General features: G+C 42.3%; 2 protein-coding genes and 2 long non-coding RNA genes across 14 annotated transcripts; 2 read left to right on the plus strand and 2 right to left on the minus strand.

Moving 5' to 3' along the window:
- Positions 1 to 16,494: 16,494 nt before the first annotated feature.
- On the minus strand, positions 16,495 to 184,764 carry DHRSX (dehydrogenase/reductase X-linked). Of its 3 annotated transcripts, XM_063340893.1 has the most exons (8): positions 183,770 to 184,761; positions 183,106 to 183,162; positions 145,247 to 145,354; positions 131,614 to 131,682; positions 77,628 to 77,729; positions 62,972 to 63,179; positions 45,877 to 46,084; positions 16,495 to 16,951 (listed from the first exon to the last, which is right to left on the minus strand). In XM_063340893.1, the coding sequence occupies exons 1-8, from the start codon at positions 184,113 to 184,115 to the stop codon at positions 16,754 to 16,756; spliced, it is 1,296 nt and encodes a 431-aa protein (XP_063196963.1). In that variant the 5' UTR covers positions 184,116 to 184,761; the 3' UTR covers positions 16,495 to 16,753. The 3 variants fall into 3 exon arrangements, with proteins under 3 accessions (XP_063196963.1, XP_063196947.1, XP_063196955.1); XM_063340877.1 differs by lacking the exon at positions 183,106 to 183,162 and having other exon boundaries at positions 183,767 to 184,760; XM_063340885.1 differs by lacking the exons at positions 77,628 to 77,729; positions 183,106 to 183,162 and having other exon boundaries at positions 183,767 to 184,764.
- On the minus strand, positions 168,031 to 227,136 carry ZBED1 (zinc finger BED-type containing 1). 9 transcript variants are annotated; one of them, XM_063340821.1, is made up of 5 exons: positions 226,643 to 227,136; positions 223,054 to 223,185; positions 210,651 to 210,804; positions 201,014 to 202,043; positions 168,031 to 176,653 (listed from the first exon to the last, which is right to left on the minus strand). In XM_063340821.1, the coding sequence occupies exon 5, from the start codon at positions 176,600 to 176,602 to the stop codon at positions 174,515 to 174,517; it is 2,088 nt and encodes a 695-aa protein (XP_063196891.1). In that variant the 5' UTR covers positions 176,603 to 176,653; positions 201,014 to 202,043; positions 210,651 to 210,804; positions 223,054 to 223,185; positions 226,643 to 227,136; the 3' UTR covers positions 168,031 to 174,514. The 9 variants fall into 9 exon arrangements, 8 of the variants coding, with proteins under 8 accessions (XP_063196891.1, XP_063196881.1, XP_063196901.1 ...); XM_063340811.1 differs by lacking the exons at positions 210,651 to 210,804; positions 223,054 to 223,185 and having other exon boundaries at positions 201,014 to 202,028; XM_063340831.1 differs by lacking the exons at positions 201,014 to 202,043; positions 210,651 to 210,804; positions 223,054 to 223,185.
- Positions 192,582 to 209,279, plus strand: LOC134518299 (uncharacterized). The gene is made up of 3 exons (XR_010071926.1): positions 192,582 to 193,822; positions 194,589 to 194,843; positions 207,468 to 209,279. It is a non-coding gene; the product is annotated as an uncharacterized LOC134518299 (long non-coding RNA).
- Positions 227,137 to 228,581: 1,445 nt separating the features above from the next.
- On the plus strand, positions 228,582 to 240,599 carry LOC134522711 (uncharacterized). The gene is made up of 3 exons (XR_010073117.1): positions 228,582 to 228,785; positions 236,012 to 236,090; positions 239,984 to 240,599. It is a non-coding gene; the product is annotated as an uncharacterized LOC134522711 (long non-coding RNA).
- Positions 240,600 to 270,604: the final 30,005 nt, after the last annotated feature.

Genomic DNA, 270,604 nt, shown 5'->3' on the forward strand with positions numbered 1-270,604 from the left:
TTTGGATTTTGCCCTTGTTGCAGAAGAGGAAGGATCTGATTCTGCTCATAAAATTTATAAGACTGTGTTATTAATTTATTTTCCTTTTCCTTACAATTTTTCTGTGCTGCAGCATAAGATTCAAATGGAACTTGCTTATGATCAGACACACTATGGACTGTATTGCAATAGCATGGAAAGGTCACACACGGGAAAAAGGAGTAAGACTGGTGCAACTGGCACTGAAGCGCCTTCCACAAGGAGAGGAATAACAGAAACCTCTGAGGTAGATCTCTGGTTTTGTATGGAGAACGTGAAGTCAGGCTCCCAGGCCTAGGTCTGGTCAAAGACCCTGGTGCCTCATGGTCAATTTTGAGGCCTTTGGTCCCCCAGAGTTGAATCCAGGACTCTGAGTAAGCCTCTGTCATGGGAAAAATTGGTACCTTACAAAGGGATCCAAAAAAGTGAGTTTGTTTGAGCAAGGAGCTCTCTAAAAGTTTGTATGAATGGAATGTTGAGCACCGTCTGTCAGGTGCCTTATTCAGCTCTGCATTTGAGTTGTCTCTATTCCAGATGTGCCCAGAAGACTGACCTGAAGGTTAAATGCTGAAACCCTTTACTTGAAAAGGCTGAGAAGGGCATACTGCTAGATTTCTGCCAGATTTCTTTTATGCTGTGGATGCAGTTCAAGGCTAATCTTTTTTTTATAATGCTGGATTCCTTAGAGCCCTGATCCTAGAGTGTCACACACAGGCTAAAGATTAGGCAGGACAGATCTCCTGTTGTATTATTAGCACAAAGTTCAAGAACCATGGGCTAGGTTTTGACTGTTCTTAGCGTAATTTTACCCTCCTTGCTCCAGACTTAATGACCAGTTGAAGATAGGGTACAAAAAGAGTTGTGGCAAGCTAGAATCTAGGATTTCTCTTCTGGAATGAGTGGAACCCAAGCCATGTTTTCCCTGACCCACAGAATTTTTATTTTGGTTCTGTATCTTCATCAGCAATCTGCCCTGCCCAAATCTCCCCTCCTCTCCTCTCCTCTCCAAAAGGACAAAATTTGTCATCAGGATACTCTGCAGGGCCATGTGGACTTCATGGTCTCAGAGGGCACTTCAGACTGGAAGGGACCTCTTCAGGTCATCTGATCCTTTCTTCTGCTCAAAGCAGGGTGAACTTCTGATCAAGTTAAGGTTGCTTTGGCTTTGTCCAGCCCAGGTTAAAGTAGCTCCAAGCCTCTCTGGGCAGTCTGGTGCCTCTCAGATAGTCACATACTTGGTCCTGTCAAGACACAGTAGGTCTGCTCTGAGATTGCCTGCCTGCCTCCTCAGCAGGAACACCTAGAGTGAGAGTCATCCTGCCTAAGAGCTGGACGTCTGATCTTGACCTCAGAGGCCTTCAGTCTGTGACAATGAAATAGGTGCTCTTAAAAGTGAATTGTGCCACTCCTCTACCCTGATTACAGAGGTAGCAGCCAGCAGAGTCGCTATTTAACTCTTAGAGGAAAGCTCCTTTCCCAGGTTCAGGGGTTTCAACCTAAGCCAAATGAGAGGAAGACACCAAGACTTCAGCTTGCTTGAAAGCAGAATGCAGGCAGAGACAGAACTCAAGGTGGCTGAGGAACTTCTAAGCTATTTTGGTGGCGTAATGTGGCAGCAAATTGGAGGAGAGGACCTCAGGATTACAGTTTTGAACAAAACCAAAATATGAAAAAAGACCCAGCTGACCCAGGGTTGAGCTGTATTTTGCTTCACCATGTTTAATTAAATGACTGTTAATCACTGAAGCTTCATTTTTTCTCTCAGCCTCAGAGGCACAGATCCAGAGAGAATAAGTTCGCTTCAGTTCTCTCTTTCAAAGATTATGCTAAGAAGATCAGGATAGTCATTTACAAATGCGTCAAGCAAACAGAGCATGTGAGGAATTTACTTCCAAGACAAACAAGAGGTCGGGAATAATCAGAACCTCTCACTCTCTTGCATTAAAATAGTGATAAGCAAAAGGTGTTGCTCTCCAGGCAGCAATGTCTAAAGTAGCCTTTCAAAACAAACAGAAGGTTTCCGCTTGTTTACTCCATTTTCTTCAGGCTGCTTAGCTGGGATTATATTCTATTTTCTTCTGCAGCTGCTTTCTCCACAGTCTTTTCCCTGAAGATTTCCTTTCTCCTACATATCTTGCATCATTCATATTTCATTATCCCTTTCTCTGTTAGAAATTGCTCTATCTCCTGTTATGTTCCTTCGCCAGCTTATTTCTTTTCTGCTTTTGTTTTCTGCTCTGCCTTTCCCCACTTTCCCATTGCAATCTTGCCTTTGGTGAGCTCCTTTACCCAGCTACTGTACCTAAACATGTCCAAACAATATCTGCCTCTGGGAAACTGCAAAGACTCCTCCAGTCTCCATGGACTCTATGGTGAGCAGTGGAGTTATTGAAGTTCAGAGGATGGTTCCACTAGGACCCTAAAATTTAGCTGCAAGCTGGGTGAGTGGGACTAATATTTCTTCTCTTACAGGTTTTTTTGAAGTTTAATCGCTTCATTCTACTCCTTTTTTCAGTGGTACCCTCTGGCTTTCTCCAGATCTTTTCCTCTAACTGTTCCTCTATCTCTTTTAAGGCTGTGCCTCCACAGCCAGCAAAGCCCCTCTCAAACTTGTACTGAACACCTCGCATCCAAAGACAACAGCTTCTTTCTGTAAAGCTTTTCTGTTTCAGAGCTGCTTCTCTGGCCCTGCAGCAGCACAGGGACACTGCAGGAGAGCAGAGTCTCCATACCCTGTGCTACAATTCCCACCTTGGAAAGGTAACCTGGATGCAGTAAGAGCATCTCCTAGTCTTCCTGGGTTCATGTAAAAGTTGGGTACAGAAGTGAAGCCTTTATGTAAAAAGCCCTGTGCCATAATTTTTTTTCCCTCTCCCAAATGCCATCTATTTTGCCCCACTTGCAGCAAAAGCTATAAAGGCAAAGGCTATCTCCAAACAAATATCCTCTCGTCTGAACTCACATGACCTGTGCAGACAAGCAGCAGCTCATCACTCACTATCCTCATCCTTACACACAAACCTGCTGAAGGTGAGCAGGGGCACCAGGAGCTCCCTGCCAGCCCGAGCTTCCCAGAGTCCCCGCTAGCAGCACAACTTGCTCACTGCTATCGGCACCTCACCGGTCATTTCCGAGAGCACAATATCAAGAAAATAGTTTATCACATATGAGGAAGCGCGGGAGAGGCAGATGTATTTTTATAAAACTAGCCAAAAAAAATAATCCTCAGAACTACTTGGCTGCAGTCAGTAGGAAAGCTGAAGAAGTTTAACCACGGGAGGTTTCCCCAGTGCTTGGAAGAGGGAGCGCCGGGCTGTGCAGTGTCACGTATGGCTGCTGGGGAGCTGCTAGCTCCAAAAGGATCACCTGCGATGTGATCAGGCCAAATGTGCCAAAGCCCATGTTATGTGGACATGGATTTAAAGCACTCGAGAACAGGATGTGAACTAAAGAGCTGCTAAAAACTTTTCACAGAATCACAGAATGGTAGGGGTTGGAAGGAACCTCTGGAGATCATCTAGTCCAATCCCCCTGCCAGAGCAGGGTCACCTAGAGCAGGCTGCACAGGAACACGTCCAGGCGGGTTTTGAATGTCTCCAGAGACGGAGACTCCACCACCTCTCTGGGCAGCCTGTTCCAGTGCTCTGCCACCCTCAAAGCAAAGAAGTTCCTCCTCATGTTGAGATAGAACTTTCTATGCTCAAGTTTGTGCCCATTACCTCTTGTCCTGTTGTCGGGCACCACTGAAAAGAGCCTGGCCCCATCCTCCTGACACCCACCCTTTAAGTATTTATAAGTGTTGATAAGATCCCCCCTCAGTCATCTTTTTTCCAGACTGAAAAGATCCAAGTCCCTCAGCCTTTCTTCATAGGAGAGGTGTTCCAGTCCCCTAATCATCTTGGTAGCCCTTTTCTTACCAGACTCCATTCACCTCCCCTTTTTTTTTTTTTCCCCTTTTTTTTCTTTTTTTCTTTAACTAAGAAGACCTGCCCATGCTGCTGGGAACATTGCAAGGAAGGTTCATCCAGACATTGACCACGTACAGGCTCCATATGGGTACAAGGAATGAGAAACCACCACAAACAGAGGACTCAATGGTCTTCTTGAGAGCAGCCTTTTGGCATGACACAGATCGAGCTCCCTTGGAAAGAGAGATCTCCAAAGTGGCAGTAGGGGATTCCTCTCTTCCCTCGTCGTACTCGGACACTGAGCTACAGCACAAGCCTCTACTGTGGTTTAAAGCTAGAGTGTCTTAATTGCCTCCCGAATTATACTTATTACAGGAGTCTTGATTAATTTTGCCTTCCTTTTGCAATTCTAGTCAGTGCAAGAAGTTTTTGCTAGTGGCAGGCTTGCCTAGGACTGTCATTCCTAAAAACCCTTCAACAGTCTTCATACGTAACTAGCATTCATCAGAAGGCAAACTGCATTCTCTAGAAATGCGTGATGTTGAATGTGTCAAGGAATTTAGGTTTGCAAGAAGCTGCTCAGGTCATCAGGCTCAGGTCTGCTGCTGTGTCTGTACCTGTCCCTGCTCTAATGGGACTCCAGTTTTAAAAATACTTTGATTTCTTTAATCCCCCTAATCCTGTTAAAACTGTCCTTGAGCCTTAACCTCAGGCGGTAAGAAAATTTCTACTGGTGTTCAGCCTAATTCGTTTGTCACTGAATTATTCCTCTTTGTGCCACCACCATTGTCTTTCGGCTTAAAGAGTCCTTTTTCCCACGGTGTTTATAGGTAGGAGCTAAAGTCTCTCCAGAGGAAAACAGACACTGGGCTGTTTAAAAGAGAGACTCCTGTACCCACTGCACCTGGGATATATTTAGGCACTTAACATCTGGATCTCACCTAACACAGGTGCTGTTTGTAATTACAATTGTCTCATGCTCTGTTGGAGGAAAGAGGGGAGGAGAACGGGCACATAAAAAGAGCACAACAGCCACCGTCTGCAACAGTTTGACTTTTGTATTAGTTTCATCTTACTGCCAGGGATGTTTCTGTCACTTTTGAGGAGCTCAGTTTGCTCCTGGAGATCCTTTCCGTGCTCCGAGTAAGGAGGATTTTTGATGCCCAGGGCAGGCGGGTGCCCTTCGGCCCTCTACTGCTTTCCCAGCGGGTGAGCAAAGTATCTCAGACCTGGCTACTCCGGCACTCTGCTCCAGCGGGGCATTCCCCAGTCTTCTCCCTAATCGTTATGAATTAGTGACGTTCAGATTTGAAAACAAAACAAACAAACAAACTAAACCTCTAAAACAGGACAGGGATGAACACTGTAATACCCAAATATTCCACTGAAAAAACTCTTGCTCAGGACTTGCCTGACCGTACAAGCGCTGGAAGCCTCCCTGTCTCATCTGCGGTACCCTCAGGTGCACAGAAATCTGCTGCTGTGCACGACTGGGACCTTCTGCATCTTGATGCTTTGCTACTATGTCACCTCTCTTACCCAGGAACAAGGCAGAGCCAAGCTTCAATCTTCTCACGATCTGAACTGTATTCTGAGTTCTTGTGAGACCTGCTCGTAGGGCTGGGACCCCCGCTACAGGCACTGGGACTGTTTTGTTCGTAAAATACCAAGCTCACTGCCTCTTCAGTGGAAGGGGAGTGAGTCAGGTTCCCTCCCTCTACCCTCCATCCCCAATTAATCTCCCTGTTTCCAGCAGCGTAGCGTAAGCAGGGAGGGGTGAGCTGCTCCGGGCGGGTGGTCTCCTCTTTCGCAGCCAGCGCTGAAGCTCTGCCAGGCTGCAAAGAAACACGGACGGATCCAGGAGAACAGCAAAGCAGCGAGCCCGAGCCTCCGCAGCCTCCGGAACACGCTCTCACCTGCAGCAGGGAGCTGCCAGCCCCGCTGCCTCCCCCCGCCCCGGGTCCGCTGCGTCATCTCGGCGCAGCTTTAATTTAAGCATGTGCTTACTTTCATCGTTACTAAGAGCACTCGCACGCTACATTACCCACATCTTGCCCCGTCAGCATCACTGTGTTTTTAGAACACCTACAAAGCTGCTTTTTTTTAAATTTTTGTTGCCTCTCAAGCAACATCCAGGCCACCTAAATCCCGTGAAAACCTACCCCTCCGTTTCCTCTGTGCAACTATCTCCAGCCCCTGGGATTTAAAGCTCTCGCCTTCTTCGGCCAAGAAGGCTCCCTCAGGCCCAGAGCTGTCAGTCAGCCTTTCTCTGGAGCTACCCAATTGATTAACATCATGAAGTTAAACTCAGATCAATTAGTCTCAAGATCAGAACTTGTATTTTTTTTTTTAGACCCGCGGAAGGGCTTATGAGCAGCCAGCCTGTCTGTATCTTCCCACGGCCATACCAGCTGGGACGGAGAATGACGTGGACCTCGTCTCATTCCTGTTCCTGATCCCGTGACAGCTATGGCGCAGCCTCGTCGCGAATACACCAGTAACTGTCAACCGTGTTTTGTAACTTGGGGTGCCTTTTGGAGGAGGAGGATGGAAGGGATGGCGAGAGGAAGGTGTTGTTTTGCCTAGCAGAGGGGAGGTGAAAGGCAGGCCAGCTGTAGGTAATCAGGGTGGAAAGCTGCTGCTCTGCCATTTTAGAATTGGCAATTTGCAATCGGCAGAAATATTTTTTTTCTCTCCTGCCAGCTGGAGGCTCTTGGCAAAGTGGTTATGTTTTTAGAAGCTAAACAAATTCATCTTTCTTATTTTTCCCCGGAGTTTTGGATTTTACCTCAAGAGGCTTGATCTGAAGCTTTTTGTTGCATCTGACTAACAAAAGACTTATTAAAAATGAAAGAGGACACAAGAAAAATAGGAAGTACAAGTGTTCATCTGTATTCAGCAAATCAAATGCTTTTTGAACATACGAAATCTAAGTGGATATGAATTTATTTATTTTCCATTCATGGAAATAAACAGTTTTACACTGACACACAGTTATCACTCCACGTTTATGTTCCTGTAAAGAAGTGCAGAGATTTGAGATGTCTTGTAGCACTGTACATAATCGAGTACTTGCAAATAATAGTTATTGTATTTATAATGCTCTGATAAGAGGGTCGCTCTCCCATGTCTTCTCCCAAAACTCTGTGCCTCTTATCCTGAGTGAGCTTTGATGTATGGTTTGAACTTGTGGTATACAACTATTTGTTCAGCGTACAGGGTTAGTTTTGGGCTTCAATTTTAAATATATATTGTAATGTCTCTATTTAATATTCTTCTGGAGACTATGCAGATGCAATGATTTTCTGATTAAAATGTGTTGAACTAAAAGGCTTAAGGTTTAAACATATCTTTGGGTTAGTGTTGGTGTTTATGACAAACTTTCAAGCATGGAGACCATTTAGCTTGGTCTTTATTACAGATAAAATTTAGGCCTCCAACTTCTGCTGTTTATTATACCTACCTGGGTGTGATTTGTCACGTGTCCCACACCTGCAGCACAGCACACTGTAGCCCCAAGTCAGTAAAGCACATGCTGAAATTTGAGCACAATTTACTTATTAGAATATGCTCAAGCACTCGCTTTTATACTAATGTGTTTTGCCGAACGGATGTGATGAATAGTCTAACTGCAATGTCCCAAAACATCTGCTCTCAGGAGAATTAGGTCATGTAGACTTACAGAACTTCAGAGAAAGGAAAAAATTACAAATTCAGTCTAACCTATTACCCAGACCTCTTTATTTGCTTTAGAAGAACGCAGGATAGGAAGGTATTTGCAGGATCAAAACATTCATAAAACTACTTTGCAGATATTCGAGTGTGAAGGTTGTTGTTCAGATGACCGTGGTGCTTCCTCCTGACCTCGGAGCCTTTGAAATAAAATCAAAATGATTTTGCATGAATTTGTCAGTGAATTGAGAGGGTGGTAGTTCCAAAAGAGCAACACCCAGTATTTGACCTTTTCAGCTGAACTGAAAACAGCAGCCACTTTGTGTTACCAGCTATTGTGAAACTAAGGTTGAACACGCATGGAAACTAAGCAGCTTTCATTTCAAGAGGAGACAACCCACACCCCCTCAGAGATGAGACCAAATTTGCCAAGTCCTGCGACCCAGAGAGCTAATCTTCAAGAACCCATTCAAAACTGAGATATGAACACATCAGGGATCAGAAGTGCTTGGTCTGACTGAGAATTGGATAACTGCTCTTTCATTTTTGCACTTTTCCAATGGAAGCACAATTTCCTTCTCCTGTTTTCTTTCATGCAGCCTTCATACCTGAAACAAGTGGAAGGAAAGGAATAAAAAATCGAGCATGTGTGCTTTATCTTCCTTTCTGGGTCTTCAAGGGCCCCAGCAGAGTGATGCGGAAGGAAGATTTTTGTGCAATGAATCCTCTCCTACAGTTCAAGTGGTCAAGCCGTTTTTGTCAAAAGAAAAATCTCTTCAAAGCACAATTGCTAAAGACGTGGAATTTTATTTTCAGAACAGAATGAAAGACGTGTCTTTCACTAAAGGCCTCTTCCCTGAGCCTGTTTCAAAAAAATACTTCACTGCAAAATGCTGCACTGTCTAAAGTGACACAGTATGAGGAACACAGCCATATTGATCCAGATCACCTCAAACTTGAGTACAATTTTTCTGTTTACAAGGTATTTCAAAAAAATTAGTCTGCTGCTATTTTTCATGCTCTGGAAAATTGAGTATTTTAAATTTTAAGTAATTATTATTTCCATTGCCTTTTTAGCGTTACCTAAATTAAACCTTTTGTTTAGACCGTTTTGATTTTCCAAAAGAAATACTTCAGAACCCGCGTTCTGCAGGAAGTACCCGCATCTTGGGTTTTCGTTCAGACGCAGGATGACAGCTGTACTTGTCAATATTTCCTGGAGAATGAGCTGGTGGTAAAATGCTTTCTTCTCTACAAGGAGACTGGTGATAAATGCAGTAACAGCAATTGCGTATTAAGTAAATGTGGTATGAAATGTAGTTTAGAGTCCCATAAAACAGATGGTAATGATTCGTCTCCTAACAAGCAGAGAAGCTGTGAATTTGCGGCTTGAATTCAGTGTCCAGGAGTAAGACCCAGCAGGGCAAGAGGGAGTTACAATATCGCAATTACAACTGCCATGCCAAGAGGATGCACGGAGCAAAACTCGTTTCCATCAGCTTTGGGAGAAGTTTCCCACCTGCGCAGAGGGTCGCATAGAGGAGTTGCATATGAGAGGGAAAGAGAGGTTAAAAGTGAAGGTGAAGAATTAGATTTAAAAAAAAAAAGAAAAAAAAAAATCTCTGAGAGCCTAATCTGCTTTTCTAAATCACTGCTGGAACTGAGGTTTGGAGCCAAGTTGCCGAAGCTTCATCACTGTGCTGAAGTACTGTGCAATTGCCGGGAGTCTCTTCACCTCACAGGTGCAGAGCAAAATGCTTTTATACAGCTAATCCTGGCTGGGATGAGAGAGAGAGAAATGTCTTCTGGGAGATTCTGTCAGAGTGATAAATAACAGAAATAATTTCTAAAATGAAGGAAATGACTGATTTGGTGAAATTAGCTATGTTCCAGATAAGGCAGGTCACCGCTGACTATTTATCTGTGGTTTTAATTGCTGAACTATGGCATGTTTCCATGATGTCAGCGCTCCGGCTCCCGGTGCCTGGTGCACCTCCTGACTCAACAGCTCCCAGATCCTCTCAAGCACTCTTGTGTGCAGATTTAGGGCTTTAAGAGTTGGAAATAAATCACAATAAAAGAAGTGTTCAGAGTTCTATTAGATCATACATCTTGAAACAAATAAAGTGGGCTGTATTTATGGGATAAAACTTCATGGGTCTGAAAAAGGCTTATAGAGTCTCTGAATCTGAGCTCCTCCTCTATGGTGCTTCAGGCAAGAAGGTCCATATGGCCTTGGGATGTAGGAATAGAGGAAAAATAAGCTGACTGGTGAGGCGCTATTACCTGTGTATATCAAAATCAGCTGTTGAGATCCTAAAAGCAGGAGGGAAGTTGAAAAGTTGGATGAGATTCACAAAGAGACAAGAAAATGATTACGGGATGTAAAACATGACTTCTAATGAAAGATTCAAAGAGCTTAATCAAGCTAGGTTATCAAAAATATGCCAAGGGATGACTTCTTGCCTGCCTGGCCCTCTCCACCGGGATCAGAACCCGGGTTCTTCAGGCCAACAGATGAAAGTCTAACTAGATCAAACAGCTGGAAGCTGAAAGGCTACTCCAATTCAGATGTGAAATAAAGCTCAGGTTTTTAAGCTGAGAGCAATTTATGGCTGAAAAGAACATATCTGGTGTTTCACGGGAAAATTTTAAACAAGTCCTGATGACTATCTAGAAGAGACGATCCAGTTCAAATCAGAATAAGCTGATCTTTGCTGTGCAGAAGATCAAACCGTAAGATTGCTATGGTGCCTTTTGAGCTAAGAAACTAAGAAAAAAAAATCCCAGAAAAGAAAAGCTTTATTCTTAGGCAGTGGGACTGCATGTAGAACTGTCTGAGGCAACTAGAGCTCGATAACGTACAGGCACCGGACATTCGCCTTAGACTACTTGTCTGTTTTCCCTCTCTGGCCAGTCAGAGAGATGGCAGCATGACTCATTTCACACTCCAGTAGGTCAGGGGAATTGTCCCATAAAAATATTACACTCACTGACCACAGATGGAGCATAACTGACTGACTTAAACTATCTATACCACTTTTAGATTATTTATTTTAAGTGAGATGAATGCTACTCTCTTTTCTCAAGATACCGTATCAGTGGAATTTTTAGATTGCACATTTTTTTAGATTAATCTCTTTGAGGCAAAGAGAGGGCTGTAATATATCAACAGAAGCATGAAGGTGCATTCACTCCAGAGATAATGTTCTGAGGCATTATCAAATTTAAATGATATGAGGTTTTTATAGCTTCTTCTGCTATTAAGTGACGTGGCTTTCTACAGTGATTCTGGGATGTCTCATTAACTTCAGCAGAGCTGTACAATGTAGTTAAGGGAAAAGTTCTGTGAAAATATTTTACATTAACTTTCTTGAGTATAGTCTTACTTTTCTTGTAAAGAATGGAGATTGTCTTCAATGTAAGTTTTGCCTGAGAAAAGAAAGCAGGATTTGGCCCTTAGCTATGCTGTAATTCTTAAAAGGAATTTGTTTTTTTTTCCTTCAGCGTTATTAAAAAAGCCTTAGATACATCACACTTCTTGAACATATGCAGATCAGTATGGACTAAACAATGAATTCCATAAATGTGGGCAAGCTGGAACAAATTTTGTTACTAGTTTCAGAAAACGGAAGACAAATAACAGATGAAATGGATCTGCTTTATTGCAAACTTTAATCATGATGTTACTTGAGCTCATTTTGGGAGTTCAAGCAATGCAAAGATAGAGGGGAAGCCTGTTTGTTGGTCTCTGTTCTTTGAAAAGGACATAAGCCTGCTTACCATCTAAACGTGTCTTGCATTCTGTCTGTGAAGAGGTGACCAGGTTTAACATCACTCAAAATGCATCATAGCCTGGTTTTAGCCTTTGCTTGCTTTCTTTTCTTTCTTTCTTTCTTTCTTTCTTTCTTTCTTTCTTTCTTTCTTTCTTTCTTTCTTTCTTTCTTTCTTTCTTTCTTTCTTTCTTTCTTTCTTTCTTTCTTTCTTTCTTTCTTTCTTTCTTTCTTTCTTTCTTTCTTTCTTTCTTTCTTTCTTTTTCTTTCTTTCTTTCTTCCTTTCTTCCTTTCTTTCTTTCTTTCTTCCTTTCTTCCTTTCTTTCTTTCTTTCTTTCTCTTCCTTCCTTCCTGTTATTGGCCTTTTCTTTCTTTTTCTTTCTTTCTTTCTTTCTTTCTTTCTTTCTTTCTTTCTTTCTTTCTTTCTTTCTTTCTTTCTTTCTTTCTTTCTTTCTTTCTTTCTTTCTTTCTTTTCTTCCTTCCTTCCTTCCTTTTCTTCCTTCTGTTCTTCCTTCCATTCTTCCTTCCTTTCTTCCTTTCTTCCTTCCTTCCTTCACTTTAAGGTGATTGGCTTCAATCTAGACAGGGTTTGTCTACATAAGTGCTGGTCACTACTACTTTTTGACTCTTCTTGATTATTCGTGTGAAATGAATTCTTGGCTTGGGTCCATTTCCAAAGGGAGAGATGCTAAGAAGAGTTGATGGGTATAGTATGGGAGCCAATAGTAACATGCATCTGGACACATCGCTCTTCACCACTGGTCTGTTTTCTTCCTGACACTGCTCACCGTGTTGTCAATGTTACCACAGCGGACTGCTGAAACACAGTGGTTTTGTTTTAAAAAGGAATAAAATTACCTTCAAAAAATTGTTCATAATGGCTTATCTGTCTTGCTTGGCCTGATGCTGTGCAATACACTTCACATTTTGCACTGACTTCTTCAACTATTGCAGACTGGGCAGCATCCTCAGCCTTCACTCTCTTAAAATCATGTGGTTTTATCTTATCGGTGACAGATTTCACGTTGACTTCACTGGAATCTGATTTTGTCTCTCCAAGGAGGCAGCTGGAGCAGAAACCGTGTCATATAATGAGCAAGGACAGTCAAAGGCAGAACTGTACAAAAGCCAAAGCTTGCATGGCTTATTTAGGATCGGGATTTAAATATCTGACACGCATGCTTATATTTAGGGCTAACACCACCATGCAGTTGGGGGAGGCAGTAGCAAGCCTGCTGTCAAACAATGAAGTCCTTTGTTTCTATGCTATACCACTTCTCACTGTGTACGAAAGTAATTGATAGTTGTTCAAAAAGTGAACTCTAAATTTTAAATATTTATAAAAACATCATTGTGGAAGTGTGGCTGGAGCTTCCACATTTAGGGTTTCAATCAATTTTGAACTGGAAGCAAGGATGCAACTGCTTTGTTATGTGCAAATAATAGTGTATTCACACACAAATTACTGCACTTATTCTTTCGGTAAATGATTACTTTCCCTGCAGTTTACAAATGAACTAGTTAATTAATGAAAAAGTTAACACTTCTTCTAAGAAACTTAGGGCCATTTGTCAGCACATTATTTATTTCCCGTGCAAGTTCATTGTTTAAATAACATAATCTTATCAAATTTCTAGATAACTACAGTCATTGCAGCAAGATCTATAGTATTTCTTTGAACTATCCTTCAAAACAGTATTCACCTTTTTTGTCCTTTTTTTAAAATTAAATTTTTCTTTTTCATGGGAGCTGAAAAAGAAAAGTAGTCCTGTTTAGAAAAGAATAAAATACTGGTTTGAAATGACTTCACTCCCTCCCCGAGGGCAAGGGGATCAGACCATGGTGGCCCTTAGCAGATGCTTCTGTTGATCTCAGACTTGAACTGGACCGTAGATTTTGTGTGCCTTTTTGAGACTAGGTAAAGGCATCTAGATTTTTGAATTGAACATTAGCCGGGGTGGAGTACTGGCAAGGAAATATCCATTTTAGAACTTGTGAGCAATGGGTCACCCTCATACTAATCAAAATACGTGCTGTCACTTTGGACATGAGGGAGAATCTAAGTATGACTTCCCTGTGACTGACCCACTTTGCTTAGGAGCCCACCTGGCCTCCTTGCCAGGTATCTTGTCAGAGGCATCTTTTCATTATCTTCAGATATCAGATCTACGTGTTCCGATATGGAATTACTCGCATGGACAGAGGATCTGTTTTCATGGTGGAAGGTTAATTTCATTTAACTTCCATTTACAATGATTGGAGCTTGTTTTGCCTTTCTTTGCAAGGTTAAAAAGCTCTCAGGTATTTGTTCTATACGTGTGCACCTACTGCAAGGACTCAAGCCACCTCTCAGCCATGTCTCTGGCGAAGTGAAAAACAGGGCTTCTCAGATCTCCAGAAATTCCATGTCCTTGAAATGCGAAAAGTAAATCAGCTCTCACCATTTCTGTGTGCAGAAGTAAAATCATTGTCCTCTTTCTACATGCTTCATGTGTTTATTTTTTCCTAAATAGATATGGTAAGGATTATTTTGGATTTTTGAAACAGTATCACAAGTGATTGCTCCCAGGGACACACAGCACTTTATGACAACACTGGATTTCGCTCAAGAGAAGCTCACGTGCTTACGTGACGTTGCAGAGCTGACAGTTCTCTGCTTTTAGTTCCTGAGACGATAACTCTTTTGCAACTAGCTCAACTATATCTTCATGGCATTGCACCCTTCTAGAAATCCCTGGCTTTAGGGATTTTTTTCCCCTCATTCAGGCACAGCCTGTGTTCCTGGTTCTCACAAACGATATTTTCAGTGTTGTTAAAACAGATTTCATTCAACTGAGACCGCTAACAAAGCGGTTCAGATTACACTGAAGGTGGGACTAGCTCTCTTTAAGGGTTTCCTATTTTACCAATCCCTGTGCCACTTGAAACTGGTTGTGCAAATATTGTGGAGCTTTGAGAGAGTTAAACCTGAAGGTAATGTGGTCGCATCTAATTTGAGTAATCCTGGACATACTTTTAGCAGCAATGATGTTCCATGGGAATGCTATGGCAACATCAAAACGTTGGCTGTCTAGCAGGCTTACTGCATCCTGTGCATGATCCGTGAATAAACAGAGGAATTTAGTTCCCAGAGTGTCAGTCTGGCACATTTCACAAGCACTACATTCACTTAGCAAAAAAAGAAAGAGAAAAAAAGAGTCAGCCAGTCATACAGAGAAAGTGCTATAGTGACTGAGTGATAAATTTCCTGCTGCTAACCCTCGTATATACTAACTCTAAGAGGCTAGGAATAAATAATGCATGGCTTAATTCACAGGGGAAATATGCTTTCCTTCAGCTTTCTTATAATTTTTTTTCTTGTCTGTTTTTTTTTGTTCACACTATTTTTTATATATATTTGTGTGTGTGTGTCTTTGCATCTCCTTGCTAGTCTCTGGACATATTAGTATGCTGTCCTTCAGTTAGACATGATCTCTCTCCAAACCAAAGGCTGGAGATATGATCAGTGAAGTACAAGTTTTGTCCTAAAAAGCCCAAAAGGGATATTAATCCGGGGTTCAGTGCATAGAAACACGCTCATATTGTTGCTAGCCTGCTGCAAATGAGAGCACAACACTGTGTTGGCACTTAGTTCTGCCATGCAGTGATTTCCAGTGCCCCAAAGTGAATATGAGCTACGAATACATATGCCTGCCCATTGGTCTCTTTTGCTGTGTATATCTTAAAAAAGGAAATGCAAGGACATTCATAGGATTATGCTGCTTTTTCAGATGACACCTAAAATGAATCAGGTGGGAGTAGGGTAGAGCTTACTCCATTAACAGCAAGAGTTCAGGCGCCCTAGTCACAGGGTCCATGCTTGGAGAGTTTCTCTCACTGAGGCGAGAGGTTTTGGGGAGACTTCTAATCTTGACTGAAACATCCAGGGGAAGTTTCTCTGTAAATTATTCTGACGGTTCATCACCATCCTCGTTAAAAGGTTGTGTCTATCTTCAGTCCAGTTTTTTCTTTTAGTTACTTGAGCTTGTAGAATCTCAGACTATGTTGCCGCATGTCTGTTTTGCTATTTACTTCACGGACGTGAATATCAATCTTGAAGCTTCGCTTTGGCGGGCACAGGTAGAGTCCCCTGGATGGTACACACTGAAGCGTGTTCAAAACTGATGGTATCTGAAGTGACCACCACCTCACTCAGACCAGAAATATTAGGGTTCATCAAAGATAGTTTTATAAGAAATAACAGCTCCACCCTCAGTAATAGACAAATAAAATTAAACAGCTGTTAGGAATTTTTAGGAAAGAAATACATAACAAAAGGGAAAATATCCTGTTGCTGCTGTGTAAGTCAGATGAGTAGGCACAGGCTGTTCTTCAACATGGCAAAGAGACAGTTTAAGGGCGACATGTTGGAAGTCTCCAAAACACTTGGCAATGTGAAAAAAGTGAATAGGCGTTAATTGTTTGTCGTCTCTTTCAAACCATGAACTCTAGTTTGGAAACTCGTATGAACTAGGTTCAAAACCAACCAAAGGAGGTGATTTTTCAGGCAGCAGGCAGTAGACGAGTGAATCTCCTTGCCAAAGAAAATGCAAGAAGTTGCGGACACAAGTTTACACAGGTTCAGCAGAAAAGGGGACAAGTACTCTTAGCCCAGTGCCGAGACAACAGGCCAACTGCACCCTCTGCCAAATCCAGTGTTCTCCATTATTATGTTTGATCATTTCCTCGTTCTGATGGCTCGCCTTTAAAGGAGAGCTGAACTTGAACAGAAAACAACTGAATCCAATATCCTGTCTGAAGACCTTATTTATTTACATTTTTTTGGTTCTGACCTTCAGTTAAAACCTCTGGATAAAAGCTGACATATAAAACTAATGTTATGATAGGAACAACATGATGATCGTGAATGCCAAACGTCTGCATTACAGCAAACTGACATTCATTATAAAGTTTCTTAAAGATTAATGAAGCTTAAGGAAAAAAGCTGCAACTTTTAAAACTGATTAAAAAAGAGTAAGTTATATGTACAAAGGTGGCTTAAGTTCAGCATGCCGCAGCCACCACATGCTCGGCAGGGAAAGTCTTTTTTTTTCTGAACAAAAAAATGAAAACTCAACTCTGCACAAGGTTAAAGATTGTATTTTAATCACAGACTGAAACATCATGATTTACAAAACTGATGGTTTAAAACCAATCACTACATCTTTCTGTGGGAATACTCCCCCCACACCCTAGCAGATTAGGGGTTCAAGTGAAGAACAGAGCTGTTCATGTTTGCCTTTGGGACTTAACAGTGATTTCCAGGATGATGACTGATGCTGCAAGAATTCACCTAAGATGCTTGTCAACACATTTCATTTACCCAGCTGGAAGTGGCTTCTTCTAGGGGACTCTGCTGGATTCATCAGAAATCCCAACCATCTTGCAGCTTTCTGTCCAGAGCCTTCTCTGCAGCTCCTCATCATATGCTACGTCAGCCGATTTTGTCCTTGTCTCATTGTAAAGGTAGCAGCCCCCAGCTCCTTCCATCTCGGGTGATACTGCTGCATAGATGCTTGTAGAGGCTCCTTCTTCTGGAGTCTGCAGAAGCAAAAAAAACCCAACCAAACAAATTCAGGTGAGGCAGGTACAACAGAAAGATTACATGACACCATAGGACCTCACCAGTGACAATCAGCCTCCCTAGTTTTGCATAACATTTGTGTCCTTAGGCAAACCAGAAGCTGGCAATGATAAAAATGCCACCTATCCACCTGGCAGAGTATAGTCCATTTCTACAACAGTGCTGTTTTGAGATAGCTTAAAGCCACAGAATAGACATATGGAAAACTCTGGCCCATTTTTTCAAGAGTTAGTCAGATGGCGCATACAAAATAATTCATTTAGTTTTCACAGTTAGAGCTAATAAACCCAAAAGCAAACGCAAATATTAAAATCCTAGTTTAATTATTCATTTTTCAAGGATGAAAGGGTCTGTATTCTGCCTTACGAAGATGAAGGCTATGCTGTATGTGCAATGTGTTCGTTGTAATAACGCTATGACACGAGGAAAGGATCATGGAAACCACGACAGCAAATTAAGATCCCACAGTTCAATCCAAGCAGGCAGGTACACCAGGGAATTACATTTTACACAGAGCAGAGTTATCAGACTTCTGCAGCGTCCTAAAGCAAAATTGTGAAAGATCTATAATGTTTGATATACCATGAGTATTAAATTAAAATTAATAAGTGAAGAGCTTAGAGTGATAACTCCTTTCATCCTCAGGATATGCAAAACATTTCCATTTTGCATTCAGAAGGATCACACAGCTATCACCAAAATTATTTCAATGGCGTTTTTTTTTCTTTCATTGAAGGGCATATTTAAAACACAACATTTGATATGTTTTGTCTTTATCAGTGACATAATTACGATCAAGGCCTGCTAGATCATAATGTGTTATTTTACAATCCTCGCAGTCATTCTCGGAGTCATTAATAGTACCAATGCTGCTCACAGCTTTGCCTGCTGCACCTGACAGGATGTCTGCTCCTGAAGAACGCACTTGATGAATGAGACAGTATTAGATAGGTTACTCAGTGACTAATTAAAAAAAAAATAAACCTAAGTCCTTTGAAGCTTCTTGTGACAAGGTTCTGGTATTTTAAAAAGAGAACTCCTCTGTTTTCCCACTGTGCAATAAACACAACACAACTTAATAGAAATAATTAACTTATCATCTGATGCATCTGGCATTTGGTCTCATTTACAAATAGGTCAGAGCCATGCCACCCAATCACACAGTGAGGCGAGGTTACCCAAACCGCGACCTCTCCGGCCGCTGCTGGGGCAGAGCACCCTCAGTATCTGCGAGGGAAACGCATTCCCTGCGTGAACACAGGCACGTTCCCCAAAAAGTGAACTGCTGAAGAAGAAAGGTGCCCTGCTGAGCCACTTCCATGCACAGAGCTCCGCTGGTTCCATGCCAAGCCCTTGATCAAAGGTGTTTAAGCTGAAGGAAAAACTACTGATGCCCACAGGGTGCAAAGAGCGGTAATACCACCACACATTCCTCCAGTGACTGCAAAATAGCCAGCTTTTACTATCAGTTACCACACAAAGACAGCGTGTCCTGTTCCAAATACCATCTCATGAAGTAAGGTGATAACTCAGCTATCCGATGGGCTATTCTCTCACCAAAATACCAGTCAATACCTTAAAAAAACTCCAGGTAGCTACTGGATTGTTTTTTATTTTTCAAGAAGATGACTGTACTACAAGATACTATCTAGAAACACTTAAAAAGTGCTTATTTACCTTAGTTTAGTAGCCTACTACTCCTTCTTCACCCTTCTTTATCTTACAGAAAATAGTGCTATTCACATCCAGTAGACTATTTAAAAAACATAAAGCTATGTGCATGCATAATTCCTTGCAGGATCAGGATGAGTCCAAAAAGTTGGAGTCCACATGCTCACATAGTGGCTACTATCACGATCAGCTATGATGCAATATAGAATATCTTAATACTGTAAATTAGCAGAACAATGATGAACACGAGCATTCATATTTTATAGAATTTATTCTGGATGACAGAGAGAAAAGTTTTTAAGGTATTGCTGTGCTTTACTTAAAGATCTAGTGACACAGATAAACCATTACTTCATGCGATGGTTCACTGGACTTTATGTTCCTGAGTTCAACAGCTCTCCAGCACAAACAAGTTTAAATGTCAATGTCGATGACTCCCAAATCTTAATGACAACAGCTCAAAAATAAAATGCTTTTAAAAAATTGTCTGTGGGTGGAATGTGTGTGATTATGTTCTTATGAGCAAGGCTTTCTACAGCCTCAGGGACTGGTCTGTATGGATCTTCCCACAGCATCAGAAATACCATGTGCCTTTGCTAATTTGATGGGCAGGTTCTCCCAGGATATGCAGGATCTTTATTTTTTCATGGTATGTCGAGTAAGACCCTCCAACAGAGGGGATCTATTCAAAATAAAATCAAATATGTTAAATAAAGGCTGTGTATGAGTTAAAGACAGTTGTTCATTATATTCATGCAGCCATAGCAGGCCTTTACCAAACCATTTTATATAGCAAATTGTTACCTATTCTTCAATATAAAGAAAATATTGAGAAGGCTTCGACAATAATACATGTGGTTACATGGCCACACTGTGACCTGTCTATAAGCACAGTGACACTGTCACCAGCCATTAAGGTAATCCAGCTTGTGTAACTTTTCACAAGATTTAATTTGTTTTTCATCCTGCCCATCATATCTAATATGCTGCCTAGAAGATTCTTTGCAAAATTCCTATTTAGTTTCTATCACCTGTTGCTAAAAGCGATTATCTGAGCACATAAAGAATAAAATACTGTAATACATTAAGCAATTAGTGTATAATAATTTAAGTTAAAAGAAAACAATTTTTCCAGTGCAATGGGGAGCAGAATTGCATATATATGTTTAATTAATTGTCTTATCCTAGCTTCTGAGTGCTTAATTGATGCTGAAAGGTTTAATGTTCCCTTATTTGAGGCTCTTTTCATTGCTTTGGCATGTTTTCTGTTTTAATGAAAGCAAAAAGGAAGCCCTGCACTAGAAACCCCCTGGCCCTCCAGCTGGGTGGATGACCTACCTGTTTTGAGAGACTGGAAGACAAGCACATGCTGTGATTCCACCTCTGGATCATGTCTGTGCCTACCATGAAAGCACTGTACATCCACCTGCCCACACACAGTCAAGAGTTTTTCCCAAAGTGTTGGATCTACAACACACCCATAGATCAACTGCAGCACACACAGACACACGCACATGCGTCCTGCCTGCGTACCGGCCCCTGAGGAGCTCTTGGGAAGGAAGAAGCTGGCAGGAGGTTGCAATCACTGGAACAATTCTTGAGTACCTGGACAGGGAGCAGGATGACTTGTCCAGCAGTGGCAGCCTCACCCCTGGTTGCCAGCTTTCCTGGGAGACCCATAGCTCTTCTTTCACCACATGACAGCCCGCCAAAAAATTAGGAGGAACCACGAAGCCCTTGTTTGTTTCTTGAAGAAACAAGCAGGACACTACTGTCAAAGCAACACATCTGGCCCATCCTTTGATGCCAACAGCCTTCTAGGAAGGAGGGCACCTGATAACAGGCCAGAGAAATCACCAGCCAGGGGTTCAATACATTGATCTATAAAACCCAGGATGTTTTGTCATGATGCTTTAAACAAACAGGAACAAGTTCCCATGTTTGGGACTCTGAAGTATTATACCAAAGTGGCAGGTAGACAAGCAGTAATAAGTATCATTCAAATCACAGGGGAGGATACTCTACACGTTGCCAGAATTTACAAAAAACATCAAAGAGTAACAATAATATACATACATATAAGATCCATAACATCTTGTTCATGAATTGGCTGGACTTGTCCTAAGACAAGGGGGATTCCTAGAAATTGCATGATGCTTCTTCACTCTTTAGTCAGCAAATTATTTGTGCTGAACATTTTTTAAATTGTATTTTTGTTTACAAATTATTATATTGTTAGTATCCAAGCAACTGTAATGAATACCTTTGTCATATCGAAATAAAACTGATTTCTGCTTTACTTTTTCCTAATGAAATTCTGCATCTGCAATTCCTTTTGCTTGTTACAGTATTGATCACATCTTTTACTTTTACTTTCTTTTGCAATTAACTATTTGTTTTCAGTATCCTTTCGACAGTAAATAAACAGCGGATTGAAATTACGTATCTTTGTATTGCTCATTACATGGGTAGGCTGCGGAAGAATGAGAGACAAGATTGCATGCAACCAGCTTATTTAAGCAAAATGCAGTCTATATACACAAAATGACATTATTTCGGCACTATCTATTCCCAAAGAAAAAGATGGTCTTTTACAGAAACTTTGATATTTCTTTTTTCAAATATTCATCAATAGGAAGTCATCAACACAGAATAATTTTCCCTCCACATGAAATAGAATATTCTGTTCTATGAAAACTGGGACATACACTAAGAGGGTTTGTGGTTTAGTTTTGGGTTTTTTTAAGACTTGCCAGTTAACGCATTTTGATTAAAGCATTTTTAAGTGCCATATAATCTTGTCAATACTAGGCGCTAACGCTCACAAAATGTGTTAGCTGACGACAGTCAGTCCCTAGAGCCACGTTTCCATGAAATGTCACATCCTTTCCATTTGTCTACAACAGGCACAACAGCTTAACTCTCTGGAAATCATGTGTCCGCATCAGTTATACATCATGGCTTGGTGGTGCTTCCCTTGTTAACCCATGTACTCGTCCAATTCCACCTCCTCCTGAATTTACAGCTCAGAGTCCTGAGCAGACAGCATGGTATGTCCATTGGAAACCACGGAAAATTGGACAGTAAAAAAAACCTAATACATTCCTATAACTCCTCTTCTGCAATCCATTCATTTTGCCAGTACCATTTTCAGTAACTAGTAGCAAACAGTGAGAACCTTGCTATGTGTCTTAAAGACGATGACAAACAGTTTGAATGGATGGCATGCATATACTTCAACCTGTATTAGTTGAAAGAGTTGGCCATATTGATTGAAAAAGCAGTAGTGATACAACCCTTACTAGGTTGAGGAGAGGTTGAGGAGAACTTACCCTGGAACAGCTACACCCACTGGTCCCTTGGCCCAGTCAATCAGTTGATTGTGTTTTGTTTGTATTTTATGACTTAAGGATGCTGCCGTCTTGAGAGATGGTAGGAGAGAAGGTTGGGCAAAGAGGATAGAGAGCAGGAAACAGCTGGCAAACTCAGTGACCAACATCGCATTTTGAGGGACAGGAACAAGGGGCCAAATGGGCAGATGTGCCAGGACTGCCTGACATGCTGGCAAATGGCTTAAAGGGTGCTTTCAGGGGATTTTTTTGGCACGAGGGTTCAGGGTGTTTGCTGTGTGTCCTCACTTTTTTAAATGGGTGAGTTTCCATCAGGCCACTCCTGGCTCGGGTAACAAGAAGATGTGTCTCTGGCTAGTGACACCTTTCCCAGGTTGTAGCCAGGAAAACAGAGCAAGCACTGAACAGGTCTTCTTCTGGCCCTGGATACTCAGGCAATTTTGCCAGCATTCCTTTACTTTTCTCAATATTCATTATTCTGGTAACGTTTTGTAAATGTTAGTATTCTATTGACTTGCTTCTGGGCTGAAAAACTCTGTATATACAGTTTTCTGCCTCTTCTGTCTTTTTTCATGAAAGACGATGATCATCTGGGACCCCTGCGCAGTACTACATGCATACACAGTGGGGCTCAGCAACAAGAACGAGGACATGACATTACTGTTACTCGGTATGGGAAAGTCTTTCACCTACTTGCTGGCAGTTAATGGAGGGGTGACACCCAGTCACCCTGAACGCACTGCTTGACTCTCAAGAACAAAGGCAAACAGGAAGCCACCGCAACATGGACTAGTTTGAAAACTGTCAGAAATGGAGTAGCTGGGGTGGCGTTGACATGAATATTAAAGCAAACAAACTTGTGAGAACGGGAGGACTGATTACTGTGATCTGTGAACTACTGAATCATTTCAAAACCAGATTACTTAAGGGTGCAAGACTCCGAGGTGAAATAACAACAGCTGCTCTAGTGTCGCAGCCTCCTGGTGAAGACATAGGCTACGTGCGCTCGACGCTTGATGTGTAACTTCTGCAGTGTCTAGACCTCCTAACGTGATCGTTGCTTTGAAAATTTCAGCCAAAAAGTACTCAGTTGAAACACTGAGTACGAAAACAAAGGCTAGAAAGGAAACTATGACGCAGGTGTAAGGACGTGTTCAGCAGCCTTTGATCAATAAGGCTGTAACAGCTGACTGTAAGCCCTGGTGAGAGCGGTGGCCAGGACCAACTGTCGGATCCCTAGGAAGCCAAAGCTGCCAGAGAGGTCTGGCAGCACAGCTTTTCAGACATCTCTGCCTTCGCTCAAAAGCCCTGGTTCCCATTCTCTCTTCCCTCCTGTTCTTTCCTGTGTAGCTCACTATTATTCTCTTTCTGTCCAATTTCTGCCTTGATTATAGACCAGAAAGAGATAGAGATGTTTTATTGAATATGCAGTTCTCCCTAGGGACCCAGTCAGCACCATCAAATTAATTTCTCTTCAATCCCCAACTCACGGCAAAGAGAATTCTTTAATAAATTCACTCCATAATAAAATTCTTTAGATTTCATCTGTAAAAGAGACAGCAGCTACAAACAGAAATGGCTGAGTTAAAATGTGAAGCCTTTCTCCTGATATTGTTGCGGCTGCAGAGAAATCATTTCTGAATCAAAGATATGAATATATAATAAAAAACGAAATACTGATGAATTAAGAACACAAGGCAATTTTCAAACTAAAAAAATACCAAAACGTTGAAGGAAAGGAGCTTTTATAATATGAATAATTCATGCCTATTCTGGGAAAAAGAGAGGCTTTTCCCTGAGCATCCTAGCACAAGGCGCTGTAAAGAACAGAAGCAGAGATAGCTGGCAAACAGACACAAAGAGTATCAAATTCTGAACCTCTCCTTCCCTTTCTGTTGAAACCACATTTTCTGGAAAGATCTGTCAAAAAAATCCAGGCACACAGAGAGCCTGGGAAGCCCCACCTCATCTTCAAATCAGCGCCCACATGGGTCGCTGGGAAGCCTGTAGACAATGTAGACCGCGGAAAAAAGGAACTGTCCCCAAAAGACTGCCAGGGTCAGCCTGTTGCTCAGGGAGCCCAAGGAGCAGGCAGGCACCCAGGCTCAAAAGTCTCATTTCCCACGAATCTTTTGATAGAGTCAACAGCGGAAGGTTTCACTTCGTTTTGTGCCAGAGCAATGCCTTCTGAGAATTCTGTTTTGCTGGAAAATCGCCAAGCAGCTCTACTCCGAAGCCCTGGGATGGCTCTTCTGTCAGACTCAAAACATGAGCAAAGGTTTACTGAGGAAGACATGTGCCATGGCTCTGAAGCCTCCTCTTCCAAAGCAGCTGCTTCAGACTAAGCAGGACACCATGGGTCATCTCAAATAGCATCAGATGTTTATGTTATCAGGCAGCTAAACCAAGCCCCTGTTGGCTGGCACCTTTCTGGGCCACACTGAAGAGATCTCCGTTGACTTCAAATCACAGCTTCAACAGTGAAGTCACTTGCAGATACCACAAAAATAAATCTACGTGTCTTAATTTCAAATTGAATCTCTCTCACTTAGCAATGCGATGCAACCTCAGTGATTTGAGCAGGAGAGTTTGTGGATCCATACTTTGCATTTTCTAAGCTGTTGAAATGGAGGACTAGAAGAACGATGTTTAGTTTTAAGCAATTTTCCAAACGGAAACAAGAACCCAACTTTACTTGACTGAATTTGAGCAGGGACTTGAAACTTTGGGTCAAAGTCATTAATCATAACCGAGTCCTTTGTTCATTTTGTCAAGTGCATTGAGGAAGATTACTTTGCCTGAAGGTTGATCCCTAAGCTTGCTTTGCGGCAGACAGCGATGTCTTCAAAGCCAGAACTGAGATATAGCTGCAGCCACTCAAATTACATTGCACTTGTTACCTCACTCAGCTCAGTAACAGTATGCAAAATTTGACAGATAGGAGCCTGCTGCCCCAGACACTGCATAAACATCCAGCCAGCGACAGTCACTTGCTGGAAGAACATCCAGTCTCTAGGAAATAAGGCAGGCAATAACAGGAGGAGAGAGCAGAGAGAGTACATGTACTTCACAAAATGCCAGAGCCTCTTCTGGGAGCGTGGCACACTGTCCGGAGAACCAGGTGATGTCCCGCAGCTACCTATTGCTGAGGACGCCCGACTTAAATCCCTCAGAATTGTCCTGGGTATCTTCACATAACCTGGGATTTTCCGCAACACCTCTATTCGCAGACAGGCAAGTGATTTACTGAAGCAAATGCGCAGGTCAGGAGAAGCGATGAGAAAAGAATGAGCCTCCTAAATCCTAATCCTGATGCCTTGCGCACTAGGCTGTTACTCCTTTTCTGTGTTTGTAAAGGAAAAGACACAATTTATTTGTTTACTTCCAGCTCTATGGCCATAATTACAGTATCATGTGAGCAATTCAATATAATCTTCTTCACTCCAAGATGCAGACGGATCTATCATTAAGTAAGAATACTTAATTGCAGCTTAGCATTCATGCTAGATATATGCTAAGGAACCATCCTGTTATTTTTATTAACTACGCAAGGCTTTAATCCTACTGAGTTTTGAACTATTACTATCTGAGAAATATGAATAAGAGCATAATAAGACTACTCCTCCCCCCAACAAAGCTCTTTGAGAGGCAACCCCTTTGATAGGTAGTGGCTAGAAAATCTGCATCATTTAATAATATATGCCCAATTTTTTAGCTGAAAACACAATTTAAATATGAATCAAAATGTGAATGGATCAAAATTAAAGAGGACTTAAAACAACAAACAACCATGAAAGCTTTAGAGCTTTAATTTTCTATGCATTATCTTATACCAGTACATGGGTCATCTTTAGTTTGCTGAATTCTTTCAAATCGCCAGATTTTGGCAAGCAAAATGAAACAACACAGAAAAGCTCACAGAAGTGCTTTGCTTTACATCTGAAACGGGAGCTGCATTTTTACCAACCCCGGAGAGCATGAGACACAGCAAGGCTTTAAGTGTTGAAGAGGATGCTCCTGAGTGCATATATACTGCTGAACAATTTATTTTATTACCTGCCTGCTCAGGCAAAGTAAAATCTCTTTGCCGGCTTTTGCTGAAAACATAAGACTTCAGGCATAAGATATACGGCAATTTCTGACTTGTAGCCCCCTACCATCATCTCTACTCTTTCACTTACTGTTTAACATCTGACAAGTCACTTTGCCCATATATCTTGTTTTCCCTTCTCAGAAAATGGAAACTGACATATCTTCAACTTCACAACTTTCTTACAAGGACTGTTATTTTTTTAAATGCTTATAAGCGCTCAGGATGGGCATGGAACTCCTAAATATTTAAAGGATAACCACAATATAGCAAACCTTTACGAACTACAAAGAGATCAAAAAGCGCAAAGGCTGTACAGAGCACAGACGAAATGAAATAACCCAAAATTACACAGGCCGGCGGCGATTTCACAGCCTCTTCTCTTTAAATTGCTACAACCCCCGTTTTGCTACCCAAACAGCAGCGGGGCTATTTCCAGCCGTGGGCTCAGGCGGGCGGTGGGGCTGGGAGAGGCTGGCTGCCAGCCCAGGGCTCTCACCCGCCCGCTGGAGGCACTTGCTGAAACCAGACGGCTCGGGTGAGAAGGTGCGGATCCCTTCCTGGAGCACCAGGTAAGGTCAGCAGAGGACACCTGTCCTCCAAGATTCAGGCCACGTGCCTGCACTAGCAAAGATGGGGACCTGAAATAGTAAAGCGCAGAAACTAACCCAAAATGACTACGGGTGCTACATCTCTGCATTAATAGCATGCAAGATGAAAGTACACCCGGGAAGACAGGAGAGATGAAAGCAAAAAATACACTTTCCCCCAAATTTCTCACGTCTACATTGCAGCGGCACGCTAGCTGGGCTGCAACACATCCCCCTGACGGGTCGGGGGGACCCCCGCACAGCCCTGCACCTGGAGCCACAGAGGTGGCCAGTCAACAGCAGAGCTGTCTGCTCACCACAGAACTCTGGCGTAGAAGAGACATCACCTCGCAGCGCTTACCCTCGCCCTGGGTCTCAGCCTTTGCCTCCTTTTCCCTCCCGCTGACTCCCAGCCTTTCTGCAGGACTGAAAGGGGACGGTCCTGCAGAGGCTGCGCTGGCTGCCTGGAAGAAGTTTCGAGCAGATCGCCAAATACCATTTAGCACTGTCCATGCCCCAACTGGTCTGGGTTTCTGTTTTCTACACAGTTATTGTGTTTAAATTATAGTTTTGCAATATTCCCCAAGCTGAGAGGAGAAAGCCCAAACTGGAAGACAGATAAAAGCGATGGGGAGGGCAGGAATCTTACTCTGCAAATTTATGTTTCTTACAATGCCAGTTGCTGGCAATTTCAGCATTTAATCTGGAACGATAAACCAAAAGGATATAAACAAGTGGGTTAACTTAGGTCTGTCCAAAGATAGAAAACAAGAAGAGTAAACTAATTTTCTGTAGTTATTTTAGGGAAAGAATAGGAACAGGTGAGAGTGGCTTAGATTTTCCAATCCTATCTTTCTGACAGATACAGTAAACAGAATTAGCTAGTTCAAGTCAGTAATTACAGATTACACATCCTTGGTTTTGATGAGAAAAATGTGCCCAATAAGTTCAAGGTATTTCTGTTTAAGCAATATAGCCCTTTAAAAATGACAGTTCACTTCATTTTAACTAAACTCATATTTCATCTGGAAGCAGCTTGTAAAAAAGTAAAGAAAAAAATTAGTCGTCTTGTAAACAAAACTACCAGTTCCCATTTTCTATCACAACAGAATGCTAAAGTCATGAAATCACCGATAGATTCTGAAACCATTCGATTATGGAGCTGTCTACACAGCTTATACTCTTGGTTACCCGAGAGAAGTACTAAATTTAAAGGTAAAGGGTATATTCAGTTCCAAATTGACATATCTGAATGCTTACTAACTCACCAGAATCAACCTGTTTTTAACAAAATAACTAAAAATGCAAATGCAAAGAAGGACTAAATCTTATTATTCACATCAAGGGTTGGTTTTTTTTTTTGTGCAGACTGAAAGTGAGTTTAAGCTCTGTAACTTAAATCCCTTTGTTGAAATCAATCAACCCCGGGGCTCTTTACTGTCCGCCAAGGAAACTATTGATGGCTTCAATTCAGAAGAACCCCAAAGAACATGTATAACTTTAGAAAGGCAAATGGTGCCATTGATTTCAATTAGATTAGTCATGTTTCTAAAATTATGTCAGACAAGATCTGAGGCATCATATCTTTTACCACAGAGCTCATTATAGAGAGCAACCACGCAAACAAATGCTTCCCCAGGCTTGAAACAGAAGCAAAAACCTTCCATCTTGAAAACAGTAACTTGTGAGTTTAAACCCCTTGCATTTAATCAGGTAAACGCTCTGAAAGAAGGGCAGGTTGGTGTTCGTAGTGCAGACGGGGGATGCTGGCTTGGGGAGAGGTGACAATGTTGCTCATTTGCAAGGGGGCAGAGAGAGAAAAACAGAGGTGGCAGTTCTTGCCAGTGGATCAGATACAGGAAAGCAGGGAAGCGGGATGTACTGTAAATTTTTAAGTACTAGTAAGTAGCAAGACCCAGATTTAGTATCGACTGAATTTGTTAATTTTTATATCCAGGCTTATTTCTAAGGTGTTTCGTAAACCTTCACTAAGGTAGCAGATGGAGCCATGAATTTGCAAAAAACGTCTTCCCTGCAAAGACCAGGATTGGATTTGGTGACAGATGTGTCCCTCCCGTGTTCCTGTTTCCTTTGCTGGATGACAGAAGTCACAGCAGAAGCGTCATGTTGCTGTGTGGGTGACACGGTATACCCCAGTCCTGTGTGAATGACTAAACCGACTGCCCTGGCTCGTGTCGCAGGAAGAATTGGTTTAAGTTCCAAACATGAGATTCATAGGTAATTCTCATTACCTGAAGGAGGACAATGAAAAACACCCAAAGTCTTTGCCAAGCCTGCTATTGAAAAAAAAAAAAAAGAAATAAAAAAATAAGTTGTGGGGCAAGAATCTAAAAAATCTTCATATTCCTTTTATTTCATTTTCAGATAGCTCCTGTCTCTGCAGAGTTTCTGAAACTGGACTTATTAAGGGCATAGGTAGTTATGACCCAGACACTCACCCTTGCAGAATTATCAATAGCCAAAATGACGCAGTGAGAATTAATCTTTTCATTAAGTGCCCCAGGAAAGTTTCTGTTGTGCTCGTATTCATTGGGCTTTTTGACTAAAAGGTTAGAGCAGTTGTTTAGAACGGGAAGCAAACACTGCGAGGTTTTGCCGTTCGATAACTATATGTTACAGACTCAGCTGGTGCTGAAATAATTCACTTTGTTTAGGGAGCCCATATTGAACTACGCTCTTCGGTAATGCCATTTTGCTACACATGTCCGTTTGCCTTGAGAGTCCAATCAATGAGCCGTCCCCGCTCGCTTGCTCGCTTGCGGAGATACGCTGCGAACAGCGATGCTCCAGATGACTAAACTTCTGCTTCCCGGGAAAAATTCCAGTTGAATTAATGCAGAACTGTGCTGCGGTTTAGTAACTACTTTTAACTCGTAAAAATACAGGCTGAGGTCTGAGCAGAGGCTTGAAAGCCAGCGCAGACCGCCTGTCCCAGCCCTCCCCGCTGCCTCTCCCGCCCGCCCAGCAGCTTGCTTAAAATTCTGCTCTTCACCTGCAAGTCTGCACAGCTCTGCAGCCGCCTATTGTTATTTAATATGTACTTCACAGCGGAATTGAATTGTTCCAATCAAGATTAGGACTCCGCTTCTCTAGGTGGTATGCAAAGCACGTCTGCAGTCTAAACTTTCACCCATTTCTCCGCCTGCCCTTTCATCCTGCCCCACGACAGTCTTGCAGATAGTCCCAGCTCTTCTTCACTCCCTTTTCCTCCTCCTAAATTCCTAAATGCCTCTTGCCAGGCCCTCACCACAACCCCCTACACCAGCACGCCAGCCACTTGTCCCCGTTGGCTCACATCCCTTTATGCAGCCCATATGCCATGTGGAGGAGGTTCTCCTTGGGGGCTCAGGGTAGGAGGGCTCCCAGTGCAGCACCAACACTTGCCTCCTCGGGTCACCCATCTGTGTCACCGAGCCCCTTCAGAAACCAGAAAGGGGTAGAGAGCAACCTTCAAAGCATGAGCTCTTGGGGTAGATGGCTATTAGCGTCTCTGGAGCAAACAAAGGAGCAAGCCCAAGCCTTTTGATAGCAGAGAAAGAAGAGGGAAATATTAGGTGAAACCTGGTCAAACCTGACCCACACAAATCTGAGAAGACAGGAGAAATGGAGGGTCCACAAGCAGTGGCAAGCCCTTAGGGCAGGGAAGAAAACAAGGCTGCTCTTGAAGCAAAGTCACAAGGGGCATCAAAGTGGTGGTGTGACAGCGGGGCTGCGGGGAAGGAGTGCGAGCGGGGCTAGTCTCAGGGCCCGGAGGCCACCAGCATCAGCCAGGATCCCTGCAGCTCCTCGGCCCTTTCTGGGGCACGAGCCGCTCCCGCGGCTGGAGGGACGAGCTGCAAAGCCCACTTTGCTCTGCAAACTTCTGCTGAACTGATGTGGCTAGTTTCTAGTCCCTGAGCTCTGTAAGGGAGCCACAATCGAGAAGCAAGAGCTTCCCAAGCAGCACGCTTTTTATATAAAAATAATCTGAACATTTGGTTTTTACCAATTATATAAACTCCTCAGTGACCAAAACATAACTGACCTTTACTTTTAAATCTGTGCTCAATAAAAGAGGATTACAATTGTTTGTGAACTTTGCAAAGTCTGTAATATGGCTCGGGGAAAAAAAAACCTTAATTTATATTTGTCCGGTCCCTAATAGCTCCTGACAGCCTGTGGAACAAATAGTTTTAATTATTTTTTCTCCTTGCTGAATCTCAGGTCTCATAATTTAATCAAAAAATAGCACATTACTGACAATTGGGATTAAAAGGAGAGTCATACAGTAGGAATAACAGGAAATTACATTAGCACCAAACAGTGACAAATATCCTTCTTATTGCAGCCCTGTCCTGAGACAGCAGAACATTTACAACTCCCCCATAAAAAAAAAACCAAACCAAACAACACAACAGACAAACAAAAAAAGCCCCTAAGACTTTTTCCATTTATGCTGAGACTTAAGAGCTATTGAAAATGTTGATGTGGTCTCTGCAATAAAAAAAAAAATATTCTGAAGACTCCTTTCAGTTATTAATGAACAATGTACGGATCTTACACACTGGTGTAAAATAAATGCTACTTATTTTTTTATCAGAACTACTGATGCATGAAAATTACTATCGAGCTAATCAATAGGTAATGACTACATTTCATGAGTAATGCTCTGTTCAGGTGAAAAAAATGGTTGCAATTCACAAACAATTATTGACACCATGAAGCACATGAATCAATGCTCACAAGAGACCTGCACGTTATTTAAAATTTCTTAAGCAATATTTGCCTTTGTTCTTTCGTCCCAGTGTAATTTTTCCTGCCTGTAATACTGTCAAAACATTAAAGGTTACTGTGTATATATTAGACACTAAAATAAAATGCAGAAGCTAGGCTTCTGATGGATAAGTCCAACAGCCGGTAGTGGCAGGGCTACTACCGGAGCACTGTAGCCACGGGACTCCGTGCAAAGCTCTTTCTTGCATAAGACATTGTCAGTCACAAAATGATCAAGACCTCACGTCTCATGGGCCCAGTATAACCTTGTAGGACTTCAAATTTTTAGAGTCTTCCCAAATAGCTGTAGATCACCACAGCAGAAAAAAAACCCATAACCACAAAGAGAAATTTGAAGAGAAAATAGCACTGAGGTACACGTTCTTACAGAAAATGTTTCCCTAAGCGAAAATAGATGCCCGAGCCAAGTATGCTCTTTAACTCCTTCTCTGAAAATGTAAACTCATTTCAAAAAAGCTCACTCAGGGATTTTTCCTTTTATTTAGGCAAGTAGGAGAAATTACTAAATGAGACAGAAGATTTTCTCAGCATACACTTCATTTGCAACTAGTAGAGAGTTGCTCACACTCGTAGAGTTTGCTTTTGTGGAGAAAAGGAAATAAAATCTAGACAGTCCTCTGGCCTGCGCTAACTGCTGCTACATTAAATAAGTACAAGCATAACTATTTTGAACCTACAAAGGGTGAAGGATGCTCAACGAAATGGAGATGAGAATATAGCCCAGAATATACTGACATAATTTAACAATAGACATAAAAATATGTACTTATGGGGTGAGGAGCAGGAAGGGAAGCTGCCATCCCAAAGCTCGTGCGCCTGAGCGCACGGCCCTGCCGGCTCCCAGTCTTCTGGTTTAATTTAGAGAAAAGGTTACTATCATTTATCACGTTCCACGGGTTGTCAGAAAAGCCAGCCCTACGCATTTTATCATTATGAAGCCTCACTGAAGAGGTGTTTTAAATGCCTGCGATGGAGGTTGGCTGACTACTTGCCAGCTGCACCTTAGCTCTGCCCTTTCTTCCAATTCAAAAGTATATTAACCGGTGGATAATTGCAGGTCTCCTCGTCCATAATCTACAGTGACAATAACAAACAGCAGATCAAATGAAGAGGATCTCGCAGTCTTCCAAAACATTCAGCGCTTTGCGTTTTGTTAGGAGTTATTTATCTATCTTTCCTAAAAACTCTGACATATTGCAGGTGACTGAAATTAAGAGTGAAAGGATATTATCGTAAACTACTTAATAATATATGCTTAACTCACAAAGCTACAGTAGGCTACATTTTTGTTTAGCATGTGACTAAAAAGGAAATAGTGTCTTTTATTAAGGTAATTTTGTATATGAAAAAGTTCTACACCTGAAGGTCAGTGGTATTTTAACATGAAAATTATCTAGTTGCCAGGGATTATAGCAAAGGGACTCCAAAACATGAAAGGCAGACTAGACTTATGCATTTTAGGTACATCTCTTTTTCTATGATAAAGGCACTATATAACTGTAATAAGAAAGTACTTGCAAAAGGCTGCTAATAAATACCTACTGTCAATAAAAGTTTTACAGAAATGCATTTTGACAGTGAAAATGTGGAAAAACAAGAAATTAAGTTATATGCGCTTACTTAACAGAAATACCCTCCACCCACCATACATGAAAATAAGGAATTTTTCATGCAAGAAAGGTGTTTACCTGAAAAAATACCTATTGGTACTAATGACCCAGCAATGCGGTGTTCTTTACCAGAGAAACTATGCACTGTTTACTATTTCCTTGAAGTGGCAAAAACACATGCATCTCAGTGATGTGATTCATAGACAGACATTTCCATCATAAATATAAAAGAAACCCTACAGGCTGCTGACAGCAATGAAAGGTGAATGAGAGATTACTGAAATATACCTAAATTGAGGGCATTTTAAGAGACCTATGTTTCAGTTCACCACACCATTTATTTCTTGACAGTTCAAATTTTCGGTATAATCCAAAGGATTTATTTTTAAATCTAGATACCCATTCATATCAGAGGGCAAAGCTTTAACTCAGTAATTTGGGGCATCAACACATCTTAGCTATCATAATGGATCCATGATCAGTAGCTTTCAGCAGGTCTATTGCTCTGACTTGAAAGACCTGCCCAAGAAAGACCAAGAACCCAGCTTTGCTCCCCTCCAAAATACCACACCATGGTTTAAATAGAAAAGTCTACAAACACAACAAAAAAGGAAAATATACTTTTTTTTCAAATTTTAGAATGTGCAGTATAATTTCTCCATGAGAAAAATATGGCAAGCAGCGGTGAAAACACCGATTCAGGTGAGGCAGACCTGCCATCACAAAACAGGAACGTAAGAATACCTTTCTTCCCCTCAGGCAAAATCCTGAACCAAACTCTCTGTTCTGAATGCTTTAGGAATGGAAACGCTCATTGTGCAAACCCCCGTTAGTCTACTCTGGACACTGTCAGTTGGAGCTCCTCGTCTGACTTCCAGCAGGGTTACAAACCTCCCCCAAGGTTAGTCATCTTGAAGGTACTTCAGATGCAAACCAGGCAGTTAGGAAGGCCCAAGCCGATGGCCTTGAGCTGCTTGTGGAAGCACATGGGAAGCCATGGTCTCTCCTACAAGGGTCACGCTGCTGCCCCCGGCCGCCTGGCCTTTCTGCTGGAAGGGGGCTCGTGCACTGACCAACTTCTAGAAGAACACTGCTGTAACCCAGATTAGAGATGAACCTGATAGCTATGGCAACTACCTCTACAGCTCTGTTTTCAATTTACCTTACCTAATTTATCTTTTAAAAACATGCACAGATTTCTTGACCAGGACAATCAAAGATCTCATTTTCATTAAAGGCTCTTCAGTCTGACCCATCATCACTTCTCTCCTGTAATGAAGAGCCAGCACCGTTGGAAGCACGGTTGAACACAGCTCATCAGCAAACAACTGGAAGGACTACTGTCTAGAAAGGCAAGGATGGAGGTGAATGCAAGAAGTGGCACATCTTCATCAAAGTTTTTCCTGAAGAAGGATTTGCTGGGTACTCAACACGTTCAAAATCAAAATTAATGTTTGTTGGGAAATACTTGCTTTTGTACACTTATACTGGATTCCTTTTTTTCTTTTCATCATGGGAGCAAGACAGATAAACATGAGGGAAAAAAACTGGACTCTAAATACAAAAGGAATTCAGAAGGAACAGGGGACTGCAGGGCCCTCTTGGGACATTTCTGATCTCCTAATTTTGCAGATATCACAGAATCACAGAATCTTCATGGTTGGAAAGGACCCTTAAGATCATTGAGTCCAACCACACAACCTACAATCCCTGCCACTAGAGCATGCCCTGAAGTGCCACATCTAGACGTTTCTTAAACACCTCTAGGGATGGTGACTCAACCACCTCCCTGGGCAGGCTGTTCCAGTGCCTGACCACTCTTTCAGTAAAGTAATTCTTCCTAATATCTAATCTAAACCTCCCCTGCCGCAACTTCAGACCATTTCCTCTGGTCCTGTCATTATCCACCTGGGAGAAGAGGCCAACACCCACCTCTCTCCAACCTCCTTTCAGGGAGTTGTAGAGGGCAATGAGGTCTCCCCTCAGCCTCCCCTTCTCCAAGCTAAACATGCCCAGCTCCCTCAGCCTCTCATATGACCTGGTCTCCAGACCCCTCACCAGCCTGGTAGCTCTCCTCTGGACACGCTCCAGCACTTCAATGTCCCTCTCGTACAGAGGGGCCCAGAACTGAACACAGTACTCAAGGTGAGGCCTCACCAGTGCCAAGTACATCTGATCTTCTCCATAAACCTATTTAAACTCCATCTTAAAAAACAACAGTTTTCTTATACCTGCCACTCTGTGGAAGCCTTTTTCGGAGTCTGATTCCAATGATTAGAAACAAGTTCTTACTTCTTTCTTCTTTTTTTTCTCACTTTCTCAAAGTAAATAAATTTCCAGTCAGCTTGCTTCAATTCATTCTTGTCTTGACAAAATTGTTTCCTTAAAAGCAACCTCAGTTCTGTTTATTTTGATTAAAGGTTATTGCTAGATATCATGATATAACTTGACAATAAAGAGAAAGAAAAAAAAAAACTTGTTGCCTAGAGCTTCTACAGAATCAAACTTAAATCAATGCATGAAAGATGTGTTGTCTTTACGGTAGCAGCAACAGCACTGGCACCATCCTTGAGTGGGATGGTACCTGCTCACATCTATGAAGCGTAATGACTGTTATGCTGCAAATGCTTTCTTTACAACTGGGAGAGCATGGGACAGCTTGTGCATCATGTGTGCGAGTGCTGCTTCTGAGCACTGGAGGTGCTTTAGAATCCCCTTGGCTCCTCTGAGTAAACTGTTTTGTAGTGACCTGGAGATGACAAACCCAGGTACCTCAGCACAAACAGATTTTGTATTTTATCACTTTTTCAAAAAGCTGGAAATAGATGACTCATCAGCAATCTGCCTTTGACCCAGTGCTGTGACGAGCAGGTTGAAATTCTCATAGAAGAAGTTATCCAGCCAAGGTATTGGGCGATGGATGTATTTTGCAGTGAAAACAGTGGTTCATATAAAACAGCCTTGACCCAATATAAGGGAAAAAAACCCACCACCACACCACCAAAACCAAAACTGAGCACTGAGCGTATATAAAATAGTATTAGCAGGGCAATTATGTTTAGAAAAAAAAATAAATATGTAAAACTCCCCGCTTTCTGCATTCCAGATCTGCCAGATTGTAGATCTGATTTGAAAAATTCAGCTGATGCTTGAAATCCATTCAAGAAGCAGATCTGGCAGATCTGGAACGCAGGAAGCAGGGAGTTTTGCATAGTATTTTTTTTTTTTCTAAACATAATTCAAGTTTGAATTTTTCAAATCAGTAGATCTGCAGGCCTTCTAAAGCGATTAGGGTTTGGTGTATCTGTGCCAGCCTTAATCCACTTCCCCAGATAATAGGCATATAAAATAGGACACAGGTGCCACAAACCTAAACCGGGCGAGAAACATAAAAGGCCAGCCCCAGATCACGGAGAACCTCTAAGGAGCAGGATCAGACATGTAAAATGCTTTACAGAAGGACAGCACTCCACTTTGTGAAGTCAGATCAGATAATCCTTGCTACAAGAACACACAATAAGATTGGGACCTGGATGCTTTTAGGTTTGGGTCTTAGTTACTTGTTTACCAGGTTCTGAGCAGCTACACTTGTGCAAAGCCACTGATGAAGTACCAAAATCTTCATGATGATGGAGGTCATCATTTTATATGCACAGGAAAATGGGGACCTAAGATACCATTACTGGTCATGATGTATGACAGTGGTGATAAATGAAGTCCTCTCTGAGAAATGACCAAGCTACATTCACAGCTTGGGCAGTCATAAAAATAGCCTTTGTAACTGGACAATGTACAACCCTCACATTTTGGACCCTCACAAAAACAAGCATTTTGCCCCATAGTGCCTTTTCTACATCATTTTTAGAACAGAGCCACCTGTCAAAATATACTCATAGCGTGTAATTTTATTTTCAACACTCTGAGCTCCAAAAACAATGGGACAGCTTTTATCTTTCCACATTTTTAATCATCTGAGGATACCACGCGACAAGTGGCAGACGCTGTGGAAGAGTGCATTTTGCATCTCAAGAGCTTGGCAGGCAAAAATACTGAATGAGCCAATCAACACCGCTCTTCCTGAGAGCCACACTCAGCCTCAGCATCCTGCTGCCTGCTGCGGGGACGCAAGGCAGCTGGAGAGCCACCGCACAACGCCGCTCGCAGCAAAGCTGTGGGAGCACAGGGCTGCCAGGCACAGGGCACCAACTCTGACCCCTGACATTCATTCAATATACTCACTAAATTGGCTAAAATATTAATAAGAGGGTAAGTTAAGCTTGTAAGTTGGTGGTGGCTAGCTCCAAGACTTTGATGAGCAATTAAGAGGCGTTGGGAGCCACTCTTATTTTTTCAGGCCGTGCCTGAGCCTGGGACCAGCAGCAGCACCTCCTTCCTATTCCAGTGACTGAAAAGTAGGTCAGCGAGACAGGGCCAAACAAATACCACTATAAATCCCATCCCTGATAAGCTGCCCAAGTTCATGCTTGTTTTATTGCACATTGCTCAGGTTTCATCCAAATCCTCTTCTGCATACGCTCTGTATCCCCCGCAGAGCGCCTGGTCTGTGGTAATCTAATTCCCGTGGTCACTTCCCCTTTCCAGCACCGAGATGGCAAGAACCAAATTTGCCTTGAAGAGACTGAGACCCAATTTAAAGAGAATGTTTAACTATGTAATAATGTATAGAAACCACTAACTCTGGACAGATTGTATTACTGACTTGTGTTTGTGCCACATGTAGGATCACGTTCCTTCTAGACAAATGGGGGCTAGAGCCACTGCGCCAAATCCCCTTCTCATGTTTGCCCACCAAAATCCACCGAATCCCATGTATTTAGCTGAGAACATAATGAGAACAAAATGAACCATGTGAACTACGTCTTGCAGTATCTCAGTACCCTTTCTAAAACGCAAACATGAATGTTTGGGGCTGGCACTTGTAATTGTTATATTCATGACTGAAGCCAGACAAGTGACTTCTGAATTGAAATTTTTCAAAACTCACAAATTGGGTGCTGGATGATCGGGTTATTTTAAAAAATGTATTTGCTATTTCCAGTTCTTCCTCAAATAGTGGGTGGAGCTTGCTTTCTGTGGTTCTCTCTTCTTATATATATTAAACTATCATAAATACATACAGGGAGTACACATGTAAATGCATGGCAATATCTACGTGATAAATAATGGAGGCACACAATGGATTGCAAACATTTATGAGAAATGCATTTCATAAGTAACCGGGATTTCCTCACCTGTGGCTGCCCACGAACACATTTCCCACTTATACGGGAAATGGTCTGATACTCCAAACACCTTCGAGCTGCGATCTGAAAAACCAGCTTGATTACAGATTACTTGTGCCCCAGGTATGTGAACATGCCTTTCCAGTTCCTACTCTCTCCTGTGCACATCCAGAACCATACTATCTGCAGTTCTTTATTAGCATAACTGTTTTTTTAAATAACACAGATTTAATGTCCTGTACCTTGTGATGGGATTCATCTTAACTAACGTTATACCTTTATACAGCACAGATGTCTCCAGCTGAGCTAGTCACCAGAGAACCCCTTTGTTGTTCACAGGGGTAATCTGGCACTTGAAGGACTTGATTCATCTGGCCAAACCATAGATATAAATTTTAGGATAAGGCAGATCCAGTACTAGCAGTGACCACGAGGAGATCACTGGATGAACAGCTCTGATGTGGGCATTCCTATTGCAGACATTTATGAAGTAGGAGCCCTGTCAGAGGTGGCTTGCAGGCACAGATGCCTAGACCACTGGAAAAGGGGATGTTTTCAGCTTCTTGGGAGAACTTGGCATTTTCTATCAACATTTGAAAGCTCAGGATAACTATTAAAAACTGTGTCTATGTTTTTCATGGAAGAGTTTCCTTACTTCACATTGAAAGGTTTTTCAGTCTCCTTGGATTACTGGTAAATCAAGGACTGTCACATTCAGAGAGGGGGAAAGGAGTGCCTGTAAATTTCCAAAACTTCCTAATATTGTTTTTTCTGTAGTGAGTAGGGGCTTTAGGTGATGGGGCTCTGCAATATAAATTTTATCAGCATGGTTTTGTTATGGATGCATTACTCCCAAGAAGCAAATCAATAAGGAATTTAGGTAGGTCACCCCAAGAGAAATATTAATTGATCTATAATGCATACAACACCTGGTGGTAAACTGTCTGTGTACATATATATATATGTACTCCCACAACATCCTTCCCTGCATCTCCTTATTTTAGGGATCTAGTTTCAAACTGCTGCTCACCTGCAAGCTTGGTAGCAGGATTTTCCATGGGAAGCAGGTGGTCTTTTTCCTTAACTCAGTGTTACGGAAGAGTGAAACTGCCTGTAACTCCTGTTCCTACCCTTGCTGAATGATTTGCTTTGGGGGGGCTGGGCTGGTCCCCTCTCTCTCTCTTTCCCTCTCTCTCAAAGAGGTATCTAAGGGATACACTGATGAGAAAGATTAGTGGCTGCCTGTATTCTGCTGCCAGTGGGTTCAAGTTTCAAATAGCACGGTATTACATGACCAAAAGAAAATGGCATTTTAATTATGTGGTGATGGAGTTAGAACTTCTCGGGCAAGTAAGGGAGAAGTACAGTAGTGTGATGCTATAACCCTTATCTATGAAGATTATGGATTGAAAGTGAAAAGCTAACGGTCTAGTTGAAATTTCAAGATTTTCTCTATTTCCCCAACCTTTCAACCTCCTTTTTGAGACCTTTACATTAGAGGCATTGTGGTTACCTTCTTTTAAACTGTCAGGAATCAGTACTGAGTCCCTGGCATTTGTTTGGTCCATGGCGAATTATCTTTCTCTTTTGTGTTTGTTCCATTTTCAACACGTCTGACTGCGAATAGATTACCACACGAAGGCATTAACCAAATACACGAGAAAGTACTGCTGAGAAATGTTAGCAAGGAATAAATTGATTGATGGAAAATGTCTTTCCTACTAATTCTGTGGGTTTTGAATATGAAAGTAGTTACAGATTACAAGACGAGGTGTGCTGATGTGCTAACGCTGGTTAAGCTCATGTATTTTCACAATTTCTTAACTGTTTACTTACTCTCTCCCCATTACATCAATACTATTGAGACTATTTTTTCCCCTCTTTTGGATACAATTTGAATTCTTCTCAGATAGAATGAAAGAATCTTCCTGACTTGTCAAGTTAAATCAACAATCCTCTACCACACAGGAGTTAGGAATAAACCCTTATACAGTACAAATGCCTGTTTTCAGTATGCTTCTGACAGCAAAATGATATCACATTTCAGTTGCTTAGCAGTCCAAAAGTTTCACTCCAAAACAATTTCACACAGGGCAAGCATCGTTTTTTACACAGTGCATAGTGTTGGTTTAACCTGTGCTTCTTTAGACGATTTTCCAGGCTAAAAAGGGTCAATCCTGCAAGCAACGTTAGACACGGAGACAGTTTTCCTGTCCTGTGAACTCTCTTGAAAGATGGAAGATAGTCTTCCCATTTCATACTGTCAGGGAAAAAAAAAAAAGGATGCTTTTTCCTTTTTAATCAAACAACTGAAACTGTGGGACAGGGCATGAGATGGGTCTCTGACTGTGCACACTGCTTCATTTTTTGCTTGCTCCATGGCTGTGTTTCAGCCTGTTCCAACTAGTACCCTCCAAGAGGAAGCCTGGGTGTGGTTTGGGGATAGATCACGCCAGCAGCTGCTCCAAATAAGAGTTATAAACACGAACTTCAACAGCCTCGACTCCCTCTCATGCACTCCAACACAATCGCATCCATTCAGTGCTGTTCCATACAGCATCCCTATCCCTTTGCGTGCCATACACCAAGGCATGCAACACAAATCCTTCATTTTCCTGCCATGAAAACACTCTCCAACTCTCAACATGCCTCTTAAAATAAACATTTGGTCTACTTAGACCTGAGAAAATACAAAAATAATGATAACTTGGGACCACTGGTTTAGTGGAGACCAGAGTCCAATGCTATGTAGGCATGCACTTAGAGTCAGCCTACTTTAGAGGGGTCTAATCCTAATTAGGACAGATACAAAACACTCCAAGATCCTAAGCCTTCTTATTTAGCAGTTAGAATAAATAAAGCAGCCAAGCTGCATCTGCATACCCCATAACAGGCAATACCTGGGTGCCTACACGAGTCCAGGGATTCACATCGAAGAAAAATACCCATGTGGCCAGGATGTGCTAGCTCAAAGGTGGATTGCTCATTATCTCTCTACTTCCATCTTTCCTCCTAGAATCGTTCTACGGCTGTAAGAATAACCAAATATTTATTAGATGGAAGAAAAGAAGCCCTGTGCCTCTGAAGATTAGATTCCTGTACCAGTGCATACAAAAATGGGACCTGTTTAAAGACCGGAGTTACTGGAATAAAGTGGACTGTTTCCTTCTCCCTGATTTTGACCAGAATCCTACATTTCATCTGAAAATAATTTTGTAAAAATGAATCGCAAATGACATATTTCTGTAAGCAGTTTTCATTTTGTGAGAAAATTCCAGACTAGCTTTACATGAGGACCACACGCACATGGACCAAAGATGTTGATGCTGATGAATTGTTGCTTTCAGCTGTAGAATTTAATTATTCTCATTCTGTACAGCTGGCGTTATTGTGTGGCGATGTGTTTGTCTTCTGACACCTCGAGGGGGGAGGATAAAATGAATTTTCTACATTCACAGTGCCAAAGGGACAGTTTGAACAAGAAATGCTGCAATAAGACCTACATGACTGTGTCCTCCGGCATGAATGATGAATGCAGGTTCTTTAGATCTTGTTTTCTAGCAGCACTTACAGACTGGAAGCATTTCTTTAAAAATATTATAGGAAAATTGCACTGAAGTTAAGCCTATTTTGACAGATGAAAGAAATGAACTAGTTTATATTGGCTGATTTCTAGCCTGTGTTTCTGAAGCCTTTCCCTTCACTTTTACAGGCCGGCAGGGTCACTAATCCTACTCATTTTCAGTTTGTCAGTCAATAATCACTTATGTGGCACTTTGTCTTTGGAAATGACAGCTGAGACAAGATCTGATCCAGTCTTCTTTCCACAATGGCTTCCTAAGCACCAATCTGAGGCGGCTGAAAGGACCAAATACTCTATATCTGATAATGACATGTTCACCAACCCTGTCATAAAGAAGGTTTTGAGGAAGTTTACAACACTGCTATGTGGGAAATATCTGTACTTTGACGGCATAATGAAGTTGTGCAAAGCAGAACAGTCCCTGCCATTGGACATTAATGAAAGTCAACAATTTTTTTTTTTTTCTCTAAGGCATTTTAATTGTATCACAAGCAGAAGCCATCTGGCTTAAGAATGAATATTCAGTATCTATAGCAGAAGCAGAATTACTTCAGAGGGAAATGGCACCTTCCTGGTTTCCAGCTTGGACGGTACCCATCACTAAAACTGGTGTATTGCATAGTTGGCTAAATTGCAATTTGATGCCCGATGAATGTCTTTTTAGACTATTATTATCTTATTAATTAGTTATTGTTTACTGGTTTGGACTTTCTTTTCAAAAAGAAGATCACTTTGTGTTAAAAATTCCCGAGGGATAACATATTTTCACCACACTCTGCAGAGGACAGCTCGTCAGCTTTTATTTACTGATAAGTCATAGGGGTAGAAATCAATTTATTTTTTGAGGAACAAACATAATTTCTCTCTTGCGTGTGACAGGTGCAATCCCTGTTTATTAAAAACATTTGCAAAACCGAAATTTAAAGAATAACTATTGCAGCAGGCAATAACTTTCCTGAGAAAGAATCGAGCTGAGAAAGAACGAAACCATCAGTTCTAAAGGGCAGGCATTCATTTCACAATTTTTATGACTGTCACCGGATCCTCTGGCTTGGCCTATCTTATTTCTACAGGGGTGCCTCTCACTGTGTCTTGTTGGGGAAAAACAACAAACAAAGTGATTTGGCAGAGATTTTTCTGAGCTATGTATGACGACCAGAAGACAATATTCCACAGTTCTGAGAAACTCAAGCCGTTAATACTTTGAGTAAATTACATGTACGTATCATGGCCTATTTACAAGACTGTAGGTTTATTTGCTTAAGTACCTAAATATCTTGAGGCAGCTATGAGGCAGATGTTGAGCCGACAGCCCTGTCTGCCACACTGAGACGCCTCAAATTCACGCAGCCCCAGCGAGGGTGGGGGCCAAGCTGCGATCCCCAGGAGGCATTTGACTTGAATGCAACTGGGACCAGTGTCAGTGGAAATGCATTTACAGGCAGTGGAGGCTCTGCCACAGTATTTTGGAATTAAATCAAACAACATGTTGACTCTCTTCTGAGGGAATGTGATGTGATAAATCCGTGATGCATTTCCTCACCGGAGCTATCTGGGCTGTGTTGGCTCTCATGAGCGCCAGGTTGCAGTGGGTGAAGCAATTTCCTGCACGCATTTAGAAACCGCTTCAGAATACTTCAGGGTGATAAAAGTTATTTGAGCTGCTATGATTAGAGAGCTATCATCTCATTTTCACTGCATTACTGACATAATCCTAGAATGAAGATTCATATACATGCACTCAGGAATGAAATTCCAGGGGAGAAGAAATCCATAATGCCAACTATCAGCTAGTTTCACCAGACAACTGAATTTTCCTGCACTTGCTTTCTTACTTTTCTCGGGGGAAATTTACCCTAGTGCACGAGACCAACACAAGAGCCACCCAGGCTTGAACGCTGGATACTACGGCACACGGTGCAGCGTTACTGAAATTACCAGGCAGGCTTTCAACGTGAGCTTGCCGTGGAGCTAAACATCGCCTTGTGATGCAGTTTCGCCAGAGCTGAATTGGGCATACCTGTGTGATGAAGTGCTCCTGAATGTAAGAAAGGAAGGCAAAGTCAATCCGGAACATATAAACATATCTTAAGCAATAAGCAGAGAGTAGAAGTTGGAGACAAAACTCAGACGTCTAAAGGAGGACAGGAGGAGTGATACTAAGAGTTTCCCTCTCCTTCGGTTTATAGGAAAAACACACTGAGTGTTATATAAAAACGTGTAAATCTCAACCTCAATAACTAAAGCATTCAGTTATCTCTAAACCTGAAGTAACTCTAATTCAACAAGCAATTGATGCATTTGCTTTTCAGGCAGCACGCCCATTGCACCTCCCTGCAAGTCAGTCTGTCTGTCCATCATCTGTTGCATGGCAGAATCCTTTTAGAGCGGTGTCTCATCCAAAGAATAGGAACTGACCAGGAACTATCGGCAACAGTACTATTAGAGCTGTAAGTATGAGACTCCCTTTTGTGATAAATCCAAACTCATTTTATGTGTCTTCAGTGACATCCCATTTAGTGTCTAAACATGGTCAGTATAATACAGAAACGTCTCCCTGGGCACAGCAATAAAACTGAATGGGATTGAGTGCTGTAAACAACAAGAGACTCAATTCTCACCCTCAGACACAGACATTTTGTCAGAATTTTGTGGCTCTAGAGGAAATACCGAGCACAACCTAAAATCTACATGAAACTGTTATGTTAGCAAGGTGAAGTAAGTCCAATGAAAAAACACGACGACCCAAGACTGATATTTAAAATGGCAATCACAAGAGGCAAAACAAGTTTAATATATGCATTCTGGCAAAGCTGCATTCTGCTTCTTTAAGAATGCATTACATATTATGAGCATTCCTATTACAATTTTATTGCAATATTCAAGGTGTACTCAGAAGATACTATTAATTTTTTTAAATATGGGTTTATTTGTTTGCATCTTATTTTACAGCCACTCTTCCAGCCTCCAGTTTCATTTCTAAAATTAAAGCTAGTGATATTTCCATATCAAAGTTTAAAATTAATTTGCTTTGTGGGACATTCCCCTTGATCTAAAATACTTCATTTTAATTAGGACATTTAATTTTCTCTAATGGAATCAGGTTCCATTGACTTAATACAAAACTACTTTCTGAAAGAGTTATAAGCGGTACATTTTCTCAGCACAAGTCCTCCTAAGGCTTGTCCGCATGAGGAGATTGCACCTGCACAGCTAAACTGATTTCAGATTGATCTACTTCCACCACTACAAAACATTACTGAAGTTAACCCTAACTGGGTCTGTCCCACTTCTGGATTGGTTTTATGAAATAGCTTTAAGTTTCCTAATGCAGACTAGGAACAGATAATAGAAAATCAGGTACCATTACAAGTACACGTAAGGATGTGTCAAAAACAAAAACAAAACCAAAAACAAACTAAATGAAAATTGTCCCACCTCCCAGAGCACAAGTGGCTGGATGTGCACAGCCTGGAGTACGGCCACTTCCCACCACCATTTTTGTACAGCTTCCTTCTTCCCTTTGCCCTCTTCTCTACAACGTGTTGCGTACATGTAGACCGTGCCAGATCATGTCTGCTTCTCACCAAGAGGACATACAAGACATTTCTGAGGAACACTTTGCATATTCTGGCTTCGTGTTAGGATGCTGTTCTGCCCCCATGCATGCACAAAGGCACATGGGTAGATCAGGGCAGAGATAATCAGTGCATGGGCACAGACAGTGAAAGCATTCCTTTCCCTTACTGTGAGAGCTCACTCCCTCCATTTAAAATAAGTGTTTGTTCTGGAGAAGGCCTGTCTTTATCAATTTTGTACATCTCATCAGCACAGAGAAATGCAATAAATACCATACATTACGATAAACTCCAAAACACCTTCGGCTTCATGCTGACTACAGCTCTCACAATGCAGGGGCAGGGCAACAAAATGATTTAAAAAACTGCATACCTTGAAAAATAGCCAGGCTGTCATCCATTTGGCCACTTTTATAACCCAAAAGACATGTTTGTAGAGATCAGTATTCACTACTCCCGGGTCTACCACATTAGCAGTCACATGGCTTCCATTTGCAGTCAGAAGATGCTGTAGTCGATAGGTAAATAACACAAGGGCAAGTTTGCTTTGGGCATAGGCTCCATGGGGTGAATACGAACATCTGTATGCAGGAGAGAAAGAGAGAGGGAGATGCACATGAAAATAATCAGAAGGAAAACAGAATTGCACAAACATCAAATGTACTGCATTTTGCAATATCCAGCAAACAAGCAGCTATACATTGAGTTGGCACAAGAAACAGCTTATCACTGGCAGGCGTGTTGTTTCCTGAGGTTCTGGTGATTATTCTGTCAGACACCAAGTCTGATTTATGGCAGGAAAAAAATTTAAAATAAAATTATACGGTACCTGCCAGAATCTCTCTGTTAAACTATTTGAACTAGAGATGCTGAGGCACCAATCTCCACGACAACATCACCTAGAGGCCCTCAAACTGCTCTCCCCTTCCTCACTGCCCTCTTCCCACACATACATACCCTGTTCCCACCCAGTAAATCCGTGCCTGATCATACTACTCCTGGTTATTACTATTTGTATTGCAGCAGGACCTACTGATTTCTGATGAAGGCTCCTGTGTTGGGCAGAGAATAGATGAGTAAGGCAATCATTGCACCTCCCCCTGTGACACACCAGATTATGCACAGCTACAGTGATGGATAAAAAGATGGGGCAAGGAGAGCAGCTGCAAGTGTAACCACAGTTACGCCATATACAGCCTTTAGAGCAAAGATGGCTGGCTGGGTCTGCGGCAAACAGGAGGTACGACGAAGGCACACATATACTGTGAGTTACGGCAAAACATTACCTGTTGAGACTCCTTTGCACCTCTCTCATCTGGATGCTGAATCTGCCTTTCTTTCAAGTCAAACTTTCTAGGAATTGCTGAGTAGTTGGGTTTCACTGCATGCAGGCAACAGTATTTTTCCTTTTTAAATAAGCAGGTTACTTCCAGGCAAATTATCAGGTATGTCACTTAGAATGCTCCTCCTGACTGGGGCCTCAGCATCACTTCCACAAATTCCTATGCCATGACAATTCGCTCTTGTAATTACTACACCCTCTCATCTAACCTTTTTTGTGTTTAGCAGAACCAAAGGTAATTCCTGGCATTGCAGACAGCTCATAGGCGAAGCAGGCAGGAGCCTAAAGCAACGGGCTCCTGGGTGCAGCAAAACAGCTTTGGTCCCCATCCCCTTTGCCTCTGCCAGAGCCTGGGGAAGCAGCGCTGCTTGATGATGATGATGATGATGGGGAGCCAGGGGTCAGTGTCCGTGAGGCAGCAGCTACTGCTGGTGGTGGGAGATAGAGGGGCACCCACTCAGGAGCAGATCTCTCTTTCCCAGCTCTCTCCTTCCCTCTGTGACGGCTGCAGCTACAGCTCCGTCCTCCGGACGGACACCTTCACCCGTACTGCAGCAAACACCTGGGCTGGGGATGTTCCTGCTCTGCAGCAAACCTTCTGTTTTCTGTGGTTGCTAATACGTGCAAGGTTTTTATTTTGAATGAATAGCAAATATGTCTCAGAGTTCTTTTTGTTATCTCATTCTTGTTGAATACCTTATTTATAATATCCTGTGCACTTCACACAGAAAGCCCTGGATGATAGCAAACGGACTGACTCTCTGCAGAGGTATAAGGCTATTGAAGCAATTTAACTGTTCATGTTATCTGAATGGACTCAGAAAGTTGGAGACACAATGGTAAATCGTACAATTCAGCTACAGGAAGTAAAAAACAACAACACTGAATCTCCATCTCCAGTGCATCTCTTATTTTTTTTTCTTTTCTTCTTTTTTTTCCCTTCTCTCTTCTTGTTCAAGCAAAGCACAAACAAACGGGCTACAAAAGCATCATATAAATTGAGAGAGAATAAAAAAGGACAGCTGATCATAAACAGCCCTTGCACCAACCAGCGGGCTGAGCTGTTACATGCTGGATAACGTAGCTCCATCATCATAAAGATATCACCTGCGCCTCGGGGTAAAATGGGCTATTTTAAGAATAAAGAACAATCACTGCATGAATATAAAAGTGACTTGGCATTAGTCAGGGAATTGCAGTTACATTTTAAATTCAGTAACGTCCGTGCTCTGATCTGAGACACTCAAAATGTCACCTTATGCTTCATGCATATTTCAATCCTTTTAACTTGAAGGACCAGATCCTCAGCCGCTACGAGCTTCCCTTGCGCAGCCGTGCGGGGCAGAGCTCACACCACCCATGGGAAGAGGCACTCATCCGAAGACGCCTCCGGCAGCCAGCTGGCAGCCAACCCTGGCACTTCTCCATCAGTGCCACCATTCCCCCACTGGTGGAGAACGCAAGCTGGGGCACGGGACAGGCTTCCCGAGTTGAATTAGAGTGATCTTGTCTGGCAAGCGGCTCGCAGGGAAGCGGGGCTGGGGACTCCTCTGACTTGTTCTGCCTGGGTCTAGTCTGGCCTTCAGTAACCTTCAGGTGCCAGGCAGGAGGACGGTGAACGCTCCCCATGACTTCCCATTCCCACATTTTGTGCGAGTGCTGTTTTGACTTACCTTGTGGCAATGAAGCATGAACTACAAGGGCCGGATCCTCAAAAGCCTTGTACTTTGCATAGATATCTATGTCAGAGAAACACGAGTGCTGAGAAGATATAAAAAGCTATCCAATCAGCGAGGAAGCCTTTTATATCACAGTGCAGAGATGCAAATGATTTGCAAGGCAGTGGGGAATCAGACTTCAATAACATACTATAGATATGAAGGATACAAAATTGGGTACACAGAGCAGACACTTTTGGCAGAACCCCTGCAATGATTACCTGCCCGCTTACCATTTTGCCTTCGTGTGGTTTTTGCTTTCTGGGAATCTGATATCAATGGACTACGTAAAACAGAGGAATAACCTGTGACACAAAACTGACAAGGATTTTCACTGAATAACTGTTTTGTTTGTGAGACCCCACCATATTAGAATCATGTTGTTTAAATGCCACGTTGGAAAAAAAATCAACACTGGTTACTCGATTTCATTACATCCAGTCTTGACTTTATGCATCAGAAAAATAGGAGCACATAGGCTCCTGTACCTGTACCACGATTGCATTTCCCATGCTCATACATGTAGAATCACAGAATGGTTTGGGTTGGAAGGGGCCTTTAAAGATCATCTAGTCCAACCCCCTGCCATGGGCAGGGACATCTTTCACTACTCCAGGTTGCTCAAAGCCCCATCCAACCTGGCCTTGAACACTTTCAATGATGGGGCATCCACAGCTTCTTTGGGCAACCTGTGTCTCACCACCCTCATCGTAAAAAGTTTCTTCCTTATGTCCAATCTAAGTATACCCTCTTTCAGTTTAAAACCATAAAATATATTCCTTTTACACATGGAATTATCTGCTTTTAAAACCTATGCATTTAGATCTAGCCTCTCTTGGCTCTCTATGCTCTGTATGTACGTTTTCTACACTGAATGAAAGTATAATTGTAAAATAATACTGACATTATGCGTTTCCACATTGCTTTCATTTTCTGAAGGCTCTAAAAGCTTTCTGAAATGAAAGTGCATAAAGAGGTCAACCAGCCCAAAGCAGAACACAGCTTACCAGCAAAGTGTGCTGGCACACCGGTGCATGCAAGGTGCCTGTGATGCTTGGACCTCTGAGGACACAGGGTATCGATGCTTCACAGCCAGGCGGGCAGACTCTCAAGCAGTGAAACTCTACCTCCTAACTACGTGGCCAGCCAGGCAAAAGACTGGTAGCTCCCAGTGGTACATACGCATGCTGGCCAGTCAGCTAGAGAGCTAGAAGGTACTGGTGTTCAGCTGTCCAGGGATCCATCCTAATAAATACTGCCCATCAGGCTGCCAGACAGCACGTGCTGTGGTATAGCAAGCCTGTGCACGGTCAGCAGATAGGAAAAGCAGAGCAAGGACTTGGTGGGAAGAAGTCCGGTGGGAAGAAGTCCAGTGGGAAGGAGTGACGTGCCTGGTGCTGGTAGCTTGGAGAAGTTCATGCTCACCCACTCATTTGAGTGGGGCTCTCTGTGGACCACTCTTCCTACCACGGAAAGCAGTCTCCCCTGGGGCATGCCCATCCATAGCATTTTGCCGAGTCGGTGCTGATAAAATAGGGCAATGCACAACTCACTAAATGGCAACCACAGGAGGAGTTAAGGCAGACGGAATTTAATTAGCTGCTTTGAAATCCGGCCAAGAGAGCAGCAATATACAAGACCTTCTCCTTCCTTTTAAAAGACTGTTTTATTGATTCTATACTGATGAATAAAGGATCAAGATAAAGCAGGCTATGCATTTTCTATTCAAATAATTTTTCGCAGAAATTCTCATTTTTGGCCTAAGATTTTTTGCAACATAGACTGACAAGTTTGAATTGTCATTACAAAAATAAGGGAGGAAAAGAGAAAGGGATTGTTTTGTAATTTTGCCAACAAAACAAAGTAAGTATTCAATTCTGGAGCGAGTGAGTGCCTTGTAGTTTGCTGATTTTTTAAATTTTATTTTTTTCTTTTCCACCAGCAGCTGATTTTACCACTCATCTCCATGGTGCTGTCTCCAGCAGCAGTCTCCCTAGCAGACTAGGGCAATGTGTTTGTAAAAAGCAATGAGAAGCCAAATTTCAAACGGGAGCCTGCAGTGGCTAATTAGGTGTTTAAATATGGACTCAGCTGCTATCCAAGTTTGAATACTGGATCCGCATTTAGCACCTCCCTTGGCAGCCAGTACTCTGGTTTCTTTTCTGTCTGGCGTTATTCGGTCTGGGTTCAGGGGAGGTCTCCCATTTACGCCCGGTGAGACTATGTTCAGTGAAGGGCAGTAAGCCCGCTCAGGGCACCCGCTGAGTAACAGGGGAAACAAAATTGCTGCTGGGCGCAGACCACTTCCTCCACACCTCCTGCGCACAGGCTCTCGTGCCGCTCTCGGCTTTTTCTCTTTGCTTAACAGCTGCTTTTGCGTCGTGCACACACGTGGAGGAAGCGGATACACCCCGACTGAAAGAAGGGAGGGGTGACAGCACCTCTTCCCTTCCCCAGCACATCTTGCTTCGACAAAAGGCTCGGAGGACCTGTGACCGCGCTGACCGCCACACCGCTACGTTTAACCTGGCCGGTGCCAGCAGTGAGGTTTTCCTGACGTGGACCTCTTTCACACCGCGCTTGCCTCGCGCATGTCACCCTCCCCTCAGCCATCACCACCCTCCCCAATTTCCAGCGTGTTAATTTGCCTGGAGGGCAGAGCGCGCCAAGATCAAACTGCAGAACAACCCGATTGCTATGTGCGCCATTAAAAAACAAGTGATGCAAAACGTGGGTGACATGCTGGGGTTTTTAATGAAAGGCCACACAAAATTTCAATACTTGCCTTAGGATGAATCACTGAATTAAGCAAAACACAGACTTGCTGGATTAAAATGACTAAAGTTTCCTAATGGTGTATGTATTAATCTTGCAATACATCATCACCATTGCTTAGTCAAGAATATAAAAGACTATTATTAAACACTTATGAAGCTTTCACACTCTTAAATTTTCTTTCCCCAGGGAATGCAGCGCAAGATTTTTCAAGATCTTGATAGATTCTGCAGTTTATTTTGAAGCAACTACAGAAATATATTGCAGAATACAGGTATGTCCTTTCTGGTTATCATAAGCAGTTTCTTTCTCTCTTTCTCTGATAAACAAAAGCCTGAGTCCTAAATGTTTCTTATTAGATTTAAGCAGACTTCAAGACAGTACTACATATATTTATCCCATGAACACATTTGCTGAGGCTTATCAGTTGTGATTTTTCCCTCAATACAAAAAAACGCAACCACAAACAAACCAAAAACCAAACAAACAGAACATACAGGGACAGAGAAAAGACACAAGTTTGGAGAAATTAGAATACATGTATTACCACTGAAAATTGCCAACTGAAAGAAACAAGCATATACATTAGTAAAACAAAACTAAAATCTAAAGTGTTAATGCATCTACTTATTCAGATGTTGTTACTGCTTTGTACAGTAGCTGTCCTGTTACCAACTACTATTAGAGGTGACCATATAGTCACATATTTCCTACGCGTGCCTGGGTACTTTGGGTGTTCACTGAATAACTGCACTTCTTCATGTACATTTCCTTCATATACTTGATATGTGATCTTAAAAAAAAATATTATAAATATATACATATAACAGTCAAGGTGGCCTCAGCATACCCCCATGTATTTGAACTTGAATATATTGGTAGCTGTAATTTGAGTGAATAAGGACTCAACCATTAGGGACTCCTGAAGTGCTGTCATGACTCTGTGATGGACATAGAATCATAGAATCGCCTAGGTTGGAAGGGACCTTTCAGATCATCTAGTCCAACTGTCAACTCTGACAAAAACCATCACTAAACCATATCTCTAAGCACTATGTCTACCTGTCTTTTTAATACCTTCAGGGATGGTGACTCAACCACTTCCCTGGACTACAAGACTGATAAATGACATTAGTGGTTCTACACAATCTGAAAAGCAAACCCTTCACATCCTAGCTGTCCGCACCAGGGTCACTTAAGCAGCCAGAGGCCAGCGGCACTTTCGGAGCAGCCCACCTTGTCCTTTCGTTCCAACCCACAGACAAAGAACGACCACGTCTCAGAGCTTCCCCCCTCCCTGCAGTGAGCTCCTCGGTGCCACATGCTGCTCACGCACAGCTCTGGCCAAAACTGGTCTTTCTCTGAAATCTTTCAACAGTGGCAAAATAGCATTTTTCTTCTTAAAATTAGAGGATAAGCGTAAGGGTAGAAGCTCAGAGCTAGGAGATGTTCTCTCTAAAAGGCAAAATATGATGGTCTCAGTAGCTGATTTCTTCGTAAGTCAGTAACTCCTGCCTTGTGTTTACTCCGCAATTCAATAGGAGCCACAAGCTGGAAGCTGGGTTGTGGGGTTTTTTTAAAGCCGCATTTCACAACTTTCAGCAATTCACTGTATAAATACACAGCATTCAGTGACTAGCCCCTTGTTATAGCTTACGGGAAATGCAGAGGGAACAAGAATTAACTCACTGACTTTGGAGGACCACATTTAGTGAAGGAACCTGGAGTGTCTTTATTATAAAAATATTTATGAAAGGCAAAATAAGAAGGGGCTTGTCATCCTGGGCATTACTGTCATCCCGATGGAACCGATGCATCATTTGTCATTTGGCTGATCCCTGCTCCGAATGGCAGGAGGTGAGATGTCAAGAGCCCTCACGCTCTATTGATTGCCTTGCCGTGTGCAGCTCGATTGCTGTGTGCCCAGCACAGTTCTCAAATGTATGAAACACGGACTCAAAGGCTGGTCTTCTCAAAATCTCAGCAGAATCAGTACCTTAAAAAAAAGTTTAATTTTTCTGTTCATGTACAATTGGTGTTAATTTCAAATGGTTTTGATGATTTTAAATATTGATGACAAGTTCAAGTTATAATTACTGTAATTCCATTTCCCAGGAAATATGTCTCTTTATAAAGAATGATATAAATTGCCTCTTCTGAAGAATAATTTTTCTACCGTAGGTTCATATGATGCAGTGTTAAGTACTTGCTATTATTTGAAGTGGTATTTGAGCATAATGGTATCCCGTCATTCAATTAAAAATCTCCATCAAACAGAGGAATGAGTAAATAAATAGAAGCAAGCAAGGTTTTGCATTGCTGAAGCCAAGAAACAGATCAAGGCTCCAAGACCTACATTCTGTGTCCTTGTGACCTGTGATGGTGAAACATCATCATCATCATCATGTATCTTTTCATTTTATCTCTTGGATAATCTGGATCTCAGGTTATTGAAGATTGTCACACATCTTTTAAGATTATCCTTTGGATTATAATAAGAAGAACGCTGAGGCACTCTCCACCCACTTGTGGAAAGCTTCCTAACTCTCATGCAATAGAGCTCTGAAGTTGAAGGAAGCAATGGGTCTTCTTATAGTTTCTTCCCTTCCACCGGAACACACATGGGGCCATAAGATGTCCCAGTAACAACTTGAACAATCCCAAATCTTATTTCTGTTATGATAAAACCATCTTAAAACTGGTGTAGACTTTTGCAGACCAGCTGCAGATTCTGGGCTTTTCTTTCCAAGACTGAAAGGGAACTGTAGGGTCTGATTATTCATAATAAAGTGCTATCATTTCAAATCCAGCACAGCGCACCAAATGTCGTTAGCAGATTTCCAGTAGACTACATGAAATATGTTGGTGTGTATGTGAAGCTAATGTAAGGTTTCATTTTGTGGTGGGCTGAACTCAGTGCCCTGCCTTAGAGTTGAGGAGGCACCAAATGTGTTCTGCAAGTGCAAATGTGCACCACACTGAAGCACTGGTCTGTCTTACCAGGGGATACATGTCTTCCATGTGCACACAGATTGCAAAATCATTTTTCCTCTGACATATCTATGAATACCGTGCAGAAAATCCTATGCCATCACTCTCTGTCCACAGAGGCAACACCAGATTATCAAGTCTGCCACAACAAGATAATTTTGAAAATCAGTTTTTTTGTTTGTTGAAAAAATCTAATAACTGCTGCTTCTTCAAAGTTTTCTTATGTAGTGAGAATAAGAATATCACAGCTTCAAATTGAGAGGTAAAAGCGACTAACTCCCAGTACAAGAATTAAGACAGGAAACAAGCTCATAAAAAGGACAACTATTTGTTAAAAACAGTCATAAGAAGTCTTCCCCTCTGTTGGAAGACCATTCTAGGTTAAAGAAGAAATACAGCTGAAATGCCAACAGGTACAGGAGAAATTAAAATGTGGAAGTCTTCAGCACCCATGAAATGACTCATAGCACAGACACGGCAGGAAAGGCTTTTGTTCGTGTGAGACAGCATGTCAACAGCAGTCCTCGGCCACTGTCAGAAAAGATGCGAGATTTAAATAAGTGTATGAAAGGGGGCTGTGAAGTTGGGGGGGCCTTACTTAAGGAACATAAACTAGCCAACTTCAGAAAAAAAAAAACAAATCTGCAAGAAACTAACAACATACAGTGGCTCACAGTGGTCCATAGCAGGCATTGCAAAAGTGGTTATTTCAAAGTACCATAAAGGACAGTGACACCAATCACTTTCTCTACCGTTTGGCCTTAGAGTTGGGTTTTGGTTCTGTTTTATAAATTTCCCAATACTGTGTCACCCTGGAATACTGTAAACAGAGATCTGTAATGGAAACCCAGGCATTTCCTAAGAAGGGGCATGGCATGGCCTGGGGCCAGAGCACATGAGATCTCTTTCACTTGCAAACGCACCAGAAGCAAGTGAAGTCAGACAGGTCTGGCTTTCCAGGAAATGACGAGAAGTTTGATTTCCAAACCCCGAAAACCTGACACACTCTCATAAAGCTTCCCCACCCCAGCCCTCACTGAAAAAAAGAACCAAAAGATACTGCTGCTTTGGCAGATTGATTGGGTTTTGGTGGCAATTCAGATACTAAACACCACCACCCGCTTTGAGCTGAGAACAAAAAGATTTCACACAAAACTCATAATATTTTAATTTGGACATTTCTGCTGTGCCGTATTATAGCTAGCATCAGTGTTAAAAGCTCTTGAGCTTCTCAGAAAGCTACTGTGAGCCACAGTGCTCCTCAGTCTCTGTCCTTCTTGGGAGGGTGAAATGGTGCTGCGTACAGCCAGCCTCCACCTCCCATGACAAGAAACGTCCCAGCACCTGACACATAACAAGAACAGAAGAAATGGATCAACCAAGCTGCAGCTATGTAAGTCATTCTGGCAGTATTAAAACTCCTGGGGGCTAAAATATTTTACTTTCACAGTGACTTGTTTTATTTAGAAAGTATACTTTTCATAAACTCCACATCTTCTATAGCGAACTCGATTTAATCAAAAGACTGATATTTCTTCACAGTATTCATATGCCTGGTCTGCTTTTGAACAGATGAAGTTCTCCTTCACTGAAAGAAGAGGTTTTGGACAGGGAGCAGAGAAAAGGTTAGGGGTTATCATTTGTAATTGCAGAGGCAGAAATCTTGCCTTTGCTTCCCTCCACTACAGCTTGTAATCCTTAATGCACGGGGCAAGATGTATAGTTGTGAAGAACCAGGACCAACAGCAGGGCTGAAACCAGAGGGGATTTGTGGAAGGCAAGCTGATAATTTTGAATGTTAACACGCTATTCCAGGGATTTACAGGCATGTGTGCCAGCTTTCCCCAGCTACGCTAGGCAGCTCAAAGGACAACTCTGCTGAAAAGGTACTGTGAGGATGGTGGTAGTTAGAGGGATTGAAAGGAATGCTAAAATCATTTGAATAATCACCCAGGACCTGAACTCCAAAGCTTTTAAGGTTCACTCAGCCTTAATGAGTCTTTTTGCTCACAGGGAGATGTTAAACTAACCTTCCCCTCCCAAGGGCGACAAGCTATCTCCACTCCCTATTCTCCACAAGTCCCTTTTGCCTTCTCTGTCACACGAGTGCAGTACATTAACTTTCAAATTACCATTGAACCGTCTTGCCGTTTTGGAAAACAGCACGTCTGCGACATCCACTGTCCCGCGTGCCACAGAGAGGTGACTTCACCCACCCAACCGCGGGGCAGGGAGGGGCTGAGCAGCAGCACACCCATAGACCACATCAGATCGCAACTTTGAACCCGTTCAGGATCACTGTGTCCTATTAAATCATCAACCATTATTAATCATAGTTTGTTAAGACCATTAATCCCTTTTAGACAAGAAGGAATTTAACATTGTGACACACAGAGGAGCTGCATTTAGTTTCCCCAAATACATTCAAGTCTGGCGTTACCTTTGTGATAGCAGTGTTATACTGTGTTATTTTTCTTCAGAAACCAATGAACCCTAAAAATATTTTTATTAGACAGCCAAAAATACGCTGATAAATGTAAAATTAAAACTTTCCAAAGCTGGCATCCTGACTTAAATATTTCTTCATTACTGGTTGCAGGAACGGCTAGGGATCACCTGTGGCCTCCAACAGGGATAAAACACTTGCTGTATATGAACTAAAACTCTGTCTTTTGGATTGATGAATTGGTCTCCTGATATAATAGTCCATTTGGGTTTTTTAATTAATTTGCAGAACTGGAGATCTGTGCCTTCACCAATACACTCATTTTCCACGCCAGCAACTCAATTTTTGCAGTCAATGCCAATTGCCGCAAAAGCAGGGATCAGTTTGCAAAGCAGCAAATCCCTTTGCATTTATACAGAAAACATTTTGCAAAGAAGGCCTGAAATACCCTTATGTAGGTGCATTAAGCATTTGAATACTTCTCATCTAACTATAGACAGGAAAACTTGGTAACTTGCTGCAGGAAAGAGATGTTTAACTGAATACAGCAGTGTGCTGCAGTTGGTATTTGGTCCTGTCAAGGGAACATGATTTATCTTGTAAATAGAGACAGAACATGCAATAAAAGTCACTGTGGGGAAGCTGTTTAAACAAGACAACTCAAACAAAAACATATATTCCTTGAGTAACATAAAGTCTATAATAACATGTATCTATCTTATTGTCTAGAACAATCTGTTACAATTAAAATTTCTGTAGTTTTCACAGCATTTTATTAAGCAGCAGTTCAGTGACACAGGTCCTTATATGTAACTGCGAAAGACTTCTGTACTGACTAAAATGGATTAACAATTAAACGGGTAATATTTAAAACCCCTCCTGCTCCCTCTTACAAATTTTCCTTTATTATTTAAAAATTTGGAAATAAAACAATGGTACCATGCTACTACTATGCTGCATCACCTTCATGTTTGCTTTTGCTTGAATTGAAGATATTGTACAACCCATAAGTTCTTCCAATCAGAGAGAATTAAGAAACTACAAGTGCTAGATCAGTTGTGAAAAGGCACTGAAGGAACCAACAGGGAAGTAAAAATAAAAAGGCTTTGAAAAAAATGTTGACTCATCAAATCATTCTTAAGGAAAAAAACCCTGTTTTAAACAAATGTCTACCTTAAAAAAAAGTAATTTGAAACTGATGGGGATACTCTACTTCAAGAGGATGACTTAGAAATTAAAGATTGAGAGTTCCAGTTTGATCAACATTATACTTCAGTTTACAAATAAATTAGAAATAAAATATTCTGAAATTACTGAAATTGATAGTTTTGGTCTGAAAAATGGATTCATATTTTCCAAAAGTAATTTGGAACATTTTAACTTTGCATTGCTATTCACAGCAAATATTTTCAAAATCCCAGCAATGCTGACTGGACAAAATCCTCAACTTACTTTCTGCTCAAACTTAACACAACTTCATTTACCAACAAACATCACACGCACACAATAAGTGAAGATGAATGACACCACCCATCCAAGAACAGGAGGTCTCCAGGGGCTTTGCTAGACAGTACGTGATGCCTTCTGCTAGAGCCCTTATGAACTGCCTAGCAGAGGAGCTGAACTGGAGCTGCCTCCTCTCCCCAGCATCCTCACAGGTCCTGGGCAGAGCTGTTCGCCCTATTTTACACCAGCTAGGAGGCACATATGGCAGCTGGGACTTTTGCAATTCCTTTCATTCAATCTCTATTGTCTCTGATGCCATTCATGCACTACGGCTACAGGGAAAAAATACAGAAATTATCTGGGGACTGTACCAGCTTGGAGAGTTACAAAAAACATCAGCTGCTTCTGCAGTGGGAGAGCAGAGGAAAGAGAGCAGAAAAAGTGTGACTAACTGTTCCTGAATATACAGGAGACGTGAACCAGAAAAGAAGCTGTGTTACCGTGGCTGGGGAGTTCATAGATCTGTGATTCACAGCATTACAGGGCCCATTTGGCATGCAAAAAGGGAGGATGATGAAAGGCATAGTTAGTCATGGAGACAAAGCTAGACAGAACACACAAAGATGCTACCCCTGGGAAAGGGAACATATTCAGGTGTGACCCACAGCCTGGGAAAGGGAATAAGGTCGTCTTTTCTTCATTTTCCTAAAATTCCTTCTTACTTTGGTAGGTAGAGTACCTGAAGGAATGCCCTCCACCCCAGCCTCATAAGAGCACCATGAACTCCAGTGCACTGCTCAAGCCTATCTCAACCCAATAGGATGGCACAATGTTCTTCAACCTTTTGCTAAAACCAGGCAGACATATTCTCTCATGACCATACTTTTTTCTTCTCTCGCTTCAGAAAGTATTATTTAAGGCAGGCAAAGGAGGAAAAAAGGACATCCCAGCTATGCTGTTAGAGTGCACAGCGTACTACCTTCAGCACATAATTGCTGAAATCATCACTGTTGAAACACTTGAAGATAGCGTTTCTGTTAAACTTTCACCTCCTTGAAAACAGTCGTATTCGAAGCAGGGATGAAGGAGAATGATTTGCCTTAGGGATCCCCTTGTCGACTCATGTGATTGCTGTTGAAAATGGTCTGGATCTAAAAGACCACAAAGGTGTTTGATGTTCTTCATATATCCTTCAGCAAAAGAACTGGGAGAACAGTCATTGCTCTTGCGCGTTTGCATTTTCAATAACACACATGAAACAAGCTATGCCCTGTCAGTTTGGAACAAGCTCTGTCCTGCCTTGATGTACCCATGCTGTGTCTCTTTTACTGGTGTGTGTGAAGAGAAGGGGCAGGAAGGGGGAGAAATGACATTCGTAGGGGAGAAATAGGACTGGGGCTAGGGGAAGAAGATAAGAGGAAGATTAATGGAGAGGAGATTAACTGGTGGGTGAAAATAAGTCACTCACCCTTCCCCAGAAAAAGAGGAAAAAATGATGAGATAGGGAGGGAAAAGGCAATGGAGACAAAAAAGCTCAAAAGACACAGGTGAAGATGCAATTATGAACATAGAAACCAAGTAGGCAGGCATGAAGAGAGACGTAACAAAGGAAGAAAAATAATGTAAAATGCAAGGAAAATCAGGAAAAAATTACGTTAACCCTCCCGCCAAAAAGGAGCTGAAAAGAGAAACATGGGATAAATCATATTGGTAAGGTGGAAGAAAACCAACCAAAGAGGAAATGTGGAAGACAGTAACACCATTTAATACCATTCATGGGACAGAATTGTTTGATATGCTGTTGCCCTGTGGTCACTGTGATATGGATGATATCCGGCTCCAGAGCAGAGATCTGAGAAGACAAGCAATGAGGAGCGATGACCACAACTGTGACTGCCACCCCAGAGTATCCCGAGTGGGAGATGATCCCATAGAAAAATCTGTGGTAAAGCAGGGAACTGAACCTTGTTTTACTGTCTCCTTTATGTCAAGACAGTCTTCTGCCTTTCCTTCTCTGCCATGTTTGATGGATGAATCCCTTTTCCACCACTATCACTCACTTCCAGTTTGGACACTAGCCCAACCAAAATCTCAGAATAATGGGACAAGAGCATGGTAAACAATTCAATCCGCTGCCGCCAGTAATTTTTCTAGCACAGAGTACAGCCCCTTTTCTCCACTATGAATAAATGACTCCAAATTATTTTGCTGCCTTCCTGCAAGGTTAGGACTACCAGTCAATCTGGGAACATAAACCCAAATCATGAAATGAATTACGGCCAACCAGTGCAACTCAAAATAAGGAAAAAGACAGTATAAAATTTTTAGAAAGATTTCCCATGAGGGATAGCATCACTGGGAAACTATGGCAATTCGTGGAACACTATCACATCACAGTGCTTACCATGGGTGTCTTTACCGCACCCATTAAAGCTCTTAAACGCTGCTCTGAATCACAAGGCATCTCTGAGGCCCCATGGTATAGGCAATGCCTGTGTATGGTACATTGCAACAGTCCTCCAGGGCTGCTGAACCACCCGCTCACGCTGTAGGCACGCACTCGAACACACAAGCCATCTCAGTGGTTTAGCAGCACTGTTTATGCGACAACTAAGTATTCGCCCAAGTCGGGGGCTTATTGGCTGTTAGGGTAAAAAAGAAATCCAGGAGTATCTTCTTCCACCTGAACCAAGAAAAGGTTTGGAGCTGAATCCACAGCCCCCTCTGGGTCCCACCAGTGTGCCTGTGTGCTCGGAAAGCAGGCACTGCTGCTGCCCCTGAGCGATTCAGAGCATCCATGTGGGAAAGAGCAGTCAAAATCAGCCAGAGACTGTCATCCTTTATGGCTCTTCTTACACCAATAAAGTTGAAATGCAAAGGGCAGGATTTGGCGCAAAAGCTGCAGGTAAATCTCACTGGTATATTATTATTTTTTACATCAGATTGGTCATGTTCCGGCTCAACCATAACTTTCCTACGTGAAACGTTTCTGTTTCCTTTAAAATGTGAGTTAACAATGATGAATCACAGGTAAGGATGATCCTAAATTAAAGAGGCACAGTACAGGGCTTTGCTATAATCAAGGAAACTACTGTTATTGAGAGACACAGAGCAGTCACATCTAATTTTGCATTCTGCACTTAGCCCAGAGAAATACTAATTACACTCCCTCCCCGTAGCCCCTTGCGTGGTGCCATCCAGCACATGCCCATCAGAAACAATGAACACATACATCAAGTGAAGAGTAAGGGTAATTTCCTGTGGTTGTTTTACAAGCAAGAGATTAAACTGCGACCAACCTGCAGAGTTTAAACAATGTGCCGGTAATAAAACTGATGCTGTAGTATGTAATCAGAAGTCAAACAGAAAGTTCGACATGCTTAATGCAGCATTCACATGTAAAATGTCTGCAGTGGAAACAGCCCAGCCCTCTAATTTCAATCTTTGTTCCAGAATGAAACCTCGGGCCAGGTGCATCTGAACACGTGCTGAAGTCCCTGTCAAAGGACGGAGACAGAATTTCTCCATGGAAATGATGCAAAACTCAGATTGGGTCCATGCAGGCAGAAACGCTCTGGAGCCCATCAGAAGATGGGCTCTGTTTGAGCCTGTCAGTACGCGCGCGATTGTGCTGCATGGGGTGCACGTGACTGCATGGGGAAATTTTGAAAGGTATATCAGTTATCCTGCCCGTTCCTCAATTAACTAAACAACTCTACACCATTCCTGTATGACACTAGATTCACTTACCGCATCATTTGATGCCTTCCTAATGTTAGAAATATCCCATAGACCCACAGTTTTCCTAAATGAAAGCAGTCGGACAGAATATGGCCATGCATTTTAACCCATCTACTAGGATGGGTGCCTTACAGGACAGCCACACACTTGGACATCAGTAAGCTCTCAGGGAAGTACAGGGGGTGACCCAGACAAGAGCAGGAGCTCCAGTGCTTGCAGTGAATCACCGGGCTTATGTGTGAGGGCAAGCACCATGGGGATGGGAGGGATGAGACAGCCCAGGGATGGGAGGCAGGTCAGGGGAAAGCTGGAGAAAGGCTGTGAGGGAGGCAGAGGTGGGGGACCAGGATGTCAGCCGCGGTGCGGGACAAGGCGGAGGCCAGAGGTGGCAGGAAGGGAGGACAGCATGCTAGGAGCTGCAGTCAGAGCTGCCAGGGAGAAAGGAGCAGCAGGCAGCACGTGGGCTAGTCAAAGGTGTGAGGCAGCCCGGCAAGTGGGGCTAGCTGCTCCCCCAGAGCCATGCCAGCAGCCCCACACTCAGTGGGCAGGGAGCTAGCAGCCACAGGCATCTGTCTGCACCCATCTGAGGGCAGGATCAGGGCCTCTATGTATGCATTCATTTGAAGACGAAATCTATTACGATTCGCCCAAGCCATTTCAAAACACCCCAGTTACTGAGAGTCTCCCTGATGAGGCAGCGAGGAGCCCAAGCTCTGCACCACAACCATCACCGCAGTGTAAGCATCAGAAAGGAAAGCAAGGCTTGCAAGGTTCAGAATAAAAGACTCAGTTTACAAGCTTATAAATTATTTGTATCTTTGACCGAGGGCTGCAAGCTTTGTTCAAGCCTGAGAGATATTAAGCAACTGCTTGAGAATCACCATTAACTAAAAAAAAAAAAACAAAGCCAAGAAAAAACCCCCACATTCAGTATTCAGTAACAATTCTCTTGGAGTTTAATCTGCACACCATTACTACAGATCAGTGAATACCAAAAATGGATCGGTACCTGCTTTGTAAGTCATTCAGGTGCAATTCGCCTACATAATGGGTGGCTGATGAGACAGTGATGATCCTAGCGTTGTGACTGTGCGTTCCTGATTGCTTCAGCGTATCCAAGAGGAGGTTAGTCAACAGGAAGTGTCCCAAGTAGTTCAAGCCGAAGTGCTCCTCAAACCCATCCTCTGTCTTCCTTTCAGGGACCATCATCACCCCAGCTGGAGGAGAAAGTAGAGGTAAAACCTGTTGATTTATTTCAGAGAAGGAGCAAGCTAGAAGGAGCATGGATCTCCCGCTGCAGAGCGCAAAAACGGCATTTAGAGCAACGAGTGATTGGTGATGGCATGGAAACTGTAAAGCTGACACTGATTGATTCCTGACGAGAAAAATGTCAAAACCCCCACTTCAGTTCCTTCATCCAGAAAACAGGTAGACTATCTCCGTCCCTTCCTTCCTCCCTGCAGGATTGTGACGATAAATGAGTTCATTTGTGAAAAGTGTTCTGAAGACATTAAAAGTTGAGTTAACCCATTGCTAGCGTGCCAGAATGCAATGCTGTAGCTCCACAACAACAACAATTAATCCATCTACAATAGGTAGGAGCTGAGTGATCCCAACAACATTCCCTCCATCAAAGAGCTCAGAGCAGTGGAGACAAGACCAGGCTAAGCAGCAGACCTGCTCTCCCAGACGGCTTTCTGATGAGTCCTGGCTGGAGTTTAAAGATCTGTTGAGTCTTTGTCTGAAATCTGCAACTTCTATCTCGCTGGTGTGGGTGAGAAAAGATGTAGTAAATTTACCCAATACATCTTAATTGCTGTGCTTACAAGCAGCTGCATATTGAAATGAGTTTTTGAATGCTTATTTTGGCAATATTTTTGCATAGATTTCTACAAACCACAATTTTCAAACTCAGTGTCTAAAATAAGTATCCACGCACAATGTTGATTTCAGCATCTTGCAGAGAATCCTGAGCTCATGCATAAACTATATCATGGATTGAGGCTGTGTGGAGGATAGCTATCCCACTCAATTATGTTGTGGACTTGAATGTTATAAATTATTCTTATTTCATTAAAATTTAATTATCGTACAAGTGGACCTGATCTTTGTAATTTAAATGTAGATGGACATGGCTTGTGGAGAATAATGTTGCAGACCATTTGTCTTCTCTGTAGAACAAATGGATATGATAGAGCAGAAAGGCCACCTCTGCTCACAGATATGAGAGAGTATCAGCTTCATCTTCATGCTACTTCATGTTTCCGTTGAAAAGCCTTTAACATCCAATTCCTTGACATCATCCCAATGATGGCACATTAAATTACCATTTTAAATTGCACATGCTGTGCATCTGCACCATTCCTTCTTTGGGAGTGCCCCACCACCTGACAGTCCTGCTTTGTTACTGCTGCTCGGGCTGAGGGGGAGATGTTTTCAGGATCTTTTTAGCACGGCCGACACCCATAGCGATTCACCTATGGTTGCTTATTGCTTAACGGAGCAACTGGAGAAGCAGCGTGAGGGCAAAAAATGAGAAAAGACAATAGAGCAGACAAAAGGTCTGGATGTAACACAGCGTAACTGCATATGGAGACCTCACAACTGAACATAAGCAATGCTGGCTGATGGTATGATGAAAGAAACACAACACAAATTACATGACCAGGCTCCACAAAAGCTCTATTGGCACCTGCCTCTGTCATTACAGGCACTCTCCCAGATCCCTCAGAATGATGGGAAAACCCAGCCGCCGGCTGTGGTTTCTCTGCATGTCAAATCTCAACTTTAGCAACGGAAAGACACAAATTAGAGGGTGTCTGGTCAGGTGTCCCGTTGTATTCTCCTTCCTTGGCAGCACTTACTGTGATGAATGGCGCAACTGCTCACAGAGTTGGGAAGAGATTTCCATTTCCTCCATAACCTGCATGTGCGGCATACAATGACATCCTGAACAGTGGCTGGGACTGAACACCGGTATGAAGGTTACGGATAGACAGAAAGCTGAAACAAGTCCTGCTGCAACTTTGACTTATTTTCTGGGAACAAGGAAAGGGCAGGAAGAGCAACAAACCCCAGGCTCCCAGACCAAGTCTCAGCCTGCTACAGTGCAAGTTTTAGCAGAGACGGGACTTAACATGAGCTGTTGGAGGGCTGATGGGAACAGCACAACATCCCTGAGCACATGGGCCGGTACAAGGAAACTATTTGCATCTCTCTGAGGCCCATCCTGCCCTCCAAAGCTCTGACACTTGGAGAAGGCAGGAGGAAGCAGTTTAGCAGAGGTCTATTTGCAGCAACACTGGTAAACTGCAACTCCAAGAAAAGGTGGCCAACATAAAACAACCCTGGCAGAGCAAAGCTGATGTGAACCCCAAGTGCTGCTACTGCATCTGCCAGGGCTGCTGCAGGTTTATAGGCTCCTCCGTGCACACACACACTTCTGCTGGCTGAGTCAGATGGAGGAATTTGTAGCCAAGTTCCGTAGATGGCTGCCACAGCCGTTCAGCTTTGCATCATGCCCAGCAGGCAAAGCTGGGGAGGCTGTCACCGCTCACATCAGCCCCGAGCACACCTGTGCTCCAGCAACTGCCCCCTCAACCTCCAGAGAGGCGCGGGATTCCAAGAGCACATAGAGGCTCTGGCCCTCCACCCCAATTAGTCTCCACCATCTGTGCTGCACGTCCTGGGAGCACAAAACAGATCTGAGCTCAGGTCAGGAGGTGGAAAAAATTTACACTCGTGCAACACACAACTGCTAAGATACACATTCCTGAAAAGTATTTTGCTCATTCTTCAAGAGCTTCCTCCAAGCAGGAATCGTGGGCAAGTCCTTGAGCAGGCACAATCACCTCTGCCTGCATTTGTTACTCCTACAATTCCCTTTTCGTCTTCAAGAGCTGGTCAAATAATATTAATCCAAAACACCTTTGAAAGATTTTCTTTATTTTTTTAAAGGCTCTCCTCTTTGAGGTGGTTCATACCAAGGCTATTAAAACATCTTGCCCTGCAATTTGAGGGCACCTTCTCTTGGTTGAGTAGAAGCCATTTTAATTCACTGCAAAGGAATACCCAACAGGCAACTGAGCCTGGTTGCTTCCCTGACAAAAGGGAACACCTTGTAAGTGTAGCAGCAAGCTCTCCATTTTAAATTATTAACTACCTAACATTCAGTAGATACTAAAAGTGGCATCCTATTGATTTTCTTTTGTCCAGAAACGTCACCAGCTTTACTCAAGGGCCCCAAATGGTAACTCTAAGAATGAAAGCTGCTTCTATTTTTACTTCTTTCAATTAATCCAACACTATTTGAAACATTTAAAAATGCCTTTTTTTTTTTTTTCACCTCTTCATTGTAAACTAAGAATTATTTTGTTTATTCTGCTGGTATGGAATCCATACAACCCAGTATATTTCTGATTTTAATTATCAACACTCAGTCTCCTCGTATTTTTGGAGTACACATGAAATTTGAAGTGGCAGATGATTAATGTAAAACACGTCACTTCTGCTACAACTTTCTTATATGCTTTTCCCTCTGATTTAGCTGGATTGTTTCCAGAAGATTTTTTAAAAAGTCACTGGTATCAGCATGGCATTAGAGAATGAATTAATAAGTATGCTGAACATGAGCTTTTACTTTGTAATCGATTAGCTGTTATTGAAATATTCAGGCAAAGGACAGACAGTATGCATGCAGAACACTGCATAAATGACACACTGATGTGTGATTTTTGCGAGAGTAGAAATAAATTAGAATAAGGAAAATATTTTGCTGCATAACTGTGCTGAGCAACTGTTCTTCCTAAAGATACGGTAATACATTCCAATGTGCTGCAGTTATGCATTTACTGTAATATGTTCAAATTATACACATTTTAATTTAAATTAATGATTTTCTATAAAAAATTTCTAAAGAAACTCTTGGTTTGGGATCCATGAATGAATTAGTCTTATGTGACTTTAAGAGCATAGTGGATCTGATAGTGCACATGGCATAACCAAAAAGTTTATGACAGTTGTAAATATTACAGGCCAGGCATACCACATTTTATTGGATTATACAGGAGAATTTGTACCATGCTTGCCTGTACTGCAGATGATGGTAAACATTGCTCCAATTCCTGTACCTCCCACTGCAAAGACATCCTTCAGCTTCATTAGAAAATATATTTTAAGAGCTTTAAAAATGCAAGTATTTCACTCATCTAGATTTATTTACAATGAGCTACTTGGAGGTTTTTAAAGGTAGTTCTCTCCAACTCACTACAAAAGAAAGATTTAAAATCTCTTTTTCGTAAGAACAAAATGTTTTTCTTCCAAGGAAGATACGGGAGAGGGACCGGAGGCAGTGCCCCTACATGCAAGTCCTTTTATCCCCATCAGCCCAAAGGCTGGGCAGACAATGCAAGAGGTCAGCCACATACACTCACTTATATGTAACACCTTCACAGCTGGAGGTGAAGCTATATAATCACATTCACCCAATTCTTGTTATTTACAACAGAGAGATACATACTGTAACAAAAATGTTCCCAAGGGCAAAAATTAATCGAGACGGTGACTCCAAGTAAAAGCACAAAGCCTTTTCTCCATACAGGCTTTGCACTGCTGTAGCTGATTCATTGAGCGGCATTCTCCATCCCATGAGTGTGCCACACGAGGCGACCCACCTCACTTAGCAGAGTGTCAAAACCCACTTCTCTCCTGAACAGAGACAGCTATACTGGAGGGAACATCTCAATAACCGTATAGCAGCCTCCCTGACTAGGCTGCCTATACTAGACTGCTCGTTCCACCTCGTTCAGTTGGGCTATGCTATCCCAGAACATGCCTGTCCTGTGCATCTCTCCTGACTAGTGACTAATCAGAAGGTGCAATGCCTTACTAGAAAAATAGCACCTACTGGAGACACAACCACACCCACATAACTGCATTTTACAGGTATGCCTCATCTGGGCTGCAGAGAGGTGAATTTACAGCACTGCTGCGAAACACTGTTTGCTAAACTAGGTACGTAACACAGAGCCCAGTGCTACTGGTATCCCAGAAAAGCGTTGTGAGTCTAGACAGGACCACACACAGAAGTCAGATTAGCAGCATGTGAAAGCTGAAGAGGCAGAAATCCAAACAGTTAAGAAGAAAAACACAAAAATACAAATGAACCTCGGCACAGCTCTCCAACGCTATGGTCCTATTTCCTATCTATCTCCCCAGAGGCACTGGTAGAGGTAGTTCAGACTCCTGCGCTTTCTAGTATCTTCTGGAGACCTGTATATATGTATATACAGCTCTCTAAAGCAAACTGGGATGGCACTGAAGCAAAACAAGGAATTTTATCCCATGGCGTAACAATGACACCTGGATGACACCTAGAGTCCAGACCAAAGTGTGGACTCTAGTCCTCTTGCATTTTCCCTTGTGGACATGTAAGGATATTTGCTCTTAGCCTGTCTGGCATCAGCGCTGAGACAGTTTCCCATGCATGGACCTTCCCTGGAATGGACTGGACACTGCGAAAACCAGTTTGATAACAGCTGCAGAGAGCAGGGCAGCATCATGACTGAGTCCTGGGCTGCGGAGGAAAGCCATCTCCAGCAGGTTCAGTTTCTCCTGACTCTTCCTCAAACAAGGTCCTCCACAGGAGTCTGCCTGAGCCTCTGCTCCAGCACTGAGCAAGTTCCCACAAGGTCCCATCTCCTGCTCCTTTGCAAGGGGCTCTGCACCACCTGTTGACATTTTGGCATGCTGGCTTCCTGACATCTCCCTATGCCGGCCCTGCCGAAGCCAAGAACAGTGTGCCGCTTCCCAGCCAAAGTTTTGGGCTGCGCTCCCCTCCCTCCTCTAGCCCCAAAATCTGGTGACCCAACACTGATGTTATCAAGGAACAGCATGTGTGCAGGAAGGAGGGGAGAGGCTCAGCCCCAGACAGGCATATCAGCTTCATCTGCCTCTCTGCTTCCCTGAAAACAGTAAGTTTGTTCTCCCTAATTTTCTTATTCAGGCACTCTAGCTCCTTTGTGTCTGAATCTCATAAGATCTCACTGCATCCTGCAGGCATCTGCCAGGCATACGGCTGGCTTTCCCTTCCCTCACTGCTCAGGCTGGTTTCCTTATGGAATCACAGTCCGTGGCTCTGAGGCTCCCACTAGCTTCCCCATTCCCTCTTCTATATCAGCCAGATGTGACATAGGGGTAGATGGGAATTAATTGTTCAAGTTATGTCAAAGTCGGTGGCCAGACAAAAGAGAGAGGTTCCAATCACGTCCCCACTGGGGGGGGGGGGGGGGCGTGTAGAATCTCATCTTTGTTAAATGTCAGTAAATTCAGAAAAAAGACATCAATCAAGAACTCCCTCACTGCAAGAAAAAGTTCAATCAGTTTGTGCACAACAGAGACTCTAGTTGTCAAGATAAGGACTCAGTCCTCATGAATTATGTGGTGTCTAAGCACTTGCAAACTCTGAGACCTCTCTTTATAGTTCTTTATAGCTCCCTCCCCCCATACTTGCTCTCCTCTGAATTTCCTGATATTGAACAAGAATATATGCTACATTCATAGTTTAATTCTGTTAAATGACAGCAAACTCGGCAAACTCAAATGTATTGCCATCGAGCTTTCCCCCATCCTATGGTTCCCACCTGACAGTCCTGTTTCCCCACATCACTCTTCACTCCCCCTTCTGCTGCCTCTCCCGCACAACACGCCATCCTCAACCACCTCTCTTTTATTTCAGTTCTCCACACCAAGGCTTCTCGTATAAATCTGCCTCTCTTGGAAGTTATGGTCTTGTCCCATCTGCATTCAAACTAGGCTTCTTCCTCTTCCACACCACAGGTTTTGTCACTATACCTAAAAATGCAAGAGTCAGCCCTTCCAGAGAGATGTGGTCACTAGCCAGTTGAGGTCACCAGCTGCCTCAGCTCACCAGCCATGTCTGATGAGCCCTTCAGGTTCTAAGAGTGCTGAAATCACATCCCAGATCCACAGTCACATTCCAACTGTAGATCAAGGTAAAACCCAGACACCCATCACCTCCACCTCTTCCCCACCCCGTAGTCTGCTTTTCATGGGACAGAAACTAGTTCACGAAGATCAAAGAGGACCCAGGCCCCCATTCTGGACGGTGGAGAGACCAGGAGGAGCCTGAAGTGAGCCACAGTTCCCACCTCCACCCCAGCTCAGAGGTAGCCACAGGGAGCAGAGGGGACACTTGGTGCCCAGCCTCCCTGCCAGTGCCCTTGCCTGCGTGCAGTACTGCCCAACACAGCTCGGGGTTGTGACTCCAGCAGAAAGACCTGCTCAGTCTCCATTCAGGACATGCTTGGTACAGGCAAAATCTTTAGCAATTAAAACGTAAAAGATGGGTTTCAAACTGCACTGCTTAACAGGCTTCTGACTCAGCCCAGCATGGGAATATTCTGTGGATGGCGAAAGGTGCATCTGCCTCTGACACAAAGGCAGCATTTTGGCTCCATTCAAGTCCCCATTCAAACTGTGATAACACCAGAGCATTTCTAAACTTGTCATCATTTTTTACATTAAAAAGAAAAAAAACTAAACACCCCAAAATGTTTTCTTATCGTTCTTGGAAACAGATGAACTCTTTTATCTGGCATTACAAAAAATTAAATAAAAATAAATTAGCCTTAGGCAAATGCTTGGCATGGAAGCCCTTAGCCCAACCACTAATAGTTTGGCTAACTAGTAAAGAACTGAAAATTGAGTAATGTCTACTGCTAGTGCTCCCAGACCCACCTACAATGTTCCAAGGGAGAGGTGGACTGTATTAGCTGTGCCAAAGAAGATAAAGCAATGCACCTTTCCACTAAAGACAAGCTCTTAGTTTATCAGTAGATTAAAGAAAAAAAAAAAAAGAAAAAAATGCAGACAATCCACATTCAAGGACCATGAGAACATCAGCCAAATCTTGGTAGGTTCAGCACAAAACTGAACGGGCCGCAATACCTCCTTAAGAACAGATTCACCTTGCGATTCAATGTCATGCTGGTACAAAAGGAACACGCAAAGCACAGGCTAGTTCTCTGGAAAATGCATCAGTTAAAAAAATAAAATACGATCCACAACTGAGGTTTTGTTTTCACACTAAAATAAATCAGAGCATTCATAATTGGATTGGCTGGAAAAAAAACACAACAAACCAACTTTGTTTCCTAAAAATATGCTCAGTAAGTGCATTGTTGGCACAATGGTGAGTTATCCCACTCACAATCAGAAAATAGGAAAGTTAGTCACAGCTTTCTAATTCAATAGGAGGTTCTCTTAGAAGTAAAGTATCTTGTTTTGCAATTTGTATAAAAAATATTTTTACCTAAAAGCTATGAAAGGATTAGGTAAGAATAAAACATGGCTCACTCCTGCCTCTCAGAAAAGCCAGTGGCAAATGTTCCACACACTTAAGTAGAACCAGTTGGGTTTCCTAATCCGTCAATAGCTGAATTTTGTATCTGTCTTCCACTGATAAAACATTCACATTCAGGACATAAAAGCAAATGGGTCAAGAACCTAAAGCATGTGGAGCCTGAGATATTTCCCTTTTCACAAAGTGTTTGATGTCACAGACACAGAGAAAGCTTTGGAAATAACTAGAAAGACAAAGATAGTATCAAACAAAAGTCAGGATTTTCATGAATGAAATCTTTACAGTTTGAAAGTCAGAAGTAGCCTAAAGTTACTCTTCTAACTTATTATTCTTCTAATACAAAATAAACCTTTTGTAAGAGGTCTGATTTCTTTAGGTAGGATACATATCGTTCTGGCAGACAACAATGCTATTCAAGTACAATAAAAGCTCTGGCTGATGACTGCTGCTAAAAACCTGGGCGCTAGATCAATGCTGGCATTGCGCAATCCTTGGCTGCTCTGAAAAAGCAGGGTCGGGTACTGTCAGCAGCAGCATCATGGTGCTCTGACACATGTGCCCAGACAAGTTACTTGCAGTCCCCAAGGCAACTAATACCTGTAAAGAGCAGTGTGTGATCTGCCAGCCTCCCTATACTTTCCAGTCACCTCTCTTATAAAGGTGACCTCTTCTGAAAAATCTGAGTAAATGGCTCCTGTCACGCACTGAGCTTCTTCAAAAAATATGGCTCTGAGAGTATCTTCTCATTTTAGAACACATTAATGCCGCATGTTAGTGTCCTTATCAATCTTATAGTTTTGCCCATCATCCATGCAATAACCATTTTAAGCCAATCCCCCCACAACCTCACATTACCTTTTCCAGTTCTAAACATCTCCCAAAGGACCAGCTCTCCCATGATATCTAGTATCTATCATCCATTACATATAGGTGAAGAGCCACTTGCCCTTCTTCTGCTTGTTATCTTCTCTCTTTCTCCCTGTCCCTCTGCACTTTTCCCATCTCAGCTTTGCTTACGTATTGCTGTAATTTGTCTTCGAGGAAGGAGAAAGATGAAACATGATGCTGTAATCAAGACACTAGAATGAGATTCATGAGACATCAGATCCTGAGTTCACCACAGCCTTCCTGTGTGGCTGGAGGACAAGCGTTATTTTTGATGAAATCCAAGTTCTACTTAAGTCAACAGCAACCCTCTTCACTAGCTTTCCCTCAAGGCCCTCTCCAGTGAATTTCCACTTCTCTGGAGTTTCTCTCCTTTTCATTTTATAGTCTGTGTAGCCTGCAGCTGCTACAGAGAGGGGTGTTGGCTCTTACCTAATCCCGTGGGACAGCATCTTTTTTGTAGATCCTCCTGTGATAATGTAAGTAACTATTGTTATACCTAACTAATCAATAATACCTGTGAATAAGTAGGTACCTATAAAATTGTTTGTATTTGATATATCCACTTGTTTCCACCCCTCCAATCTCACACTTCTTCTGAAGATCTCATCCTGTAAATATTCAAACCCAAGAATAATTTAATATATGATCAACCATGGTAGCATCCATGGGACTACTCAAATGGCTCCCTGCAAAGATTATGGCTGGACTGCACATGGCTGAACTGCGTGTAGGTAACACAAAAAAATATGTATATTTCACATACTTACCCACTGATACAGCTTTTTATTGTACCCTACGAACTAAAGAGGGAAGCTTATAGAGGCTTATTCATTCTATCAAGAGACTGATATTTCTCAGATGATCCACAAAGTACAAAATACGAACATCTGAATTAGCCAGCAGTTCAGAAATATTGATTTTAAATTGGCTTAGATAGGCTTCAAACTGAAATATATTAACTGTAATCTGTCTACAATTGGCTAATAATATCCTCAAATATCTAAATTCTTTTTTTGTGTTTGTGTGCATGCCAAGGAATATACTAAATGTCCTCATCATTTTTTCCCCCTCCTTTCCTAACCTGTAGCCAAAATCAGAAAACATTCATGTAGTTAGATACTGTTAATGAGTAGACATGAATTCGTGCATGTTTGGTATCCATAGGTATTCTGTTATCACTAAAGATATTGCAATTTTGGTGTTTGCTCTCTTGGTTTTAAGATCATTAAGTACTGTAAACAATGTATAAGTAAAAACATTAACTACAAGGTGATGAGAAACATTTCTAGCACACAGAGAAAACAACTGCCTTCAAGTTAGAAAAATCCTCTCTGGCATGAAACAGTGACTAGTGCGTGTGGAATTTTATGAAGTGTTTTATTATCTGTCCCTTTTGCAGCCACAGGAAGATAGCAGGCTTTCTAATGCGTCTCAACAGCAATACCATTTTAATGGATGTATTAAATAATTACACTAGTGTACATGCTGTAATTTGCTAAATGCTTTTCAACTGTACAAAGACACAGTTCTTTTCAAAAACAAAAACAAAAAATTGGCACCCAGTTGCTAATTAGTGGACTAGAAGACATGTTCTTCTGACCTTCTGTCAGATTAAGTTTTCTAAACTGCTTGTACTGCATCCATCTTTCTGTGGCTCATAGTTCAGCTATTTAGCTTACTTTTTTTTTTTCCTCCCCAGAAAATGAATTTGTTTTCTGTGTCACAGCATTTTCTCTTTTCAGCACTAGCGCATTATATTTTTTTAAAAAAGTGTTTATGTAATACTCTATTTGCATCTTTAATATGTTTTGTTTATTTTAAAAACCAAGAGCTGAGCATGCACATTACCAATGCAGAAAGTATAGTAATGGAACAACAGGCCTTTATTTGTCAGCTGAAATAATGCGTGCATTCAACCAAATTTTTCCTTTTAAATTAGAAAGTTAAATGTATATGTATATATACGCCCTAAATGTCCACGTAAGACTTCTTAAAGTGCCTGAATTTGTTGGATACCTAACCTTACTGACATTTTTGTGGGACCTGCTTGTCTAGCTCTAGCAGAATACTTTGAAACTTGGGATTTTAGTATTGATTCAATTTCCAACTAGATCCTAGGCAAGTGATGGAGATGATACATTTTTTTAGAAAATCACCAGTGACCTGGAAAACTGCTGAATTTCATAATTACCTTAGTTCAGACATGTAGTATTGATTATTTACCCAGCACAGTAATTCATGCCAAATCACCTGCCTTTAATAGTATTTCAATGTTAGTTTCATAGTTTGCATTATTGTATAAAGTTAAAACTTTCTTCGATTCATCTTGAAATGTTTGGGGTTTCGATAGATTCACACAAGCTAACAACAAACACCATATGCCTTCACATACATCCAGCACACATCTTCATGGAGATAAGATGTGGAAAGATCACTAACATATAGACACGATTATATCAATCAACTGAAAAGATTTTGGTTTAAAGCAATTAAATAATACTAATTTGGGGTGCCAAAAAACGTGATGTAACAGTTCTTGGCTTTTTTACATTAAATGTAATAAGAGGATACAGTCTTTCGTAATAAAATGCTCGGTCCTATGAAGATAGAGAGGAAAATTTTTATTAGGTTGCTGATGCTCTGATTCAGAAATCGTGGGACCCCCACAAAATCTGATTTTCAAAACGTGATGGAGACTTTCCAGTAGCCCCAACAGACTGTGGGTCAGACTCTTAAAAGCATACGACTGCCTACAAATGCATGGTGCAGATGCCCTGGCTCACAGGCTCTTCCCCATATGCTACAAAATAAAACCATCTCTTCATATCAAGAACGCTAGAGCCTCAAGATGTGTAAGAAATAAGAAAGTACTAGGTGATACTATGAAACTTACCATTCTAGATGCATACACTGAGACGTAAGAAAATCAACCAAGACATCTAATGGTCATGCAAAATGCCTTTATCTTGACTACGGAGTTTTCTGACAGAGAGCGTGCGCACTCACTGATAACATGTCCAACATTTCATTCCCATCATATATTTAAATATTGCAAGCATTGTCCTCTTCCAGGCACCCAGGCTTGTGTCCAGGGGATCATGTGGTGAAGGCAGTGGAGTTGGCAATATCAATGAGGCTTTTGAGTGAGTAGTGCCTCCAACCCCGCAGTCCACAATGGACTGAATCTTCCTCTTTAGTGCATTGCATTACAGTGAAAAAAATGACAAAAAAAATGAAAGAGGAAGGCAAAGGGCAAAGGAAAAGCCTACCAGTTATCCCAAACATCAGCGTTTGTCTTGGATGTGCTCAACACTGATGGAAAGCCAGGAGAAGCTGTTCAAAGGTTTTTGCATCAGGCTATTTCTCCTCCATTAGGTATGTTCATTTTCCCCTTGTGTACCAAGAAATCACTTGGGCTTTCACTACAACACTAGTAACAAAACTAAATGCTATAGATAATTTACAAGAGCAAGCAAAAAGGACCAAAGAAGAAAAAAAAACATGGGAAAGAGCTTTCAGAAGTGAAGGCTGGTGACTTGCCAGGTAATGGTCAGAGACTAACTTAATTATACAGGAGTCTCTACAGCAGCTTTGAACATGATCGCTTCTGTGATTTGTTAAAGATTCAGCAAAAAGTAGAGTTGGGCCCTTCATTTCATTGTAGTTTCTAACAGAATTTTCTCAATCAACAGATTTCTCTTGCCTGTATTTGGTAACCAGGTCTAAATGAAATCAAATGCCCTTCTTGTAGGTCACAAAAACATAGACCGATTCAGGCAAATATTAGTTTCAAGCTTCTTTCTTCAAAGAAGCTTTGGGCCTACACTCTTTGGTCTCATATCATATTAGGCACATTAGGAGACCTATTTTCATATAATTCCGTTTCTTGACATATTTAACTGCAATTTTCATCCATCCTGCTTCAACAGCAGCTAGGGCAGAAAAAAATCCTTTATTCAAGAGGGCTTCCCAGCTGTGCTGTGCTTCAGACCCATCATTTCTCCCCCAAGCTGCCCCCAAGCCCCTGCTGCACAGACCTGGCTTTGCTTGTGCAGGAAACCGATGGAGGGCAGGGGATGCCTGATGGGTGCATACATCTCAAAACACTTTTTTTTCCACAAAATGCTGTTTTTTCAGATAGTGGTGTTCCCATCTGTGTAACAGTTTGTACTCTGCATCTTTAAAAGTAGGCATGTAAAACTGTAAAGATTTTGTAACTAGGCTTAAATATCCACTACCTGTAATTATTGCACAATTAAAATAATAATGGTAGACTATTTTGACTAATCAAATAAAAATGAACATTTAATTGAACATTTCATGAATGTTTCATATCAATCAGGAAATAAAATACTCTTGAATTTTTATTGCAATATTTGCTTGTGTTACTGACAGCTCTTTAAGGCATCAACAGATGTAACAAACCCATTTATTTACAGCACATTTGCCCTCACTAGGACTGAAGGGTGCACAGAAAAGCAGAAAATGTCCTTTGGGATGTCTTAATAAAAATATATGCAAATAATTGTGAAAACAAGAACAGCAGCATATAACAGCAGAAAATTTATAAAAGAAGCCTAAATTGTTGCTGGCGGGTTTTTCCCCTCGTTAAATAGACAGGTGAAAATTCCCCTTTAGGAAAGTGCATGCAGAGCATGTGGGGTTTTTGGAGGAAAATTACTGCACGGGCTGGTTTCCAAAAATACTGTGGCTATAAAACATAATTAGACACCAAGTATGTGAGCAACAAAAGTTAAAATCCCTAAGAGTAATGAGATTTATTTGATAATTGTATGAATGCAAGATAAATGTTTTAATTTGTTCTCTGACCACTGAGGACGCAGCTTTATGGACAACTTTCCAGCAGCACCTTGATCTAAGCAGTGACTGCTCTGAGGTCGCTGGATAATTTGCTAGATTATATTTCAGATGGATTAATCCCCCCAGCCCAGCTCACCAGGCAGCCACAGTAAATGCATGTGTTCATACAGGGAAAATATTAGGGGAGAGAAAGTAAATAAAGGTGAAAGGACAGCTTTTCTACAGGCATAAAGTATATATTTCATTTCCTTTCTTTTTTTTTTTTTCAATTAGGGATGCTCAGATTCTTGTGTAGTGACATGATTTTTAGTGCTGGAGAGCTAAAAAACACAGCAAAGGAACAAGACTTGTAATAACATCGCGAGCAGGTGTGGCACTGAAGTGTTCAGTCTGCTCAACTGACAATCTCTCCAAAAAATGCAATTTAACTCCTATAAGGCCATTCCTGTTAATGCAGCCACATTGTTACCTGCTGTATGGTTCAGATAATCAATTTGAAATGTAAAGTGATAGACAAAAGCCCCATTTGCCACATCTTCCCCTGCAGATATGTGAAGAAAAAATGAAAACTCACCATTATTCACCAGGACATGGAGTGGACAATTCTTTGCTCTAAACCGCTGCACAAATTGCCGTATAGACTTCATGGAAGCCAAATCACAGTATAAAAACTCCACTGAGAATGAAGAGGAGATGAACAAAAACAGAGTTAAATCAGTTACAATGATATAAAAACACACTTATAGACATCAACAGGGACTCCTGTGATGATGTCACCAGGAAAGTAAAGATTCTAAAAATAAATCAGGCTTCTGAAAATTATGGGTGAAGCTGGTCTCAGAAGGTTCCTTCTTTCTCTTTCCTTCCTTCATTTCTATTTTTAAACTATTGATTCTTCTCAGAGCAAATATGAGGAATGCTGCTGCCAGGAGGTGAAGAAGGGTATCAAACGGAGCAAATATGTCCCAGTCCTACTGTTTTTTCTACTGCTACCATTTAGGAAGAGGGGCTACAGCTCTTCAGCACTGAGATGATCAAGACATGGCAGCTGGAAATCAAATAGGGTGAGGAGGAGCCACATCGGGCACCACAAAGTTTCCCTGTGTTTCTGATGCCAAATATGCTGCCCTATGTTTTTTTTCCAGATTATCTGCTGAGCATCTGCGGCCTGAACAGTGATAGAGTCTGACAATGCATTATAAAACAAAGCTTTATTGAGGCAGCAGGAAAGATGAGCAACAGCGTGCCCATACGGCGACTCATCCGATCACCGATAGCAAACATGGCATTGTGGTGCCATGGCTCTGGTGGACAGCCAGGGACACTTGGTGTCCGGGTCACCTGGCAGCAACAACCAGTCACGTAAATGCCTTTTGAACGTGGGTGAAAGTTGCGCCGCCCCTTGGCTATGTCAATGGCAGCGTGATTTGAGAGGATCAGACCTCACATGGATACTGTGGGCGGCCTACATCCTGCCTACGCTGCCGATGTCGGTCAAGGGGCAGGGTGGCAGGGGGCAGCGGGTCAGCAGTCTGCCTGTGCCAGCGATGTTGGTCAAGGGGCAGGGTGTTAGTGTCTCAAAATATATTTAACCCTGGTATGTTTTTATTTCCAAAAAAGCATGTCTCTAACAAAAGCATCCTTTGTCCAAAGCATTAGTCAGCCATTGACCTTCACTAGAACACTACAAAATTAATTAATTAAAATAAAAATGATTAATTAAAACCACCATTAACTTTAAACCCATCAGGTCTGAAAATTCTCCTCCTGTTGCAGTTGTCCAGCTTTCACCCCCTGCCTCTCACAGCACTGCTTAATCAGTTGCCTTGCCTTGCACGTCAGCCACGATCAAGGTTATGAAGTGAAAACGAGCAGTGCCCCCACACAACAGCAGTAGCACACAAACAATCCTAACTCTTTAGAAACGCTGCAAAGGGGAAAAAGACAGAAAATTGTGACCTCATCCACCTCCACCGCCTTTGAGAAAGTATACATATTGCACCCCAGTCTTTTGATTTGTTTTAGTATTAGATGTGTTTTAAGCAAGAAAATGTGAGTTATTCTCTCTTCTAGTTTGCTACATGTTGCGGTGGGACTCCAAGTCAGCTACATGTTGTCAGCTCCACCCCAGCCAGACCCAGTACACTAGGGCTCTGAGGTGGCTTTGCCTGAACCTTTTCCATAAAGTGAAATTTCCAAGAAAGACCAAAATGTGTTTCAACTTTAGAAAGTCAGACAGTACTGAGCAACCTTCAGTGACTAAATCCAGCAGAACGAAAGGCAAAGGCTGTACAAGGCTCCCTTTGCTCACAGTGTCCTTGCGGGGTGAGTCCTTACCGTCTGATTTGATTTCAACGAACTCCCCAGTTTCCCAAGCTGTGGCAACCTCTGCACAGATGCCTGGTCCCCGGTACAGTTTTGGCCACCACAGCTGAGGACTGGGGCTCCAGGTCCTCGCTGCATTCTCCCCACTCCCCTGTGTCCTCCCACCTTGCAGCCCAAGGGGGTGCTCCCCTGTGCCCCCTGGGAAGGAACAACCACCCCCTTCCTTGCAGATGGCTTCCCCCACCTCTTCCTATGAAAGAAACAGCCTTTACAAGAAAGGAAAATTAAAGATATACAGTTCTTCACACAGGCTAAAGAAAGCCTTTCTGACAAGAACATTAAACTCTTGGGTAAACAGGCTTCAACACGGGCTGCAATAAGAGACCTTTCCTGTTACTCTTTTCCCCGGTCCATCAGGGATGTTCACCAAACTGTTTCGCCCTGTCACAGCCGAGGCTGTGAGCTATAATACCTCTTTATAGTGTGTCTGTAAAATAAGAGTTTAGGAAGGCCTGCGGGCACAAGAGCAAGCTAAATAACAAAAGACAATCACAGCTCTTATTAAAATCCTTTACAGGAGAACAGTTCCTTCAGTTCCCCTCAGTTTTACACAATACAGAGCTTTAATAATGCTTATATATTTTGAACCTAGACAGTATTAGTCTGCTGAAATTGTCTTAGTGAATTTATATAAATTACTTAGTGGCCTTTTCCATTAAAGGAAAAAAAAAAGCAAGTAAGCTTAGTTTCCAGTTTTAAGATAGTGTAAATACATTTTTTTCAAAAAAGCTGTAAAGTCATACCATTTAAACAACACTGACCCACGAATAACACTGGACAGTTCCTTGAGCTCCCTATAGACCTTTAGGAGGTCTGCAAGTTTGTTTAATTTCACTGATGTCCTGCATCTGGAGGCAGTAAGAAAATGCAAAAGTTATTAACTCCTGTAACACAAAAGAGTTGTTCAGGTCATTTCTCTTGTGGGCTAGAAGCTCTACATAGAATCTATATAGAATCATAGAATTGCCTAGGTTGGAAGGGACCTTTCAGATCATCTAGTCCAACCGTAAACCTAACTCTGACAAAAACCATCACTAAACTATATCTCTAAGCACTATGTCTACCCGTCTTTTTAATACCTCCGTGAACAGCACTGTAATTGCTCGGATGCACAAAACCTGGTTGTACTAACTTATTAGTAACTAGTGCAACAACGAATAAAGACCTAGGCAAAGCTTTATGCTGACTCTGCTGTTACTCTACTTCTCCAGGCAGCTCATCAAGGAAGGAGATTAGGGAAAGCACGATCAGCTTCTTAGGAGGCAGCCACTCACACTTCCAATGGAGGAGCCTCTTTTAAGACAAAATATTCATCTTGGTACAGAAGGCATTGGAGTTTCCTTAGCTGCAGTATTTTGTGGCAGAGTGCAAGGTCCAACCACATCTTCACCACCCATATGGACTGTGGCAACATATATTGACTCCCCTGGATTTTGCTAATGACACTGTATCTACAATGAAAGCAAGCCCCTGAGAACATTCACTGAGCTAAATTTTAATCTCTCCCCTCATCTGACCTCAAAATCATCCTTTTCTGCATTGCCAACTACAATGGTGGTTAGATAACTGGTGTGCCAAGGCGAGTGCTTTTCAGGCTGACTGGAACAATCCCATTCTTCCTGGCAGTTAACATTTTACTATGTTTGTCTGATCTCCTCTCCCTGAATTTTGTAGTGTTGCAGAGCAACTGCTGTCCTTCGTTATGACTGTACAGCTCCCAGAGTAATGGCATGCTAGGCCAAGGCTATCATTACTAAGCTTATTTACTTGCTTACTTGGGAAGTATGTCATCATATTGGGTATTTGTAAAGCACTTGCCCTCAAAAGATCAGAACATGCTTTGGAAAGGAAAACAAACAAACAAACCAAACCCCAAACTTCTTTTTGCTCATGGGGCAGAAACGTTAACGGCCAAAGTCCTTGTTCATGCTTATTCGTGCATGGCGGCTCTTCGCCAGGGAGGCGGCCTCACTGGCGCAAGTGCCGCGCCGACGGAGGTGCCGCTCCACTGGAGAAAGAGTGACAAAACACGTCTCCAAGTTGTGTGCTGACTCAGCGGCAGGGCCCTGAACAGAAACCCAGCTTCTTCTTTGACCCATGGCCCCAGTATTTAATTTTTTTTCACAATGTACTGAAGAATGACACAGCTAGAAGCGAAGGGAAATCGTTAGTTTTTAGAATATTTCAAAGGCATGCAAAAATATAGTAAGAAAATCATTATTTAAAATGTCTTAATTAATAAAGACCATTGTTTAATAATGGGAGCAAATGACCAAACCTGAACTTGAACCAGCAATGTGGCTTGAATCGCTTCTCAGAAACAGTGATGGCAATAGGTATGAGCAAAAAAAATAAATATGTGCAGTAACAACAAACAAACTAATTAGATATGACATTTCTTACATTTTTGGTTTGTCTGCCACTAGACTCCAAATAATTCAAGTACCTCGTAATTGACAATAGTGGTCATTATGCTTTTGAGTTTAATAATATGTTTTCAAAACTAACGGGTTCCTTTGATTTGCTGTATGACATTAAGAACAAAAATGGGGAGTAGAATCTACTTATAGAATATCTGCAGCTAATTCTACTGAAATACTCTGTTTTCTAACTCAGTCATATTTTATCTCTCCTTCTCCTATACTTCCCCTTGCTTTCAGGTTCTTCTCAAATGACAGACATGCCTGTATTTCTTTCTTCAGTGGATGTTTCTTGTTCTTACCTAAATGATCTTTCCAACGAAAGCAAGTGAGTACATAATTGTCAGACACTGGCTAAAATATTCACTGTTAAAAATATTTCACTATTATTTTATTGTAATTTGATGACTCAGTTGTCAGAAAGTTATTAGCTAATAAAATATAAAAGGAGCATAATTTCCCAAAAGACAGCCAGAGTTACTGATGCCATTACTCACGTATGAATAGATATGTGTATGATGGTGCTACGATTGCTGCTTTGCCTAATTGCTTTCTTTCAAACATGTATCTGCCTGGTGCATCATCTTTTCAGTAAGAGAGAAGCTGGCATGATGTTTTTCCGGCTGCTTCTCAATCAGGCCGTACGAATCCCACAAAGCTACGCTGTCTGACCGCACACAACATCACTGAGCACCTGTACAGTTCAGTGCCTGTTCCTGCACTGTGCACCCTCCGCTCGCTTGGTCGTGGTGACTGCAGTCAGCGGACCTGAAGGAGACAGGCACCCGGTGGCTGTCAGAGAACTTTCTGACACCATGAGCCCCACGGGAGCCCAAAGGAGCCCCAGCACTAGGAGAGCCTGACACAGCCCCTGAGTGCTCACGCTCCCCTGAGTTTCCCCCTTTGGGTCAACTTCCCCATTTCTGTCCGTCTGCTTCTTCATGATATTAGCACACCTTTCTTTTTAACAGCTGGAGTTCCCCTCCTTTGCTTTTCAGGCCAGCCCCATTGACTCTGGCTGCAGATTTCTTCTGTGGCTGTATCACAAAGGCATAAAAAGCATGAAAAGGGAAATTTAGTCTACTATGGAAGGAAAATTCAGAAGCAAAAAGAATGGACAGATATTGCAGTGAATGATCAGGGACTGTAACTTCTGAGATATTCGCTGATCAGCTGAACACAGGAAAATGCAACGTTTGGGCTCCTGCAAAGATTATGTTACATAGGTTTGATTTAGACCAGATTAAGATGAGATGGAGGCCGCCTACCAACTACCACTTTTTCTGCATTCAACTCTAACTCATCATCTTGAAATTCTTATGGACAGTTATAGCTCCATCTCAGCAGCAATCGTAAGTCAGACTCAACTTTCTTTTATTACTTATGCCAAAGCAGTTTTCCATCATGTTTTCCCTTTTTTTTTTCTCATGTTAGAAACACAAGCAGGGGATCCATTCTAGGGAAAGCTGCAACTCTGCCCAGCATGGCAGGGAGCTCAGAACTCGTAGTTCATGGTGGAAAGGGGACTACAGAAAGAATTGCTTTGCCTGCTCCCATTTGCCACCCAGCTATTCAGTATCTGAAGATACCAGCAGGAAGAGTTACTTCTCCAGCAAGGCACCAGGAACGATTTCTAGACAAGATAATAAAAAATGGTGCTCAGTAGTCACATATTCATCCCTGAAAACATGTTGCAAAAGCTCCACACAGATGCATTGTTCTCTGGCTGCCATATGTCCACAGGGGGCACTGAGGAATTTGGCCTGTCATCTGCTGTTCTGCCTCAGAGTTATACTTTGGCACCTGCACAGCAGCAAGGAGAAATGTTGTCCTGCTCATGAAAGAACTGAGTATGCTTCTGAGCATCTGGACAGTGCAACGGAGGTGGTGTTTACCAGAAAGTGCTCTTAATAAGGCAAATATCTACCATCCGATAGATGCTGCATTGCAGAGCTAGAGAAGCTCTGCCAGCAAGGTGGCAGGTGGAAATGAAGTGGAGCAAATCCCAGGAAGAAAAAGCCTGAACTGTGGGGAGGAGAAGCCATAAACTACTGACTGGAGCCTCCTTCCCTTTTGTCACTGGACTGTCCTTGCTGACAGTAATAAACAGTGGCTTTGGCTGGTCCAGTCTTCAAAGACAAGCTTGGTATCTCCCTTTTACGGTGGTCCTCTCCCCAAGGTAAGGCGTCCTGGAATCAACTCATCTTTCTCAGCAACCTCTGCTCATCTGCTTACACATCTTCCAGCCAAAACAAAAGTACTTCTCAATCAAAACAGGGCTGCCAAGGGAGGGGAATGAACTTCTGGAAATTCTGACCAGCTGAGCTCAAAACTGCGGCCGTTACATGCCAATACTGTGAGTGGAAACTGCAAAAGTGCTTCCAGGCTCCTAATACAAACTTGGGGCTTATCCGTCTACAAACTGGGTATGTGTGGAAGCACACAAGAACCCGTCGACAGAATATGACTCCTGTTAATAGAATTTTCCTTACATTGCCTGGGACTAACAAAAGGGCTGGGATGCAAGTTTTGCTCAGACGTGCATGATGACAGAAGATTGCGTGCTATTCAGGACTATAAGGTGCTTACTTTAAATGAACTTCTAGGAAAACAAAACCAAACAAAACCCCAGAAGTAAATAAGGTGTGTACCAGGCAATTGTGTATTGAGCTGTACAATGAGACAGTCACCATAAATGCAGCAAGCACTGCGTCTCCTATTTATGTCGTGCTCCTTGCCCTTGTGCACTTGATGACCTCTCTGGCTTCTACACCACAAGCACTCCAGACTCTCCTCCATTCTGCACTAGCAGCCAAGATTCACAGGAATTAAATATTAAATTGATTAATGCACAGAAAATCCTAGGATGTACAATCATACCTACAGTACTGTTTAATTCCTGCTGTGGTAATGGTGACAATTTGCAGAACTTTGGATTCTAATCCTTCAAATTGTTTTACATGTGTGGCTGTGGACCAAAATGTTGGCTGTTGCCTGTTGTACATCTTACAAGTTCCCCCCAGTCTTCTCTGTCCATTTTCAGTCTGAATATTTTTGTGGAACTTTTTCAGGTAACTGAGTTTTCATAGACTATTGACAGAAATAATAAACCATGGCTAACTCTAGCACAGATATACAGTTCAAACTGATGCTTGTGATACGCCATTGAAGAAAAAGACAGATGGAAAACATCCATCCGGCAAAGCGTGTGAGTGCACTGCCATGGATCAAAATAGTGAGCATATTTAAAGACATACGGTTTGGGTACGGTCATTAAAAGATACATTCACAACTTTAGTTGAACTAGTTTGTCTGCGGCCTTCCAGCAGGCAAGTGAGAGCACCTAAATTCAGCTGCTCCTTCTCTGAGTCACCCGTTCTAGTGCCACCAACTTTAAAGGCAGTCTAAGGAGATTAGCTTCCTGTGCCTAATGTTAGCCTTTGTGAACAGCCTCTGTGTGTCATCCTCCCGCCTATTCAGTGCAAAAAGAGCTGTGCATCGGTGTTCATGACATAAACAGAAATTCACATTAGGCAAATATTAGTAATCTATGCTTTTTTTTCTTCCTCAGGATGCTTTGAACATTGTCTGCTCAAAGTGCTATTGTACAAAAAGGCATTCCATGGTGCCATTTCTTAACCATATAGCTTTAACCTGTTGTACTAAGAGAGAAATGGGGAAAAAAGACTTCAGCTTTCGGAGAGATGCTTTCTCTCTCAGAGGTAGAGGAGGAAAATAAAAAAGAAATTCGCTCTTGGAAACTGAGCAGTCTGGCTTAGCTATTTCAACTTCCACAAGAGAAGTGTATGGCCAAGTCCAGTCATCCTTCAACTTGTTGAATTCAACAAACACCCCAGTAGCTCTTGTGTACTGGTTAATCAAAATAAGCAAAATTCCAGGGTAAGAACAGTGTTTCAGTTCCATCACTACTTGCCGCTCCCATTACTGCCAAAATGCCGACTCATCCCAGGACAGCCCCCTGAATGGCTTCACAGATCAAGTTGCCAGAGCACTGGCATGTAACAGCAATACAAGAAGGAGGCAGTCCATGTAAAGCAACAGAAATTCCTACACATGACTCTGCTAATTGCACCACCGGTTAGGATGTTATTTAAATATGCTACCATTTCAGCACAATTCCAACAGACACAGCATGCTCTGGGTTTTCCAAACATGCAAGCAGGGCTTTGCTGTATAATATTTGATATTTTCTGTTCAGCAGGCACATGGCTTGAAAAGAAATAAGCTGCCATCGATTTGTCAGAAGAGTAACCTTAGGAGGTGGTGGCAGCAGGACAAGAGCAGTGGGATCCACAGCCAGCTCCAAGGGCAAGAAGGGTTATCTCAGCTTCCCGTGGGTAAAATTTCCTCCAGATTATTGACTGGGAAGGCTTTATTTTTTAGAATAGCAAATACAATAGTAAATACATACAAAATTTCCTCACATGCTTGCTGCAAATTAGATGCCACCTCCCTCCCCCTCCTCCTCATGAGTCTAGGTGCTCAACACCCAGGTTTCTGACTGCAGAGACAAAGTCCTCTGATATCGTCCCTTGTTGCTATGGGAAGACTTTGGTTTTACCCCACTGAACAACTGTTTTGGAAACCCCTTCTGTCATCATTTCTAGTATCTACTGGTGTGCCTTCGCATAGGTTGAAAGGAAATATGATTTTGGCAGCTGCATAGGCCCATTTAGAGCCCTGTGGAGAAATGGTGGGAAAATGACGTGGCCACACCAGTTTCACTCTGGTGCTGTTATCTGGCAAAAAAAAAAAAATAAAAATGTGTTGCAGTGGAAATGCTTCTCATATCTCTTTTTGAAGATTGCGGAAGGCAGCCTTGATCCTGTTCACAGCTAAGTATGTTTTCTTTCTTCCACAGGGACCAGAAACAACAGGACAGGCCCAGGTAAAATCTCTCCGCCTCATGGGAACAGAGGAGCTCACAGTGAGCAACTGAAGATTCATCCTTTATGGAGAGAAGATAGTTTAGAATACCCTCATTCCTATTATCTGTACTTTCAGATGTATTTTCCTCTTGTTCCCTGGTGAACAGATTTCTGTATTAAATTTCATTGCTATATTTTGTGAATTGCAGATATGTTTCTTTTTCTTCTTGGGTGACAGTTACTCCTTACAGTGGCTTTTCTCTACACTGTGACTTATATCTCATTTAAAACCTCAAAATATATGGCACACATGTGACACAGACATTACAGTGTCCTCATATTGACACTTTCCATCAGGAATGAAACTCAAGTAAAGATTGGAAGTAATACAGAGTCAAGCTATTAAAGAAGATAAAAGTCAGCAAGGCTTTTACCAGATGACAAAATGAAAATGTACATCAGAGCAAGCTAGGAGCACGAGTCTTCCTAGAAGAGTTGCTGAGTCCTCAACTGATCTAAACTGGTATAGTTCTGTAAAGTATATGGAGCTATCATTTGTTTGCAGTTTCTCAGCTCTGGACTTGCACATTCCCAATGCATCTTGGGTTGTGTAACTTGAAGTTAAGATATTGTATCATTTGTATAATTTGATGATCAAGGACAAATACACAAATAAGAAAGAGTATCAGTGAGGGGAAAAAAAAAGGCCCAGCTATCTTTTGCTGGCAGCCGCCTTCTTCAGAATGTTTTACTAGATATGTACCCTGACTAAAACATGCACCAGCACTCCTCTTGAGCTGTTCGCCACTTGACTTGCAGAATTTCTTTTCTATATGAATAGCTTACTGTTCACAGGCAAGTGCAATTTATTTATTCAAAACATTTTCTCCAAGCTATCCAAACCCTACCAAATTCAATTTAGTTTCAAATTAGCTACCTTGCTCATATCTTTACACCCCTAAATCTTGCTCCTCTCAGCCTGCCTAATTTATTCATTTTTTAATGTGAGAGTCTAATTTCTTCACCTTATAAAATAATAAAAAAAGATGCCCTCACATTCCCAGTGTATTCATTTTGGAGAGAGAATCAACATGAGCTTCAGTGAAAAAGAGGCTGTTCAGAAAGTCACGGGTTTGCTAAAACAGGGCTACCTTAATTACAGGTACTCCTAGAGCCACAATATCTGTAGAACAGACTTTTTGTTTTGGTTGCTGCAGTAATGAACCTCCAAATCCAATTAGCCTGCTTTTGGACTGAAATAGCTCAGCGCTGATGGTACTCCAGTTCCCACAGTGGCCCAGAACTGAGCTGGGCCACTTGGTTGCCCTTGGTGCGGGTATGGCTTCTCCTGGATGTAATTGTCACGAGATGTGAACTGGCTTGTAACCTTCAGTCTTTTAAATTATACTTGCTATTACTGATTTTTAAAAATAGATTAAGACCTTCTGTGCTATTTTATGGTAAGTATCAAAGGTTTCAGTCACAACTTAGAATGCAACCAGCAGGACCTAGTCTGCCATGCAGGAACTTCTCTCCATAAGCCAATATCAAATATATACTTGGAGATCTGAAAAAAAATTCCTTCCAGTAGGACTGTTTGTCAGTACACTGTCTAGATATTTCATACATGAAATCAACTTTCAATTCATGGCCAGACTTTAATACAAGAGAATAATTATGTGATGGCAAAACAACTCTCCCATTGGCTACATTTCCTGAAAAGAGCATGCATATTCTGAGTATAGCTGCTTACCATTTCAAAACCACTAAAATAAAAACCTCCAGTGTGAAGAATTATGTTTGTAATAAGCTTTGGCATTACCATGAAAACACCTCAGCAAATATTCTGCTCCACGCCCTCTGAGGTAACACAGAGAGGCTGATAGTGTCTCTGCTTTGTAGTACTTCAAGGACAAAAACTTTGCAGAGTCAAAGGAAATAAAACAAAGAAGGAGGGAATAATATTTCCAAGCTCCAGGCAAGAATAACTTTGAGTTATTCAGAATACAACATCTTTTGCTCTAGACAGAACTATCCACAACACGTACATCTGCAAACACTACCTTCCTTTTCCTCAGAAGTTTTATGCTTTTCCTCCCATGTCAGTGCTAGCACCCATGCAGCAAGCTTGAGCAGCTCTCACATCCAGCTTCAATCAACTTTTTCTCCTTTTTCTTTTTTTTTTTTTTTTTGAGATAATCTTCACACGGACCAGCGAGTCACTCCTCCCCTGTGGCAGCAGAAGCAGCAGAGCTGGCAGAGAGAAGGCAGCAGGAGCAGGCAGCTAGGATGGCGGAGATGCAAGAGGCAGGGGCTGCTGCCCCTTCCACCAGTTGTGCAGCTTTAGGTTAACAGCTAATCTGCTTTCTGATCACTTGTTGGGGTGGCTGCTCTCCCCCTGCATCCCTGCCCCTCTTTGCTCCTTCCACAAAGGTCCACTGGTGTAACTGCTCAGGCCAGCCTATACCTGGGGTGTTATCTGGGTTATGGTAGTCATCATCCATCATCCTTTCTCACTGCTCCAATAATCAGGATGCATAGGCTTACTTTTTCCTTTTGTCCAGATCTGACACTAGGCTGTTTCTCTTTCATGCTTAAGCAAGCTTAGGTCTGTAGAGGGGTTCTAAGATATGATTCATCTGACCTGTTTCACAAATCTACTTTAAGATGAGATGAATCATGTCCTACAACTGTTTACCGCTCTCCGCAGACTGCAAAGGGAGCTTGGGGACACTGACTCAGATTTAAACTTCTGCATTATAAACCTCAAAAAGTAGGTGATTTGAATCCCAGCACTCAGTTTCAACTAATAATGAACAGAGAACAAGAGAAAAATCAAAGAACGGGCACGCGTGCAGATGACTCAATGTTATTCACCATACTCAAGACTAGGAAAAAAAAGAGAGTAAGAACTTCCAGGAGGACCTTGCCAAAGGCTCACAGATAGCTGGGTAACACAAAGAAAATTCATGCTTGAAAAAGATAAGGAGTCTTGCAGGGAGTTTTTAAATTCTTTTCGTATTGTGAATACCTCTGAAGTAACTGTGACTTCTCAACACCAAAATTGAGATATCGTTGCACACTCTAATTGACAAACCCATTCTGAGAGTCCAAGAAGGTAAAGATAATTGTGGTGGTTGGTTTTGGTGTCGCTATGAACATACAGGCACATATCTGACACCGAGCTTAAGCAAACTGCAAGACATTATCATTTCTAAAATAACGACAGTATAACTATGCATCCCAGGTGAGAACCGGCAGTTTTGCTGCTGCTCTATAAATCACACAGCTCTTGCAGCTACTAATCTGCTGCAGAGATCTTACTAGCTAGCAAAGTGACAGGAGAAAAGTGCAGAAGAATAAATGCCAAGAATAGAACCACAGTCTCTTGATTGCTGCTTCAGAGGCTGCCCTGTATGCTGGACTCCACCTCCTTTCTCTTTTTAGTTCTATACAAATAGGTATTTCTTATCATTTTCAGGGTTGTATTCATATAAGAAAAGTGGTGTTTTTTCTTTCTTTTGAGATCAATTCATCTTTAGGAACCTCTAGATCTCCTCCCCCCCCCCCCCCCCCACCGCAATCATGTTTTGTTACTTACTTCTCATCTCACATCCTTTGCTGTTCCTCCAGAACTTTCAACATGACCACGCTAATGTAGTGTCTGTATTTAACAAGGGGCTTTAAAGCAATTATCTTTCATAGCAGCTCCCTGCTAATGCTGACCTGGAATTTCAGGCAATGTAAGCCAGAGCCGCTGAGCAAAGAGACATGGGATTCTTCTCGTCCATCTCAGTATTCAGTGCTTCTGGTATTTTCATTCTTCTTGAAGGCAGACTGACTATGGGAGATCTGAGTAATTCTTACTCTTAGGAATGTGCATCCTGTGTATTGTCCAATCTCAACTCATGCTGATAACTGTTTTCATTAGACAGTTTGTGGAAATTCTTCCTTTCATGAGAAAAAACATCCCTGGGAAGGCTGGAAAGGGTACACTCTCATTTGGGGACTACTTAGGAAAGAAACAGTTACTTTTAACTGCATAAACCCCCTTTTTTCAGGAAAAACAAAACAAAATAAAATATTTTTTCTAAAGGTACAGCTCAGAAAGGTATCAGGTGAACAAAAGATGGATACTTATGCCTTTCTCCTGTTCAAAAATCCAGCTTGTGTATGACAGTCTTTGCCACTGCCCGTTACGCCAGGTCTAGAGAAAGGACTACCTGTAGAGATAAGTGTCTTTCTGGAGACACTTTGATCAGATAAACTCATTTTTAAAAAGTACTGGTGAGATACTCCTCCATGTCTGAATTTCTCACCCACAGAAGGGGTGCAAGATACAGAGCAAGGCATCAGTCGTATTCAAGTGATGGCAGCCGAGCTCGCTGGATTGGTCAACAGAGATGTATAGTATTGTTGAATGCATAACAAGTGTATTAATCTATTTCTGTGTATGTCTGCTCTCTAGTTAGCAGAGAGGAAACCAGCAGTAGGTAGAAGTGTCTGTCTTTTTTGAGGCAATAGTCACTGCACTGTTTTTTTCCTTTGGTGCACACCCTTTGGGGATAAGCCTTTAAGATCGGGAAGGGAGAAAATAGATTCTCACTAGTCTGCTTATACACAAGTATAACTCAAATATAGGTAAACTGGATTTTTCCTTTTCCATTCTCTTACCTAAGAAACATAAACTCAGAAAGACAAGACCTCTTTTAAATTTTGCATCCTCTGCAGGGAATTAATAATGTATGAAGTTAGTCTTCTTATGCTTTCTAATGTATTATCAGTGTTTGGTTAATGAAGAAGCTAGAAAGTCTTCTTACCATAGATTACTGTTTCTAATACGGTGATAGCTGTGATCCTGACACCATGAAGATGGGGAGCAGAGAATTACAACTGGCAGGATACTGGATCTAAAGACTTATGAAGGCTTTTGATTTCTGCGTAATGCCAAACTAGCATTTTTGGGAAAGATAACCCCTCACATACTGGGAAAGAAATCAGATAATAACCTTTATGCAATGAAGCATGCTATTCTAGCAGACTAACTTTAACAGCAGGTCTGGATCTGAATGCTACCTTTTGAATACATTTTGAAGGGCTGCAGAGCCACAGATTAGCAGTGCTGCAAGATCAAAAGGCTGTGATGCAAAATTTTGGTGCAGCGTGCCGCAACACATAAAAACCACACTGCCTGTTTTTAGCAGATTCTCACCCACCATAGTGCCTCCTTAAGTCTATGTTTAGGGCTCAGCTCAACTTGCACCTGCAGAGGGCTGAATCCAGCCTCCAACGCCATAGCGAGCATTGTACAACCCACCTTGGCGCTGGGTAGGGTGGTGAGTCCTCTTCCCGCATCCCTTCCTTCATCTGGGAAAGGGCAGCACAGATGAGCTGGAGCCTGCCCGGGAAAATATGTCAGCTCTGCCTGGGGGAAAGCGGGGAGCAGGGCTGCAGCAAGTCTTGGAGCGACCATCCAGCCCCAGTGTCCCGTGCTGGCACAGGGGCCATGAGCTTCCTCTGGTTACTTCATGAAAGTGACACAGATCTCCTCCACCACTATTTTTGAGACTGAAGAAAATTTGGTTAGCTGTGTATAAAGCTCTGGAACAACACATTTTTAATGGGCAGGTAGAGCACTCATTTAAGGGTAAATTATATATTTGGGTTAGCAGCTTGGCTGCTTTGTTGTTTGGTTCTTTCAGACTACTTGGATGGCAGCCACCAAAGCTCGGTGATTTATCTCTATTTAATTTTTCCACTTTTTCAGATCCTTAGCTGTTGATAATTCAATTTCTGGCAAATGCAGACCTCACTCCCTATTATAAGTTATACCCCAAGGCAGACATACCGCCATCTGCACTGTAATGGTGGTGGTAGCTAGTGGATGTAGAGAGGCAAATGTCCAGATGCCACTTGGGCTCTGAAACAGCTTTAATATACAAATGATGTTAGGATTAGAAACACCCTCTGAATACAAATATTAGCCTCCCAGAAACATTAGGGTACTCTCCCAAGGGACCCCTCCACCCTGTACTCGACTTCTGTATATTGCTTGTCCTGACAGCTTTAATGGATGCAGAAAACTAAGGATTTTTCTTTGCTCAGCCTCCAAAATCATCAAAGGAGGAACTAATCCCCATCCAGTCATCGTTCATACACACTCACTTCACTCCCCTCATCTTCCCTTATCCTCTCCTCCCAATCTCCAGAAGAAATCTTCTTTCAGGAGGTTTGTGCTTACAGCAAACCATCAGCTTCTGCTTTCCTGAGAAATATACCCCTCTCCCAGCTGCTGGCTGCAGGCTGCGGGCACAGCGCAATGGCACAAGGCGCTGCCACATATAAGAGCTGGGAGGCATCATCCCCTCTCCAGCAAGCCTGGAAATGATACAAGTCTTGACCTGAATTAAAGGGGGATGATTATATTTTAGAGAGAAATTACACAAAAAATCTTTCTAAAAAGCTCAACAAGGATGTAGCCTACAGATAGCGAGGTGGAAAGAAAACGTGGGAATGGCTGAAGTATGCCCACACTTGTGGCACAGGGCTCCTGGCAAAAAGGGAGAGCCTTGCCTCATGCTGGGTGTTGCACAGATCAGCACCAGTACAGCCCGCCTTTCCAACCTCCTGTGTGACACAGGGCCTGTCCCTACAGTTACTCATTCCCGAGTCGAACCTATAATTTCTTGATGAGCTACGACACAGCTTGATGAGCTACTAGCTGAGGGAAGCTAGCAAGAAACAAGGATGCTGCTTCTTCTCCATGGGGCTAGTTATCTTGAGACGTGGAAAACCTGTGTGGCTGCAGTTGCATCTTCCTGTTCTGTGATGAAAAAGGGGGACAACGGTGGTTATCTTGCATGATAACCAAGGGGGTGGAGAGTTGTTCGTGACACCACTGGAGAATTTCTTTGCTCCCTACTATGTCTCCTTGAATAAATATATTTATAAACTGCAAGTTTATTAGTATTTCCTAAGCAGAAATTCCCCTGACATTGTCCAGGCAGGGTTTCATCTGTCTCTACACAAATGGTTCAGTACCTGTCTAATAACATATCTTCAAACATATCTGGACTTCACAGTGAGAAAGTTGTAATTTGCTCCTTTTTGACAGGCACAGCTATCTATAATACGCATCTGCATAGATGACCTCCCACAGTATTCAGCCGTCATTTCTGTTTTAAAATTACCTTCCCAAAGAGAAAGAGGTGGAGCAGAAAGACTTCAGACCCACTAACGCCCATTCTCTATTAAACTGTTTTGAAAGTCATGAAGAAAAAGGTAAACTGATCATGAATATTTCCTGTCTCTATTCTGGGAACAACTGCATTCTTGTTCGCTGAAGACACCTCTTTACCATTGCCTCCGCGAAGTCAATGAGGAAGAAAGGGAAGCCCGAGCCAGAGAGAACACAGAACAATTTAAGACGTTTGGGCAACCTGGAATGTAATTTTGCTGGAGGGCGATATTCACTTTCCACATAATTTTGTTTTTGTGGAATAAAGGACTTGTTACAGCTTGGCAATGCTTTTTAGGAGATTTAAATTTCTAACAGAAAACAAACCCTTCAAGATGCTTGACTTGCATTGTTCCAAATTACTACATTCTTTATCTCTAATCAACCCGTTTTTGATCATTGCTCTTTAAAGATACATTTTCTTAACATAAGCAGAAGTTACATAGTCTCTGCATAAGCTATGACTCACAGCTATGATTTTATACCACTTTAATGTAGGACTGTTTTCAAAACTCTCCAAAAAAAACTGTGTATGCAACTAGTACATCAGCAAAGATTTTTAAAAAATGAAATTTTTTTTTGAATTATCAATGCTGGCATTGGCAACCCTGGCTTATCCAGCCAATAATTTTTTTACCTCATTTGTAGTGAGCAGCAACGATTAAAAGGCAAAAAGAGTGCAATGAAGGTATGTGAGTGACCACTCATGACATTTCAAAAGTTACAGGTTATGTTTCATGCATGAAGTTGAGGCAAGTACATTTGTACTCCGTGCTTGGAGCAGGGAGTCCTTCCACGCTCCTCTGGATTGACATGGTTGGTTGCCCACAATGAGAGCAGTTTCTAATTCCCCTTGGCCCTTGGCTTCCTGACTACTACGTTTTGCGGATGAAGTGAATCTACTCTTAGGAAGGGCCAGTTTATGCTGCTCCTTTTTTTCCTGGGAGTTGGATTGTGGTGTATTTTGCGTAACACCTGGCAGGACATCTTAGCCTGACGCAGAAATCCAAAGCAACATCTTTCCTCCTCTGTATCACTTCTCCTCTATTTCCCTCCACTGCAGTTGCATTCTTCTGTTTTTTCAGTCCCTCTTTAAAATCTGGCTTTGCTTATGGTAAGGGAGGGTATAAATTACATATCCCTCCTTCCAACTGAACTCTGTCTTCTGGAGCTTCTCAATGAAAGGAGGAGGACGAGGATGCATCTGATACAAAACAGTGCGAGCAATCCTTCTAGTGGCTGGAAATACAGACCTCAAGAAGAATGTTTGTAGTGCATTAATTCCTGGCAGAAACATCTAATCTGTCACTTTAAACTATACGATTTTGTCTAAACTACTAAAAGGGGAAATAAGACCAAGTTATTAGTGGGGAAGCAACAAAACTGGTGACTGACACAAGAGAGAAACTTACAGCTGGTACTTACACAATTTAAAAGAACATATCTGTGCTCTCTGAGAGTACTCCATCTCTTATACTGTGGTCAGCTTGTGATAAAGCCACCTATTAATACCAGTCAGACTTGGAATCCAAGATTGTTGAGAGATACTCTTTGTAAAAAAAAATTAAAAAAAGAAATTAAATACAAGTGGTATTAATTCTATAACACACCATGGGTAAAAATCTCGAAAGCTGAAGTGCTCTGCAAAAACATGAGCAAGATGGAAGACAGAAACTTTCGTCTGGAATGAAAATCCAATGGCTAAATACAAAGTTCTACCAACATAGCCCCAAAATCAAATGCAGGTCCAATACCACGCCTGCTTCAGTGGAAAAGCTCTAATATTGTCCAAGTGACCAAAACTTACCAATCACTTTCACATTTTGACCAGATCTCATTCCTTTCAAACATTCAGAAAAAAAAACCACAGACTGCAGAGCCTTATAAAAGACAATTCTAGAAAAGCCACTACTCATGAAAAACCCTGACCTAAGTATGTTGGTGAGTCAGGAAAGATTATCATGCCACATGGCTTATATATTTAAAACATCATACGATTAGAAGAGCAATAGAAAAAGGTGTGATTTTTCCTACAAATAGAGATTCCCGTAGGCCCTTACTGCAGTTACAGTTTAGTGGGATCCCTTTGAAGAAAAGGTTGAGCTATCATGTGCGAGAACATCAAAGTAAGCAAATAACGACACATTAGTGTGGCAAATGCTTCGTCTTTCAGTTATCTGTTCACAGCTCTGCATTTCTGCAAGGCAATGTGGATAGCATACCAATGGGTACAGGGACGACCTGACAGACACAAATACTTCGTCCATGATGATAACAAAATGATAAGACTATCAGATTCACAAGAAAGCACGGAACTGAAAAATTTCAAATTTTTCAGAGTTCATATCACATTACCCAATCTACCTGTAAAGAACACAGTGGGAAAAAACATCATGAATTTTGAAAAAGCATTAAAAAGTCATCAGACCATGCAAAAGACATTTCTGTAACCTATGCGCTATTTCCTGGCCACTTATCACATTTATTCCAGCAGTCTCTGTCCTCAATCCATTAATGTAGCATTATCTGGGGAAAGTACACAGTGCTATTCGAGTGTTTTAGAGCTGCTTGAACCCGAGGTTTCAAACAGTTTTGTAAGTAAAATTGCCAGAGTTTATCAAGAAGGGTAAAACACAGCAAAATAATTACATACATTTGTAATTAATTCTTTGTCTATTGAAATGCAAAAATTGATCTGTGACAAATAATGATTAAGAACTCTTAAGAGTGAAAATACAATGGCAATTTTCTAAATTAATTTAATGGTTGACTTACTTTAATTAGTGGTAAATTATTTATTGCAAGTTCTTTAATCACTTTCTATTTACACAAGGGAGCCCAAATCTTGGTTGAGCTATAGAAATCACTGCCATAGTAAACAATAAAAGATGTTATCTAATCCTTATGGTTTTGTGTGGGTTTGTGCAAGAGAAAGCAAAAGAGCTGGAAGACACTGATTTTTATTTTACTGTATAAGGTTACAACCAAGCAACATAACTGCAGTTAAAGTTAGGAAGCACGGGGTGAACAGATCATCACAAATCATGGGTATATCCACATGCACCACGTCACATCCCTTCATAAACTTACGGGTTTCTACTTTAGAAATAGTTCTTTTCTCCTATGAGAAGCCTCATCCATAATCTCACCTTTCCAGCTGGTGGGAGACTTTTTCTAACTTCTAGCCTAATACTATTCATGACTAGTTTATACTTCATTGTTTTTGCAAATTGTCCTTTACTGTAAATATGTTTACATTGGTTTTATTATTTGCCCCATTGACATATACACAGGCAGCAAGGCCTCTCTCACATTCAATTATTTTTGGATAAAACCAAACAAGTTCATTTAGTCTTTTTTTTGTTAAAGCAGACTCTCTGTTTACCTCAGAAACATTTCTCTCTTTCAGTTTGCATTCAACTTTGTTGAATGTGCAGAGCAGGACAGTACCCTGTATTTTAGAAGGAATTCAACAGAAGTTGGTACTGATATTTCCTAACTTCTTTTGGGTATACACCACCGAATACATCTTAGGATCATTTATCTTCTTCACAGATATATGAAAGCCTAAGCTGCTACAGCAGTGGCTTATCTTTGTCACCTTTAGTCATCCTAATAACACTGAATCCACTGATGCCCTCCTTTTCTTCAGTTATTTTTAACAGATGAGCTTCGAGTTTATCGCTGAAAACTTATTTTACGGTATTGCTCAGGGAAGCCTTTTGATACCAGCCAGACAAAAAGCATCTCAGTATTAACAGTTTGCAGCTTATTAGCACAGCATACTTCTGCTGAATTTCACTGCACCACACAGAGCTTCATTTGAGATGATTAAAATTTAATATCAAGACGTTCAACTAAGCCATGCTGGAAAATCTGCCGTTAAAATTCTTTTAAGTCTCATCATAACAATCCAGGGAAAAAACAAGTATGACAGGCTTGGAAAAGTCCTCATTTAAATAATGCTCTTTGTCCTCCATACAAGGCATATAGGAAAAGTCATCACCAAATATCACAGCGACTTTTTAACACACTATCCCTTCTTTGCTAGGTCTTTGGGGGAATATAGGAAGAAAGATGGGAGGGCAGAAGAAAGGGCAGTATTTTGAGGCAAGGGTTGCTGATCTCACCGAAAGGTAAAAAACAGATAAAACATGCCAAGAATGCAAAAGAAGATTAAGACAGTTGTCACAGTATAGGATAAGCTATAGTAACACAAAGAATACAACAGCAACCGTTAATTTGACTTGAATTAGTTGGAAGACAGTAAATTAGCAAAGTTTTAAAGAACTTTTTTCTCAAAAATGCTTCAGTGGCCGTGAGGAACTAGTAGAAAAGATAAGCACGAGGAGGGTTGGGGGTTTGGCAGGGTTTGTTTGGATTTGGGTGCAGTAGAGGTTTCTTTCTTTATTTACTTTTTTGAATGGCAATAAATGATTTTAAAACTTCTTTCAAGTTTTTTCACGGTACAACCTGTAAACAGTACCTAGCACTCCGAGGGCTGCACCTCTATTTTTGACTTGCATTCTAATCGGAGGAATCAAAGTGCTCCACATGCACCGTTCCAGCCACAACCAGCACCTCGCGGATCTGTAGCTGCTCTGGCCTGGCTGATTTACTGGCAGCAAACCCCAGTCCTGGAACTACGTAGCCATGAGAATAAGCCTTACTGTCCTGACTGCAAATGTCTTCAACAGTTGATATTACTCACACCTTCCTGTTTGATAAACTATATTAATACAAGCCTATGTTATATTCCTACATATTTTTGTACTTCCTTCTTTGTCATTATCCTACCATTGACCTACCTGTCATTGCCCTACCAACGTGTATGTCCTATCACAATTTCCACTGATCCATCGTATCTCTTTTGACTTTTGATTTCTTTTTCTAGTGTCCTATCACATTCTCCTCTTCCACATCTCAGTTTCAATGGGAGAGTGAATTGGCAATTCAAAGCTTCTCTTTGCTTTCTCAAAGCTTATTCCTTCATATTTTGAATGTACCACTGAAAGCAAAATTTTTTTTCCAGTCATCAATCAGATAGTTCCTGCACTGATCTCCTGTGCAACCTTGCTTGTGGGTAAATGAAATCCATCTGCCCATGACTGATGGCTACATCTGCACCAACCACTTGCTAGATTTTGGCCGTAATCTCTGGCCTATTATTTAAACATACGTCTTGCTATACATTCCCTCTCCAGGATCTGCCAGACCCGAGGGATCTCACAGCAATCAGTGGAACACTAAAGAGGTCATTTTCCATCCCACCGGACCTGTGACTGGCGCTCTGGATAGACAAGCTTGCTCTGACCCTCCCCGCTCAAAGTTCAAGAGTCCAGTCTTAACAGGATTCATTAGACATCAGTGCTGTCACTTGTGATCGTGTTCTTACTCTGGCATAAATGCAGGGCATTGAAAATGCAGGGCATGTTTAAATAGAAGAACAGCGAGCAGGTTGTGTGTGGTTTTTGTTTTCTGTTTTTCCCGTAATGATATTCTACTACGTTGAAAAGCATTTTAATGAAATGCATACAGGAAACAAGCAGAAGTTGCTTGAAAATTAGAGTTAATTATACATTAACTGCAAGTCTTGTATGCAATGGTCTGAACACAGTACTTAACATGTTTATCATCAGAAGTTTAATGATAAAAACAAAACAAAACGCTTTTGGTCCTTTTTATAGTTGTATAAAAGCATGAATTACTTGTCTTATTAATAGGTAGAAAGTAATAAAATATTAGCATTTGGGTATTCTTTCTGTCTCCCACTTTAATTCATTTGGAGTACTTTCCCAATACACGCAGGGTTAGCAGAACTCTTCCTACAGAAACAAACAGATATTTTACAGGATAGAACAAATAGATATGGACAGGATAAGAAAAATAATGAGGAAATTCAGAAGAAAAACCCACTTGGTTCTCTAAAGAGAAGTCTGTAGGCCAAACCCTACACTCAGTGCTTCAGAGAGGCACTTTGATTTCCTGGTGGTCAGAAGATGGTGGGCTCTTTCAAAGGAAGTTCTGGAAGGTGACCTTCCTTCACTGACTGTATTAGAAATATGGGAATCTGAATATTTGACTAGATAATTAGAATAAAAAAGTATGACACTAACAATAAAACCATTTTTATTTCCCATTTTTTTCGATCATAATTTTTAGCAGTTATGTGGAATTTATTAGTACTAAGAAAGTAAATGAGTTACCCAGTTTTATATTTGTCAGAGGTATCTTGAAGAGTAGTAGCTAGTGATGTTACTGTTTCCTGTAAAAGCAGGTGTCCAGATATAATGAAAATTATCCACAAGAGACTGCATTCTTTGCGCTTGTCATTCTGCTTCTACTGTGATGCTGAAAAATGGAACTGATTACCTGCTTATCTATCCCAGCTTTTGTTGTTTTCCTAAGAATCCATTGACCCATCTAACTATCTTGGTCTATATCTTTTCTTATTTGCATCATAACAGTTTTCTCAGACACTCAGTGAGCTCATTAATTTATATTTCAGAACTAGAAAACCCTCATTCAGGAAGGTAGTCTGTTTTGATCTACACCTAGATGAGATGAAAAATCCGTCTCTGCTAGAATTTTTTATTTATTTTATTTTATATTTTATCACCCTTGTTATTAAAGCTGATTTCTCATTTGACCTTGCGTGCCTTTAACTGAGGGACGTAGGTCAGATAAGAGCCATCCACCCCAAGTTTTCAGATCTAGTTCCAGTCTTCACAGGAGACCACACATCATACAATCATCACCTTTATAACCATTAGAAATGTTGCCTTACAACTAGTTAGTTTTCAGCTCTCCCTAACATGTTCTTAATTGCTTTTGTTATGCTTTTTTCCCCCCCGTGCTGCTAACAGTCCTTTAGTTTTAGTACTGTTTGCATTTTTTCTCTTAAAATTTATTACAATGGACTGTGCTATTCCAGGAAAAATCTACAGGGTCAGACAGAAACTGAACGCAGATTTTTTGCCTGGGGTCTAAACTGGCAGGATGCAAGCTGGCTCTGGCCTGGAATTTGATGTAGAGCTGTGCATAAGCAAATACACTTGGCAAATACTTGGGTAACACCTAAGTTTCCCTCTAAGGCACTTTCTCCAGTTGTTCAGTCATTTCCTTGATCCACCCTTACACTTTCCCCAGTTTTTCCAATACCTTTTGTGTGTGTGTACATACATGTATGTACACACACATATATATTTTGTTTTATCAGGTCTGATTTTCAGAGTGTCATAAAAAAGGTATGTATAGTCATAGTTGAGGATTCTAATGCACTGCTGGGTTTTTTTGTTTGTTTTATTTTGCATAGCACCGCACAGAGTATGCATTTTTGATTTCCTTAATCTTTGGGTGTTTTTTTTTTTTATGCAATTTTGGTTTAGAGTTGGGTTTTTTTTAGGAAAAAAGGGATTGATGCATAAAATTAAGGGGAGTACACAGAAAAAGAGTTAAGGCAAGTCAAGGATTCGCCTACTTTTGTGCAGCCAATGGGCTATCCCAATTTATTAAGGTTAACAGTGAAATTATTCTAAAGCAAAGCAAGCAATTTAACAGGTATGTAATTTGGTGGGGGGGGAGTTGTGATTTTTTTTTTCTTTCTTTTCCAGGCCAAACTGTAACTCTGCCAACCGGCTCCACCCCCCAAGAAGCCACTTCCAATGAAATACCAGGAGAGACCATTTTCTAGCCAGCAATTTGCATCAACACCGTTCACACCACTCAGAAGCAGTTGACCAGATTTTTATTGAGCTTTTCCAAGTAATGTACCTTGGCATGGGATCAAGCACGAAGAAGATATGAAGCAAGTGAAAAGGAGAGGAGGTGACAGGGATTAAAACGGCAAGCAAATTTCAGTTTGGAGTGCCTGGATGATACCTCCTACCACACCTGGTCTAGCGAGATTACAGATCCTATTTATTGAATGTTTTTCCCCCAGGACGGTTTCTGTGCCCATACTGAAGATGCCCATGTGTGCCCGCTGTGCTGCCCCGCGTGGCTGCTGCGTGGGCCAAGCATCCTGCTTCTGCTGAGAAGGACTCTTTGCTCCTTGTGTCAGCAGGTATCAAACACCTCGACATCCTCCTTTGCCCTTAATACACCCAAACTGTGGAAGACCAAGGGAGGCTGCATTGCAATTCAAACCAGTGCTTTTCGGAAACACTGTGCTGTTACGAAACAGAGCAAGAAACTTGTTTTCTAGGAAAATGAATCCTTGTTAGATGAAAACTACAAGGAAATAGCTATGAAAAATATGTCAGAGCTGTACCGCAGGATTTTAGTGGCATTTTCCTCATACTCATTACTGAAATTAATTCACAAGACTTGCCACAATATGCTGATAGGATATAGCTGTAATACGTTAAGCTGTTGTTAAGAATTCAAAACATGACAATCAAAATAGTTCTCTCTTTATACGATTAGAACATTTATTTGCTTGTTTGATGCAAAATTAAGTAGTAAAAGCAAGCAGGAGCTGGGAAGGCAGCCAAGCAATAAAATTGATTGATTGCCCAAATACATAAAAATCATATCCACAGCTTTCAAACATTCTTTCAAAAGCAGAAAATCATCTCTTCAAGGTTACCAAACAACCTGGTTAGACAGGATGGTGAACCTGCTGTTAAACAGAAGACAAAGTTCGTCTGTGAGGTGTAGCTAGTACAATTACCAGTTGCTCAAAATAGCATGCATCTCCATAAATCTGTCTCTGTTTAAGCTAATTACCAGAAATTATTCAGCAATGTCATTTTTCTTGATTCTTCGATTACATCAGATACACAGTTGTGTGTTGAGAAAAAACATACGAGTCATATAACCCATGGTTTTTTTTCAGAAAAGTTGCATTCTCAGACTTAGTTTTGCTTTTCATCTGCTTCTTTCATAAGATTACAGATCACTTCACCACAGCGTGTCAATTTTCTTTTATCACACATTACAATCAACCACATTACAATCAACCAATTCAGTTTTCAAATTCTACCCATTTCTCCCACACTGCCATCATTCTCTCAAAGTCATCATTGTCCAAACCAAGTATTAAACAAGTATTTATAGTAAAAGCAGAGTATAAATTGCAGAAATGGAATAAAGTTTAGTACACTCACAGGCAGACTTTCCAGTGAAAGGCTGGTATTTTCAATTTCTAGTTGTCACCAGAGGAATAAGAAGAAGTATTTAGAATGTGGGCAAATAATATCTTACAAATATTTGAATTAATCAAATTAACTGCTTTTCCATTGAAAGAAATCCCAATTAAGAAATCTGAAGTCAGCCTCAGAGAAGCTGCTAAATGCAACACTGTGTTCCAGTCAGAGCTGGGTCAAAAACTTTCTTATCTCCACTGACTGAATCAAGGCCACAGCCAGGCATGCCAAATTCACATTGCTTTTTATTATTATTACGTGTGACAGCTTTAGTCGATGTGAAGGATCGGAATTCAGGGCACACAGCGTTCAGGGGGATTCAGTGCCTCACTGGCAGGAGCTATTGAAAATCCAAGACATAAATCTGCCTTTGCAGGCTCTGATCAAGAAAAAAATACTGCTGACAGGTCCAAAAAGTTGTTGAAAGACTTTTCACGAGAGAAGTTGCCTATAAGACAAAAGCTGTCATTCCTCAACCCATATGAATAAAATGTAACAAATATATGGCAATAAATATCTTCAAAGGCTTTTATAAGTATTAACTAGCCAAAATTAATTTTACTAAAACTTCTACTTGACTCTTAAGTGGTTGGTTAAACAAAACAGGCAAATAAACCCCCTACCTGCATGCTTAAACTAGAGAATGGCTTCTGAAATAGCGTTGATCCACATTAATTATTTAAAATAATAAAGCATCATGAATTTTACCTACATATATTGAACGGACATTACTCAGCAATCTCTGAACTGTAAGGGTTGCAATAGTCCTTTTGGTTTTCAAATTGTGGTTCCGTTTTCCATATCATTGTAATTACTGCAGCTGCACTGCTGCCAACAAAATCCTAGACTCAAAGCTCTCGGCTATGACAGCACATCTAAGTAATCACCATGGGATACTGGGCTAAACTCAAACAGGTTTCTTTTTTATGAGCTATATACATGAGCAAAAGCTAGAGCATGTTTAAACAAAGCAAATCAATTCAAGTCAAGCCTCTCAACTTAATAGATTCACACAGCTTATTAAGATGAGCAAACATGCCTTAATGAAGAACACCCATCTTCTAAACGAGAGAAATAAGGCCTTGCTTGTGCTGTTTAGGCAGGGCAGGGCATAGCTCAGTTTCAGGCTGTCTCAGTGCTCGGAAAAGCAAATCCACTGCAAAACGAGTTCACTGGGGGCTCTTCACTCCTCTGTCCATTACTTGTAGTCCTACTTCGCTACCTAGTAGAGCTGTTGTGGTTATCTGACAACTCCCCAGGGGGCACGTCATCCTTTGCAGGACAGCAGGAGTCGTAGCTACAGTGACTTCATGTTCAGCTGGGCTTTTCAAATGACAGGACGCTTTTTTCACTTTCCCTACTGCGGTGTCTAGAAAATCACCAAGTACTTCAGAAGCTCCTAAGATGTAAACAAACACTGGCTCTAAAGGAAGATGTAGAGTAATGTTGTTAGTCAGTGGAAACTACCACGATCATTTGCTATAACAAAACTCTTCCCTTCATATATTTTCTTCCCACCCCAGTAAAACCTGAAGGAGTTGTCGATGTAAGTTGGTCAACAATTCTGTCATCCTCAGACTGTGCCATCATCTCAGACACTACAAGCTTTTTCCACTGACTCCTCAGTTGTAGGAAACAACCATTGCCACACTGTGGTCTGTGAGTAGTGAATGACACTTAATACTGTAAAAGTTTCAAAAATAATGTACTCAGGTGCATAGATGTGGAGGCAACAGTTCCCAATTGAGAAATTAGATTATACCAGACTTGGGTATGACTGTAGTTGGGGTATTCTTCTGCATTATGTCTTTGACAAGACACAGTTGGTCTAGTTTTCCATGTGTTTTTGCTCCAGTAGGAGGGACTGTGGACAGCATGTGCCATAGAAGTGTAAAAATGCTACCATTTTAATTTGTAGCACTTAGCAATCTCTTAACCATGGTAAATTTGTTGAGATGATTGACTAGAGCTAACTGGAAGGCTCAAAGGCTCCAGAACAGGAATTGATTAGCTGAGAATTTCTTATCATGGGCACTGAGCATGGGTCCGTGGCTTAAATACACAGACACACATCACATTCATAAATGAACTACTTAATTCATTATGTAAATTTTAACAGCTAATTACAAAATACATGCTAAGGAGCGATTCATATTCCAAGGGATTTTGAGCTCTATGAAAATGATTAAATATGGAATTGGTAACTAGATTCATCATTTACTGAAAAATTAAAAAGGAAAATCTAGCAAAAGGAAAATAATTACTATACAATACTGTGGCTTCATGCAGAATCAACTCAGAATTTCAAATAAGAAATAGAGCTTGCCTAGAGGTTTTCCTGTTTATCATCTTTAAAAAAATAGCTATCTGACATCATCATTTACTGCACACAGCACATCTCGCAGCCATTCATGTTCCCTCTCTGGTTGTGTCACCTCTCTGACCAAACAACCTGAAAATATATAATTATGTATGAAGAGAATTCAGATCAAGAAAATGCTAATATAAAGTGCTATTGAATGACATTAAAAAGCTCACCAACATTACTGAACAGATTAAATTAGCATTTTTCCACAACATTAAGACTCTGTCACGGAATGCAGCTCACAGTACATGCCTTTCTCTATCTTTTATTCAAATAAACTCCGTGCTTTTCCTTCCTTTGTGGCTTTATCCTAATGGAGAATTATGATGGAACAGTGCGTTGTTGCCCAAGTAATATCACTCACAAGAGTCCTGAATCCCACCAGGCAATCAAAATATACATTGAATAAATAACGTGGTATCTGCCACATGAATGACTGGTTCTGTCGTGCACAGAAATATTTTAATACTTTATTTTCTTTTTCCACTCATAAGTCAAGAGATACGCTCTTGAGCTGCAGATAGTTGTGGTTTTGTGGTTACAGCAGTGTTTCATCATCATCTACTACATATAATACATCCATAGGCCACGAAAAGAGAACTTTTCAGGTACACATAGGTTGAATTCTGCAACAAGTTGCAGAGGTGCTATGGATTATCTAAGACATAAACCCAGGTTCAGTCTATTTTATTGAAATAGAGACATGTCACACCATGGCACCCCAGTATCTTCCAATTCAAGCATTTTAACACAGTGTTTAAACACAGTTGTTATCACTTGAATAGAAGTACCGTATTTTTACTTGATAGATGTTTTCCTTTAGCCTGTATCAATAAGCTCAATGCCATCTTTTACTGACTTGTTTTTTCTTGGCTGGCTTTGTTTTTTTCCTGTTGTGACTTAAATTTCATCTTCAGATAGGAAATCCTATGCAGTTTCCCTTATGATTTTGTGCAATATTAGCACCATTAAAGAAACAGGGGTTCACTGGCAGAAGAACCCACTTATGTGTTTCCAGATATTTAATGCAAAATACCATCATCTCCACCATGAAAACACAAAAGCTGAAATATCAGTTTGTCTTACATGTTCCAAAGGACGGATCCCCGCATTTTTTCTCCATCTGTACTGGTAGGAGGTTCTTTCAGAAGGGTTATTTTAATATGGTACAGTTAATGTATCATATCTGAACCACAAATCTTGCATCTCAGGCATACTGGAATTTCTTTCATAACATACAATTCGAGCTCTCACTAAAATTTCATGGCACTACGATGACACTTTATTGTGGAAAAAAAATCTAAACAAAAAGCTCTACATTATCCATTGTCTTTGCTATCAGGAGATCTACCCTTTTGGTACTGAATTTCCAGGAGTAAGCTCAGGCGAGAAGTAGCCTGCATGATCAGAAGTATTTACAAAAGCAAAGCACAAACTAGTTCAGTATCACATATATAACAGTCCTGCAGTGACACATGTGGAGTTTGATATTCCTTGTGCTGAAGTCAATAATTAAAAGTACGTTTACTTCAGTGGGAGGCTTTAGAGAAACAAAGTGAAAAAAGGAAGGATAATGATCAAGACCATTGAAATCACAGGGGAAGTTGTGCAGTAACATAACATGATGTAAAAAACTACAGCTTAAGGAGAGAGAAAGAGTTGCGCAGGGGGAGAAGATCAAGCAGGCAGATGGAAGACAAGCTCTTTGAAGTGAATTAACAGAAGACTTTATTTTATAAAAGCTTAAAGTAGAGGCAAATGTGATCAGAAGCCTGGGAAAAAAAGATGACGGTGATGGTCAGCAATTTAGACAAGCTGAAAGCAAGAAAAAGAATAAGATTTGGAGATGAAATGATTGATATCTGATGCAGGTGGAAAAAATGAGGGGGAGAAAAAACACAAGAGAAGTTTCCTGTATCACCCAATTTCTAAGTGGAGTACTTCTGACTCTCTTAGATTTCACAAAGTGTTGAATGAAGCTTCTGGATTATCTGTACAACTTTTAGATATCACTGCACTCCTGAATAGAGCTAAATCAGAAAGTAAGTGATAAAAAAAAAATCCAAAAATAAGATAGAAAAAAAGATAACTTGGAAGAGCTTTTGGAAGAAAGCCTCCTGCTGAAAGACATGAAACAGAGCGCGGAGAAACATTGAGCTAATGTTTCTGCAGGTTTCCAATAGTCTGTTTCAGAGCAGTCAAGATGTTTTGCCACTCTATCTCGTCAGTCAGTCGTGTGAGACTGAGAATGAGGAATTCGACCAACTGGAAGCACAACAAAGGACCAGCAGGAACTTTACTGACAACAACAAAAACTGAGATTAAAGGAGCTGAACAATTGCATCAAGTGCCTCCTTCAGAACTGTAACAGGGGAAGAAGAGCTGCCGGGGAGACAAAGGAAGAAAAGAAGGTTTCTGTTCCGGACTAGCAAGGACAGAGAAATCAAGAATGTGCTCAGAGTAGTCTCCTATTAGGAAGTACCACAAAGAGTCCACATTGACCAATACACAGCATTTCCTTTGGGATGGGAGAATAAAAGTATCTTTGCACTAGGGAGAGATGCATTAGTAACTTGAGTGAGAATGACATATATTGACATCCGCCTTGCAATGCCCTTTGCAGAGTTAAAAGATGAAGCGTCTCCACGAAGTTGAAAGCTGGGATTAGGAAGTGGCAAGATGAACTAAGAGTTAGGCAGAAGCAGCCAGAGGAAGCCACACAAATGAAGGCTATACGACTGCCTCGCTCAGAGATAAGGCACAAGACATAATTCAGTAACTATAATGCACAAACACGTAATGCTTTAGATTTAAAATAAATGACAGTGGAATTGCCTTTTTTGGCGCTGAAAATTCTGTGGGCTTATAGTTCCTTTTGCACGGCATTTTTACGTTTGCCCAGAGCTCTGAGCTGGATTCTGCACTGCGTCTGCAAGCCCAATCAATAATTCTTGAAAGGTGCAATAGGAACAGGACTAGAATACCTACAGCAATCACCTCCATTTTAGCTGCGGGTAATATTTTGAGAAAACAAAAGTCAAATAAAGTAGAGCACAGAAGTGATTAGATCATTTAGAGAAAGTGTATTTGCCTCACTTGGTGAAACCTATCTTCTTGATGTTGCCTAAAAGGGAAAGAAGGGGGCTGAGGCAATGTGCAATTCTGTTCCTAGGACAAACTGTTTCAATTCAGTTAATACCCTTGACAGTACTGGAGAGGTAAATTATTAGTAAATGATATTTTGAAATATTACCTTGAAGCTTTAAGCGTGTGCTCCAATAATCTCAGATGAAATCATTCAGCTATCAAGGCGTTATTGATCCTGGGTAAGGATACTAAAGTTTAATCAGAATACCTAAATTGTACTTTACTTTCAAATTATACTGCTTTTACAAAACAGACATTGTAGTTAAAAGCAAAACCATACCTTTGTTATAATTTCATTAATGTTAGTGGTAATTTTGGCACTGCTACAACACATTGCTAAAAGGATTTGGTTAAACGTAATGTACAGCACAACTAGTAAAGAAAATTCACCAGCACAGGTGCTCCTAAAAATATATCCAGTGAGGCGAATAAGAGATTTTAATTTGCTTTTAACTGTCCTTTGTAGATAATCCAGTATATTGTGTATGTGCGCTTCTACTGAAAATTTACTCTTATTTGAGTTTGTCTCTTATTCTTTTGTTGAAATCTGAAGCTCTATTCTGTCATTCACATTCAATCATTCTACTCACATTGACTTTATGAAGAGAAAAGCACCATTCAAGCAATTTGGACACTGAGTACATAATTTTAAAGAGAGAGATCAGACTTCCTGAATTAACGTTTCTCCTTTCGTCTTCATTCAAGAGTGCTATTGTCATAGATACAGGGTATTCAAGGACAGAGTCATCTCTAATCTAATGCTGTATTGAGAATATTTGGTCTTATTTATTAATTGAATCATTTAGTTAATGTAAAACGAATAATGCACACATAGGCTATCCTTTTGATCCACAGACCTTGTACACATTACATGAGAGATTTCTCCAAGGCTGAATTTTCAGGCTCCATGCTTTACCAGAATAAGAGAAGGGAAGAAAGAAGCTAGAGGCATTTGAAGAGCATGACAGCTCAGAGAAATAATCTGCAGACCATCTACATGACACAGCTAGAATAAGTCCAGGAGTGCTTATCCAGCTGCAGCCTAAGGGATCTGTGATGCAGCCAGCTGCTGCTGCTATATGACATCTGGGATCTGTAGCTGGCATTGAAAAGCCAAAAAAAGAAAAAAAAAAAAAAAAAGATGGGGAAAAGAATTGAAGAGTTATGTGAAGTTAACAACAACAACAAAAATCATCCCTCTCCCCCAACACTAGAGGTATTTCCAAAGAAAGAAATTTTGTTGCAGGCAAAAATGAAGATGGAGCCTTTGTGCACTGCACAGACACAATGCACAAATGAAAGGTGAAATACGCCCTGGCAAATGAGTCAATAAAACTATTAGAGAAACACACCAATATTGCTAAAAGCAGCACCGTAGGCTCATATCTGACCAGCAGTTTTGTTACTCACGGCTCCACTTGCAAAGATTACCATGGCTAATTCATGCTGTGGGGATGAGAGCGCCTGGTTTTTAAGGCTGTGTCAGTGGTCTCAAGCATTATGCCAAGGGAATCCGATTCTCCACTCACAGAAAACCTCAGCCTGATTTCCCCTGCCCTCTCACCAGTGTTTACTGGGCATGGAGAGAAGTGCAAGCAGGGAAGTGACTTGCCTGAGAATATGTAGTGTGCTATCAGCACAGCTAGAGAAGATGAAACCAGACTGCCAAGGGAATGCCCCTTGCACAACAGCCCGGATCCTCCTACCACACCAGGGACCAGGTGGTCGGCTTTTATGTAGTAAGGCAAACTCATGTTTTCTGGGTTTCAGTGTTTTGCAAATCTCTATGAAACACAATAAACCAGGCAGTCAATACTTTCAGATTACTGCACAGAGCTGCTGACAGGTTCCTTTTCTACGGCTTATGCACTTCATCAAAGGTTACTAGATAGCTTCTCATCCTCATATGACCCCCTCTACCCTCTCATGACTGAGAGCATTTGAGATATGAGTGATTCAGATACGCCTGACACAAACTCCCAAAAGCTTCACTAAGTGTAATTTTATAGAAGCAAATTGCCTGCTTCTCTGAGATGGATCAGCAATGTTTCCCCTTGTCAACCCGCAATGCTAGTAAAGCTTTGAACTGCCACAGTCACTCTCTGAGACAGAGACCTCGCTGGGAAAGATCATGGGTGGAAAAAAGACTGCTGTGCCCCTGCACGTGTTTCTGTGGCAGTTTCTATATTTACATTTTTGGGGAACTAACTCTGGGCCAGATTTTGTCACTACTATTCACAGAGAAGAGTGTCTCACTGCACGAATACTCCCGGGGGTCTTGACTGAGGCAATCCTGGATCATACTAAAGTGCCCTTTCCACTGTGAGCGATTTATTTTTCTGTCTGGCTTAAAGATGGCTTCAGCTGAACTGTTCACAGATGAAGGCAGTGTTCATGGTAGTGGCAGACTGTGACCTTTACACAGCAAGAAACATTTCTACAAAGGGTCCTCCACTCGTGGAAGGGGCAGATGGCACTGCTGTAAGCTTGGAGCATCTGCATGAAATAAGGAGTGAGAAAGCTGAGGCATGTCTGTGTTACACTGGTGCTGCTCATAAGCACTTCAGCAGTAAGAGCAGGCAAGCACTGCACTGTGCAAATCTCTTTAGGATAGACAAAACTTACATTTTGGGGAATGAAGACTTTGCCTTTGCACTTGACATCAGACAGATAGTGTTAGGCTAGCCTGGAAATTACATTTCAGGAAGTTCCAGAATGGCCAACTGTATCTAACTTATACAGACATTGATACTGTGTGCACACACTACAAGTGTGTTTCCAAATGCGGCTTTGATACTGGAGCCATGGCCATCACCCCAGCAGAGTTTCATAGAGGTCAGAGCTTCTTCCTGAGGCAGTAAGGAAAATCCCACTGTATGAAGGAAATAGACACTGTATTGATACATAAGGTATGACTAGGCATATTTATAAATAACAGGTTGTTGTAGTTTAGCCCCAGCCCACCCAGCCGCTTGCTCATGTCCCCCCTTTTTCCCCCCCTAAGAAGGAGGGGAGAGGAGGAGTGGAAAAAAAAGAGGGGAAAGGAAGAAGAAAAATCTTGTGGGTTGAGATAAAAACAGTTTAACAGAAACAATAACAGAAAAGGAAAAATAACAATAACAATACAGGTGACTCTCATCAACTGGTGAATTGGTACATCCTGAGCAGTGATCGCAGATTCCCACCCCCTGCACTAACCCCCACTTATATACTGAGCATGACATCTATGGTATGGAATATTTCATTGCCCATTCCATTGTTCTGTCTATGTTTCTATGGGAAGCTGAAAAAAGTCCTTGAATAGTGTAAATATCACTTAGCAACAACTAAAAACAATAGGTATTATTGACATTCCTTTCACAGCAATCACTGAAAAGAAAATTAACTCTTTCCCAGCTGAAACCAAGACACCAGTAGACGAACAGATCAACCACAAAAGTAACTCTTGAAATTTCTGCCTTTTCTCTTCAGTTTACCTACACGCACTTCTCCAAAGCCTTATATAGAAAAGTACCTCATTGATGCAGAGCTACTATTTTGGCACAACTAGAAGGCAGTTTGGGAGCCCAAAGATTTTACTGTGTCTATAGCTTAAACAAAAATACACACGCAGAAGAACTGAAAAGAGGAAAAAAATCAGTTGTTCATGCCTGGCCTTGAAAAAAATATCAAACCTAAACCTTCAGAGCTTCAATGCAGGTCTTAACTCCCAGATCATGCCAACCAACACCCCAGAGAAAAGGCTAATTTCAGAAGTCCTATGGGGACCTAAAAGTGTTCACCAGAAACACAGCAAACTATAAAATCCAGTGCATAATTCCAACACATTCAAGACAAAAAATCCCAGAACCCACTGATGTCTTCCTGTTACAGAGATTTAAAACTGGCAAAGCTATAGAAAAATTCTGATGGGTCCTTATCTAAACCATTTACTCCAAAAATAGCGCCACTGATTTCATGCCCTTTACTGTTTCTTTAAATAATCCAAGTTCCTCCCACCCTCTCCACAGAAACTAAAAAAAGAAAAAAAAAATCTTAACATGACAAATGTTAAGCCTGCCCTTCTGTGCCTGTGATGAATAATGCTCATGCTCTGGAGGACCCAGCAGTGTTATCACCAGAGAAACCTGCTCTCTCTCTTCTTGTGAATGATGGTTGTGTTGAGTTTGGGCTAGAATCCTGGCTGACATGTCTGAGTCCCTACAAATTTCACAAATTTCACCCACGCACAGAGGATAAGGGACTGGATGAGGGCTGGCATGTAATACACAGAAACTGTAGAATAGGAAACCTCTTTGGTCTTGGGGGTGGGAAAAGGTTTGCCTGGCTGGTTTTGGTTGTGGCAGGGGGATTGGTAAACATAACCTTGAACCAGACTGTGGCCTTTCCCTGTGGGTCCTCAAATATTCCAGCCCAATGGGCTAAATGGATCAACACACAGGATCAATGCCTTAAAGAGCATAAGGAGGGGGAGATAAGCAGATTTCTTTTTGTTAGAGTTACCCATGGCTAATGGCTTTGCTGGACTGAGGCCAGCTACCATAACATACACATCTCTCGAGTTTGTCTAGAAGTGGTAGGTGTATTATTTGTTAAATTACTCTCTCCCTTATCTCATGTTAAAAAAAAAAGAAAAAAGAGTATAAATGTTCTTTTACTACAAACGGACACAAATTGCTCTGCAGCAGTTTGAAATGCTTCAATATATACATCTTCCCAGGAGCCTTTAAACTGTTGTTTCACTAATTCCAACAAACACTTGTCTTCCCTATAAAGGACTGAATTATGCATGGCAGCAAACGAACAGAAAGAAGAGAGGTGATCTCAGTTAACTACAGCTGCCTAGATGTTAGCTGCCTTGCTCCAGCCAGTCATTTATGCTGCCATTCTTAAAACAGATGTCTGAAGTGGAGAAAATTGCCTTTTAAATGTGCCAGTCTCTCTCCTGTCACTAGTGAAAGTGTTCAGGTGAGGAACTTGGAGGACCCAACCAACTCTCAAATGGCTGAGGTTGGCCAGATGAGTGACGCAACACGAGGGAACACCAGAGAGGAACAGAAGAGCCCAAGTTCAAGCTCCAAACCTCATCCTGACCGGCAGCACCAATTGCCAGTTTCCTTATTTCTTCGTGGCCTGCCAAAGGGTGCTCCAGTTCCCCAGGACCAGGTCTGGTGAGTCTCGTCTAACAGTCAGCTGCAGTAAATGCGTGCAAGACACAGTGACACAGAGGATCGGCTTTCAGCATGGTGGGTCACTGCCCAAACCAAGGAGGAGGAGGGCTCGCCTGGCCCATCAGTTATTGCTGCTTCCCACAGCACTTCCCATCGGCTCCTAGCCACCAGCGGTTTAGAGATGCTAACTGTCCAAGCTTGCCTCAGAGGTATTTCAGCAAGTGAGATGAACCACAAATTACTCAACACAGTCCACAAGGGCTTTCTCAGCCACTGGGTTTAAGCGATAGTGTAGATGAGGTTAGATGGACTGAACCATAGCGTGCCCAGCATTAGCTATCCTGAAGGACTATTTCTCATAAAGGACATATTGTGCTGAGTAATGAAAGGCCTCGCTCCTTTCAAGGAATAAAAAATTGCATGAAGTATGCTTGAGTTCCTTCTTTGCAAAAGGATCTGTCACTAAGTGGATGGGGTAGAGTCTGGGGAGGAGATCCATGCTATCTGTCTCCTGATGTCTTGGAAACAAAAAATACCTAAAAGCTCTATCTGGAAGATCTTGTTTATAGCCTTTACACCAGATGAGACTGAGGTTTTGATGCAGAAGGGTGGAGGAAATGCCTTGTACAAACCTCTAGAATATATATCTCCTTCTACAACCACCTTGCTAGCTCTAGAAATCTCCAACTCATAACACTGAAATATGATTTTTTCCCCTCTTAAGCACCAACTTAAAATTTCAGAAAATCAAGAATCTCAATAATATTTCCTGCAACATGTATTAACAGTATTTTATTCTACCCTGTTTCCTATGGAAAATTAAAAAAACACACATGTTCCTAATGGGTTAGACTTGATAACCCCTTCCAATTCAACAAATTTGGTGAAAGCATGCTGTAGACTTCCCTAATTATTCAGAACTTAGCCTTCCAGAGTACCCAGACTTCCTCCCTGCCAAAACAAAGGCAATGGTCAGCCTTGACATGTGCCTCTGTCTTACCTTGGTATGGGGTGAGGATGCCACCAGGCAGAAGCACCTCCTAGGTCAATTAGTTTGTACATAGCTCTCCAAAATAACTGGGATAGATTGTACTTCTCAGCCTCAAAAGGACCATGTGAATATATCACCCAAAGTCATGACATGGGCAGGTGCTACATAACAGGCACCTTACCTGAGCCTAATACAGTCTAAATATTTCTAAATAGGTCCAGGGCTCTTTGATCTGGGAGATAAAAGAACAACATGATTCAAAAATGGAAGTTAGCCGCTTCAAAAGCTGAAGTTAGGCCTGGCAACAGCACTCATATTTTTATTAATGGTAAAAAAATTAACCACTTAATAACTCATGTGATAGATTCTTCTAAGTTGCATCAGACATAGTTTTGAGGCTTCTTTTCTCTTCCCATAAAGGTCTGCTGAAAGGTCCCTGACCACTTCATCTTACATCTCATTGGTTTCAACTTTTTCAGTACATTGGATTAATTCTTTTTTGCTTCAATATCCTTAAAATCCATCAGTTTGCTTATAGTGTACATGAGAGTTGAAAGAAACAGCTCACATCATGCATTTATTATGAAACTATTTCATTGACACAACTGCATTTTTTCCCCAGTCTTTGCTGGTGCCCATTTTTTCCCTCCTACACAGCTGTGCCCATTGGTCTCTTATGTCACTTGTCTCTACATTGCTCAATATCCTGTCATGATTTATCCCTACTCATTAGATATTGATGAGTGGGAAAGCAGCAAAAATGTGCTAAATCCCCACTTCTATCATTATATATCTTAACGTCTCACAGCTTATGTCTGATCTATTACTACTGCACAGCTTGAAAGGCTCCATTTAGAAACTAAATTTTAGTTAAAAATCAGACCATTACTTAGGTAAGCATCCGTACTGTTCCCTCTGCGTGTGGCATTGGAGGGAGTATACATAAGGACACAGAAGCTCTAAGGCATGCTAAAGCACCTTATTTCCCATTTCCTCCAGACCCCTGCCCTTCAAAGTCTTTCTGCAAATCTGACGGAAACAAGGCAGGGAAGAATACATTTTCTGGGGCACGGAGTCTGTGTAGAAACATTGCGCCTTTGTTCTGAAGATACGCCATGAAGAAATGGGCATTGTTCAAGCATGGCAAAGGCAATTAATATGCTGCAGCGTCTCAGGCAGGAGAGCTTATCCTACAGGTGGATCAAGGAGTCCAGGTGTTTGGAAAGCTGTCCGCTGCCTCCTCCAAGGATTCCAAAACCACATACTATTTTTGGAGCTTTTTCAAACCACTGTGTTAAAACACCTGGGCACTCTCAGCTCCTTCTGCTAGATATTGCCACAGGGGAGTATTACATATTCCTTATGCGTGCCTTGATATAATTCACAAAAATGAGTGATCAATGACAATGTGTGAGCCAGGCATTCTCAATTAAGATCATATCAGCTCAGAAACAAGTAATTTTTTTTCTTTTATTCCTGCCAATTCTTAATTAAAACAGGTAAGTAAATGCATAAGACTGCTGAAATTGAATTTGGAAAGGCTGAAATTCCCAAAGACAAGCTGTTATTGACATGTTACTGAAGAAACAGAATATTATTCACTTTATGAATCTTTACTTTTGGCTTACATAAGAAAAGATTAATTTCTAGACAAAATAAATCTTGCTTTATAGTTCTCCCCGAGTCACTTAGTGAAATGAAGCTTTTAGATCTTCACTGTAACAATAAATAATACACTTAAAAAAAAAAAGTCCAAAGCACAAAGCATACTCATGAATTCAGAGGCTGAACTGACTCTAATTAAAAAGTCCAACCTTTTCTCATCTTTAGAAACCGTTCCTGTATCTCATCCACCCTTCTCCTCTGCTTTCTGAGCTTTCACAAATGCACCAGGACACTGAAGTGACCTTTTAGTCAACATTTTAAATCACTCTTGAGACTACAGTTTATTTATCATACTAAAAAAGGTGAAGGATCCATGTTTATACAGTTAATGTGTCCAATATAGCCAGCCGCACTCCAGCTGCAGTTTGCATCCCAGTTATCCTTCAGCTATTGCTAGCTCTTCCACCATTACTGCTTCCATGGAAGTGTTCAAGGCCAGGCTGCATGGGGCTTGGAGCAACCTGGTCTAGTGGGAGGTGTCCCTGCCCATGGCGGCGGGGGGTGGAACAAGATGATCTTTAAGGTCCCTTCCAACCCAAACCATTCTGTGATTCTATGATTCTATGTCATGGTATTCACAAATGCTTTTACAAAGCCTTTCAGGTGTTCTTGTTTGCAACTCATGTTTCCCTGACTCCTTCTCTTACTCCAACAAAAAGCAAAAAAATATATCCTAATTTATCCATCTTTTTCCTACATATTTCCTTACTGCATTCACTTAAAATTAGCTTCACTTTCCAGATAAAGTTTCTGATCAGTCAACACAGCATTCCCATTGCTCTGTGTCTAAGCACTTGCTCTTCCATCTTCTCAGTGGACTTGACACCCACACACTGAGGTAGGGTAATACACAGGAGGACTCCTGAATAAAATACCCTCTGTCCAAAGACGATATGCAGCAGCAGCTTGCATTCGAGCGTGCTGCCTTCTTGGTGTCTTCAGTACCTTGCTTTCGCACCCCGCGAGCTTCATTCTTCAGTTCCACACAGCTCAGGACAACTGCTATTGTAAGATGGGGTTGATTTGAGGCAAAGGCACTGGCCATTTCCAAATCATGCTTGTTTGCTTTATTTGAGCATTTGCTGTTCTGCACATACACCACTGAAAAAAAAAAAAACCAAACTGAAACAGCCCAGATCTTCAGTGTCAGGTTTGTTTGGGCCCCAAGGAGAACCCTTCCCTATGCACCTGAGTCTAAGGGCTGACTAATGGCCCTGCTCCTCAGGAGCAGAGCTGCTGCCTCTGCCTGCTGTCTGTTTTGAGCACTCTCAAGAGAAACAGAGTGGTTCGTTTGCTTTGTACCCGAACAAGTGGTAGGCACCAGGTGTTATGAATTTTCTGTAAAACAGCCTGAACACACAGGTGGTGAAAGTTACTGACAATACAGAAACATTTAGCTTAACCAAGGCTTGGAAGGATCGCTAAGAATTTCCCGAAAGACCAAGGAGAAGTACGCAATTAGGCAACACTTAACAGAGGAATGATTGCAGATAAGTGCAAGGTGTTGCATGAGAGTGGAGAAAAATAAACAACATTCTGGATGAGTATGACCTCTCCAAAATAAGAAGTTCATTAAAGGAAGGACTGCAAAATGCCTGCAACTGGGTATGTAGAGGGGTAAAGTATAAAGCAACTAAGATCTTTGACTTGTTTGTCTGTAATTATTGTGCATAAAAGACAACAGCAGTTATAGAGAATATTTTTGGCTTGAATTCATCCTCAATACAGAAAAGTCTGCTTCAGACTCATTGTGCTGGGAATGCAAGATACAGAGATTCCAGATCTTCGTCAGGCAACATGTAGATGAAAAGCGACTGAATTCAGCTAATGGCCAATTTTTACAGGCTACTATGGCTGCAAATTGGAGCCCAGTGCTACACAGTGTTTGCTAAGCAGTCAGACTGATTAGTATGTATGAACTCTAGCATATACAGAAATCACACCACTATTCAGTGCTACACAGGCTAAATAAGGGTTTAGAAGCCTTCAAAAAACCCTTGCAATTAACTGTAAATTCATTGAAAACAAAAATATTACAAGACATGCATTTTAAAATCTGTAGCTGAATTACAGTTCTTATTTACCAAAGAAACAGAGAAATTTAGTTTGTGGGGTTTTTAGTAGTAAGTGCATGCATGGATGGGAACAGCACCTGCACGCACAGCTATTGTGATTCAGATTTGGAGGGCCATGAGATTCGATGCCTCCCAGCACAAATTTCTGGCCAACTGGGATCAAAATTCTGGCCTTCCTGGGCCACCTCCGAGTAATTGTCCAGGTGAATTGTTGGAATTGTCACTGCACTGATAAATCTGGGGCAAGCCTCAAATTAAGGCAGTACACTGAAAGAAACAGAAATATATTGTACTGTTTGAAATTATGAGGTAGAATCCCTGACTGCGTTCAAGTCAATGGAAATTTTACCATTCTTTTCAAGAGGAGGTGGAATTACAGCCCCAAACCCCATTATTTAGAAGGCTATAATACTCCCCAAAAAAGGGTTAGAAATATTTAGATGCAATCATCAAGTAGCTTTGTGATTCATGTTTATTGAATGTAATCATACAAACTGTTTAGGTCAGAATCCTTGATATTTCTTCTTAGTTCTGTGTAAATACCAAGTTCTGCTCTGGCCATGTTATTATATTTATCTTCCTTTAATGCTCACTTAAGGAAGTGCTTTTGGGTTGCTTGGCCCCTAGCAGGGAGGGATACAAGTCAACCGAAAAAAAAAAAAAAGCAAGAAAGGAACTGTAACATTAAGGAATTTTTTTCATTCTGTCTTCCTAAAGCTCCAGTGTGGTTTCAGAGGTTTTTACCTGCTTGCTGTTCACGTTCAGTGTGAACATAAAACCACCAAAAGAACTTCCCAGATTTTAATAATGTTTGAGAACTGGGTCAATACATGCTGATAGAAGCGCTTCAAATGCATACACCAGCACCTGACAAGCAGCAGTGGGGGGAGAAGGAACAGGGCTTCAAAACTTCAGTAGTGGTGATCTGTAATGCCCTTTCAATTTCTAATTTTACAAAATAGATTGAGTGGTGTGAGCCTCCAGTCCTTGGGTAGCAGGGGGAACCTCTGTGTCTCCGTGCCAGAGCACAGAGCCACGGTGGCCTTCAGGGGTCCTTCTCTCTTGGGCAAAGTTTGTGTCCTCTCCTGCCAGTCCTCTGCTCTTTTAAGACGCTTCAGCCTTTCTGAGAGCTGGGAGACCCCTCTACCTAAGCTCATGGCCTTCATCATCAAGCCATTAATGTAGCCAGCCGGCTGCACGTGGAGTAGGTGCTGCTGTACTGTCAGCATTTCCTCGGCAGCTGGCAGAGTGCAGGTGCACGCTCTCAAACAGCAATCTGTGCAGAGTGCTGCTCCTCGAGCGCAGCCAGCACACGCAGGGCTTAGGGGCTTCCAAACACGAGGCCCTCCAGCCAAGCTGGCCCTCCCGCCGCTGCTTTCTTGCAGCGTTCCTCAAGGGCTCTCTTTGCTAACGTAGAGGAGAAGATGCCTGACTGTATCAGTGCCAGTCCAGACAGACAGCAATGGATAAGCAAGGAGCTCTCGTATCAAACGCAAAAAGAGATCCACATTGCCAAGGAACTGCTCGGAAGCAGTGATGGAATGGCATAGATGGATAACTTGAGGTTAAGTTCATACCTTTAAATTGCTGTGTCTACTCACTGACACCTGTTTCTGCCTTGCCTTTGGCAGTCAAACTCAAAATCTGCAGTTCTGAGATATAAAAAAAGGAAGCCAGAAACAGTTAGAAACACATACAACTGGGATTTGAGAATAAAGGTTTGGGGAAAGGACGGAGGGACAGTTCAGTGGGAATGGAGAAGCCAGGGAGACACTGAAACAAAGAGGGAAGGAAGAGGAGCACAAAGAGAGAGAAACCCGTCAGGAGTTATTTCATCCCATTCAGAGAAAATTAGCTTGATGATTCAGTCATTCTTTTTCTGTTTTCAGTTGAATAAAAGAAGTTATCTTTTAGGCTTTTCCCAAGGCTAGCATGATACTTCTTCCTAGGACACAAACACCCATTGGACATAACATGTCACTCTTACTTGGTGTTTTTTAACGTGACAGCTTTGAAACTAATTTAACAGAATAGTTTCCAGAGAAAAGATATCATGCAATCCAGATCATCCAAGTGTACTCTTCCATTCCTATCTAAAATCAAGGAAGGAGCTTGTTTGTCCTGGTTGGGCAATAGGTTTACGTCTCCAGATCAGAAGCCAGCTAAGGAGAAACTAAATAAAACTTAGCATACTGGATGAAATTTGCAGAATAACAAATCACACTGTTCCTTTAAAAAATGGGGTATTTATGTTGTGATTTTTTTCTCTCATTATTCTGTCCTCTCTTTGTTTTCCTTATTTCCCCCATTTTCTCCTATTTTACCTTCCAATTCAGCTGCTTTGAACACGTACGTATATATTCTTTTTTATAGCATCCATTGCAGTAGGATGCTGATTTTTACTTAACTCAAAGAGTAAACAATATAGAAAAACGATTATCTGAAATTAATCTGCAAAACAAGGAAATTGTTGTATTGTTTTAAAAATAAAAAGCATTAATAAAAAAATCTATTTTTCAAGTCAAAGAATAATTTACTGCTGGTAGTGTAAATTTATACAATCCCTCTGAGACTGAATTCTCCTTCTATCATCAGTTACATATAATCTCACCTGATGCTAAAAAGAAACTGAAGGAAAAACAGCACTAACTTTTACCCTCTGTGACTACCAGAAGATGGTGTGTTTTAAAAGGTCTCTCTGGGTGGTTGTGATGGCAGCATGTGGAAAGGGTCCATGAAGCCAGGCAGCAGGGCGAGCACTGCTGAGGTCCATCCCCCGCTGGGCTGCACAGGACAGACAGCAGACAGACCCACAACCCCTCTCTTTCCTTTCAGCTCCAACCCACTCCTTATGCAACTGTCCCCTGTGCTTCACCATGCTGCACTGGACCCAAACTCCCCACGGCACGTGATTCCCGCTGTGAGCTGAAGGAAATTAATTAAATTCCATGTCCTGGCCTCATTCTGCTGCCTTACAAATACCTAAACTTGGGGCTGGGGGGTAGCACTGTCCTAGCTGAAGGGAGAGATCAGACCTTTTGCATCCAGCTTCTGAAAATAACTCCCAGGCAAACACTTGGAAGCATAAAAAGCATGGCTTTATTTCAAAATACTATCTTCAGAAAAGAAGGTAAAATTACATTTAAGAGACTAAGGATATAGGTGCTAGATTTTCACACAGCCTAAGAATGGTATTTCAGGACTACCTGTGTGAATTTACCTTTGTCATGAGCAATTTACATCACCTGATGAGTTCTTCTTCATCTAAACAGAAAAATGACTAGGTAAGTTCACTACCACAGGCACCCACTAAAGGCTGTGTAGCCACGGCACAAGGCTGAGACCCTGGGCTCTGCCCCATGCTGCCGCCTGGACAGCCTGCCTGTGAGGAGGCAAGAGGCAGACCTGGGACCTCAGAGAGGATGAAGGATCTCTCAGCTCAGCTCCAGACGACTCCCCAGAGCTGCTGTGGCTACGTTGTCCTGCCTGTCTCCATAAACATATGCTGCCAGAACAGCCAGTGGGAGCCAGCAGTTACTGGGTGCCTGACATAACTTGGGGCCCAAATTCTCACCAATGAATGCAAACGTCGGCCTAAATTCTCTACTTTTGACTACATTGAGACAAAGAAAAAGCTCATGCAGCTCTGCTCTGCCCCACACAGCAAATGCAAGTTGCTGTTCTCTGATGCACCATGCAGTGTACACCATATGCTCTGCCCTTGAGCAGGGGACAGGCAGACTTATACCCTCGGCGACATCATTTTCACTACTCGAAACTCAAGATTTATTCAGACTTAATCGCTACGTATACCCAGCTTGGTTAACACGAACACACCAATTCGAATTTCAGACTTAGGCAGAAAGTCACTGTTTGGCTGTTAATTGGATAATACATGAACGCTGCCACAAATTGTTTTCTTTTGCAAGCAAAGGCAAATATACTTTTTTATCCTGCTAGGAGGATACACAGAAAAGGATGCTGCTTTCTGAATAGCATGTTTCCAGAGATATGATTCAAGCATTAACAAAAAGAAAAGAAAAATCTATATTCTGTCTATAGGACCGACTGAAAGGGCACCTGGAGAGGCAAACACAGTGTAGCTATATATCACCAGTAGTTGTCAAGGTAACCACAGGATTATGATTCCAGACTAAAAAATCATTTCATATATCTTCTAAGACAGCGGTCTTCAGCCAGCCATTTGAGATCATCTTAACTGCAGGAAGAGCCTGAGTAAGATTCTCAGGAGAACTACTCACTATGTCAGCCTTGTAAGACATGCACCGGTTCTACACCAAATAAGCAGATTTTTTGACATGTTTCTCTGTTATCTATGGCCTATGGTTTCAAAGCCTAAGGCCTTCATGGCACTGGAGATATGCTTTGCCATCTGCATTCAGAAACAAAGTCTTGAAGGATATCCCATTTGAAGACCACTTAGCATGGGACCGACCAATTAATTTTGCATCATCTCAAAGCAAAAAAAATAAATACCAGATTGTTGAAAAGTAGGCTCAGACTCACATGAAAGAAGTGTTTTTCACAGGACATTTCCATTTTGTGGCAGTTTTTAAACAAAATCTTGTTTTTAAACAAAATCTTGTTTTAAACGAAATCTTTGCAATATTATTTAAAAAAAAAAAAGAGAGAAATTCCTTTAATTCCTTTATAGCATGTGTTTGCAAATCAACACAAAGCATTGATAAGCAGCAGTTTATTAATTCAAGAAGATTCTAAGGTCTAGATTCTAATTCTTTGATAATACAATAGTCTGGGACATAAGAAACCCAGAACAAGTTAGGATGAAAAGCCTTTGATCTGGATTGATCTGAACACAAACTACCACATTGAAAGTTAATTCCGTCTATAGGCAGAGGCACTTTCCCTGCTTTATTTTGCAGATATGAGTTTTCTCTCTCTTTCGCCAATCAAAACAGACACATCTCTGGGAAATATTCTGTCTTCATGAAAAATTATTCCAGTTAGGGCCATGGGATTTTTGCATGGACTGACTTTCACAGAATCACAGAATGTGTTGGGTTGGAAGGGACCTCTAAACATCCTCTAGTCCAACTTCCCTGCAGTAAGCAGGGACATCTTCAACTAGATCAGATTGCTCAGAGCCTCATCAAGCCTGGCCTTGAATGTCTCCAGGGATGGGGCCTCCACCACCTCTCTGGGCAACCTGTTCCAGTGTCTCACCACCCTCATTGTAAAGAACTTCTTCCTAATGTCTAATCTAAACCTACCCTGCTCTAGTTTAAAGCCATTGCCCCTCTTCCTATCGCTACATGCCCTTGCAAACAGCCTCTCCCCAGCTTTCTTTTAGGCCCCCTTCAGGTACTGGAAGACCACTATAAGGTCTCCCCAGAGCCTTCTCTTCTCCAGGCTCAACAACCCCAACTCCCTCAGCCTGTCCTCATAGGAGAGGTGCTCCAGCCCTTTGATCATCTTCGTGGCCCTCCTCTGGACCCACTCCAACAGGTCCCTGTCCTTCTTGTGCTGAGGGCTCCAGAGCTGGACACAGTACTCCAGATGGGGTCTCACCAGAGCAGAGTAGAGGGGGAGAATCACCTCTCTGGGTCTGCTGGCCGTGGTTCTTTTGATGCAACCCAGGTGCAATTGGCCTTCTGGACTGCAAGCACACATTGTTGGCTCATGTCCAGCTTTTCATCCACCAGTACCCTCAAGTCCTTTTCCACAGGGCTGCTCTCTATCACATCATTCCCCAGCCTGTATTGATAACGAGGATTGTTCCGACCCAAGTGTAGGACCTTGCACTTGGCCTTGTTCAACTTCATGAGGTTTGCCCGTGCCCACCTCTCTAGCTTGTCCAGGTCCCTCTGGATGACATCCTGTCCCTCTGGCATGTCAACCGCACCACTCAGCTTGGTATCATCTTCAAACTTGCTGAGGGTGCACTTGATCCCACTGTCTAAATCATTGATGAAGATATTGAACAGCAACAGTCCCAGTACGGATCCCTGAGGGGCACCACTTCTCACCCCTCTCCACCTGACTTCAAGCCATTGACCACCACTCTCTGCATGCGACCATCTAGAGGACGCAACTTTCAAGTGTAAATATAAGCTAGGAGAAAGCCTGCAAGATTATAGGTTGGAAAACTAACTTTTCACAGACCTCCAGTTCAGAAGCCCCCAGCTTCTGTGCAGAGGAGCACAGGTTCCTGTCTGTCTGTGCTCTCTCTGGAGCCTCACCGTGCTGCTGCAAGGATGGAGCAGACAAGGAAAGACTAGCACAAGGAAAGACTACCACACTCAGGTAGACCACAGTCTGTTGGTTCATGTGCAGCTCACACCTGTAGGGTTTCATGCACAGCCCGTAAGTACTTCAAATATAGGCTCTGGTTTTCCCATGTTTAGTTCAGGCTGCAAGTTCTCTGTGCTCCTGGCAGCTGAATACCTAGCATAGACGCCAATGGCATTTGCACAGAAAATACTCTACTTGTTATAAGCAAATTAACTTCTAAAGCCTTACATGTGACCCACAGAAGCCAGGATTATATAAAGTAGATATTGGAAGAGAGATATGAAAGCATGCAAGAGAGAAAACAAATCACCATTTTTCTTGGTTTTCTCTTTCAGTATTTGCTGGCAATTTTCTTGAGAACAGACAAGGTCTGGAAATAGCTCACACAACCCGCATGCAAATACTGCTTCAGCCGAAAAAAATAATGGCATACTATGGGAGGTGTCAAACCCAGGAGCACCTCTATCTGGCCACTGCTTGACATCATGGTTCTACAGCTACATAAAAGAGGATCAAAATCCTGTAAAAGGGTGAAATGGGAGCTTTTTCAGGCCTTGCAGAGGCAATTTCATTTTTTGCTCTGGTTTGCCTTCAGTAGGGCAGCACAATCAGCAAAATCCTAACCTTGGAGCTCGGGTCCCATTAGTCACACAAAGCTTCAGTGATTTACAGTCAGAAAATCATTTCAAGACATCTGAAAGGACTTTGTTATTCTGCCTAGAGCTACACCTGTGCACTTCTTTGTCTCTTAAGTTTCAATTAGAAATAATTTAAATAAGAGAAAATCATGTTTCCTAATGGCAGAGCCTGTTAATGAAATATGTTTCACATTTCCAATGGAAATGGGAATTTAGGAAACTAACAGGCAGAGCTTGTGCCTGCATTATGAATACACTTTATATTTGAAAGACTTTATCTCCATCTCACTATCCAGATCTGCAGCTCATCTTTAGCTCTGTGAACCATATTCGTTTTGCTTTTAATGTCTGAATTGCCACCTTGTTAATATGACAACTCAATTTCCAAAGTGTCTTAAGAACCACAAAAAATAGGGGATTCTCTATTGTTTTAAATGTCTGTAAACACGAGGGGAAAAATCTTGTAACATGTTACGCTGACAGTCAAAAGGAGAACAAAAAACGCAAGAGCAACAGGCTTAATGAATTTAACCATGTTTTTGCATCAAAGTATTATGTAAAACAAACAGAAAAGCAGGACAATTGATTTGCAAACTATTCACCTAAATGATTTTACCAGAGGGCTCTGGAGATACCTTGCTGTGGATTAAAATCTTTCCTGCTTAATACAGAGCAAAACGTCACCAACTTTACTGGGTAAGGGACATTAAGTGCTATGAGCACAGAGAAACTGTATTAGCACCTGAATTACTTTCTTGGACCCTAGAAAGGCATCTTCCATCCCTTGAGCATGTGGAGGATGAAGTCTTTACAGACTTAGATTAAGTTTAACACATCCAATATTTTTCAAGCTTCAAATATTTTCATATGGCTTGAATATATTTGATATAACCATAGATGAGGCTATGGAAAGAAAAGAAACCTTAATGTTTAGGCAAGATTCTTATACCTGTTATCAAGTGACAAAGCAGAAGAGCTCTGCAGTTCCACGCAGGGTCCTGCAAAGTGGTGTACTGTCAGATCGAGACTTCTTTACTCCTCACTCATATCACCACCCTTGTCTTTCAAGGTGTCTTCATGAGCCTGGCATTCAGTTATACAACTCTAACGGAGGGCAGTCCTTGACCTGCCAAAGCTAAGTACTGGAGATAATGCATCAGCATAAAAAAAATAAACCACGTAGGTGGAAACTGCACTTTTATTGCTAGGAAACTCTTTAAACCGATCCTACAGGTCTTTCAGCATCATCAGTGGTAGAGAAAGGATATGCCAATGGCAGGATGTGGTATAAGGGACAAAGTAGCCACGTCAGGTCTTGCCACAAGCTCAGGATGTTACACTTTTACACCTCAAACCTACACCATGAAAAGCAAATCTGACACAACAAGTATAAACTCGTACATGCTTATGCAGACTTACAGAGAATACGTCTCAACCACAAATATTTTCTACTATTTTTGGATGATCACTTCCATAACGACATCTTTGACGTACCATATCAAAGAAAAAGTCCTGGGTGACATTTTCGTACGTTTTAACAAGGCATCGGTCTTTGCTGAACTGGGTTACACAGCTCTGGCCCATGTGCTGGGAATACAACCATTGACTCTTGGGCAAAAACAAATTTAGAAGTTTGAGAATTTGGGAAATATCAGCAGCTGGCTTTTTCTAGCCTGCAGGGAAAGCCAAAAACTAACAGTCTGGTACAAAGTGGAAAAACATGGACTGTATTGTTAAAACTGGTGCCTGACATACAGCAAGCGTCACCTTTGAGTTATTCTGCAATTACGCTTGGTACCTATCAGCTAGATTACCCCTTCTTCTTTTGGGTAAACTCTTCGATCTCAGATCCCTACTAACAAGGAAAATCTCCTTGCTCATTACCAGGTTGTACTGCAAAAGGGAGAAAGAGACCTTGTCATCTCCTTATTCCCTGGCTGAGCCACATGTAGCACAAACATCCCAAGAGAAAGCTCTGGGAAAAAGCCAGGCTTGTTGAATGCACACGAACTGCAGTGTTTTAAAGGTGATATCATTCCTCCTACAGCTTGGCACACACTGTCTTGATGTGGGTCAGACTGTAAATGACACGATTTGGTTGCTACTGTGCTAACCTCTGCATTTCTCTGTCTCCGAGGGAGAAAGTCTCTTCTTCCTTTCTCACCTGGCTTCAAATGGAAGTCTCATGAATGCTGTAGATTTAGTGTGTAGTTTTATGATTGTGGTTTTATTTGAATTGCCACAAAAACGTTGGGTGAGATTAAACACAGGCTTCTTCTTTTGAAGAGGTCTGTGCTTAATATGACTTTTACACCCTGTTTTCTCACTAACTTTTAATTTTTTTCTCCTTTGAGTCTACTCAAACTGCAACTCCAGCTCCTACACTGCAGTTGTGAGAGCCTTTCCTTGGTACTGTGCTAAGTGATATTTATGCATAAACTTTTGCTAATTGCTGATTCCATTGGCATTCATGAACCTATGATGGAATGAATGAAGCTTTCATTCATGTTTATATATTAGTTTCCAACATTTGTATGTTTGTAATCATCAGGCTAAAACCAGCTTTCATTTGCAGAGATGTAAACTGAGGGTAACTGAGTCAGGAGATATACTCTATTATGTACCTGGAAAGTTTTTTCCTAGTATCATTGAGAGTTGAGTTTATCACAGAAACTTCCCAATTCCATAACTCAATGTAGTTTGTTCAGGACTGGTACCTACAGTTATGGCTACATTAACAAGCGGTTTGGAACAATGGAAGTCAATCTCTAGAGCTCATTTTGTGCTGGTCACTTGATGTAGGCACTTCTACAGGTTGTTGGGACTCTCTAGTTCAGATAAGCTCTAAGTTTGCTCTCGTGCACTAATGCTCTGTTACTGCTACAGCTCACCTCCCAGGCTAGTTCTGCCCAAAGAAAATCCAGGTCAGGACCTGCGGTGCTCTTCCTGATGCGAACCCATGCTCAGCAAGCGGGCAACAGTTAAGCGTTGCCTGAAAAGCGCTCTCCTGATCTAACGAATGAACACACTAACACAGACACACCCTACGCGTAAATTACAGAGATTTACTTACACAATTAGAATATCTCTGTGGTAATCCCTAGCCATCAACAATTTTCCCAGCCATATAATTACTACTATTAACAACACAAGTTCCCAATTTAACAAATGGAAGCAAGATAAATGCCCACATCATTCTGGCTTCTCCCAGCTTTATGATTCAGAGCATAGCAATCTGTTGCCCTTGGTCTTTTGGAAATAGTGCCCATGTGATAATTTTAATGACAATGCAGCACTTCTGATCTGCTCTGGCTATATGAGGGCTTTCACTGCTTTATCATGGAGGAGGTTCTGATGGTCAAGTGAATTGGGTCTATCATGCCCCAAGGACCTTACTCTCTTCCCCTTATTCTCTTCCCCTCATTCTCTTCCCCTCGGCTGCCTATGTCCTTTCTCACTCTTTACACTTCGCAATAGGTAACTCACCACAGATAGATACCCAAAACCAAGGAAGACACCTAAACAGTCTGGAATCAGCAGGGAGAGGAACGAAGGAGGTTTGTGGTGTAGCACCATGGGAGAGGATGGGTGGTGGTAAGAGGTGATGTGATACATTGCTTAGATTTTCTGTGTCATTTAGCATTGCTGCCTTGTAGGAGAATGGCCGCAACTGCTTTCCTCTCCAATATGCTACCATCTTTTGGCATTGGCTCTGGTTTGAATGCCTCCAGCATGGGAAACCAGGCTTCCTGCCTCCCTGTATTCAGAAGTTTTGTCAGTCTTTTCCTCATGTCTCGCCATGCTGCCGCAAAAAAGCATCATCTGTGTGCATAGCCTTTTTATTATTATCCTTTATCCTTCTTTGTTAACGCATTATTGCTCATCAGCACTTACGTACATGCTTTGAATCTCACTTGTCCCTGAACTAACTGTAGATTATGTCAAATAAAACTACTTGCCCTAGCAGACAGAGCTCCAGACAGACAGTGGGCCAAAACACAGAATGATGATATCGGCTTAAAAACACTGTAATTACATGCATTCAACAAGCCTGGCCTTTTCCCAGAGCTGTCTCTGGGGTTGTTTGTGCTACGTATAGCTCAGCCAGGCAACAAGGAGAGGACAAGGTCTCTTGCTCCCTTTTGCTGTCTAACCTGCTAACAAGAAAAGAGATTTTCCTCCTTATTAGAGATCTGAGATCTGGATAGCAAACTGATGGCACCCACTCATATAGTTTATCCTCAGTAAAAGAAGGATTGGGACCTATATTGTCCCAATCCTTGATCACGCTGGCTGCTGAGCAATACTGTTGGGAGTAGTTCTCCTTCAAGAGTCCAATGTTCCAAATGGGAACAGTTTCTGTAAGCAGTTTTTTTATATGGTCCACAAAAAATGCTTAAAAAAAGGGGGGGAAAGGTCAAGATAACTGATAATGTTTTTATGCAGTGAATAAACAGATATTGAATTGTAGCTTTTGAAAAAGTGATATATTCGCACAGCCTAGTCTTGGTCACAGTATCTGCACACACATCCCATTACAAAGCAAAGTGCAAAATCAACACAAAATACTGCTCAGATTCACAGATGTCCTTTGTACAGGATAATGCATTTGTAAATACAAATATCCCCCAGTCCGTGAGAAATTCTGAAAAGGCAATACTCTTCCAGTTTGTTTTTAGGCCAAATCTATCAGGACCTGAGATTACTAAAGCCTCAGTCATTATAATTACAATGAGGAACAACTTCAGTCAACTTTAGATACACTTTCAGCTTCCTCAAACTGCCAGCTGTATCTTGACAAAGTTTATAACTGAAGGTTAGAGCTTACTTCATTCAGAAAAATCAAGAAAGACTGGGGTGCTAGAAAAGCCTGTGATCACACAGATCTGAGAAAATAAGACAAACCCTGGTTTATTCAGATTCAGGCAGGTCATGTGATGTAATTAATTCCAAATAGTTTTGGTCTCTGTACAGAAACTTCCAGCAGAAGATTTAAACGATGTAATAATTACCTTTTTCCTTTCATGATCCTTCTGATTGTGCCTTAATTTATGATGCTTCTAACTAGCATACATGTATCCTGAGGCTATGATGGGTGCACATTTATTTAAGTCAAAAGATAAATCTTAATGAAAGGGTTTTTTAACACAATAATTAACGTATTTTGATCATCATAACAGTAATTATTAGAGGCACAAAACCAGAATGAGATCTCAGAAGAAGCCATGAAGATCCTAAATAGAGGGTGGAGTAGCAGCACTGCCCTATTATTTTGCCAAGAAATGATACATCAAAGTGGCAGCAGTGAATCATCATACGCTACTAGGAACTACACCCAGTGAATCCAAGAGATGGAAATATTAGATGCACTAACCTCCACCATAAATTGCAAATTATAATCGCACAGCAGATAGATAGTGCGCAATATGCCTTTTCTCATAGTTATCAAGCTATGCTCTCTTTATGCCTCCCCCAGGATGATCGCTCATCAAATTAAAAGAAAAAAACAGAAGAACCACAAAAACATAGGAATTTTATCTTGATGTGAAAGGTCCATCTATTTTTAAGAAGTTTTATTCTGTGAAGGATCATAAACTCTCGACATACGTCAAATAACACAACTGGACAGCCCTGTTCTTTTAGAAACCTCTTACCCCCCCCAAAAATCACTTTTTTATGGGATTATACACATGATGAGAGGCAAGACCAGCAATGAAAAAGAGTTCTTTTAGAAACCTCTTACCCCCTCAAAAAATCACTTTTTTATGGGATTATACACATGATGAGAGGCAAGACCAGCAATGAAAAAGAGCACACCCACTCTTACCTGCTGTCATCCTCCCCTTAGCAGAAATGACTAGTATTCTGATTTTCTGCCCAGCTATTAAATCATTGTGCCCATACACACGCGCAGACAGACTGTAACTTGCAAGCAGCCCTTTTGCGATGACTACAGTAAAGAAGTCAAACAAAACTGAAAACATTTTTTTAAAATATCCTACTCATTTTACCTTGTGTCAGATTTACTGAAAGAATTAGTTTCCCCAAACTAAAAAAAGTCTAACAATACGGAAGGCAACCTCATATAAAAGAAGAAACCAACAAAAAGAGAGGAACAAAACGAATTCCTTAAAGAAAATGATATAGTATGGTACCTTTTCCAGTCAAAGCTTCTTCTTGTATTTTCCTCACTGCTTCTTGGCCCTCATTCTCACTGTTTCCAGCTGTTACAATACAGAAAATGGAAAATTAGTGATGCAATAAACTTAAGGACAGTGAATATAAGCATTACACTATGAAGGGCTAACCACAGTGTAAAACCAGTATGAAGTTTTAAGTGAAAAGGTGTGATATGTTACTGTCAGTCAGCAGAGGTTTTTGAAGAGGGCTGTACAAATGCACTGTTGTTCACACAAGTTCTGCCTCTTTCTCTCATTTATTCATACAAGATGTGACCATCTGCTGGCTGGGCCAGCTGAACTGAGATGCAGATCTGTGAGCCAAATGAATTATATCACATCCAGATTCTACAAAAGCTTCACTATAGTTTAGAGCAGACCTCCCCTTGCTCCTTTTCCAAAATGAAGAATTTCACAGCTGGAGGAAAGGCCCCACTACTCCGGCCTGAATGCTCAGGAAAAGTTTTATCAGCGCTAACAGAAAACACAATTAAACATCAAATAAATGCCTGTTGTGCCATTCAGCTTAGGTGGACAGTTAATAATTCTCTGACATTTGTTTGCAATTCTTTTATAGTAACTTATATCAAAGGAAAAAACACAAGCGCAAGAAAAATATTGTGCTTGGTAGTACAAGTTACATTTTTTTAATGAAGTTTAACAATCCATTTATCCATCCAGAAACATTTTCCATAGCGTGACGCATCAAAATACCTATTTTTTATTATCTAAATCGGATATAAATACTGATATATCTTATGAATTTAATGAAGTTGCCTTCTCCATTTCCTGATTATATAAACCTCTGCCTTGCTTTCTGTATTGGCTTTATCTTGTGACCCTCTACAAGTGTCCTGTCCTCTCATTCACTTGTTAGGTATGTAGCAGAAATTTCAGGTTTTCCCCTTTTTTTCTCACCTTTTTTTTTTCTTTTTTTTTAGCAACAGTGAATTAGCTCTATCAAATATAAGGAAAGAATCACAGCATCACAGAATGAACTGAACTTGGAAGTGACCTCAGGAGGTCATCTGGTTCAACCTCCTCCTCACATTAGTTGGTATGCGCTCGTATTTACTTTAAGATGTTAGAACATGCTTCATAGAGGTACTAAACTGGATTAATTTGATCTCACAGATAATGTATCCAAAAAGTGGGAGTAAGCCCTTTGAGATAGATCATGTGTCATCCATCCGTTGCACTAGCTGAAGGCTCAGAGCACTACACGGAGATTTTTGGGACAGCCTGATGACTTTGAGGAGGTAGGCTAATGCATTCTTTTGAGGATGGAGTTTTTGTTGTGCTTCTGCAGTGAAAAAAATTATTTGCAATACATGTTTGTTTTCAAGATATGCAAAAGGACTCAATATTTACATAAATGTAGCCAAAATAAAGACATTCAGCATTCCAGATATGAAAGAAAATAATTTTCACATAAAACATAGAGTCATACTGGTCTATAAGTGTTCTCCATAAATTTTACTAACTCTGGAATTATATTGCTCAGACTGAGAAAAAGAAAGAAAGAAAGAATGAAAGAAAGAAAGAAAAGAATGAAAGAAAGAAGGAAAGGAAGGAAAGGAAGGAAGGAAGGAAGGAAGGAAGGAAGGAAGGAAGGAAGGAAGAAAGAAAGAAAGAAAGAAAGAAAGAAAGAAAGAAAGAAAGAAGGAAAGAAGGAAAGAAAGAAGGAAAGAAAGAAGGAAAGAAAGAAAGAAAGAAAGAAAGAAAGAAAGAAAGAAAGAAAGAAAGAAAGAAAGAAAGAAAGAAAGAAAGAAAGAAAGAAAGAAAGAAAGAAAGAAAGAAAGAAAGAAAGAAAGAAAGAAAGAAAGAAAGAAAGAAAGAAAGAAAGAAGGAAAAGAAAAAAACCACAAAGCAGACATTTGCAGTATTTTCTTCTTGCTGTTGTTTTTTTTTTTCTCCTTTGAAACCATCCAACCTTGTACAGAACAGAAACATTCAGCCTGATGCTAATTTACAGATATAGATGCAATGTCAACAAACAAACCCTCCAGTGAAACTGCCATTTCTGGGGAAATCTGTGCACAGGAGTTACGGGCAAGGGATCAATTTTCCTCACTGTTTCACCTCAAGTGATGTACTAGAGTAAGATTTCAAACTCAATGTGTTATTACAATGGATAGAGTTAGGCTAGAAACAAAAATACTTTGGTGCCAATTGTATGAAGGTCTTATTTGATTCCTCTTTCATTCAGCACTCCTCATGCAGAGAACAGGCTTATTAAAGCCTCCAGTGTCTTGATTTAACTCTCAGTATGTTCACTTAATTTGTTCTTTTAAAAGAGCTTGTGTACACAACAATTTTTAATTTGCTTTATTTTGCTGTTATATAAATGGTTATTCATTAAAGCTCAGTGCCTTCCAAATGAGCTCATTTTATTCATATTTGCATATTTTTCACTCTAGACCACTGGGAAAAAATAATTATTTTGCTAAACAGTCACTTCAAATGTCTGTTTCCAGCCTGATTCAACAAAGAGTTTGAAAACCAGATTCTGGAACCTGGAGTATCACAAAATTGAAATAACCTCAGTGAAAGCTGCTACTGTAATAGAGGCTTTTGAAACACTTCTTTCAAATAAGATCCTGCAAGAAAGAATAAAGACACAGAAATAATGACCAAAATCCTTAAAAAAAGTTCAAAGACACAAATATCAGAAAGATACCGTAAGACTGGGGGAGTAATCTACACTTCTGAGTTAGCTTAGGGAGATCAGCATCCCCTTGCTGAGGATGGGTGGGAGAGGAAAGGGACTTTGCACTGTTGTAGTGTTTCTCTCCTAGTACATCCTTCTGGAATGCTCTAAGCAAAGTAAGTGGTAGGCATGAAAAAGAAAAACCTCCTTTTAAGTGCTACATTAATTATTTGAAATTCACAAAATACTTTTTAAGTCACCAAGCTAACACGACTGGCTTTAGGTTGGAAAAAATCAAAAATAATTCGTATCTTGTTGATGAAGATGTGTCACTGAGGGCCACAACCTTACAGCATACTGAAGAGGAGTACAATGCCCTAAACTAAGGAGGGGGACAGTTTACTATACAAGGGTCAAATTCTTACCACTATCAGCTGGTTTAGATCCTCAGTAGTGTATTGGTAGTGATTCTTTTAAAAACTGTGATACACAGGAATATCCTCTGGCTGGACTTTTTGTCAATGATTCACCAAAATTTTTAATATGTTCAACATGCCAGAATTTATCCATGCCAGAATTTACCCATTTTCAGCGCTATAGCATCTGTAGCATAAGATCTGCCTACTCTGGATTCCAGACTTGGAGGCGAAGATAAGAAAGAGAAGACAGACCGTGGTTTTTTATGCAGTGACGGAACCTAAACAAAAGCCTTGAGAAAAAGGGATTCAATGTCTTGAGAGCTTAGATCATCAAAGTACCCAAAACTGTAATAATCTTGCTTTGCATGCTAATTTAGAGTGTCTATTGGGAACTCAAAATAGATATAGTTGTCTCAAGAACTGTTTATGCAAGCTGTTCAGTGCCTTATCTGATGTTTTTCTTCTACTAAGTCCCCACAGAATAGTGAAAAATTCAGGGGAGACTGATTCAAGAACACTGCTGACTCCAATCAATTCTGAAAATAAAACTAATAACGTAAAAACAAATTCAAGTCTGAATGGATGCTCCTGTATAAAATAAGATGTCATTTTAATGGCATGAAAAATTCTAATTCTTAGTAAAGTACTGAAACTCATGTTGAAAAAAGATACAGAAAATAGATTTAAACACAACTTTTAGTCAAAAAAAAAAAAGACTCTCCTCTTCAACATTCATCTACACAAACACCACAAGTCAAAGCATGTTGATCTAAAGCCACCACAGAAGTACATAGAAAAATTCTTACCAGCAGCAATAGGCTTTGGATCTTACCCTTAAGATGACCCTCTGTCATCTTAATCACTTCAGTAGATCCTAACTCTGAAAAGTCATTTCAGGGATTTCAATAGAATTGTCACAGAGGATTGCTCAACCTGAATAAGGATGGCAAGAACACACCCCATAGAAACCCAGCATGGGAAACGTTTACACTGTCACTAGGTAAGAGGTCCTGATACCTCTATATGTAATCTTTATACAATATTTTAAATTTCTTTGAATGTGAAAATCTCTCCAAAAGAATAAGTGCTACTCATGCACATAATTTATGTACAAAACTGATCCTGATTAAAAAAAAAACCAACATCTTTTCCAATTTGTGTTTTGCTAAAATAGGAATATGTAATCTTGATGTTTCAAGGGAACATACTGTAGGGTGTTATAAAGAAATTTAAAATAGTCTACGAACAATGATGCAGCCTGTAAAGCTTAAGGTTGCCTGGAGAGAATAAACCCAGAAATCCCAAAATCCAAAGATAGGAGGAGGAGAACGTCTCGACTTTCAGCCAGATAACAGAAAATGAAACACAAATAAAAAAATTTTGAGATGAACACTAAGAAAATGCAAACCACCCAGGACACAGTGAGAAACACCCGACCGCTCCAACCTGGAACCTAAGAGCCACCCTGTGCATTAAGTGTATTAAGTGTATTACCAGGAGAAGCTTGACGGTATGGTAATAAATTCTGTATAAATGTTTACCATCTGATTAAGGAGTTGCAGAGGGTGATTGTTAGCTGCCTTTGTGCAACAGAATATAAAAAAGATTCCAGATGCACATTTGAATTAGGTGCCTCCTCAAAGTAGCATAATCCTCATTGTGGTTGAAGGGGAACTGATTTCATTGGAGTGCTGGCCTGGAGACAGGGCTCGCAAGGGCACCCAAAGACTCAAGAGAAAAACAAAGTCTGCCAGCCATATCCTGGGCTGCATCAAAAGAAGTGTGGCCAGCAGGTCGAGGGAGGTGATTCTGCCCCCCTACTCCACTCTTGTAAGACCCTACCTGGAGTACTGTGTCCAGCTCTGGGGCCCCAAACATAAGGACATGAACCTGTTGCAGTGGGTCCAGGGGAGGTCCACAAAGATGATCAGAAGGCTGCAGCACCTCTCCTATGAGGACAGGCTGAGACAGTTGGGGTGAAGAAGAGAAGGCTCCAGGGAGATGGGGGGTAACAGTTTTAAACTGAAAAAGGGGAGATTTAGATTAGATATTAGGAAGAAATTCTTTACTGTGAGGGTGATGAGACACTGGAACAGGTTGCCCAGCGAAGTTGTGGACGCCCCATCCCTGGAAGTGTTCAAGGCCAGGTTGGATGGGGCTTGGAGCAGCCTGGTCTAGTGGGAGGTGTCCCTGCCCATGGCAGGCGGCTTGGAACAAGATGATCTTTAAGGTCTCTTCCAACCCAAACCATTCTATGATGACTCTATCGGCTGGCATTATGAGGATAATGATTTTGTGAGTTGGCATGGCACTGCACAACAAATAGCATGTGCCTAAGAGAGAGGAACGACTGCCCCTAAAAAGCTCCGAGGATGAGAAATTTGAATTCAGTACAATATGAGTGTTTTTTAAAGAAATTGATAACATTTTCAATAAAAAAAAATAAATCTTGTTTAGGAAAAAGGAATATAGATCTGGTGTCTCGCCCATAAAACTTCCAAGTCGTGAATTTGTTATTCAATAAAGCCAGGTATAAGGATGTGACCTGGCATAAAAAAAAAAAAAAATGAAAAAGTGATACAAAGCTTCCTTATGTCTAGAGGTACCACACATCCTTTGTCATCCGGTTCATCATACATCAGTCATAATTAAATACATGTCTTTTTTACATGAAAGGCAAAAATATCATTGGAAGTGTCCCTTTGAGAAAAGAAGCAAAACTGAGTAAGAAGGAGGATGTCAGTTTGCAGAGAGAAAAGAAATCACCATTCTCACCCTAGGTTTCAGCAACCCAGCTGTTCCAAGAAGAAATTAAGAATTACCCTGTTTATCAAACCAAACACAGACCCAGACAAGTGCCTTGTTTCCAACAATAACTTGTAGCAGGTGCTTAAGGAAAAAGTATAAGTGAGAGCATAAGTCTAGGAGTGATGTTTCCGGTACACCCTCCTAGTACCAAGTAGTTTCAGAGATTTCCTGAATCACAGGTGACACCCAGCCTCTCAATGAACCTACCTCCAATACTTCATCTAATTGCACTTTCAATTCATTCAAGCACCTGGCCGCCAAAGGGTTCTGGGACAACAAGCTCTGTGACTTTGTGACACACTTAATTACATTAAAAAGGTTGTGCTTCAGTGGTGGTTTGGGTTTTTTTTATTTATTTTGTTGGATGTTCTCTACTTTGTGTACCATAAGACGGAGAATAACCACTTCTCATTCACTTTCTCTATACCATTCATAATTGCATGATGTCACACCTCAGTCATCTGTTTGCGAGCAGAAGAACCTTTGTTCATTAGCACAGAGACATCCCGTCCTCCTCATCATCCCTCTCTTGTTTTTTCCAGTTTTACCAGACTCCTTTTGAGTATTCACAACATGATGAACCAATGATTTCTACAAAGGAAGAGGGATGCTTCCTGTCCTGTTTTCATCTTCTTTCCTGCTAAGTAATAAGATTTTATTTGCCGTTTTGTACTGGCATTGAATATTAAAGATGTTCTGCAGAGAGCTTTCAACAGTAAATCACAACATTTTTTTTTTGAGTGGTAGTAGTTAATTTAGATCCTATTGCTGTAAATATATAGGTGGGGAGGTTTTCCTTATATGCAGTATTTGCATTTACTGAGACTCACTATTTATCCATCCCTTCATGACCCAGTCATTCATTATTGTGAGATTCTTCCCTGTTCTTCATGGTAGTTAAGATTTCACAGGATCACATGATGGCTGAGGCTGGAAGGCACCTCTGGAGACCATCCGGTCCCACCCCCTGCTACAAAAGGTTGCACAGAACCATGTCTGGTCAGGTTTTGAGTATCTCCGAGGATGAAGACCCCACAACCTCTCTGGGCAGCCTGTTCGACCACCCTCAATGTAAAAAAGTGTTTTCTTATGCTTAAATGGAATTTCCTGATTTTTTGGTTTGTGCCAATTGCCTCTTGTCCTGTCACAGGCACCATTCAGCAGACCCTGACTCCACCTTCTTTCCTGTCTCCATCAGGTATTTATAGACCCAAAAAGGTCACCCCGACCCTTCTCCTCGCCAGGCTGAACAGTCCCAGCTCTCTCAGCCTCTCCTTGCATGTCAGATGCTCAAATCCCTCAATTATCGATAGTCAAATTAATTTGACTATTCTAAATACATTTGTGCAAAATGCATCATCTCACGGTTCACTCTTTTTTCTGTATCAATCTTTTATAAATGTACTGAACATACACCTATGAGATATGGGGTCACTTTGCTCCATCCCAAAGCTGACAAATAATTCCTAAATATTGTATTCTGTCTCCTAATCAGTTACTAATCTACAAGAGAACTTTTTCTTATCTCAAGACAAGCTAGCCACTTTAAAATCTTTTGGCATGAACCTTGCCAAAAGCTTTTGAAAATCAAGATTAAATTAATTCACACGGTTGTTTAATTCTTCAAAGCATTTAATAAATGATTAATGAATAAATTAAATACATGTAAAAAAAATGCACTAACTCTTCCAAAATTTATCATAATGTATTTAACTCTGTTTTTTTTACAATACTTGACATTTTCTTCAATGTAAAAGTTACACTCACTGGACTATGCACAATGTCCTTTCTTAAACTGCCCAACAGTCACAGTGTCCCAACTTACACGTCTTCTATACTAAGGATGGTTTAAGGTCCTATGCAGAAGACAGTAGTCCAGAAATACTTTTATGCTATTGAAAGATTTTGGTTTTAATCACAGGGGCTTATTTTAGACAATTTTAATTTATTTTCTGATGGGTGGTACTGTATTTATACTGAGTTTGTAATAATCTCCATACTATTCATAACCACTGTATCTTTCTAGCTGTTTATTTTACACACTTCTTTAAGAAGAGAGAGTGAACAGTGGTTGCATCTCACTGATCTCATTTTCAGATTGAAGACTCCAAGCCCACTTGGTTGCTTCTCATAAGGATACTTCTCCATACCTGTGATAAGCTTTTTTCCTCTAAACCATTTCCATTTCCGCGCTATACATTTTGAAACGTGCAGACCAGAACTCAACGCAGCATTTAAGGTGCTGGCACATGAAGGATTTATACAGTGACAAACTCATGCTGTCTGTTTTGTTGTTCCTTTCCTAACAATTTCTAATATTTGTTTTGGTTCTTGGGAGCTATTGAGCACTGAGTTTTCATAGAATGGTCTATGAAGCCCCAAGATCTTCCTCCTGAGTGATGACGGTCAACTCAGAACCCATCATTTCTTTTTACGGAGTTAAGATTTTTTTCCCCATGTCCCCATTTTTCCCCATGTCCACACTCTATATTGTTCTACATTGAATTGCACATGCTTTTTAACACCCAGCTTCTTATGGTCTTCCTGTAATTCTTCCCACACGTCCCTGGTCTTTATTACCCTGAATAATCTAATACAATTTGAAAGGCTTGCAATGTCAGTTTTTGCTCCTCCTCTAAAATTATACGTTGAAAGCATGGGTTCTAACACATATCCCTGTTGAACTCCAGTGGTAACACCCTTTCCACTAAAAAAATAAACATGTATGTTTATGTTCTGTCATAACATGGAATGTTATGGTATGAATGTAATGACATTTGTACTTATCCTTTGAGCTGCGTAGTGTCCTTAAGAGCCTTAAGGAATTTTGCTTTAAGATTTCTAGAAATCCAAACAAACCACATCAACTGAAATCTCTCATCCACATGATGGCTGAGCTCAGTTAATCAAAGTATTTTACTATGCAATACACCTGCACAGTTGATTGAGTTACATTTCTAGTGGAGATTACTGCCCCAAAAGAGAATTCTTGTGTTCTAAATGTCTTTTCAGATGTTTGTCACTACTTTAATAATAGTTTCAGATGTCCCAAGGAATGCTGTAATGAGTTTGTTCATAAATAAGTAGTCTTAAACCACTGCCAATTATCAAAAAAATGCATAAATTTTACAGGTGAGATGTTCAAAATTATATAAAAAAATGCATTTTTTTAAAAAGGAAAAAGACTATTTAAAGCTAGGACAGTAACAGTCTTTGAACATAAATTAGGGACTAAAGGGTTCAACAAAATTCTTACTGATTTGGAAGGCTGTGTGCAGCTGTGTGCACATGCATAGTGTAGAAATAACAGACAGCGCTGTAAATAGAGTTTTTCATAACCCTGATTACAGTGTACTGATATGTTAAAAACGGAACTAAATGAAAATTACAAGACAATCTTCATGCTTTTCTCAGTGTTCATACAAGAGAGAGGAAACCATCACCATTTTTAAAAGGCTGGTGAAATTTTGACACTTCCTAACTAACTCATTCAGGCCTAACAAAACCTGGCTAAAATTAGGAAGATAAATACTTTTCTAGAAGAAATTATAACTCAAGGATCCAATACATCTATGTATACTGAGAAAAGACTATTAAAGTATCCCATATAAATTTTCAGTAATTGAAATTAAATCAAACCGTCTTTGAAAATGAACAATTGCACCATCTTGATAGGGTTTAATCATCCTTCTAAAGTCACTTTGTAGTATTATACAATATAAGAATTGTCTGATTTATAGTGTAGAGAGTCCAGCTTGAAAATTGGAAACTAATGTGAATGAAAGAGATGACAGAAATGTCTCTTGTTTAGCCCCCTGCAGGGCTTACAGAGGTCACACAGAAGTGCTGAGTCTGGTGATGGAACTACATTTATTGCATAGCTTAAATAAGTCACTTGAATATATATACATCTATATAAATATAATGAGACTGTTTCCTTCAGAATGTGAGCCTGTCTTAGAAAATTGAGACACTGATAGACACTAAAGATTGATTACACTGTCCTGAACCTGGTGTTTTATACCAAGCAGCATATATGTAACATTGTCAAGCTGGAAATCTTTTCAATTTCATGCACCATTATCAGATAGAATTATCAAAGCTTCTGTATTAGATATTATCACACATTTTGTACAACCTTCTTTTATTAATATACTGAGGAAAAAAAACCAGAAAAAATCAAACTGTAGCCCTCTTTTTTAAAGTCAACAATTTTAACATGGACTCACAGAGTCCTCTTAAAATTAAACCCCAGTGATGAAGGATGGAAGGAATATGAAGAGTTTATGCTTCTAATCCATCTAAATTCAGACTCACAAAACTGTGTCCAACACTGAACCTGAGCTGAACCTACTGGGTTTTATGACTGGGGGTCATAAAAATGACTGAGATGTCTTGATTTTCAGGGTCCTTATTGTTAAGAGCATATTTATTTGTAAATGCATACAAAACACCATCTTCAATATCAGTTACTGGTCAGTAGCCACCAAAACTGGTGTGTCATTTACCTTCTCTCACTGAAAATCAAATTGTAAGCTTAGTTATCAATTAGTAAATTGCATAGGAGGGAGCAGGAGCTCCTGGTGTGGCTATACTCTGAAGACTCACCGCTGGCAGTAGCTTTCCCTACCAGGGGTCCACTGTCTGTCATGAGATTTTCCTGAAGTGAAGGCCTTGTTCACTGTGAGTAATGCTATCGCAGCCTGGCAAAAAGTCTCAATGAAATCTATCAAAGAAATCTATAGAAAATTACTTTCATCATTTCAGCATTCACACCAATCTTTTTCCCAGCCAGAGGCTGAGTGCAGGGCTACTAGCATCCGCAGAGAGAGACCATCACCGGGGGAAAGCAGTCTTGTGCACCAGTGCTGGGACTGGAAAGGAAGAAGCCGTAAAAGCACTGTGCAACTGCTTCCTGAAAATGCTCTGAGTGAGCACACTGCCTTTTCATACGGTGCCTATTCAGGTTCCGCAAGGTAACATACTTCTGCTTGTTTTCCTCATTCCATTGGTAGATTGGATTTAAAAGTAAGTTACTTAAAACATTTACTCCTCTAAAATGTCAAATGGAGTCAAAATCACATCCATCACAAATGGTGAATCATCTTCACATCAGACATTCAGGTTTGACTCATTTGCCCGCTGCAGGGGTATCATTCTTTATTGCTAAATATTCCCATTACTTAATCCCTGAAATGGGAAAGAAGCATTCAGTGAATGGGCAAGCTTGATTGTGAGCTACACATGAGTCTCCCTCGCAAGCCCAAATTCACCTAACATCCACACTTTTTTCACATAAGTTCATGCCTATATACAAACATAGGGTGAAAAAATTTCTAGAGCAGAAAGCTTGAGCAGACTTGCTGTCTTATTTGAAGCTTAAATCTTTGCTTGCGTGGCCTGAAGCTGAATGTGCTAACGCATGCCAATGTGCCGGCAGGTATTTTAAGCATACTCTGGACACTTGGGGTGAACAGTTAGCAACAAGGATGGAAGGTCATTGCATTTAATGTGTTTTTGAGACTGTTTTAATCTTGCAGCTGGAAAAAAGCCTGAGACTATCAGTTCTACTGACAGGGCTTCTTTGCTCTGAAGAATTTCACAGGCAAAGAAGATGGCCGTGACTCACCAGTGTTTAGGTCAGAGTTTGCCTGAAAGAACTGAATCAGTTGAAAATCTTACTCATCAAATGCTTCCTATAATTAATTTCATTAATATACATTTTTAGAGATTCGTAATGCAAATATTAAGGTTGGTACAAATGAAGAGCAAATGGAAATGCGTGCGCCTGTAAGCATCAGAAGAAAGAGCATAGCAAAGAGTTAAAAGAATGCCCCTTACTGAAAATAAAGGACATGTTTCCAGGATACCATTCCTGTATTGTTTGTATCAAGGCCACAGCACAGAGGACTGGCCAGCAGATGACCGTGCCCCCTGACACCAGGAGGTTAACATCATGGTTGCGGCATATCACCTATACCATTATTTTTCCTGTTAGTCCACCAGAAAATAGGCTACAGACATAGCCTATATACTCCTTACAAGGAAAAATTACTAAGAGCTGATGACTCCTAAAGGATGTAAAAGATCTGTCCATGAACCACAGAGACAGGATAAGGACTCAGTAGCTGGGGTACATTTTCCCACGCTGCACCTAAGTGATGCTCACCAGACCACCTGAGCACTCACATCTTGGTTCTTGTGAGAGTATGGGTGTGAGTGTGAGTGAATGGGATCTATGAGAGGTGATTGTGAGTTGAAAAAATCAGCTTATTTAGAGATTTTGTAATTATATACCACCTTCCCTTTCCCAAAGATCTCACACCGAATTTTGTTATTATACATTATTATCATACATTACATAGTATACATTTTAAAAAAGTAGCGATATTCTATGCTTACATAACCCTAAGCAAAGAGAACAAAATTAGCCTTTTTGTTTTCCCACTGAGTACATTTTTGCAGTCCACCTTAAACATGAGAAGAGACTTCTTTAGTGAAATATTAATGCTGACAACATTAGCTACATCTAGCTACATTAGCTACCTCTAGCATCTATCTGCATATAGCAGCATCTTTTTGCATTTTTACAGATGCTTGGTTTTGACACGTCTATTAAAACATGTATGAGTAAGTGGTATTCCACATTACACCTATATGATTCCGGGGCAACTCTATTAGTTTTACTGACTGCACTAGACTAAAAATACATGGCTACTATGCTCCTATTTATTGTTTGGTGTGGGTTTGTTTCGGTTTTTTTTAAGATGTGTATACAAAACCTTAGAGAGAGCACATTCTGTTTAAAAGCTAGATAAAATGGCATCACCAGCTTGCTAGGTGTATTATGAAATACCAACCTTCGGTGACCTTATGGTGTAAAAGTTACAGTGTTTTAGGTAAAAATCTAGTGAAAGAAAGATGAAGGGAGCAAAATGTTTTTAAACATAAGTATTCACGATGTTACATACTGATTTAGTAAATATATTAGTATATATATGTGGTACAGAAAGCTTCAGAAAATAGGAAAAAAGTCTCACTAATATTGTCTGTAGTAGAGAGAAGAAATTCTGTACTCAAGACATTTTTTGAGTTCCTACAGAAATTCACCTATCCTAACTTCAGATGTCTAAAAGACATCTCAATCTAACATAGTCACCTTACAAGCCGGCATCAGACTGACGTGAATGAACCTCTCGGGGCATTAATTTTCTTGTTTTGCCTACAAAGGCCACCTACAGTGACAAACTAAGAAGTAAATCTGCAATTTTTACATGGCTGAAATTATAGGAGCTTCCTCTGCCCTTCTAACACAGATCATCCCCCACTACACACTGGAATATTCTTTCAAGGAATTATTTTCCTCCTTAGAAACATTGTGCACCCTAAAGTTGAAGCATAACCTGTACTCAATAACAAGATAATAAAATATTTTTGTGACACCTATATTTTTAAGCCTTTTTCACTACCTTACTGTTTACTTCTTATGTAAGGTAGTCCAAGTCTTCAAAGTTCTGCATTAAAAAAAACCCATCTACTTTTCTTGAAAATCTTGCAGAGCAAAACACAAACCAAATCTTTATTTACGCTAAATACTACTAAAACCCTGTATCCTCCCCCCTCCTTCCTTCCCCTGCCATATATTTACTTGGACTGAAAAGAAAATACTCCTTAAGAGAAAAAAAATTATTTTCTGAAACAAAAAAATACATGAAGAAAATAATGACTTTACCTATTATAACGTGCATGCCAAGTCTTGCCAAATGCTTCACAGTTTGGTAACCGATTCCTTTAGCACCTCCAGTCACTATAGCAACCTTTCCATTTTGTGTAGGGAAAACTATATGAAGAAAAAGAAATAATGCAAGGTTAGTTCCCAATAGTAACACGATTAAGAAGTTATGATGTCTTTTAAAGTGGCGTATGCTTGACAGACCACTCTAGCCAGGCTAGTAAACAGTCTCAAAAGCACACTCTGTATGGAAATAAAAACTACAGAGCATCTGCCATTATTTACCGCACTAGACTGGAGTTGATGACACCAAAGATAAAAACACCCAGTTCAGAAAGTTTCTCATTTCTATTTGCATGCATTTTGTAATCCTGTAGTAGTCCGCCCTCTAAAATTTTCACCTTCAGTTTGTAACAGAGCAAGGCGGCTGTTAAACGTCAGCTCAGGGGGGGTTTACTCCATGCGTACAGGGGGAAAAAACTCCATTGGCAGCATGATGATACCCTGCAAACTTCTCGAATGGCCAAGGCCAGGCCTCTACCCGTGACATGGGGGAAATGGCAAACAGCTCAGTCAAAGACGACGCAGCTACACGGCAGGAGCCAGCCAACCTAACTTACCTGTGTAACTAACTGAGAACTCCGCCTGGTGAAAATCACAGGGTCCTGGCCCCTAAAGGAAGGACGGGGCAACTTTTTGTCTAAAAAAAACCCCACCCCCGCCATGGCCCACGAGGACCCGCAGGGGGGCCCATGAGGCCTCACACCGTCCCAAGGCACCCCCCCAAGATGGAGGGCGGCCTCCTGCCAAAGGAGAGCCAAGGCCTTTTAAACAAACCGCTTGAGGGGGGCGTGAATCAGGTCAAATATCAAATATGATTTTTTTTTTAATCTTTCATGTGAAGCACTGTGTGGTCTTCAGGCGACCGAGATGAATTTCTGTTTGCTTTTGAGAAGAAGCTGCTAGGTATTTGTACAGGGAAAACGGCGCTGAATATTTCATTTTGCCACCTCACGGCGTCCATAGGCAATGTTATAGATAACAAATGCTAAAAAGATGCTGACTTTCATCTATCAGAGGACTTTCTATTTTGATTTTCAGGTTTTTAGGGGATTGCTTTGTTGTACAACACAAGCTCGTATTTTATATGGTTATGAAACACAGAACCAGTGCTGATATAAGCTGCTTTCTTCACAGCAACTTCAAAAAGGACCCAGATTTCACCTTTTCTGAAATACATAGTGCTTTCCAGCACAATTCAACATGAATTTCTGTTTTCTTCAGGTAATGACATGATTCTTCCCATCCACGGAGAGTGAGAAATGTTTGCAAGTATTCAAAAGTTAATTCCTATTACAGTGATATCCAGGCATGTAAGTGTCCTGAAATACATAATTCGAACTAAATAAAACTTCGCTGAGAGCCTTCCTAAAGGTCTTCAGTTTAGTTACAAGCAGTCCTGCAATTTCCACCAAAAATATTTCTCAGAACAAACTCAAAGTAAAGTGCCCACAATTTTTTCAATAGTTAAGAAATTAAAGCTAGACCTGACGCTAAATACTTCGATAAATTGTCCACACTAGGCAGTATTTTTTAATAGTTTATTACTTTACCAGACATGGCCTTTTGAGATTATGTTTTCCTGGTCTCTTCTCTGTCAGTGAAGCAGAAAAAAAAGGGAAAACAAAAAAAGCTTTTGCAGTTTTTGAAAATGCAGGCAGGAAATAAAGATTTTAAAGAGGAAGAAAAATAAATGTTCTTAGTGTGAAACAAGTCGTTGTCACCTCTATGTGAGCAGCCCTTGTGCCCCAGCATGACCGGATACACTTGAAATTTGGCAAGGACATATAATCTCAAGTGCTTTCAGCCATGGAGTGAAAAATTACTGCCTGAATGATTTGCATCCATAAAAAGGGGGACGAGTATGTGCTCACTGTTCAACGTTTTAGACCACGTGAAAACACAAACACATTGCCTTGTACCAAAGGCATGCTGAGAGGAGACAGGTCTCAAGCAAGAACAGGGCAATACTCTTTGCAAGATGGCAGACAAATCAGAAACACATGGCTTTTTGAGCTTTTGTTTGCTCAAAAAGTTCAAGACTCTGAAAAATGAACTCTTGCAAACAAACAAAAAAAACACTCAGTTGAGCCCGTGCTGCAAGAGCTATTCTGAGGCCTCTCCTGAGGGGTCGAACAGCTTTAAATCCATACAGGGAGCACTGGCATTGCCTTGCTGTAAAAGCAGGAAAGGCCATTTCTGGCCACTACAGCTACATGAGTGAATTTTTCATGTGGCGACTGCATATATACTTGTAAAGAAAACGCCATCTAGAAGGCAAAAATGTGAGCTGAAGTCCACTAAATAATTTTCTTTTAAAGTTCAGTTAATCCATAAACTACATCGAAAATCCTGCCAACATGTGATAGAGCGAGCTGCGCAAATGCAAAGTTTGCTTCCTCCCCGCAGCTCTGCCTCCCCGTTTATCTTTCATCCCGTTTCACCTGTGCATTTGGGTACAGAATACGGAGAAAAAAGGAACATTAAGTCATTTCCATTTCTGTTTATTTCACTATAGCTGAAAAAACATACTCCAACACCAACAAAAGGAATTTCCTCAAAAGGAATTGCTTTCCTTTGGGCCTGAGTACCTTCTCCTCCTCTTCTGCCTCCCCATGCCTCCTCTTGCTTCCTCTCATCACATTGCCAACCTGACATTTGGATTTTGCTTGCTGCACACAGGTGCTGTCACTTATTTCCATGACATTTCCACTACACCTACCTATCGAATAAGAAGTGACATTTAGTGCAAAATTAATTTACTTAGAAGAAAATGAGTGAAAGAAAAGGAGAAAAAGATGTCAGGGCTGGGGAAGGGTCAATAACATGAAGGAAAAACGGGAAGTCAGAGGAGCAAAGTGATAACAGGCATCAATGTGATGAAATGGTGCTTAACAGAGGACAAGGAAAGAAAATGCCCCATCCGATCCTGTCCATGAGGGCTACAAAGAAAAGGACCATTTTTGGTCCTAATGGTCATTCAAGTCATGTGCATTACCAACCTGCAATGAAGAGCATGACAGACGGACAGACTCCACTGCAGAGATGCATTCAGTGAGATCCTAAATTACAGAGAACTTTAAAACAGACACGTTTGTAGCAGCTACCTCCAAGGACCTAAGAAAGCACCCAGGGAGGGAGAAAAGAAGGCTGCAGACACATGGATAAACGGCCAGTATCCGGTTTATTTATGATAGGTACAGTATACAGCTTTCCACAGAGCATGGTTTTGAATAGACACAACACTGCATGTCACATCTCAGTGTATCAGTTCACTTCAGCCAAAATGGGAAACACAAAGAGAAAAACTGAAACATCCGGGGGGGGGGGGGGGGGGGGGGGGGGTGGTCACACCAAAAACACCCAACAAAATAACCCAGTCAATTAACTCTTAGTTTTGATTTTTATAAACCTTAAATTAATTTTAATCTGCAGAAAAGGTGTACTGTTTCCACCAAGATAGATACTTTAATGTAAAATGACTCTCCATGAAAATGAGACACTGCTGGTTCTTTCATCAATAAAAGCAGTCAAGATCAAACCCAGGCTGCGTGTGTAAGCCAGTGGCGACTACAGTGAAAGGCAGTTTATTGGTGCCCTGTTCCCACTAGAACTCCACTGCCGGGTAAAGTTTGTGAAACACCCACCTTTTCAGTGTGAAAACACCTCTTCCGTGACGAAACCCAACATCAAACTTTCAAAGCAGAGCTGGGCTCAGCCTGGTTTTCCAGCAGATACTGGTTTATTTTTGCGCGAGAGGCTGAGCCGAGCATAGCCGGAGGCTGGGAGCCCCCCCAGGCAGGAGGCAGTGGGGACCCACCGGCTTTGCCAGGGAGGGGAGGTTCCCTCTGGTGCTTCTTGCACCTCATTTAAAACATCCCATCTCTCTCTCTGCCTCTGCTCCTGGTATGTAGATACTGATCTCAATTGCAGAGGCGTAATGCTGGTGATCTCACCGTGGGACATGAGAACCATACAGCCATGGTGCTAATGAAATCCCCTGACCAAGCACTAGCTGTTAATTTCCCTCTGTGTTTGAAGAAACCAGCCTGCAGTCCTTACATGCTGCTTTATCACACCAAAGTCGGAGAGAGGCTTCTCCCAGGCTGCAGGTTCTGCCTGCACCCCAACATATGTGGAAGAAATAAGCCCATCTACTTTGCAAGTGGATTGAGGTAAAGCAGAAAACAAGGCAGATTTATTCTGTAATAAATATGTCCAGATATGAAGCTATTTTAAAATAATAATTGTCCCTTTAAATATACTTCTCCTTAATCTGAAATAACTTCCTTCCATGTACAGAGACACCCTCACACGCACTCGATGCTACGAAGAATTTAAGGCAATTCTGTAATTTTTAAAAATACTGATTTCCAAGAGTGTCTTAAAGAGGGCCATCAAGACATCTCTGCAACTGCCAAGACCACAGAGAAATAAAACAGACTGCAGACCTGTATCAGTGACCACTTCCATATCAATGGCTAGTTCCTGCCAGCAAAATCTCAGCTCTGGGGTAGTGATGGGGGTAATTGAAGTAGCCAAATCAAAACAGAGGCATTAAACTTTCTTCTTTGCAGAAATGTACTCTGTGAACACAGACAATGCAAACCTCAGAAGAAGAGTTCCCTTTAAGAATTACTTGCTTTGGTATTCTGTAATCTTTACCACACAGCCTGTTTGAGGCCAAAAAAAAAGAAGAAGAAAGTATTAAAAGTTTATTAAAAGCAAATCGCATCAATTTTTTACAAAGTTTCATCTCGTACTCTATTAATCCAGCATCTGCATTGTAGAACATTATGAGTCATGTGGACATTAAAATATAATATCATTATATTAATCTCTTCATTAAACCCTCTTTTTAAGACATGGACGGCCAAAGGCAGAGTTCAGATTGTCTGAATCAGTCTCCAGTCCTTATCAGGCAAGAAAGACAAGCACCACTGAAGGCATACAAAGAGCTGGTCAGAGGGGCCACCTGAGAGGCGCCACGCTGGGACCTGCCTGCACCTCCTGAACCGGGCACTCGGCACAGGAACTCTGGTGGCATTTGTGCTGAAAAGACCCCCACAGACAAATCCTAACAGTTATTTTTTCCCTTCCTCCTATAACTGAATAATTTACATGCAAATACGATGCCTGAAGGTAACTGGCAGAACCACAGATGGAAAAATAAAAGGAAAAAAAAAAGAAAAGAAGCCACAATGAATATTTAGTTTGATGACAGAATAACAAGTGCCAAGTTTGGAGCTGTTCCTGTATAGCAACACCGAGTGAGAAAAAGAGGGCAAACTGTAATTGTCAGTCCTCATCTAACACCATAAGACAAGGCACAATCGAGTTTTTCTAGTTGTCTAAAGAATTCGTGTAGCGCAGTCTACCACCGAATTATTGAGAAGTTTTTTCCATCCCAAAACACTCCAAGTCGTTTTCCCCGATTTACACTGTGGCAGGGCTGAGATTATAGCCATTAAGATCCCTTTCAAAGCAAATGTAGAAAAATAACTCATTTGCTACTCCGAGAGGCAATCAGTACCCCTCTGGGGAATCCACACAGCTTTCAGCAATAGCCTTTAGTGAGAGCCTTACAGTAACACCTCTGTAAACTTCTGTCTTGGCAGAAACTGAGTAAACGGGGTCCAGACACAAAAAAGTCATTCCAGGACTATCCCAACAGAGGACAATTTCATGTACTAAAGTCCTGAGGAATAAACCAGACAATTTTTTTTTCTTTGTTTTTCTTGTATGACACCAGCTTTCACCAACAGAAAAGTTGTGGGTCCTACGCCTGTGCTAAGCCTGTGCAGATGATCTTTCAAATGCAAATGGTCTTCCCAAATTTGCACACCAAGATCTTTCCTGCCTCTGCTGCTTCCTATCACTTTCCTAAGGAACATCAATATGCAATCTAGATTGAAGGCTTTTAAGGCTGGAAACCAGGTAGGTGGCAACCAGCCTGACTAGTCCTTCTGCGAAAAGGTATCCTGCTGGTTTCTGCAGTTGCAAGCCATCAGACCTTCTGTTCATGAACAAATGTCCTGTGTACACGCAGATCCACTGGCACATAAACCAACAGGTCCAATATATCTCGAATGGATGGATGCATTGTGTAAGGGTGATTTATTTGCCACGGGAGAGCATCTATTTCCAAGCACAACTGGAATTTTGCACTAGCTAGATGACAAGCCTCCTAGCTTTTGTCTTACTTTACTTCTGCAAAAGAAGTGAAAGTCAGGAATCACGAGGAAATGGAGGTACTGGAGACAGGCTGGCCCTGGAGTTACTCATGGGAAGGGAAAGGTGTTGAAGAACCAGCACAGCAGGAGAAACCAAACCATGGAAATGTGTCCCTTACCCCTACAAACGCATAGTATCTCAAGGTGCTATTAATGGAACAGCAGCAGCCAGATAGCTGTAAGAATTAGGGAAGACCTAATTTAAGAAGCCTCCCACACAGCAACCGATAGGGAAAACGGATTGTTAATAACCGCTCACAAAACCACAGCAAAACCCCTGGCATCCGTAAGACCCAAGTTTCTTGTTTAACCATTGCACAAAGTGCACACGGGTTCTAAAACGCTGTGTGCCAATGAAACAATGAACAATAATTCACACTTACCATTGCAGGAAATCCATAAAAGCTCCATGCCCCATATTTCAGGCTGGGATATCCTACACGGGAACACATGTGCAGCCCGCGCTCTGTGAAGTGGACATTTCCACAACTGGGCGGACATTTGCACAACTGGGCAGAGCTCCCGCACACGTGCAGCACAGGCAATCGCAGGACCAGAGGCAGCAATTCTCCTGGACTGCCTGGACACCTGGGAATCCAAACAGTGCCGTAACTCAAGCCAAGGCACCAGATAGCTAGCAAGCCCAGACAAATGGCCAAAGTGTATCAAGGCAGTAAATGACACAAAAGCAGGAGAGTCGGCAGCCACACCAACTAGAAAAGCAGTGTGCTCACACAGCTAGAGGAGATAATGCATATCCTCGTCCCTCCCCAACCTTGTCAACACAAGAACAAGTGATATCTCTTCAGAATTAGCAGCAAACATCTGCTGAGCCAGACTAATGATTTTTTTTTTAATTGACAATAAAAACAAACAAAAAGAACCTCCCAAATTTAATCGTGCTGTAAGGTTATAGCATTTGTTAAGCTTTTTGACAAGCATGCCAGCTTGTTTATAGGGACAAAATGATAACATTTGCAGGCAAGTTGACAAGCCAGAGACAGAAGTTCCCAAAATCAGCTCCAGGACTCATCCCCAGATATCTCAATTAACACATGGGATAGCCGTACTACAAAGGATTAATAATCAGAATAGCTCCTCCTCCCTCTTATTTTTCATCTCATCTCATGAACACACTGGGGAGCCTTGGGCAGTATTAGATAGCAAGAAGTATTATTAGAGTTCAGTATCACAAGATCAGAGCACCAGCATCCACAGCAAGACCTAACTGTAGTAAAAGAAATCCACATATTAAAAAAAGATGCAAGATCAACTTGTGCAGTAGTAAAAAGATAGTTATGATGCCAGCATTACAGGACTGAAAGAAATACATTTTTTTTGCTAAAGAAAAATAATTATATCCTAAATAAGGCAGCTTTTCAGAGCAACAGCTTTTGGCACTCAAAAATCCAAGTCCTGTGATAAGAGATCTCTCTAGCAACAATGGGAAGGGGGATGGAAAGCTGCACTAAAAAATTCATTTGCATGACACACCTATCCGCATTTCTTCTAGTGATTCTTGGAAAGACAGGATAAATGTAGATAAAGGGAGAAGTGTGTGTAGAAGGCTGGGTGTGGAACGGGAAGGAGAAGAGAGTATTAGACTCTCAAAGACACAGGAACAAGAAAGCTTTTTTGTCAAGAAGAGGTCATTTTCGAGTGCTTCAACACCCTTTCCCCTCTCTTCACCTTCCCCCCTACTTCCAAGTATTTAGCTGAAAGAGATGCATCTCTAAGCAATTTAATACACCTCAATCATAAATCTCTTTGTGGCGGTATTGTCCTCAAGGCAAAAAAAGGCCCAGGGAGGAGACCTGCACAGACCACTTGGCCTATGGCTACTTACGGATGCAAATCAACCGTGGTTTCATGTGGGGAAGATGGTGTAAGTCAAGGCACTGTAAGAACAGACTGGTAGAAAGGTAAGCTACGGTTATTGCCAAAGTCATCCGAAAAATAGTTCCTTGGCACTTGCACGTGTATTTTCAGTGCCCTGTTTTCTAGCGCGTATGACTGGAGCGTTTGCAAGTGAAGAAGTCCTGCCTGGTTTTGAGAGCCAAGGGAAGCTGCATTTTCATACATCTCTCAACTACAGCCTGAGTGCTTTTGGTTTATTTGTCAAATAGGATCCTCAGTAAGATTGATCCTGGACTTTGTAATGCTGCTAGACTTGTCAGAAGGGCGGCACAGAGAAAAAGGTAATTGCAGTTTTCAAAAACAATATAGATGGTAATTTTCTGAACTGATTTAAGCTGTCTTTGTTCTGACTGTGAAGAAGAACATTTTCCTCCAATAAACCCTACTCAGACTTTTTGCATCAGGGTCATTGATCACATGAAAAAAAGCTCCCAGCGAAGGAAGAGCCTGGGAATGGAGAAAACTAAAGAGGATGGTTAATCTGGGAAGTTTTCTTGCCGTTTCTGAATTGGGTTTCTCTAAGACAATGGGAAACAAGGCTGCATTGAAAAACAGTTTGATGAAGCATATATCTGATCTTTTTACAATACAAGTTCAGGCTGATTTTGACAGAGAGATATTAGGAAATTTGATCCCAACAAATATGGAGCTGCCCTAAGGTAAAAGAAAGCCAAAGTAGAAGGGAGGGTGCATTTCCCGAGTCCTAAATCTCACTTCTGGCCATGTTTGCCATTCTCGGGTACTTTGTTCCTTTAGCCAAAACTCATCTAAAGATAAGAGATTTGAATCTAATTTTTATGAATGCCAAATAGATAGATTGAACACACCATTATACAAATCAGACAGTTGGGAAATACCACAGTGCACTATGAAAATCTGCTAAAAATTCATCAGGAATCCGGGTTTGCCCACAGTCTGCTCTGGAAGTAAAGTTCCCAACTGAATGTGTAGGAATAGGAGAGCACTCAATCCCTGAGAGGGGATGGAAGGAGAGAGAGAGAGACAGAAACAAGAGATGAAAAAGTTGCCTTAGATCTACAAGTATAAATTATATTAGTGAAATTATGAGTCTGCAAATTCCAGGTAGGCATCGAGCAACTTCTGCCATCACATGCTAGTCCTTATCTTAAACATCCTTCCTATTCCTGGCTTGAGACAGTTTTTTTGCTGGAGAAACACTAGTCCCAAGTAACAAGGGTATTTCAGATAAAGGCTGATACTACATATTGACAGACTTGTGCAAGAGCATTTGGCACAAGACTCCCCACTGGCGTTACACCACACATGGCGTATTTTGCTCCACTATGCAATCGTTTTGTCTTAGGGACAGACGCCAACTAGAGACTCGGATGAAGCCATGAAACGCCACCTTCGCCTGGAAGAGAAGAGAGGGCTTTGCTGCCATACAGCCAGACAGGAGAGGCATGTGGAACACCACCACGCTCTGGCAGGAACAGCAGCTGAAGGGCACAGCGTGAATTCGGCTCAGCCAAGGTGATAGATACGTGAGCAGCCCCAGCTTCTCTCGTAAAAGGCACTTCACAAAAACCTAACACGGGTTTTTGTGAAATAAGGGCAAGACGGTTGTTGCAATAATATGAAGAAATCCCGATAATTCCTTGCAGTATACTGGACAGCCACAGCCTGCATGTGAAAGATTACTGGATTTGTTAAAAATACCAGGAGAAGAAACTCGACACTAGCTCCAAGAAGAAAGCAACCATTCCCTACATATGCATATATTTAAAGGATCCATTTACCCATATCATTTCTTACATGGGAAAATACTATCACAAGAATAGAAAAGGACATATTTCCATTTGCCGCGTATTCTCTGCCCTGCTTATCTTCCATTCCTTTTATATATTTACCTATTAAATCTTACTCTTTGGCTTTCTTCTCTTTCACTCCAGTCACACTAAAGATAGGGAAGTTATATACAGGTGTATCTTTAAATCAAGAAAAAGCATCTGGTTATCTTTTGAACAGATTTACTGATACTTACTCCCATACTCCCTCCCTCTGGGCGAATGTAACTGTGTAATACCTCAGGCAATGTCATTTTATGTAAAACTTCCCAATGCTCTTCAAGTCATGTCATCTTGTAATTATATTTTTTTCCTGTTGTGAAATAAGAGATGAAAAAGACGAGCTCATCTCAGGAGATTTAAATAGGGGTAATGGAAATAGCTCTGCATAGTCTAGTACCTGCAGAATGAATTTTCCCATCCTGCAAAAGTTAGAGACATTAGAAAATCTTTTTTTCATTCTGTATCAGGAACCGAAGGTTGTCCAGGCTCCAAGCTTTTACAAACAGCTAACAGGTAGATGCAGCTCCACCTTAGAATGGTTTACATCCCTCGGGGTGTAAGAAACCATTTCAAGTCCTTGCTCTCAGTCACACCCCGAGCATGAAAAGTCTTCCCAGCATAACTCCCAACCTAACAGCAGAAAGCTCCAGTTTCACCAAACATTTGCCATTTAAAGACAATTATCCTTCCTGCAAAAGTTCCCAATGAATGTAGTACTTCTCTGTACCATGCTCAGAAATCCAGCGATCAATTTGTAAGAAGCCATAAACAGAAAATAAAGTGAAATCTAAGTAAAATCTAAGTAACGTCAGAAATAATTGTCTTCTCTTGGAAAAGACAACGTCCCAGCTATCTCAAAAAACTCAACAGTTATCTGCATGAAATGTGGCACAGAATTCCTAAAGGTTTAAAATTTCATGTCTAACTGTGAAAAATTAGCATTTAGGTTATAGTTTTGACCTAGAAAACAGCGAGTTATAAATGATAAAGAAAAAAACAATCAGCAAAGAGTGACGTGTCTGTTACTCCATTATGAACTAAGTAAAGGTCACAACTGGCTGCAATGCAGAAACCTCATTTCAGAAGACTGTCAGTGCTGGGCTGGTTATTTCACAACAAATAAACCTCAGGGGGAAAATGAAAATGAAAAAGAAGAAAAAGGAAAAGAAAAAGGAAAAGGAAAAGAAAAAGAAAAAGAAAAAGAAAAAGAAAAAGAAAAAGAAAAAGAAAAAGAAAAAGAAAAAGAAAAAGAAAAAGAAAAAGAAAAAGAAAAAGAAAAAGAAAAAGAAAAAAGAAAAAGAAGAAAAAGAGAAAAAGAAAAAGAAAAAGAAAAAGAAAGAAAAAGAAAAAGAAAAAGAAAAAGAAAAAGAAAAAGAAAAAGAAAAAGAAAAAGAAAAGAAAAAAAAGAAAAAGAAAAAGAAAAAGAAGAAAAAGAGAAAAAGAAAAAGAAAAAGAAAGAAAAAGAAAAAGAAAAAGAAAAAGAAAAAGAAAAAGAAAAAGAAAAAGAAAAAGAAAGAAAAAGAAAAAGATAAGAAAAAAAAAGAAAAAGAAAAAGAAAAAGAAAAAAAAGAAAAAGAAAAAGAAAAAGAAAAAGAAAAAGAAAAAGAAAAAGAGAAAGAAAAAGAAAAAGAAAAAAGAAAAAAGAAAAAAGAAAAAGAAAAAGAAGACACAATCCCAAGCAGGGAAGCCCCCACACCTTGCATGGACGAAAAGTTCTGTCGTAAATGTTCAAGTCTGGAGAATATTTACATTATTTACAATTTTTACATATTGTACATATAAATTACAATATTTACATATTACTCAAAGCTCAGAAAACGCTGAAACTCATATTCATCAGCACTCTCATACACAGAAGCTGAAGCAAAGAGTAATCTCCTAATTTAGGTTTAAACTGGAAAGACTGATCAATTTACTTAACGATCAAACTGGAAATTGAAACCAAAAGCAAAATGTTGCTACCTGCTTTTTAGCATCTCACCACAGGAATTAAAAAGCTAAGAGAAACAAATTTATACTTTGCACTATGATCTTTACTTTTCAAAAGACCAAATATTTTCTTTTTAATTTTCAAGACAATATTGACAGTATTATCATATTCCTAGACAGTACAGGAAATTGTATCACAACCCCCAGTATCATCTTTATAGCTTCTACTTTTACTGCTTGTGAAGTCCAACACCTCTTTTTCTGACCACAAGCTATTAAAAGACTGAATTAATCATTCCATCACTTCTTGCTCAGAGCGCAGATGGAGAGATACAGCTGGGCAACCAATACATTGGAAAAGTCAATTCTTTAAATACTCCCTTACTATATTAGATACTTGGGGGGGGGGGGGGGGGGGGAAGGGAGGGAAGTTGGCAAGATCATTAAGAGTAGTTTAAACTGCATCTCCTCCATTCCCAGAGACAGAGAACGTAATTTCCATATCCCAATCAAGCTGAAGAGCATCCAGCTGAAGGTCACATTCAGATCTGCCTCTTCCAGATGACAAAACACTCTGCTGCCACTTAAACAGTCCCCTTTGCTTCCCGTGGCTTCAGCGTGACAGTATTTCCATCAAACGTAAATAAGCAAGCAGAAGTCACGAGTTGGTATACGGGACTTCAAAGGTAATTGAAAGTTTCTGGAGTATTTCACTTCAGAAAACTGTGCAATCACTTGTGAACTGAAGTGCTTGTTATCATATACAAAGCTCCAGTAATTAGAATCAGGAAGAGAGCTACAAGGTGATTAGAGATTATTGGGAAAAATCTAGTTAACAGGAAGCGTAGCACATAAACCAATCCATACTTAAAGCTACCCTGAGATACCTGCTATTAATTAAAACACAAAATGTTAAAAAGCACATTTCCATATTATTAAAATCTTCAGAAGCTACTAATGATCAGAAGCCATTACAGCTTCGACATTAATGTGAAATAACCCTCCGGTGCTACTGGCTTAATAAAAAAGATGGAAAATTGCCTCAACATCCCTTCGTCTCCCTCTCTGCCTTACTTCCCCATCCTTCCAACCAGCCCCTGGCTAATACAATCATTTCTTTGGCTAGCCGGCGCCTGGTGAAGCGTCCGGACAGTGGCAAAGGCTGTCCGCAGATCATCACTCGTATGGATGTTCATTTGCCCCTCGGTGTACACAACCAAAGCAGCGGCTCCAAGGACAGCAAGGCTCGCCTTGCTTGCGTGGGACAAGAACGTGTCGAGGGAGACAGATGCCCGTGGGGCCACGCAGCCCCAGAGGGAGCTGCCCCATGCGGGGCGATGCCTGAGCTTGAATGCCGCAGCTGCCGGGGCTCCGAGCTGCTCAACCCTCCGATGCAGCACATGTCACCTCCCAGGGCCACCACCCGGCCTCCAGAAGCACAAGCTCATGGCGGCAGATAGCTTTGCGGGGTTTTTTAATTTATTCTTTTTCTTTAAGAGAGCTCTTATCTCAGATGGGAGTTCCATGCCCCGTGAGCCTTTGGACGGAGCTGTTTTCTGTAAGCAAAACTGCTTAAAAATCAATTCTAACTTGGAATGAGAAAGTATGAAGGGCATGCACATGTTTTGTCTTCAAGACAGCTACAACATTTGTTTTCCGAAGATGGAATTTTATTCATTTTTCTCTTCTCTGATAACAGGAGCCGGTCAGAGGTCTCAAATGGAGTACGAAAGTCTGAGTACAGAAAGGTCTCGACTGTATTATATATAATTTCCTAATTCTCTCATGACAGCCCTTTTTCTAGGAAAAGACTGATTTCTTTTCAAAATCCCCTTCCTTAACACATGTGATGAAGTGATCTCATACTCACACATTTTCTTTCAATTTTCATCTTTTTCACAAGGAAGGTAACTGCTTTGCAATACAGCTAATTGTTTTGAAAGATTTTTTTAAAAAATTAGGTGTTTTTATTCCTCAGTGAAAAACCTTTTGAATGAAATCTTATAGGCCATTAACCTAATGCAGATTCACAGGACTCAGGGAATTAGTTAACTTAAAAGAGCAGCTACTGTGCATGCTCTATAATTGCTCTCATCAAAATTGTCAAAGATTTTTAATATGCAGAGTTACCACACAGATTAAAAGCTCTCAAAGTATGTCTCCATATAAGAGGCCATCATTCCACAGTGTCATTATCTGCTATTAATATTTCAATTAGCGAGTATCACACGCTCCTCTGAAGAAACGCAACTGCTCACAAAACGAGTCCCATTATTGATAATGCTCCAGCAGTATGACACAAACTTCCTATTTTTATTCCTACATTTAATTCCCTCCTATAAATAGTTTTCCAAACTTTTAAGGGAAAAGCTCATTTCATACAGAAATGTGTGTCTTTGTTGACCCACACCTCCCAGCCATCCTGCTTCCAAGAAGGGAAGTGAAGGCTGCAGGGACCACACCGGCCCTTCTGCATGGCCAAGGTACGACCTCACTCTCCAACTCTCTGATCTCACCAGCAGTTCAAACAGGCCGGTAGGTCACAATGCGCCCTGTCAGTTCTAAAGGAGTCAACAGAAATACCAGCACTTTTCAGGCATCTGGAGTACTGTGTCCAGTTCTGGAGCTCCCCAGTTCAAGATGGACAGGGAACTACTGGAGAGAGTCCAGCAGAGGGCTACAAAGATGATCAAGGGACTGGAGCACCTCTGTTATGAGGAAAGGTTGAGACCTGAGTCTGTTCAGCCTGGAGAAGAGAAGACTGAGAGGGGATCTCATCAATGCTTATAAATATCTAAAGGGTAGGTGTCAAGAATATGGGGACACTCCTTTCAGTGGTGCCCGGTGACAGGACAAGGAGCAATGGACACAAGCTGGAACACAGGAAATTCCATCTGAACATAAGGAAAAACTTTACTTTGAGGGTGGCAGAGCACTGGCACAGGCTGCCCAGAGAGGTTGTCGAGTCTCCTTCTCTGGAGATATTCAAAACCTGCCTGGATGCGTTCCTGTCCAGCCTGCTCTAGGTGAACCTGCTTTGGCAGGGGGGTTGGGCTACATGATCTCTGAAGGTCCCTTCCAGCCCCTACCATGCTGTGATTCTGTGATCAGCACTAGCATAGACTTCACCCCTGCTTTCTGTTGCACCTGACCAGCAGAGGTACCTCAAATCACATGGTCCTGCAACAACCCATTTGGTGTGAATATTCTTTCAGCGCATGATTCCTTTTTCTTTTTTGAGGAAAAGACGTTTTATTTAGTCCCGTTTTCATCACGCCAAGCTGATAATCAACTTCCAGGGCAGCTGACATACCTGGAGCCACCTCTCAAAGGATGGACCTTGCCACGCTGATGGACAGCAGTTACCTATCTACAGCCCTCATACTACACCTCACATTAAACAGCAAAAAGTTACACCTACTTTTAATTTCTGTTTGATGATAAATAATTAAAGTAATTTGAATGAAGTTTTTTTTGAGACGCATAAAGGAATTTAGCAATTTAAACATATCAAGGGCGGGAAAAAAAGAGCTTGAGGAATAAAAGCCTAAGAGCTTGCACTGGCTTGTTCGGCAGCTCTCTGCTGTTTCCAATATTTCTCTCTCCAGGGCTTTTTCCACGAACACGCAAGGCCTGCATTTCAAATACACACCTTATGCTGTGCGCTGACTTCTTGGTAATCTGAAAGATGTGACCCTAAAATGCAGTTGCTATTGCAGACTCCAGCCTTACAGCTCCATCAGCCCCCCGTAACACGCGGTATGAACAGCCCACTCACACTCAGTCCTCCAGCAGGGCTTTGCCACCAGTTAGGACCTCTCTCAGAAAAAATCAGGGTGATAGAGAAGGTAAAAGGAGAGCAAAGCGAGCTCCTCCCGTCTCTGCAAGCTGTACCAGCAGCTGCTAGAGTCCTTACATCAGCATGTATTTTATTTTATTGCATTTGAAGCTTTGCAACTTTCCATACAGAAAATCCAACAGTGCTGAAGGTTACAGCACCTTCATTTTGGCCACAGTACCACCTCCCTCCCAAGGCCATCTGCTAACGCGTCCATGTCCGGATGCAGTCTGTGACCAGCGCTGCTGTAGCAGCAAAAGCCCACACTCTGCTCCAGACACGGTTACTGGCATTCCCCACTTCACCTGGGGAAACAGAAAAACATTGTTTTATGAATTAAGCTGTTCTTCTGCAAGCGTTGCCCTGCTAACGTGTGTTGTACCTTTATAAGAGAGCGCTTTGCCCAGACAGCAGTACACCGGCAAAGCCAGCTCCATGCAGGTTTAGCCTGGGGAAGACAAGTGTTCGGGTGAAAAAGCAGTAGTTACAGTCAAACCCGAGGAAGACAGGAGCGATGGCAATATGAAGAGGGACACCCAGAACAACTCACCAGGATCACACACCACCTACATGCCTGCCACGGCAGTGACGTTTCTCAGGGATTTTTGCCAGCCCTGCGCTTCCCCAGTCCTTTCGCTGTTGTACGCACCAGGGACCAGCAGGAAGAAGAGGTCTCGGCATCTCCCCCTCCAAACCCACCACCGGCCAAGCCAGAGGAGCACGCTGCACAGCCTGCATCTGACACAGACCCCCATGCATTTGCAAGCAACAGATCATGCCTGCAGAGATGCTGCTGGCAGAATGGCCACGTCGGCCACATGCTGCCCGCTGAGCCACCACGGTGGCTCCTGTGGTTCCCAGCCTCGGTCCCCATCGCCACGGCCCTCAGCGAAACCACACACCAGCTGTCAGAGGGACCGCACTTGTAAAGACAACTTTGTCCTTAACAGCAGACAGTAGCAGCTTGGAAGAATTTGAACTGAATAAACTGGACCTCTTCGCTGAATTACAGTGATTTTCTGTATCCATATGTGGGTATGCATATGCTTTGCTTTCAAGGAAGAAAAAGAATTCTTTGAAAATTGGAATAGAAGACTGGAAAAAATTCGTGGGTTTCACCTGTGCCTCACTAGAACATTTTATGACTGGTTTTATTAAGTAAATGTTGAGAAAATATGATTTTTTTTTTAATCACTTTAAAAATGAAGGTGGAAGAGAAGGGTAGAAGATATGCTACACTTAATAGCAAAAATCCCAATAAAGGTCATTAAATTAGTGGTTAAACAAGTGAGACCATATGCCACTGCAGTATAACCCTAGTGGCCATGCTCAAGCTGAAATCCAGGCTACAACGTTGCCCACCTACTCTGTTGTTTTACACCCACTTCCCTGTGACTTCAAATGTCCCTTTCCTGCCTGCAGTGCTGCATGATTACATATAATGACTTCAAAACATCATCTGCAAAAATGAACCCAGGAGAAACTACAGGAGGAATAAAGTTACTTGCCTACAACCCAGTGCAAAGAACTCCGCTAGCGCTTACCAGGCACTACTGCTGGCAGCGTCTGCAGCTCCCGAAACTTGCTTCTGACTCAAGTTACTTGCTCTTTAAATATCTGTACTATATAATTAGGGAGTACAGCATCATTGAGGGAACATGGATTTTGCATTTCTTGACCTTTTTCCTACTAATTTTCAGCAGACTATTAAATGTTAAAATCGTACGCTGTGCAATGCAGTGACTCCGGCTATGAATGCACAAGTAAGACTGGCGTATAGGTGGTGGCATTAATTAGCATGAAAGCACTCCCAACAGGCAGATTAGATGATATCTGTATTCACACTGGATGCCCTTATTCATTAACAGGATGTTATTTTGGAAAACTATGTCCAAGAAGCCCTTGTATACCTGCTATAAGAGGCATTTCATAGCACAAAAGTTTCATTTCCAGTTATCCAGGTTATAACCAATTGCCAAAAAGGCAGCACTTACAGCTCTGCAGGCACTCTGTTCAACGTGATACATTCAGTAAAAAAATTACAAACTCATCTCTTCACTGTGTCAGTCCTGGACTGCAAAAAATGTAGTGCCAGTTATGTTGAATTTATATTTAGAAAGTCACTTTCATTCTGTGTAATATGTAAATTGTTGTATCCGTTATAAGCTGTTTGCAATGGTACCACTGAACTTTTTTTAAAGAATGAGGTCTGTTGCCAACCCATCCATGATTTCCTTAGCCAGGATAGATTGACATGTTTGTCAAAATACTGTTATAAGAACTATCAGTTTCAGTTTTAAAAATAACCTGCTTAAAGCAGAGAGCATCTTCTGGCTTGACTTTGTAAAACGTTTGACGTACGGGCCCCAATATCAGTTGTTTTGGTACAAATTGCTAACACAGAGCGTGGTCTGCCTCCCGCTGTGGCACACTGCGCCCGGGCAGCCAGAGGCGGCAATCAAACCCTCGCCCACAGCGTTCGATTTAGACACACCATAGCAGATTAAAAACTTAATCCCAAATTCATTGAATGCTCGTAAGGCTCATTAACTTCAATCCCTGGTTTGTGCATGTGAGAAATGCTGGCTGGAGATGCGAGGTCAGGGGGTGATCGAGCCTTGCTTTCATCTGGTGTGACTTTGTTTTCTCACGCCGGTGAAGCTAACGTCACAGGTAACTCGGCTTATAGGAGACGAGCATTTCCTCAGAGTCAGAGGGTGTTTAGTTCTATCACCACGCTACCAGCGTGTCAATAAAAAAAAAAAAAAAAAAAGGCTTTAACTGTTTCCTCAAGGTCCTCCTTCAGAAACAAGTTCAGTACACTTTTTAGCTCCAACTTTCCCTTTTTTTTTTTTTCTTTTTCTCCAGGCTCATTGAAAATATTGAGCAATGTTAACAATCATGGTTAGACATTCCCTCAGACAGTAAAACGTCCGTGTCTCAGAAAGCATACTCTGGCACAAAGCGGTCCCACTACAAAAAGCAGAAGCGTGTCAGAGTGAAGCGCTCCTACTCAGCCTTACACAACTCAGAGGGTGTTTTGTTTTGGGGAGGATGGGGGATGTAGTTTTCTTGCCCAACAAATTTTGCGTGAAGCACCAAACCTCTCCTAGCAGAGCACAAATATGGGGAAAGGAAAGGAAACATCCTGATTTTATTACAAAACTATGGCACTTTCTTTTTTGTTAAAAGGAATCCTGACATTAAGCGAAATATCACTGCTTTTTTTGGTTATTTGCTTTAGAAATAGTAACTGTCAAATATTTTTTTTCCTTGCTGGTGCTAACCCCATTTAAAACTTGCTATATTCCACCACATCTGCAGCATTAATGCAATAATTCATATGCTATAATAAAGCCACAAACCCAAAATCACTGTGTCTGTAATGACATCTGTAATTTAGAAACTGCAAGGATGGCAAGCTTGAAGCTGACAGGCAACGGTTTCTGAAGACACGGAGGGGGGAAAGGGGGGTGTGTATATATAATTTAGACATCTCTGCTCTATAACTGTCCAAATCTTGAATCTTGTCCTGTCTGCAGGCAAGACAAAAAACACATAATCTTAGTGACAGAGACAGCCAAATATTTCATAAGATTCTATTTTTTCAATATACTAAAAGCTTTACCATAACCAAATTCAATCAAGAATTACACATCAGTGCCCATGTAACTTCAATACTACTCCAGCACGGAGCGCTGGAGCCCCAGGTAAACCATTTACCTATTCGTGCTGGGACAGCATCTGCATGGTCTAAGCAAACTGACATGTTACGACTCTACTACAAAAATATCTCTAAAAATAACATCACAGCGTCCGTGGCTACTTCCTCCAGCCTTGCAAAACTTTATGAGGCTGCTTCAGTGCTCACATCTGAGCCAAGTAACGTTCCTGGTTGTGCAACTTGTCCCACGCAGGCAGCCCGATGGTGGAGTCACACACGACGTCCTGCGTGACTGAAGACCTCCACCCACCCAACTGCCCCGGCAGTAAAGCTTTGCATTCCTCAGCTGCATTTCTACAACCTCCGGTGCCTTCAACTGAAGCGTGACTGAAGTGGAATTTGGTTAAACAACTCTTTTTTAAGATGTAAAGGAACAATTACATTTTATAGCTCATTTTCTTGAGCCGCAGCATCTCTCATGCTCACAGAGTTTGCTCCATCACCTAAATGAGCAGATCCTACTCCGAACAGCCCCCAAAAAAGCAGAGACACTGAGTGACTGCAGAAGTTCCTAACTGCACAACCAGCTAATGCTCGGGGTGAAGGATCACCTTTATCACCTAGTGCTGACCTGAAAGCAAATGCCAGGAATCCTTTGCAAGATACCATCTGCCCATCTTTAGACTCAAATGCCCAACTGGCACAAACACAATCCGTCGCCTGGCTCTGAAACCCATTGGTGCTTCAGCTGCGCGAGCACTAAGCCAACGCTCAAACTTCCACCTGTAATATCGGAACCCCCATTTGCCGCCTTTCCTTTGCTCTGTATTAACAAGGAGCAAAAGTTCCTGTTTATCAAGGAAGGAAGGACCAAGCAATGGAAATGCTCGTTCGCATCTGCTGAAACTGTTGATTTTACACTTGTTAAGTCTAAATCATCTAAATGAAACATCCTCGCAAGCAGGATAATGACTAAATAAAAGGCTGTTCTTTCGCTTGTATGCTCGCTGAAATACCACAGGCGCGGTTCCATATTGCTACAATGCAGGTAACAGGGCAGAAAATGGGGTGCTTACACTTAAGCCTTTTTCTCTCAGAATTTTACCTAAAATATTGTAATTATTTACATTTCACATTCTCCCATGTTTTGGTAAAACACAGTTACAATTGCCTCCCTCAATGCCAGAAAAATAAAGACTTCCAGCTTATGAGTTGTGGGGGAGAAGATTTCTCTTACTTCTGAAGCTCACCTACATTCGGGACCTCAGGTGTTTGAACAGCTCACGTTAGATGGAATGATCCTATGGATACGAACCTTTGAAGCACAACTGAACACAAAATGGATACATGGAAAATGAAAACTTGTGGTTTTGCATTTAAAAAAGCATCGCACACACAGCCCACCTCAAAATACCATTCTTTACAAGATACTTAAAGAGATACACTTGTGATGCCGGCAGTTCTAGTGGTTCTAAAGGCAGAGGATGCAAAATGTATGGCTTTTAGGGATTAGACCCCTCAACCTGTATTTGGACACCTAACTCGAGGAGTTAGTGCAGAGGGTCTGAAGGCTCCTTTTTAGGCCACATCTTGCATCGTTTTAATCATAGCCTAAAAATAAATATAAAATGAATTCACCATTGGGTAGCCTTGGTGTTTGCAAACTGATGGCCCCGTGGTTGTTACCGTCTGCACAATCCTCTTCCCACGGAGGTCGACCAGCCCAGGGAAGGAGCAGGATCAGGGGAAAAGCCCTGGCCTGTCCCCTTCCTTCAGGCATGTGCAGACCAGAAAGCAGCCTCAGCAACACGAAAACACAGGGAAAACATTCCGGAGGAATCCGTTTTCCCTCTGCAGAGCCCAGCAACCTTCCTAAACAGCCTAGAGGCAGGCTAGAAGCGCAGCCAACAGAGCAAGGCTGCAGACTGAGCCGAACCCCTCGCTGCAGGAAGAGCTCACCAGTCCCTGCGTACGACAAACCACTTCAGACACTCGTGGATCCCGTCTCTGGGTAAAAAAAGAATTTTATCTTCCATCAGCTCTACTATGCATTGCCAAAAAAGACACACACACAAAAAAAAGCATATGCAATGCTCTTAACAACTGAGAAATAGTTTCTTACGTTATCCGTGAGTTTCTCTCTCCAAAAAGAACCGTGAAATGTTTGTGAACATCACCCGAAGTCATGAAGGGGAGGTGGGGTGGAGCGGGCAGGGCACGAACAAAGCGGTTAGTCTGCTTGCGGGGCTACAAAACAACTACTTCATGCGAGCGCTTAAGTTCACCTGGGGATTGCATCATACTTCCAGATACGAGGTGCAGCAGGTTGCCCTTTTCTCAGCTCATTTCTCTGAGCAGGCACGCAGAAATCTCCTAGCAGCAACGCCGCTCTCGCATTCGCAACACCGTGGGGTAAATCAAGGATCCTCCTCAACTACTGCTCGTGCAAACGAGCCAGCAAAGCACGCACGGCACAGCTGAACTCCTGCCTGATCTCACTGCATCCTGAAAGCAGGCAGGTAACATCCTCCTCCTCTTACACTTCCAACGTTAAGAGCCGCACAGCAATTATCACGGCAAAGACCAGCACTAATGTGCACGCTACTCGCGTAGGAAATGAAAACAGGGCTTAAAATTCGGGGGAAAGAAAAAGATACATACCACACACAGAAGGCTCCACTCATCCATAAGACTGGCTCTTTCTCACCAAGGCACTCGCTCCCTTGGGACCTGCCAGTTGTAGGATCAGTGGCAAGTTCTTGGATTGCACAGGAACGTGGGCCTGTGTGAGGTCACGGGGGCTGCGTCAAAACAGCGTGGAGAAACAGCCATTTCGGCCTGGGCTTCCCATGCTAGAGGACAGGCTACAATGAGAGCTCGCTCTTCCCTTCTTCTCCGCTATCTTATTACCGAAAACTCCTCCCTGGCCATTCAGGAGCGCGGGGTTTTGAAGCCGACAAGAGCTCACCGCCAGCAGCGCAGAAACACCAAGAAGCGCGCAAAGCACTTGTTTTACACAGTTCTGAAATGTCAAGATTACAGGAGGGTTAGTCATTTAGTACTTTTAAATGTTGTGGGGATTTCAGACAGGAATTGCAGACGCCTGTTACAACTGCAGTATTTTTCCTAGATGGCCCCACTTCCTATTTGTTCTCATCAACGAAGCAATTGAGTTTTGCAGATTTGTTATGAAATTCCTTCTAAGTTCTGCTGTGTTCTCAAGAAACTTAAATTTGGGGCCAAACCCCTGAGTGCATCCCAGTGCACAAACTCACCGCAAACTAGACTATCACCCAGAAAACAGACCTGTGCGTTGTTTGCAAAAGCACTTTATTTTTCTCTCTCTCACACACACATACACAATATCAGAAAACCACGTTTGAGAAGACGAAGGTTCCCCTTGGAGCACAGCATTCATGACATGGGACGGGATGTTTCTGGCACGAGCTTTCCTGATGCTGACTTGACATCTTTGTTGTTATGACTCTAAATTCCCACCACTGCAAACCTCACTGATGACTCATGAGAAAAAAAAGGCACGTTAAAAGAGAAAAAAAAGAGAATGACACCCTTTCAATTGCAGTGTCTATAAAGACAGGGTGATTACACAGAGCCACAAAATGTCTAAAATATAAAAGCAAAGCAGCATCTGTAGAAGAAATAAAAGATTAATTTCTCATTGCTGACTGCATGTATTTGGGGACAATGACATATTCAGAAAATCGTATGGAATCAAAGAAATTGCCCTTTTAAAAACAACCCTATTCTGCGTTGCTTGGGGAATCACTGTTGGACGTAACATCAAGCACATGCAGCTGCAGACAAATACAGTCATATTTTCAGTGTACTAAGTAAACCAGAGGAATTCTCTACAAATATATCTAGATAAATTATTATCACAAATGTTTACAGATGCATTTTAATTAGTCTTCTCCCTAAAAGCGCTAAAATAAAGACAACATTTTTTTGCTGAATTTATTTCAAATCAAAGTATCCCCTCCTATCTCTGGTATACTTAAAACCAGGACTGCCCTACTGGGTCTGACAGCTGAATGCACGCGTACCTCTGGCCACGATATTTGTAACAGTGAAACCACTATAAATGTTAGCCCCCAAATATCTATCAAACTGTAGCTTTAACCTCTAAATAAGATCTTTATTTGAATGCCACAGAACACTCTTTTCTATGTCAGCATTAAACACAGAAGAATGATCACAAAATTTCCCAGGCACAGCTTCAGCCTAGAGCCCAAACTGGAATTATTTTAAGGCATTTACCTTAAAAACCCAACCAAGCAGAGCAGCACAGATCCTGTTCCTACCCCAACGCACAGTAAGGACTATTATTGCTTATTGTGCTATTTTCCTGGCTGTGTTGAGCCCAATTCCCCAGCATCTTCCCCCTTACGTAGGCGATTTTGGTCCAAGTGAGCAATGCCTCCAAGCGTGCATTGCTCTGGCGGGAGGAATAGCTGGCTCTGCCTTTTCGCAGCATGGCACGAGCACAGCCCCAGTGGACAGGAATAAGGACCTAGTTTAAACTAATTTTAAAATCGAGTTGACCTGTTCCCTAAGATCAATCTTTCTGTAAGAGAAGAAAAACACGCTGGGCTCCTCCTCCTGGCTGCTCCCAACCAGAGCTCTGCCCAGGCAGGGCCAGGGAGAGGAATCATTGGACGGTTCAGGTTGGAAGGGACCTTAAAGGCCATCCAGTTCCGAGCCCCCTGCCATGGGCAGGGACACCTCCCGCTAGACCAGGCTGCTCAAGGCCCCATCCAGCCAGGAGACAGGACAGAACGGTGTTGAGACAGATGAAGTAGGATTTTGCAAATTCAAGCCACTGGAAAGAAATATTAATTGTAATGCATGGAAACCAGCACACGCGTGTGCAACAGGCAGTAGTCTTTTCCACATCTCAGGGAAAAAAGATAACATCAGATCACCACTTCAAAGCATTGCAGACGGCAGCATCGCTTCTGTGAACGCTAGCCTTCTCTCCTGGCAGCGAGGGAAATCGATATCACCCTGCGCGGAAATGTCGATATAAATGCTCAAAAATCATAGTATTAGCATTTCAGAGTCTGAGGGACTCTCATTTGAAAACAGCTTCTGCAACAGCCTTTGCATTTTTAAAAAGATATAAATCAGATTTTAAGGCTTAAAAAGTTTTTAAAACACGAGGTAAGCTGAAAGATGGTGGGTTAGGTTTTTTTGGGTTTTTTTTAACAGTAAACTCAGTTCCCTTGTGGCTTCTTAACCCAACTGCAGGGGCACTGAAAATGACTGTAGAAGCAGTAAAAATCTATTTAATTGCTTTTTATTGTTCAACCTAAAGGAAATGCTTTTGTTTGTAAAAATGACAGCATTACACAGCAACTGCAGGGATGTTTTGCAATTCCAGTTTAAGTACCATCAAGTCATTAGACATGCTTTACTGATGTGCTTTTAAGGCAGACGTAAAATTACACTGTATCTTTAAATTCTCTCTCCAGCACCAAATAATAATGTTATTAAAAAGGAAAAAACAATTTCTGTAATTTGCCTACATCCCCTAAAACTAAAGTATGTCTTGAATTTGGCAGAAGACTAGTCATTCAGAGACAAAAAAAAAAAAAAAAGCCACAAAACATAAACAAAACTAGGAGCCAAAGCAAGACGGTCTTCTCAGCATAGCCAAAAAGACAGCCTAGACTAGATAGCGTTGTACCACCAGAACTGGCATCACCAAGACCTTCAGAAAGACATCATCCTCCGAGAAGGACACTTGGAAATGAAGGCCACCAAAATGAGTACAGCGTGCAGAGACTAAAACGCAGTTTCTCCAGCATAAAGTTTCCTTTACCCAGTTGTCAGGGAATATGTGAAATACACTACTTCTGTGTTCAAATCCGCACGCGTCCCCTTCCTTCAGAAACGACGTCCTCGGGCAGCCCCTTCTTTTTAAGCTATCACACAGAAAGGACAGAAGCATGAACTACATGTCACTTTCAAGTTTTCAGAAGTCCTATAAAATATTACAGATAACTAATCAGCGTTTCTTTTGCTTTTAATATTCCTGCCTGCATAAAAATACTGCGGTAAAGCTAATTGGACCACCATGACATTCATTAAAGAAAACCCTCCAAATTAATCTAATACACTGCTGTGATAGAAACTTAAAATAATACGCCCTTTCCACAAATAATCCAGAACTTTATTCCCTTCATTTAAACCGAGGCACCTCAGACATGGTTTGCTGGAAAAATTCACCTTTTCAACTCGAGTTTGGTTCAGCGTTTTCCTTTTTTCTTCACAGTAATCCCTGCCGGCAGAGAGCGGTGAAATGCTTGCAGAGGTTGGTCAGTCACACAAAACTCCCTTTACTTATGATGTTAACCCTTAGAAACCTCGTCTAGCCCCCGGTATTTTAATCCTGAATTGGAAACAGTTAGCTGGTGGCAAAAGGCAATTCTTCTTTTGACATGAAGTATGTACTTTGAGAGCCTCTTTAAAAATTCCCTTTTCCAGCATGAAAGCACTCAAAAGCTGAAGTTCCTCTACTGCCCCTCCAAAAAGATGTCTCAGCTGTACCGAAGAGAAAGGGAAACATTAGACTGTGGATTCAAATTAGCTGTCAAGAAACACGAACATAAATCTGATTTAATAGCGTAATTTGGAAACGTGTTCTGGGCCCACCCTTGGCAATATCACCACAGTTTAATTCACGTTGTAGCAATATTTAAAACAGCTCTGCAACTTTGGTTCTCCACCCAACTAAACAACAGAAAATTATGTCGTTAAATGAAAAACACCACACGTATTTAAGCAAGAGAGAAACCGTCTATAAACTTCTGACATTTTTCATCTTCATTTTTTTTTTAATCCAAAAGATTTGTACAGCATTTTTTTTTAAATAACTTACAGGATCAAAAGGAAAATAAATGCATAGCTTCAAAACCTTAGAATATAACCTCCCCTTGTAGCAGAAGAGTTCAAAGTCATAAAGTGCTGCAGATATGAACACACATCAGACAAATAATCTAGTAACTAACTTATTTTTCTGGTTTATTTAACAATATTCCAGGCTTATAGGACATTAAATAAAAATCTCACAGACAACGGGTAGGACTAACAATGGCTTTGTGGGGGGTTTTTCTTTTTCTTCTCCTCTTTTTTTTTTTTTTTTTTTTTTTTTTTTAAAAGAACACCGAGACACATCAATTGAACCGACTACAGTTTGATTTTGGATACCAAAAAATAAAAAGAAGCTGGAAGGAAGAGAGTAGTGCGTGGCACCGATTTCAGTAAAACTGCTTGTGAGCGTCACGGCGTACGTTTAGCCCTAAAAGGACGAAGATGGATAGGGGAGATGGGTGCTGCCAAGAGGGGAAGGCTGAAGGGCCGACGCGGGGGAGCGGCGCTCCGGGCTCTGCCTCGGTTGCGAGGGCACGGCTTTGAACTGATGCTCAAGAGAGGACCCGCACACCTGGCACTGGTATCTCTGCAGCTCCTCGAGCGGTGGCAGCAGGGGAAGGTGGTGCAAGCAGATGGGACTGACACCAGCTGGCACTCAAGGGATGAAAAAACCAAGACAGGGGTGTCACGGGAGCTCAGGTAACATCCAACAGGGACCTGCCGTATCTCGCTCCCTGCCACTATTTGACTTTGCTACCCTCACAGGTAACCTACGTACCTGCGGGAGTTTAGGCCAAGCCCGTGTTTCGCACCCTGGAGTAGCAACATTCAAGGGGATGCGCTGTGCGTGTACTTTTTACAAGTGCAAATTAATTTTCAGGGAGCTGGAGAGTGAAAACCCGGGCTTGCTGACAGCCAAACACGTGCCACACCACCTGTTAAATGCATTTTTTCCCTGGGTTTAAACTTGCCAGTTAGTGTGCTGCTATTTACTCCTTTACTCTAACCTCTGTCCTTCCTCCCCACCCACCCGCCCCTTCCCGCCACCTACAAAAAACACAGAGGTCTCAAACTTGCAAAAACTATTAAACCAAAACATAAACAAGCAGTTTGGCAATAGATTCAATTCCACCACAATTCTCATTTTTGTATGTTCCTCCTGGCTGGGCCCTTTCTACAACCAAACATCCGTGGGTACCACCGTGATGAAAAAAAAAAAAAAAAATAAACTTTCTTCCTCCAGAACAGTAACAGACAGTCTCCAACAGGCCTCTCTCCAGAAAGGTTGAGCTCAACATAGTTGTAGACTAAAGCCGGGGGGAGGGGAGCGAGACACCAGTAACAAAAATAAAACTACAAGTGAACCTTGACTGTAACTGGACAATGCCAAGAGTCCTCCTCCGCACCTCAGGGAAAAATGCTGGCTGCCATCCCACTCCGTGCCAAGCGTGAGCTCTAATCTTGTTTATGACCTGCAGTATTTCATAAGAGATGGGGGGCTTGGGGTTCATTTTCTTTCTTTTTTTCTTGTTTGCCAAGTTCTAAAAAAGGGCTTAAAACACTTAGGCGTAGAGACACAAAGGGAACAATTACAATACACAACAACTAAACGAGAACAGTACTCAAACATTAGACTGGACCAGACTAAAGTCCACTCTACAAACTGAATGAAAAAGAGACAGGAGGAAAAAAAAAAAAAGTTTTTAAGTGCTAACATAATAAGAAACAATCTTAAAGACACACTAAATACATGTGGGGAAATGGAGGGGTCCCCTTCTTTTAAATATATTTACACATTAAAGCTTTTTGTTTTGCTTTTCTTGCCAACAGAATTTTCTAGCTACCCTGGACAAAGTCCCCGTTTAAATTAAGAGGTTAAGGGTTTTATAACATAGACAGACTTGTTAGACCCGCGGCCCGTACACACGTCTCACCGCCCTCTCCTTCCTTCCCTCCCTCCCTCCAGCGTCGAGGGGCCTGATGACTTCCCTGCTTCGCACCAAACGAAGGTAACACAACGCCACCCCGACCCCGCGCGCTTCGTTACCACTTTGTAAAAGCACAAGAGACTACAATCAGGGCTTGCCTAGACACCAGAAAAAGGGAAAAAAAAAAAAAAAAAAGACAGAGAAAAGGGGTTGCCATTTAGCTGCTGCAGTTAAATGGTAAAACCGGACTAATGTGGACACAACAATACCAGTTCAGAAGTGTTTATACCATTTACACCACACTGGAAAGGAAAATAACTTAACCCGGTGTAAGTGCATCCACACTACAGCCTATGCCAGCAGAGTATCAGTTAAAATAATAACACATCAGTCCCCTAATCGACAGAATTATACCAGCTGAACTTTTCTAGCATAGACCAGGCCTAAGACATGAGGTAGTGAAAAAGAAAATCAGGCTCAAGATCTTTTTTCATTCCATAAAATCATTACACTCTAAAAATCTTCGCTGCTCAGATTTATGGATTTTAAAAAAATTGTTTTAAAATCCAAAATTTAAAGCTAACATCCTGAGTCACACAGGATTTACAAATGGAGGCATGAATCTTAAAAACTCCCTTGCTTTGGGTCCTAATTCAGGAAAATATTTTTTATGATAGAAAGCACATAAGCATGTGTTTGTCTCCCACTGAAGCAAGTGGAAAGGAAGCACATGGGTAAGTGCTTTCTGAAATCTGGGCCACAGTCAGAAATCACGGTCTTTGTAGAATTTATTTCCTCATTCATTTCAGTGCTGTTTAATCACAAGTCATTCATGTTTTAAGACAGTGGGAAAAACATAGACAATGGAAGCTAAATCAAGTTTGTTACAACTGTTCCATATTTACAGCATTCATAGCATAAAACAGAAGTATTTTTGGTAACTTAAGACAAATACCTTTTTTTTTTTGTTATTAAATGTACCGCAGCAGTTCTGTTAAACAAACCCACTGTCTCGGATATTAAAGAAATTGTTGTTTACATTTACCGAGTCATTTAAATTAAAAATCTGTTCCTGTTCCAAACCCCACTCTCCTTCATCTTCATCCTCCGGTTCTGCCTCAGACCCATTCCGACTGTTTTCATACAAAAAGATCTGCTCATCCACGTGAGCTGGGGCTAACCGGTTTCTCTTTGCACTTACAACATTAGCAGAAGAACCAAAAAGGCGTTCAGGGAAGACCCTCGTGGCCAGAATACACCAGTATTTTTGAAGAACCTTTGGTAAAACTGGAAACAGCGCGAGTCTGTCAGACCACCACTTCAGCGGGTCTTCGTTTAAACCGAGGACCTTTTGTGACTTGAAGTTGCTCAACTCCTCAACGATCTGAGCGTGCCATTCCTCCTGGTCTTCCACGCCTCCCGTCTGGCAAAAGATCTCTGCGAGCATGTTGTTGATGACGCTGGTGGGAGGAGGAGTGGAGGAGATGATGATTTTTTTCACAGGGGGCTCTTCTGAAACAGTGAAGAATTTTTCTTCAGTCCTAAAGGTATTTTCTTTTACTTTCTCCAGCAGGCTTTTTGCTTCTTCCACTACTCTGTTTTCAACCTGCTGCCGCTCAAAGGCTGAAAGAAAAGGCAGTTTTTTGTAGCGGGGATCCAGGAAAGTTGCAACGTTGAGAAACATGTCTATCTCAGGCGTGTGCTGGTAGGTGGTTGACAGCTCTTTAGCAATCACCTCCTTTGCCATGCTGATTTCTTTCAAATCGTTCTCTTTGATGTTCAGGGTAGTATTCAGAAGCATGTGGAGAAGTGGCTTCACCATACTTATCGTGGGGTACTTTGAAGCAGACATCATCTCTGCAACCTGCTTGAAAGGCTGCAGCAGCTCCACCAGCCCTTCGATTGTATTCCACTCGCTGGCTTCCAGCATGAGGTGGTGGTTGTTGCTGTCCTCCACGAGAACAGCCGCGATGACAAACTGCTGCTCCTTGAGGCGCTGCAGCATAGCCAGCGTGCTTCCCCACCAGGAAACACGGTCGCTTACCAGCATGCAGTGGAGAATGTTCTGCTGCTTCTGCTTCTCGCTCAGCATGTACATCGCGACCGTAGACTGCTGAAAATATTCCACCAGTTTGCGGCACCTGGCAAGAAGGCTGCAGAGTTTGGGGAGCTGAAAAGCTTGTTGTATTCCTGCGTTAAAAGTGTGCCCCAAACAAGGCATCTGTACGGGAATATCTAGGAGAGAGCAAGCTTTCACAATGTCTTTACTGTAATCTGTTGTAGCACCAAAGACTTTTGTATTGATCCCCCATTCAATGAACGTTTCATAAAGGACTCGCGTAATAGTCTCAGCAGTATTGTCCTCCGGTACTTCAAACGTTTTTAAACACCGCGAATTCACCGCCAGGCAGTTGGCAGGACTGCTGCTGAGAAAGTGAACCGCGACGGTTACGTACGACCTGTTCTGGTTTTCGCTCCTCCACATGTCCGTGGATATGCCGCACCACAGAACCTCGGTGAGCTCTTTCAGCACAATTTCTCTAATGGCATTGTACTTTTCAGGAATAGCTTTTGTGCAGAAGTACTTTCGACTAGGAAGTTCATACCTGGGGTCCGCCGTTCTCAAGAGGGCCTTGAAGGTGGGTTCATCAACAATAGAGGCCGGATACATGCCCTCGCAAATTAGGGTGATGACTGCAGATGTCAGTTCCTGATGCTTTTTGTTTTCGTAGTTCTGGTAGGTCTTCATGATAAGGCTATCTTGAATGACCTGCTGCGACGACTCCGGCTTGATTTTTGAAAATGCGGTGGCAAAGGCTTCCCTCATTTGCTCAGTGTTACTTTTCACAAATTCACAGAATTCGTCAGGGTGATTTTTCTCAAGGTGGTAGGAAAGGTTGGATGTGTTTCCTGAATAGGCAATCTGTGCCATGCAAATACGACAGTAGATCTTCTTCCACTGCAATATGCATCCTTCTGCATTGGTATCAAACCCGAAGTACTTCCACACTTTACTCTTTGCTCTTGGGTGAGCCACTAACTTTAGGTCTGATGGGGAACCTTCTAAACTTTTATTCTCCATTGCTTCTTGGCCACCGTCCCACCTTTTGATCCTTCACTCATTAATGAGTACCTGATAAAGGCAGTAAGATAAAGATACAATGAGAAAGCACAAGTTTGACCACACTTAACTACGTGAAATCAGCGTTTCTGCAAACGTATCAAGAAACCTACCTTACTAATTACATTTGCAAATTTAAAGATGAGATTTGCAGGAAGTGTGACCTACAAGAAGCCCATCAGAATGTCAAAAATTAAGCAGGGTTTTAATATATCACATTCTGCTGTGAAACTGAGCTAGAAGACCTGCAGCATAAATCTTGTTTCTGGAATTACGTAATTCTGGGTCCAGAAAGCGTAACCACCACCACAGAGTTTATGCATTACCATCACACAAACTGGTCATCTGCTGTAGCATTTTCCTGCTTCTAAGTTATAGTTAGGGCTGTCCCAACATCCTCTTGCCTAAGAGTTATTGAACTTCACTGTTAACATTTATTTCAATTGAAACCCGATACTGAAGGAGCAAAGGTTTTATTATTTGTTTATTTTGAAACCTGTGTTAGCTCAATCTAACTGTTCCAGGGTTTGTTTTAAATACTAAAAAAAAAATAAAATCTGTGATGCAAATTATGGCCATTAATATGCTCCTCTGAAATGTAAAGATGTTTTCTGACTGAAATAAAAGGAAAAGGAGTTTGAACCTACATGCAGATCAACAATACGCGTCTGACACCTTTCCTGTCCTCGTCTTTCTAAAATCAAAGCCATCTCCTGAACTACTAGTTCACAATTGTGGTTCCTGGAATAACAGTGCATTATAATTACAGGAAAAGCAGACAGGGAAGCACTAATAAATGTTATTATCCACATCAGCTGGAAAAATAATTTTGCTGTACTTTCTTCAAAAGGCTACAGAAGTCAGGAGGGGGTGACACTCTAGAGATGAGCATGGCGATAAGGCAAGACTTGGCAATCTGTACCTCAGTATCTGCACAGGAAAACACTTCTTGTGCAAACAGTCACATGCAAGGACAACTCAAGGCCTACAGCGTCCCTGTGCACAGTGTCGGCAGCTGGCACCCGCCGGAGCCGATGTCGCTACACCAAAAAGCCAAGCCACTGCACAGCATGACTGCACGCTGCTGCTTCTCCATCCCTTCCACACCACCAGCCGAGCCACCGTGACAGCAACAAGCCCTTTGCCAGGTGCCTGGCCAGGATCGGGAAGGAGAAGGCAGCCATCAGTTAAACATGGATGCAACCTCCTCCACAAAAACCCAGGGGAAGAAAGGAGAGAAACACCAGGAGCATCCCTGCAGGGCGCCTGAAAGCGATGGCGCTGCTCCTTCCACGCTCCTCAGGAGCTGCACTGGCCCTCAAGCCCAGAAATGCCCGGGTGCTAAGACTGGCTGGTTCAGGGAGGAAGAAACAATCTGACTTTTTCATATTGCTGCAAGGGAATATCCAAAAAAAAAAAAAAAAAAAAACACACACACAAAAAAAAAAAAGAGTACGTGTGCAAGCTTCTCTGGTGTACTTTCTGCTCTTGATGAACATTCCCAAGAAAAGACGTTTTCTCTCTGAACTATAGCTGGTATTTTGCAGCACTTTCTGAATGCCTTGAATGAAAAACCAAAGACAGGTCTACCAAGACTAAACATATTTATTTAAACACAGCTGTTGTGGTGTAATGTATAATGATGTAACCCTGCCATAGCGCCAGACTGTGAATTGGCAAAATATGTCATATCAGCATGTATTATTATTGCTTTTAGATCCCTCCATTTCAATCCATGACACGGTGTCTCGAGGAAGTACAGAGGCTCCCAGTATTTCATTAAATCTTACAGTTTCCTTTGCAGTTACGTGTCAGTTCCTGGAAGCAAGGAGGAAAGCACTCTAATAAAAGCGTTGATGTGTCTTTAATATTTAAAATTAGTATGACACACCTTGGATCATAAAAAGTTCATCACAGACTGATAAAATACAAGTTATTTTAGAGCAAGGGAGTGTTACAGACTCACCCCACCCTTTATCCTTTTGAGATGGATCTGGCACTTGGCAATAGTGGCACAGAGTGGCACTGCCACAGTTAAGGATATGCCAGCATAACAGAGCCTTTATTATAATGCTGTAAACCACACTTCAGCTGTCATAATAGCTCGAGTATAAACTGCTAATCATCCCTGCCTCTCCTCAAGTGCTATACAGCATAACTTGCACTATGGGGGGAAAAAAAAGAAACCACCAAAAAAACCCCCCACACACCTCATTTTTCTATAAGAACAGGTAAATTTTCCCTTGTTTGGTGAAACAAAGTGTTCATAGCCTAGACTTGGCAAAAAACAGAGCAGCTTCATCTCTAAGAGCTTCAACTCCAAGCCAAACTGAAGACACCAGCACCTCGCAGAATGAAATCCATTGGGAATGGAGCACCCCATTGCCTTTGGGAAGTGCTGCAGCTTGTTACAAGGGCAGCTGAAGAAAACGCTCTCTTTTAGCTCGCCAAACTTTCCATGATAAAAACAACTACTGCCACTTTGGTCTGCCGAAAACCCTTCCGCACGCAGAAGCCTTAAGGCTACAAACGCGCCTCTTCCTTTCTCCCTTGAGTTCCCACCCACATCGAAAGAGAGCGCACCTTCAGAGAAAGCTGCTGCTTCCCTCGTCTCCTCCACGCATCTGGCCACCACCACCAGCCAGCACCAGGGCCCAGGCTTTTAAGAGCCTGCAGACGGGATCCTTCTTCTGCTGGCCTCACAGCGGACTCAGCTGCCACAGGAGGAGGAAGAGCCCGAGCACTTCATCTCCACTCTCCCTGGGGTGGGCTGTGCTGCCTCCTCACACCTCTCAGACCCCCCTCACTCTCCTAATACAAACCCACGACTTCCCACCCCACAGCAGAGCTTGGACCAAAGTGCTGAAGCTCCAGGGACGACAACGTGCGTTGTGGAGGGTGGCGATGCCGCCCTCGCACCAGGCAGGGCTCTGGTTCCCCAGTGGTGAAGAAAATAGGTTCAAAACCCCATCTGAGAGTCACTGGGATTGTGAAACCAAGCACGGGAATGTGAGGAAACGTGGGGCGTGCAACCTTAGCTCTGCCCCTTGTGCACACACGACGATGGCACCCTCGCTAATTACACAGTAGGTATCGTTGTCGCACAAGCCTTGCCTCATTCAGCGCAGGGGCAACCAGAAAACGAGCGTTTCCTCACTTCTGAAACTACCTAAATAACTCTCTCGGGTGCGTGCGTGGGGGAGAGGGATTAATTGTTAGGTGCAACTTCATTTTTTGCCTGCCGACAATCCTTCCTACCCGGTCTGCTTCTCTGGATGTTTTACAACCTAGAGCTCGTACGGCTTTGAGCAGGAAGTGCTGGGTCTATCATTATGCTTTACTCATAAACACTAAAAGCCCTCAATACATGAGCTGAAATTATGAGATGCATGTTCCTAATTTAATATTTCACGATTAATTGCAAAGAAACTCAGTAAAAATTATGATACCGGTTACCTAGAAATCAGGGTAAATTAAAAATATGGATGATAAATCACTTCTAGGAAGAACAGGAGTCAGCTTTAAGGTCTTCTGAACTTCAGCCACGCTAACACCTTCTTCAGAGCCAATTTTCTATACGACACGTACCAAATTTTACTACGAAGACTTCAAAAACTACAAAGTATTCAGCATTTAGTCTTCCCCTACCAAATTTCAATGAAACACGTACAGTAGAAAACGCAGCAGAAAGATGCCAAATAAATTCCTTGAGACGCTTTTAAATTATCAGAAGAGATTATTATTATTAATATTGTTATTATTGTTATATGAACCCTTCTTCTTATCAGTAGGATGACTTTCAGTGACCACGTTTCCAGTGTTAATATTCTGGTCTCACAATTAATATTAGTTTGTCTTTTATCAAAGCACTGATTAGATTTTTGTTTTTAAAAGAGGTCGATATCAAGATCTGTAGTCACACAGGGCTTTTTTTCCCTAATTAATGAAGATTAAGCACTGTAAAAAACCCAAACATATCTAAGCAGTAATTTCTAATGAAACTATTAATTATTTAGACCACTGAACACCAACACAATTTACACTATGTATCGGCAGTTATACCATTTATGTATTTAGTACTTGGAAAATGTTTTAACCTAAGTTAAACTTAAGTTCCCCTTTACTTCTGCACACTGATTTTAGTTAGCGAAGCAATCACTGACTGCAGCCCGTTTATCCTCCCAGCTCTGTATTTCCCTTCCCTGAGCTTCAGGATCAGAATTTCAGACCGACTTCCCGACTCTGTATTGGGGCAGGGGGGTGTGGGGGGCAGGCTCACTTCAATAGCGAATATTACTATCTTTTCAGTTCGCAAATCAAAACAATTACCAAGTTTTTGCACTGCATCTAGATTTCAGAGCTCAAACTGTCCTCTTTCCCCAAAAAACTGTCTTGAATCCCATCTATAAAAATTAGATCAACGCCAGTAGGATGTGACAGAACAGACAGTGACTTTTAAAAGCCATGTGAAAGCACACGTCCCAAGAGCATGCAACTTTGACTAAGTTAGGGTAAAGAAAAAGAAAAGAAAAACAAAACTAATACGGTTTACTTGGGTTAAAATCCTGAACACTTCTTCCCGGCAAGTGCAAGAAATCAAGCTTTTCTTGGAAAATTCGGAGGCAGAAGGGTTGCACTGCCACTGGACTCCTTCGCTCACCCACAGAGCTCGAGGACAAGCCACCAAGCATCCCTCAGTCTCAAACCTTCCACGGGAGAGCTGCACTGCTGCCGCATGAAGAGTGGAAACTCTGACAGGGAAAGTGGGGCCAAGGCAATGGGATAGGAGGCAGGTCCGACTCCACCGCCCTGCCCTCCCCTCCACAGCCCCGCTTTTCCCCGGGAAAGGCACCCTGACAATCAAACACCTGGACGGGTGAGAGTTAAGGACACCCCCTTGAAAAGATACAGAAAGTTTTAAACATACACACCTTCCTAGCTTACTGTCTGGAAAAGTTACTTGGCGTTTTCTTACAGCAAGCGCAGTTTACTGATCCAAGCTTTAATTAAGCATGTTCTAAGCAACACTTTCACTTTTTGTTGCACTGCAGTCGCTATTTTGAAGTTATTATGGAAACGAGGTTACTCTGGGTAAAAAAGTTCCCGTTGACAAGGTGATTCCCTTTTTTTAAGCAGTGGCTGGACACGGCGAGTCGACGCAAGGCAGCAGGTAACTGCCAAGAAGCAACTGCACACAAACAACTATCTGAGGAGGAAACTACTTGTCCTTGGAAGAAACCACCCCGAGTTGAGGCTGAAAGAAAACTTTCCACATCTGTCAAATCTGCCCTGGTCCTACTCAGGCAGCTGACATTTCCCAGGTTGGATCTTCACTACTTTCCTCCGGCATTTCCAAATTCAACACTTCTTTTTTTTCAATAGCAGCTAAGAACAGACTGCAACAAAACACTCGGGTCACATTTTCGTCATGCTGTTTCTCTGTGGTTCGAAAAAAAGATTTGGAAAGTGTTACACACCCTAGGCACAATACCCAGCTTTGCTCTGCCAAGAAAAACTAACGCTAGAAAAATGCTCAGATGACTTCAAACTGTACGCACATCTGCCCTTTCTGTCACCAGGGTTCTCCCGTTTGTTTGGGGGGTTTATCTCTGTCTTTTGAGAACGAGAAAGGAGTAACCCAGCCTATCACAGAAGGATTGGGAATGGATAAAAAGTAGATAAAATGCTACCGAAGGATGGCATGTGTGATGAAATGCACAAATACGCTCTTACTATGTGGTGTACTTGTCCCATCTCCTCCCCAGTACTTCAGATAATTCTCTAAAACAATTTCCTCATCTGCTTCAACCCTTACCAAAACACTATGCCCTCTCAATATTATTGTTTTTTTACCGTTCCTCTGGTTAGGACTATCAACAGAGCCACAAAGGCTCATTCGTTGCTCAGCAGAGAAAGTTAAAGGCTCTGACGTGCGTGCAGTCATACGCTCGGCTCTGACGATACCCTACGCGTCCGTCCGGACTCGTGGTTTTGCTGGAAGTTTATAAACTCAGAAGCATTTTAAAGTCTTCAAGTATGATGTGAGGGAAAGAAGAAATTCAGATCTTCGTTTTCTGGCAAACTCAAAAGTTTCCTCTAGTCAGTATTCCGCATGCTGTTGACCCACATGGCAAAAGTGCAAAAAAAGGTAACTTCTCCAACGGATAACTAACCTGCGGTCCCTTGGGGAAAAGCACAAGTGTCACTCACTTGTCAGCTCACGGGCTGTCAGCGACTGACAGCCGCTTAGCCAAGAATTAAGTTTCCAGAGCGCGGGCGCGTCCTCCCTCCCGGAGCGGCCGGGGCGAGGAGGCCGCGGCCGGCGGTCCCAGCGCCCCGCCGGGCGGAGAGCGACAGCGGGGCCGGCGGCGGGGCGGGGGCACGGCGGGGTGGCGGCAGCGCCGGGCTCCGCGGCCGGGCCGGCGGGAGGGCTGCGGGCCGCCGCCCGCCTTCCAGGCACCTACCTGGGCTGAGGGAGGCTGCGCCCACGGGGCTCTGAGCCGAGGTCTGAGGCGAAACCGGCAGATAAAAAACACCGGAGGAAGAGGACAAGCGGGTCCCCCCGGGCCCGCCGAGCCCCCACGCCGCCTCCCGAGGCCGCAGTCAGCCCGGCGTGCAGCCAGGCGCCCCTCCCGGGCCCGGCCCCCCGCCCCGCCCCGAGTCCGGGGCGGCCGCGGCCCTGGGGGGGGCCGGACGGGGCCGGGGCCCCGCCGCCCGCCGGCGGCAGCAAGGGCGGGGCTCGGCGCGGCGGGGGCGGAGAGGGCGCCCCGCCAGCCGCAGCACCCTCCCCCCCCTCCCCCCTTCCCCCAGGGCCGCTGCCCCTCGGGGCGGCGCGGTGGGCCCGGCCCGCGGAGGGGAGCGGGGGAGGATCCCGGCGGCGGCCGGGGCCGCCGCGGGGCCTTAGCCCCGCTGCCGGAGAAGCGGCGCGGCCCGAGCGACCCGCGGCGGCCAAGGTCGCGGCTGTCCAGGCGAGGCCGGGCCGGGCCGCCAGGTCCCGGCTCCGCGCTCCCCGGGGCACCGGCGCTCCCCGCAAACTTTCCCCCTCGCTGCCGCCCCCCCCCCGCCCCTTTCCCCTGGCCCGGAGCCGCCCCCCGGCCCGCAGCCGCTCCGCCCCGCGGTGCTCACCTGCGGCCGGGGGGCAGCGCGGGCGGAGGAAGAGGAGGCGGCGGCGCAGCTGGTGCAGGATGACGAGGAGGCCGATGCGGTACACCCGGAGCAAGGGCACCAGCGCAGACAATAGCGACATGGCCGCCTCCCGCCCCGCGGCGGCGGGCTCGGGGCGAGGCGGGCAAGGGGCGAGGCGGGCGGTCGAGCGAGCGGCCTGTGGGCCCGCACGGTGGACTCTCCGCCGGGCCGGGCCGGGCCGGGCCGGGGCGGGGGGAAGCGCGGCGCGGCCCCCAGCCAGCGGAAGGGAAAGCGCCGCCGCTGTCACAGCAGCGCCCGGGCGCGCCGCCGCTCCCGCCCTTCTGGGCATGTGCGGCGGGGGAAGGGCCGCGGCGAGGCCGGCGTGGGGAGGGAAGGGGCGGCGGCGGCGGGACGGCGGCTCGGCCCCCGCCGGGGAGCTGGGGAGGGGGCGAGGGTGAGCGGCGCTCGGAGGCGGACGGTGGCGGGCGGCGGCGGGGCGGACAGGCTGCCGCGTTTTGGGTGCGAGGGAGAGCTGGAGCCAGGTCTGCTGCAGCCACCGAGGTGTCCGGGCGGGGAGGAGGCAGCCGGCTGTGTCTGTGTCTCGGAATCCCCGGCTCGTTGAGGTGTCTCCCTGTTTCCCTTCTCCCTGATAGGGATGAGGGGTGGCTGGTGCCGAATCCCGTGGGCATCGCCCCGTCTGGGCATCCCCCCTGTCACCTCCGGCATCCCTCAAGCTCGATCCTCTCCTGGTCGGGCTCTGGCAGGCACCGATTTCTCCAAATTACGTACCAAGCCTTCCTGCATCGGCAGCCTAAATTTCATACCAGCCTCTGGAGTGCATTCTTCACAGCGATACCTACTGTATCGCGTGGTTTATCTCAAAAGTTGAGTGTTTTAAATCCTCAGCCTTATTTTTGAGACACCTGAGTGCTTGGGACTGAAGAGCGCGTCCTGCCTACCAGTTCTTCTGGTAGATGCCTGGTTTCGGCTGCAGGAAACACGGCGCCTGGCTCTGATGCGGTGGTTTTCATTCACACAACTGGCGGCGTTTCATACACAGTATCAATACAGAACAAAAAATATTTATAGTCCTCTCACAAGAGGAGACATATATTCAATTTCAAATCCTTAGGCAACATTTTGTCTTTGAGGACAGGGAGCCATACAAATTTCTGGAAGTGCATTGGAAATGTAATCTCCTCCTCCCCTTCAAAAAAAATACGTACTTTCTAGAAAAATTACAATTAGCAATATACTTTTTCAGTATCAGATCACTCAGCAGAACTGACTCTCTCGTCTGCCAGAAATATGCATAAAGTAAAAGCATAGTGCGTAGTTGCTCCGGGACAAAACCAACCATTTAATTTTATGTATCTCTGGTGAATTATTTTTTCTTTTATTATCACATGCAATTATGCAAACATAAATAATAAACAGAACATCATGAAGTCACATCAATGAAGGATTCATTCTTGATGTATATTGTTCTCAACCATGCACCGAGTGGTAGAAAGAGCATCACATAAAAAGACATGAAAGAAGAAACTGACGTTTAGTAAAGGTGAATTATTCTTTCAACTTATCACAGTAAAAATCAAATCTCGGCTCCTTTATGTTGCTTTACATCCTTTTCTCAGAACTACAGCATTAATGAAAGCCCTTTGCAACATGAAACTGTGAGATTTGCCTACAGTGTATTTACACGATCTGTGTATAAATATACCATGCTGTCTCAGGTTTTCTAGTATAATAAAATCAATCGATGAGTATTCAAGCTATGGAAATAAATACTCCTCTGTCTTTTTTCAGGCAACGCTATCCAAAGAATTAGACTAAGTAGGGAAGAACCAATGGGTTAACATTATGGTCTCATTAGTCCCACTACTTTTTCTCAAGGTGTTAGAATTATTCTCAACCTTCTGCGGTTCATGAGTATGGCTTCACAGAAAGGATGAGGAAAATTTGTTTCAACGCTACATTACATTTTTTTTTCTAAAGGCTGATGGAACATGAAGCAGAGGAGAAATGAAAATGCTAACAAAAGGCTGTAGGTCTTTGATTCTTTTCAAATAGTGTTTTATAATACACCCTGATTTTAATTGATACTTCCTTTTCTTTGGTTTTCAACAGTCACCATGTACTTCTTACTGGTATTTTGAGGTTTTTTTCTTGCAACCATTAACTGTGAAGCTTTGAGTATTCAGGCTGGAATCTTGTCCATCTACTTTAGCCACCTCACTTGAGACGTTATGACCTCAATGAAATTTTAGGTGTCTGAGCCCTGAAAGGGACAAAAGAGGCAATGTATTTGCCTCAGCTTTACTGTACCGGGACAGAGAGAGGCACTTCTGAAGACCTGCAGAAGACAACTGCTTCCTTTGAGGTGCTTAGAGGGCTCCTTTCCACCGAGGGTAAGTGAACTCACAGCGCCAGCGGGCAAAGCCAGCCTGCGGTTAGAGCACAGATACCCTCTTGGAAAGTCATCAGAAACGGTAATAAAGCTCTATCCACACATGCTTCCAGCCTATCTGTCCCTCCTGCAGGACCGGCACTAATGAAGCAGTATGTGATCACGGTGCTTCCACCCACATTTTGCATAAAGATGCATAAAGCAGTAAGAAAGGAAGTGGGTGATGTTTCTAGGCTCTAATTAAGCCCTGAGCTCAAACTTCCCAGCAGAATGGCATAATCAGCAACCGACAGGTAGCGTGGAGGGTAGGTGTTGCAGCCGAGAGGCTCTGCAGCCAGGAACGCGTGAGGCACGGGGCCACATCAGAGCAGACAAAAGCGAACCCCAGGTTAGCCCAGCAGTTCAGACGCTCTCTGGCACGGGGTGGAGGTTTAGGAGGTTATGCCCTATTTTTCTCGTTTGTTCCATGACAATCTTCTGTGCGACGCATCTTTTCCAGCTATGTGAGTTGGCTCCCTTGGTTTCGCTCCCCTTGAGACAAGAACTGGAGCCAACAGCTCCTGGTATTCACCACCTGGTGGTTCAAGTTCAAGTAGGAGAGGTCGGTGCTTTTTTGCCCGAGCACAGCGTAATAGTTGGGGCAGTCTCGTAAGGTGTCGAGGGTGTCACATCAATCCCTCTCAAACGGTAACGTGCACGCTTCCACTCCCGTGCTTAGCTCGAGACGTGCTCTCTCTGTTTCGCACGTATGTCAAAGCTGGTGGCCCGCGCCGGAAGAAGCCAGACATAATTCTGACTGCTGCTAATTTTTCAGGCTTCTAAAAGGGATTTAAATGCCTGTCTCCCTAAGCTGGATTGCAGTGGGACTTGAGGCAAGAGATAAGTGCCTATCTTCCCAAAACAGGATCTCTTTAACATGTGTGGGTGAATAAAGTTAAATGCCTGAGGAGCTTTCAGGTTCAGGAGGGAGGTGCTACCAAGATTAGGCAGTGCTGGGAAACAGTCGGTTGGGATTCCGTCTGGAATTCATGGTGGGTTTGGAGCACCTGCAGGCAATTTTGACAGGCCGCACATGCTTCCCCCCAGCCCGTGCAAAAAAAGTCATCTTCGGTACCCTCAAAGTAGGCATCGTCTTGCCTAATGTTGGGCGCTTGAGAACAGCAGGACCATCCGGAGCAGTAAGGTCTTAGGCACCCTCCATAGTAGCTGGGGGAGGGTCGGTTACCTGGAAGGGGAAAGAAACTTTGCCAAGGGGAGAGGTGTCTGCAAGCTATGCAGTAGGAAGTCCCGGGGACTGAGAGCAGGCTCCTCTGCTGTGGGCAATCAACTAATGGGACACGTTTATTTTTCTTTGGTGACGCTGGGGGAAATAGTAGATGGGTGTAAGACCGACCTTCTGCATGACAGAACCAGTGCTACAGCATTTGCCCACGAAGCGGGGTGGCTTTTGATCCCTCTTGGTCTTTTTCAGGTATTTCACTTTTCAAGAAAATAGTCTCGTTGGGAAAAACTGCCCCTTGCCGGGGTGGTTATAGTCATAAGGATGCGAAGCCCAGGAATACAGTAAAGAAAAGAAACACGAGTTTTTCTAGCCTAGCATTTGAATTCATGGGAACAAGGGGACACAGTTGCAGTCCACGTTCCCTGAAGAGCCTACGCTTTTTAGACTGGAGAAGAATATGGACTAAGAAGTGCAAATAGAGTCCCGGAGTAGGGATAACTTCCCCCTCTTCAACCAAATGCTCACACCACTCAGCTGTTACTGCGAGAAGCACAGTGTCCTTATTGCTGCCGCTCAGGTTTTTTAAAGCGACCGCCCCTGCAGTGACTACTGTATTTGTGCATCTGAGTATTCAGCGCATGTTGCATTTTCAGGAAGTATCTGGTCTGGAAAGCCCGGAGCATGAGTAGTTGGGGCTGGGCATCCACCCCCCCGAGTACCCCTACTCCACATCAGGTAAGGTCAGAGCATCCCCCCTGCAGTTCAGCCAAGACTCAGGGACCAAAGAGTCAGAAGGTGTCATGCAGAAAAAAGCAATAACAAAAATAAATAAATAAATACAAATTTTAAGAAAATATATCCCCAAACACATGTGTTTACATACAAAACTTCTGCAGGGACATGGCGCAGCTGCTGACAAAAATACACAAGCTTTTGTTAAAAAGAACTGCTCTGATAAAACACTTAAAAATAGTAAATCTGTTTAGAATTGAGTGAGGGTATTAACAGCCTACAAACTGTACTCGCCAACTTGACTTTGTGAATTGGCTGAAAGAATAACAAAACACCTGTAGCAAGGACTGTATTTCAGCAGTGGGGAATCAGTTCTGGGACTTTATTTGAAAATGTCCTGAAGTAGATAAACTCATCGATTAACACACACGAGGTTTCAAAAGGCCTTTGAGAAGATCTGGCCCACAGAGGATGCCAAGCAACTGGGCGGGGAGGGAGGTAATATCCAGCATATTTACCAAACAGAAGAAAAGAAACAAAAACCTACGCTAAAAGGAGAGTGAAACAACGTGATTGACTTTCATGGGGAAATCAGAGCAAAATAACAGCAGGATATCGAGTTTCCATACCGCATCCAACCCTGGCTAGTACACTCCTTAATGTCTTGGATGGGGTAAGGGAAAAGCTGTTGCAGCAAAATGGCACGGTGTTGTTTCTATTAGTCAAGGTGGGAGAGGAGCGGGGGAATTTTCAGACAGATTTAAACAAGCGAGGTGGACTGGCAACTTTCTGACACCCATAGAATAATGCTATTGAGGAAAAAAAAAAGAAAAAAAGATTAATTATGCCCACTATAGAAATGGATTTGTTGACAGTTAGTTCATATGTGTTAAAAAATATCTAGTGTCAATAATTGCCCTGTGGTTATTTCAATGTTTGTATAGTGATGTCTGCAAGCAGCTGTGGCATACTCTGTGCAACACTGCCCAGCCCAGAGCTAAGAGGATTTTGTTAGGGTTCAGCAAACAGCCAAGAGGATGATTATGGTCCAAAGCAAGAGTTTTCCATGACACCAGGTCCTCCATGTGTCTATGATCTCCGCCTTAGCAGTACTATAAGATAAACACGTCTTTCATCAGAAACTTGGTTAGCACCGCTCTAATGTGAAGGAAATAAAAAAAAAACAGAATCACCCCTCATGAACTCGATATCACGAGTTGATCTGCACCTGCATTTTTGTTGCAGCTGCTTGCATGAATACTTGAGTACCAGGTACAACAACATTGCACAAGGCAGTATTGTCCGTTGGGAGGAACACAACAGACGAGCTTTCAGGCGCAGGCAACCCTGCCCATCCCCTTAGCCGAACGGGGCTATGACAACACCGCTGCCATTAGTACTCAAGGTTCAGTAGCAAAGTTCACTGGTCTCATCCATCCTCGTCTGCAGGCACTTCCCTGAAGACCACACTCGCTGCTGTCACGGCCGGCCTTGGGAAACGGTGAGACCGAACCCCGCAAATACATGGGAGCCTTGGTTTTGGGCATGCCGGCTGCGTTAGGTCCCACCTGGTACAGATAAGCAGGCGACTCCGCACAACAAGCAGGGAGCCCTCACACTGATGATGGATGGGTGGCCAGGACAAGGAAGCTGGGAGGTGGAGTTTGGATGTCAAGATCTTCAGAGCGGTCCAGAAATGTGCCACACAGAAACGCGTGTGTGGTCGGGGCTGTGGCTCATGGGACAGTCAGGGGAGGCATCTTCTGCTGCCCACAGAAGGCAATTCTCACCTGTTGTGAACTTTTCATACAGCTTGAAGTGAGCTGGCTTTGTGCTCTGCTCTGCCTGTGTGCGCCTCACACCAGTGTAAAGATACTTCCCATCACGTGTTCCTGTTTTGCCAATTGACTTCTTGGATCGGAGCTAATACATGTTGTCTTTAGGAACGACGCTATGCTTTTTGTACTTAACTGCACAGATTTCCGGGGCTCCTTGGGGGCAGGTCCTGCCCGCAGCACTCTGCGACTTCAGGATGGGAAGAGCATCTCTTATTTTTGTTGCTGTTGTTGTTGTTAAAGACTAGCTGGGGTGTTTCCGACTGCCTGTCTCTAGGGCTGCCGCATATGAGAGAGCAAACGCGGTGATGGGTAAAGAGATGCGCAGAACAAGCTGGAGGGAAGAAGATCAGGCCAAAACACGATGCAAATGCTGAGCAAAGGAAGACGTGCAGATGACAGAAAATAGGAGTTGTGGGAAAGGCTAGAGGTGGGTTGGCTTTGGTTTAGCTTTGCTGAAAAATGGTCCAGCTCACTGCTAACCCCGCTCACGGCGTGCAGCGGGAAGGATGAAGATGGGCAATTTTCAGGAGCAGTGATGTTGCGTGAGCTGATCTGGCGTGTAGTGTTAAGACATCTGAAAGCAAGTGGAGCTCAACAGCCCTGGTGCAGTAAAACCATCCTTCCTGCGAAAGGGCTGGGGCTGGGACCAGCTGCCCCCCCTGACACCAGGCGGAGGTGTGCTCGTGGGGTGTGAGGGGAGGTGGACCACAAACAGGAGGGATGCGTGCAGTGACCTGAGCTGGGAGGTGCCTGAAGCCCGGTGTTGCCTTTTTCCCTTCTATACTGACTATACAGGGGGATTATTGAGAATGGGAGAGGGTCCGGCAGTTCCTTAAGCCCGCTCTGCGCTCCTTTTTGTCACTTTTCTGGCACGGCTGCTTTGCACTCCTCTTTGTCGAGGGGTCCTGGCGCCCGCATCTCCCCAGACACTTGCCCATCACTGCTGCGGCTGGTTCCTCTAAAAGGTCTCTGCCCTGTTACTTCTCCTTGTCCTGGGGCAGCCGACGCTCTCTCCCGTTTTTGTCGATTCCATTTCACTTTACTTCCTAATCACCCAGACAAACCTGTCTCTCTATCTGCCTACAATCACTGGATTCCCCATTCTCTCGATCACACCTGCCTGTCAGTTGTCCAAAAAGATTACGTACGCCTTGAATTTTCCACTTACTTTAATAAATGAATGATTGCAAGGTTATATAACTTGTTTATGTTTGGCTTGTGTAGCGATGGTTTGGATTTTGGCTATTCTATAGCATTACATTAATTTACTGAGCACAAAGCAACTGCATAAAAAGCTAGCAAGGCCAAAAAAATTAATCACTCGAAATTTAAAATTTAAAGGGAAAAGCTAAATAAAAATTTGCTATTCTTGTGGACAAATTCACATTTCTCATTCCTTGTCCTTAGGGTGATCCAAATCGCTCTAAACACTCAGCTTTTTTCATTCTTTGTACCATTTTTGTCAGTAGAGAAGCAAATCGTAGTGTGATGACAGTGCCAAAGCTGCCTTAAGAACAACTGAAGGGAAGATTCAGCCGGGCTCCGACCTTACGCTTTCTCCTCTAACACTGCTCTGTGAGAAAGCATAAAATGTTCCAGAATTGTAGTTTGATCCCCTAGAATATATGCACTAGAAATTATCAAAGGCAATCAATTTTGCTGATAAAAATAATTTAAGGGCTGGAGAAAGCCAAGGGCTCATCCTGACAGTTGTTAAGAACAGACTTTCAAAATTATTGAAAGATGTCTGATTCTGATTATACGTACAACATTAGCCTTCGTATTTTTCAAGGGTAATAAACTATTCCGATTATACATAATGTGTTACTTATGATAGTTTAATTTCCAAGTCTATTTAGACAGCAGTTTAATTCAACATCATCATCACATCCCACTCTGCTGAGACAGTGCAGAATGAAAGATCGACCATTTTTAAAAATCGTTCACTAGAGACTCACAAATATGCGACAAAGTGGGTATTTCGCAGTCTGCCGGCTGCCCTCAGAGCTGAGATTGCTCGAGCCCAGTAGATAACGTTGGGATTCCCACGAGGCGCAGTGGTTAGAAACGGTGCTTTTCGGATTTTGGATTAGCCTTGGGTTTGTATTGCTTTCTAATCTGTTGCTGCTGTTTTACAGCCATTTACATTCAGTAATTAATGATGATAAGCCTAACATAAAGGACTCGGCTATCACTGCTTCTATATATGTTAGACCTATTTTTAGTTTCTGGGTTTGGGTTTTTTTCGTGTGTAAGAGTATGCTTTTAAGTACCACCATGACACTATAAAATGACATAGGTAGTTCACATGCATAAGAAGCTTTTAAAACTAAGATTTAAGCCTGTTTTATAACAAGTATTTTTCATCTAGTAAAAGGCCTTAATCCAAACCAACCAATAATTCAAGTGAAGAGTTCCAATCTTTAAAGCTACTTCTTAAAACTAGGGTGTTGGGTTTTTTTCTAGAAACTTGCAAAAGACCAGTGATCCACTACATGTCACTTTGACTATTAATTGATAAGTTTAGGATAAGCTACTTTAGCATTGCAGAACGATTTATTCCACATTCCCAGCTAGAAGATGTTTTCCTACCCCTTGACTTCAAAGCTCATTTATCTAAGGTGTAGATTATTAAAGGGCGTTTATACAACTTCTCCTCATAAAAAACAGAATATAGATATATATTGTGAATGTATATGCACATTTATGTGTACAGACAGATAAAACAACATTTTGAAATTTCATTAAGCACATGGAAGGGGAATGGCATTTGCTGCACCCAGGACTTAAGAGGGAAGTGTTTAAAGGGGTTGGTTTACACTGTTACTTCTTTCCTCAAGAGAGTAGGGATCTCTTTCTATATAAATCACATTACAGCATGGATACTACTTCGAATAAAGGAGTTCTATTGGCTGTAACATGCACTTGTTACACAAAAATTATGGGTGGAGAGCAAATTCTCCTGGTAACCACATGTTCAAGCTGCAAGCCTTAGCTAGCAAACAGGTTTTTATCTACCAGAAGTGTAAACCCAGGAGCCTTTACTACTGTTCCAGATTAAAGAAAAGCAAGCAACCAAAACCACGCATTACGTACAGGATGAGTGGCTTTACGCTCATGATTTCACTGGCTGGGTTTCTAATTGCAAAACAAGGGGGTTTCCTGCAACTTGCATGTTGGGTCTTGCGCCCATCTTGCTCGTGGCCAGTCTGTCTTTTACTGGGGTTTTGCTTCCTAATAAAGAAATTATTAACAGCCCATTCACGACGTTTAATTTTTTTTTTCCCCCCAAGGAGGGATCAAGGTAAAAGCTAAATTCTGCATCTGGCTTTTCTTGTTTTTTGTCTGTCACAATATCAATCATGCCCTTGTTTTGCATTGTCTTGCAACCAACTGTTTACAATAAGCCATCAATAGCAATCAAGGATCTGATTCTATCTCTCTTGCTGCTGTTGATTAAACAGGGAGAGTATGAACCGAAGGAGAACTCGACTGCTTAATCAAAACACAGTTTATTTACACAAAAGGACGTAAAATTTGCCCGTAGACAGGCCCAAAGAAATGTGGGGGTTTTACCTGCAGGTTTAGTTTTCGCTCTATTTAATTATTAACTGTTCCTGCTCTAATCAAAAGGTTAATTTAAATCATGGTGTTACGAAAGAAAATTTTAGTCAGCTTCAGAAATGCATATGGATGAACGTGTGATCTGTAGTTCAGGGACAGGATCAAACACTGAACAGCCACATTGGGTGAGACGAAGATCAGCGCAGATTTCTGTCTAGCTCTTAAAATGACCGGGACCAGATGTCTCAGAGGGAAGTTTAAAATCTTCTCAGCAGACAACCTCCTACACGGTAATCTCCACTTTCCTTCTGATCTCCACCTATTATACTGATATTTAGTAATGGTTGTTAGACTAAAATTCTGAAGATTTCATTTTTTTTTTCTTGCTGCCAGTAATTGTCTCTTTAGATATATTTGATATGTAGACGATTCTCCAAATTATTTTTGGATTTTATTAAGTCTCTTCTAGTTGTGCTGTGTTTCATGTATATGATTGCATACATTGTGTCACAAAATATTTTGATGTTTTATAATTTGCCACCTTCTAATATAATTGCATAGCCCTTTATTTCTGTACTATGAGGCAGGAAAGCAAAATTCCCAGTCTATCTTTAAACCACTTAGTATTTTATATACTTCTCTCTTGTCTTACTCATTTCCTGTTTACTGTAAAAGATCTTTTATGGCTCTTCAGAGGGAGTTCACAATACAACACAATCTGTTAACTTTTATTTAGACATCTCCTGTTCAAAGTGTACTATGGAGTGTCTATTAAAGTAACTGAGACTGATATACGGAAAGAAGTGTCGGTATAAAGAATATTTCATATATTTACAGCGCAAAACTGCCAGTGTAAACTAGGCAGAGATTAAAGTATGAGTATTAAGTGAACCACGGACAAGAGATGTTCTTGTTAAGGCCTGCACAGAATTGGCTAGTCATACCGTGCCGCTCTCTTCCCTATTTTTAACTGCGAGATCATATGAAAATACAGATGACAAGTGTGCTAGATGTTTTCCCAAAATTCTGCTCCCGGCCTCTCCTGGCTGTCTCCAGCACTGGCGCACCCCATGATGGCCATCCAGCCCTGGCTTTGGAGGGTGAAATCTCTTCACGTGCCGAGAGTAAGGAGATTGGCACTGCTGATGGAGGCAAGCCAGAACCTTCTCTAATGCCGCAAAATGCCTTCGATAGCATCTGCTCTCTCGTCAGCACGCAACAGTTCTCCATCTGTGCCATCCTCCATCCATACCCCAGGACCGCATCATCACCCCTTCGCCAATTAGGCCACTACGCTGCTAAGGACAATTTGTAAGTCACATATTATTTTCTGCACTTTCTTTTTCCGATTACTATTGTTTGCCACTTGAGACAGGGAGTGAGAGTGGAAAAAAAAAAAAGAAAAGAAAGGTCTTTGCAATGAGTTCTTGAAACATTTTAAATATAAGGGTCGGTCTCAACTTTTCGTCTTTAATTATCTGCTGCTGCTACTTGGAATTTTCAGGGCTGTTTGAGCCCTGTAATAACTTGTTTGATTTATAGTTATAACAATTTATTCCTGCTGGGGGAGGAAACCATGCTGATTACTTCTCTCTTGTTTTTGCTGTGTCATCCTCTATGCTTGTAGTATGTATTGCAATGGTTCTTCTAAAAAGATAAAAAAATCAATCCATACAATTTGCTAAAAGCAAATACTTAATGTACACATTGATACATAAGCTGCAAACTATACCATATGTGAAAATGATCACACCTATTCAGTGTACAGATGCTTTGGGGTTTTTCCCAGAAAAATAAGTTTTTCCATATACCGAGACTCAGACGTGCTCTGTTATTTTCTTGCTTACATAGAGCAATGTATTGCAATCTATTGTCTTGCTTGCTTTTTTTGGTATGCACTAGGCTGATAGTTTCAGTGATTTTCCCTTAATAACCTCAAGCTGTTTTTCTGATCGTTGCACTGGAGGACGGTCCTACATAGTTCACATACTGTAGCTTGGGGGTTTTTTGCTCCCAGACAAACCATTTTTTTGCTGCATTCGGGCCTCCTGCACAAAGGGGAACTTTACTCTTCTTTCAGTATTAGCATTGTGCCTGCAAATAGAAATCATTTTACCTTCAATTAAGCTTGTTACACATCAGTGGCACACTACCGACTTCAAGTTTATTCCGCATTTACAAGAGAGAGAAGAATAGATTTCACTACCCTGAAGATACATTTCTTGATAACTTGTAGCCACTAATCAAAAACTAATCCAGATTATTAGTGACTAAAAAACATACGCATCTGAAGCGTGGAGTGATTTAATTACCTCTGTCCAGTGTCTCCAGAAACTATCATTAATGATGGTAGGAAATATTTGTTTCGGGGGAAAACGAGCGAGCAGGTAGTGATGGCGCACACCATCGCCTTCCATCAGCTCCCCTCTCTGCTGCGCATTAACTCGTTTCCTTGCCGAGGAATCGCTCCATGGATTGACTGGTTTCATTTACCAGCCTTCCTAGGCAGAGCTTGGAAAGGAGAGAAAAGCGCGGCACCTCGTCTACCTAGCCATTTATTTATTGTATCGTTTCCTCGCTTCAGTCTACTCTTCGTGAGGCTTTTGTTATATTTCTCCTTTCCCTTGTACCTGCACTTCAAGCGTGAGGCTCCTGCCTCTGGCATCTCCGCAGAGAAGCCTGAGCCCGTGCTCCCACCTCTCCCTGCAGGGGCTCCTCCGAGGAGCCGGCTGGGGAGGCAGGAGGGTCACTACCGGAATGCCGAACATTCCCAGTTGCCGGCCAGCGCCGGCAGTACCACTGGCAGCCTGGAAAGCAGAAGGAATCCCACAGTAGTAATTTTTGTGCTACCTGTTGGGTTTGCCAGATTTTTGGCTTTGAAGACTCGTCAGCGTCCTTTTTATTTGCTTATAGAAGAAACTAATCGATAATATTCAAATCTAAGAAATAAGCCCTAGCATGCATCTAGAAAGAATACATCTATCAAGATCAGTGACAATTACAGGACAAAACCCCTATGAACTAATTAGTAGAGTCAGAAAACAAACATTGGTTTCCTAACAGAGATATTTTTTTCCTGATATTTCCACACACCCCCAATAATCTGCCAGTCCCTCAAGCATATTTCCTCACCTCCAAACATTCCGAAAGGCACCATTACTGTCTCCTGCCTCTTTAGCACCCACCAATTCCAATCGAAAGAGCAGCAATGAAGATGGATACCCCCTGTCACGCATTGCTTCGTCTCCTAGCACAGCAAGGAGGGCAAAGCCAGTATCATCAATCACTTTCCTTAGAGGCTATAGTCAAGTGACACGAGAAGTTAAAGGCTTCAAATGAAGTCTCAACTTCACCTGTCATTTTCTGTGTCCCAGCGTGGCAACCCCCCGGCAGCGGGTACGGTCCAGCTCAAGGAAGGAGAGAGGGGCTGCACGCTGCCAACTATCTCCACAAAACTCCTAGTGCCATGGCCGGGCTGCAAACCCTCCCTCAAAAGCTGATCGGCAGCTGTTAATATCTTTACAAGAAGGTACATAAAATGCTCAGGCTGAGAATTGTCTTTAAGGGCAAGCCTGTGAAACACATCTCAGTGGGCTTTGGTTCTCTTTGGATGCGCCACGCAACTGCAAAATGAAAAGAAAGGGGAGAGCTGGGCAGAATATTCAAGAATATTCCAGAAGGGAGGCTGGGGAGGGAGGCCTGTCTGGAAATACCCAGCACCCTTTTGGGTCCGTAACAATAGGTGACAAACAGAAAAGAAAACCGCAGCCAAAATCACCTTCCAACGCAAAAACATTGCTCTACATTGATCGTAACGAAAAGGCCTTGTTTCTCCCCAGCGGTCTCTTTGAGCAACCTGGGAGCCAGTCTTCTATCTTCTAAACCCTTGGGGGCCTTTTCAGCCCTCAGCGTGGTCAGCCTGCTTCTGGGGCAGGTTTCCCAAGAACAAAAAAAAGCATCGATATCTAAAATGTAAATGCTGTCAAGGGTCCCTCCTCCAAACTGGGATTGTTCTGCTTTATCGCTAATCTCTGCAACATCGCCTTTGAGTCTCTGATTTATTTACTGACCACAGCCCCCCTGTAGTTAAGCTGTGGTTGTGCTCCAGAAAGTCATCCTAGGAAAAAAAAACCTGAAATAAAAGCAACGTATGATTCCACATAACTGCAGGCCAAATGATATCCTCAATTACCTTCATACCACGCCACTAACTGTCGGTGGGGTTGCAGAGGTGTTACTGGAAGTGGGATTTGGCCTGCAGAACCGTAAATCCCATGGGACAGCAGCTAGAAAAAAGCCAATTGACTTGCGTAGCCCGAGCCAAGCTGCGGAGCTGGCGGGTACGGCTAAATCACACTGTCAGTGTATAAACTGAAAAAAAAAATGTTCCAGATGGTGTGTTCTTCCCCTTAAATCCTCTCAGCTCTCACCTGGGGATGTGAATATCTCTAGACGTAGTCATACAAAGAAAGGCAATACTGAAGAAAAAAAGGCCTCGTGTACGAAAAAAGATTTTCGCTCATACTTGAACGGTTCACTGGAAAAATCTTAAACTTTCCATACCTATATTTCTTTGAATATCAGTGGTCTACTTTTCTCTACTCATAACCCAACCAAGAAGGAAACAGGTGAAACAAATGTTAGCTTATAAAATTAGAGACATTTTCTGCTTTGCTAAGATCCCAACGCTGAGATGTTTGATGTTAGAAACAATAGAGCAAAAGATTTAAATGACTGAAAGCTATTTTAGAATAAATGTGTCTTGCATAAGTCACATACACAAGAAGAAAATAAAAATTAAGGAAAATTGCTCAAATGGAAAGGCTAAGCTGTGAATATCAATAGACTACAATACGTAGGCTTGCATATTCTAGCTGCCATTGCTCTATTTGGCTTCAGAAACAAAATTATTTAGGATAATTATAATTACAGCTGGTAAGAATTTCCCTGCTCAGGGAAATGCTAACATTTCAACATTTGTTTTCATGCTGAATCAGAATTAAAAAAATCAAATTCCTCTCAGAGAAAAATTCTGAAAAATTATGATTCTTAGGTATTAAATACAGATACTATCACAACACTGTCCTACATATATCAATATCTGCAGCATCTAGTAGGAACATATTGTAATATTTAATTTGTTATTCCGATACAATTCCAAAGTCAACATGAAAGGAAGAGGAAAATTAAACACCTCCAATTCACAAAGCAGAATATTTTGATGTTGAACAAGGATGTTGGGGTGAGATTTTCAGCACTATGGAAACATTTGCATTTAGGAAAAAAAAAATTATTTGCCAACAGTAAATTTTTTATCCGCTATTGTTTTACTAACTAAGTTTTGACACCTCTCAGTACTCTTTCTCTTTGACAATATCCTAATCCAGTGGTTTGTCTTTCCTTCTCCCTTCCTTCCTTTCTTTCTCCCTTTCCAATAGTTTGATGACAAAGAAGCCTTATTACTGTATTTGGATAAATTTTTTACAGTCTGAGTTCTATATAGACACCTTCACATCTCTGGATTAATGTGCAAAATTGAATCCTTATAAATTCCAAGTGAGGCGACTAAGCAGATAGGATGATGGACAAAGAGAGGTGTGCGTTTCAGGGGAGAGCTGGGATTAGAAGCCGGGTAGCCCTGGGTCTACACTGCTTCCGACTGCTGCGTCTCTTGAAAAATGGCTCAGCGCATCAGCTCACAGGAGAGATCAGCCAGCTGAAGCACTATCCATAAAACCCCATTTTCTGTGTATTTCTGAGGACACAATTCGTGCACGTGGGAGCACAGGTAGCGGGCGCACCCTCACCCGTCTTTTCGTTCAGACCAAGGCGGGCTCTTCCTGAGGCAGAGCTCCTGCCTGGCCCACCAGCCTGCCTGGCTTCCACCCCGCAGCCATCTGGGCCACAGCAGAAGAGACCTTCATGAGACATTCCTAGGGTGAGCAGGTATTCAGGCCGTGCCATCAAACCGGACCTGCTCCAAAGGGAAACCCCCTGGAGTACCCACTCTGGAGTACACCAGCTCCTTTTTCCTCTGGTCCGCTTCTGCTGAGCTAGTGCAGACACAGCCATAAAAACCCATGTGCCATCCATGGTATTTGGAATAGTCCTGTAACTATTAGTTAAGATTGGACCTTTTTGAAAGTATTTGTGACGCATAATCCTCAACTCAAGAAATATGGTTCAGACACTATGGAAACCTACAAGCCCTATGGCACAGCACCATGCAGAGTAACATAGGTGCACCCGTGTTATCCACCCATAAAGGCAATGCTTATACTGGGAGCTAGAGAAGTGCTCCCGCACTCCCTGACCCATCTCTGTCACCCTTTCATCTGCTTCTCCGTGGCTGGAAACTTGGGCGGGATGCCTCCTGTGACACCCTCACGGGAGATGGCTCAGCTGGGCGAGGAGGCCACCAGCTCCTCTGAACACACTCAGGAACACCTAGTTCACTGAAAACTCAAGCTGCAGCGCAGAATATCCTGCTGTTCTCCTTCTGACAGGGAACTGCATCAAAAGCTTTGCCGGAAGGAGAGAGAAATAACATTTGGCAATGACGTGTCTCTTACCCAACAACGAGAGCCATGGTTCCACAGCCCGATGCTTACCCTATCCCTTGTGGGAGCAGGCTGGGCTCCCCAGCCCTGACCTACACCGTCCCTAGAGGGGAAGCTGCCGTGTCCCCTTCTGCAACACTCGGGTACCTCTGCCACCACCTGCCCATGTGTTGGCCAAGCAGAGGACTTCAGTGGAGCAGCCTCCACATCCAGGCACCTGCGCTTGGTGCCATAAGATAGGCACTGCAGAAATTTGCTCTTCACTTTTCTTGTCAGTAAATTGTCTCCAATAATTGCCTTGGCTTTAGAGTCGAAGGCCTCCGGAGTAATGAACAACTGTTATTTCTAGTACAATGGGATTCTTGTCTATAATGGTATCCCTTAATTGCTACTGCAGTGCAAATTATGAAAAGCAAGAATATCCAAATATAGAGACAGTTGGCCCTTGTGACAGGAAATTAAGGTCTGTTCTCTAACACTGCTGCACGCCCTGAACTCCAGCTCAAGTCAAAATGAATTACATACATTCAATACTTCAAAAAAGCAAGCTCTTAACCTTTACAAACAGGAGCTTACAGAGCTCCCATCGTGTGTGTTCTGGTTATTCCTATAAATGCCCAATGCTTTTTCTGATCCTACTAATCTCCTGGGCATCCTGGTCCCATCAGAGTTAGTGGCAAAACTTGGCTTAAAAAGGCTGAAGTAATTTTTCTTAAAAATAAGGAATGAATCGGTGGCTGTATTATCTTTTGAAGTTTTCGTGGGTTTGATTGCTTAATTGGTTGTTATTTTTTACTGTAAGAAAAAGCAAGCAGATGTTGCTATATCATCCGCAATACAAAATCTTTCATCTTCCTTCCTATTTTTCATGCCTTGAGAGTCTCTCGTTTTCAGCCTCTTGGATAAAATCTTTTGGCATACCTGTTCATGCCTTGCTTTGGTGTTGTACTCCTTGGAAGCAATAACGACCAGAACGAGCTCAGGCTTCTGAGAAAGAGCATGTTATCTCTACAGTGCCATTTTACTATTCCAAGAACCAAGAGTCTAAATAATTAATCTCCGCTGCGAACTGTCTCACAAGCGTGGTATTGTCAAACAATAGCGGTAAACTGCTGAGGAAAGGTCCAACCCTTCTCTAACTGATGTCAGTGGGAATTTTGCCAGGGAGCTCAGCATGAGCAGGGTATAGCCCAAAGTAATCAGTTCTACAGATGATTACATGAAAAGCCCTTAATTATAGCATGATGATTGAGTATTATTACAGTCATGAGACAGAGGCATCTTCTGGAACCAAAACCAAGAAAAAGAAGGTATTGAGGCTATTCCTCCTCCGAGTTGTGCCTCTTTGGCAGCAGCCTTTTATCAGATGACTTTTCACATGTTAGCACAGCTACTCTGGTTTTGGCCGCAGACCGACACGCACAGTGAAACGAGCCCAGATTTCCTGTTCCACAGTTCCTCTCAGCTAAAGGTCTCTCAGCCCGCCAAGCCTGCGCTGTTTGGTAAGTAAGATGTTTTCGGCAAAGCCAGCCACACTCTGCACTTCGTTGTCCGCCTTCTCACTTCGGTTCAAAGGCACGTCTTGCTCCGTAGGTGCCTTTTCCAGGCTGGGGAAGGGAAAGTAGCTAACAACCTTGGATGATGGCTGCTGTCTTGACAAAGGCAGGGAAGAGTGGGCGCAGATCCCCAGAGCCAGAGCTTCTGCAGCCTCCACCAACCTGCCCGGCGCTCAAGCTGAGAGCGGGAAGAAGCAGGTTATGGCCATGAATTGGGTGCTGAGGGCAGGGACGAGGAGGCGCGCAAGCTGACGGGGTGCCCCAGCGAACACAGCCAGGATCTTCGTGGTTCTTCAGGGAGCATTTGCCGTTGGGCAGATAGATACACCCGACTGCAGCTTCGCACAGTTCGCCTGAGAACGTGGAGCTTGCACAGTACCCTGCAAAAGCAAAGTCTGTGTGAAGATGGGGATATGATTAGACTTTGTATGAACTTCGGGTCAAAATACTTTATTATTACTTATATGTAAGGAAGTTCATTTTCTCCTTGTTACTTGGGGGTCAAACAGAAGCCTGCCCTCCCCCCTGAAATCAATGATTTTGGCAGCTTAGCAAAATCTGTCTTGAGAAAGACAAAAGGCAAATATTTATAAAACACACATAGTCACTTTGCTCAGCGTTACTAAATCATTAATAGTGCTTGGTTCTGGTTTTTATTGTCAAAGTCACAGGAAGCTGCAGTGATGACAGCGGGAAAACGCACGTCCACAGCAAGTTTTAGGTACATTTTGTGGGGTTTTTTTCTTCACTGCTTTACTTAAGAGAGAAGTTTTTATGTTGCATTTTAATTTATTTTCCATATTTGTATGTTGCTTACGTTTCTTATCTGAAAGGAACTGTGAAAGTCTCCCACTGCTTCCTGCCTGAAATTGCTCTCTCTGGATGCAGCTCTGATTTCCCTGTCATGATACATGTTGTCAGGCTTTGTCTCCTCTCAAAATTATCATTAAAATGGTACGCTGGTGAGCAGTCCCATTTGTAGCAGTGGGGGATTCTGAAATATTTTCAGTTATTTTCATAATAGCAGTTGGTAATTTCCTGAAGCTATGCCTTCTGATTAAATATCTTTTCTTTCTGCAGTCCTCTGAAGCAGTGGTAAAAAAATCACTGCTATTTCATTTTAACCTCTCAAGAGGTGAGCAAAAATCAGTTGCCTAGCAAGCAGAAGGACTATTGCCTGTGTTAAAAGGTCAAGACAAAAACGTGCTGAAAACTTTTTGGATACTTATATAAAGAGATGATTTATGACTTGGGAGTTGTTTATTGCACAAAGGGGTCTGTATTTGACCCTATGCGTCCTGCTCTCACGTACTTAATGCCACTTAAAGGAGAGGAGTATCTGTATTCCTCAGACAAGCATTCTGACATTTCAAAAAGAGAACAGCTACCTCTCAGTTTAAATAAACTCAGAAATGTGCCTGGAAAATCATTTGTCATCATCTACAGAAATGTCAGAGTTCCAGATTAAGCGGTAGAGGTATTAAATTCTTTTCACTCATTTGACCATGTGTTAAATAAGCAGCAAATGAAAAGCTATTGTGCTTATTTTCTAAGGGCAGCTACTACATTTGGTAATACCGTCCATGGAAATCCATCACACGATATACATATTACAGTTCGGAATATTCCACCTACTCTAACCTATACTATGCTTCGGTTCTCAAGATCTTTCTACAGAGCAGCTCATGTGTCACAAGTAGCAAACATGCTGCACGTCTCAGTTGGGTGGATGTATTTCCAGGGTGCCACAAGCTCTACTTATTAGGGTGCAACATAATTCCATACAGGAACCTTTGGAAGCGAGAGCGCGGTCTGGGTTTGGTCTTTGGGCAGACCTGAGTGAGAAGGAGTGCAGGGAATGTCTGTGTCTTACACAAAAAGACTTGGCACGCCTATAGCCACTACACTCTGCAAGCGCACCGATAGCCTGGCTATCAGTGTTTTCAAGGGAAGGGGAGTAGATGGAACCACGGCTACCCTTCTTGTGATTTCTAAGAGATAGGAAAAACCTGCAGGAAAAGCAAGAGAAAGTACCTCTGTCATGTGCAGTGAAAGATGTCCTGTCGGCCACACAGCACACTAGAAGCCATCATTGCATCTCACGTCTTCTACAGCATAACCAGAAAGTCTGATAGACAAAGCTTTCATTTTATTGTGCACATCCAGTAGGAGATCTGTCCGGACAAGGCAACCAGGCTGAAGCAAAATGCCTCCCCCTTCCCTATCTGCTGCTATGGAGGCGTGAGAAGTGGACCGTACTTCAAAACGGGAGGAGGGAGAAAGAAGCTTCTTATCTCCATCAAACTCTCAACCTCTGCCACCAAGCTTCCAAATTCAAAATACTCCCTTTCCCCAATGACCCGAGCCAGTGAGCGTGTGAGCTTTTTCCATCTCTCTGATCCGCCTCAACCCAGACGGCTTGTTAAATCAGGCCTGGGTCCTGCGGCGAGCTCAGGTGGGCTGGCACAGCCTCTGAAAGCAGCTGGACTCCAGGCAGGTTCAGCATCCCACCTGACGGGGCTCTGTGGCAGGGTCAGGACTCTGGCAACTGATCCAGAAATCAAAGTGGCTACGAAAACTTTTCATAGAAGCGTTAAAATAACGTGGCCTTTGTGTTATTTATGATTCTTTGCCTCCAAACTTATCGGCTATATCAACCGTTTGTTAAATTAGTGTTCTGGAAGGAAATGCGCTTGCGTTCCCACAGACTTTCCTTTGAACTGATGACCTGTTTCAAAATGCTTTTCAACTTGTGAAAAAAAGAAAAAGGAAGAAGAGGGGGTTATGAGCTAATATCCTTCCTAATAACCACAGAGACCAGAATCTTCTGGAGAAAATTAGCGTTTGTCTCATCCCTGGCGTGATTTACCCTAACCCACTTTAGATTTACTCTAGCCCGCTTTCCCAATTTGCCTGATGGGTGAGGAATTGCTAGGCAACACCACACTTGCAGGTCAGCTGCCACTTTGTGACTATGCCAATGTCCATTTTTTTTGAGGCCCACACTGAATTTTCTTCAAAGATTATGTTGCCATTTAAGATTAAGAGCATTTAAAAATACTTAGCTAACCTTCCTAGTATAATACTAGCTTTTCCTTAGTCTAAAGCTGCGTTGCTACAGCTGAATATTGCTTAGAGTGTCTAAATATTTGGAAGTAAACCCTGCCATTTTCTTCAGTAGTATAATGAAGTAAAGTATAAGATCAAGCCTGATTTTAATTACAAGGTGTCCTTTCTCTTACTCTGCCTGCCTTCCCTGTTTTTCATGCCAACAGCAACTGTTTGATTTGACTTGAAGGAAAACCGAACGGCTAGCCTGAAGTAGCAGATGAATCACTCTAATATCTGATAACTTTCCCAAATAAAGGCAGCTCTCTCCGGAAGCAAATGTCAGCCTGCATGGCTTAACAAGCTTATCTGAGCCAGTGTAGTTAGCAGGGACACGCTCACACTGAAAAGCCGCTTGCCGATGGTGGGATTTTCAGCGTGTCGCCCAACTGCCGAGTAGGAGGTGATATTCCTCATTTCCAGCCGAACTTCAGCACACAGCCTGTGCCCGAGGAAGCACCGAAGAGCAGCAGATACATGACATGTTGCAGTGTATATGACCTATTCCCAACCACGCAGTCCTGAAAAATACAAGGTGTTCCTCAGCGGGCCACCGCTGCTGCTGGGGCATCTCCAGCTCTTGTTCTGCTCAGGTGCTGCAGAGCAGCCCGGGCATTACTCTTAAAGTCTCATCCAGACACTCAGCTACTTCAAAGAAGTGCCAACTAAAGATGGGTTTTCGTAAAAGTAAGCACTTGAATACAGCGCAGAAACCTTTTCAAGGCCGAGTACCTCATTAAATTGCCAACCTCCTTGCCAACGGCGCTGGGAGCAGTGAGAACGCAAGCACAGGGGGTAAAATCCACCAGGACGTATCCCAGTAAACAGGGAGTGTCGGAGCCAAGCGCTCAGGGCTGTGAGTTAAAGCCTGGCTTACACCTGAACCCCAGAAGCTCACTGAAGCTCAGGGGAAGCGCCGGGGAGCCGGGCTTCCCTCCGCCCAAGCGGCGAGTTTGTTGGGCAGCATCTCCCTCTTGGAGGCTCCCCCGGCTCCTACCTCTCACCACCGGCCCTGGCTCGGCAGGAGAGGCCACCCCAAGCCATCTGAATGTCAGCCTTGGGCGACCCCGATTTGTTTTAGTGCATTTTACCAGGCGCCTGGCTCAACGTTGCATGTTTTGCCTCAAAAACAATAGCGTTCTTAAAAATTAGTATTTGGGGATTATGTTTTTTTTAAATGTTACCTAGTCTGTGAACCTTTCAGTACAGTACGGTGCCATTTTTTTTCTACAATCCTGATCATTAGACAAATGCTTCTCCTAAAAGTATGGGGAGGCTAATGTAATCAGGTGTAATTAGAAAGTCAAAGTTGAGGGTTTTAAGAACAACAGAATCTAATCAAACACAATCATGACAGTTGTCGTCACTGCCACAGTACTTACAGCAATTTCCCTTTCAAATTATCCACGTTTTCACCAACAAAGAGGCTAGTCATTCAAGCCATTTTAATTATAATTTTATATCACTGTCTCATTTTTATTTGTTTAGGTTTCTTCTTTTTACGAGTTCTTTGATGGGACCCATACGCACCAAGGTTGCTTGCTCATGCTGTGGTGAAGCTTCAATTGGGTTATCACAGCTTTCAGAAACTTGCAGACAATCCAAAGAAAATTGAAAAGACGGAATTTTCACAGAGATCCAGTGATTTAATAACACTTTATGGAGCCCCAGGGTCTCCCTCATCACAGGGGCAGCAACAGGCCACCTCATTTTTTTTGGTGAAAACCATGGAGCACTCAACATGCATTCAGCACAAAATATCCAAAGTGAAATATTTCTATCTGGGTTCTAAAATGACAGGTAAAATGTCAGCTAGCACTGTAATAAAAAAGGAAAACCTAACATAAAACAAGAGTACTCTGATTAGCATGTTGCTTTTTAATGAATGTGACACCTTCACCAAAACCACTGGGCTTCAGAAATAACAAAGTACTGACTGGGTGAAAAGAATCATTGCAGTTCACCGGTAACTCTCATGAAAGCTCCTTTATGAACTGAATCTTTCTTTGGACACTTCACTGGACACATCTTTGGAGCAAATTCTCTCATCAGAGAGTACTAAGCTCTCACTAAAGTCAACGGGACTTCTATGCATCTCAGAAGAAAACCTGGCATTCATTGGTGGTGTTCCTCTCTAGGGAGGAGGAGGAGTAAGGAAAAAAAATAATTTGTCATTAATGTTGTAAAAAAATTATATTAGAATTTGTGAAATTAAAAAAAATAGATAAAACCATATGAATGTAAAAACTGATTGCTATTTATAAGATTCTTTGAAAACACACATTTCTTTGCACTTAAGTCTTTTACCAGAGGGTACACTTATTTTGTTCTGGTTTATCGTTCATTATGTTCATATTGCAAGCTTTCACAGAGTTTCTCTCCAATTTATTTAATAAAATACCTTTTTATTTTCTATCTTCCCTTCTCAGTAAAACACCAATTTGAAAACTCTTTTTTCTAAAGATTATTAAATAAAATAGTACTTCTAGCATTACCGAATCCTTAGTTGCTAGAATCAGAAATCACCAGTCCTACCAGTCACGTAAGAACAATAACAAGCAAATCTTTATTTCAATGAAAAAATGGTCAGAAAGGTCAGCTACTCAGTGTGTTAAAGAACCATATGAAGAGCAGAAACAACTCGGCTGTTGACTTGCTTAGTCTATCCCACGTTAAAGCATAATTATCCTTCCTCTGTATTTTTGTTTCAGAAATAAAGAGGCACGAAGGAAGAATCTGTCACAGACTCACAGCCAGCTCCCGACAGCCTTCTACTCGCTCTGCTCAGGCTATGAACACCACAAGAGTGTCCTTCATGGACACTCACCACTGTTTTTCAGTTGTGACACGTAGTCCTTTGAAGAGGAAAGAGTCTGAAAAGCCTTTCAAACTAAAGAGCTCTTTTTGGTTTGCCAAGCCACACAGTGAGGCTAGGCCATTACCATTGTCTGCCCCCAAGTCAGTTTTGTGCTTTTCTCACTTATGATCCGTGGGGAGATGCTGCCATTGATACATCCAGGGTGGAAGGTACCAGCCACTTGGTTAGGATGTCTTTTGGAGTTCGTTCAGTCACGGAGGAACCGCTGGCAATGCACCACTGCCATGCAGTACAGTCACAGCTCAGGCATTGCACCTTTCATCCTTGGATTTTTCTTTGGTGCCAGAGGATGGAAACTGAACTAGATGTTGGGAACGGCTTGGCTTTCTGACTGCTGTAATGAGCTCTTTCAGAGGAGAGTTTTCACTCCTGCCAGGGTCCAATCTACTATACCAGCTTGAGATATCGATTCCCTGGAAACATTTATTTCTGCTCTGCTTGAATTTCAGGAGTTGATAAACTTTACATTTTAAGATAGCTTAGATTTTCCCATCAATGTTGCTAATGGAGGTAGTTGGTGTACTTACAAATTTCTGCAAATAATAATGGGCAAACTCCCTCCTCTGATGTTAAATTCAGATCATTTCTTACAACTCAGCCCCTGTTAGTTATCTCCATGGTACAGTACGGTGACACACATGTCCAAACTTCATCCAGGTATAATTTGAGAAGGTTTGAACTGACTACATCAGGACTAGGACTTGTTTATGTGTCTCTGATTAGCCTAAAGAGTAAGAATTCTAAACTGCTTGTTTAGCTGATGGAGAGTGACAGACCTTTCTAGATGCTGACCCAAAGTACCTAAACCAGATGCTGAACAGAGACTTCTCCCGTCTCACTCAAAGTAGAAGATCCAAGGAAGAATGGTCTTCCTAAAAAATCAGCCTTTATGAATCCTATATAATAGATCCAGTGGAAGAGTCCTCTGAATATTATTAAGAGATGAACCTAAACTAAACACTTTGCAGCAGAATTTGTCTTGCAAATGGAGAAAGCGAAATTTGCAAAATACATCCTCAATTTTTTAATCAGTTATTATTACCCCCATGTAGCCAACGGAAATCTACTACGGACCAGGGAAACACAAGTCCAAGGCTGTTCCTGTCCAAAGGAATCGTCATCAGAGCAGACCACTCATGAGATGTTAAATAAAGTACGCCTTGTAATTTCTTTTCCTATATCTGACTGAAAATGTTCCTCTCTAATTCCTAACACCTGCCACCTTTCATACAGTCCTCCAGTAAGCTGTTTGTCAATGTTGGTACAATTGTTCACTGTACCGAAACCAATCTTCTCTCTTTCAACACAGTGCTTTGTGAGACACAATGTCAGATGTTTTATTACACTCTAGACATAGTACATCTCTGGTAACTATTAATGTTTTTTTATCTCCTCAGAAAAATGTGACATAACCTTATATGATTTTATCTCTGGAAATTCATGTGTGTGCTGGTCATTATTCTTTCATACTTCAGATATGCAAATACATCCTTTTCTATCATTTGTATCGAAACATGCAACTTACTGAAGGGTAAAGGTGGGATTCCTTGCTTCATTTTTTTAAAGAATTACATCCTTTCGCCCCTATACCTCTCTTGTCAATTTACAGGTTTATCGTCTCTTTAGCTAGCTATACAGATATTTGTCTTCATCTATTTCCCAACTGGTTACAACTTTTCCAAATTCACTGTAGAAGATCAGACCATGATTCTGAAATGTAGGCTATTTGAGCCTAAAGATCATAGGCAGGTCTTTTTTACTTATTTTTTTATAAGTAGATAATCTGATATAATTGTTATGCAGTTCTGTTATTACAAGATTACCCCACTTCTTTTTCTTTTTGCTAGACCCTATAAATATCTCATTTGAATTCTCAAAGATTTGGTGTTTACTGCTATTCTTTTACTGTCCAATATACTGGAACGCCTAAAGTATCCTGACTTTTTGGCATCGGTTTCCTTTGAAGTTCAATGCACAGCTACTGTCCTTTGCATCTTTTCAGAGATGCACACACAAAATATTGCACATTTGTAATATAAAAATAATTATTTGGTGGAATAACAGCAATCCAGAAGATACTTCTCTCCAATACTTGGCTACACTAGGTGAAACTTTTTGATCACTGAAATAATAGAATATGATGGAAAAATTCAAAATGAAAGCTTGGACTATCAACTAAAGTTGATAGCAAGTATCCGACTGCATTGTAGATTACAGCTACGGCCTCAAAAAGAAAAGAACTGCAGAATTATCTACATGTATAATGATCTAAGTTCCCAAATTATAAGAACACAAAATATTAACATCTTAGTATTTTCCTGATAGTAACCTTGATTAAATTAGATTTTTACAGCTACTGCTATAAGCTTTTAGAGTTAAAAATATTATCAACTGTAGGATGTTGCTAGATAAAGAAGAGTCATCAAATATCTCATAAAATACCCACAATGGGGAGCTTCAGTTGCTGGTATACAAGCTGCCCAAATGCCATAATGAGATAGAATTTTACAGGTGAAGTTTCTGGAGACCACCAATAATTGGTTCATACAGGGGAAGGGAAGGGAAGGGAAGGGAAGGGAAGGGAAGGGAAGGGGAGGGAAGGGGAGGGAAGGGGAAGGGGAAGGGGAAGGGGAAGGGGAAGGGGAAGGGGAAGGGGAAGGGGAAGGGGAGGGGAAGGGGAAGGGGAAGGGGAAGGGGAAGGGAAGGGAAGGGAAGGGAAGGGAAGGGAAGGGAAGGGAAGGGAAGGGAAGGGAAGGGAAGGGAAGGGAAGGGAAGGGAAGGGAAGGGAAGGGGAGGGAAGGGGAGGGAAGGGGAGGGAAGGGGAGGGAAGGGGAGGGAAGGGGAGGGAAGGGGAGGGAAGGGGAGGGAAGGGGAGGGAAGGGGAGGGAAGGGGAGGGAAGGGGAGGGGAGGGGAGGGGAGGGGAGGGGAAAGGGAAGGGGAGGGGAGGGAAGGGAAGGGAAGGGAAAGGGAAACACATCATAGATTCTTTGCTGTGAATTCCGTGATGTTTCTTACCTCAACACCTTTGATATCATAAAGCTGCCAAGTGTGAGATAACTTTGACACATCTGTCAGGCAGTTGTGTTACAGCTGCTGCCTGTTCATATCCAGTGCCACAGCTTCCGCTGGGCTGCAGCCAGAGCTCCTTCTTCAGCCTCCTGAGAGTCTGCTGGAGGAAGGGAGTTACCTTAAGATATACGCTGAAAATTCACTGGAGCTGGGCCAAATGTAGATCAGAGCAGGGACAAAAAGGGGCCGAGCAGCATAATTTCCTTATGCCTTAGTGCTCCCGTTTGCTCTTACGGTACACCCTGAATCTCCCTGGCTCAAAACAGCTCGCTCAAGCTGTGCAATGCACTTCTGCCTCCCCAGCTGTCTTCTCAATTTCTTCCATCCAACTCCCTTCCTCACAGACTTTAATGTAGTAATGGGCACACTACCATATCAGCTTCTCAATGGCTGGTAGTCGCTAGCTGATGAACATATGCATTGAAAATATTTCAGTGGATATTTTCAATGGCAACAAATGAGTCGTCATCGACAAGAACAGTAATAAAAATTAAACATCCTCAGATTATTACCTCTTCACATTAAAAGCGAACCTCGGCTAGCTGTTATAAATCTAGATCTTGTAATTCGCAGCCTAATGATTTCCAACAAAATGGCGTAATAGGATACATGTAACACGTAAGCATAAACATTTTCTATGTCATTTGTTTCTGTATCTTTCCGCCTATATTTTTGTACAAATAATCAACGAATAAAAGGCTCATTTCCCCATAAAATACAAAAACAAAACCTGAAAGTGCTACCTGCAAAAATGCAGACAGCCAAATTTACCCAGGAGGTAACTCTGCTTTAGGAGAGATTCATTTGTTCATCATGCATTATTATCCTTTACTGACTTTGGAGGAACCCTAACAGATAAAAACTGTTCCAAGAGCTGTGTTTTCACTGTCAGTGATGCTTGTGCAAAAGCAAAAAAAAAAAATCTTGGCAAGACAGTAAGACACCAACATAAGCCCAAGGCCATTCTTTTTCTACATAAATTTCAGTGTCAAAACGGTAGGAAAACCAAAATAATTTTCAAGCCGCTAGAGGGTATTGCCAGATGTGAAAAATAGAAAGATAACTATAAACATGATTATTCAAGTGTGCCCTGTGAACAAACAGGAAGATTTTGAAGGGCTAGCACAGAATTTTCTAAACACATTTTTTTCTGATAAGCAAGACAGACAGATAATAAACAATTAAGGTGATTTTCTCCTTTGCAAAATAGCTTACAGAGACAATTATTAACAAGGCTGTACTGGTTCCAGGCAGAATGCAGGGGGAGGGCAAGCCCTGATGTAGTTTTTAATTCCATTTCTTCAGGATCCCTATTAGATGTTTTGCGTAGCAATACCTTCTGCACAAATCCACCTGGGATCACATTCTAATTATCATTTAAGAATTCAGTGGAAAATCCACAGGAGTGAAGGGTGAATATTTGGTCCTTAGGCATGTAAAAGAAGAGGTCACATTCACAGCATTTTTCCTTTTGTAGCAAAAAAGAGAAGATTCCCAAAGGACCACTCATGGTCTGTCACTGGTCTGCAAGCCATTTCAGAAGGTACATGCCTTGGATGAGAAAGGTGCCCATTGCTGTGATGGCACGTTACTGTGACTGCTGCTCTTCCAGGTACAAGGCAAAAGAGGGCAGTGGAGCACTGCACATTTCAATAGATTAAACTAATGATCCCTGCAGATCTTTTATCTACATTTCTTTGCTGCGAAAATTATTACAATACCCAAAGAAGCAATCATATTGTATTAAAAATATCCAGACAGTTTGAGCAGAACATCTCTGAAGCTTTCACTGAAAATGGCATTTCTCTCCTAGCGAGCCTTGTAATCGACTGATTGTGATTGAAACCTCCTTAAACTGTGTATGTTACCTTCCAAATCTCCTGTCACAGGAGGTATTGTATTTTCACTCACCAATAGGGCTCTTCATGTTGGTTTCATTTGCATCACCTCCTTCACGTGCAGTCCAGGGAAGCTGGTGTTCCTGCCTATAACACTACTCTCAAAGTTTAAAAAGGTCAACAGCAGTTGAGGTGCCCTCACAACAGAACGAGCTTTGTTTCCTTTCCTGTGTCACTGATAACTGCGTTGGGTTTTGCCAAGGTGCCATGGCCAGTCATTGCTTATGCTGGATGCTTTATTAATTTATTGGGCAGTTCTGCGTTCTGAATCCTTCCCAAGTGTTTGTAGACTTTGTCTGTGCCACGTCCATCTCTAAATGTGTTTGTTCATGCAACTTTAAACTTTCAGCAACACCATCTGTCGTTCCCATATTTAAGAAAAGAGCTTGAAGGTCAAAGATATCTTCAAACATCTCGTTTTAAATCTTAATAAAATCAAATGTGACGTTTGGATTTGCTTTGGTTTTCAACTTGAGTGTGGGATGCTGTTTCCTTTCGCTGAAAGCAGTGGTTCCCACTTCTGCATAAGCTGACATGGATAATATGTCATTAAAAATAATGACATGTTACTTAAGAGGAATGGTCACAGTGAAGAACTCTGGCCTCTCTACCCAACAACCTTCTTTCATCTTGTCAACAAGTCTTTCTGTAAAATGGCAAAGGTTCCCAGTGTCAATATACTCCTCTGACTGTCCTTGGGATGGCAGTGCTCTAATCAGATTTATTAGCAAAGCTCCTACTTTCCCATTATAAGCCAAAGTCTGGTACTCAAATGCCATTCACTTCAGAATGCTGCGTTTTATTTAATGGCTATAACATGTCAGCGCTGTCTCCAATGCTCCTTTGATGTAAAAAGACAAGGGGACATGACAAGACACCTTTGATGTGCCACATCCAACCTGAAGTTTGAATTATTTATAGATGTTTGGAAAATTACATAAAATGATAGTGTAGTGATATGTAACCCGTTACCACTACATTCTCAGATCAAAACACAGTAATCACCAACATCACTGTGTCATTCCAGAGCAGTTCCAAGGGTCGCTCATTGGACTGGGATGCGTGGAACCACTTTATAAGCCTGGTTCTTCCACGGTCCTGCTGGTGGATTCAGGAAAGTCCCCGCAGCCTCCTTGGCTTCGGTTAGCCTAGGTGGGCTAACACCCATCTTTTCTGTAAGGTGTCTGGACATCACGGCACTACGTAGTTTTTACATTTACAGTACAGAAGCTAGATATTATTCCTGTTATTACGGCTTTTGTTCTATTTTTAAAGTGACATTATTCCTACTACTACAGCATTCTGCCTCCAGGGTGCCGGGTCCTGAGCAAACGCAAACGCCGGCTGGTCAAAGCCCACCGCTGTTTACATTTGAAAAATGCTTTAGAAGTCTAAGACCATCCTTTCCACACCAGTGCACTTAAACTTACGGGAAAATCAATAATTTTCTCTACAAATTGACTAGGCCTTTTCCAATAGGTCTTGCTCTGTGTAAAAAGGCACAAACCATCATCCTCAAATATAAATAGAAAAACCTTGCAATAGTGCTAAACCCAGGGACACTACTAGTTTTCGTGAGATGTTTACAGAAATACTTCAATGTTTTATCTCTCTGAGACAGAGAACAGCAGCTTTCTTAATGGAAGAAATATTGTTTATTCTTTATTTTTATGTACTCATTTTGTCCTTAACTAAATGATAAAGCAATGTAGAATTTCAGTGACATACCTAATAAGCAATCTAAAATTAATTAGCTCTTGCTTTCTCCTTTACTTAAATAATTCCACATTACCTGATTTATGTTTCTGTATAGACATGTATTTAGACTGATTTTTAATATAAAACTACATATAAGAATTTTATCATTTATATTTTATATTAAATTGAAAAATTTATATAAAGATACACATACAAATCACTACCCAAAACAAAAAAAGTACGAGCTGAACATGTCCAGGCCAGGTGGAAATCAAGAGACTTTCCAAATCTAAGCCTTGTCAATTATAAGACCAGGGGGTGCCCTGCACCCTTCAGCACCAATAGAAGGGCTTTTCCAGCTACACACGGAAGGTGAGGATGCTCTTGAAACAGAGAATCCCCTACCCAAAGGTGATGTATAGGAAAGGAGACAGGCCTGGACGGGCCACCGTCTTGAGCAGAGATAAAGTCCATACAGAAAGTTAACTTCAATTTAATTCTCACTCCTGTCCTCTCTAAAAGTTGGCATAAATGTAATGGAAAGCCATAAACACTTCAGATTGTCAGGAATTCCAGGAGCTGCTTTTGCAAACCAAGCGGTCTCACCCTTCACTTCTGGGGCACTGACCCAACCCACGTCATAAACTGTGACCCAAAACCAAGCAAAACAAGGAAATCAAGGTCTGTGCGGTGGAAATGGACACATGAGAAGCAACCATTTTTTACTCCAAGCATCATTACGTGCTCATTGGCAATAAATGTGTGTGCACGGGTATAAATGTGTGTGCACGGGTATGTAGGTGTGTGCACAGGTATGTACGTATGTGCATATGCACAACATCTCTTTAAACTCAGGCTAACAAATCCTTTTGGTTCAAATGATAATGTAATAGATATCACAGAGAATATTTTAAAACACCGAACGATTGTGACTGGTAAAAAAAAAAAAAAGCAGGTAAAGAAGAAGATTTGCTTGTCCTTTTAAATTAGAAAAATCAACTTTTTACACATGGAAAAACAAAATCAATTATTCAAAGGACAGTGTTTTCTGGGCCACAAATGCCATCTGCTACTATTACAGCAAGAGATGGAAAAGCGTAGTCACTTTCTGCACTGAAAGAGCTTATTCTCCTCTCGTTACGCTCAAAGGTGATAATAATTTGGCATTTTTTAGCCTGTCCCTTATCAGAACACAAAAACCATTGCCTAAGTGTTGAAGAGGAAATCCAGCACAGGTTTCCAGCAGAATAGCTCTGGTGGGAGGAGGAAGAGGCTGGCACGTGGCTGTTGGGCTGTACATGAGGATAAATAAGCGTGAAGATACTGTGTCAGAACTGAAATCAAGCGGCAGACAACATCCAGCTGATTATGAGAGCAGCACCTACACTCTTCCAGCATTTATATAACTGAAATATTAAGAGAAAAATAAATGGATTTCACAGTTCAAGCATCTGTTCTACTCATAAAACTGTAGCTCAAAGAGAAATGAAGTTACAGCACCAGTGCAGGCATCACAGGAATGTGAGACAGGTTATTCACAGGCTTAAGTCAGCCAACAGCTATCTTAGAAATGGCAAATTAGGAAATACATCTTACTACGCAGCTGAAGATGTTATTTAATAAAATATGCATTAAACACATTGATACGTGCCCACACTGGGTGACAACATCGGGTTCTTAAGGCACTCTAAATTTAGTATTGTGCATTTGAGCTTGTCTTCAAGCCTGCACCAAAGGGTGACTGCCACAGCACAGCCCGTCCTGAAGTCACGGTCTGGCTCTGCACCTCCTCTCCTCGTCAGACACTGGATAGCCCCTGTCAGGGCTGACTCTTTGTCTTCAAAGTGTCTCCATGCGAGAAACGCATCACAAGGCCTGGCATTCCCAGACTTTCCTGGGGTTTGCAAGTTCCCAAAGGATTTGCCTGCCATCCATCCACCCATCCATTCATCCATCCATCCATCCATCCATCCATCCATCCATCCATCCAGGCTATACTATACACTAATTTCTTGTTCCAGCTATTAGTGAGGTGTCCTGCAAAACTTTTCTCACCCCCCAAAGCGCAGCTGCCACCAGTACACCCCAACCAGGATGCTGGCTGTCAATTAGCCCCTCTCCTTGCTGAATCTCAAGAGGCTTTTAGTTATTTTCACAGTTACAACAAGAATCACTTGATTTCTCTAATCATCTAGAGGACCTGTATAATAGGTTCAGTTTGCGTAGCTGACATTCATAAAAATAGCAGTAGCATACCCACAAGCTTATCCAGGAACAACTCCTTTTTGGTGCATACAGAGGTTCTTCAGAGTGCTGGTTCTTTCACTCGCGCTTACCTTTCTTCCGTGAAATCTACTGAACCAAAGGCACGCATTACATGGCTACATTTTTCAACAATATACCATGAACACCTTTTCCTCAGGAGGCAGCAGTTTGCCTTTTAATTTAGCAACGTTTTACACAGAACACAGGTTGCACATTATTAATAAGCACTATTAGTTTTAAGGTCTGTGTGCCACATCCATCACTGCCAAATCAGTTAAAAAAAAATAAGGGCACTTGGCTACACGGGCTGAAGAGCGACAGAGGTGGCTGGATGTCATCCTAGCTACATCACTTACTGGACCGCTGCTGTCTGCAGCCTGAGGAAGGACTTCAACCCTTTATTAACGCATGTATGTATTCTCAGAACCAAAGCCTTTGCTAACCGAAATTGGCACCGCTCCACTGGAGTCAGCTGAGTGTTTGTAACAAATGAACAGCTCCTCCACAGCAAGCGAAATTTTGCCTTCCTTTATGTATCATCCCACATGCCCATAGGATTTTGCCTATGTGATTAAAAGAGAATGACTCAGAATAGCGGCTGCAGTGTCTTCCAAGCCTCCTCCCACCTCCTCTGTTGTGCTCTACCTTCCAGCTGACCTTATTAGTAAAGCCAGAATTAAGAGAAGAAACCTTCGGCTGATGGAAAGGGTAATACTAGTTCATAATAACTGTCACACATTTATCCTTGGAAGCCACAGCACCTCCAGCACACTCAAGTTATGTGAATTTGGTCTCAATGTCTTGTTCCTGGGACAGGAACAGTCAAACATTTAATTCCTAAGTTCACAGTTCTTGAATAAATGCCTGAGACAACACCATCTATACCCAGTTCATTCACCTGAGTACTCTGTAAAATTTTAGAACAGGAATCGTCATGTGAATTTAATAAACAATACAGGATCATGCTGCTTCATACATTATTTAGTTTTAGAACTAAGAGAGCTTTCATAAACTCACCTAAAAAGCAAGTTTTCTCTTCTCTTCCACCTTTAATTTAAAACCTCTCCAGGCTTGTAAGCCCACATGAGAGAAAAAATTAAAGTCACTTCAGAAATCTCCAAAATAGCAGTTTATGCATTCAAATATGTTAACAGTCTGCATTGTTGTTTTGTTTTTTTTCTAAGCTCAAAATGTTTTTCATCATGATTTGACACATCTTCAACTAAAAAAATCAACCGAGGTATACAAATGCGGCTTTCCATGAGTTTAATAATGGGGGTGGCAGTGAGTCCGAGTACGAACACGAGAGAATCAAAGTTTGAACCCCTGACATCAGCTACACTGCAGCTCTCATTAGTTTTGGATTTGCACTGAAAATCATTACTCTTGATTGCCTACTCTTGTAAATTTGGAATAAACTTGAGTGTACACTGAAACGTCAGAAGAAAGCAGGTCCACTAGCGCCTTGTGGGACTTCCCACTCTCACCGGCGCCTGCCCACCATCCAGTAGGGCAGGCAGTGGTCTGGCACAAAACTGAGCGCTGAGGAGAAGGCTTTTTCTACCTGGGGAGAAAAAAAAGCTACAATGGCCTTTTGCATGAAGTGCCTTATTCCTTGTTAGTATTCTGTTCTCCACCTAAATATAAACTGTGAGTGGCCTAGGCATGAGATGACAGGTTTGATGCTGAAGCGTGCAGTTCCCATGGGATTGGTTTTCTCTTCAAAGCAGTTCGCATTCAAGCCAGGCAGTACCTGAAAATCCTACTGTACCTACTACCTGTATGGACATTATAGTTAACGTAACAGGCTTTGTACAGCTGAAGACAGAAGACAAACACAAAGTAAGATAAAAATTAGACAAGATTACGGAAAATATTATACTGCACAAGGGTATGCCCAGCATGATTATATTGTAGTCAGAGCCATGTAACTGAATTAATTTCCAGTTCCCAGAAATGTGCTAGAGTCCCCACAGAGGTGTAAGAATTAAACAGGCTATAAGTACATTGTGATTTTTGTCTTCAACCTTCAGGCTACTGTTATCTGTGATAGCTTCATTCTCCACACACATATCAGCACAGTGGTCATTCTGCTCTAGCGATGCGCTGCCGTGTACCACTTCAGCTCCAGACCGCGCCATACCCAGAAGTGTTGTGAGGGAGCTGTAAGTGTAAAATGTAAGGATGTTACATGTCAGGCTACTGGGAACAGATCCCCACTCTGACCCAGTCCCAGTTCTGCGCCTCCACCTTTTTGGTTTACCTAACTAGCATACGTTAAGAGTTAAGGGAGAGAGTGCGTTACAACAAGCAAGCCAGTGCTCACTCCAGTAGAAGACTCTCAAGAGTACATGGGTCACAGGATCGTACACTCCTAGGATAATTCAATGTGGAAGGGACCTCAGCAGGTCTGTAGTCCACTCTACTGCTCAAAGCAGGGCCAGCTTTGAGGTCAGACCACATTGCTCAAGGGGTCTTGAAAACATCCAAGGATGGAGACTACACAACTCTGGGCAAATCTGCCTGAGTGTACTCATCAGGAAAAAGTTTTTCCTTACATCCCATCCAAACCTCCCTTACTTCAATTTATGACCATTGTCTCTTATACTCTCCCAATGCACCACTGTTAAGACCCCAGCTCCATCTCTTTGGTGACCTCTTCTAGACACTGCAGGCAGTGGTACTCTTAGGTGCCCCCAAAGCCATGCCTTCTGCAGGCTGACCCAGCCCAGCTTCCCCAGCCGCTCCTCGCAGGGCAAATGCTCCGGCCCCCACTGCCTCCTCTGCTGAGCCCCCTCCAGTTTGTCCATGTCTACCCTGTGCTGGGAGGACCAAAACCAAGCATAGTGTCTAGACGTGGTCTAACAAGTGCTGTGTACAGGGGGATCATCCCTTCCCTCAGTCTATGGGGTATGTTTCTGCTCATACCGCCCTGGAGGCTGTTGGTGGCCTTTGCCTCCATGGCACACTGCTGGCTCACATCCACCTCACTGCCCACCACCATGCCAGGACTGCTTCCCCAGCTCCCCAGCCCATCCATCCCCAGCTGGTGGTGTTGCAGAGACTCTTCCTGCCATGCTGCAGGACCCAACATATCACTTTGCCGAGTTTCATGAGGTTCTTGTTGGCCTGTTCTTCCAGCCTGCCTAGGTCTTCCTGACTGGCAGCTCTGCCCTTGGGTCTGTTGGCTGGTGCCCCCAATTTGGCATCACCTGCAAAGAGAAGAGTGCTCTCTGTCACCTTCTACAGGTTGAGAGACAGAGGAAAAGCAAGTGTTGGAGAGTACCCTGCCTGTTGCCACTGAACTGCAAGGTGGCTTTAAAAAGTCACTGGATCCCCCCCCATAGCTTTCTTTCTCCATACGTGAAATGTGGATGGCAGATCTAGAACGCTCCAGGCAGAACCCCAAGAGCCTTGGAAGAAAATTTCTATTTAGATCTTGGTACCATTAATTGTTATCGTCATTATTGCTACTTGCTTTCTGAGGTCACAAGTTTGTTCCCAAGCAGGGGTTAACAGAACTCATAGGAATTTGCAGGGAATACTCTGACAGGTCCTTGTAAAGATGTGTTATGAAGGTTTTACCTCCTCTGACTTCATAGATTGGCAGTGCTCAGATTCCTGCAAATCCTACGCTCTTTCGTGCCAGAATCCTCAAACTGAGGTGAATACTGAGGCTGCGGTGGCCGGAGGGCAGAGGCTGGTAGGTGCCCTAATGTTCCACCTCTCTGCTTCATTGTATCAATGAATAAATGTATACTCCTTAGCTCTTAATTCACATTACAGTTCAATTATGCTATGTCAGTCACTGGAAACATATACTGATGACTGTCTTTCTGTGTGCTCACAGTGTCTTCCTTTTACCTTCACCGATACCGAGACTTCATTAAACTCCCCCTTAGTTAGAGTCCCCAGTAAGCGTGTCAGAATGGTATTACAGCAGAAAATAAAAACAAGTCACTAGAATGGAGATTGACTGTAAACGGTTTTAAGCCCACTTATACATAGACATCTCACAAGGGTGGTAATGATAATATGTTCAAAAGTACATTAATTGGAAGAGCTATGTAAGAAACACGGCCTGCAAGGTAGCTAACTATGTGCTATGTATTTTGCATGAAGACCACAACTTAATGAAGCCACTGTTCTATGTTTGCTGTAGGTATCGTGATCAGTTTGCTGGGTATTCATTTAATAGGGTTCACAGCGCACGCAGCCCACCACTGAAATGGCTACTGAATAGCAAATAAAATCTTCTTCATTTGCCCAGTTTTACCCCAATATGTAATAAATATGGAAGAGGCTATTCATACAAAAGGCGCTTTTTTTTTTTCCCGAGCCCTCGGTACATACATTCCCCTGTTCCACGCAAACCCAAACATTCTCTCAGGCAGGCTTTATATAAAACACCATAATACCCAAAAAGCATCATAGTCACGTAACGGGTTTCACTGGGCATAAGTTCTAGCACTCGTAACTTCAGGGGGTTTCTTTCCTCCTTTGCGCTTAAAGACATAAGTACAAAAGATGTATTACATGAAAGATCTGCACTTTTGTAAGAAGGTGTCGGCTGTTACTGGTTTTAGCCAAAATATTACAATTCTGCTATCTTCTCTCCGAGATGCTCTTTTCTCAGATATATTTCTTGGTCATAATAGGTTAATTGCCTAATAGGCTTTTTCCCTAGTACCTGAGGGCTTTGTCTCTTTGAGGTCAGTGGAAAAAACAAGACATAAAATCTATTTGTTATTAATGCATTTCTTCTAGCCCATAAAACCTGAACTCATTTTTCCAAAGTGAACAGAGTGTTAGCATTGTCTTTGTAAGAATGATTCATTTCTAATTTCGGTGTACAGTATCACTCATGTTTGATCACAAAGTCCTCAAGAAAACTATTGGGTTTTAAAATGAATGCATATTGGGCAATAATAGAGCCAGGTTTCAAGGATACAGGAATAAAATCATCCATGTAAAGATCCTCAGCTCATTCTACAGATGCAGATTTCTAATTCCATCACATAGATTGCACATATGTATGTGCACATATACACACACACACACATATATATATGTACATACATTTTCTGTGTATGTGGCAATGAAAGTGGCAATTTTTGTCCTGTGAGCTTAGCATTTTGCTCCGTATTAGTTGCACTTTTTAAAATTTGAATACTCTGGAGTCTCTCTTCGTCCATCTTGATGTAAAATTCTTGCTTCTTTCTTTTCCCGTTCCTTTTTTCTTTCTTAATCAGTCACAATCAATTTTTTTCTGCATCTTTTTCACAACCATAATCCACATTCATAACATGTTCTACAAAGAAACTCCGAATGTCGCCTTATTGGTACCCTTTACATATGATTCAATCTAATGGTGACTCGTGAAGACGCCAGTAACAATTTTTAGCATTCCAAAGTAGTACATCAAAACATTTGAAATAAGGATGTAATTCGCAGCAGCAGCCAGTGTTATGAGCCCCTCCAAGCTGAAGCTCAAATTTGCTCATTTGGGTAAAATTCTGAAAGCTATCGGAGTGCCTCTAACAAGAGGAGAAGCCACTGTGCAACTATATGAACTGTATTAGCCATGCATATTAAAAGCAGCACGCTAAAATAAATTTTTTAAAAAGGCTATTTTAAAGGATATGTACTTGAAAAACCTAGCCGAATGTAGAACAACAAATAAGCGAGTGTGTGCTGCTTTCCAACACACTCATCATCCTGTCAGCCCACTTCAGGAAAATCAATCCGTGCAGTTTGTCTGCAAACGGCGCTATGCACTAAATAGTCACCGTTCAGCGGATTGCCGCTGAGGAGGGGAAGGGGAAAACACTCGTGCATCGAAGCAAAACTGTTGAGAAACGACAGAGGAACTTCTCCATACGTCTGGACGTCCAGTTCCAGCCCCGAAGCAGTGCCGCGCAGGGTGGGGGGGGTCGAACGGTAGGTCAGTACCCCGTGTGCGCGCAGAACCTGCTCTTTAGGGGAAGGGCAAATGCTCCTGTTCTTTGCAACCCCATTCCACCACCACCCGAGGCTGTATTAACATTACCGGTGCCAAGATGGTTATTCCAGCAAGGCAAGAAGAAAAGACATGGCCTGCTCATGCCACAGGTGTAACATGCATGTTACAGCGGCGCCGTATGCCCTAATGCGGCCCCAAAATTTGTCATTTAAACGGCCCTGCCAGTTTCAAGTGTTATAATCATGGCATAAATCACATAATTAATCCCCACAATCCCAAATCCAAGCTGTTTATAACCATATAAATCATACTGAGTGCTCGTCACGTTACCAAAAATCGAAGGGTCACAGACGTTAAGGCCCTGAGGAACCACTACCAAATCGTCGTGTGTGACCCCTTGCGTAAAACAGACAGCTAAAAATCACTTCTGCGTCCAGCCCTCCACTAAGTGGGGCTGGAGCCACGTGGGGCAGATCTACGTGTCCGGCCTGACAGCAGCCTGAAGGTTTCTCTACTTCACACTCACCTGGAGGGGAAAAGGTACAGCCAAGCACTCCTGTGACACAAGGACATCGGGAGGATGCAGCTCTGGTCGTCCCAGGACCTTGGCTACCCTTGTGTCTCTGCGCTGGAATGATCTTCAGTGCTCATTTTAAGCCTGTTTTAGGGAAATGGTGTAAGATGCACAGAGGGCAGACCATGAAGACGCTGACCCTTATTAATCCATTTCATGGGGAAGGAACTAGAAAATAAGCAAACCTGCGATCTGCATTGTCCGGTTACTTTTCTGTGCCACTTCCAGAAAATATTTAAAAAACCTTCAGGGAATTTGCCTGAATAGGGATTGAGTAAAGAAAGACTTATCCACAAACATACGGCATGTCAAAGTGAGACGTGACAGGGTTCCTGGGACCATGCTGTAGCACGCTGCCTTGCAGGAGGAATTAATCCATAAAATTCATTACACTTCTGCTGATGAAGCAGTGGCATCTTCTTCACAGTCTTTTTCACACAAAAAGGCAAAGCGTTGAAATATCCTTTTACACGATGCTTGAATAGCCTATTGAATTGCTTTTGGACTAGTAACACACTTTCAGCCTATGACATTACCAATTTTTGCAATATGGTAAAGATTTCTCTTGTCTCAAGTAGGTACATGACAACAGGTTGCCTTTACCTTGAAGAAAGGCACTACTCATGACGTTACAACCCATCTTATGGCAAAAAATGCTTACAGGTGATCTATATCTACCTGATACTATTGCACTCCTCGCCTCAGTCGCATATCACAGATATTCAGCTATCACCTCCAAAACACTAGAATATACTAGGAGAGAGCAATCTGGTGATAATTGTTGAATTGGGGCAGAAGCACCTAATGAAACTAAATAGAAACAAAATTGTCACCAAACTTCTGAGTAAGCAAGTCAATAAATATAAAAATAAGGTTTGTAGACACTCCACTGTAACCGACTTGGCCTCGTTGACTGTTTCAGTAGTTCTCTCTACTTCGGTAACATCCTGCTCTTTCAAATCCACATGCAAATCTCCCAATATTTTTCTGACTCCGTCAAAACCAACTGCAAAATTCCACGCTGACCTCAGCAAGGCCAGGATTTCACCCTGTTACATGCAATAGGAATAGGTGGGTTTCATATTTTCAGGATTTTGCATTTGTTAATACACAATAATGAACACACATAGTATCGATCCAGCACCGACGTATCCGTGACTTCAAATATAAATCAAATGTGATACTGCTAATCATTGCTTCGCTTATTTTTCAGTTGTGCTAGGCTGGAAAATACCCCTTAGTGTTTATACAAATGCATATATACATATTTATAAATAAACACATATATATTAACCTTATTTAGAATAAAAGCTGTTAGAAAAAAAGTATTTTCTACATCCTGTCTCCTAGAAACTATATGCTTAAAATAATAATGAGCCAGCCGGGAACACTAATGGTCAGACAATAACTAAATAGACTATTTCACAGTTTCTGCAAATATTAAGCTGATTAACATTAGTTGTGACGGGTACTATAAAATATGTTCGGTCGTATCAACGCTTCAGGCATTTAATCAGATGCACACATATCTGTCAACATTTCAAGTTTCACGAAAAGCATTTTTATTTACCATGTTCTGTCCAGTTCTATAACTAACGGTTTGAAATACCATTTCCCGTGAAATAATTAACACTAAATGGCAAAGCCTCTATAACCGTGTCGCCCGCTAGCTCCTGCCAGCTGGGAGAGGGGCAGAAGGTGCGCGCTGCTGTTAATTCCGAAGGGAACATGTGACACAACCTGACATGTCAAAGTGTGAAGAGGTTTTTGCCACTTAGCTAAAAACAAGTTCACCGACTGGTGAAACTGGAAAAAAAAAAAGAAAGAAAGAAGAGGAATTGCAGGTTATTTTATTTCTACATAATTAAACGCATGAGGAAAACAGAGCTATGGCCATTTTTAAATGCCTTTAAGAGCTTCCCCCTCCTCCTCCCTTCTTCCCTTGCTTTTCAGAGCTGTTGAGTAACAGACATTTCAGAGTGTGCACGGGGGAAGTAAACATGCATCACTACTGTAGTTGCAGGGCAAGGAAACATTGATGTCACTGCTGCTATAATCACATTAGTAGGGTGCGTTAACGGTAATGTCATGTTTGATCAACTAGTCAGGTCAAAAGCCCTTCGAAACACAATCTGAACAGAAGCACAACCCAAAATGGCAAGACAATCGACTTCCGAACAGTTTCCTTCCAAACGCAGACCCCTGTCACAAAGGTGAGCTTTCGGTCACCGACACTCAATGTCAAACCATCCTCAATCACACAACTACACTTTACACTTGGCTACGTCCCCCGTTTCCCCTCCCTTTAAAACCGAATTTGATTTTTCTCTTATTCCCTGTGGCGTATGTGCACCCGCGCCCTGCGGAGTCCGGATCCATCCCCGCCAGGGATAACGCATGCAGCTGGAGTTTGCTGGGAGCTTGTCTGTCAAGGACAGAAACATCGACAGCCCGAGTGTTTAGGACCAGTTTTCTTTCAGTAGGTCTTTTTCACTTCAAACACAATGTGTTGCCGTCTCTCCCCTTTAGCATCCAGTATTCCATACAACCAAACGATAGGAGCAGCAATAGCCAACGACAAATCCTTTCAGGTGGGAAAAGGGCCGGGCAGGATACGTCCCCTGGAGTGTCCCAGCGTGCTCGGCACATATGTGTTCATCGATTGCGTACTTTTTTATCAACATTTTCTGACATTGCCAGGCTTGGGCACGTGTTTAACCCTTGAGCGTTAACCCTTTTTGCAGAGAGTAGCATGTAGGAAACCCAGCGTCGGTGAGACCTGACAAGGACCGCTGCCATCCACAACTTCCCACGCACATTTTTCCGTTATCACCCTCACCTCCCTTCCACCAACCTGCCCCGGGGAAGGGGAAACTCATCCCGCCTCGCACCCCCTCCCCGAAGTCTGCCTGCCGGTGCCCCGCCGGGTACCCGACATCTTCCCCGTCGTTTTCCGTTACTTCCCCGCTTTGCCCCCGGGGCTGGCAAAGCTCAGGCTTTCCCCTCTATCCCCTGGGCTCACCTTTTCGGTCTGCCTGGCGGCGCAGCCACCGCCTGCATACCAATGTGGGGCCGCAAAGGCAGCGCGGCGGCGGCCGCCCGCCGCCCTCCCGCACCGCACCGCACCGCACCGCGCCGCGCCGCGCCCGGCCCCGCCGCTCCCGCCGCCGCGCTGCTTTTCGCGCCTTTGTCACCTCGATGCGTTTAAAGCGGGAAGGGGGACACGGGGAGGGGGGACAGGCACAATTCACCCCGGCCAGCAGGACGGGTCCTGCTTGTCCCCTGGGGCGGGCATGCCTGCGCGCAGCGGGCGCTCAGTCACGCACATCTGCCGGGCTCTGGCTGTTGTCTCTGCGTGTGTGTGCGCGGCGTGGGGAGCGTGTGCCACATCCCTGTGCGTGTGTGTGAGGAGCGTGTGAGTGTGTGAGTGTGCCTGCGAGGGGAGCGGAGCGGGGCGGGAGGGAGGGAGGGAGGGAGGGAAGGAGGGAGGCAGCCCCGCCGCACCCGCGCATCCCCCGCGCCGCGGAGAGCGGAGACTCACCGGGTCACCCTGGTCTCTGAAGGTCAAGCTCAGGTTGGTTTCTTGATCGCAGTTGTCCTCCGGCCTCTTTCGGCTCGGCTCTTCCCTCTTTTTTTCTTTCTTTTTTTTTTTTTCCCTTTTTTTTTTTCCTCTTTTTTTTTCCTTCCCTTTCCCCTGCTCCGGCCGCGGTGGCGGCGGCTGCCGCCCGGCGGGGCTCCCGCTGCCGCTGCCGCTCCCGGCCCCGCGGGGTGAATCCCGGCTCCTAAGCCCTGGCCCCGCCGCGCCGCTCAGATCCCATGGTCGCAATCCACATCGCGGCAGATGTACCACAGAATCACGTAGAGGATCAGCAGGATGGCGAAGATGAACAAAGCCACCAGGATAGCCTTGGTCACCGGAGAGATGAGGGACTGCATGTCACCCGCGGGCCGCCGCCGTGGACAAGACGACGCGGGAACTACACGGGGACAGCGAGCGCGGACGGATCCCGCGGCCCCGCCACCGCCCCCGCCGCCGCCGCCAGCGACCCGGCGGGGACGGGCGGCCGGCGCCGAGCCGGTGTCGGTGTTGCCGGGGGCTGCCTCCTTCCCTCCCTCCCTCCCTCCCTCCCTCCTTCCCTCCCTCTCTCCCTCCCTCCCTCCCTCCCTCCCTCCCTCAGCGCCCCCGCTGCGGCGCTCCCCGGCGGGCGGGACGGGGCGGCGCGCACGGACGCCTCGGCCCCGCGGGGCGCCCGGCCATGGGCACCGCGGCCCCCGCCGCGGCTTCAAGCCCGCCCTGCGGCGGGAGGAGGGGGGCGGTCCCCGGTAAACTTAGGCGCGGGGGTGGCCCATGGGGGACAGGTGTCAAGCGCCCGGCTGCCCTGCAGGTCTCCGACGAAAGCCATCCACGGGGGAGGGGTGGGGAGGAGGGGGGGGAAGAAGTTGCGGGTGGGACGCGGGGGGCGCCGCCGCCCCCGGCCCCTTGGGAGGGGATGCTGGGGGCGGGGGGGGGACGGGGGGAGCCGCCGGCTGCGCGGGCAGCGCGGGCAGCGCGGCCGCGGCGGACTGGGACCGCGCCGGCTGGTGCGATCCGCCCAGACGAGGTTTTCCCTCCCCTCGCCGCCGCTCCCCCCCCACCTCTCCCCTTCTCCTTCTTCTCCTCCTCCTCCTCCTCCTCCTTCTCCTCCCGCCCGCCGCCCCGGTGCGTGCCGTGGTTGTAATGGCAGGGTGGTGCGAAGGAGAGGGGTTTCCTTTCCCCGACCACCCCCCACCGCCCCCACTCGGCATCTCCCCCATCCCCACGGCCCACTGGAGACAGGCTGGACCTGAGGGTGGGGAGGGCAGGTGAGGCTTGTCCCTGTTTCCTGAGCGGAAAGGTCACCCTTCCCATCCCCGATAAAATTAAAAGGTTTTTTTTTTTTTATTCTGGCAGGTCAGCACGGGTCACAACCTGCCAAGAACTCCCCCGTGGCTCTGTGGCCTTTAGTACACGCACCAAAGGCGCCACAGGACAGATAGCACAAAAATAGGACAGGAAGATGGAAATCAGATGAAAGACCATCGCTTGCACACTCACCCCTAACAGCAGCTCCGGCGCAGCCTTCAGGTCGCCCCAGAGTTCCTTAGCGCCAGAGGGGCCCATACAAGTGTCACATCACAGGCACGCCAGCCATGGTGCTCACCACCTGAAGTGTCCCCAGACACCCACCTGCCAGCCCGGCACAGCGGGCCAGGACCTGGCTCCATGGCAAGGAACGAGGTGCCCCAGGACCAGCCCTGTGTTGGGGGGCAAGCAGAGATGGCAGGCGCCCTTGCCTCGGGTCAGCCATGCAGATGGCCAGCAAGAGCACACACGGTGGGACACAGGCCGCTTGTACGGCATAAGCCACTTCTGGTGCAATGCTAGGGGTTGTCACCTTGGATGTCTAGTGGGAGCAAAAGCCAGGTGCCTCTTCACAGAAGGTATTTCAGAAGGCTGGATTTCAGTTCTGGTTGCAACAGTATCAAAAATACAGAAACACAGAAGAAAGTCACGGAACCTTGCAAGATAGGGCTGAAAGAACCCTTGAGACATCATCCCCCCGAGAAGGACAAGAGCAACTTTATCAAGAGGGAGAAGGAAAGATTAAAACTTCAATACCTATAAACTGGATAAACAAAGGATAATCAAGTTTGAGAGGAAGAAGGTAAGATAATGCTATATAGGTATTCCCAGGCATAAACACCCTAGAGGAAAAAAAACTTATTAATGCTGAGCATGGGGATTTAAGAAAGGGCAATGGAAAGAAAATATGAAAGAGAAATGCTAGGCTGATAAATAAGATTTTTGACACAGTGAAATGACTAAAGGGTATGAGATAATATCCCAAGCGAACGTGTTACAGGACACATTACTCGACTTTTTTAAAAAGCTCAGCTTTTTCGTGCAGGACGAACAGTCAGCTCCTTAGGGATACCCACCCTGCTGCCTTTGTCTCTAGTGTTTTAGTTCCTCATCTGCAATACGCAGATGTCCATGTTTCCCTTCTTTTCCTTTTGGTGTGACTGCCTTACGTGGCGAGATTTTCACTGAACTCTTTGGAAATAATTACGTCTTGGCTGGTGCTGTAATGCTACTGGGGTACAAGTACCAAGTTCTTAAAATGCAGCTGTGACTCCAAGCAACAACTTTGCTCAGTAGTTTATCCTCCCCGTTGCCAAGGAGGGCTAGGTTCTGGAGGCAGGCGGTTAGGTGCTTACATCAGATTCTTTGAGACATCAAAACCGTCATATTTTTTCTAATCGTCTTGCTGGGCGTTAGTCTTGCCTTTGTAGGAAGGTGTAATTCCACGTAGACTAGTTGCTCAGATGATTCTCACACTCGAGCACTCGTGCCTTGCCATCCGCCTGCCTTGGCTTGCCAGCTCTCGAGAAAGTGGTACCAAACCCAGCAGTGTCAGACGGAGCAGTAGCGATGGCACGACTCTGTACTGAGCCATGTCTGATACCTCCGTACTTGTCAGCAGGAGAAGCAAAATAGTGCACCATCATTTCTGAGCCCAAAATGTGACTGATTGTGTAACGTGTGCAATCTGTTCCAAACAGGTTTTGAATTCTGCTTGTTTAATTTGCATGTACTTATGCACAAGGGCATCCCTGAGTAATTAAAAATATATAGCCTCTCCGTGTTTGATGTTCTGTCACTGGCAGAGTCTGAGCCAACACAGAAATCACAAGTTAAAAAGCAAATATATTGCCAAAGCTGTCCTTAGTTGAGAAAGCTGATTTAAACAAGGAAGTAAACATAAAAACCATCTTAGTTTTCAGATGTCTTATTAGTAAGCAGTGGGGAAGAAGGAAATCGATCTTGCCAAGTGAAGAGAGATAACAGTGACAGAAAAATCATTTTAATTTCCACCTTGTAAGCTGATATTAAATTAAAAAGGAATACTAATACATGTAGCTTTTAGTTTTCTATTTCTCAATTCCCTTTGAAAATGTGCTGCAGCAAATACACGTCTGCAAGGAAGAACATGCACAAAAGCTGGGTGAAAAGACCCACAGTCACAAGCTAACGCAGGCGGCTTTAAAAGCCCAAATTAAATCCCGTGCTAATGTACCGAATGCTTATGCAACATAGATGACACAAGGAGACCGGACTGTTTCTTGTTAAATTCACAGGCAACCTTAGCCAGTATGAAATTATCACAGCACCCTTTGGGCTGTCCAGTCCTGCCAGGGCATTTATTCAGACCGGCTATAACCTATTTGAAAAGCCGGGTCGGTTTTATGTTCCCAGGCTTGCCCAGTTTATGTCGCTACAGATTCCACTAATGGGGACAAATCCTGTCAGCTCACAGCACGTCCCTGGTCTGGGAGGGGATCTGAAGCCACGGAATCCCCGGGAATGGGCTGTGGTGTTTGAGATGGGAACAAATGGTGGTCTGTGGTGGTGGGTAAGGCTTGTGCCAACATTGGAGGAGTCATAACTACTAATCCTCTCCCACCATAAATCCGCAACCGGCAGCAATGCAAACCCAGTGTATTTTCCTCTTGCAGTGAAGGCAGGGACAGATCAGGAAGAAATCTGGTGAGTTCGGGTTGAAATAAATGACATCTTTTAATTCTTTTACCAATGGAAACATCCAGCCACCCTAATCCCTTTCTTTTTTAGGGCAGTTGCTTTTCCTAAACTTCAGGGGTGTCAGTGAAAGTCTTGTGATTTACACTGGTATTAGCTGTAGGAGACTCCAGTCCAGATATACAAACACAGGCTGGTCATTTCTATATATGATCTTTCATTGCATGTCCAGTTTTCAATGGTTTCATGGGAATTTTAGATTTAGATTTTAAATTTTAGATTTAGATGCAAAAAAATCGTAAGGAGGTATATTCTGGTTTATTAGAATGATTTTGAGACTCACAGAACAATTCCTTGGAGAAGGAGTGTCAGAACCATGTCTAAGATGCCCAATGAATGCACATGGCCAACTGTTCCTGGAATGTGTTTGCACTAAAGAGGGACACAAGTGTTGGAAATACTAAAGGCAACTGTCAACAAGCGAGCTTGAGTATGGCAATTTGTCTGGCATTGCTGCACAGTGCTCAAAGCATATTAATTTAGCCTAACTCTCAGTCTATTGTTTTAAAAATAGATACAGTCAGTATTTTTTTGCTGTAGAAGTTTTATCACCGACTTCAAAAAAAACAGAATTTTACCCAATTACAAGAAAGTACAATGAAATTAGTGAAAACTGGAGTCTAATCTAATAAAAGAGTACTTGACTATGAACAGAGTCATAGGAAAATAACGTTGTTGAAGGGGCTGATGGTGTGTTTCAGAGCCTTGTAACTCTAGAGCGTCTTTCAAATCATATTCAAGCCAGAAGTGACCACGACTGCCTGGCAGCAGACTTTGTAGCTTTAGTGATTTTCTGAGTGGATGTGTGCCTGTATCATAAAAACACTGATTCAAGTGGCACTAATTAGGTTGGACAAATCCATAGATTACATGTCAGGCCTCAAACACTGCTTTTTAGGCCAAAATGTGCTGCTGCCGAGACACTATCTCTTCTGTGAATTAGAAGAGAGTTATCAGTCATCTCACGTTTCACGAGGACGGGCACAGCATAAAAGCCTGGGCAGACGTGAACATGCGGCATGAAGAGCAATCAAACAAACAAAACAAATCTCCCTCTCGTAAGGAGGAGCCAGAAAACAAGGTCTCAATGATGCTAATTAATGGACCTCCCTCTGCTCAGCTGTTTGGATGACCCAAAGTCACGAGAAAACTCAAAATATAAGGGTTCATAACCCACCTGCATTATTCAGAAGACGCAGCTTAATGTAAGGCGGTGTAAAACTTTACAGTTTGGAACGATTCACAGCAAGGAGAGGTATTGAGTAACGGTCATTTATGGGGAAAAGAAAAACTTATTGGCCACAGTAAAGAACAGAAGAAATGAGTCCTCGGCACCACACAGCTCTGAAAAAAAGATGTTCTTTACAGAATACTCGAGAGTAGAAATGCAGGAAGGAGACAGGAGTTAGATATTGTCATGCTGCATCACGTCAGTAATACCCTCCTGGGGTACTGGAGTTCCACTTTCCAGGTTAGAGCGTTTGGGAAAAAAAAGGCAAGAAAAAGCGACTAAAACAACACAAGGCTGTAAGAATGGATCTTTATCAAATTGAAGGCTCCAATCAGAACAGAAAATCAGGTCGCTTTACTTTCCCAGACTCTCCTGAAGCCGTCAACACAAGCCCTCCTACCTTTCCATGGGAGAAGGAAAATGAGGACGGACGATTCTTTTTGCCTTTGGGTTTACTCAGAGGCCCCTTAGGCATCTTGCAGGGCATCTGGCTCATGGCACAGGCAATTACGTTTGGGGCGGTGTTTGTGCTATTCCCTCACACACTTACTGCTGGGGCTGTCCTTGTGCTGCTCCTAATCCGAACCTGACACGCCCTCCCAGAAAAAGAGGGAAAATGGTCCGTGTGGTGGTGCAGGAACAAGCGTGGCCTGGCCATAGGGAACGTGTTCGCTCTTTTCCCCAGCCTGAATTTCTTTCTGTATCTAGCTAAAGCTGTGTTTGATCCCAGATGGATTTATTCCTGATGTCATTGTCCGCCAGAGCAGCTCGGGGCGGTCCTGGCAGACCACGAGAGCAAGTTATATGGCCCTGTGGTCACGCAGTGGGGTTGGGACTCGGGAAAGTTCAGTCCTGCTCCTGCCTGTAGCACTGATTCTCCCAAGTTTGGGTGATTTACTTAATTCTGCTGTCCAGGAGGAGGAGAAAGTGGATATGATTGCATTGCTGTATTGTTGTGAATGTACCTTCGCTAAATACGGCATGTTCTGGAATATCAGCCCTTTTCAGATTTCAGCCACCTGTTATTGGAGCTCAGGGAGGAGGAACATGTGGTTTGACAGGTACGCTTCCCTGACGAGAAAAGTCAAGCTGTTTAGAGAATGAAGGTACTCTTCAAATTGCCACTTGCGCAAACCCCAGCTGCACTTTTGTTCTTCGGTTTTATCTGCAGGAATTTGAAAACATGGAATAAACTCAGCAAGGGAGTTCAGGAAAAGGAGGGGCAAAGGCGGCATCTCTGACCTAGTTGTCCATCAGCGCTTTTGATACGTGCCTTTTGTATCAGAGGACAGAGGAGAGCTTATGTTAGGCACATGTCCATCCAAAGAGGTAGTTAATATAGCCCAGCTATGTTTCCATCAGATTCCAAAAGAGATTTGTTTTCATGCCTTCTCCTTCCTACCTGATACAATAGTGTCGAAGTCGATCAATAAAGATTTTTCTGTTTGACTCTTTTCAGATATGCTAACCAGTCTTTCATCCTTTAGTGCAGAAAGAGAGAACTAAGTCAATTAATTAGACATCACCCTTCCCTTCCCTTCCCTTCCCTTCCCTTCCCTTCCCTTCCCTTCCCTTCCCTTCCCTTCCCTTCCCTTCCCTTCCCTTCCCTTCCCTTCCCTTCCCTTCCCTTCCCTTCCCTTCCCTTCCCTTCCCTTCCCTTCCCTTCCCTTCCCTTCCCTTCCCTTCCCTTCCCTTCCCTTCCCTTCCCTTCCCTTCCCTTCCCTTCCCTTCCCTTCCCTTCCCTTCCCTTAACTCATCCTACACTCTCCTACATGAGCATTCTACCAATACCTTGAGTTATGGATTTTTTATTTGCACTGAAGTATAAACTGTCCTTTTATACCACACGTTTGGAATGAAAAATTTCTGCTGGGAACCAAAACCAGAGGCGAGCTATTTGCAAAGCATCTAGGAATTGCCCGACATCGTACTGAGGAGGTCAGTGGAAGAGCTGGCGGGGGGGGAAGCTTTCTGTTCTGACATGCACCTTTAGAGAACCACTTCTGAGGTAAAGATTTGGATATTGGACATCAAAACTGGCTCCATTCAACTTAAAATCATTTTCTGTAGCCAGCGGCCACACAAGAGGGCTTCGGGACTAATAGCCCCACTCACCAGTACCACTAGATGAACAGTTTTGCGGTGATGGAGATTGGCTCCAACAATCAAGCTGTCATTTAAAGAGCAGAAAAATGTCCTGAACGAAAATGATAGCTCATGTGCAATGTGAAAGAGATTGATGTGACCAACAGAAGGCTCTATTGTGGGTCTATTTAAAGATGAAGAGAGATGTACTCTGCAGGGAGTGAGCTAGTTTTGACTTCCATCTACCTCTTGCTATTAGTAAAGAGACATTAGACACGTTACCCTTTAATTGCGTATTTTCTTCTACAGAATTCTTCGTTTTGCAAGAGTCGGGCATTTATGTTGGACTTGCTCCTCTGTTTCTGTGCAATAAAAAGCCAAAGCAGCGAGCTGAGGGAAACGAATCCCCAGCTGACCCAAGGAGCGGAGGGGTTACCACTGGTTTTGCCGGGTGCTGGCGATAACGTCGTACTTTCTGCTCTGTGCAGCAGAGTGCTGTTGGCGTCTGCCTCCCCCCAGCCCCCTCCCCGGCCTTGTTTCGAGCATTTTGCCAACAGACAGCAAAAGGCAGCCTGCGTTTGAAGGCTGGTCGGAGGAAAGCTGCGACGTGTGTGGAACAAGTGAAGCATTGGGGAAAGTAGGTCAGGGCTGGTCATGCCAGAGCCACTTGTTTAAACAAATGTGCAGGATTACCAGGTTTTGAACAGATCAGTCCCGAGTGAAGCGTGTAACCTGGCTGAGCAGCTGTGTTTGTCACAGCATCTGCGGGTCCTCGCAAAGGACCTGTGTTCGACAGTGGACACGCGGCCATTGTCAGGATGAGGTCATAATGAAGCGTAATAGGAGGGGACTATTACTTAATAGGAGGCTGCATTTATTCGGAGCAAGCAAAAGTTTGGTTTTAAGAAGTATAATGAATCCAGCTAATCAAATTTACTCCCACATAATTACTAGCAGAAATTTCTAACATCCTATGACCTGTTGTGAGACTGTGAGAAAATAATTTTTTGATGAAATATAGAAGCCCTTCAGATTCAAGTTTGCCCCAAGTATCGCACTTAGAATGCCTGATCTGTCTTTAAGGACTGTGTTATTATTCCTCTTCATTGCTATAGGCTGCACTGTGCTGCAGTAGGGGTGTGTTTTCTGAAATAGATATTCAAAAAGAAAACCATATTGGGATACACTGTGCAAGCACTGAGCACTTTTCCGAAAGGATAGACGAAGAGAAGTCAAGAGAAGTGCATTTATGTTCTCTTCAAAGCACCTTGTCCGGATCAGGTGAATGAAAGAAAGAGAGCGATGCAGCGAGATCAGGGACACATCGGGATTTGGGCTGTGTGAATGCTATTAGTTTTCTTACCGAGATCAGCCTGTTTTCCTTCTGAGCCCCGAGCACCTGCCCTGGCCGTCTTCTCCGGCTCTCCCTCTCCAAGAGGTGACTCAGTTCTGGGCACATGGGTCAGATGAAGCTGAGGAGCTACAGCCAGAAGGTTTGTGTGCCTGCAGCCGCCTGAGAAGCAGCACCCTGACATTCCTCCCCAGCATTTGGTGAAACGAGCACATTTTTGCTGTGCAACAGAGCTTGTCACCCACATCTTGACAAAGCTAGTCACAATAGCTTGACACTTTTAATTGAACTTTATGGAAATCTCAGTAGTTAAGATAGATTGTCTGTCTTTTAACCAGACTGTACTTTAGGGAACTACTGAATCATGGCTAAGAGAACATTCTTGCCCATTCAGGGGCATGGGCACTGGGAAGATGGAGGGGAATTAAGGGGGTGTATAGTGGATAGTTGAGAATTTTCTGCTGTAAAAATTTCCAGTAAAAACCACTCATCTCCTAAAAAGAAGTTCTTGGTGGAGAAATTTCAGATTTGAAGGGAGATTTTTGTTTCACACTGGGAAAATTGGCATGGTGCTTCTGGGATGCCTGGCTAGATGAACCTTACCAGCTGTGTTCTCTGCCTACAGGACTGTATCAGACGCGCACCGCGTGGCACTGAGTGCTTCAGCTCTCCACTGTCTTGGCCCCTCTGCTTGCTTCTCTCAGGTATCTGGGCAAGCGGGGGAAGACTGCCCTAACCTTTGTTCTCTCTCTTGAAGCTTAAATCAGACCTGTGCTCACCTGTTTGTGTAATGTCACCTTGAAAGTCAATGGGCAGAGGTAGGATGTGCCAGAGTCAGGTTCAGTTTCCTACTCTGCTGCAGGATGCCTGGATAACGCTAAAGAAGTCACTAGCCTGAAGGCGTAAAATAGGGATAATAATAACTCCCTCCATTAGAGTTAGGGGTCTCAGGATGAGTACAGTAGAGGCTATGAGTAGCCATACATGACAGAGAATGGAGCATCTCCATACCATAGATACATAGTACCATCTGAAAGAGGAACAGACTCAGAGCAGAATTTGAAAACTGCGTACATGTGCTGTAGTCATTAAAGCCATCCTGAAGGCAGGTGAGGGGAAGTTAAAAATAAGATGTGCTTCTGAAGCTCTGGCTTTTTATGCCCTCTGCATCTGTAACAGGTTGCAGAAGCTACAGCTGCAGCCACCGGAACCAGCGCGTGTTGCCCAGTATGACCAGATCAATCTTGGTCCATGGTGTCAGTGTCAAGAAGGAAAGGTCAGATTCTGACCTGTGGCACCTTTCTCATGTTGGACTAGATGGCCTTTGAAGGTCCCTTCCAACCCAACATATTCTGTGATTCTATGATTCTATGTCAGCGGCTGGTTTGGGGCAGTTCCAGTGGGAAAAAATTAAAAGCTTAAAAGATCATCCTGATCACAGAACATTCCTCTGGGGAAATGTGCAGAGCAGAATAACATGGAAGTGAGGGAGAAACCTTCACTGTTAGGGGGCAGACACTCTTCTTAATTGCAGCAGTCCATATTAGTAGGAGAAGTGTGTAAAATTAAAGCCCATCAAATAATGAGGTCAAGTGATTTCAACATAGAAACGATCATGTCTCACAGGCACTGCATCGTATTTATTTTAGCACAAGATGCTAAATGGTGTTTACTTTGGGTGCAAGTTCAGGTTTTAAGAAGTCTGAAAATGGAACAGACTTTCAGACTGTTCAAGTGTTTGCAAAAGGTTTTGTTGCAAAACCTGGAACTAGGTGGATGATACTCAAACACAAAATAAAAATCACCTTCCAGCACCGTACCTCAATGCTCATGAGACTATCATATTTTTGTATCATGGATAAAGCTAGGAGAGAGGCTGAGCTTTATTGAAAGGGTCAATTACAAAAGTGTCATGTTTGCCTTCATAAAAGATAAAACTAGCAGGGTTTAATCACAGTTGAAACGATTACATTGAGTCCATCATTTCTCTTAAATAAGGTGTAGAGTCTAACAGGAACCAGTTCAGACTCTTTCCTACCATATATATCTGGACAATCTCTGCTAATTTCTGTTAATTCTGATAATTGTCTACACAACATTGTTTTCCTCTTTCCCATTTTGCCAACCACAGCCATTTATCGGCAAAAATCTTGACATTGCTGAGTTACTGCACATAATGAACAACTGGTGTAAGAGCCAATAGCCTTGCAAATATGCACCCATCATTCTGCCCTTTGCTTGTAGAGTACTTTACACAGGGTTATCTTTGTCCTTCCCCTTGCGTAGGAACTGGGAGAGCTGCCCCAAAACTTTTTAAGAATGTATACATGAAGTATGACATCAAAACAAGAGTAGAAACTAGAACCGGAAAGCATCAGAAAATCAGGTTACAAACATTCTGCCATTTCCATTTCTATTACGTCTTTGTGTCTGCATGGCCAGTTTTTCAGCTGAATCCTGCGCCATTAACGTCAGGGGACTTTTATCATTAATCGAAGCGAGGTCGAGCACTTGCTGGAATGTTCTGATTTTTATGTATTGCTCTTAAATTCTTTAGCTGCTCTGCTTCTCTATTTCCGTAACTATTTCTCTGTCGGTCTGGTTATTTATTATTTATGTTGACCCCACTGATGTAACACGTACCTCCAAAGTTTGCAGCTTGATCTTGGTAATGCGTTCAGTTAATGAAAACGTAGTTGTACAGGCAGGTTGCTGAGTAATAGTAGCTTTGAAAGCATGTAATAAGCTTTCTAGTTGGCTACAAATGAATTCTATCAAGAGGAGAGAGCTCTCGGCAGGGAAAAATACCTGCATAGTACAGTACTAATAATTCCTAAGGGTGCCTGCTGGGTTATTTTTTTTAATTCATTTCTTGTTGTCTGAGAGCTCCACCTAATGGGACCGAAAGGAAGGTATCAGCCTTTCATATTTCCCATTAAAATACCTCTTTTTATTTCTATGCTGGTGTTTGTGTGTCTTCAGGAGGGAGGGTGTGGGAAGAGGTGCATCCTTTGACTTTTGGAGTAAATGACAATTAGGGAACAGGAATTCTGTATTACGTTGTCCTCTGTTTTAATGACTCAGAGTTTGAACATACTGTGATTTCTATAAAGGCAAATTTCATATAGCTAAATTAAATGTCTCCCAATTTTTGCACTCAGTTTGCTTAGCTGCAGGATGTATTATTTTGCACAGACAGGGCTTCTTACCTGTGCGTAGCACTGCTGCATATCACTGCAGCGCTTTTCATGGGTACAAAATACAGCTTGCAAGATCAGGGTCCAAAGCTGCAGAGAGAATGAATTAGACTGTGGGACTGTTCTTATTCACACAAACTAATGGGAGAACGGTGTTATTACCGCTCTGAGGACATCGGTGACAAAGCATTCCCAAAGATGAAATTTCCACAGTCGGTATTGCCACTTGCAAACATGCAGAAATAATGAATCGGTGTCCCGTCCCCCCCACCCCTGCCTAAGTGATGTATAATCACAAAAATCATGAGCCTGCATTTTATATTAAACTGATTCCAGATTTTTTTTTTTTTTGACAAAATAATGTTTTCAAGCTTTCCTTTGCAACAAGGAGGGGTAGAAATTCCCCCTTTTTGCAGTGAAAGCTGAGATCCTCACAGTAACCAAGAGCTTTTAGTATCCAAGACCTGAGGAAGATGATATAGAACACCATTAGACTTGCAACCTATAACAAAGAAGGCAACTGTGTGTAATATTTTTAATAGCATACTCACATTACTGATGAGGTATTATTTTGCCTCAGCACAGAGAGTTAAGTCAAATGGAAGATGTAACAGGGCCAGCAAGAAAAGCAAAACGCAACCCGAATCCTCGAAAATACAACGAGGATGCTGTTTGTCGGGGAATATCCCTTTCTGATACCTGGCAGACTAGGAACAATTTACTCTTCAAAGTCTAAATATAAGCCAAAGGAGGATGCTAAGGCTAGAAAGAAGGCTGTGGGTGCTGACAGGCATCTCAGGAAATAGAGACGAAATGCTCTCAGCAGGCAGGCAGTATCTCCTGGTGTGGAGAGAGAGCGGCAGAGTCAGATGCTCTGTGTTCAAGGTTATAATGAATGGCTGGAGGTCAGGTCAAGGAAAACATATCTAAACACTGCTGTTGTTTTAAATATGGTATAGGCATTCCAGGACTCACACAGTAGTAGCATCATTGTATTTATATCGTTAAAAATATTGTATTAGAAGTCCTGGTAAACTGCCTCAATTCAACAAGAAAACAAGCACTGCGATAAAATCCTTGCACACCTCGGGAGAAAAGCTGAGGAGGCCACACTAGGGAAAACTTCAACTTCCAAATGAAATGACTCAGTTCTTGGGATGTATGAGAGGGAACAGACTGTGGAAAATGGTAGGCTTACATACTTGCTCTAAATAATGTACCCTGCTGCCACTGCTGGAGTCAGAATACTGGTTGGAGGGACCACTGGTGTGATCCAGTAGGGTGTTTCTTTTGGTTTATACCTGTTAAATCTTGTGGTTTGTACCCGTGGATAAGTGGATAAATAAGACTTTGATCTGAAGGTGTTCCTTATGTGTCTCTGTAAATTTGTACTGTTCCAGGAAACTCAAAAATGACACATATGGCCACGCTTGCACTTTTAATGCGGTGAAGAGAAGATTTGAGATTGGGAGTCTCCTGGAACACCACTGCTCACCATTGCTTCTTCCCTGGGGCTGGGGACAGCTGCTTGGCTCAGCCTTCCCAGGCCGAAAAGCTGTGAGGGAGCAAAAGGCTACAAGGACTATGAGCTTTCTGCTTGCCAAGGAGGCGTAGCTGATGCCTAGAAATGGGCAAGGTGACACCTGCTTCTAGCAAGAAACGAATTTTGAACAACCCTGCACCTCCTGTGCAGCAGAACCAAACGAGCTGGAAGGGGGTTTGCCTTCAGTTTATCTGGTAGGAGTCTTGGTGACTGATCCCGCAAATACTGCTCTTGTTCCAGGTCTGTAAGTTCCATCACCCAGGTACCTTGCTATTCAGCCCATAAGCGTTACTGGGTAAGGTAGTGGCCTGAGTGATATATAGCACAAACGTAATATAAAGCTGATTATAAATGTTAGAGGTCAAATGAGATCGGTATTTTAAAGGTTTGAACAAGTGAACATTTTTGAATAAAGACAAATCTTTAATCCTGTAATTTAAGCATAGCACATTGCATTTGAAAGGGATAGGTTTTGGCCTGAACAGATTGACAGTGTTTCCTGAGGAAATCGATGGTTAAACTGTGAAGTAATTACATAAAGTCTATGTAGTATCTCATGCTCCCATTGTGGTACATCCTGATTTGTCAAGTGGACACTTAAGAGAGATACTACAAATGCTAGTATTTCATTCAACTGTATTTACTGTATTAAATGACAACTGAAACATGCTATGGGAACTACAGTGCTGTTTTAAATAAAACTTTGATTATATTAATCCAGCTACAACATATCTTGGGCTGTGATATTCTCATTTCTGGATTACTTTATTCCCTATATAGAGCAACAATGACTGGGCTTCACCTCATTAACTTTAGGTGTCTGTAGTATTGTGGCCATGTCTGAAGCACATCTGAACTCTCTTTGCAATTAATGGAGGGAAATGCACGCTTTCTGGCGTACCATTCATTTCAGAGAGCAGCTTTAGTGTGAGATGAGTCACTTGGTAGAAGTATCTGTTTCAGTAAATGATAAATGGAGTCTAGACAGCTTGTTCAGATGTGTATGTCCACCCTTGGTCTGATGAATCACGCTCCTGATGCCTACACTAGATTGCCATATACACTTGGAAGAACAGCATGACCAGTCCAGGTGGCTGACTTCCAATTGGGTATAATTGAGAAGCCAAGGGCTAAAGCAGTCTCTGCTTGGGAGGGAAAAAGCCATGAGAAGTTTGGAGAGAAGGGATGGTGAGTAAAATTTACTGAGATTTACTTCTCAGTTGTTCCACTTCCCAACTCCATGAATCCTACTGTCAGTGGCAGCTGGTCCGCGAGGGACCATGGTCAGGCTGATCCCTTTCCCCTGGCCCACGCGTTCCCCAAGACCCAGCGGAGCTCTCACCCTGACTCCCCTGTGGGGTGTCCCCTCAAGTGGAAGGTGGAGAGAATTTTTTGTGGGAAAGGCACTGTGGTTGACAGTGCTAAGATCCTGATTCAGTGCTCCAGCTGAAGTCCCATAGGGCGTACGTTAGAAGTGGCAGATGATGCAGAACTTGTTTCGTGGTTTAGCCCCAGACGGCAACTAGGACCACGCAGCTGCTTGCTCACTTTCCCCGGTTCAGATGGGGAGGAAAATTAGAAGACAAAAAGGGAGAAAACTCGTGGGTTAAGATAAAGACAGTTTAATGGTAAAGCAAAATCTGCACGCACAAGCAAAGCAAAACAAGGAATTAATTCCCTGGTTCCCATCGGCAGGCAGGTGTTCAGCCGTGCCCAGGAAAGTAGAGCTCCATCATGCGTAACGGTTACTTGGGAAGACAAACGCTATCACTCTGAATGTCCCTCCTTCCTTCTTCTTCCCCCAGCTTTATATGCTGAGCATGACGTCACATGGTATGGAATATTCTTTTGGTCAATTGAGGTCAGCTGTCCTGGCTGTTGGCCCCCCCCAACCTTTTGTGTGCCCCCAGCCTATTGGCTGGTGGGGTGGTGTGAGGAGCAGAAAAGGCCTTGACTGCCTGGCAACAAGTGAAAAACACCACTGTGCTGTCAACCCTATTTCTCACCCTAAATCCAAAACACAGCGCTGTACCAGCTGCTAGTAAGAAAGTCAACTCTATCCCAGCTGAAACCACGACACTCCACAGCTCATACGTCAGCGCAGCTGATTTGCGCTGTGTTGCACACCTTGCTTTTCGTGCATTTTCCTGCTTCCCTCCTCCTTCCCTCATGAGGTGTTTGTTTTTCCCCACTGTACGGTACCGCTGCCGGGCCTGTGCATCGTTTATGTGGCAGCAGAGTCTGTTGGGGTTGTGCTGCGAGAGACAGCAACTGAAAAATGGGAATCGGCGGCAATTCAAAGGTACAGTTTTTCATGGATCTCAAATAAAAGATGGCTGAAGGTGCACAGACCTTTTTACCTGCTTTTGTTCTACCAAGGATCTAAAATCAGTAAATGCTGTAATGGTTACTTTAGAAAGAAAAAATTAATACAAGTGTGAAGTCAACTGGGTTGTAAAAGTTAGACTTGTTCTTTCATCTTCGCTAAATTGTTCATTGACCGTTGATTGACAGGAAAGTTATTTTAGCTGTACTGCTGCCCCTAAAGCTTCCTCTGTGCTAGTAAGTTAAATATGCAGGGGACTATTCCCTGGCAGGGGCCAGCTGGCACTGAAGGGCTGTGCCCATTGGGCTTGCAGTCACTGGCAGCAGGCTGGTTACACGCACCCGGCATTTCTGGACTGATCCATGGCCAGTGCTGATCCCGGAGCCATGCCTGCAAATTCCTTGGGCACCTGGTCAGGCTAAAAGTGTGCCCTGAAACAGTTAAAAATTTAACAACCTACGCAATGGCTTGAAATATTCCCGAGGTGCGTTCGATGTGAACAGTCCAGATGTGGCCCCCATGTCCAGCCCCGTGTGACTGTCACCTGCGTGCCCCGCTGCGGGGACGGGCAGTAAAGGGGTGCTTGGCAGTAAGCAATCATGGGGAGAATAAAGCTGTGGAGAAACTGTGCTGAATCCTGAAAGCAGCTCTTAGTGTTGCATGCTCAATCTCGGTATTCAGCTCATGAATTGTCATGAATTCCAAATTTATGAGGGTCGAAGCTCTATAAACTCGTGACACTTCTATCTGAAGAATAAATTGTGAACATTTCTTTTGTATCGATCGATTTTATAAAATCACCCAGTCTTATAACAAATTTTATGAGCATTTGGGAATGTCTGTAACAAACTATGAACAACTGGTAGATTGCTCTGCCAATTATTTATGGAAAAGGTGGATGTTTGGAATTCTGTATCTGCTCAGATGAATATTGTATATTTTTTGGATAAGCTTAGAATTGGAAGAATTTTATGACTAAAGTGATTAACATTGCAACACACTTCTGTTAATTCATTTCTTATTTCTTCTAAGCCAATAGCTTCTTAGGCTGATCTTTTTAGTTATTTAGGGAGTATCAACTATGCCGAGGACAAAAATTGTGAGAAGTTAAATTATTTCCCCGGCTGAAGTCCAGAGACAATAATGTAATTTTGAAATATGCAGAAGAGTTGGTGAGATCTAGGCACCGCCCCTCTCTAATTGCACCTTGTGAACATCTCTAGGGAGAGCTCCAAGGGTTTTTGTATGTGACAGGAGGGGGAAAGATAGTCTCACATACTACCCCATACGGGCCAAAGAGGTGTTTCTGGAGTTATATGCTGTCTCTAACTGCCAAATCGGACTTACAGTATATTTCAGAAGGTCATCTATGAGCTTTGCTTAGCATGTATGAAAGAGTTCAAAGTAGGAAAATGCAAACAAGTCACAGTCAAAACTGAAATAATTTTGTCTAAAACTGAGAATTCTCCTGCTTCCTGCCAAATTAAAAGTTGAAAAGCATATTGCTGCCTGGTCAAACGAAACATCTGTCGTTTAGAAAAAAAAAAAGGTTTCAGTAGTTTCTGGGACATTTCCGGGGAAGACAAAGGGAGTTTTATAAAAAATATATAAGTAAAATTAAAAATCAGCAATTTAAGGTGTTATATTGCCTGCATATTGACATTAACTGCAACACTGAAATCACTGAATCAATCAGTTGATTTGTCCTCATGGGGATTATTAAAACACATAAGGTCTAACATTCATCCTATGTTGCGGTGCAGGTTACTTCTTTGAAGTTGCTTGAATTTCAGGCCCACTCCCATGTATTTCTTTACCAGAAGCAAATCTGTTTTTTGATGCAAACCTCCATGATTCCCAAAATCGATGGTTCTTTTCCTGCTGGTGTAGCACATTATGAAACACCACTGAAGATCTTTTACTACCATTACCTTCAGAAGCATGTCTCCCACTGCATTTACTGATAGCAAGATGAGGTGTTGCTACAGAATACAAAATTCTCTTACGAAAGCAAAATCTGTGCTGACTTCAAAGGGAAATTTTCCTGCTAATGGAACATAGGATTGAGCCCAATAAGATGATTGCCAGACTGTATTTTTTCACCTTGATGAAAACAGAAATGATGGAATAGCTTTCCTTAGCTCTTCTTTTGTAAATAATTTCTTATACTGCAATGATATTTACTTTGGGAGTATAATTTAGTAAGCCAGAAATTGTGAAGTGTAAATATTAGACCCTAACAGTCTGATTTACTTTGAACGTGCGACAGCAATCGCCTAAGCTCCTTCCAACCTCCTAAACGCATAAGGAGTGCTCTTAATTGGACTTAGTCTTTAAAATAAAATTTAAAAAAAGCCTGTTTAGTTTTGTAGGGATATGATTTTAGTAGCTAGATTATTATTAGATGTTATTCATACTGTCATTCATATGATTCTTAGCTTGGAGGTGAGATCATGTGTTCATATTCTGTAGTTGTCCTTGATAGTTACTTGCTAATGTTACTGTTATGATTATTAATAGATCAGTAACAGATGTTGCCCTGTGCACTAATTGTATAGTGTTCTTAGAAGAGGCTACTCGATAGAGATATGATGCAAATATTTCTCGTTCCTGCCCGAACATTAAAGAGAACAGCAGAAGTTGGAGGAAAAAAAGACTGAGAGTGGATAGACCCTGGACGGTGCACGTTCCTCTACTATAGAAGGCTGCAAGGTGAGAATTTCTTAGGGAAACTAATAGGATTTCACTAGTGGCTTTAATAGATTTAGAGAAAAGCCAACAGCAAACACTGCTGGAAGACCTGGACGGGGGAGCCCAGGCAGCGCTGGCCGAGCTGCCGTAATGTCTGTCCCTCAGCAGGGCACTCACCCGGTTGACTCCCGAGTCACATTCCCCAAACCCATTAGACGCAGCTCTCAGCAGTGGTTGCTTTCCTGCGCCATGGCAGGAGAGGTCCTTTCCCTTGCAGGGGGACACGATGTGGTGGGAGCAGCTCCTGCAGCAGCGCCTCCCTTCGTGGAGAGGAGAGTCCCTCAGGCTGCAGCAGCTTCGCTGCGTGGCGCAGCTGCTGCACGTGTTGGTGGTAATTCAGTTCTGCAGAAGACTTTGGTCCTAATCAAACTATTTTTGCAATGTCAGCACTGGGTCGAAACAGAAGGTGTCTGTGGCTCTGATGCAGTAGATGACAACTGTCAACATGGAGGAGGGCTCGTGTTTCCGGCACCGTATTTCAGAGTCACAAGTTTTTGGCTTCAGCCCAGTTGGGCATTCTAGTTTTAATGCAAAAGCATTCCGATTCAATTAGGCCAAACTATAGGAAATCATTAAGAGCTTAAAGATTTCTAAATTAGATCTAGCTGAAGGGTGAAACGTACGCTTTCACATAGCGGGCACAGCAGCTGTCAGGGGAAGTCTGGCGGGGCTGTTCCAGCTCCCTGCTAGTAACTCCCTTCTGACAGGAGGGAAAAAGGCTTAGCCGACTCGAGGCATTATATAAGATCAAAAATAGGGTTAGAATGAAATTACAATTACAAAGTGCTAATTGAAGCACAGGCGCAGTGACTGCTAGAGCTAATTAGAAAGGCGCAGGATGCCTGCGTACCAGTCTCTCGCTCAGGATGGGATTTGCCCCAGTTCAGGTTCTTCGCGTCACTTGATTTCCACTCAAAGCAGCTATGGCAGGTGGAGAGGTGCCTGGCTAATACAATTTCCCATCTTGGCATTTTAACTTAAAATACTTCAGAGAGAGGAGGGCTTACCAACATGCAGTATTCTTCCATGATAGATTATTCAGATTAAAACACTGCTTTATTGCGATTTAGTGCTAGGTGAATGGGAAATGTCCTGCAATTGCACATAGGTGCATCAGAGCGTGAATGCTTCCAAGACAAAAAAACCCCCACAAAGCAAAAAGGTTGTTGGCGTGGCAACAACTAAAGAATATTAACAACAATATTAAATAATTATTTCAGCTATATCCAGTATGGAAAAATTAAGCTTCCCTTCTTTTTTATATACTTCTAGTAGATATTATTTCTGTTCTATATAGTATAATATACTTGGAACAACAAAATAAAAAGCACTGCAAAACTCATTGTTACCTTTCCAAAGCTCTTTATGCTTTTATTTCTCTTATAACGTAGATACTGTAAAAGATAATCATATGCTATTATAGATGATTTATTCATATTTGTACAGTTCTTTAACTGGAACTGTACTGTGGGAAACGGCTGTGTTATCATTGCAATTTTTGGCTGTTTTTACTATTTTTCTACACTTTTGAGCTTAGCACGGAGTAGAGCAGACAATGCCACTTGCTAAATAACAACACGTCTCTCTACTAAAAGCAGGAAATGGGAGGAAGGAAAGCTCGCATTAGAGGGCTAGCTACTGAGGAAAAAATAAATCACAGCACAATTTCACCTACTATTATTTAGTTTGAAATAAAATTAAAATCCTTTACCATTTCTGGGCTTCGGTAATATGTATACTTACGTAAGTATTATATATACTTAGGTATGCACAAAACTGAAGCATGTGTTACGTGCCACTGCCTGAGAATGAGAGCTATGCAAATAAATGCATATTGACACTGACTTGTAAGGAGGTGAAAGTGGGAGGAATTTCACCCACTGGCATCATTAACTCTTTGAGTTTTCCAGTTCAGTAATGTGAAAAGTGTTAGACAGAACAGGAACACACTAAATACTTGTTAACCGTTTACACAATTTCTACCAACTCATTTTCTTCCAGGTATCACAGGTCTATGTTCGTTTTCTTAGTGTGTTACCCGTAATTATAATTGATTTCCACCCCCCCGCCTTTTTAAATCATGCTTACAAAAACAAGGAACTGACTGTTATCCTCTTGTTGAAATTATGTGATTTAGAGAGCGGAGATTGCTCATATAAGGGGCGCTGAGAATACGTGAGAGGGACAACCGAATGACAGAATGACATTGATATATTTGCCTATGCAGGTTTTTTTTTTCCATCGGTACTTGTAAATATCAAATATTTATAAATTATTAAATCAATATTGTAAAGGAAAAATGCTGTGCAGCTCAAGGAAAAACAAGAACAGCTTCTTCTATCAGAAGCTGATTTAACATAGCTCCGGTCTATTGCAATTCTCCCCAGGAAAAGAGCTGAATATTGTGATGTAATGATGATATCAAAGACACGAGCAGAATGAAGTTTTCTAGATAATGTATCTTTAACAGCACCTAGGACCCCAAGCCATAGAGCAAACTGTGAGTAGATGAGGCGCTGTATAGAGGTGAAGACTGTTCCTTGTCCAAAAAATTAGGAAATGTATATGCTAGAGGGGATACAGCAAGGTTATTAGACTCAAATAGACCTTTTTATGCAATGCCTTGTAAGATAAGCATATACAGGTTTTTGGTTATGTTAGGCCAAAAAAAGATGACAAAGGAACAGGCAAGAGAAGGATGGTGGAAGGAACAAATGCTGCATCTTGCAGAGGAAAGGGACCTTGCGTGCGTGTGGCTTCGTGCCTGGTGACTGGGGAGAGTTGGCCCAAAGGGCACAGGCCCTTCTGAGTGTTTCTTCAAACTTAAAAGAATTTTAGGAGTCTGTCTAAAAGAATGAAAAGAAAGGAACTTCTTCTGTAGCAAGTTTCTTTTAGGAAATTAAATAATGGTAGAAATTCAAGCATCATCAGATTATCTCAGCATAATTAGCTGCCTTGAGACCTTCAGAATTTATTTAGTTGCCTATCATAATTTCCAGGAAGATAGGAGAAAAACCAGGCTTCCTTAAGCCAACTCAAGCAATGCCAAGTAAAGGAAATGTTAGGCAGAAGAATAATTATGAACTTGATCATATTACTCTAAATACACATTGATTAAAAATATGTAAAGTTAGAACAGGGGATCAAAACAGGCCAACAAAATAAAATAAAAATACAGGTAAATATGGTTGCCATTCTCCTCACATGTTTGTAAGAATTATAGATTTCCTTCTTGTCCTAGCAGAGAAACCAAAAAAGAAAACTAAGTGTCTTAATCAATTTAATCCCCACATTTATGAGTTAGGATTTTAAACCTCATGGTTTTTCTCACAAGCTGGACAATAAATTGAATTATGAATGCCAGTCACTTGGATGGCACGGGAGGATTTGGCTGTAAACACCAGGCAGTTTGTGGAGGTGAGGGAATGATGATTTTCTGAACCTAATTCCTTTGTATCCGGTAGTAATCTCTCGCCAGTCTCTTTTCTTATAGTTTTGATCATAGAACCATAGAATCGTTTTGGTTGGAAGAGACCTTTAAGATTGCCACCCTATGTACTCCAAACAGCGTGCTCGATATCTGTAGCAAGATCTTGGAGCATCAGGCAGGCGAAGCATTTTCCTGTTTGATTTTTAATGAGACGAAGCTTTCAGCCTTTGACGAGGTTTTAATGAGCTACCCCTAGATGGCACTCTGCAAGGATAAAACTAAAAACACCGCAGTAAATCTTCCTCCAACTCGGCTTTATGCGTTTTGCTAACCAATTACTCCAAACCTGTTGTAAAATTAGGATAAACTCGCAATTTCCTTCTTTGGCAGCAATAAGAAATAAAGACATGGGGAAAAAAAGTAGTGTTTCCACTGTTTTGCACACCAAATTGTGTTGGAAAGTTCTGCTTCCATGGTCAGTCTGGAATAACCTTTGCTCATCGCCACCTGATCACTGATCACTCCTTTCTTTTTTTAATCTTTTCTTATTTACAGATGATCCCTCCTGAATAGTATCTTGCCTCTGGCATAACCGCAGCACTTATTGCTGTGCTGGTTTTGCTGCTGCAAACCCACAAGCTTGATGGAAAGCAACTCACTAATAAAAGTTCCCTGCCACTATTGTGTGTCTTCTTTTCTTTGGAAAGATAATATTAATAGAGAGGGTTGCTTGATTTCGTGTTTCTGACACTGCAGCAGCCCCAGGAGGGTTTTTTCCTGGTGGTGAAGGTGTTACATTTCTATGAATCCCCTCTCCTTCATTTTTCTATCAGCCTCTGAATGCCTAGCTCTCAAGCGGCGTGCCAAACCAACGCAATGCCAGCCTAGAGAGGATTAAAAGAGAATATGTATTTTTCTGCTCAGCCTGAATTTGGAGCATAACCTCGAGGACTACGTGTGGGACTGCAAGTGCATCCTCACGCACACTTCGCTGCACCTCCTGGTGCCCACGGACATACCCCAAGTACGGCTGCGGGGGGGGGGAGGCGCTGGCACAGCCCAATCGCTACCGCCCCCAAAGCCCTCCCTCAGAAAAGTGTAGTCCGCGAGATCCCGTCATAGGTCATAAAATGCAGCTCGCTGATGATGAGAGGTATGTAGCCAGCCGTGGTGTGTAAACAGCAAGGTCTCCAGAAATCCAGACTCTCTAGGCTTATTTTCATTAGCGGGCGCTGTAAACACAAACCTGAATGGTTATGTGCAATGGCTGCTCTGTCTTTCATGCAATATAGGACACAGCAATTCAGAGAAGAAAAGGAAGGCAACAAAGCCTACTATCTCTAGGAAAAATCTAAATAAATCCTTACTTGCAAATAGCTTCACCCAATGGTATTCTGGGGGCTAGAAAGAAATACAACAGAACAGAAAGCAACAACTGTGACAATTGTTTGCCCTAATCTTGCAAAAAAGGTGTTAGAAGGAGAATCCCATTATGAAAAGGGGAAAGGTGGACGGAAGACTGATTTTTTTTGCAGTTCCATTCACTGTCAACACAGCATGGGATTTTCACCAAAAACAGATTAAAAGTGCTGTCTCAAGGCCTGATCTCTAGGACTCCAGAGAGCTGACCTACATGCATGTGACTGGGTTCATGATGGCAAAGTGCCTCACTCCTGGCCCTCTGACCAGAAGTCCACATTGCCTAGAGGACTTCAGGCTACTGTGGGCTATTGTGGGATGGATTTTTCATAGTTTGTATCCAGCAAGGACAAGCCTTTCTAATTTCTCAAATAAATTTCAAAGTATCTTTTAAACACTTTTCCACTAGCAGCTCCTGACGCCGGAACCACTAGGAATCATCAAAGGCTTTTGTGAAAATGGGGAAGAAGGAGGAAAACAAAAGACAATAAAGGTACACACAGTTATACAAGCAAGGCCCTTGAAATCAAACAAACAGAAAAAAAAACCCACGAACAATACCGTAACTCTGTAATCCCTCCCAGATGTAAAGGTTGGCCCTCAGCTGTTCAAGTCAGTAAACAGGATCTCAAGATCAAGCCACTGAAAGCAGAGACTAGGGCAGTGATACATTTAAAAGAATTGAAATATGCTTAAATAATGGATGTTCCAGCTTATGTATTGCACTTGATCAGCATATTTTTCCTCTTTATCACTTGCAGAAAGCCTGACTGCTGTGTCTTGAAAGGCAAATCATTTAGACTGTCTCTAGGAGAGCTGAGATCTAAGATAAATAGCTATCATCAGTGTGATAGAGCCTGAGACAGCATGGCACATAAGAGTCAGGAAGCTTCACGATAGCAGTCTGATTATTAGTTTGGAGACTTGGTCTATCTGTGCTAGCATAAGAACAAATTTCTATAAATATGTGGTAGAAAGGGTGTAATTTGTTCTTCGTATAATACCTGTTTTATGCTCTAGTGGAGCCAACTGAGTCACTGAAGTATCAATGCACCGTTACAGTGCTGTTTTTAAAGAGTATGTCCACAGAATCTGAAATTGTGTATGCCTGTAATTATTTTATCATCAAAATTGGTAAGTGAATATTAATACCCTGCTTCTTGCAAACTGCAGCTGAAAACCAAGAGGTGTGCTTTGAATTGCTAATGTAAGGTGCTCTCAAACAATCAGGCTGCAGAGGTTTCAGGCTGGACTTTCCAAAACAGCGGAAAGGTTTTCTCTTAGTTGCTCTGCATCTCAGTTGCGTCTTCGTCAAATGGTAAGGACACCACCTCCCTCTCCCACAGGAACAATGTGACGGTGAATTCATTGAGTCTCCTGAAGCACCTGAGTCAAGGAACACAGAAGGAGTCACAGAGAACACGTACATCATGTGAGCCGGGCTGGGATAATGACCCGTAAACAAGGCAAGAGGCCTCCCACACAACAGCACGATGACAAAGAAGGAAATAGCTGCTCAGGAAGTAACTCCATCCCCCTTTCCCCACCAGGACCAGTGGGGAAAGAAAGGGAAAAAACAATCTTTTTAAGACTTACATCACGGTGCAGATTCACAAAGGGCACAAGCCAGTGTTTAGCAGCTGCAAAAATGTGCACCTCTAGTGTATTTTTACTTTTGAGACAGTAATTTTGTAACTTTATGAAAAAACCATTAACAATGTGGTTAAACACTGAAAAACTGAAAACCTTTGTCTTATTCACACAGACAAGACAAATAAAAAACTGCATTCTTCTTAAACTACAAAGATCAGCCTGATTAAAACAAACTTTAACTTTCCAGCTGTGTTTATCCTGCAAGTCCAAAAATGAACATTTTCCCCTGTTAGAAAGATGTTCACAGCTTTGCACTCAAAAAGCTGTGCACTGCCTTGTGCTACTCTGTCAGTGTTAATATAAGTCTACGAAGACTTTGGATACCTCTAAAGGAGAACGTGATAAAACACATTGAAAATTTATTTAGCCAGTTCCCAGCCCTTATCTATATACTTTCCCATGGTGAGTGATAAGAGTTCCTTTTCTGTCTCTCATCAAGGACCAGTGGAAATTACGTTTTACAAAGAAGAGAAGAACAGCGACCGTGAGCGGCACTACAACAGGAGACATCTATTATGTATAGCCATGTCCCGTTATTTGTGACATTAGAGATCCTGACCCAACCACCTCCATCTCGTTTTCATTGACAAGGGACTCAGTACTAAAGGCACACAAGACACACCATTTCTTCTATTGCTTTTACTGATTAATGGCATGCAAAGGAGTAGCCTTATTAGATACTCTTACGAATTACTGTATTGAACTGTAGGGAGGAAAATATTCATGCAGAGAACTTCGCATGATGCTCAGTGCTGCCTGTGCTCTCCTTCAGAGAGAATAAGGCAATTTGTGGTGCCACCGATGCCAGTGTTCAAAGTACAAACATAAAATAAGCTTTGTCTACAGGGAGATGCAGGCAAGTTCCTAATTCTACATGGAATCTGCAGATTTTTTTTTCTTTAGCTAGAAAGGCTTTCAGTGCCTCTCAAAGGAGAAGAGTGAGTATAAAGTAACACCCTTTCTTCTTTGAGTTACTTACTTGATCTACAGAGAGGTCCAGTTCAAATGTCCTCTTCACAACACTCACGTACCGGGACTGCATCCCAGCCAGTGAGATATACTCATGTAAGCTTCTCTCAACCTCTTTTGCTAAAGCTTATTTAAAATTTCATTGGATAAGATGGGAGGATCAGAGCTAGAGCGATGCAGAAGACTGCACGCTGCATCTGCAGGGGGTGTGTGGGCTCTTTTTTCTAAAGACGCGGAATTTTAATAGTTCCTTATGAAGTAAAAAGAAAACAACTTCAAAAGATGGCAATGAGAGTGTTACCATGAAAGGATAGCCTCCTGCACACTGATGAGAGTTTTGCAATGCAGGTTAGAAATGGTGGTTCACCTTCCTTTGACTGGTCTTCTTCAGACTGCCTCATAAGAGAAGCGAGAGAAGGGAGCGATCACCAGTGCTTTTCCTGCTCAGGTTTCCAGCATATTAAAAAGCCAGTAAGACAAAATGTTCCATTTCTGACAGAAAGCATTTTTTCTTTTCCTTTTGTTGGCCCACACTTCCTTTGCTTTCCTGGCATATGCTGAAAGGCCAGGACTGCCCTCCTACTTCAGCTCCTGGATCTCTCCCTGATTTCATCTCACATCTGCAGCATTTCTGTGCCTCAGTTTCTTCATGTAAAACACTGTCTTGAGCTATCAGTAGATGCAAAATAAGAAAATAATAGCGATACAGGAAGTCAGGAGAGTTGGCAGGGCTGTATTTCTGGAAATTTTATTTCAAAGCATTATTAAAGAACTCGCCAGCCTGTCTGACTCATTGGTAGCCCGAAGGAATACTCTGAAAAAGGGAGGTATTTTACATATGGAATATAAACTGTGAGGCCAGTTGGGAGGAGTTATCATTGTGTACTCTTAGCTGAAGACAAAGGAGGGAGGGAGAAAGAAAACACTGCTGATAGACTTAGCAAACAATCAGGTATGGGACACTTAGAGTAGTAAGCTACATTGTTTGCAGTGGCCTAGATACACTTTCTTCCGCTGGAACTAGAACCATTTTTTTTTTAAAAATTCGCCTTTACTCCAGTGGGAAGCAGGTGGGGTTTGTAAGACTGGGAAAGCTAATTTTGGAAGAAAGAACTGTGAGTCTTTGGCATCAAGCCAAAGCAGAGGAAAGCAGAGGCTGAATTATGGAGGAAGTGGGTTTTTCTGCTGTTTTTTTTTTTCATTTAATCTTCAATGCATAGAGCTGGATAAGGGCAGCTGCCACTCAAAAATGTCCCTGAAATGATGAACAGGACCATACACACTCTTTTGCATGCCGATGACAGCTTCCCCTGCTAAGTTTCTGCTTTGCAGCTTCATCATAAAATTTCACACTGGGTTAAAGTTTGGCATGATTCAGAAGAAGATGAGCCAGGAATTAATGAAGAGGAAGATTCAGCAAAACAATAATGGGAAGCTAACGCTGCTACTGTTTCAAAAATGGGTAGGGGAAGGAAGAGGAAGGGAAATGCTATCAGTAAAAGATATTTGCTGTTCATTTCTTCATAGACCTATTCCTTGGAACTGCTCTTCCCCAAAGCAATCAGTCAGTCACTCCCGATCGTTGTCAACAAGACCAGTTGCTTCAGTGATTTTCTTACATTCTAGATATCAACAAACTTGTGAGGTTGTTGAATAGCAACTCCTACCTGGAACCAAGTTTTGCCTATGAAGTGGATTACATGATAATTCCAGATGCAAAGGCTGAACAGAAAAGAATTTGTGTAAGTTGGGCCCATCCATAACAAACGTTAGTAAAGCAGATGTGTTCTTTCCCCAACCAAGAGAGGCACGCGCCTCTGTTAAGCTCAGTCTGGCTGCATCTCTGCTACAGCTGGATAGTATAAAAAAAACCTCTTTTAAAAAAGACTCAACAATGCTTCCCTTGGCAATATACATTCATTACAGTGCTCGCACAGAACTCTGACTGCGTGTCCTTTCGCTCTTTACTTGTTCTCCAAGGAGTAAGGATTAGTGTTAACATGACGTCTCAGCTAGCTCTGCTGCTAGTCCCTTATTATAGGTTCTACACTGCAGCTGAGATGAGACTCACGTCTTATTAAGCGCTGGCCTTGTGATGCATGCTAGGAAAGCCATAACTTTTGTACTTATGAAACAAAGAACAATACCATTATCTTGTCCTGGAGTTCTCTCATAACAAGATTTTGCTGTACAAAATTCTAACTGCTGTTTCCTCCCTCCATCACTCTTCCAAAGCCTTACCTAACAGACCACTAAAGTGATTTGTATAAAGACTTGTCAACAGCTGTTCCCTTGCTATGATTTTCCCTTCAGGGCTGTGGAGTGTAATAACTTTCTGTAAAAGAAAAGCAAATTAATCATGCATCCTCACTCCTCGTACAAGCCATCATTATTTATCACATAGTCCCTAAAATCGCCAATGGTGACAAATGCAAAGACAATGAAGTCAACACCTAATTTGGAGTCTTGTTTACCTCTTCAGCTCAAGGGAAAATTATCCGGCTGTAAACAGAAGTTTTTCATTTTATACATAGGACAGGTAGTTGCAGCTGAATTACAACAAAGCCTCAGGAAGGATACTCGGTGAGACGCAAGCATGGATCATTTGTTCCCCCTAATGATCTTATAACACTCACGCATACAGTAATACAAGGTAACAAGTGAACATTTCTGCATACCCAGCACTGAAGCAAGACTGCATGCACAACTAGTGGTTTTCATCACAGTCTTAAATACTCAGACTCTGCCTGTTCAGGTTGTTACAAACTATTCCGTACATGGTCAAGTTATGTGACCTCTGTACAATGGCTACCTGCTTTTTTTCCCCCAGCAGAATGTCTCTGTTATCTTCAACATTCTGAAGAGTATTTCCTGATTAGAAATCTAACATTGCCAGTTGTGGTTCCCTGATAACCTCGGCATGCCCCAGGGTCACCGAACAGGTCACGTATACATTTTACATAGTCACAGCTTCCAAGCAAAATTCATGTCTAAAATGCTTTTTGCAGCACCTTTTATTAATATCCGTTAATAATAATAATCAGATCTCTGTGTTGTTTTATAACCAAGATCTGTTACTTTTTTTGGGTCTGTAAAGGGCAAGACAGGTTCAACGCAGCCACTACATCCAGCTGCAAGATATCTGATGAGAGAAGAGGACAAGCAGTTCACTAATCTTTCTCTCAGGCTTCTGCTTCCAGTTTGATAGTTTCTTCCAGTGAACAAGATGAAACTTTGGAAGACTCAAGTGGTGTTGAATAGAGAAGCAGGGCAGGAGCACTACCCAGAGGAGACATGATGGGAGGTGCCCTGGAATGGGAAGATGAAGAGGAAGACCTTTGCTAAGCTTCCTTTCTGTTTTCTGTGAGGCTTCAGGAACCTTCCTCAAGATTTACCTCTATTGGACTAGTATCCTTAACAGGAAAAGTGAAGTACCCACTCCAGGAATTAGGTCACACACTTCAGCTTCCTGGCAATAAACAACGGAAAAGGATCTGAGTGAAGTTATCAGTCAACACATAGGAGTGTTTTCTTCCTTAAATCCAGGAAGTACAAAGTCTATTTTTTTCTGCTACCCTGGTTTTGTGATTTCAAGTACCTTGTCACCTTCAGAAACCCTGAAAGGTTATCTTCTAATTCCACTTGGCAGATTACAAATGTTATTGTAAAATTTTACTATAAAAATGGAAGGTTTCTTTTTGTTAGCTAGTGTTTATTGATTATAACTTCTGATTTTCCTCTGTTCATTCAACTCTGACACAGCTGTGTCTTTTGGTCAATATCCACTTTCTAGTAGCTAATCAACTTGTACTTACTAAGTTCAGGTTTTATCAAGACTGGTTTTAATATGACTATTTTCAGGAAAAAAAAACAACAGTGTAAACATTTCAACAAATATTTATACACCAAAACCAAACACTCCAAAATCAAATCCAAATTCATCTCAGCCATCCTGGGCATCATGAAATATTAATGACTCGGTGGCCATTAGTCTCATTTTCATCTGGACAGTGCATCTCTGCCCCATGCGTCCTGGTGCTTTTACTCAGCCTAGAAGGCCTCTTAAGGTTATGTAGCTCTACAGTACAGTCATGGACGGGAGGGCTGCAAGTAGCAGTGCAAGCAGAACACTCAGTGGTGCACTGGTTCTGTAACAGAGCTACAGAGAAAAGAATATTTGCAGATCTTTCACTTATACCTCTCTCTTCTCACTGTTGTGGAGTTATGAATTAGAGCAGCATGAATCTGGTGGGGTTCTATTTGAAAAAAAGCTTCACTGAGGTCAGAAGAGAACACACAGAAATTCAGGTTTTAAAAGAGGAAACTTCTAGAAGAAGAGATATCCCTTTAAACAAAGCCCAAGATAAGATGTCCTGTATCTGCAAATAAATAGGAGTAGGAAATAACCTACCATAAGTAAACCCGTTCTTAGTGAAAAACCTCCTCTAGGTAATCTTGTAAAGTCAGATCAGGTTTACTTTCATCAGGCATAAAAAGCCTTTTTCAAAGTCAATAGCATCTCATGGATAGGACCTACTAGGAGCCTTCATTGATACCTACTGAAAGTTGGCAATATGATGTAAGATGAAGGAATTCATAGTCACCAGGGAACTTTTAAAACCATGTTGGCTTTCTCAGAAATGACAAGGTGTGCTTGTAGGAAAGTTAGAGGAGAAAACTGCAGTCAAAACCAAGCCCATCAGAGGATCTTTGAAAAAAAAACACCAAACAACAAAACACAAAAACCAGTCCATCTCTGGGTTTTACCTGTTAATTTAATTCTAAGAGACTAACCCCTTTGGATCCTTTGGAAAACCTAGATGCACGATGCCTGTGACATTACTCAAATAAGGGGGAAAAAGTCTCCTGTCTCAAGGATCTTTATGGAGTATTTAAATTAAGAACAGATGTTATTTTAAAAAGCAAGCAAGCAACTTCAGGGTGTGGTACATGTAAACAAGGGGGAAAATGACAATTATGACAAAGAGGAGATGGTTATGTATCACTGAAAGTTATGTGATGGAAATACAGATGGCATAAGCGAGAATTTGAAGCTTCCAGAAGAGGGAAGCAAAGAATAATTATCAACATTTTAAGATTTCAAAGTAATTAATCAACATTTCTCTCTCCTGTACTGTTTTCAAAGCAATCAAACCATATCAAGAACAAGTGGAGTGACCCTCTTCCTTAAAAAGTCACGATGGTAGTCGAGATCAGCTGTGGCTTCTTCCTAAAACATTTGCTAGTTTTCATTCCTGAACTGAGCAAAGCCTGGGGAAATTCTTGGTTGTGAAATTGATTATCATCAGTCTGGACAGTTAATTTATAACCACTGCTCTGCTCAAGGGCTGGCTGTTAGTTCTACTGCATGCAACTTTGTGTGGAGTCTAGAGTAGATATGATACACCATTTTCATAATTTAAAAATCTCTGTGTATATTTTTTGTCTTAAACTTCAGCTCCTGGAATCATTTGATTAAGGGAGAATCTCTAGGTTTGTTCTTAATTACAATTCTTCGTTGTCGAGCTTTCAGAGAAACAGCTGAAAACAAGAACCATGAATGCTGACTACAGAATCCAATAAGACAAAACACACTTAGAAAGATCTTATGATTCTAAGCCACTGCCATAGTTTTTTTTCGGTAATCCAATACTTATTTGATGATCAGAATGAGCCTTGTCTTGAGCAGCCTGCTCTGGCTGACCTTGCTTCAGCAGGGGGGTTGGACTAGATGATTTCACAAGATGCCTTCCAACCTCAACGATTCTGTGTTTGCAATGGCAGACACTTCATTATAATTTTAAAGGGGTTCATTTTATAAACAGCAGAGAGACCTATTGTTTTCTGTTGCTATGTGCCGATCATTTCCCAAACACTTCCCCCTGTGTGTGAGTGTACACATACACAGCCTCCCTCACATACGCACACAGAGATGGTCCTTGCTGTTCTGTCTGTATGAATAATGACTTGGGTATAATAAAAAGCACAACTGGAATTTCTTTTAAATGCCTGTGTCAGAATAATGCGAGCCAATATGAAGATGGCATTTCATTAATTGTGTTGTCAGTGACAAACGTGGAAAGTATGAACATGCCAGTCCCATAATTCTCTCAAAAGCAGTTCATTATGCACCACTGATATGTCACGTTTCCACCAAGGAGGTATTGAGATACAAGAAATAAGCCTTCATATGCAAGCCCACTATCTCCCACTTCCACAGTGATCATGAGTCTCAGTGGACTTGAGAGGGGCACGGTATTTCAGAAGACTCTGAGGACACTGGTATACACTTTAACTCACCGCTTTCCCAAGCAGCCATGTGCCAACGTGTCTTCAGTAGATCATCTATAGACCCTGAGCACTGTGAACCTGAAACACAATAAGAGATCAGCTGATTCAGTTGCACTATGTGCTCTATCAAAAAGATAAATCATACGGTACAACTTGCATTTAAATAAAGTAATCATACCTTGCCATTTTTCAAAGTATGTCCTTCATGGTGTCTATTAAGTCACTGAAGCCACTGGCCTCAGAGCTCTAATGAAAATGTAAACACTGGTCCACCGTGTACCACTAGTCTTAGGATAACCCTTTCCAGCATTTTCTTTCTGCTCTGAGCACTGTAGGACTGAGTAGCCCACTTGCCTTTTACTGGTCAGATTGCATGTGTTTTACCAGGAAGACACAGATTTATTTTTTTTTAAGATAATAGCATGGAGAATTGTTTTGAATGCAAATACGTCTATGAAGCACACTTGAGATTATAATGTACATATAGAGGACAGTAGAAAGGAAATCTTATTCATATACAATTAACAAAAACGCTTATACAATATGCGCAATCTACTGACTGCCCAGCAAGGAAATCAGCAGGAGAGAGAACACTAGGTCCAATTACGAAAAACTTGGAATTCAGAATCCAATGGTATCATACTAAATGCCAAATGCCAAGAGAATATTTTGAGAGAATGTACTACATTAACTGAAGTTGTTTCCACCCTCTTTTTGTAGAAATCCTAGGCTATCACAAAACTTGTCCGGTAGGTACGTGCTTTCTATTCGTAAAACAGCTGAGTGTAAAAGACAGGCTAATGAAGGATTGCTCTGCCAGTACCACAAGCCTCAGGAATGAATGGCTTGCAGGGAGGGGTGGGCAGTAGTCGAGAAGCTGTAAGGAACATTTTGCATTTGCTGATCGTCTTTCATGAATGTATTTTACCCCTTTTCCCATTCAAAACCAAGGACGCTATTTCAAATTCCCACGTTCCACTAAATAACACACAGAAGGAAAGGTCACAACCTGAAACCAAACATCAGCATCTTTCAGCGTTTTCACTAGCAGTTATCTTTATTTGAAAAGCTACTCGAACTGTTTAACAAAGCTGCTTGCTGTGAAAATAATACTTATCATGGAAATATTACTTATTTCCTTGATATGTAAACTTAAATGCTCATTGAAGTTGTTCATAAAGAAAATATGTCTATGGCTAATGGAAACAGTCCTTAGTTTATGGACTGGGTATTTGCAAATGAATGTGTATCTGAGACATCAAGGCTAACATTTCCCTGATGTATTACACTGTGCAGGACAGTGCTTCAATATCCAAAGAATACAAAACCCACTTAACAGGCATCTCAGCAGCAAGTCTGCGGCTATAAATGCTACATTTGTTGAGCCTTCCAATAAACTTTTCATATTTAGCATCTGGAACCGCATCAACTTCATCTGGCTCTTCCAATAGCAATCCAGCAATGTGAATGCAGTAATCTTTTTGAAAACCATCATCATCTGTCAAATAGTAGGTTGTTTTACTTGACACATTCAATATATTCATATGGAAAGTCTTGCACAACGACATCTACCTAATTTGCCACTCGTCTAGCAAGAGTGTTATCATGTTATCATTTTACTGAAAAAACAGTTGTTCTAGCTGCAGAGAGAGCTTTGTTGCTCTAAACTGCTTACACTGACTTTGCGTGTCCTTTTTCCTTGGGAAAACAAAGGAGCATAAATGAACAAGGACCACAACATTAAACAGAACAACCAATGTTTGTCTCTTGTCCATTCACATTAATCAAGTTTTAACAATGCATTCGTAGTAAATATTTATGGAATGCTTTAATGCTTTCTCTTGTGTCTGGGGAGCACACTGTAATTCTTAATACAGGGCTAAAAGCCAAATGTTTCTCTCAGACATGCCACCATACTATTAAATAGTTCTTCAATGTTTATGTATGAAGTGAAATTTTCTTTCTGTTAAACAAGAATATTGATTATTAATAATCACTGCCAGTTCATTTTACAAACAATTCTTTTTCCGTTCAAACGCAGCTGTGAAATCACTGCAAGTTAGCTGTTTGTATTTCTCGTCTATTGACCATCTGAATACACAGATTTCTATTGTAGTACAGGCCCGCTTCATGAAGAGGCATAAGAACTATTCCCAAGAGTCATTCTGCATTTTACCTAGTGCCTGCTTCAAGCAAACCACAGAAACGTGCCAAAGAGCAACACCTCCCCTGACCTCCCCTCCAGGCTAAAAGCTCCAAACCTACTGATATATCCCTTCTCTGTCCCTTCCGTTTCTTATTTCTAGGGCTGTTTTGTGGGAAGTTTCATTATAAAGCCTCGAAACGGACTTCTCATCCATCCTACATCCAGGTGTTGAAGACTCAGACTGTGAGGAACAGCAGACGTATCATGCTAGCTTAGTACTCCTGAATGATTTTGGAAGTAGTACTGAAGCTATGTACAAAAAAACATAAAACGTAAGGGAGTAACTCTACTTTATTACTCTGCTTTCTTCCTTAACTAGTTAGCAACTGGCATCCATGTTATTTTCTCTAGAATGAATTTCCTGCACAGAAGTTAAAATGAAGTCTAAAAGAAGTTGGCTACATTCAAATTGTGAAAAACCTCTTTTTCAGAGCAGGAAGGAAACGGGAACATCCCCAGACATCAGGGTGAGTCACAGCATGCTAATGAAAGACAGACGGGCGTGCTGATTTGTCACAACTTTTTTAACTTCTCATTTGGTGTAACTATTCTCTTAGGTTTTTCCTTAATTAAATTGACATGAGGTGAAAAAAGCAACATGTCTCAGGATGTTAGACTTAGATTTGCCCTGATTTGTACAACTGTAACAGACAAATATTTCAGGATTTCATAGGTTAGGACCAGAGAAAGAAAGAAACATATATAAATGCATTTAAACTCATAAACTCGATTTCCTGGAATCACAGTTTAAGAACATTATCTTGAGGAGGGGACTAGAGACACTTGGAGTCAGTGCTGATAGTACTGAAAATCTGCTAAAAGCTTATCTGTCATTCTAGCTTCAAAATATATTTTTTGTGCTGTGTTTCACTAGCTTCAACAATATCAACCCATCAGAAAGCTACGCATGCATGGAAGAGCTGAAGGCTCAGCAATAAGGTTTAAATATTATGATTTTCCATGAACTGAAAGAGGATCTGATCTATTCCACTGCAGTGGAATTATTGCCTAATCCTGCCTCAAGCACCAAGTTTTCGGCTTGCTAATGCAACCAAGAAGCTAGGCTGTTACTTAATGTCCTATTATCTAAGAGTAGCATTTCTGTATTCTGCACTGTGTGCTGCACGCTCCTCCCAGAAACACAAAACTAGCTCAGCTCCAGTTTGAGAGAAGAAAGGCTGTATCATACAACCAAGAGTCCATTGGGCAACAGATCCTCTTCCTTCAGCGGCAAGTCCGTATCTGGACACAGATGTTTATGATTTTCTTCTAAACCCAGTATCTAAGGGAAAAAAAGAAAGAAAAAGAAAAAGAGAGAAAACTGTGATTTTTCCATGTTATCAGGTGGTCATACATAGATTTTGTTATCTGGGTGATGCCAGGGAAGGACAGAAATAGAAAGCCTCCGCACTGCAGCTATGCTGGTCTTCAGCGCTCCTCACAGACAGGCTGCTTGCAGCAGGGCTAGGGACTTGGACGGTCAAGATGCTTTACAAACCATAGGTGCTGTAGGATATAAGGCTTTGCCACACATAAATGGCAGGGAAAGAAAGAGTACCTTCACCCTGGCAAGACGTTCTGGGCTAGGCTTATTTACTTGGACTTTGCTGAGTGTAACTTAAACAGAGTCCATGTCTGAGTCTTTGCTGAGTCTTAAACGGGCAATCCGTGAATTCCAGTTGTCTGGTCTTTTTAGCCTGAACAAATAACTAAATCACAACCCCGGAAAAGATGATCAGCTGTTCTCACTGCTGGTAAGTCAGAATCCAGTCAGCCAGTGTAGTACTCCAGTTTCTGCTAGGTAAAAGCCTCTCAAAAACTTAAACTGATACAAAACTAAAGTCTTATAGTTGCATAAAGGAAAAAATCTCCTTCCCAAGGGGGTAATAACATAAACTGTAGCGCCTGGCATTGCGCCATTCAGCAGACATTTAGTCAGTACCAGCTAGGACTCTGGGAACATTCACTCTTGACTGAGGTTTTGAGGTTTTGCACTGAAGTCTTTTACCAAATCCAGAGCATGCGGAAATCCTGTGAGAAGCCAGGTCCTCCACGCCGCCGGCATGACATGTGCTCTGAAGCTGCTCTACTGCGGAGCGAAGCTCTCTGGAGGAAAGGAAGAAAGTTCAATCTTTGTTCAGCCAGAAAGTTCAGAGCCCTCCACAGACGCAGCTGGGGGCTGTGCGCTGCCCCGCGCCCTGCCCCGTGCTGCTGCATCTGGGCTGAGCACCCAGCTGGGATCTGCCAGGGCGTTGTCGCAGGAACACAGAAAATACCGATGACTAACGCTTGCCACTCACACCCTTGCATTACTTCCAGTTTGACTTCGACAAGACTCCCTTTTTCTGGTATTTTATCTCGCCGGGCCCTCACTCACTTCCAGAGGGTGATTTTTCTGATATGTTGATTTTTCTTACTAAGCATCTGAACTTCTGACAAAAGTCAGCATTTGGTCCCCAGCAGGCAGTTTTAGGACAGCAATACAGATGAGCTGGTTATAGCACACAAAAGCCACTTTGTGTCATGAGTAATTTCAGATCCTCCCTATTTCTTATGCAGAGTCCAGCCTTGTTCCCTTATACACAGAGAATTAAATCCTGTGCCTGTATTTCCTTCTGGCTTTTCTGCTGGGACACAAACTTCTTAAGAACAAGCAGACAAGCTCCGGAGGCAACACAAAAGACATCACCAGCAGCATTTGCTACCCACCCTGCAGGGCCCATTGCATTTCACTGCATGACCATCCCTGGCAGTGAAGGACCACAGGAGCCAATCTTCCTCCCATAACTGCACCCTCAGTCAAGAGCCCTCTTTTTTCCACCCTTTCCCAGGGAAAGTTTCCTGCTAGGACAAACTCTGGCCTGCGCTCTCCTGTCAACACTGAATTTTTAGCTTTCTATGTTTTTCTGCATGTTCTGTCTTTGGTAGGAGAAGGAGCACCTCTGGCAGGTGTGTGAGTATCTCTACAGATTTGTGTTATCATCTACTACGGTCCTGACTAACATCTGCTGAAGGACATACAGACTTTTATCTGGCCTTTGCACCGCTGTAGCCACAAACATGCCAATGCCTGATAATTGTAAGACAAACCTCAGAGGAGGTAAAGTACGATTACTTCCTTTATTTATATGCTCGTTATTCTTTAAGTGAAACTAACGTACACACAGGTGTCCTGTTCCCAGGAAGCCATAATCGTTATGAAACACAATTCAAATACAAATAATTAACCTATTTTATCGTATCCAATTTGGGGCAAAACAAGACTACAAAGAGGAAATAAACCGCAAACAAATACACAGATCCAACTGAAACAAAGACTTCACGTCTAGATTAATTCTGACGGGACAGCCGTCTTGCGGCTTCTGCTGCTATGAGTAAATCTGGCATGTGTCCTTCACGGACAGAGTGCTGCTTCTTGCTTTGGTTACAGATCACTATTCACACGCTTCTTTGAATATTTTATGAAAGCGACATCAGGTGTGTCAAAAGGCAGTCTTCATGGCAATGATGAAGCAACTCTCCTACATACTTTTTCTCCTTACTTGTGGACACCTCACATAATAAGCATGCCTTTGATTCTTGAGCATCTGTGATGTGACTATGTTTACCTCAAAGGACAGTCATACTCCACAGCAGGACCACGGCACACCTTGATTCCCAGCCACCCTCGTTATGGGACCTCCTGAAAAATGCTGCAACTCCCTCCCATGCCTAACTTTCCAGGAGAGATGTGTATCTGGGTCTTCACCTGACTCAATACCGGGATCGTGGTAAGTGGTACATCTGAAGCCAAGGGGTGGGAATCACTCCCAGGCTCCCCTGGTAGAAACACAGCTTGGGAGGCTGTTGATGGAAATTTTTTCGTCTACTGGAGAAGAAACTTCTGCAAGTAAAGTGGGCTTAACGATTTGCTCCCATCCTTATCAAGAAGTGCATGTTTTCATAACAATTCAGCTATGTTTCTGTTGTGCATATCTCTGTATAACTCTGCTTTCCCAAACACAGCAAGATTAACAAGATGTACTTTTGAGTGGTGACAATGTAATTTGAATTTGAGAAATTAATACTGCTTTCCCCAGGAACACTGGAAAAAAAGCCCTTGTATTCCACCTATTATATATTAAACAGTAAGTGAGGTAAGTGCTGAAGAACCTTAAGGGTGGTCCCCTCTGACACTGACACCTTCTAAACTGGTATCAATTTCAGTCCTGTTGCCATTGCTCTACACTTCCTCAGGTTGCAGCTCCGTAACATAGCTCCACTGCCAGTGGTCACTTCTGGGTCCCCGTTTCTCAAGCCAACAAAAGCTTGCCTTGGCTTTGCAGGTGAGCCATCAGCGTGCCTCCTCAATCCAACAGGAGGGCTGGCTTCCTTCCCCAGTCCCTCAAGGATCAAGTGCCATGCCCAAATCTCTTTTCAGAGCCTTCTTCCAGCATGTGCTTTAATTCAAACAAAAGCTGGCATTGAATTTTTCTTCGTGATCTTCCTCAAGACGGAGAGGCCAACTTCACTCGGCCAACAGCAGGAACCCTCCCTCAGCCCCATCCTCCTCTGAGATATATTTAAGCAACCAGCCAGCTGCTTTGAACAACTGCACGTTGAAAGCAAAGCAGATAGATACTTTAAATTCTATGTCAAGCCTATAGAAGTAATTAGAGAAGCATAATCAACATATAGAGTCGCAACGAAGATGACTGTTTGCATATGGACTACAGAAAGCAAAATCAAAATTATACATATTCTAGCACAGAATTTATAAGAGAGATACAGAAACAAACCAACCAAGCACTACAGGACTGGCCTTAGAGCTAAAGATCTGAACATTTTTTTTGTCTTTAAACCAAATATTTTGTAACCAACTGTTATTTGGGACTAGCTTTGTTAGCGAGATTCACAACAACTTAAGAACAAAGGTGCAATGGCCTGAGGCTGGAATTGCCTCATTTGTTTCTACAGTTTCTTTTTCATACTGCATTTAGTCAAAAGATTACAAGTCCAGTGCAAAAAAAAAAAAAAAAAAAATCAAAATTTTCAGCTTCAGTTGTTCACAGCACAAGCTATGCTGACCTTTTCCAGACAATTACATAAAACAGCAATGATAAGCAGTAGGGATCCCTATTAAAATACAACCCACAGCTTTTGTATGTGTGCATGCCTTTTTTTTTTGGCCCACAGTTACTGGCTACGCCAAAAATGATTTTATGAAGAAAAACAACAGATATGATAAATTCCAACAGAAATCAGCTTCCAAACATGAACGGCAAGTATAACCACAGCTGAATTCAAGTTTTGCTTAATTCGCCAGGGGTGATCTGAGACATCTTTTATCTTTATACACAACCCAAACTAGGCATGCTAGTAAAACCCCATTAATCTGTTTCATGAGTCATAGGCTTCTTTGTTCTGCGCGCTTTGCTGACGGTTTCCTTTATCTGAGGGTGGAGAATGTGCTTCGTATAAAGTTTCAACTTGTGTGTAAGTTCTCTCTGGCACAGCGCATGTGCCCTATGCAAAAGGCTGCGTTTTTCTTTACCACATACAGCTACAGCTGAAATCAGCTGAAAATCTCGAGCAGGAAATCCCTTCGCGTGAACTACAGAGTTGCAGTTGGGCAGTGCCTATAGACAGCCCAGGTTACAGCTTCCCAGTGATCATCCTCCCCAGGCACTGTGCCTGCTGCAGATCCTGTTCCTCTTTTTTCAGTCTTTGCAAGGAAATAGAAAAATACTGAGCAGGACTTTGGTTGCTTGGTTTTTAACATACAGGCTAGACAGTTGTATTTTAACAAAGAAAGTAACTAAATCTAGCATCGACTGTTTGCTTTTTGCATCACCAGTACAGTGATCACAGTTGGGAAATAAATTATGCTGGGATTTTGTTAGCAGAAAGCCCCTTTCTATGAAAAGGAATGGCAACCTCTCCTACGCCGTTTGGAGGAGATAAGATTTCAGTTCACTGCTACTCCTCTTGACTTCAATGAGAGCAGGCATTTCTGAGACATTCCCCAAACAGTGTATGAGGATGGCAACACAAAGTAATGAAATATTTTTTTTTCTTGAAAGCAGACTCAAAGACATAATCAGTAATGCACGCGTAGCCACACAAAAAATGCATCTGCCTTTCCTTGCAAAAAAAAGTCCTACTTCAGCTTCTGAAAGAACATACTTGTGACGATGCAGAGTTAATCATTTTCTTCCACTCTTCCATTCTCTACTAAGGAATGTTTCTGAGCTTTCAAATAGCTCCACCCAAAATTAATGCTGCTGAGTAAATCAAGGGTCCACAAGCCAGATGCCTGAGAATTTGACCAAGTGATCATGTTGATTTTTACCTTCCCATGTGATAAACTAGAATATTTGAACAAGGATGTAAACTTAAACTTTTAGTCTTCTGGTCTTTATACGTACATATCTCAAGTTACTTCTGTGTATAAGATTCACCTTTTATACTTGTAAAATCATTTATATCATTATACAAAAGCCTCACCGAAGAAATGCTGATAGCTGGGAAGAAGACAATTTATGGTATACTGTGAATTACTCCAGCAATTAAACATACCTGGAAACTCACAGGAACTAGGAATATGCTAATGAAGAGGCAAAAGGTTACAACGCCATTAATTTTCTAAACAAATAAATGCTGCAAGTCATGTGACTATCTTCAAGAATTGTATAAAAAGTTAAAAGAAGTTATTTAAATTATTATTTGTAAATAAAGATGAAGAGGCATGTGCAAGAACAGCACAAACGTGACATTCAGCTGTTGCCAAGTGAGAACAATAAAACAGAAGAACTGGTGTGCTGAGCTGATGTTTTCTTTAAATCCCATTGTGTTCCATTTAAAAAGCTCACTGCAAAAGCATTGGGCCAGAACAGAACTTGTCAGGTCTGATGCATGTTTTGTCCAGTGCTTCACCCTCCTCATGCATCCGCTCCTGCCCAGCATTACTTCTGAAGCAGAAAATTCATTACCAAAAGAAAAATAGATAAGCAAAGCTTGATTTTCCTTCTCATTAGCCAGCTTTAGGATGTGAACGCTAAGGCTGGTGAGTAGAGTTAATGCAGCAGAGAAAAAACACTGTGGATCTGAAGGTGTTTCAAAACATTTTCAGCTGTGCTTAAGACAGCACAGAAGAGTTCTTCTACCTGCTTCTACTGGGTGCTGTCTTCAGCAGCAGAGGAAGAGAAAGCGGGCTACAAAGCTACTGCAGAGAGGGGCTGGTAGAGGGTGGAAGAGACCTGGTGTCTCTTTTGTACAAAGTTAAACCTCTGAAAATCAGTGGGTTGTTGTTGTTGTTGCTATGGCAGAGAAACAACACCTTGTAAACATCTGGTTTTTCTGGTGGTGTCAATTTTGTGCCACCCAATCCCCCCCAGCACTGGAATGTAACAACTCTCAGCTGAGACTCAGTGTGCTGCATGCTCCTGCTAATTGCACAACCTCAGCAAAGATGTTGCAATGAAGTTTTGGTGAGTTTTTCAGCTGCGCTAACTTCATCGGCAGACTGAAATGTAGCCTTCCTGTTTCTGCATCCAGGAAGACAGAAATGACTTTTATGTCACCTGTGGTCTGCTCAAGTCATCGACTGCATCTGCATCGGCTGCATCCAAGGATTGCACCCAGAACATTTTAGCTTGTTAAAAAAACTACATCTAAATTTTGAAAGTTTCAAGGGTGTCAGTCCATTTGTAGAGCTATGGAAAGAAACAAGAGGAAGAGCGCCTGACGTTTTCAAGATCACAAACCAGGAATAGAAACAGAAATCTCAACTACTAAGCTCCCTGTTTGCATCACTAAACAATCACTGTCCTTGCTCAAAATGTGGAAAGTCCTCTTTTGAACATTTACACAAACCAAAAATCATTTTCTGCATTCTGTACTCTAATATAAAAGCAGTGGCGCTCTACAAGGCTTGGCTACTTTAATTATAAAAGAACAGCTCATTCCCTGTAGGCACACTCCCTCACGCTGTTCATAAAGAGAGGCTAAGTGCACCTTTCTTTCTTTTTCTGCTAAAGTTCATTTAAACCGTAGGCAGGCCCCAGCTGTCTCTGGTGTCCCATTACATGGTAGTCTCCTATAGGAACCTGTGCTACCAAGATGCATCTGGAGAGGGGGAACTGCGGTGGCAAATGTGTATTTGTCGCTCAAAGCATAGAAGCGTACACACAATTAGTTCTTACTAGTGAGCATGAAGAAATAAATTATAGATTTCTGTAGCATTTTGTACACTTAAAAAGATTCGCCCTGGCATATATATCAGCAGATGTCAACTAGAACTGGAGACCATCTATAGTAAAATATGTAATTATGGTGGAAATGCCCTGGACAGATCCATAAACTTTACTTCTCTTCTGAGATATGATATGAACAACATAATAAGTTCCATTTTCTTAGCTGGTTTTAAAATACTGAAGCCTGTCCCTGCGCTCAACACAGTGCAGACTAAAGCATAACAAACCATCTTAATCGTTAGGGTTTGGCCAGGTTTTGCACAAGAAACGACATAAAGCATAGTCAGTAGCAATGCAAGACCTCATCAATACACACATTCGTGCTTTTGATCCCTCCTCCACATCTGGTATCACTATGTAGATTTAGGTTCTTTCAAATCTTGGCAAGCATAAAGCTTTAGATTTTACATTACAAGGGTGTGGGGGAACGGCCTCCACACGAGTCTTATCTCAAGGTGGGCTCCTCCCTGACACCACAGTACTGGACATAGCTGGGGGTGCTGGAAACTAAGGGCATGGTGAATTCCTTTGCTGGCTCCCTTCTCAAGCTCTCAGCAGACAGCAAGGGCAAGCTTAAATGACTTTTCCAATTACCCAGATGCAGAAGAAGGAGACAAGGCAACAAAACGGAACAGTATATGGGGAAAAGAAAGTGAAGCAATGACACGAAAGGCAGGCGGTAATAGCTTTGAGATTTTGAACCTGGTAATGACAACCCCCAATGGTGAAAATCTGGCCCTATCAAGACCAGTGAGACCTCACTCCAATTCCCCACTCCACCCCCGCCAAAAAAAATGCAGGAGGATTTGCTCGCATTTGTTTAAGCTTTCTGATAGCACTCTGGGCACTTAGGAAAATAGCAGTGTAAAAATAAATGAGTCAGAAAAATGGATGTGGGAATGACAAATGCATGAGCTATTTTTCTCAAGTGATGCTTGCTTTCCACATTTCTTAAATTCTATGGAGAAGTTACTCACAGCTAGTGTTCCCATGGCAGGTACAGTTATGCTAGCTTGTTTTATGAACTGAAATTTTATGTGCTGAAATGGAAAATGCTGCATTGTTTGACTTAACGACTTTTCCTAAACTAGACAGACAGGAAAAGGGGGTGTTCCAGCTGTGTGGTTTGTATTTCACATACATACCATTTTGCCTTGTATTTCTTTTCCTTTTTTTTTTTTTGCTTAATTTTGCAATGC

This window comes from Chroicocephalus ridibundus, chromosome 1, assembly GCF_963924245.1.
Source record: "Chroicocephalus ridibundus chromosome 1, bChrRid1.1, whole genome shotgun sequence".
NCBI lineage: Eukaryota > Metazoa > Chordata > Aves > Charadriiformes > Laridae > Chroicocephalus > Chroicocephalus ridibundus.

Bases quoted from the DNA above. Each gene is read 5' to 3' on its own strand.
- DHRSX (XM_063340893.1), bottom strand. From the start codon at position 184,115: ATGCCCAGAAGGGCGGGAGCGGCGGCGCGCCCGGGCGCTGCTGTGACA. The intron at 145,355-183,105 runs GTAGGTGCCTGG...TTCTTCATATAG, and splicing joins CGCAGCCTCCCTCAGCCCAG to TTTTCCCTACACAAAATGGA. The intron at 46,085-62,971 runs GTACCGATCCAT...TCCTGCATACAG, and splicing joins CTGAATGACTTACAAAGCAG to ATGTTCGTATTCACCCCATG.
- ZBED1 (XM_063340831.1), bottom strand. From the start codon at position 176,602: ATGGAGAATAAAAGTTTAGAAGGTTCCCCATCAGACCTAAAGTTAGTG.